The sequence below is a fragment of the Acomys minous genome, assembly GCF_964271855.1.
Source record: "Acomys minous genome assembly, chromosome: 3".
Classification (NCBI taxonomy): Eukaryota; Metazoa; Chordata; class Mammalia; order Rodentia; family Muridae; genus Acomys; species Acomys minous.
The window spans coordinates 140614178-140902535 of NC_140485.1; the positions used below are offsets into that span (position 1 = coordinate 140614178).

The 288358-nt window shown below is 43.7% G+C and overlaps 2 protein-coding genes, 2 long non-coding RNA genes and 1 pseudogene across 12 annotated transcripts in view; 2 read left to right on the plus strand and 3 right to left on the minus strand.

Annotated features, from left to right (window-relative positions):
* Positions 1-19746, plus strand: part of PACRG (parkin coregulated) — a 423907-nt gene extending 404161 nt beyond the window's left edge. The window contains exon 5 of the mRNA XM_084777803.1: positions 19398-19746. Within this exon, the coding sequence (XP_084633929.1) occupies positions 19398-19558 (161 nt within the window). The 3' untranslated portion in view covers positions 19559-19746. The remainder of the gene's footprint in view (positions 1-19397) is intronic.
* Positions 19747-58841: 39095 nt separating this feature from the next.
* Positions 58842-75744, minus strand: LOC311593732. Of its 3 annotated transcripts, none has more exons than XR_014777823.1 (4): positions 75516-75744; positions 74932-75028; positions 67297-67477; positions 58842-59348 (listed from the first exon to the last, which is right to left on the minus strand). It is a non-coding gene; the product is annotated as an uncharacterized lncRNA (long non-coding RNA). The 3 variants fall into 3 exon arrangements; XR_014777825.1 differs by lacking the exon at positions 58842-59348 and adding an exon at positions 63433-63462; XR_014777824.1 differs by lacking the exons at positions 67297-67477; positions 74932-75028; positions 75516-75744 and adding exons at positions 62779-62847; positions 63387-63528.
* Positions 75745-106110: 30366 nt separating this feature from the next.
* On the plus strand, positions 106111-221713 carry QKI (QKI, KH domain containing RNA binding). Of its 6 annotated transcripts, none has more exons than XM_084774920.1 (8): positions 106111-106399; positions 139807-139949; positions 151305-151421; positions 184298-184441; positions 210575-210662; positions 211981-212277; positions 214888-214962; positions 218644-221713. In XM_084774920.1, exons 1-8 carry the CDS (start codon positions 106258-106260, stop codon positions 218658-218660), a joined length of 1023 nt encoding a protein of 340 aa, XP_084631046.1. In that variant the 5' UTR covers positions 106111-106257; the 3' UTR covers positions 218661-221713. The 6 variants fall into 6 exon arrangements, 5 of the variants coding, with proteins under 5 accessions (XP_084631046.1, XP_084631047.1, XP_084631045.1 ...); XM_084774921.1 differs by having other exon boundaries at positions 212002-212277; XR_014777746.1 differs by having other exon boundaries at positions 106112-106399; positions 211978-212277; positions 214125-214962.
* LOC311593549 (large ribosomal subunit protein uL22-like) lies at positions 117910-123204 on the minus strand (annotated as a pseudogene). The gene has a single exon. The product of its transcript is annotated as a large ribosomal subunit protein uL22-like (transcript).
* LOC311593554 lies at positions 164337-176251 on the minus strand. Its single transcript, XR_014777752.1, has 2 exons — positions 173085-176251; positions 164337-166309 (listed from the first exon to the last, which is right to left on the minus strand). It is a non-coding gene; the product is annotated as an uncharacterized lncRNA (long non-coding RNA).
* Positions 221714-288358: the final 66645 nt, after the last annotated feature.

A 288358-nucleotide genomic window follows, 5' to 3' on the forward strand; every position in this document is an offset into this window, starting at 1 on the left:
CACCTTTACTACATGTGTGCACAAGGACACACACACACACACACACACACACTTAGAAAATAAATAAATAAAAATACCATTTAACAAAAGAAACCCATAACCATGCTTAGATATGTCTCATTTAAGAGACAGAGACTAAATAGGAAAATGCGTAGTGACAGATACTTGTAAGTCAAACGTGATTGAACAGGGGACTGAAGAGATGGCTCAGAAGTTAAGAGCACTGGCTATTCTTCCAAAGGTCCTGAGTTCAATTCCCAGCAGCCACATGGTGGCTCACAACCACCTATAATGAGATCTGGTGCCCTCTTCTGGTGTGCAGGTGTATGTGAAGGCAGAGCACTGTATACATAATAAATATTTAAAAAATGATTGAATATAGGCAAGTCATCAGATTTAATATAAAGCAATATGAGCATTTGTTATTACTGTAGGCTTTATGCATACTTTTAAAACAAAAAAAACTTACTAGCATTCCATTTTCAACTGTTTTGTTTTGGGTTTTAGTTTGGTTTGGTTTTCTCTGTTTCATTCCTTCTGAGAGATAGAAGGAAGAATGCCACGGACCCACATATGTTTAGCAGCTGGTAGTGCACAGTGATGGAGTGTCCACAGGAGAGGATGTCTGCCGTCCTAACGGTGGGCTCCCAGGGCATGGGGCCAAGGGAGATGCCACTGCTAAGCCTTTGGTTCTAAGCAACTGTCTCTGACAATTGCTCGTCCCATAGACTGGGTCCATTTAGAACAGTAATGAGCACACAGCGAGCTTCTTTAGACCAAGCTTCCGAGGGAGTTGAAGGAAGTTGTCCCCGTCAGCCATGAGACTTGCGCCTGGGTGTTAGCTCATCTTCTCAGCAGCACCTGTGAGGGAGGACCCCAGTGCTGACTCGCTGTAATCTTCCACCCTACATGGCAACAAGCCCTGATTCTGTGCATAGTCACCTTCTGTCTGCAGCCAGCGCTCTAATGTAGGTTCCCGCAAGAGTGATCTTTGCCAGTGTCTTCACCGTCACTGTCTCCATTGCCAGCTAATGAAGCCTCTAAGACTCATGTGAGACCCCTTCTCTTCCTAGAGGGTCACCCCTAGCTGTGTATCCTCAGTGCCTTAGTCTCCCTCTACTCCCTCCACAGAACAGTAGCCGCCAGGGCTCTGGAACCTTCCTTCCCAACCATGTAAGATCCCCGGAGAAGCCTGCTCTGGCGGCATTCCTCCTCCACCCCGCAGGAAATGCAATCTGATGTGCTATGGAATTTCTAATCTGTCGTCTCACAGCTGTCTGGTTCCCTAAGTGAACAGTAGAACTGATTAAAAAATGAGTCAATTGAGTTCTTTCTAGCAGAAAACAATTGTGAGAGGGCTTAAAGGTACTTAATGTTTTGAGTAGTTATATTCTACGTTGGCTTTTGTGCTGAGCTTGTTTGAGAGCCCCCGTTACTGTAGCCCGCCGTAGGATGAGTGGATGGTTTCTTGGCAGGCTCAGTTTTAGGGTAATGGCTGGGTCAGGTAGTAACACATGCAGCCTGCAGATTTATTTTCCCTGCTTTATTGTGCCACAATCTCTCAAATAGGCTAGTAATTAGACCTGCCAGTAGCTTCTCCATACAAGAAAGGCACTTCAGTGACTCACACCGATCTGTGAACGGCCTGCTTTATCTCAGTTTAGAACGCATTTTCTCACAGGTTCTAACTGCATAAAAGGAAATGAGGAGAACGGAAGGATGGGATGGTTCTGAGTCAAAGGTCACCTGTACAGAACGGTCTATCCAAATTATTATATTTATCTCAGCTCACTGGATGGTCTGCCCTAACAACTAGATTCACCTTAGTTCCGTGAATGGCTATAGCAGATATTGATCTGACTTTGATCCTCATCTCCCTGCTCAGTCAGAAATTCTGACTGCTTTTGTAATTTACCTTGAGCTTTGGAATCTCCTCCACATGTCTCTCCCCGCTCCAAAGCCTTGCTTCATAGGGGAGCATCTACTTCCCCTCCCCCACCCCCGTGAGCGCTAGGGAGGTGGGCCCGTTCCTCCAACCATCGTTGCACAGGCAGCTGTCTCTGTGGATGCTTCGAAAGGGCAGCAGCCGAAGCCTGTTCCCACCAGAGGTCACCAAGGCTAAGGTCGTTGGCCTGGATTGAAGGGGAGGCTTGTGTTACAGCTGTCTGCACTGTCCCTTGCCTGAAGATAAATAGCAGACTTCAGTCTCCCCCGCTACTGCTCAGCCTTAGCTCCGACCCCGGCCAAGTCCAGCTTCCAACACCTACTATCCCGTCTCTTCTCTCTGACTCCTGGGCGTCCACTTCCGCTTCCCGAGGCCTGGGGAGCTCGTCCTAGGCAACTTCTGTCTTTGAAGGCACCTGCGATTACAAAGCATAGACAGACCAACACAAGGCTGCGTTAACTGCCGTGTTCCCAGATTGTATATGTTTAACCAATTAACACTTTTCATATCAACCAAAGCAGCAGTGTTGTCTATGCTCTCCTTAATAGACAATCCACTGTAAAGATACCCCGCAAGGTCGTGAGTAAAGATTGCACCAGGCTGGTCCAGAGGTGAGAACTACGGACAGGCAAACTTCCTGGCCTCTGGGGTGACACCAGGTCCATGACACACTTTTTCTCCTCATAACACCAGGCAGGGCATGTGGCTTCATTCCCTGCTACCCCTGCCCATGTTGTACAAGGTTTCCTGTGGCAGACTGTTCCCACGGCCCCCACTCCGATCTGGGAGTCTCTGTGAAAGTGGAGGCACCATCATATAGCAAGCCCTTGAGTTAGCAGTAAGTCTCAGCTATAGGAGTGTGTGTGTGTGTGTGTGTGTGTGTGTGTGTGTGTGTGTGTGTGTGTGTGTGTACCACACACTTCCCCAGTGGACAATGCTTCTAAGGCTGGGGCTGAGCAGAGTAGCGCATGTAGATCTTGCACAGTTGAGCAGCAGTAGATCCCTGTTGAGAGACTCTGGGGAAAGGCCAAGAACCCCAGCGATCCCTCGCCCAGGTCTCCGCCTGCGTCCTGATGGGGGCTGCCACTGTCCTGATCTGCCTTGGCGGCTCATGAGAGCTAACAGCCGCCAGGCCACTGTGCTCCCCTGCCAGGACAGTCATATCCTCAGAGTCATGAGCCTGCTCTGCCAGTGACTCCAGGAGCAGAGGAAGAATTCCTTCCGACTCCCCAGTCAGAGCAGCAAGCCACACAGACAGGGACAGGCAGAGGTCTCAACTGAGCTGTGTGACAGGGGAGAGCAAATTCCTTAGATGACCTCACCACAGACACAGGACGGAGATTCAGGTTCACACCTTTCCCACCATGATGCCCCTCCCCCCCCCCAAAAAAAATTAGACTTACAATATGACTATTAACTACCACTTAGCTACCACTCCTCAAAACACTAAAAAAGGAAATTGTCTTGCCAGCATTAGGCCCCGCAGGAATGCACAAGATGATGTCCACATAGCTTGTGGTTCCCACGTCAGTGATCATGGCAGAACCAAACCCACACTTTCCCCCATTGATTCACGGGGACTTCCACCCTCACAGAGAACCAGCAATAGAGGAAAGAGCAATATGTTCCTGAGATCAGAAAAATCAAGAGTTCGTGGTGGCACAGGACAGAGCTAGCCACCTTCATTTAGGCAATCCTGCCACACGTGGGAAAATAAGAACACAGGCTTAAACACCAGAACTGTCATGGGGCTGGAGGAGTAAGATAAAATTACTAAGTGTAAGTTAAACTAGAAACGTTTGGTACATTGAAGTCCTACAGCCAGGGACTGTGATACCTGGCCTGCAGAAAACTTCAGCTTAGTGACAGTGCATGCTGTAGGTGATGATCACACGTGTCTGTCTGACCACACTGCTCTTGAATCCAGCATCACTAAAGGATTCCTCTGCCATGGTTTGTTTGTTTGGTTTTTTTTGTATTGTTTGTTTGTTTGATGTTTTTATGCTTTGTTTTGTTTTTCAAGACAGGGTTTCCCTGTGTAGCCCTGGCTGTCCTGGAACTCCCATTGTAGACCAGGCTGGCCTCAAACTCACAGCAATCCTCCTGCCTCTGCCTCCCGGGTGCTGGGATTGAAGGCATGCACCACCATGCCAATCCCACAGCCATGTTTTGACATCACTGCCACCATCTGAGGTTGCAGAGTGAGCCTTTTTAGTCAAACATTAGGGCGGAAAGCAGACTACATGGGGGTCCCTCCTGCCCATCCAAGAAGAAAGTTGCATTGTGGGTAATCTGCCATCATATAGGAACTGTGTGTCTGCAGTTGTAATGGTCAACGTGTTTCAGTGGCTTTTTGTAGCATTAAAGACACAACATTCAGACTCTTATTTATCATGGTTTCCATCCTTTGGGTAAGGTATCAAGGCTGCTCCAGTCAGGGAGAATTGGTAGCAGGTTATGCAGGGCTGGGAGGCAGGGCTGTGCAGGGTCAACAAGTCTGCCTGCATCTTCTTGACGCACCTCCCCCCCCCCCAAAAAAAAACATCATTTTATTTCCCTCAACTCTGGGCTGAGTCCTAATTCCAAAGAAAGCAACTGTGTACACTAAACTCAAATTTTTCAGTAGATTAAAAAAAAAATGTAACTCAGGCGAATAAACATTCTTTATTCAAAAGTCTCAAGCGTCAGCATGTTCCACTTATCGGTGCTTCCAACAAGCCCTAGTGTCAGGTCTTGTGCAAATCCAGTTTTGCTGTGGCAAATTAAATGGTCACATTTTAATTTTCCTCTATAGCCTCCCTCCTCCTTCCCTCCCTCCCTCCCTCTCTCTCTCTCTCTCTCTCTCTCTCTCTCTCTCTCTCTCTCTCTCTGTGTGTGTGTGTGTGTGTGTGTGTGAGAGAGAGAGAGAGAGAGAGAGAGAGAGAGAGAGAGAGAGAGGAGAGAGAGAGTCCTCAAAAAGTTTTTATTGGATTCAGCAGAGCTCTGGACATTTGTAAGAGCATTGCTAGGCAAGCCCCAGGGTTCTGCCATGAGACACTTGGTGAACGTCCCTTGTTACATTTAGCACACCAATGTGGAAGCTGATAAAGGCTGGTCGCCAAAACTTTGAAAGGCAGTTCAAGGTTATTTTTAACAGAGGCACTTAGGAACGGCTGGAGGGTGTCAACTCTGTCCCGCTTCCAGCAGTTAGCTCAGTTTAGCACAGTAGATTGCTTTGATTTGTTCATTAAATATATAATTTTTTGCATTAATTGGGCTCATTTGTTGAGAAATATTCCCACTCTATAAAATTTCTGGCTAATGGCCTGAAAATCTATTCAAATTCTGTACTCACAAATTCACTGCAGAACTTCCAGGCTCGCTCAAATGCAGTTCACTGCCCCAAGCAAAGCCTAACCCGGAGCAAGGCCTTGGTGGCCCCACATGGATTTTTCATGTCAGCACAAACACTGAGTGTATCTATTTAATTTTATAAAGTAGAACAAATCGTGCATCACACCTTACATGTCTGTAGCTTTGGGCTTTGGGCCCTGGGGGTGGGCTTGTCACTAGCACATTCACTCTCACTGCAGCATCATACAGGGCACAAGAGTGCATGGGGCTGAGTTCCTTATGCAAGTGAAAGTCACTTCAACGTGTATTTGTCTCTGTGTGCACATGCATGTGGGTCCACATGTGTCTACAATACAGGGACACCAAGGACGACCACCCAGCTTCCTTCCTAAGGTTCTGTCTACCGGTTTTGTTTTTCTCCTTTGGGACAGGGTCCCTCACTATCCAAGGGCTCACAAAGCAGGCTCAGCTGGCTGGCAGACGAGTGCCAGGGGTCCCCCCACCTCCGTCTCTCCACCACTGGAGCTGTAAGAGCCACCACACCTGCATCTCTTGCCTGGGTGGAGGGTAGGGGTGGCAAACCCTGGTCCTTGTACTAGAAGGATGCACTTTGCCAACTAAGCTGTTTGTCTGGCCCTAGATGAAAGTTCTAAGGACCACAACATGTGACATCAAATTATGGAGAGCTCAGACTACTGGATTTCAGAGTAATGTTTGTTAGAAACCCAACGTCTCACCAGGAGGCAGTGGTGCACGCCTTTAATACCAGCCCTCGGGAGGCAGAGGCTGGTGGATCGCTGTGAGTTCAAGGCCAGCCTGTTCTACAGAGTGAGTCCAGGACAGCCAAGGATACACAGAGAAACCCTGACTCAAAAACAACAACAACAAAAAGAAACCCAATGTCTCCTTTTCCACTTGTGTGCCTCAGTTACAGAGAAGAAAAAGCCACAAGACTAAGAAGCAGCTTATGTGTAGCATCATTCAGATTTTGTAGAAATGAAAGATGGTGCTAATATCTGGCTATCTAGGGCTCACCTAGACAGCTGCCAAGATCAGCCCACAAGTAGTTAAAATTGTCCCAACAAGGTAACGTCATTCCTGAGCGGCTAATCTGTAAGTTCTTCCAAACAAGAATCACTTGTTTTAGTCTTTATCTAGCTGACTAGACATGACCAAGTGCCTCCAAGAGAAATTTAATCAAGCAAAACTTAAATATTAATCACAAGCTCCATTCGGATCTAATGTTTTCTGCTTCCCGGAGCAAAGGCTGGCTAACAAAGTCGCTGGCATAATATGATTTTTCACTTCGGAAAAGGAGAGATTTTTTTTCCCAGTGGTTGAAGGCAGCATCCTCTTTCCACGTGAGGGTTACACATAGTGTGGAGATCCCGGTGCAACTCAGGAGGAAGAGCGTTCTACAGGAAGACCATAACCTACCCGTCTTCATGAAAACTGGAAACCCTGAACAGTGACTCAGAAACTTTGGCCAACACCAGTGGCTTGCGTTCGGCCTTTTGTGTTTGTTTTGGAAGCCATTGAAAGGTCGGTGACTCCTTAGACCTTTCCTACGTCTCGGCTCCCACCTGGTCCTCCAGGCACAGCTCCGCTGAGAAGCAATAGTCTCTCCCATGTACCCCGAAGGCCCCAGAAGCCCCTAATAAATGCTTATAGCGATGGCAATATTACATTTACCCTGTATTTACCATGTATCCACAGCACTGCAGAGAAATCCCATGAGCATAGCAGCCCCGATTTTGTCATCCCACTGGTAAAGTAAATCAAGCATTGCCACCCCTCTCACAGACATGAGGCCAAGATATGCCAGTGTCCTCCATGGGAGATGCTGTGGAAAATCCAGCCTCAGCAAGGCCAGTCCCTGCTGACATGCCCTCACCTGGGACCTGCCTGGGGTCTGCTCTGTGGGGCTGACACCCTGCTATACTGGGGAGGCACCTGGACCCCCCTGCAAACCTTCCTGTCATCTTTCTCACATGTTGGAGAGCACTGCTCTGTTCCTCCTCTCAGGACCTCATTGTACCTGTGGCTTATGTCACTCTTCTTGATCATGTGGCCTGGCCAGGCATCACTTCTCTTTTCCTGGGAGGGCAGTGATGGTAGCGTTTGCCTCACACAGCTGTTGTTTTAAAAGACCTAACCTGGCTAAGACACTGTTCTCACTGCTGCCACTCCACCCTGAGAGAGCAGGCGGGGAGTAGATGTAAGGTAGAAAATAATGTCCCTCTCCGAATCTTTCTTGAACCATCTGCTCACTGAATCATGTTGTCCTAATAAGAAAAAAAGATAAGTTCTCAGCTCAAAGCTTGAAATCTGCTCATCTCACTGACTATAGACTTTATAGATATGTTTATCCCAGACAGATACATTTGTAAATTCACCTATTCTTTTTATCAGTACAGCATCCGAATCAGAACAGTCATTCATCCATGAAGGCTCCAGTTACCTGTTGTTGTTGTTGTTGTTGTTGTTGTTGTCATCTTGACCACTGAACGTGTAAGAAAAGTTAGGCTATACCAAGAGCGAATCCACCTTACGACCATGGCAAACGTGGACTCGAATAACATTTGTAAACAAACAATTTGAACATAGACAGTGTTCTTTTGCTTAACTAGAATGACTTTTGTAAACATTTGTCCCCTTCAAGTTTTCTTAGAGCTTGAATTAAAAACTGAACTTGACATTGACAGGGTTTGTGAAGTGCTTTGAAGAATTGTATGCTGTTGTGATCACAGGAGCTGTCTCTGCAATAACCATCATTTCACAGCGCTTGTCCGAAGTTAGACTGAAATATTATAAAGAGCTGGATGACAGGACGATAGTTGCTCTCTTCTTTACACGGAGGCAGTGACTAAGACTGAAGAAAACAACCTTTTCTAGAGTGTATAGGTGCTAAGTTACCGAGAACTTTATTTTTAATTGAAAATTTTGTTTTCATACAGCATAGTCTGATCATGTTTTCCCCTCCATAAACTTCTCCCAGATTCTCTCTACATCCCCAGCTACTGAGGAATTTTGTCCTATAATATCTTCCTCCGGCCCAGCGCCCTCTTGCCTACACCAGAGCATAGAGAAGTAAGCCTACGGCAGGTGTGTAGGAGATCCATTGTCTACAGGGTGGAGATTAGCGATGGTGCTGGCTATTGGCCAAGCCCCGTGCATGGCATTTTCAGTTCCCCCAGTGACTGGTGACTGCTCAGCACACAGGGGGGCCTCTTGGAGCCCTCAAGAACTCAGCAGCGTCCTGCTTTGTCCCCAGCTTCAGTGTCAGGAGGAGGCAAAGAGTAGGACGTCCAGCTGGGCGCCCAGGGCTTGCTTCAAAGCTTTCTTCTTCAGAGGAAAGAGACCTTGTGAATTTCAGTGATGTCAACAAGATCTGAGGAGACGGAAGGATTTAAGCCCTTGGGCATCTCCAGCGTGCCAGCTGCTGTGGTTATTAAAAGTTTTTGGTTGCAAAACCGTCGCAGCTTTGATTCACACACCCACAAACCAAGACTTTGGAAGTGTCCACTGCAGAGTCATCCTTCGGGGTACAGTTGAGTCCGGGTGTGGCCTCTGGCACAGAAACACCAAGAATTCCCAGTGGGGTGACACATCACTGTGTTTAATGGGGTGGGGTGTAAAGACCAGTTCTTTCAAAGTTCCTGCAGTGTTAAAAAAAATTAAAAGTGAAAGGCAACATATAACTGCAACCATTGCCCCCAAAGACAGCTCCTCTTCCTCCGTGTGGGAAAGTGAGTTTTTCCCGAGTTCTCCGGGCACTTCCATGCTTCCCCACCCCTCACAGTTATCTCTTCCATTATCCAAACTCCGGAGAAGGGAATCCCTCATCCTAGAATAGAAAAAGCCATTCGTTCACAGAAGGGATCAACGCAGACACTGAAGAAAGAATGACTTCTGCCCAAAACAAATCTTGATACTTTAGTTATTGGAATTGTCCTAGCAGATAAAGTATCCTGTGTACACCTCTCTTCTCTTCTATTTGTTATTAGAATTAAAAGAGAAAAATGGCTCAGCCAGGCATGACCGTGTATGTCCACTGTGGTCCCAGCACTCAGGAGGCTGAGGGAAGAGGATCCCTAAGCCTCAAGCCCAAAACCAGCCTTGGATTTGGGGTGTGTGTGTGTGTGTGTGTGTATGTGTGTGTGTGTGTGTGTGTGTGTATCAGCCATTCTGACTGACATAATGTGAAATCTCAAAGTAGTTTTTATTTTCATTTCCCTGATGACAAAGATAGTGAACATTTTTATGAATACCTCTCAACCATTTGTTTTTCATCTTTTGAGAAGCTCCATATAAACTATTTTTTAATATGTATATGTATTTTAGGGAGCTACTCTACACTAGTACATCTTTTTTTTTATGAGGGTCTTTGGTGTTCATTGTTGCTCCTATATTCCATCCACTACCCTGCCCTCTCATCTCACTTAAATATGCCTTCCTCCCCTTTATACTAGTACAGTCTTTCTCCCCTCTCTTGAAGACTCCCTCCTCCATGTCCCCTTTTTAGTTTAGTTTAGTTTAGCTTTGTTCCATGTCCTATTTTTTAATTGAGTTGTTTGTTGTCTTGATATTTACTTTGTTTAGTCATTTTAACATTTTAGATACTGTTCACATATAGTTGTATCACGGGGAAAGATTTTTTTTCCCCATTCTGGAGTCTGTATTCGAATAATGGTGTCCTTAATCCTAACAAGCTTTCTACTTTCATGAGATCCCATTTGTCAGTTGTTGGTCTTAATGCCTAAGATACCAGGGTTCCTGTAAGTTGAAGCAGTCCTCGTGTTCTCTTGTGTCAGGTTCTAGGTATTAGGTCTTTTTTTTTTTTTTTTTTTTTTTTGACAAGGTTTCTCTGTGTAGCCTTGGCTGTCCTGGACTCACTTTGTAGACCAGGCTGGCCTCGAACTCATAGAGACCGGCCTGGTCTGCCTCCCGAATGCTGGGATTACATGCGTGCACCACCACACCCGGCAGGTGTCAGGTCTTATGTTGGGCTCCCTAATCCGTTTGTAGTTGAGTTTTGTGCAGGATGAGAGATAAGAATCTAGTTCCATTCTTCTACCTGTAGCCATCCAGCTTGCCCAGTCCCACTTGTTGAAGATGCTCTCTTTCCTCCAACACGTATTGGTGGCTTTCCTTTCGAAGATCTGGTGGATATAGAAATGTTGACTTAGATGTGGATCCTCAATGCTATTCCATTAGTCATTGTGTCCACTTTTATGCCAGTATCATGCTGTTTTTATTACTATAGCTCTGTGGTATAATTTGAAATCTGAGGTTATGATATCTCTAGCACTGTTTTTTGTTGTTCAAGATTGTTTAGGCTAGTCTGGGCCTTTTGTATTTCCACATGGAATTTAATATTATATCTTCAATTTCTATTTTAAAAAATCATGTTGTGTTTTGATGGGGATAGAGCTGAATGTGGGTTGCTTTTGGTAGAACAGTCATTTTACGAATAGTAACCCTACCCGTCCATGAGCACAGGGGAGCCTTACGTCTTCCGGAAGCTTTTTAACATCTTTTCAGGGCCTTAAAGTTTTCATTGTACTTTCTTGGTTCTGTTTGTTTGTTTGTTTTGTTATCATTTGTTTTGTTGTTATTGTTGTTGATATTGTGGATGACATTATTTGCCCAACTCCCAGTGCTGCCAAGGACATGGTAAAAGGACGACACTCTCACTGCTGGGAGGAGTACACACTGCACATCAGAGGAGCAGTTCCTCAAACCGCCAAAAGCACATCTGTCACGTGGTCCAGCTGAACTGCTCCCAAAACTCTCTAAATCCTATTAGAGGGGAGAGCACATTCATTGCTGCTTTATTCACAATAGCCAGGAAATGGAAACAGCCTAGATTTCCACCGACAGTTGAATGGATAATGAAAATGTAGTACATGAGCACAATGGAATATTATTAAGGAAAATGAAATTAAGAAAATTTCAGGTAAATAAATAGGGCTGGAAGCTGCTCCTCAGAGAGAAGTAACCCAGGCTCAGAAAAGCAAATGTCACACATTTTCTCTCATCCGTGGGTGTTAGCTTGCATGTTGCATATGCGTGTTTCATATCTAACACATAATCGTAATCCATATGGAACACTCGGAGAGGTCAGGAAGTTAGTCAGGTGACATGGGGGACGCAATCAAGAGAGGAGGGAGATTGCACTAGTATAAAGATGAGGAAGGGACAGTGGGTCAGGGAGGGTTAAGTGACATGAGAGGGAGGGTAGCAGATGGAATACAGCAGCAACAAATAGCACCAAAGGCCCTTTTTTAAAAAAGATGTGCTAGTGTAGAGAAGCTCTCTAAAATACATACATACATTTTTTAAAGACTTTAAATGGATCTACCCTTCAATGGGGTAGTAGTTCCCTGCTAGACAGCACTGGCTAACAGATAAAAAAGCCCACGGCCAGAACGGGTTAACTCTTCTGGAATGTTTGCTCTGTGAGGTCCCACAGGCCCTCAAACATTACTGCTTAACAGCAAGACCCTATTCCTGGGGATACCAAGCACTTAAGTTATAAAACATGGAAAAACAAGCTGATACTCACCAGGGTGCTGCTTAGTTTTTTTCATAGAGGTGAAAGGTACTGTGCATGCTGCTGGAGAAGAAAAACAGGATCAGTCTTGCCCAGCTGTGAATCCTGCAAACTACAATAATGACTGGTCTAGCAAGACATGTCATCTGGTGCAGCAGTGGCACAAATGGCATGGGATTCACTAACTACTTTCTGACTGAATTTAAGGCCTACTCCATAAGATGAATAAAGACAAACTCCCAATATGGAACTGGGAGGGAAACATGATGTCCTGTCCCTAACTGAGGACCTATTGAAAATTGCATGCGTGTGTGTGTGTGTGTGTGTGTGTGTGTGTGTGTGTGTGTGAGAGAGAGAGAGAGAGAGAGAGACAGAGAGAGACAGAGAGAGAGAGAGAGAGAGAGAGACAGAGACACAGAGACAGAGACACAGAGACAGAGACACAGAGACAGAGAGGCAGAGAGAGACAGAGGCAGAGAGACAGAGAGACAGAGAGAGAATATGTGTCAGTTTTCTTTAAGTCTTTAAGGTGTGGCCCTTGGTAGATGGCTCCACACCTAAGAATACAGGTGTGTGTGTGTGTATGTGTGTGTGTGTATGTGTGTGTGTATATGTGTGTATGTGTGTGTATGTGTGTATGTGTGTGTGTATGTGTGTGTGTGTGTCTGTGTGTGTGTGTGTGTGTGTGTGTGTGTGTGTGTATGTGTGAATCTTTAAGAGGATGCAAAGTAGGAAAGGAGATGGACCTTGGAGGATCTGGAAGAGGAGGGTTAAATATGATCAAAATCTATTGTATGAAATTCTCAAAGAATTTATCAAATATTTTAAATAAATGAATAATGTCTAGGCAACATAATGAGATTTTTTTTTATCTCAAAAGAAAGGAATACTGACTCAAAATCCATCTTTTCTAAACTCATAAACATTACTTTACCTTAGTGGCATTTTCATTTAAATAAATTTCTTTTTTAAAATTTGGGTTTTATTTCCCTAAACGTGATGCCTACTTAAGTAACAGTTACCACAAACAGGAAATTGACATTCTGGCTTTTTTCAGGCTTCCAGCTGCTAAATCTAGCAAGTCCTGAACAAAGTACCACTCAGAAGGTTAAAACAGAAAATCTACAATGGTTGGTGTCCAAAAAAAAAAAAAAAAATCTCTGATAGTAATGTTTGCAATAGAGTCTGCCCAGCTCACCTGCTATGGCCTACACTGGGGCCCTTGACTTGCTCATCTCCTGATAAGCCACAAGCCACTTAAGGAGGAAGACTGCTTTAGCTGTAATAGGTACCAAAAGAAATAAAAAGATAGATAGATAGATAGATGGATAGATAGACAGACAGACAGACAGACAGACCAACAGAAAGATGGTAGTGAAATCACAAGTATTCTCCTCGCTTTTATTTTCTTGGATTTCACTATACCTGGCCTGGCCTTGAACTCATGACCCTGCTGGAATCACAGCTATGTGCCACCACATCCAGATAGATCACAGGGACTTTTGAGTTCACTGGGAGCCAGACACATGGCTTTTCTGATCCAGAAACAATTGCATTTGTTCCATTGACATGTCATCTTCCACTTGATGTTACCACAGCAGGCTCACCCCGCCAACAGCAGACAAGAGCCCTTGCTGGCTGCTGAGAATGCCACCCAGGGCCTTGTCGTCCAAGGGGACTCTGGCCATTTGCTTCGTATTGCTGAACACTCCCTCACTGGGGAAAGCTTCCATCTGGATTTGACCTAGGGTCACGTTCAAGTACTCTGTGTGCAAAATGGCTAACTGCGACAGCATGCTTTCCACACACCAGAAAAGCAGCGGGGACATGGAGGGTGTCACCAAACCACGATGCTCAGTAGAGCCAGCTTGCCTCCATAGCTGGTGCTGCCCACTGCGAGGCCCAGCTCATTGCTGCCTGCTCATCACGGTCTCTGTCCCTGACCTTTCCTGATTTCTCCAGGTATTTCAAAGGCTACCAGGTACTTGGAAGGCAACACTAATCTCTTTCGTTATTAGGCTTGATGAGTTACATAAAACTAGAACGTCTAGAAGTCAACCAGGTAGGCAAGGAGACTGGGAACAAAAGTCTGGGCATCATCAGGGTTTTGTTCTTGCTTTCTTCTGGCATCTTTACTATGTTTATTTTTTTATTTTTCAATATTTTTAATGTGTGGAGGTAAATTTACGCCGTGACACATGTGGAGGTCAGAGGACAACTCATGGAAGTGAGCTCTCTCTTTCCATCCTGTAGATCTCAGGTCATCAGGGATCTTTACCAAGCGAGCCATCTCACCGTTCCCTTTCCCCTGGTCTTCTTCTGAACCTAGGAGAATGTCTGAAGCATTGCCCAAACCATCTGGCCATTGCAGGCCCAAGAGGTGGAGGGTGGGTCAGGCAATACTTTTGTCAACATCGCTGGTGACATTGGCCCCAGCTGTGTGACCTTGTCATCCCCCCCCCCCCTCCTTGCATCCCCTGCCAGGGCCACACTGCTGTAGCCTCAGGCCATGATGTGTCAGAGTTTACAGAGATGCTTCTTTCCTAAGATGGAGCTGTTTATTTCCTTAGTCAGTACCAGAAAGAGCCAACATAGCTCATCTCTTTGGTATGTCGGTGAAGGACCTGACGCAAGCATTTATTTGCTTTCTGTACATTTCACATGACTTAAATCAGGCTTTCATTTCCAAGTAACAGTGGATGTGGCTGTTAATGAGATCCTTTCCATTCACCATTAAGGAGTATTACCAAACAGCATTCAAAGCAGAAAATCCAAATCTGAATCGAACTTTCGCTGAGCCAGGTGGCCATCCACATGTTCTTTACTGCTTTTCCTGTCTCCCAGCTAAGATTCTCCTGGGCACCTCACTAAAGCAAGTAGGTCAGAGTTCTCTCCAGGCCGGTGTCCAGCGGGCAGTACAAAGGAGGCTGTGAGGCCCAGGTCCATGAGCTACATGTGTCCCCATGGGTGCTGGTGACATTTGTCCTAGATGAAAGTAGCCTATGAGAGTTCCTTATCCCCCTGGTGAGTGAGCCTGCTCAAAGGCCAGGCTGCGATGTCTTCTTGCCTCCCTTCATCCGCCGTGTGGGGCCCAGCAGAGCTCCCCCTGTGCACAAAGAACAGCCTGTAACAGTAGCTGCCATTGCTGTCGAGGCCAAGGGTGGGGTCAGCCCCAAGAAGCAAGGCTTTAAAGCCAATCCCATGCTTGCTCCAGAAAAACTGGGCTTTCTTCTGCTTTGAATATTCTGCCTGCAACTGTCTCCTGTGTGTGTGTGTGTGTGTGTGTGTGTGTGTGTGTGTGTGTGCCCATGTGCATGCGTGTGCTTGTGTGTGCACATATGTGTGTGCATGTGTATGTGTGTGCATGTGTGTATGTTTGTGTGTGTGCATGCGTGTGTGTGTGTGTGCATGCGTGTGTGTGTATGTGCGTGCACGTGTATGTATGTGTGTATGTATGTGCCTGTGTGTGTGTGTGAGTGTTTGTATAATAGTCACAACTAAATAAAGGGAAAGAATAAGGCATCCACAATCGAGAAATTAAAGCTACAGCAGGAGTATTTTACCAAAATTCTACATGATCTCTGTCCACTGCTGGCCAGTGTCCACCAAGTAGCAGATATGTGTGTGAAATGTAAATGTGTCTTATGTAACTGCCCTTTGCCTAGGCCGTCAGTGGCAGGGGTTAGCTACTCCTCAGGCATGAACTGAGCTCTGCACCAGGAAGATGCCAGGTAGAACCACTTCATAGGGATTAGGTAGAAGAGGAGTTTGAATATGCTTGATGCTGAAGCAGATCTCTCAGGTAATCACAGAGGATTCGACACCCAAAGTGCTAAGTGCAGTTTAAATAACTTGAGACTGGGAACTCCTCTCAGGGAGGCTGCCGCCTGCCTCCTGCACACGCACCAGCATCTTTAAGAACAGCCTCCATCCCTCGTTCAGTTGTTTGCATATGGGGCACAAAGTCTGGCTTGCATCCTCCATCAAAGTTTGGTTATAAATGAACCGTATCTTTTTCATCATCAGTGTCCCTTCCCAGCCCCCCGAAGGCAGACTTCCCACTTCCGGAACTGAAATGCCAGCTTCTTAATCAGAGCTGGCAATTGTAAATAACACCTGGTTGATGCTTCTGTTGTTTTAAGTGTCCTGTTCTCACAAACACATTTTCCAGTGGCATTGTCTGCATTTAAAGCAGAGAGCTCAAACAAGTCACCTCAACTCCTGCCTCTCAAGAAACGGAGAACAGCGCAGTTTCAGACGGAATTCACATCACTATCTGCCTGTCAACATAGCTTGACATAACCCTGGCCCGTCGTCATTACTGCATGCAAAACAAGGCACGAGCTCTTGCTTTTTGTTTTGCTCTTTGGTCTTTTTCTGCCCCCACGATACACATTCTGCAACCCCAAAACAGGGCAACTCCAGCGCCCTCCGAACAAGCGACTTCCATTCTCCTCTGTTCTTTTATCGTTGGGGTTGGTGCACAGTTAGAAACAAAAAAAGCCACAAAGCCGACTCCCACAGTTAAATATTTTTTAAAAAGTAAGAACATGGGATAAAGTATTGCTTGTCGCTGCTGCGTTCTGAAAGGGAGTGGAAAGCGGGGCGTGTTAAGCTCTCCATTGTACACGGACTTCCCAAACTCCCTCAGCTCCCTCGGGAAAATGTGCCTGTCCTGTGACCCATTCAGTCCTTGACCTTTTGGGTACAACAAAAGGCTCTATTTACCAGTGATTAATACATGGATCTCTGTCTAAAAGGAGCTGTATCAAAGCTGTCACACCCCACATCACCAACTTTATTTCCCAGGTGTCTGTGGGGCAGGGAATACTGCAGCTTCGACTGCCCGAGGCAAACAGATCCTGCCAGATTCTCCCTAACTCTATGAAAGGCCACGAGCTGGTACTTATGAGGAATGTCATTTGAGAGATGAAGGACACAGAGGTTAGCCAGGGACCTCCTGGGACACTTTTCCTTCCAATGGACTCCTGGGACATTGGCCTCATTCCTAAGGAGACACTGGCAATTAGCAGTCAACCTTGTCACCCAGCATCCCCACTCCCATAGCTCAGCCTGCCTGATTCTTTCATTACTTTATTTCCTTGTCCCCTTCTTACTCTGTTTCTGGCCATTTTCCCCCTCACACGTCCACTGAACAGCGGCCACACCACCCCTGCCAAACTCAAGCATCTCACAGTTCCAGTCAAAAACCCTCTCCTATTGGCCGACTCCTCGGCTTCTCCCTGCCCTGGCCATTCCTAACTGTGCCTTTTCTTCATAAGGTGCACCATGCCAGCCTTTAAAAACGACGATGATAGCAAAGCCTCTTTGCTTAAATGTGTACTTACCTCTGGGTTTTTTTTTTAATTGACATTTATGCTTTCTTCAAAAGTATGACAAGCGTCTTTACTATGGTACTCTCTGGGTGATAAATATTCTCTCTACACTATACTGTTTTGAGCAATGTTTGCAGATATGTTCCATGTGTTGAGATTTTAAATAACCAGCCACTTTGTGAGTCAAACTTTAAATGACTTAAATCCAGTTCACAGTGTGATGGGAAGGTGTCCACCACGGGAAGGGACAGGAAGTCACCTAATTACAAACAGTTTTGTAAACCTTCGTAAGTTCACTTTATAGAATAGATTGGTATGTGCCACCGCTGTAAGGCTCCGTTTTCGAAAATTTGTCCTGTCTCTACCTGCGTTAACCCCCACCAAACAAACTGGTCAGAATGACAATTTGTTTTTTTATTATTCTCTATTGTCTAAGACAGTCATATTTCGCTAAGAAGTATCTGAAAACCATCAAGTGAAAGAAGTGTCTGTCTGTCCATGCTGTGTACGGTTGTGTCTGTCTTTGCTGTGTGAGGTTGTGTCTGTCTGTCTGTGCTGTGTGCAATTCTGTCTGTCTGTCCATGCTATATGGGGTTGTGTCTGTCTGAGCTGTATGGGGTCATGTGTGACTGTGCTGTGTGGAGATATGTCTGTTTATGCTGTGTGTGGCCATGTCTGTCTGTGGTGTGTCTGTCTATCTGTGGTCTGTGTGTCTGTCTGCTGTGCTGTGTGGGGCTGTGTCTGTATGTGCTGTGTGGGGCTGTGTGTCTGTGCTATGTGGGGCCACGTCTGTTTGTGCTATGTGGGACTATAATTGTTTTTCTGGTCTGAACCATTGCCTGATCTTTCTGAAATGCCCCAGAATAACTGGGCATAGGAAGTCCAAAGCACCAATTTAACCTCCACTATTTTTACATCAAGCTGGGTAAACATCTGAAGGCTGCACCTGAGGTACAAGCAAAGTAAGCCCTTCCTCCACATGGTGCTGGGTGTTTTAAAGATGCGCTGTGCTCGCTGGTCCAGAGCATCCTCTGGCCTGAGCTCATGTCTTCACTGCTCCGTTTCCTAGAAGCCAACCTGTTGGCCTTTCCTCCGTCACCAGGCAATGTGAGCTAACTCCTCCAGACGCAGGCATGCCCCCTTCCTGGGGACCATGACACTAGCGCCCTTGGAAATCTGTGGGTGCAGCAAAACCATGTGATGACTGTGTAGACAGAAACCCCAGTGTTGGAGTTTGGAGGGTGCACAGGGGGTACACTCCTGTCACAACTGAGGTTCCTCCAGATATCCCCTCACAATCCAGCTGCTGTCACGCACCTTCCATCAAAGCAGCTACAGCCTAAGTTATTGGACTGGGAGACCTAGGGTGCAGGATGCAGGTGTCTAAAGTCTGCGGAGGCCACCTAGCACTCACTTTCTCTGTGGCACCAGCAAGGTAGCCACAGCTGGGCTGACATGGGCCCTCCCTAGATTTGTAAGCTCCAGACTGAATCCGTGACATGCACAACCCTCAGATGGGTTGTCAAATGTCCCATGTCATTCAGAAGCTGCCACACAGCAAAATACTGGGAATAACTATAAGACTCTGGGGTCCCCAACCCTCAAGAGAAAGACTCAGCATGAGTACAAAGCAGCAAAGACACAGGCCACAGCTCAGGGCTGAGCCCATCCTTCTCCGGCCTGCCCACTGTCAGCTGCGTGGGGCCAACTACCTGGTCTAAGCACAGACTCCCCCTGGTTGTGCTTGGCTGTGATTTTGACAAAGCCAAGAACCAAGGGAACGCTCTGTGATCGGTGGACAGAGACCTCCTGGCTGAAAAGGGGGCTCATCCCATGATTCTTTCACGTGTGTTTACTTTAGATAAGTTTTCACCAGCTCTGCCCTGGCATTTGGGTTTTGTTATTGTCATTTGCTTGATGGGTCGGTTCGTCGGTTGGCTCCCTAAAAGAAGGGGGTCTTACTAGGTAGCCCAGGCTAACCCCAAACTCACGATGACCCTCCTGCTTCAGCTCGGCGACACTAAGGTCCCAGGCACAGCACCACCATCAGATGCAGTGTAGTGTTTCCATGACGTTGTCCCCAGCCTCTAACTTCAGCAAGGTCACGTGAAGGTGCCACCTGTCAGTGTCTCCTAACAGGCGCTCGGGAAATACCTCCCCTGTGGGGTAGGACTCTTGGGACACTGCATAAGAAATAACTGCCTCTTTGTTTATCTGCCCAAACCAGTGAACTCCGGGGATGGCATCGACTATAGCCAACAGAAGAGAGAGAACATCGGTGACCTGATCCAGGAGACCTTGGAAGCCTTTGAGCGCTACGGAGGGGAGGACGCCTTCATCAACATCAAGTACATGGTACCCACCTACGAGTCGTGCTTGCTGAACTGACAGGGCAGCCTCCTCCCTCTGCGCCACAATCATGTCCCCCACTGCCCCAGCATCTCATTACTTGTGACTTCTACAGCTCTCTCTGTCTACAGCTGCAAATGTAGTGGCTCCTGGGCCACCAGACTGTTAGCCCTATTGAGAGCAAGGCTTTCCGAATACATAAATAGTGCCTGTTTCTTAGATTACAATAGTGTACTGTGCTTATTTTTTTTCCACAAGGAGAATCGCTTCTTTATCCAGCTCAGATGGAGGCAGGAGTCCGAGCTAAACCTTCAGTTGTATAGACAATAAAACTATAATTTTCATATGCGATTCAGCAGCTGCCGTGCCGTGTCTGCCTGCCCCGAGGCCGATGTCAGGGGCTGTAAGGAAGAGCTTGTGCTGACTGCTTAATAGGTGTTTGTCCTGACAGAGAAGCGTCACTTCAGCAGTGCCTCTCCAGAAGCTGTGTGGGATGAAACTGTTGACTCTATATCCCAATTACAGCAGGAAATTTTTGCAGCCCACCTATAACCTCAGCTATAAGCGTAATTAATGTTTCGGGCCAACTAGTGATCCAGGCTTCAGGGCCTTTGCAGTTCGTATCTGGGTGCAGGGGAGATGTGGAGAGGAGCTGGAGGCAGGGCTAGGTATGAAATGTTAGGTTCAGCACACAGTTCGACCCAGAGAGCTGGCTGGAACCCTTGCTCTGTCACTGTTAGGATGACACTGTACATGCAGGGCTGGGCGAGCTGTTGACAAAATGCTGCGCAGCAATTTATCCAGGGCTTCTCACTGTCCCCGAGCATGGCTGTGGGCCTCTCAGTCACCCTTGGAAAGGCTTGCCATCGCCCATCTCAACTCTTCCCTGAGCCTGCTTCCTCCCAACTGTGCTGTTCTCACAGTTCCCCTCAATGGGTCTGATGACAGGATTTTGGAATTTTATTGAGTCCAGGAAAGAGAAAGGACATGTACTTTCTCATTCAGCAGAGAAAGAAAAACTGCAAAGCAAAGACAAAACATGAGGCATTCAGCCTTGGACCATGACTGCTCAGACATACCAGGCAGGCAGCTTGGGGCATTTGAAACCCAGCCCAGAAAACTTCATAAAGCAGGAGCGAAGTCCACACACCTGAGAAATGGCTTCACCGCCCAGAAGCACCCAGCCTCAAGTATCTGATTCTGAAGCAACGTATGCTTTGTACACAGAGGTGGGGCACAGCCCTGGGTTCCTCCTCACACTGCCCTCTGGCCTCATCATCAGTACTGATTATTTACGGCTTCCTTTTCCCAAAAGCCAAGGCTGGGCTCTGCAAATGGATGCATTTTCTGGTCCTTCCAGCAGGCAGGGCACACGGAGCGTGGCACTGGGGCACCACTGCCTGCTTCCAGGAGCTCACTGAGGGTAGAGGGAGACCCATGTCCAGATGAGGACAAAGATGCTTGTAGGGTGGCATTCGGAAGGGACAGCTGCAGGTCTAGTAACACGCATAGCTGTGGCCCTGGTGTAGGTAATGTAATGGGAGGAGACCCCAAAGTCCGTGACACTGGTCTGGAATGGCTCCTACAGGCTCTGCCGTCCCACTCTGCCACACATGTGAAAATGCTCCAATTTCAAGCAGGAAGACTGGCCAAGGAGTAGAAACATCAGTCTTCACCACCCAGCTCTCCTACTCATTAGCTGTGCTGCCCTGGGCAAGTTCCTTAACCTCTCTGAGCCTCCTGTGGCCTCCACTAGGAAGTGCAGATCCGCCTGTCATCAGGACTGACCTCAACACATGTTTTGCTGAACCTCCATTTGCAAACACTCTATAAGGAAGGACTCTCACCTGCCCCAACGGGACAGTGCACACTGGAACATCCCTCGGACAATTCGGTGCTTCCTACCCAGAGAAGGAAATCACTTTACAGTGAGACAGTTGGAGAAACTAACTATGGGGCAGCCCATGGTCCTCTAGAGATTAAAAAGCAAAACCTAACTGACTCACATATTTGTGTTGCTTCACTGCTATAGAGTTAGGAATGGCCCACTTCTTCTGACCAAACCCCAAGGCCGGCTTCTACAGTCTCAGTAGTTTCTAAGGATATCAGAAGTGAAAGGGTAGCATGGGAGGCACTGGGCTTCATTCCCAGCAGAGACAGACAGACAGACAGACAGACAGACAGACAGACAGACAGACACACACACACACACACACACAGAGAGAGAGAGAGAGAGAGAGAGAGAGAGAGAGAGAGAGAGGAGAGAGAGAGAGACGGACAGACAGACAGACAAACAGACAGACAGAGATGGAGAGACAGAAAGACAGAGACAGAGAGACAGGCACATACAAAGAGAGAGACAGAGACAGAAAGTCAGAGAGACAGAGAAAGAGACACACACATACAGAGAGAGAGACAGAGACAGAGAGACAGAGAGACAGAGAGAGATCTGCCACTAGGCATTGTACCCCCTAAGGAGGACACTTGCTTCCTGTCAGAGTATATGGTCTTATCCCAACACTGTTCTGTTGAACAAGGCGTTTGCTGGTCTCTTTCCACCTTACTGCTGTGGTGTACGGATCGGAACACCCCATCCGTTTATCCTACTTAAGGGAAGCCACAAGAGACGTGGGGGGCTGAGGACTACGCCGGGCCTGTCTCGGGAGCGCTGCAGCTTGAAGCAAGTCATCGCTTCTGGCTGTGAAGTTTCTGTCCTCTCCACGATGCCTCATGGCTTTCAGCAAATCATGTAAATTCTCTAAAAATGATAGTCACTAGTCCACAATTGGGCTCAGTAACAATCACACACCAAACGCACTTGTTCAAGGGCTCAGCCACGCAGCTCCATTACAGTGCCCTGACCAGGTGTGTGCTCTGCTCCCCTCTTTCCGGCCTCATCTCAATGTCCCTTCCCTACCAGGGCCCCTCAGCTCTCACTCCGCCCACTCATTTGCCGAGCTTACAACACAGTGTGAAGTGCCTGACCATGGCAACATGTTTTCCTTCCCATTCCCCGTGTGCGTCTCAGTGACAGCACCAGCTCAGTGACAACAGGGGCTTTGCCTCCACATGTAGCATGCTCAGGGCACACTCACTCTGCACGTGACATTTGTTGACCAAATGCCTACAGGTGCTTCCCAAACAACAGAGACGGCCCACTGACAAGCCAGCACATCTCCTGCATGCTACGTAGGTCACCCCAGCCTGCGCATAGGACTCAGAGGACATTGGTCGCTCTGTGAAATCCCCCTCCCACAGATGGTGCTGTCCTGAAGGAGGGAGACTCACCGAGCTACTGTCAAACTCTCTGAAGAAGGGACTGGAAAGCAAGCCTGGCGCTGCTGCCGTGCAGAGGTGCACATTGCACTGTCAAAGGGAAGCACTACTAATAATCCCTGAAAGTACACACAGCCACACATATGCCCACAGGCCCGCCTGGCCTTCAGGGAAGGCAGCAATCTCCCCCGTGTAGGACATAAGCACCATGCAGATGGCTGTACCACATCCACATGTCTGGCTGGATGTCTGCTCACAACCTCACCCTGCCTCTGTGGAACTGTGTAGATTCCCCAGTAAGAAGTCTGCCGGAAACAGGACACAGTCACCTCTGCAGGCCACAGCCATGCACACAGTCCTCTGAGGGAAACCAACCTCAGATATTTCAATCCATGTCCCCAGACCAACCAGACACAAGGTGCTCCTGTGTCCTAACACTTTGGAGGACCAGAGTTGCCCCCAGCTGACTCTAGCCTGGTGGTTCCCAATCCACGTGCTCCCCCGCCCCAGCAAATCAGGAATTCCTGGAAACTTGAGTGGAACGGACATCCTTGGGGCTCTGGCTATAGGGGCTTGGCAATCGTTCACAGGACTGTAGCACACCCGAAGGCTTGTGGGACACGATTCCAAGCCCAGGCTTTCACCCAGATGTCAACTCCCAGCCTTTTGGAAGGTCCTGGCAAACTGAAAGGTGGTGATCTTCGAGCCAGGGTTTTCACCAATGCCACGAGCTAGCCTGGCCACCCCTGTGGTCTCTACTAGGCAACAGGCTCCTTGAGGAACAACTGTGATGTAAGCTTAGGAACAGCAGAGTGTCACCATCCATTTTTGAGGACGATAACTGCATTGCTCTCAGCCCTGAGGATGAAGAATAGCTGTATCTTAGAAAAATGTGCTTCAAACTAGTCAGTACCAAGGCCAATGGCGCAGACCAGTCATCTCTGCGGCAAGTGTTACCAACACAAAAGAAAGATCTGCAAATGTTCCCAAATATCCGCCGTCACCTTTACACCTGAAACCTTAAAAAAAGAGAGTCGGTTCTTTTAATTCAGAAAGGGAATTTTCTAGCAAATATTCAGAGTACAAAGGATTTCACATCAGCTAAAAGGAGGACTCTGCCCATCAGACACTCACTCTCCCTGAGGGAGCTGTCTCTTAGGTCCTCCACACTGCAGGCTCCAGTCTCTCCATAGGTTAGTGACTCAATCTACAGCTAAAACTGTATCTACACAGAGCAGAGCCCACGCGGCACTAGGTTCAGAGAGAGGCGTAATAGGCAAGGCCGTTCAGAGAGACCAGAGCTTTAAGTGGTCTTTCTGCCGCCTCACGCATGCAACTGGGGCAGGGGAGGTTGCATTAAAATGCAGCCAGGAAAAAAAAAGCCCCATAAAGAACTTTATTGACGAAGAGGTAAAATTGTAATAACCCTTCAGTAGGTGCCATGCGGGGAGGCTGACAAGTCACAGGAGCACGGTTTGCATCGCCCTCCTAGGAATTCCTTATATTAAAAGAATGCTTTCAGTTTAGAGGGAGCCCGACTGGAAAGCATTCTGGGGGATCACAATCTTTGTCCCACTCTTGTTGTTATGTGGTAAGCCTTTGTGTTTCTGCCCCCCTATGTGCGTGTGTGTGTGTGTGTGTGTGTGTGTGTGTGTGTGTGTGTGTGTGTGACTGACTACATCCCGCTAAAAGGATTTTCCCCCTCAATTCATAGCTTAACAACCAAACGAACTAAAATGCTTCATTGCAGAAGCACAGAATGAGGCTTTCAGACATGCTTAAATTGTGAATAGTGTCCCCCTGGTACTGTCAAGGCCACCTACCTAGCATATACCACAGAGTCTCGCAAATGAGGTTAAGGGGCTCCACTCGGGCAAAGCTTTTCTCTATAAAATATCAATGGGAATCTACAGAGAAAATCAAATGTATTGCCTGCCATAGTTTCCTCACCAGCCACCAAGGCTACCACATAGCTCATGGAGGCTGTGTGTGTCAGAGAGGTTCGCCTTCCTGCTCCTAAGACGGTGGTAGAGCCCCTGAGGGGGTCAAAGGGAGGATTCTGAACGCACTACAACAAATACTGTAGCATTGGTCCAAAAAGGAGTTAAAAACTGAATCCAAGAACCAATTCACAGCAGGGACATAAAACAAGTAGGCAAAGCTCTCCAGGGGGCTTGCTAGTCGCTGTGGGTTAGAGTTAAAGGGACCGGGACCGTGGTACAGCCAATATGCAGACACACCGAAGCAGCTTTGGAATTCAAGGTAAAACCCACGTGAAAGGATGAAGCTAAGTGTGGGAACCAGGTATGAGGCGATAAGCAAAACCGCTGGCAGAGGGTCCCGGTCAAAACCAAGCTTTAAACAGCAGCTCTGCTGTGTCCGCCCTGGGGAATGACAAGGTTCCAGTACAACCCCGCCCTCCCCGTCATCACCCACCCAGCGTCTGTTCCCCATGCAGGAAGTGTGCTCTGAGGCAGCTCTGAGAAGAGCGTGTTCTGAGCTTAAATCCCAGCTCACACTTCATATAGGCTCAGAACCTCTAACAGAACAGAAAATTATACATGTAAAAGGTAAAACCACCATACAAACACAAAGAAATAATATCAGAAACACAGATGCTCTGACATCCCAGCCTCATCTTAGAGTGCAAGGCCATCAAAATGGCCATGGGCGGGCGTGAGGGACTGGCTGGCTGCTGGGCGAGCAGATCTTTCCCACAGCCCTGATGCTGACCACCACGGAGGGCAGATGAAGGCACGAAAACTAAAATTGTCCCCGCATCACATGGCTGTGAGGTGCTTTGAGTGTTACTACAGACCACCAGGGAATGGGTATTTTTAGCCCTAGCGTGCACAGCCTCCATCACTGGGAGTTTGCCTCCTCAGCATTTTCTTGGTGAGACTGTCAGCTCAGCTCAGGTTGGTGGCCTCCACAGAGCCAGCTTCCTGTGGGTCACAGCAGGCCCAGCTCGCAGCCCTCACACCTCTGCGCTCACCCTGCCCTAACTCTGCACACGGGTGGATAAGCGGACACCTGCCAGCTTCCCAAGATACACAGGCACAAATGCTGATAAAGGGTCCCCAGCGTTTAGTCATAGCTGTGTGTCTTGCTGGAACGTGTGTGCATGTGTGTGTGCATGTGTGCATGTGTGCGTGCATGCGTGCGTGTGCATGTGTGTGTGTGTGGTGTATGTAAAGTGTGTGTGTGTGTGATGTATGTAAGTGTATGTGTGTGTGGTGTGAGTGGTATGTGTGAGTGTGTGTGATATGTGTGTGTGAGTGAGCGTGTGTATGGGTTAGTGTGTGTATGTGTGTGGTGTATGTGTGTATGTCTTTGGTATGTATGTGTATGTTGGTGTGTGTCTATGTGTGTGTGGTGTATGAGTGTGGTGTGTGTGGTATGTATTGTGTGCATGTGTGTGTAGTATATGTGTGTGTAGTGTGTGTGCTGTTTTTGAGTGTGTAATATGTGTGTGTGGTATGAGTGTGTGTGGAGTGTGTGCATGGCGTGTGTTAGTACATGTATGTGAGGGTGCATATATAAAGTGTATGTACATATGTGTCTTTGGTATGTATAAGTGTAAGTATGGTATGAGTGTGTGATGTGTGTGAGTGAGTGTATGGTGTGTGTTAGTATATGTATGTGTGTAGGGGCTATATATGTAAATTATATGTGTATGTATGTCTTCAGTATGTATGTAAATAGATGTGTGTGTACATGTGTGCTGTTTGTAAGTGTGGTGTGTGTGTATGATGTGAGTGTGAGAGTGAGAGTGTGTATGGTGTGTTAGTGTGTATATGTGAGGATGTATATGTAAAGTATATGTATGTATCTTTGGTATGTATAATTGTGTGAGTGTGTGTACATGTGTATGTGGTGTGAGTGTGTGTATGGTATGTATGTGTTTGCATGTGTGTGTGTGTGGTATTGTGTATGTGCTGTGCATGTGCTATGTGTGTGTGGTATGTCTGTGAGTGTGTGTAGTGTGTGTGTGCTGTGTGTGAGTATGTGTGAGTGTATGTAGTGTGTGTGGTGTGTGTGTATGTGTGGTGTGTGAGTGTGTGTGGTGTGTATGTATGTGTATGTGTCTGTGTGTGTGATATGTATGTGAGTGTGTCCACTGTGGTTTGTGAGTATGTACGTTTGATGTGTGTATGTGTGTGTGGTGTGTGGTGTGTATGTGTGGTGTGTGTGTGTGTGTGTGCTGTGTGTGTGTGTGTGTGTGTGTGTGGTGTGTATAAGAGAGCCAGAGACAGCAAGAGACGTTTGGAGGTCAGAGATCAGCTGCAGGCACCAGCCTCCACCTTCTACCTTGTTTGAGGCAGTCTCTTATTCTTTTCCAGTTCATGTATCGGGCCAGCTGATCCTCAAGCTTCCCGGGGGTAGGGAGGTGGCTGGGGGGTAGGGAGGCGGAGGGGGGGCGAGATGTGTGCCACCACATTCAACCTTTACATCTGAACTCAGGTTCTCACACTCACACAGCAAGCGCCACGCCCACTGAGCCAGCTGCCCAGCTCCACTTTTTATATCCTCCAGAGACCTTCTGCTAACTAACACGGCCTGCTGTGCTCAAGGCCCTGGAATGCGCCCTCCATCTGGGACAAGGAGGAATACTGTGAGAAGGCCACCACAGCCAAGCCTGGCATTGCTTTCTTCACCAGAAAGGCTTGCTCCAGGCATTGTAGCCACCAGGCAGGACAAAATGAGATAACTGGCTGGCCCGTGGTGTCCGGCAGACCCCTGCTTCTTACACTGTGCCCACTGTCACTGTTCCGCCCACCCGGCCACAGGCTCTGGTCTACACTCTTCTGTTTCCTCCTGCTCAGAAAGACCACGCTGGCTGCTTATATGGCCACCTAGAGGTACTGAAGTAAAAGGCTGGGTAGGAAACTGGGGGTCAACAAGAGGTCCAGGCATGGTGGGACAGTCATGCCTGCTGTTCACACCCCTGGGGTGGGGCCTTGGGTGTTTACAGAAATGAAACCGCTTGTTTAGGGTCATGTGCCTGGTGAACCACGAGACCAGTGACGTCTACCCAGGTCCATCCTACCACCAGGCGCACAACTTCAGCACATCCAGGGAAGCTGGTGGAGGCAGGATGCAGCTCTGCACACTCCCTGGAATGACATCCCACCCGGAAGCAAAGGTCCAGCAAGCATTCAAGACTCTGCGTGACCTTTATGTCCAGCCCCCAAGCTGACTGGAAGCCCAGGTGGCAGAAGCTTCTCTGTCTTCGGGAGCTTCTAGAAAAATCAACAGTCACAGTGCTCCAGGGAACACTGGACAGGAAGTTAGCCAACAGACCCTCAAGGTCCCTTAATCCCCTGACAAGCTGTGAATCTGTGCAGGACAGTCTACACTGCAAAAAGTGGATAGACCATGGACAGTTTACCAAAGGCCTAGGAAGTAACCAAGGATGCCATACACTCCCACACTGCTCGCAGCATCCTGCATCGTTTATCTTCACACATATGGACACAAATGACACATGGTAGTCATGTGACAGCTCGGGATGGGTTGCAATAAGCCCATTAGCATATCCATATCCACCATCTCAGTCATTTATCATTTTTTCATGTCTCACTACCCCCCCAAAACTGACCTTGGCAGCCCTTACCTTATGGGGTTCAGACCAAGAGAGCACTCTTTTTTTATATATAGTTATTTTATTTCATATTTATTTCATATTTTGCTTGCATCTATGTCGGTGCACATGTGTATGCCCGAAGGCTGTGGATGCCAGATTAAGACATTGGAGCCCCTGGAACGGGAGTTGGAGATGATTCTGAGCCACCACATAGGTGTTCGAACCTCAGTCCTCCGCGAGAACATGTGCTCTTAACTAAGAAGCCATCTCTCCGCCCCCCAAGAGAATGTGCTATTGGCTCACTTTCTCTGGATCCCATCTCTGGGTTCTTTTCCTCCCGTGTGTTTGGAGGACTCATCTTGAGCTGGAATTTAGACACCCTGCGCTGAGAATATCTGGGCCAGGTATCTTAAGTTCGTCAGACCTCTGTTTATCTTCTGTAAAATCAAATATTGGGGCTCCATCTTCTGAAAGTCCCCTCCAATTGACTGAGTTCTGTCACTGAATCCATGGTAGCAAGTGGCAAGCCCTGGGGCATACTGGTTGCTTCTTCCCTGCTGCCCTCCATCAGCCTCCATGGGAGGGAGCAAACATAGCCCTGAATGGCCTCAATCTGGGGCACTCCTGGGGGAGTTCACCCCTCAAAGATTCACAGTTCAGCCCTACTCCCTGAGCCAAAGCCTTTTTCAGAGAGGAAGTGGGACTCTTCCCAAGGTTGTTTGCTGGGGCCTGGGAACTCACAGTCCCCAAGTGTGGCCAGGGTGAGAAGCACCGTGTGCCAGCCTGCAGCCCCTCCTGGAGTTCCCGGGGCATCACTGCCAAGGGTTGCTTTCACCAGAACTGACGGGAAGGGGGGCGGCTGGGACGCCAGGGCTTTCCCACAGCCCTGCTCTGCTGGAGGGATGCTTGCTGTGGCAGTCACACAGGGGCTCGTCTTTGTCTTGCTGGCCTTTCTCATCCATGAGCTTTTTCTCCCTTTAATCCTTGCTGGCCTGGTCTCTGCATACCCTAGTGCCCAGGCTCTGTCCCTCAGGACCTCTCAAACAGAACTCACACTGGGCTATCTTATCCTCTCTCTCCCTCTCTCCCTCCCTCCCTCCCCCTCTCTCTCTCTCTCTCTCTCTCTCTCTCTCTCTCTCTCTCACACACACACACACACACACACACACACACCACACACACACAATCACACACTCACACACATACCACACACACCCACACCACACACACACCACACACACCCACACACCACACACACCACACACACACAATCACACACTCACACACATACCACACACGCACACACCACACACCACACCTACACACCACCCACACCCACACACACCACACCCACACACACCCCACACCCACACCACACATACCACATACGCACACCACACACACACACACACATCTACCACACACCACACACACACACACCACACATACCACATACACACACCACACACACACACACATACACCACACACACCACACACACACACACACACACACACCATACACACACACACACACACATACACCACACACACCACACACACACACACACACACCATACACACACACACACACACACCATACACACACACACACACACATACACACACACACACACACACCACACACACCACACACACACACACACACACACACACCATACACACACACACACACACACACATACACCACACACACCACACACACACACACACACACACACACACACACACACACACACACACACCACACAGGAGAAGACAGCTCTGTTCTACCTTGGGAGGCAGCGAGCACAGCTGACCCAGCGTCTGGGAGTCTGAGACACTAGAAGCAGAGCTTGGAGGCACAGTTGTGGTGGAGCCCGTGCGCCCGTCACACCACATCAGTGGACCAACAGTGCCGGGGACTAAGTGTCTTGAGGCCATGCGATCCCAGGCACGTCTCAGCTGACCCTACTCACTTCCTCTCCCTACACCAGCTGCCACCAGGAAGGGCAAGTTCCCCTCAGCTATCAGAAATTTTGACCGTGAAACACGTTAGTGTCGCAAGGGACAGTCTCCAACATCAGCTCCTACTTCCAGGCGAAGCAGGAACCTCAAGGCCTGAGCAGGATCTGACACTGGTAAAGCAAACGCCCTGGCTTCTAGCACAGGCCTCTGGGTGGGCAAGCAAGGATGGCTATCCAAAACAGGCTTACCTTGAAGCAATCGGGGGCTTATCTGCAAGCCTCAGTCTATAGGCAACGCAAGGGCCCAAGAACAGGCTAAACAACACCACAAGACAGAGTGACAGATTTCAACAGCAGAGCGTCATGCAGCATACCTAGCCTAGAATAGGCCTCCATGCTACAGAGATGGACCAGTTACAAGGAATGGTCTTGGATCCATTTTTCTTCGAACAAAGCCACTGTTAAGAACATACATGAGAGCCAGGTAGTGGTGGCACACGCCTTTAATCCCAGCACTGGGGAGGCAGAGGCAGGTAAATAGCTGTGAGTTCGAGGCCAGCCTGGTCTACAAAGTGAGTCCAGGACAGCCAAGACTACACAGAGAAACCTTGTCTCGAAAAGCAAAAAAAAAAAAAAAAAGAAAGAAAGAAAAAAAAGAACATAAATGAGGTCTTAGTAGGAAAACATCAATAAAATTGAAACACAAAGATCGATGAAGCAGGTAACAATGTATATATGTAATCTGTGCTGTTTTGAGGTACATTTTCAGAAGTATGTACCCTAAGTCATTCACCGTGGCAGTCTGCGTGGTAAAAATAAGAGGTTTGCTCTTTTTATTTTTGCTTGCTGCGGTTTCCAAAAACACTTGCATCTGTCGTGGGATGGACTGTCTCGCCCCAGGATCCACATGCAAACATCCTGGTCTCTGCCAGGCTTGAACCTTGGAATGTGGACTTTTCTGAGGCCGACCTGCTCAGAAAGGAATGTGTCTCTGTATTCAACTAAGTCGGGGTGAGTCCTACTGGAATGGCCATCATCTATTGTGACTGTCTGTGTTCCTTTGAAAGACAGAAGACGTGTGTAAAGATGAAGGCAGACACTAGGCTGTGTTTCTACATGCTGAAGAACAGCAGGGTGCCAGTCACCACCAGAAGCTGGCTGACAGCTGCAGATGCCCCCACCCAGACTGGGCAGGAAGCCACCCTGACAGCCATGACCTCAGACGTGCTGCTTCCAGAACACCCGTGGGAAGGCAATATATTTCTGCCGTTTGGGCCACCAGGCTATGGTCATTAATGCCCACCCAGTAAACAGGACCTCTCTAACATCAATAAAATTATTCAAATTTTAATGTTAAAAGCGAGGCTTGGGTGGGTACTTAAAAGATACAGAGAGCAGCTGCCCTCACTCAAGAACTGCAGCTTCTGCCCCCTCAGCTGTGTGAGGAGAGCATTCTTCATAGCACCAAGACTCTAGGGAGCTTTCCCTCCCTATCTCCCTCCCCGTGGGCCTCATGAGTCAGCCCTACTGAGTCACATCTGCTCCCTGGAGCTGTCGGTATTCTGGGTGATGGAGACCCTCCCACAAGCATGACATCTTGGCTCCACCCTGACCAATCCCCATCTGGCTGTGAATGGGATGAGGCACCTACGGGTGAAATGGTGGCACAGGTCTCGGAGCACCTCCCCTGGGTGAGCAGCAGTCTATTATTACAATGGACCTCCTGACACTCAGCTTTCCCCAGGGCTGGGGCTGGGCTCAGGAAACCTGAACCCTGATAGGGCCAGCAGATCAAAATAACTTCCAAGAATAACCATGCGCCCTGCTGTGGGCCTGCCCTCGGGCTCAAAGTGTGAGCCTGCACATTGAGGCGCTCCCTCCGGTTCTCGGCCTGGGCCTTCACTTCCGCCTGGGCCTTCACTTCCGCCTGGGCCTTCACTTCCGCCACAGGCTCCCCAGGAATGAGTTACCAAGTCACAAGCTCTGGACCTCAATCAGCTGAAACAATGAGAGGAAATGTGGCGCTTTCTCCACATGCCAGCCAAACGGGGAGCCCGCTTATCAAAGGGACAAACTTCCAAAGACTTCCTTTCCCCAAAGAAAGGTCCACAGGAAGGTCGTGTCCTTCAGCCACATCCAGTGAGTCAAAAGTGCTGTCTGCTCCACTTCAAGCTAGTCAGTCAGGTGACTTCCAGCCTGCCCCCAGCCACTGGATCTGAGCACACAGCTGCCCCAGGAGAGGTCTGCAGGCTCTACTATGGAGGGTCCAGAGACAAAAACACAGCTGGCTCTCAGACCATAAAATAGAGACCAGAATGCAAATTAGCACCACCTCAGGGAAAATGAGACTTTCAGTCAGTGAAAACAGGTAGGTCCTGGGTCCTCTCTCAAGATGTCTTCCTCACTCATCTGGGGATCTCTTTCCACACAGAACAGCCTGACTCCTCGGAGGCTGGACTCCAGTCTTACAGCTCCCTGGTTCTTCCCCTGGGGACCTTTTCCTATACTCTATGCTTGGACTCCAACCTCAAAGACAAGCTGAGCATCTGAGCTCTAAATGTGACCTTAATCAAGACCATCCAATTACACAGGACAGACGAGCAGACCAGCCATGCCCACTGTCCCCAACACACAGGGAGCACACAGCCAGTTCTAAAACAAACAAAAACAAAAAACCACCATAGCAGGGTCTGAGCGTGGACCACAGCACGCACCCCACATTCCTTCACACTGCATCTGATAGACATCTGTCTGTGCCATCTGAGGAAGAGCTTGTCTCAAGATCCCCAGGGCTCCCTGACGCTGGGTGACAGCCCATCAACACTACAGTCTCTTGCCAGTCCCCAGAGAACACACAGCCCGGACTCAGAGGGTGGCATTTGAATAGACTTGTATCAAGAAAAGCTGAGCCTCTGGGCAGTGGTGGCGCACACCTTTAATCCCAGCACTTGGAAGGCAGAAGCAGACATCTCTGTGAGTTCGAAGCCAGCCTAGTCTACAAAGTGAGTCCAGGACAGCCAAGGCTACACAGAGAAACCCTATCTTGAAAAGCCAAAGGGGGTTGCGGGGGCAGGGGGGAGAGCTGAGCCTTTCTGGAGGGGTGTGTGCCCATGGGAAAAGCTTCTGTGGGCAGGTGGGGGTGGGGGATGGGGTGATGAGCTTCCTGATTGGGACAAGGTAAGTAAATCACCTGCACCTTCCTACTCAAGGTTGCTTCACTGACAACTGGGTGATTTTTTACTGAGCATGGACGTAGTTTCTAAGTACTTCTCAGACTCACAGGTCACCCAGCATGGGTATATCTGTCAGCTAAGCCCTTGTGATTTTGTGAGGAGGTCGGGACCTGTGTCCCCCACCACTGAGTCCATGGACATCCTAGTCGGGGGCCAGCTGAGGTCTCAGTGCAACATCCTGAGACCCACATGCTCTGGCATCCACACATCTCTCCTATGCCTGGCAGGACTGAGCAGTGGCCTTAAGTGTGTGAAGAACAACACATACCCAGTGACACATCACCAGATGCCTGGCAAGTTCTTAACCTCTGCAGCCTCCTCTGCCCCGGCACATGACCTAGAGGTATGTCCGTGGATTCCTTTCATGCATGCCCATCCATCAATCAACACCTAACGGAACGCCCACAGACATCGGTAATCTTTGGGGGGAGTGGAGAATCATGTAGCGATAACTCTACATTGCCCCCCACCATGCATACTCAATCCTCTGCATAAAGTCAACAATGCTTAACAAGTCACAGGTCGAAGTGAATTCCCATGGGCTGATTAAAGTGGCAATCCACGTGGAGAAAGGCCTGGGCATCTTCCTGCTTCTTGTTCTTCCCTCTCTGTGGTCTGTGAGGGCTCCATCCACATTGGGCAGTGGTATAAGGATAGCTTCAGCCCTCTCGCAGGGCGCCTTCTGGAATGACACGTGTCCCTGAGAAGCTTCTTTTTGGCCCTAATCCGGCTACCTGGGGATAAAGGATCTCCATGTTGGTGCAGCCCCTTGGGGGACAGGTGTCGTCAGGACATAGGAAGCCGTAGAATAATAGCCCTGCTGGTGGGCAACAGGACACACAAACTGCCTACCATTTCAAGAGAATTTTTTCAGAGCCCCTAAAATTGTGGCCGTCAACCTTGCAAATGCTGCGACCCTTTTAGTACAGTCCTTCGTGTCGTGGTGACCACTAATCACAAAATTATTTCACCGCTACTTCATAATTGTAATTTTTTGCTGCTGTTATGAATCATAATGTAAATATTTGATATGCAGGATGTCTGATATGTAACTTCTGAGGGGATTGAGAACCACTGCCCTAAAGTCTTTCTATGGGACACCCCTAAGACCTCCTATGGGGCTACAGGCTAGATACCACAGCAACACCGTAAGTCATGGAGATTATGTAGGTCCATGGAGAGTGTATATTCCAACTGGGCCACATCATGCCATTGATTATTTGTTGACGCGGACTGAGGATTATCATGGCGTGTATGAGAGAAGGAAGCTAGCCCCCAGCAGCGGGAGCAGCAAGGGGGATAGGAAGCACAGGAGCTTAGGGCTGCTTAGAAGAACGGAGCCTGCTCCTGGAGAAATAGAGGCAACGGACCCTCCACACCCAGAAGGAGACCAGGGCTTCGCCCCACTGCTGGCCACTGCAGCCGCACGCAGTCACAGAGAGGCCCCAAGCCAGCCGCTGCTGTGTTTGTGCGGCGTCCTCTTGATGACAGTGTGAATTCTGAGAACAAAGCTTCCAGGCTCTGGATGCGTAACTAGATCCTAGGGACAGAAATAGCTGCTCTTCGCGTGTGTGCGACCAGGGACTGCTCCCGTTGCTTTGCAGAGAGTTTTGTCATTTATAAAAGAGGATTCCTCAAAGGCCCAAATCAGGTGAACGAGTGACCATTTCAAACGTGGCTGGATCCACCACGCAAAAGCCTGTGGGTGGTTCACTTCTTTCTAGAGTAACTTTTCCTTCGTGGGGGGGGGGGGAAGTCTACTGACTTTTGGCATTGCTGGGGGATGTGAGCACAATAGAGAATGATCTAGAAGATTAAAAAGATTACAGTTCTTACAGTAACAATGGGGAGATAGGGACTAGGGAGCAAGTGTGAACCTTAAGAGAGTGAAGGTTTCCTCCAAGAGACAAATGGGCTTGTCCAGTACTTTTAAATAAAAGTCAGAAAATGTCCTGACGATGACTTCAGGCCTCCTAGATGCCTCCTTAGGTGAGGGAGTTTGCTGAAGTTGAAGATCTGAGTTTGATTCCCCAGGATCCCCACAGTAGAAAGAGAGGACCAGCTCCCACAAGCTGTCCTCGGACCCCAACATGCACGTGCACGCGTTCTCCCCTCCCCTCCCCCAGGGAATAAATAAATGTAGTAAAAGAAAGTTCAAGACATCGGTAGCTTAGCATAATTCAAACCCACAGCTAGATTTTATACCTTCCAATAACTCAATAGGAAATAAGAATGATCCTTAGCAAGCGATATAAAGAAACTATTATCTGTTATATCTAAGTATATTTGTTGATAACATAAATAAGCAAATGTTTGTGTAAAATTCTTCTACCTATATAAAACACAAGATGTATTGCCTTACCCACACCTATGTGCTGTTTCAAAAATATGTTCAATCACTGTAGCATGTTACGTTATCTGCAACAGTACTGTGTATGTTCTACCATGTTTGGCCATCATGTACTGTTAAATGTTACGTTTTCAGGGCCCTGTGCATGTTTTGTGCAGCCACTCCATCTCTGAGCTTGAGCCCTAGCATGCTCCCTTACTTTTTCTTTGAAACAGAGTCTCACCAGGTTGCTAGGCTGGATGTAAACCTGCGGTTCTCCTGTAGGAAGAGGATCTTGATTTGTCATTGTTCCCCACTGTAAACACCCTGAGAAGTGCTGTTGGCGTGACATGTGACATCCGTATTTACTTTGTACCTCATTACAGATGTGTAAAGGGCTTTTTAAATCCCTGATGTTCATTTATCTTGTTTTCTCACTTCTACTCTCACTTCCATGGTCTGTAAGCGCTCTTTCTAATCTGTCCCTTAGGCTTTTTAAATTTCTTTTTTACTTGTGTAGATGTGTGTGAGTCTGTGTGCTCCACGTGTGTGCACATGCACGCAGAGGCCACAGAGCTTTAGATCCCCAGGAACTAGAGTTACAGGGGTCTGGGAGCCAGCGTGCGTGGGTGCGGGGCTGCAGCCGGCGTGCGTGGGTACTGGGGCTGCAGCCAGTGTGCATGGGTACCGGGCTGCAGCCGGCGTACGTGGGTACTGGGCTGCAGCGGGATCCTTTGCGAGAGCAGTGAGGGCTCTTAACTAGTGAGCCCACAAGGGTACCTATATACCTATATACATACCTATATAAGTCTTTTTGTTTTCAGAGATGTTTTGCTAATTTGGCAACAACTCTTTGTCATCTGTTACAATCACACCCCATTTGTTTGTTTGTTTGTTTGTTTGTTTGTTCTAATCATCGTTGCCCCAACACCAGCACTATTTGGGGTGACTTCAACACAACTTCTGCCTCTCTTCCCATTTTCCGCATGCTGTGGTTTTTGTGGCTATGAAATGTGTTTCTCATCGTGAGTGTTCGAGCTGCTTACACCCTTTGCTTCTCAGCAAACACCATTGCCACAAAGCGTATGTCAATTTCAGCTGACCCGGTGTTTTAAAAAGTCCACCCACTGGTTCCTATCTCATTTCTTAGAAAAATGTGACACTGATGACATCATGTGAGACCGATGGATACATGGATCTGTCTGTTCTGTAGCTTGCTTCACAGATTTCTGCCATTGCTTGACCTACTCCTCTTCACTTTAAAATTAGCATGAACACCCAGCACTGAGGGAGGCAGAGGCAGGTGGATTGCTCTGAGTTCGAGGCCAGCCTGGTCTACAAAGGGAATCAAGGACAACCATGCTAAACAGAGAAACCCTGTCTCGAGAAACAAAAAAGCATGAACAATATGCCTCACCCTCCTGGATTTTGTCCCCTGCTTTCTACTTGTCACTGAGACACAAACCCTGAGAAACTCTTGTCACATAAGCCAACCAGGCTCTCTTCCTTTGGTTCCATTCTGCGGCCTGAGAGTTCAACCAACCCAGGTTAAAGTAACACGGTTCACTGGCACCACATGTCCAAGGAGGCTAAAGCTGCTGTCACCTAGAATACAGATCACTGGGTCTCATCGACTCTAGCAACGGGTGTGTTTCTCAGGGTCAGTTCCCATGATTAGCATAACTGGAGACCAGCTCTCCGACAGCTCCTTCGTTCACCACTATGGAGGAGCTGAGCATCCTTGGCAGCCCAGCAGCCTTCCTGGTAGCATGAGATGCTGTCTCCGGGAACCGAGGACCACTTGGCCTCTCTTGGGGGCTGATGCACACAATAGTCAGGCTTTCATCTCGTGCTCTCACCACGCTGGCTTAAAGCTGTCTTTCATTTCAGAGTTTCTCCCTCCCCAGTGTCTAGTGTGTTTCTTTGTCCGCTTGTTTTAAGACAGGGTCTTACGTCGCTTTCTGAGCTGCAGGCCTGGCTCTCTGAGTCTTAGATCTGGTGACTCACAGGCTTCTCGCCCTCCTTTCTTTTCTTCGATGGCTGCTGACATTTCTCCAGCCATCTGGGGTGGTTAGTTTTTCGTCAATACGACATAAGCTAAAGTCATCTGGGAAGAAGAAACCTGAATTGGGAAATGCCTCTGTCAGACTGGCTTGTAGGCATTTTCATTATTGATGATTAATGTGGAAGGGCCCATTGTGGGTGGTGTCACTCTTGGGACAGGTGGTCCTGGGTGGTATAAGAAAGCAGGCTGAGCAAGCCACAGGGAGCAAGCCAGTGAGCACCACCCTTCACAGCCTCTTCTCCAGTTCCTGCCTCCAGGTTCCTGCCCTGACTTCCCCACGCTGATGGACCATACACTATAAACGGAAACAAACCCTTCCCTCCAGAGTTGCTTTTGGTCAGTGTTTTGTTACCAGATCAGAAACCAAACTAGGGCATCTGTGTTGGCCACTTCCACTGCCAGCCTCTCTCTTCTCAGTGCCAGCCCCCATTGGGAACCTCCCAATAAGAAAGGCTCTTGGGTTTGCCTATGGTTTATTACATGGCTGTTCAGAGTCTCAAAACAGCCAAGGTACAGTAGCCATACCCCTAGGATTTTGGGGCTTTTTGTTTGCTTTGTTTGGTTTTGTTTTGTTTTTAATCACAATGATGGCTTGGTGTTTAGGAATGAGCAATACCAGCTTCCCGGGGCCACCATCACAAAGTACCGGAAGCTGGGACTTAAAACCACAGAAATGGACCTTCCCGCCATTCTGGAAGCTAAAGGATGAGTTGTCAGCAGATGCTTGCTCACTCCATGGTGGAGGCCCAAGGTGTTGCTTAGCCAACATCAGCATCACTCCAGCTTTGCTTCTGTTGTCATAGGCATTCTCCTGGGTTTCCATGGCTTTTCTCTTGCCAAGAGCATCCTTAGGGACGTCCCTAATGAATTCAGCTTGGTTAACATCTTCAAAATCCCTCCTCCTGATACGGGTACCATCCCAAGCCTCCTTCCCAGCTTTCCCGGGGCCCACCCTTTTCTTGTCCCCATCCACTATTCCTCAACCCCATTGAGAATCCATACCTGCAGCCGGGTGTTGGTGGCGCACACCTTTAATCCCAGCACTTGGGAGGCAGAGGCAGGCAGGTCACTGTGAGTTCGAGGCCAGCCTGGTCTACAAAGTGAGTCCAGGACAGTCAAGGCTACACAGAGAAACCCTGTCTCAGAAAAAAAGAAAGAAAGAAAGAAAGAAAGAAAGAAAGAAAGAAAAAGAAAATCCACACCTGCATCTAGAGTGGGGCAGGGACAGACAAGAGCTTTGGGAGGCAGAGTCCAGTCCTAAACCCAGGGAAATAAGCACTGATGGTCAACCTTAAGGTATTGGTCAGGTGAATAAGAGAGAAGTGATGGCTTGTGCCAAGTCTGCTCAGTTATGCTGGGGGTGGGGGCTGGGGGTGGGGGCTGAGGGGTAAGTTGTTTGCTGTGCTGACATGAAATTAACACCTCTCTGCCAGGAAACCTCAGAGTTGCTAGGGACCTGAGCAGGCATCACACCCTTGCCCAGCTCAGCAGCTCCTTCGCACACTCAGTCCCTCCTTCAAGGCAGAAGTCGGCCAAGCATCCAGAAGAGTAGAACCAAAAAATGTCCCCTGGGCCTGAGCAACACAGGATGGGGTGAAGCTCTACAGTCACCTTGGATCTGGGCAGGGCCACCAAAGACCCAGCTTTGAATGGAAAAGCCACAACAGGGCTTAGTGTGCAGCCAAAAAAAAAAAAAAAATGTGAGTCCAGGTGAACAGAGTCTCAGGTGTTCTCCCAACACTTACTGCCATGTGACTGGTGAGCTGAAAATGGGAGAGATCTCTGAGATGTCCTAAAAGCACTTTCCCACACAGTGTTCCAGGCAGCTTCTGTGATCAGAGATGCTGACACCAAAATGGGCGCTCTCTGCTAGCCCTCATCCGGACCCAAGAGGACAAACATCCCACCTATTGAACCTGAGCTGTCTTGAACATTGCATATGATGAACAGCCCCCCCTCCCCCCATTAGTCCCAGAAAATAGGTAAGGGAAGAGAAGGCTAAAGTGTGGCCCCCACTTCCTGAGGACAGACACATCCCTGCCATCACTGCCTGGCCCTGATTAAGATAAAGTCCGAAGTTTCTGGTCTTGGATGAAAGGCAGACCACTGGAGGTGGGGGGAGTCCAGAGTACTCTCAAACACACCACTGCGGCTACTGCAGCCGAGACACTTTGTGGGGCGGTGGATGGGGGTGAGGGCTGGTGTGGGGGGAAGTGGGGCTGGGTCTCACTTCAGAGATACGCTGCGTGTGTTCCTGATCCTTCGCTGCTGTTCTTTCTCACATGAACCATCCCTCCTCCTTCCTGCCCTTGGCCATTCACAGGAGCCACACAGCCCAGCTGCTGCCCCTCCCTGGTGTCGCTGAGGAACGCTGCTGCAGCCAGTACCAAGGTCATACTCTGCTTCAAAGGTAGATTGCTGGAAAACTAGCCTCACCTCGCCGTAGCACTCTACTCCTGCAGTCAGCACCCAGGAAAGAAAGCAGAGAACACGGAATGGTGATTGATTCTAGGGCCTCCACGTGTGTGTGTGTGTGTGTGTGTGTGTGTGTGTGTGTGTGTCTGTGAGTGTCTGTGTTCATGTTCATCCATATGTGTGAAAGTATACATGTGTCCACATGCACGTCAAAGCCAGAGGTCAACTTCTGCTATGCACTTCGTGGGTTTTGAGACAGGGTCTATCTCTGGCCAGGAACTTTGCAGCTGGCTGGTAAGGCCCAGAGATCCCGTGGCCCTCTGCCTTCCCAGCACTAAGATTAAAACATGGCCCATGCTTGTTTGGGTTTTTAGTTAGTTAGTTTGTTTGTTTTTTAATGTGCATTCTGAGCACCAAACACAGGCCCTTGTGCTTTCCAAGGGAAGCACTTTACAAGCCGAGGCCTATTCCTGGCCCCTGAGGACTCTTGTTAATGTGTCAGTGTGGCCACCTTCACGGAACAGCAGTGGGTGGGAGAGAACATGACAGGCCCTAAACCTTGGCTGCCCAGAGGACCAGAGAGGCCTGCCCTAGGTAGACTGCCGGTCCTCACTTTAGTCCTCCCCACTCCAGCAGGCCCTCAGTGACAAGGAAAGACACTGTGGCTCAGTCAAAGGGCTCCTTGGCTGCACAGCTTGGTGCTTGGGTCTCAGCAATGCCATGTCAAAACAGCCCTAAAAATAAGGGCTGATGTCAGGAGGCTGAGGGCCGGAGATGTGGGGCAGAAAGAAAATCCGGATTCCACTAGTGGCGGTACGTGTTGTTTCCTTTCTTGGGGGACGGTGAAGAACAGCATGCCCACCAAGGGTCAGACCCCACAGTGCTCACTTCCCAGTGACAATTTTATCCCAAGAAACTGTGTAAGCTGTGACTTCTGAACTGAGCCCCCAGGCTGGCTCTTGGCTAGTGAGTCTGAGGGGTTGGCTGGACTGCAGCCAGGGCTCTGACCAGCTCCAGGCCTGTGAGTGTCTCTGCTGGCTTCCCAATGCTTTACACAAATAGTAGCTGCTGGGCCTGGACAGGGGCAGAAGAGGGAGACGGACATGTGGCCTCCCATGCATGGGAGCCTACAGGCCAGCCCACTCACTTTCTAAGTGGCCAGGAAGAAGCTTCAGGTCGGCCAGGCCCAGCTGCTGCTGACTGTCACTAGGAACATTTTTATTTTCTGATTGTTAGCATGGTAAGAGCTGTAGACGTTCATAAGACAGCCAAGTAGTTATGAGCTCAAAAGCTTTGTGAGAGATTTTCTCTGAGGACTCGTTAATGTGATGTTTTAATGGAATAGTCCCCAATCTGAATCTGCGCGGGAGCTTTTAATAGAGCTGATAAGCGCCTGGGTAGGGCATGTGGCAGAGCAGGCGGGCCTGACGCCCTCCTTACCAGGGAAGGGGATGACAGGACAGAGAAGGAGGAATGACAGAGCAGTACAAAGACGGCAGTTCACAGACTGGCATTAAAAACCCACAACAGGGTAGGAATGGCACCCCATGTGCAGGGGAACTTAATGAGGTAGTTAAAGGAACATTCTGGTGGCCAAGCTCCGTGGAGCCGCCTCTCTGAACTACCATTAACTTGGATAAAACCCATAAATTAACCCAACCAAAACGCGAGCATCACCAGCTCCACCCGCAGCTATCCCACCCTGGGGCCTAAAATACTTGGGCAATTCTTGCCAGGTGACTCATGAGACGTCCTGGGCCCACCCCTCTGGCCTGTAGCCCCGCCTCCCTGGCAGTATGACTCATGAGACTTCCTGGGCCCACCCCTCTGGCCTGTAGCCCCGCCTCCCTGGCAGTATGTACATGGCTGAGGGAATCTCTCTGGGTATTTTTGGGAGACAGCTGTTTGCTCTTCAGGTCAGGAGTCTGAGAGGCACAGAGTGGGCTGGGCACGGGAGCTGGAGCTAGTGAAAGTGGGCAGGAAAGATGCTGCCTGGATGACCACCGTCGCATCCCCAGGGCAAGGAACAAATGAGTAGAAAGTGAAGAGTCTCCGACCTGCCTGTGAGGGTAGAGGCAGCCATTTTCGTTCTCATCAGAAATTTCAGAAATGAAGTGAAGACTTTACCTCCCCTGGTGTTCAATTAGCCACGCACCAACGCGCAGCGGCCCAAATGGAATGTGCTAGACCCAAGAGCCAAAAGTCTCTCCAGAGCATAAAGGAACAGCTCTGGACTCTTCTGTCTTCCTGAGACTGGGATCCATTTTCTCTGGAAATATCAGAAGTAGAAAAAAAGATGGAGAAGAAGGGAGTTGGTGAAACATGAATGACAAATGACAAAATTTCTGGTTTGGATTCTGTAATATATGCAAACACATCCAAAAGGAGTCAGTGTGGACACACACACACACACACACACACACACACACACACACACACACACACATACACACGCCTACAACCCCAGCACTCAGGGGGGGAGGTAGGAGGATCAGGAGCCCAGGGCCAGCCTCGGCTACCAGAGAACCTATGACATAGTGTTCCCCTTGAGAAGAGGGAGAAGGGAAGCTTGTTAAGACTCAGGAAGTGACTCAGAGTGAAGGGATCAGGAAGGAAAGCCCAGGAAGCCCCCAAAGCTTAGAAAACTCACAAGGCTCAGCCAAAGTTACACAAACAATAACAATGTGCGGACTCTCCCATCAGGCCAGCTACCTGCAAAGCATGCAGGGAGCTCAGGGGCCCAGCTTCTGTGAATTGTCCCCCAGGCTGGAGGTGGGATTTTTCAGAGATAACAGCTGTCATCCCATCACCCATGCTCCTGTGAGTAACCCCAATAAATGCACTGGTTCACGAGGCTAGACTTCTGTAGAACTCTTTCTTTGGTCTGTTGCTGGTGCCCTGTCTAGGGTAAGCAGAGTTTTATTTTATTTTTTTTCAATCACATCTCCTCATGGAAAGTCACACAACAAAGCCTGCCTCAGAATAAGAGCAGAATATTTATATATTTTAAAAAAAAAGAATAAGAGCATAATTCTAAAAAAAAAATTGGCAATGAAGAAACCCATTTAACTTTATTTCAACATTTCCAAAATTTCTTTGTCTGAAGTAAACATTTCATGTGTGTGTGTGTGTGTGTGTGTGTGTGTGTGTGTGTGTGCGTGTGTGTGTGTGTGTGTGTGTGTGCTGTGTGTTCGAAATGTGATGGGCAGAATAATGCCCCCTCCCAGGATGTCACATCCTCAAACCCTAAGCCTGTGAGTTATGGTCTGGCTAAGAGCATCTTGGTGTGTGATTAAGGAAAGATAACCCAAGTGTGCTAGCTGGTTTTTGTTCTTTCTTTCTTTCTTCCTCTCTTCCTTTCTTTTGTCAACTTGACACATGCTAAAGTCATCTGGGAACCAGGAACCTCAATTGAGAAAATGCTTCTATCTGTAGCTTGTGAACAAGTCTGTGAGGCGTTTTCTTGACTGATGATGTGGGAGTGCCCGGCCCACTGTGGGCGGTGCCTTCCCCAGGCAGGTGAGCCTGGCTTATATTGAAAAGCAAGCTGAGTGGGCCACAGTGAGCAAGCTAGTGAGCGGCGTACCTCTGTCTGTCCAGTCTCTGCTCCTGCTTGAGATTCCTGGACTGACTTCACTCAATGATCAGCTGTTTGGCACATGTAAGACAAAAGGCAAAACAAAAATCAAACCCTGACATCCCATACTTTCTTTTGGAAGTGGTGTTTATCCTAGGAACAGAAAGCAAAGTAGGACACCTGGGTTCCCCAGCAAGGCCTAACCAATCGCCAGGACTCGATACGATCAATTGAGGAAGAGCACAGAGGAGATGGAGCAGGCCGAGCAGAGGAAGTGTGAGCCTTCAGTTCCGGGAAGAGGCCACAGTCCAGGAACCTCTGAACGCCTGGAAAGCTAAGGAAACAGGTTCTCCCCAGAGCCTCCTGCAGACGGGGCCTGCCTGTCGACACCGTGATTTTAGGACTCACTTTATAATCCTGACCTTCAGAACATGGGTGAACACATTAAGTCACCAGGTTCATGGCAATTTGGTACGCAGCTACGGGCGATTGATACCGCAGGATGTGTTGGTTGACAGAATTTGGAAGTAAGACTATCCTAGTTAATGGTCATGTACTGTGAAAGGACCAGAATTTGCCTTCCAAGAGACAACCTGTGCTCAGCTGACGAGTCACACATTCTCTTGTGAGATAGGTATGTAGTTGTTTCGCTCACTAGCATGGTGCTGGAGGTGGGAGGTTGACAAATATCTTGCCCAGGCACAGTGGTTCTCAAGAGTTAGTACCCGCCATCAGACTTTGGTTTTGTTGTTGCTGTTGTTTGGTTTTTGGTTTTATTTGTTTGTTTGTTTGTTTGTTGACAGATAGAGCAAAAGAGACACTGTTATTCCATCCAAGTTTTTCCACAGGAAACTATGGGAAGGGCTAGCAAATGCCATGGTTTGGATATGGATTGAGTACGTCCTCAGAGGCTCAAGCGTGGAAGTGTAATCCTTACTGGAGGCGTTAGCGTGGGTAGAAACTTCAAGCCTGGCATCCAGCGACATTAGCAGACAGTGGGGGCTAGATGGGAATTTTCGGGCACAGCCCCCATGACTGGTGTTTTAATTAGGTGTCTGTCAGTGTGATATACACTGTGACCAAAACCAGCGCGGCGAGGTAGGGGGTTTATTTCAGCTCACAACCGTCATGAAAAGAAGCCAAGGCAGGGCTGGAGTCAGGAACCTGGAAACAGGAACTGAAACAGAGGCCGTGGAGGAATGCTGCTTGCTAGTTTGCTGGCCATGGCTTTCGCAGCTTACTGTTTAATACAACCCGAGGTCACCTGCTCACAGATGGCACTGCCCATAAGGGGTGGGCCCCCTCCCACATCAATCATCAGTCACAAAAATGCGCCCACAGAGTTGCCTACAGGCCAATCGGCTGGAGGTATTTTGGCCCTAGTGCAAAAGTAAGTATTTGCCTGATGTCATCTTTGTCTTGAAGACTTACTGCCTCCATCAGCTAACCAAGGTCTAGTCCTGGAAGCTTCTAGCCTCCATACAATCTATTCTAGGCCTAGAATGTTTTCAGCCTCTGAGACTTACTGCTGAATACGCTCATCCTTTCTAGCTCTTTCTAAACTCTGGCTGGCTGGTTCGACTCAGCGGTTCTGGCTCAATCTCCTCTCCTAGCTGACTGATCCTGTCTGGCTTCTCTCTTGGCCTCTGACTGAATTGCTTTGCTTGGCCTCATATTAACTTTGGCAAACTGTTCTAACCTTCTGGCTCCTTCTCCTTCTCTGGCTCCTTCTGTCTTCACCTGTGTCTAACTTGCTCTCTCTGCGACCTGTCTCTTTTTAAATGTCCCTGAAAAACTGCCTCTGAATTCCACAAGCTCAACTCCACTGCTCTGCCTCTCAACTCACTGACTCAAGCGAACTACCTAAACAGCCTGACTACAACTCAGAGATCTGCACGCCTCTGTCTCCTGAGTTCTGGGATTAAGGCTGCATACCACCAGGCCTGGACCTAGGCTTTTCTTTACCTGAAACTTGTTCTATACTAAGAGATCTGCTTGCTTCTGTCTCCTGGGATTTAAGGTGTGTCAGTATTCCAGCTGGGTCACACAGACCTAGAAAGCCTTTGGATGTGATCTCTTGCCAGAGCAGCCATGTTCTGAAGGAAAATTTCTCTCCACCCTAGCTTGTATCAAGTTCAAAACAAAACACAGGTGGGTTCCTCCATATGAGTGGGTTCATAGGAAGAAGGCAAGAGAGCAGAGAGACACACAGGCACGCCTGTGTCCTCTTTCACTTGCTACCTAACGGCCCTGCATCACCCAAGGGCTCTGCCAGCAAGGCCATCACCAAGGCAGACCCTGAGCCTTGGACTTTCTAACCTTTGAGCCCAAATAAACCTCTTCTCTTCATAAAGTACATAGCCTCAGCCATTTCATTATAGTAACAAAAAGGGGCCAGGGCTGATGGAACAGAGAACCTTCCAACATTACTGTGGAAAATCAATGTCATGTCAGTGTTTGATGCCATAACTAATATGACTGTGATTTTTTAAGACTCTCCTGACTGTTTGGGTGCAAAAATTGTAGGTACCAGGAAAAAAGAAAGTGAGACACATATCTTAGGAAAGCAGCCATCCTGAAGTCACAAGAGAGAAGTTGGTGTACTAAAGGGAGAATGCTCCCAGTTCTTGTTAGCCTTTATGCATGAATTCCATAGCCTTCTGAGCCTAAGGCCCACGGCTCCCTTGCTTTGGATCAATGGCAGTGCTTTGTTCTCCAAAGGACCTTCAGCCCAGGGTGCCTGAATGAAACAGTTAGCAGTTTTAGACACAGGCCCATTGTGCCTCCAGCCCCCATACATTGTTCCTCGGAATGCTCCCCCACCTCACCTCACCCACGGGCTGCTGTCCCCACGCCTGTCCCGATGGCAGATCAGCTGCTCTATCCGGCCTTTCCCCACTGAGCAGTCAGAAGCAATCTTCACTCTCTAGAACAGCAAGCGGGTGGTCCACACACCCCTCTCAGCACAACCTGTGCTGTCTGCCATGTCCTAGCTGCAGGTTCGCCTGCATGCCCAAGTGCTGTCGGCCATGTCCCAGCTGCAGGTTCACATGCATGCCCACGTGCTGTCTGCCATGTCCCAGCTGCAGGTTCACATGCATGCCCACTGCTGTCTGCCATGTCCTAGCTGCAGGTTCACATGCATGCCCACGTGCTGTCTGCCATGTCCTAGCTGCAGGTTCGTCTGTCTACATGCCCACCCTTATCTCCTTCCTGAGGAATAGCTGTCATGTCTGGGTTCTCTGCGTCATAAGTGTCAGAAACACACAAGGACAAAAGCTACATGCAAGAGTGAAGGCAGGATCCAAGGCTGTGATCATTCCTTCAAGCCGCTACCCTCTCTCTGGACTGACTCCTTTTCACCTGAGAAAAACTGTTTCCACAAAAGCAGTCTCCTGCCCCAGTAGGTGCTAGCAAATGCAAACAGATGTTTTGGGGTGTCACAACAAGGCAGGCTCCTCCTGGTATCTAGAGGGTGTAGGGGATGGGTGATGCTGGGCATGCTACAGTGTACAATGTGGCCCCCTAAAACAAAATGACAACAGTGTCATAGTAGGACCGACCCTGTCTGAAGTCACTGTTGACATGGTTTTTGATACATGAAATTTGAATTGATGGACAGGCCAAGTGGAGCAGGATGCCTCAGGAAGTAAATTGCTCTGAATTGCGTCTCTCCGTGGTGCACACCACCCAGCCTCCCCTTCCTGTTTCTCTCTGTAAGCCTGGTATAGTCTCCCCTCTCTCCTGACGGGGCTCTCTGCTCCTCCATCTCTTGTGTCTACATGCCCTATGTCCATGCTGCCCGTAGGAAATAACTCATCTCCCCGGATCAAAAATCTTTCACTTCTGAAGCTCTGTAGTTAGCCACCCCATCTTGAAACAGATTCCAAGTCAACTTTGCAAGTCACCAGTGCAACACAGCTGCTGTGTCTCTGGGTTAGCTGGTTGGCACAGAGGCTGAGAGCGTGCATCCCTGTCTAGGAGGATGAGGTCAAGAATGTCCCGCCAAGGGGGTGGAGGGCACAGACTGTGCGTATTATTTTAAAGCGGGGTATTGTTTTAAGGTAAATATGTCAGAGAAGTTCCAGGTGGCTTGACATACTTCCGGTGTGTTGTGATTCTCTATCCTGCCTCCTCCATCAACTCCCTTGGGGGCCAGGACTCCTTCTTCCATATTTTCGCCCACATCTATTCCCTGGGTAGCCCCACATAGCTCTGTGTGTCCCCTTGTTGGGCCCCTGATAATGAGCCGGCTGCTGGGTTGAGGTCCTAAGACAAACAGAGCTGTTTCCTGTTGGGCATATTCCTTTCCCAGCCTCTAGGGCAGCGCTTCTTAATCTTTCTAATGCTGCGACCCTTTAATACAGTTCTTCATGTTGCAGTGACCCTCAGACATAAAATTACTTTGTTGCTACTTCATAACTGTAACTTTGCTCCTCTTACGAATCATATTATAAATGTCTGATGTGCAGGGTATCTGATATCTCACACACACACACACACACACACACACACACACACACACACACATACACGTGGGGGTCATGACCCATAGGTTGAGAACCTCTGCTCTAGAGCTTGGCTTCTGTTTCACCAGGTGCCTAGCAAGGACAGAATCTCAGGTCTGAGTGGTAAAGGAGGTCTCCCCCATCAGCAGGGCCAATGGAGAGGTTTATATTGAGGTGCCTTTCCCAGGGCCCACTGAACATCAGTAGCAATGCCTGTGTGTCCAGCACCCATCTAGACCAGATACCATGATGTGTAGTTCACAAACACCGCCATCACAAGCCACCATGCCAGCAAGGGCACTCTTCAATCTGGCCACGTAGCCCTTTCGAGCACCCCTGGAGGGCTCAGCAATTGTCTGTGGGCACCTGCTCCATAAGGGGGTCCGTCGGAAACCAAGCCTGTGGCTCTACAGAAATCTTACACTTAGCTTTCCTGAAAAAAATACCTCTGTGGGAAGAGTTTTGGCGTATCAAATCATAAGTGCAGTGGAATCAATTCTGTCAGCCCCGTCCTGGAAAACAAGAAATGTCCTGGACCAAACGACCAAACTTCGACACCTGTTGCCCTTTACTATTTTTGTTTGCTTTGTTTAGTTTTTTGAGCCAGGTCTTGTTATATAGGCTAGGAAGGCCTCAGACTCACTGCTGTAGCCCTCGCTGACCCAGAACCGACCACTACCCTTCTCAGAAATTGCCATGTTACAACACCAGGTGTGCCCCAGGTGTGCACCAGGTGTGCACCAGGTGTGCCCCAGGTGTGCCTGATTCCCCTTTGCTTTTCTTTGTCATCCTCTCAGTGCAGGCCAAATGCAGTTAGGAACTATTTTGCAGGAAGAAAAAAAAAACCCAATCTGATAAGCTACCTCGCATTCCTGGCACTCCCTGAACACTCTCCTCACTGAATTCCAGCCTCTGCTTTTCTCCCGGAAGCCCTCAGGCTCCGCAGATGGGGAGGAAGAGTTCAGAATGAGCTAAGGATGTAATCTCCATCCCACAGTGTGATAATCAGGGTACCCAGAAGAAGCGCTGACCCAGAAGCCTCCTCAGGGTACCCAGCAGCGGGAAGCTTGCTCACACCGCCCGTGTTCCAGACTGCACTGGGAACAGAGTGACGTGGTGAACACCTGTGAGTGCACAGCCCTCTGCAGCCTGAGGAATGCTCCACGTACTAACTCAGGGAACTACTCTTCTGAGTAAAAACGTGTTCCGTCTCTTACAGAAAGGCTGAAGGAAAACGTTTCCCTTCAGACCCTGGGGTACGAAAGCCACATGAGTGGAGCTTTCTTTTTTGATTACAGCATGATGCTGTAAATAGTATAGTAATTAATCACTAGAGGAAGTAGTAACTGTGTGTACATACAGGATGAACAGTATGAGGAAGAAATTCCAGATGCTACTACCTGGCATTCCTGCCTGTCCGCACGGACAGTATGGGGACACCGCTTTTAAGGAAGTGTCTAAAAGATGTTTTGCCCTCAGAAAGTGAAAAAGGAAATGCTGGGAGACGGCTCAGTGGGTAAGAGGTCACAGTCGGCAAGCAGGAGGATTGAGTTCAAATCCTCGTACCCTACAAGCACATGTACACACAAAAAAGGTTCTTTTTTTATTTGTATGTGTTCATGTGCGTGTATATGTGTGGGATGTGTACACATGTGTGCCCATCCATGCATGTATGGAAGTCTGAGGTTGACACACAGTGTCCGCAATCATTTTCCACCTTATTTTTTTGAAACAAGGTATCTCGTGAATCTAGAGCTCTGTGGTTTGGCTAGACTGGCTGGCCAATGATCTCCTGCCTCCATCTCCCCAGTGCTGAGATTACAGGGGACAGATGCAGTGCTGAGCTTTTATGTGGGTTCCAGGGACCCATATGCATAGCAAGCACTTTGCCAAAGAACTGTCTGCCCAGTCCAGCTGCGCTGTCTTCGTCTGGTGTTGCTCACGGCCAGGGACATGAGGAAGAACAGACCCTTGCTCTCAGTATCGCTTCTCGGTGGTGGTCTGTGACACAGCTGTGGCTTGTGGAAAACACTTGCCAGCCAGAGATGTATCTCCCTGTCAGCAACAACACAAAGAGGCCCCAAATAGGCCCCAGGAGAGTGGCACTGCCATACGTGATGGTGAAAAGGAAGGAACATTGCCAGCTAAGTTCATTTCCTTTTTTGATTTCTGGAAGGCCAAGTTTCGTTTCCCCAAAGAACATGTAGACTTGCATAGCTAAGCCCTGGTCGCAGTGGGGGACAGAACCCTGAGCTTTGGGGCAAAATGTGCACACTTGAAATACTGAAAACTCTGCAGACTTGATGAGCTTCTGCCTTGTGGCCACGCACCTCAGTGACATGAGTGTAAGGCAGGACAGCAGTGGGGAGCACGTGCACACGTTTGTGTGTATAAAAACTGCTTCACACAGCTCATATCCATGTCTCGGTAACAAGAGTGAAAGACCACAGAAAGCCTCTGATGCATCCTGATTAGATGTGCAGCCTTTTCTTGTCTGCTTGGCTATAAATGTCTGGAGGAAGCAAGTCCATGCCTGCCTGTGTCCTTGTTGCCGCTGTTTCTCCACAAGGCCACGGTTGCTCAGGAGGACACTTCCCCAGCAGGTCAGCAGAGCCAGCAGTAAGGGCTCAGTGCCCAGGCAAGAGGACAGCTGCGCCCACCACCCGACCCAGCCCACACCAACTCCTGTCCCCGAGGCAATCAGGGTCCCCATCCTCCAGATGGAGAGCTAAGTGTTTGGTGACTCCCAACATGAAGAGGCCATAGCTGCAAAATCAGCTAGCAGTCACTACACGCTGAGCGACCTGATCGTGCCGGTATGACTGTGCCCTAGAGATTAGTCACCCGCCTGAATCAGCATAGCATCTATTATGGATGACGTTTGCCCAGCCAGGGAGATAAATGGAGTGCTTTATCTTGAACCAGTGACAAAGACGTATGACTTTTGTTGCACCAGCAGATCAATTCAGAGCCAATAAGTCATGACATCTAAGGGTTCATCACAGCCAAATTAATGGGCCTGGAGGTGGCTTGCTGTGCAAACACGAAGACCTGAGTTCAAATCCCCACAGGTGGGCAAGGTAGTCCACACCTGTCATCCCAGAATGTCTTCGACCAGATAGGAAGTGGAGACGGAAGGCTTCCTGGAAGCTTTAGGCCCAGCAGCATGATGGGCATGGAGTGACAAGTGGAAGGCAAGGGACCAACAGCTTGAGGTTGTCCTGTGACCTCCATGCTGTGGCACACATGTGCCCTCACTCATATTCACACTCACATATGCACACCATACACACACACACACACACACACACACACACACACACACACACACACCTTACCAAAGCGAGCTAAGTTAAGCTTTCCAAGGTTTGGACACCCGAGACAGCCTGTGAATGCACAGAAAGTTAAAACCACATTCACCGCTGCTTCTCTGTCCCTCACAGGCCATTAAGATGGGGAGAGAGAGCAGGTCCCCACACCCGACACTGTGTGAGAAGGCTTCTCAAGCACCCGAGTCCGGATTGGGCCTTCATTCCTGCCAGCAGCAAAGCCACCGCATGCTCCACCTCACCTAACCCTGTACACGGTAGAAAGATGAGGTCCCCGGAGCGGATGACACCAGGAAATGGGAGAGAGAGTCATAAAGCACAGGAGTGTGGGTGGCTAAGTCCCAACACTGGCAGGCCACTGAGCCACATGTATCTGGAGGCAGAAGGATGCCCCAGGATCCTGCAGTGCCAGTCCGAAGGCCCATGGCCAGTTGTCTTTTTTGTTTTGTTTTTCAAGACGGTTTCTCTGTGTAGCCTAGGCTGTCCTGGATTTGCTTTGTAGACCAGGCTGGCCTCGAACTCCTAGTGATCTGCCTGCCTCTGCCTCCTGAGTTGGAATTAAAGGCGTGCGCCACCACGCCCAGCAGGCCAGTTGTGTTTCATCGTTTCTACTATACACATATGCACATGCCACACACACATAACTACACATTAACACACACATGTATACACATAACTATATTACATATATGTGTAACTACACAAACCTAGCTACACGCACATGCACATATCAAATGCACATAACCATGAATACCACACACACATACCTGTATACCATACATAGCTACGTTGATCACGCATACATACACATAACTATATATATACAATACACTTAAACATATCTACACAGACTACACACATACACACAACTACACAAGCCACACACACATGGCTATACATATCACAATATCTATAACTATACACACGAACACATAAATCACTAACCATAAATATGGTACATGCACACATGCCTTCACCATGCTTCACATGCAAGCATGGGCACATGCAAAGACATATGCATGCACATACATACGCATAAGAACACAACCCAACCCAGATCGCCTACACATATGTACTCATAAAGACACACCGTCATGCAGTTACACACTGTCACATGTACAGGCAGGCAGAACGTCTTTCCACTCCTCTTTCTGAAGCTATGGTGGCTGTTCTTTCTTGTCCCGTCCCACCCTTCTGTGTCAGGCTTAAATAACAGGGCAGAGGACAAGCATTTGAACGCTCAGAAGGAAACAGAAAATGTTAGGAGGGAATATGGGGGTTGTGCGCAGTGATGACACTGGAGTATGGGAAGGCAGTGCAGTCTGGAAAGGGCCTTTCCGTAAACTGAAGGCAGGTCAGTGGCACATGCCTGTAATCCCTGAACACATCATCCTCATGTAGGACAATCCAGACTCACAACTTGAGACTCTTTTTCCAAAGAGACTGTGTGTGTGTGTGTGTGTGTCTGTCTGTCTGTCTCGGGGGGAGGGGGGGAGGGGGGAAGGGTAGGTAGCAAGGATTGGTGGAGTTTGGTAAGAGCAGAGATGAACTGACCATCAAGAACAAAAGGGAGAGTGGTACAGGGGGCTCAGTGGGTAGAGGGCGTGCAAACTTGAGGTTCTGAATTCAGCACAGTCCCCTGGCATGCTTGCACCATGAGCACCATATGTATGCCTGGTCCACAGAGGTCAGAAACGGGCGTCGGAGGATAGCCAGCATTGCAGGGCAGAGGCGGGCAGATCCTACAGGTCTCAAGGTAGCCAGCAGAGCAGAAATGGCCACTTCAGACTTCAGGGGTGGTGAGAGACCCCGTCTTAAGGCAAGATGGCCTGAAGCGATAGCTGACGATATTCAGCCCTTTTCTCTGGCCCCTGCATGAATGCACACATGGGTGCACACGTACGGTCAGTCAGGGGTGAGCACCACGTGCGTACATCACACTCAGAAAGAGAGAGAGAGAGGGATACCTGCCCGCCGGTGGCCAGTGCTGTCGGCCTAAAGAGGAGAGCAGCGCTTTGAAGTGTGGATGGGGTTTGCAGAGCTCCTCTGGAAATGCCAAAGCTTTTCTGTCAGCATTATAGAACTCACAGATCAGAGAATGGTGAGCATATTCTGTTTTCTATTTTCCCAGCAACGCTGCACTGCAGGGGTGGGTAGGTCCTTCAGTTAGTGAAGACTGACTGGGTGAACACTCTCAGGCTGGGGGGTCTTGTACCTGCGAGTGAAGCTTTGAGCAGGAACCCCAGCATTCCTACCAAGCCGAAAGTGAGACAAAGGGAAGTCCAGGGGACAAAGGGAAGTCCAGGGACACCATGGGGAACCAGTAGTTTTTTGTTTTTGTTTTTGTTTTTGTTTGGGGGGGGTTGGGTTTTGGTTTGGTTTGGTTTGGTTTTTTTTGTTTTTTGGTCTTTTGTTGTTGTTGTTGTTTTTGTTTTTGTTTTTGTTTCCAGACAGGGTTTCCCTATGTAACAGCTCTGGCTATGCTGGTACTTGCTCTCTAGTCCAGGCTGGCCTTGAACTCAGGGAGATCCATCTGCCTCTGCCTCCCAAGTGCTGGGATTAAAGGCAGGCACCACGGAACCAGTATTTAAAATAGCTCATTATGAAGATATATCAAACCTGGGGCAGGAGGGATGGCTCTGAGGATAAGGGCCCTTGCTGCTCTTGCAGAGCACATGGGTTTAGTTCCCAGCACCCACCTGCACAGTGACTTAGGACCCTCTGTGTGTACCTCCAGCTCTAGGAGACCTGATGCTCTTTCTGGCTTCTGTGGGCACTAGGCATAAACATGATGCTCATACACACGTGCAGGCAAAATACTCATATACATAAAAATAAATAAGTGAATCTTAAAGAAAAAGCATTATGAATCTCTCACTAGGCATCATCAGCTTTCTTAGCATTGGTCCATCGTGATGGCCGCATTCAACAATTGAAAAGATGATGTTTCTCATTAAATATGCATTATCCCCAGATATCACTTTATCTAGCCAAGTGGAAATAATTTTTTAAAAAAAGACACAAACTTTGAACCCCAAAAGATTATAGTCTTTAAAAAAATAACTGAGGAAAACAAGAGTCCCCCAAAAATAGAAGAAACACATTCTGCAAAACTTCACAAACTCTAAGCAGATGTTAAAACAACAGGAGTTATACGGTGTCCTGAAGGGAAGCTGGTTCACAGGCGCCTTGATGGCACGTGGCATGTGGCAGAAAGGACATGAGTTAGTATCCAAGAGGAGGAGAAAGAGGCCAGGGCAGCCATTTTGTAAGAAGCAAGCTGGGGAGTGGAGGGGGTGGAAGTGGGGGTGGGGCTAAGCTCAGGTGACAGGCAGATCTGGGGCGGGGCTAAGCTAGCTAACAGTCCATCTGCATGTCTGGTAGACTGGAACTTCAGCAAGTTGGAGGCTTCAAGGAAAACGTTACAATGCTAAGGGAAATCCTGTGGACACAGGGTGGGGAGAGGGGCAGGGGGCGGGTCTGCAGACGCTCTGGGCATTGGAGTCACCCACTGTGTGCAGGGAAAATAGAAACTAACAACAGGAAGCAACTTCCCCAGCAGGTCAGAGGCCGGCTGGATATTGTAGAAGGAGAGGAAATTCAAAAATAACCTAGCAGTCTTTAGTCTCAGCTACAGAGACATAGGAGTTCACCTGGTAACTGGGATACAGGAAAAAGATAGCAGGACAAGGGAAACATTGTGTGGACCTTGGGTGTAGATATATTTAGCTATACATAGTTGTGGATTTCCTCCAAAAATAATAGGAAGCCAATGGCTAGACGTGATCTGGGTTAGCAGAAGAAAACACGAAACATTCCACAGTGGGGAGGACAAGTGTTCAGAGAGAGTCCCAGTCCAGGCTGGGCTGTCTGACCCTCAAGAATGGAAGTCTTCCAGTCAATCCTATGCAGCAGAAAGACAGCTGAGTGAGGGCCTGGGTCGTCGCTCAGGAGGTAGAATGATTGCCTGGTATGCACAAAGCCCTGGGTCAGCTGCTGGTCCCCAGCACTGCACAGATGGGGGTGGGGGGGATAGGGGGTAGGGGGGTGGGACACACCTGGTAGGCAGAACAGGAAGATCAGCAGTTCAAGGTCATCTTGGCCACTTAGCAAGGCTGAGGCTAGCCTAGGTTACCCGAGACCTACCTTCAAGAACCTTATTGGGTTAAAACGGACTGGCAAACTGTCACCAGAATGTCCCAAGAGTCTCCAGTCCTATTGAACATTTCGGTCATTCACACACCTTCCTTTCTTATGTCTTAATAATTTTCCAGGGTAGCCTTCAAGGGAATAATCTGAAATATACAGGACTGGTTGCAAAAATACTCCCATTTTTGTTATGTCCCATGAGCCTCCCTCTGCTCTGTGACAATTTCTCTGTGCATCCCTGTTTCTGATGACCTTGGCGACCAGAGGGTAGTGTTTGTAAATGTTCCCCTGCTGTGCTTTGTTCTGCTCCTCTTCTGTTTTCTCTAATGAATAGACTATAGCCAATGGCTCTGGGAATGGAGAACATGGAGCAAGCCTATCAGGCCTGTCACCTCACCACGAAGGGACAGGCTACCTGTGTGATCTATCACTGGTAGTGTTTGCCTTGATCAATGAGGCTGAGGGAGTGTGCATCAGTGGCCCTCAGATCCCTGTTCTTAGGCAGAGAGTGCCCTCAGGGTCAGGGGGAGGTGGCAAAGTCTTACTCTATGTCTTGGGTGGGGTCATCTACATAAATAATATAGTTAGTTATCCCACCCCCCCCCACATCCCCACCCCACCCTCCACCCCATTTAGGAAGCCTCGGCCCTTTCTCAATCGTTTATTTTGCCACTGTACACTCATGCATAATTGTCTTATACCTTGGGTTACAGAGCAATAGGATTTTACTTAGTTTTTTGCTCCCGGTTACACAGCTTTGGCCATTGGGTGGTTTTCTCAGTTGGCACCTGAGTCCCTTTGACAGCCCTTACTTCTTATGTAATCTGAGCTCTTCCTTGCTTCTTGCTAATATAAGACGCTGCAGGTTAAACTCTCATTTCCCTTGATTGAGTTCTAGAAAACCATTTTTGCTAAGGTGCCCTGGTTCCCATCCTGGAGAACTGGATGCAGAATCTAGCCTGTGGAGCCGGGATGGGTGTGGCACTTCTGGGTCTTCCCTGCTCTACTCTCAGTGTCCGGAGCTGTTTTGCAGGGCTGCGCGGATGAGCTCACACTGCTCTGGGTCCCTGAACCAGCTTTGTCCTTCTTTCTTACAGCTTCCCTTTCCCACCAAGAAAAAGCTGGCTCCCAACAGCTGTCATTGTTTTTTTGTTTTTGAGTAGTCCAGTCCTGACGCATGTATAAAGCTGCTTACAATTGGCAGCCTGAAACCCCGCTGAACATTTTTATGTATGCTTTTGACATAAATATTTATATATTAGCCTTGTGCACAATAAAAGCTTGAAGGGGAGAGTGCTGAGATTTAAGAAGATTCTAGTAACCAACTGGAAATACTGAAGCTCGGTAGGAATATGAGTTCAAAAATAAATAAATGACTTAAGTAGAAAAGAAGAGAGAGCAGCTTCCAGCACCTTGGGTGAGGCAGGGAAAGAGGGAGGGAGGGGATTTGATTGACCACCAGTCCAGGGCATGATGTGTTGCTAAACAAAACCAAAGCATGAAAGTAGAGTATTCCAGTAAAGATAGGAAAATGCCTCCTTGCATATGCACGAGCCAGACACATGACCGCACTTGCACACATTTATACCTAACCCTTTAAAAGAGATCATGAGGGGAGAGGGACGGGAGAGAGATGGGATCATGGTCTTAAAATACTAGCAGGGATTAGATGTACCCTGTGCTGCGACAGGGGACGGAATTTGTCCCAGGGAAGCTGCGGATCATTCCCAAACAGTGGGGCTGAACATGTCAGGGGGAAGTAGTCCCTCCCACACTCTCCCAATTTGGGGGGACAGCAGACTCCTGATCACAGGTGTGCCCATGAAACCAGAGGACAACCCTCAAGTCGCTTCCTAAGATCTGCAGGAAACAGCCGAAAGACAGCCCAACGGGATCATTGGTGACAACCTCCATGTAAATAGAAACCAATAATTAAAATGAGGAAGGTCAAGGGCCCAGAATAAAGGTGGAGGTGGAAGACACTGAGGCTAAAGTCCTGTCTTCAGGCCAAACCTATTTAAAGGCATGGAGCAAAATGGGTATGTGAGGGTGAAGGAAGGAAGGTAGGGCTGGCTTAGTTAGAAGGAAAACTGCCTAGCGAATAGAGCTGACCAAACGTCAAACAAGAGCGGTGTTGGGAGACAGGGTCCTACGAGTATGAGCACTGCCAATGACTGGGAAGGTTCACTTGGGGTCTGTGAAATTCAGAGGGCAACTGGGTAACTGCGAGCTGCCAGGTCCCAACAGGGAGATGCAAGAAGTGTCACCATGCCAGGGGCTGAAATGCCTTGTCCGGGTGCCAAACAACACTCCACATGCACTTGATTCAAGGTAGAAGAATAAGCTGTTGCTCTTTTATATGTGTGTTTTTAATTAAAATAAAAGATAAATTCCAAGAAAGAAAAAAAAAGACACTTTAGTCTACTAAACTGAAGGCAGGAGCACAGGATTTGAAGACTCCAGTAGGGTTGCGGTGCAGCTCACGGCCCCTGTGCACCTCGCTCGATCCCACAGTCTGTAAACAAGGTCTAGACCCTGGGCTTCTAAGACTGCACTCAGCTCTAACTATTTTAAAGAAGAAAAGCTACGAGGTCAGAGTAAGTGCTACATCCTAAAACACAGTCGAAGCCCCTTCCTGAGCTTGGCTCCGATTTTCTTTTCTTTTTGTGTTTGCTTTGGTTTTTCAAGACAGGGTTTCCCTGTGTAACATCCCTGGCTGTCCTGGACTCACTTTGTAGACCAGGCTGGCCTTGAACTCACAGAGATCCACCTGCCTCTGCTACCCTGAGTGCTGGGATTAAAGGCATGCACCACCACGCCCAGCTCCTTTTTTTTTTTTTTTAAACATCTTTGTTAGCAGAACGAAACTGAGTTCAGAGAGTGGAAACACAAAGGACTTTAGTTGGCATCTTACACCCACCAGGCATATAGTTCCAATAGAGATGAGGAGGGGAGAGTGGAGTCAAAGCTTACAGATAAACAAGTCAACCTGGCCCACAGCTGTCCCTCTCAACCGCTGCCTAGATGACGTGATGTCCGTGGATTGAGAAAGGAACTCAGCATGCAGAGGCCAGAGTTATTTTGGTGTTCACGTGGAAAGACGTCCTGGCTTGGGATATGATACTCTGAGTGGGTGCCTCAGAGCACAGAAACAAGTGGACTCTTGGGAGACAAGCAGGGAGGTAGAACGCGGGTGTGAGCCGTCTCCAGACCGTGGTCCTGGTTCACCATAGGAACTCAGGAAATGTTGGCTGAAAAAAATCTGGAGAAAATGTTTCTTCTGGGGAAATGTGAATAAACGTATGCCCATGGTGAGCTAGACACGGCTTCACATAACATGCCTTCCCTGGGGAGTTCACTCGCAACAGTACCTGGTGGATTCTGAGCCAAAGATTCTGGAGAAAAGAAAAATTTGGAGTTACTAAGGTTTTTTTTTTGTTGGTTTTTTTTTTTTCTTTTTCATTTTTTGAGACAGGGTTTCCCTGTGTAGCTGTGGCTATCCTGGACTTGCTTCGTAGACCAGGCTGGCCTCAAACTCACAGAGATCTGCCTGCCTCTGCCTCCCTGAGTGCTGGGGTTACAGGTGTGCACCAACGTGCCTGGCTACTGAGAATTTTGCTGTCTTTAAAAACCCTGTTATAAGACAGGAGGAGGTGGCTCACACCTTTAATCCCAGTACTTGGGAAGCAGAAGCAAGTGGATCTCTGTGAGTTTGAGGTCAATGTGGTTTACAAAGAGAGATCCAAGGAAGCCAGGGCTACATGGAGAAATCCTGTCTCGAACCACCCCCCCCCACACACACACACCAGTTATGTTATGTAAACATGTTTTTGTTCAATCCCAGGTGTGGGATATGGGGCTGCTTCAGACTGTCCATCATTTGCCTCTTGTGTGCTCTGGCCAAGGCGTGTTTCTGTAAAGCTGACGATGGTTTAATTCTGGGAACTCTAGAGAGGGTATAAAAAGCCCAGAGCCTGAAGACAGGAGGCACGGCTGTTCCTCCTGCCGGCTCCTGCTCCCGCTGCAGCTGTCGCCGGTTTGCCAAGTGGCCAAGAGAAAAGAAACAAGAAGTTGGAGATAGCCTGACAAGACGGAGACTGGACTTGCCCCCAAGGAGCTCACCACCTGGTCATCAGGAAGTAGCAAACGGATCTCAACGCCCCCACCCTCCACTAGCTGCCTTTCTCTCCTATCTACTGTTGGGGGGCTGGAAGGGGTTAGCGCGGAGAAGGGAGGCAGAGGTATAAGAACGCAAATAAAATAGATACAAAATATGTCAACATGGGACGGGCTGAGGCGATAGATGCCTTGGAGAGAAATGTTTTTGCCACTCATTACAAGGACCTGATTGTAACCCTGGCCTCTGTGTAAAAAGCTGAGCATGGTGGCTTGAGCTTGGGATCCTAGCTACTAGAAGGCAAAGACAGGAGGATCTCTGGGGCTCTGTGGCCATCCTGCCTAGTCAGTCAGTCAGTGGGAGACTTCAAAAAAATAAGGTGGAGAGTGATCGAGCAACACGCCCAACTTTAACCTCTGTCCTCTACATGCATGCTCTCACCTCCACACATAAGGACACACGGAGAATCTAAGCAATCAGGGAACATGCGACTATTGCCCTAACAGATCAGAACCACGGCATCCTGACATCCTGAGGTCCCAGCCAGGGGGGCCCTGTCAGACTATGGCCTTTGGGTGGCCCCCACCCACACTCTGGGCCCTCAAACCTTCCAGAGATTCTCGCTCACTTGTCACAGCCTGGCTTGGGCATTCAGGTCTCACTTACACCTTTGATTACCTGATATTATTTGGCATGAGAAAAGTCACCTGACCTCTCTGGGTCTCAGTTCCAGATCTACATTCTAGAAATTTCATGACTAAGGCTGCAATGCCGTAGTAGGGTTTTCAGTACCAAACATGGTCACAGGCAAGTCAATACCTCATTCCGTGTCTACAGGATGAGTGAACGAAGGAATGAATACCCGTCAAGCCTCCCAAAAAGATTTTTTTTTCCCCTTAAAAACCTTGAAGGAACAATCAAACGCGAAGTTCTGGCTTTGCCGACTTTGATTCTCTGTCACTGAACAAGTTGAAAAATCTTACTGAGAGACACTTGAACCTTTTAAGTACCATCTTGGAGTAGTGATGACCTCTCGTGTGTATTTATACACTAAGATTTATAATAACCACTTGAAAGACTAGGGTTTTCGCCCCTAAGGAGCAAAGCTATGTGAAATGTAAGAAAATATTCCAAGTTGAAAGGTCCAAATATGTAAGATCTGGAGTGTTGGAGTTCTTTCCACGAGTAGAAAACACCTTGGTGCTTGACAAACCCACTTTCTTGTGGAGCTGGGGGACAGGTGGGCACTCAGGTGACCCTTGAAGGCTGACGAAAGCTTGCCTCACCCTTACCGAGAATTCCTTCTGAGAAGTGTGGCCAGCCTGGCTAAGGGGTTTGTAGTATGCCTGGGTCAAGACAGGTAACATTTGAAGATGGAGAAACTGGTTCTGGGGCAGACCCTTAGCCAAGACTTCCAGTGGGGACCTGCACCTGGGTCACTTTGCAAAACCTTCTCAAAGTAAAATCGTGTGACCCCTCAACTCCTCCGTAAAGGAATATTTTTCTATATAAGGCAAAGCACTACTTTCATTGTATTATACCATTGCATTATACCATTCTGGACACATGAAGTGGAAATTTTTTAATATTTTATTTAATTTTAACTTATGTGCATTGGTGTGAGGGAGTCAGATTTTAGAGTTACAGACAGTTGTATGCTGCCATGTGGATGCTGGGAATTGAACCCAGGTCCTTTGGAAGAGCCGACAGTGCTCTTAACCACTGAGCCATCTCTCCAGCCCCATGAAGTGGAATTTAATACTTTCAGATGTGTTTTTTTGATAGGCATCTAAAAATGCATGCCTTAATCTCCTGGGGGTTTGTTGCTGTTGTGGTTTGTTTTGTTTTTTGGTTTTTGTTTTTGTTTTGGGTTTTTTGAGACAGGGTTTCTCTGTATAGCCTTGGCTGTTCCGAACTCACTTTGTAGACCAGGCTGGCCTGGAACTCACAACGATCCACCTGCCTCTGCCTCCCGAGTGCTAAGATTAAAGGCGTGTGCCACCACACCTAGCCCTGTTGTTTTGTTTTTTGTTTTGTTGTTTTTCTTTCTTTTTCTCCAGCTGAGGGTTAATTCCATTTCTTTGTACTACTAAAGATGACATAATACCATTTATTTCCCAAAGAGGAAGGGGGATAAGAATGGGACATTCAGATCACATTTTAAAATGAAGGTATTTAATAGTTGAGGAAGAAAATAAAAACAAAACCATGGGGCCAGCAGGAAGGGGAACCACGCACCGGGTTCGAGACCAGCAGCACTGCACCAGACAATGAGGAGATTCCTTTAGTTTTGGACCAGTTTTAGGTACTTTCTGAATTTTTTTTTCCTGTTTCATTTTCTCTTGATCAAAGTGAAAATATAATTAAAGATTCAGAAATTCCTCTTCTTGGAGACAGGCAGAGACGACATGCCTATCCTAGAGACGGCATGAGGCATGAAAGATTCCTCCCACATTGGCTACCACAGGACTTTTTGATCCACTGGGTGCTTCCTGCTTGGTGAAACCCCACCAGATACATCTACCCCAGCGCACTGTTAATTACTTTTCTATTTACTTAGCTGACGTGAGTGGAAATGCTTGACTCCTATGCTAAGAAGACTGCATTCCAATCCTGTGAGGTTGAAGGCAGCCTGGGCCCAACTTTTATCTCGTTGCAGTGTCAAATTAGCACCTAACAGACACCCAGTTGGACAGGAATGATATTACTTCTCTGCAGAAACCAGGAGTTCTCAGATGTCAATAAACTGCCGCGGGGCACTCTCTGCTTCTTTTATGCTGAAAATGACCGGAAGAGTTAACTGTGGGCAGTCTAAACCCCAAAGAGGGATGTTTCCTGTCAAATCTAGCTGTGAGACCATGGCATGAGGACAAATTCAATTTTAGACCCTAAGGACGGAAGCCAGGCCCAGTCGCGGCATACAATTATATTGTATTCTTCAGATAAGACACACCTAACCCTAAGACACACCCATTTTTTTAGAGCAGTAAAACAAGAAAAACAGTAAAAATGGAAATTGAGGATCTGTTTTTGTTCTGTGTATGACCCACAGCCATCCCAGGAGTTAGGCAGGCAGGAAGTCCTGGTGGACAGTGCCCTAACTGACGGCGTGAGGTGAGGAGCAAGGAAAGGTGTGTGGCTGGCGGGTCCTAGGCTCTCAGCTGCAGAAAGCCCTCCGTGGTGGTTCCAGCGGCCCGGAAGCAGCAATCAGAATGGTCCATCCCAGCGTCTGACTTACCTTCGTCATAGGCTCTCCTACAACATGGCCTCTAACAAAACGAGGCTGTCTCGAACCCCTGACAACACTATTGTTTACCTGTACACCAAGAAGGTTGGGAGAACACTTAAATCTGCTTGCGATATGTGCCCAGGCAGACTACGAGGGGTTCGTGCTGTGAGGCAAGATAAATATGCAGCTTTTTTAAGTAATAAAAGTCAAGGCTTGATCAAAAACAAAAAGCAAACCAAAAACATGAATCAACCATAAGGTGCACCCTAATTTCCCCCCAACATTTGTGGAGGGAAGTGCATCTTATGGTCTGAAAAATACGGTAATCCTACAGCTGTGGAGGCAGAGACAAGCGGGCCTTGCAGCTTGCTAACCAGGCAGCTTTGCCTACTGGTAAACTCCAAGGCCCAGTGGGACTCTGTCTCAAAAAAATAAAAAATAAAAAAATAAAAATAAGAAAGAAAGGTAGACAGCTCCTGAGGCTGACCTCTGGCCTACACACACACACACACACACACACACACACACACACACACACACCACAGAGACATGTAGGCATGTGCTTACCCAGAAACCCATCTGCACATACACACGTATGTACAAAAACATGCCGAGTCTCACAAAGATGAGCTGAGGAAAGAGTTGACATCCCAAATGCCTGCAAAGGTCACGTCTCCACCCCCAAGCCAGGTCTCCATGGGGAAACATTAAAACAGTCTTGACCTGTGTCCACACTGAGGCCACAGGGTGGTCAGTTTAAAGGAAAACAGAAGCAGAGATAAGGCTTAATCTCTCCCATCCTCTTCGAGCACAGGAGGAGCAGCGGGCTTGAGGCTGTCCCCACTGGGGGCGGTTATTTAAGGCAAAGAGGAAGGATCCCACATCTGATGACAGTGGAAGATCAGCTTCATTTCTGTTCCTCAAACCGGGGAGCAAAGTCCTGGAAGTGTTCTGAGCGCACTGTACGGGGGGAAATACAGCCCTCTCTGCTTTTCAACTTATGATTTTGCCTGGCCTTCGTCTGGTTTGGTGAGCTCTCCTGAAAGTCTGGTCTCTTTCTCAAACACCCAAACAAGCTCTGAGGAAAGGTGTAATGACAGACTGCAAGACAGACCCGCAGTTAGCTTTCTATTTCTGCTTCTGTCTTTCCATTACACCCTTAGCTCTCCCACAAATCTACCGAGGATGGCACTATGCAAATGACCCCCTAGATATGCAGGGACCATGTCAGATGCCCCTAGACCGTTAAGGGCATCCCTTCCCCTCTCACATGGGTCCCAGGTCTCCACCTTCCAAAGACACCCTATGCGGGTCTGCCACAGTCACCTAGCCCTGCCTCGGAGCCTCGGCATACTCCACCTTGTTTTCCTCTGCAACTGCTTACCCAAGGCCTTCGTCTCTGATAACCTTTAGGGTGACACCCAAAGGTTTGCTCTGCCACTCTTACCTGTTTGGATTCCTTTGGGAGTCTTGCAAAACCTGACCATGTGTCCTGTGACCTATGGCCTCAGTTAGAAAAGGCAGAGCCTAACGCTGAAACCCCCGGAGCCCCACTGGCCACGGCTTTCTGGCCCTCACCCTTCCCCGTTCACTCCTCTTCCGAGTCCCCTCCCCTCTCCTCCATGGATGTGGGTGACACTATTCTGCCTTGTCTCTTCCCAGATCACTTTGCTCCAGGCTGTAGAGCAGGTTCTCCCACCCCACAGGCTGCACGACTAAGGCTATTTTAGGATGTCTACTAAGCATGCATGCACTTGGAAATGTCCTTCAGCTTTCAAAGCCTTCTTCCACAGTGCTAGCAATTCTCCCTGACCCTTGACCTTTGACCCTGTTAGTGGGAACAGATACTATCTCCCTGTCAGAACACTGCTTCTGAGAGTGGGAAGATAAGTCTTTCCTTTCTCTTCTCTCTTCTTCCTCTTCTTCTCCTTCTTCTTCCTCTTCTTCCTCTTCTTCTTCTCTTCTCTTCTCTTCTCTCTCTCTCTCTCTCTCTCTCTCTCTCTCTCTCTCTCTCTCACCTCTCCCTCTCTGAGTCAATTATGCATCTGAGTCTATTAATCTTACAAACAGCTGCAGAGTTGAAGAGGCTGACTCGGACAGCTGAGGTCTTAAGAAGCTGGCAAACTGGACCATTATTATAATGAAGCCCCGTGATGTGTAAGCATGGCTCTGGGTGACCAAGCACAACTCTTTAAGTCTGGAAAATTGTAAAGGATGTGTAAGGGCTTAAAAAAAACAAAAACAAAACCAAAAACAAACAAACAAAAAAAACCCAAGGACACAGACTACCTCCTGTAGGCCATGTTCCCCAGGTCCCTCCCGGGGGCACCTGCTCCTGCTGACTCAGCAGTCTCCAGGCCCTCCTCTCTAAGCTGACAAACTGTGCAGAGCGGAGATGCTTTCAGCTCTTACTTGTCTTCTTCTCTCCCTGTCCTGGCCACAGGTCACAGAGACTGGGGTGAATGACAGCGTGGACACAGAGGGTACGCTGCGGTCCTCTTCTGTTAAGACCTGTTCATTCGTCTGCCTGCCTCTTAAATTTGGTTCACTGGCATTTTTAAAAAGAGAATTTATCTTCCCCTGCCCCCAGATGCAGCAAACAGATGCTGGGCCCAAAGACCTTGCACAGCCAATAAAATAGGTTGTAAAATCAGTAAAGTTGCTAAGAGAATTTCAGCAAATTCTAGGTTTTGTTTTTGTTTTTTGTGTTTTTAAAGGCTGCTCCTTTTGATGGTCTATGGGAGAGGGTGGGGTTCCTGTATAAAACTCCATCTGTTCATCTCAGTACGACTGAATGTGGTAAGAAGAGGGGCAGAAGGTGGAGTGATGTGTGAGCTGTGATCCTGACAAAGCAGAGATGGCGGATGGTGCCAGTGATAAAGACAGAGCTGTCATAATCAATTAGCTTTTAACTTTCCGTACAGATCTCGAATGCGCTGCGTTCTTTAGATTTTAATGTGTGTCTTCAAAGTAATTTTGTAAGCTGTTTAAACGCTGCTCCCTTTTACGACTCCACATAATTTGATTATAGAAGCCATCCTCCGGCCTTTGGGTATGCAAATTCAACATCAAGATGACTTCCCCCATATTTTGGTAGAATTTGATGTTACAGTGATAGGAAGTGACACAATGGGTACCAACTGCCTATTGTCTGTGCAAAGAGGCCATTCAGACTTCATGTGGCAACAGGGTAAGTGTAGTCCAGATTAAAAAATAATCTGCCAGCTGAGGGTAGTGGCACACGCCTTTAATCCTAGCACTCTGGGAGACAGAGGCAGGTGAATCTCTATGAGTTTGAGGCCACATAGTGAGTTCCAGGACAGCCAGAGCTACATAGTGAGACCCTGTCTTGGAAAAATAAAATCTGGAGCCCATAGGCAGGGCAGGGAGTGGGGTTTGTAGTCAAACTGCCTTGGACTGTTATCCCAAGACTACAGGGCACTGGGCTTGTGAGTAAACCCTTGGGGCCTCAGTGTCCCCACCTGTCGAATGGGTGTCTCCACTCCCTGAGGCAGACACTACTTGAACAGAGTGGTGTCCCAGCTGCTGAGATAAAACAATCCGGACAACTCCTCCTCTGAGAAGGAAAGGGTTTTATTTGGTTTGCAACCCCACATGTGGCCCCTCATTCTGAAGACGTCAAGGTAGGACCTTGGGCAGCTAGTTACAGCACGTCTATAGTCAAGACCGGAAAACACTGAACACATTCTCACTGCCTGCTTGCTTCTGCTAATGCTCCGTCAGCTTTCCTCATCAATGGAATTCAGGGCCCAGCCAATGACATGGTGCCAGACACATTCAGGGTAGGATCTTCCCCCTTAATCAGTGGTCAAGACCAAAGCAGTGCCCCACAGGCATGCACATAGCCCAACCTGATCTACGTAATTCCTCCTTAAGACTCTTCCCAGTCAACATGAGGCTGTGTCAAGTAGACTGACTGAACGCTAACCAACACAGTTCCCCCCAGCAGTTCCGTTGTGACCTTGATGCTACTAACCTGTGACTGGAAACAGAAGCCAGGCGGGACTTGTCCTTTGTCAAGGACAAGTAAGAATGCAGAGCTGAAACCTTGCCAATGGAGGGGATGAAGTTGCATGCATCTTTCAGGAGTGCAGAATGTAAGCTTCTGGCCCACGCATTCCTTGCTGTCATGGATCAGACATGCTGGGTGCTGAGAACTGGAGAATACAGGTTAGAAGCCATAATCATCGACCTCCAGGAATTCGCAGTGTGATGAGAGGAGGCCAGAAATTATACTAGCAGGGATGAGCACAGCCTCCAAGTTCTGCACCTGGAAGGCCAGTTCTGCCCTGGGGGTGGGGGGTGGGGGCAATTCTGGAAGGTTTCACGAAGGAATGCGCTCTTCAGCTGAGCCTAGGGAGAGGGGTAAGATCCCTAGACAGATGCAAGGAGCTCGTTCCCGTTAGGATAGTGGTTAACTGACGGCTAAGGATACAGGATGGCATCAGAGGTATGAGGGGAGGGGCAGGGCCATTCTTGGATAGTCATTCCTCAGGGCTTTTCAGTGACCTGGGGCTCACAGATGAGGCTATGCTTTCTGGCCACTAAACACAAAAGATCCTCCCAAGTGCTGGAAATACATACAATCATGTGTACATATGGGCTCTTTTAATGTGGATCTGGGGACTGAACCTAGGCATCACGCTTATATGCAGGTGCTTTGTCAACTGGCTGTTTCTCTAGGCCAGTATTGGAAACTGGACTTGGGAGCTTATATAAGTGTGTGTGTGTGTGTGTGTGTGTGTGTGTGTGTGTGTGTGTGTGTATACAGTGGTTCTCAGTCTTTCTAATGCTGTGATCCTTTAATACAGTTCCTCATGTTGTGTTGACCTCCAACCCCAAAATTATTTTTGTTACTACTTCATAGCTATAAGTTTCCTATTGTTACGAATCATAAACATCTGATACACAGATGGTCTGAGGCAACCCCTGAGAAAAGACTGTTCAGGTCCCCAAAGGGTGGCAACATGCAGGTTGAGAATCACTGCTCTACTGGATACAGGCCAGCAGGGCTGAAGCTCAGGTGTAGCATGGTCCCGTCCCTGACAAAGACCCACCCAGTCTCAAGTGTCAGTAGTGTTCATGCGGAGACCCCCAAGTTATCAGAAACTCTACATGCCAATGCGGTAGACACGAGAGTCACTAGCTGACGAGGAAATGGAAGGTTGTCCACGGTGACCTGGAACTTTTTTAGGAATCAATCCATGAAAGGCCTTTCTGATTGTCACCAGCTGAGAGTCTGTCCTAGGTGTGTGTTTCATGAACTCCCTCTGAAATAGCTTTAGTCTGAAGAGACTAAACTTGGTGCTCCTTTTGTTTGTTTGTTTGTTTGTTTGTTTGTGACAGAGTTTCTCTGTGTGTAGCCTTGGCTATCCTAAACTCACTAACTCAGTGACCTGAAAGAGCCAAGAGCCCTGTGTTTTTTTACAAGTCTAACAAACTTTGTTTCTTTTTGCAAGTTACACACACACACACACACACATAGAGAGAGAGAGAGAGAGAGAGAGAGAGAGAGAGAGAGAGAGAGAGAGGCAGGCTTCCCTCCTTATTCCATTTCATTTTCCGGTGACAGTCTGAAAAGATTAAATGGAGACTCAAATAAATGACTCATAAGTTTTAAAATACTTATTGACCTGGGTGGCATGTTGAAATACCCGACTCTATCCTGCCTTGGCCTAATCTTAGCTTCTTCCAGGGTGTCTGTGCTGTATACCCTATACCACCATCAGCCACTTAGTAGCCCGCTTGGCATCAGAGCTGCTGTTACAGTAAAGCATGGGTGCCAATAATTCTCATTTCACTTAGTAATGGCCCAAGGCACAAATGTGTCTTACTATATATTATTATGATGATTTTACTTTAGTATTAGTTTCGTTCTTAATCTTTTACGGTGACTAATTTATAAGTTAAACTTTGTCATAGGCACCTATGTAGGAAAACTGATAGACAGACAGATAGACAGACAGACAGACAGACAGACAGACAGACAGACAGATAGATCTTTTGACTGTTCTTGGTTGAGTTGCCTATGCAGTGGGTAGGGGTGAGCATGGATCATGTGTGCTCATGTAGGTAAGGAGAGACCAATGGCATTGTCTCTTTACAGTAGAAGTTGAGATAAAAATCAGTACTTCATGAAGACAAGTCCTTGCATATAATCTAGGATGAGGAGAGGAAGTACAGGAAGGGAAGACACCCTGGAGATCTGAAACCCAAGGAGGTGGTGGGGGCAGTGTGGCTATTTGTGTCCATTATCACTCAGGATTGCCTCCGAGGGGCCAGTGCAGCCATGCTGGCAAAGCCTGCGTTGTCAAAGAATTGAGCCCCCACCTGAGTTCAAGAGATGAGATATAGGTATGCTGCCCAGGCTAGCCTCAGAGTCCTCAGCTCGAGCAATCCTCCTGCCTCAGCCTTTTCAGTAGCTGGGACTATAGGCATTGCCACTGCTCTCACCTATGACTGAGTACATTTGAGATCCAAAGTGACAGCCCTGATTTTCGACTGATCTCCAACAGAATGGCAATCAGACAGGTGTGTAAAAGTAGCTCACTGCCTCCTTCTGCTAACCTAGGCCTAGGCCTCTGGACAATCTAACCTAGGCCTAGAATGTTTTCATCCTCTGAGACTTAATGCTGAATAAGCTCACTCTTTCTTGTTCTTTCTGAGCTCTTGCTGGCTGGTTCAACTCAGCTGTTCTGGCTCAAACTCCTCTCCAAGCTGACTGATTCAAACTGGCTTCTCTGGCTGAATTGCTCTGCCTGGCCTCAAAACTAACCCTAGCAATCTGTTCTAATCTTCTGGCTCCTTCTCCTTCTCTGGCCCGTTCTCTCTTCACCTGTGTCTGTAAAACTCTCCTGCCTCAGAATTCCATGAACTGCACCGCCATGAACTCAACTCCGCTGCACTGCCTCAACCCACTGACTCAACCGAACTGCCTGAACAGCACTGACCAGAACTCAGAGATCTGCAAGCCTCTGTCTCCTGAGTTCTCAAATTCAGGGCATGTACCACCAGGCCTGGATCTAAACTTCTCTTTGCCTGTAACTTCCTCTATACCTGGCTGGCCTTGAACTCAGAGATCTGCTTGCCTCTATCTCCTGGGATTAAAGGAGTATCTGTATTCAAGCCTGATCACATAGTCCCAGGAGGTCTTCTGGTGTGCTCTATGCAGGAGCAGCCATGTTCTGAGTTAAAACTCCCCTATAGGAATGAAATTCATCCACAGAGAGAGCACTGGCAGACCTAGGACAAACACAAAAGCCTCTCCAGGTTCTGATTCTACCTCTAATTCTCTGTGTGACCTGGAGAAAAGTCACATAACCTTGTCTGACCCAAGAACTCTTAGCCCTCGCAGCACGGTGAACCCTTCGTAGGAAGTGGTGACGTCATGATATGACAGAGATTTCAGCGGATTACTGCACACCCACAGAACACTACAGGGACCAAGAGGGAGGTCCCATGGAGCTCAGCAGCACAGGGGCAAATTATCACATTGGTAACTTCATCCCTTTGGGCCTGCCGAGCTACTTTGGTCTTTAAGGGTTGCTTCTTTAATGAATGTCCAGAAACCCTTATCAGCTAACATCTCGGGCTCCCGGTGATTGGCAGGCAGAGAGGAGAGCGGGAGCAAGAGAGGACAGCCAGCTTGCTCTGTAAGACACAGGCGATACCCTGAGGGGTTGTCTTTCTCTTTTATAAAACTATACTGGAGTATCTCTGAGCCAGCTGAAGGCCTCCTAGCCAGGGAGACGAGGCACGCCGCCGCCGAGAGCAGGGATCACGCACGCAGCTGCTTTTCTTCTTTAGCCTCAGGCCCACAGTCATGAGGCTCCAAACCACAGAAATAAAAGAAAGTCCTTCACCTTTGCAGGTCAGTTTTCTCAACTATTGACTAAAGAATGGAAAGAGATGGCCTCCACTGAAACTTCAGCTCTGAATCTGAAGTTTACAACCGTACGGACCCGCAGCTGCGAGTCATCTCTGCACTAAAACCCCGGGCTGGGCCTTCCGACCTGGGAACCGAGCTGTAGCCATCAGCTCCACTTTCTCCCTGATGGGTAAGGAGGCCTCTCCTTTAGGTATGGCTGCCCTTAGGGGGAAGCTGGTCCAGACATTCTGGGTTACAGAAAACTGGAGCAGGCACCTGAGGTGACGCGTGTGTACCTCACCCTGCAAGGCCTTCCTCCCCAGTTGGTTCTTGACCCTTAACTGAGCCAATACCAAGAAACCAACACAGGTGTCAGAGATACATTGGTGTCTTTTAAATTATTTTTAAGCATTAAGAACTTGGTCTGGGACAGGCGTGGTGGTGCATGGCTTTAATCCCAGCATTTGGGAGGTAGAGGCAGGAGAATCTCTGTGAGTTCGAGGCTAGCCTGGTCTACATAGTGAGTCAAGGGCAGCCTGGGTGATACAGAGAAACCATGTCTCAAAAAACAAAACAAAACAACAAAAACCCACAAACAAGAAAGAAAGAAAAGAAAAAAAAAACTTGGTCTGGAGAGTGAGTTCCAGGACGGATAGGGCTACACATAGAAACCCTGTCTCAAAAAGCCAAAATAAATAAATAGACATAATAAATAAATAAGAATTTAGATTTGTTATGTATAAAAGATCATATATTGGTTGAGTTCCACATTTTTATTGATTGGTATGTCTCAGCAATACCTATCGTGAATATCATTTTTAAAAAGATGTTTTGATAGACATCTTTGCTAAATACCAGACCGTACTTAACTTCCAGGGATTGTCGGCAGTTCCTCAGAGTACAGCTTTTGCGGTTGTTCCACTAGTGCAGCCAAGCCTCTGCCTTGCAGTAGCTGGAACTGAGCCTGAGCCCTGATAGAACCAGACTCCGTAAGAGGCCCTGGGTGTGGTTTGACGAGAGCTTGTCTGGCTTGTCTCTTTTCCTCTAGACAGCACTGTGAGGAGGGGACCAGTCTTGCTTCATTTTCAGGGAAGATGTGGAGGTGCTAAGTCACGTGCCGCATACCCTGGTGTAGGGCCCAGTTTCAAACCCAGGAAATTATGCCCTGGGAGCACTACATGACTGTGCCAACAGTTCCCTTGTGTGTGGCGGGGACTCCTGACTAAATCTACCCTAAGGGCCTCCAAGACCAAAATCACACATAGCATTGGGAAGAGGCCCTGAGTCTTTTTCTCCTCTCAAGAGTAGACAATGTTATTTTACCACGGGACGATAAGGAACTCAGTGTGGGTTGCAGGTTCGTGTGTAGAACACACATCCACTTAATTTCTAACAAAGTTGATATTGGAAGATATGGAGCACGTTTCTAGGGGTCTAGATAACTTTTCAAACCATAAAGAAGTAGGGCTGGCAAGACGGCTCAGGGAGTAAAGGGCTTGCCATGCAACCACGGGGACCCATATAAAGCCAGATGTGTTAGCTCACATCTGGAACCTTAGAGCTTCAGATGGAAGGTGGACACAGAGGAATCCCTGGAACTTCCTGGACCAGATAGCCTGGCATATGTGGCATTGAACAACAGACTGTCTCAAAGATGGTGGAAAGTAGGGATTGATTCCCAAAGTTGCCTTCTGATCTCCATATGTGTGCTGTGGATCTGTCTACCAGAACTCACACATGCAAACACATACAGAGATTTTAAAAATGAGACTACAAAGAGGTCCTTAGACAAAACAAGCAAGCAACATAAAACAAAAATCAAACAAAGCAAAGAATGTTGGGAATTTCTTCACTGATTATGCCGTCTCCAAATCTACTTCCGCCTACCCCACTCCCTTCTATTCACTGTCCAGCCTCGAAGCCCCAAACCCTTTGGCCATCTCTGCTCACAGACTTCCTGAGGACCACTGTCCTAGACCCTGGCTTGGTAACTCCAGTTTCCTGAGTGACTGACCATGCCTGTGTCCTGGATGGCCAGTACCTTCTCTTGGCCTGGGTCAACCAAATTCTCTCTTCCTGAAACACACACAAACAACAGACGGATGTCCCTGGAGCAGTGTGTCATACAGTAGAGTCTGGTGACAGATTCTATCCCAATAGTCTCTGAGGTAGCCATCTCAGCTTCTCAATAGTTCTCTGTGCTGTTTAAATGGTTGGTTGCATCCTAATATCACTTAAGGCTGCACAGTTTTGTTGTTGTTGCTGCTGCTGTTTTTAAAAAATAGCTTAGAGCCGGGCAGTGGTGGCACACGCCTTTAATCCCAGCACTCAGGAGGCAGAGGCAGGTGGATCGCTGTGAGTTCAAGGTCAGCCTGGTCTACAAAGCGAGTCCAGGAGAGCCAGGGATACACAGAGAAACCCTGTCTCAAAAACAAACAAACAAACAACAGCAACAACAACAACAACAAAAAATAGCTTACCATGTAGGAAAAAAAACCAAACAAACCTCCCCTGGATTCCCCAATTTACCTGCTTGTAATAATCTGCTGACTTCCTCTCCAGGTCAAGGTGTTTCCTGTGTCGTCATCACTGGTTATGACCAGATGGCCACACACTCCACACCGGCTACAATAGCCACATCTATGCCATGGTAGTAAGCAGTTTCTTCTTCATCTTCCTTGCCTACCACATACCTACTGAAAGGCAGCCTTCTGCCTCTGCTTTACTGGGTGAGAAAGGATCTAGGAGTGAGGGTGGGAGGCAGGTTCTGACTGATCTAGATATCCTTCTGTCTCAACATCTCACAGTAAGACACTGATAGCCCAAGGCATAGCCCCGGATTTTCTCCCTAGAAATGATCCATCACCTGGGCAGCTAAAGGAAATCTGATTGAAAAAATACTAACAGCTGGGTTGTAACAGCTCCGACCTATAATACTAGATCTGGGGAGGCAGAGGCAGGGAGACTGTTCTAAGTTTGAGGCCAGTCTGGGCTGCATAATGAGTCCCAAGACATCTTGGGCTACATAGTGAGATCCAATCTTAAATAGATAAATGACAGAATTGACACATACTCACTTGGCTATGACAGGAAAGATGTGCCACTTCTGTGTCCATCCCTGCATCCCATCCCTGCCACTTGCTCTAAGGGAAGAGCTGCATGGTGGCTTCCAGAGGAGTAAGTGTCCCAGGGCCCTATGAAAGTGGTGCTATCCTGGAGGTTTCTTTGCAGGTACAGTTATGTTGGGTATTGGCATGCAACAACCTGCTTACTCAGGTGGACCCAAATCCACTTATACACATATCCACACAGGAAATGAGGCATTGGCAAGGGAAGAAAGCTACACACAGTAACGGAGGCAGAGAGAGACTAGGTTGATGTGGCTACCAGAAGTTGGAGGAGACAGAGGAGAGTCTCAGTCCCCAGATGATGGGGTGCTGCCCAGCAGATGACTTGATCTTAGACCACAGCCCTTCAGGATGATAAGAGGCTCATTCTCTTGTAAAGTATGGAGCTTGTGACTATTTGTCACAGTAGGAAGTGAAGACACCCTCTCAGATGAGAGCCTGATGGCTTTAGAGACTGTCACCTGCTGACAACCCTCTGCTTCCAGGAGGTGACCCCAGGGTACCACAATGCTCCTCGGGATTTCACTTATTCCTGGAGCAACTCCTGTTCACCTGTGTTGGGCTCTGAGATGGAACGCTCAGTTTTTCTCCAGTTTAAGGTCCTAGTGTCCCTTACCTTCCTTGTAGCTTGAGACCAACTGTTCTCGGCCAGCACATCTGTGATGAGCTTGATTCCTCTGTCACCGCTGCCTCTTCTGATGTTCTGGAGCTGCCTGGGGAAGTTCATACTTTCTTGGTCGATGTAGCCATTGAAAGAAAGCTTGGTTGTGATTTTGGTATGACTTTTGTGGCCCACCAAAAGCAAAGGGGAGCTATTCTTCACACAGTCGGCGTCGTGTCCAGAGTGCCCTTGGCCACAGAGCACTCAGCACCAGGGTAGATGCAGACACATTTCAGAGCCCTGCAGTCACTCCAAGGCTCAACACATTTCCTTCTTTCTACTTGGAGCTCTGCTGTCCAGCCTCTCTCAAAGACCTGATGATGGCCACCCACATTCACCCTTGGCTTGTGTAACTCTTTCTCCAGTCCACCGTCCTTCCAGCATCCCCCACCCACCCCAACCCCCACACTGGGAATAGCATCTTTCACCAATGGGTTCCATTACCTCTGCTTGCTTGCTTACACGCTGCCCATTGCTCCCCCATTGGACATGGGTAGATACATAGAAAATGCCTAGAAGCCGAGTATGTACCTTCTCACCTGACGACACCACTCTTCTTTCTTGAGCTGAAGAACAAGCTCCAGGTTGAAGCATCAGGGTCGGGTACAGGGTTTTATACTTTCCCAGTGTTGAGAACAGACAGAGTTAGAGAACTAAGCTAGAAAACCGGGCACTGCGGATTGTTATGACAAGAGGCACATGGGAAAAGCGAACAGAGCTGATGAAGGCCTGCTTGTTGATATGCGCACTATACTCGTGCAACGGCCATCCTTCCACCAAATTATAATTCTTAAATTATTGCAATATTGAATTTAGTGCTGGGCGTGGTGGCACACGCCTTTAATCCCAGCCCTTGGGAGGCAGAGGCAGGAGGTCTACAGAGTGAGTTCCAGGACAGGCAGGGCTACACAGAGAAACCTCTCAAAAAACCAAAAGGAAAAGGAAAAGAAGATGAAGATGAAGAAGAAGAAGAAGAAGAAGAAGAAGAAGAAGAAGAAGAAGAAGAAGAAGAAGAAGTTGTTGTTGTTGTTTATCAGCCCTTGGTGGTGGTGGTGCACACCTTTAATCCCAGTCCTTGGGAGGCAGAGATAGGCTGATATCTGAGTTCAAGGTCAGCCTGGTCTACATAGTGAGTTCCAGGACAGCCAACGCTACATGGAGAAACAAAAAACAAGGCAGTCAAGGGTCTCATTTTAGGCTGATTTTAAGGTACACAAGCCAGGAGACAACCCCTCCCCATTCCCATCTCCTCCACATGAACAGGAAGGAAGCCAGGGTTCAGGTAGCCATTGCTGACTGAAGATTAACGCCGCAGACAACCTCTAGTTCCCCTGAACTCTGTAGAAAACAAGTGTTCTGGTTTTGCAAGTTGTCTTAATGCGTGTCATTAATTATTAAAATCAGAGTTTTCACTGAAAGAGCAGTAAAATCCTGAAGAGATGAGTGTGAGGTGATGGTGTGTAGAACTCAGGTGACTATGGAGTTCCACGGGAGCCGCCTCTGTGTCGTGGCACCATAGTTGGCTGCTGCTGTATTATGGGGTTGGAAGTGCTGTCCAAGTAAGGGTCAAAGTATCCTATTAGGTGTGGTAACAAATGAGAATGAACCAAGACCAGTCCTGGTTGGAGAAGGATAAATGACATTAAAATTCAGAAATTGGCTTTAAATGGATTGTTAATTGCTGTTGGGTTTTAAATATTTGAGTGTATTAATTTCTCCCTCACCCCCTGAATTATATTTCAGCAGCATCCCCCTGTTAGTAGGCTATTAAATCAGACATATCAAAAAGGAAGCATTTATTTATGTCTTCAGAGATATGAACGTCTAATTAAGACAGAGCTCCTGTGCATATTTTACTGTAGACTGCCTGTGACTTCCACTCAGTCATCTATGGAAGCTTCCATAAGCATTTGGAAGAATGGCTTGGTCCAGATGGGCAGACACCCTGCACCTGTGCACTGACTCCTAAAAACCTTCACCAGAAGCAGCCATTCCCATATGCCATAGGGAACCTTGAGAGTCAGAGAATCCAAAATGGCAACCCCAGGGGGACAAAGGATTTGGGAGTTGGCTGAATTGCCATAGTGTTTCTGTTTCATAGCCACCAGTTAGAGATCACCTCTTACTTCAGCTAGTAAAGCTACTAGTGAGTGTTGGTGGCCTAGGACCTCCCAGGCAGGAGGTACCGTCAGGCGCAGCCCTGCTTTGGAACAACTGCAGCCCTGCACCACTCCAGGCAAACCACTTCTGTACTGTGGAGCCCAACAGTGGCGCCCCATCCTTACATCGTGCTTTCATGACTAGGCGAGTGACATCATTGTTGGTCTGGACATTCTGTGTGGCTGAGGTATATTTCCTCCTAGGTCAGCAACTGTCAGCCGGGAATCCTCTCTTGTGAGGGATGACTAAACTTTCCATGGGAGGGGAGCCACTTGCAATGAGTGGCCAGCTGATGCTCCCATTGTTGGTGATCAGAGACATCTTTAGGCTGAGATTCTCCATCCTTTTTTTCTTTCATGTGATGGAGAAGTTAATGGAGGAAGTACGAGCTTGGGCCATGTTGAGAGACAGGGCTAAATCACAGTTCTGTCTCTTCTTGTTAATGCATCCTTAGACACGGCTCTCTCTGTGTGGCTCTGTCTCTATCTCTCTGTGTCTCCGTCTGCATCTCTGTCTGTCTCTGTCTCTGTCTCTGTCTCTGTCTCTGTCTCTGTCTCTGTCCCTGTCCCTGTCCCTCTCCCTCTCCCCTTCCCTCTCCCCCCCCCCCACCCCCCTCTCTCTCTGTAGAGTTTCTCTGTGTAACAGCCCTGGCTGTCCTAGAACTCCATTCGTAAACCAGTAGACCAGGCTGGCCTTGAACTCACAGAGATCCACCTGCCTCTGCTTCCTGAGTGCTGGGATTAAATCCACATGTCACCACGCCTGGCCAAGGCAATTAAGCTCAAAGAGTGTTTTGTTGTTGTTGTTGTTGTTGTTGTTGCTTTAATCGGGGAAACCAGATTCCTGATTCTCAAGTATGTCATGCACATTTAGGCCACACCGACTGAGGGGACACAGCCCCAAGTCAGCTGCTTTTGTTCATAAACGTTAAGTGAAATCTAAGCCTTAGTTCTTCAGCCACCCTTCCCACGCAGTGGAGAGATGGCTTGTTTCAAAGGACCCAAGTTCAATTCCCAGCACCTATATCAGGCAGTTTACATCTGCTGTAAGTCCAGCTCCAGGGTATCCTACGGCTCTGGCCTCACAAACATGGCATACAAACACATGCATACACATGATTTAAAGTAATTGATAAAAAGCATTTCTTATGCCTCAGAGAACCATGGGAGACACAGATCTAGGGAGAGAGGACCAGCAAGTAGGTACAGCTCATGAGCCAGATGTTTGGTGGGAACTGACTTTGTGTAAACCCTGTTCCAAGCAGAGAGGCTATTCAAAACAAGTTTCTGTAGGATGAACACAATGGCACACACCTATAGTCCTAGGTGGGGGCAGGAGGAATGTGAGTTCAAGGCCAGCCTGGCTACATAGCAGAACTGTGTGTATAGAGAAGCAGGGGGCAAAGATCTTACCTTTAAAGGCGAGTTGTCATTAAAAGGACCATGTTTTTTGTTCCTCTGTGTAGCCTCGGCTGTCCTGAACTCACTTTGTAGACCAGGATGGCCTCAAATGCAGATCTGCCTGCTTCTGCCATCCAGGTGCTGGGATCAAAGGCGTATATTACCATGCCTGGCAAGAACCATGTTTTTAAAGTTGCCAGTGAGTGTGGAAATGCAGAGTAGCAGCCAGGGATATTAGGACAGGGCAAGAGATATGGCTCTGAGCCTCAGCTGAGTGACCTGTGAAGATTAATCTCCTCTTTCTGAGGTTTCCTTTCCTATTCTATAAAATGGTGTCTGTGTATTTTCCATGACTACAGTGATGTACCCAATGACAATTTAAAAAAAAATAAAGAAAGAAAGAAAGAAAGGAAGGAAGGAAGGAAGGAAGGAAGGAAGGAAGGAACTGTTTATCTAGTTTACGATCTAGCCATTGGGCATTTGTACAGCATGGCACCTTCTCTGCCTGGACCTGGTGATGGGGCCATGGAAGATGGCATCAGAGCAAGGCCATTTGTAAGTGTAAGAGATCATGTTTTGTGATGGGTGCAGAGGCCAAACTTGCTTTTTTCACAATAATCCTCTCGCTCACTGACCCAGAGTTCCTGCACAACTCCATGAGTCCTTACAAGAGCACCACCTCCAAATGACTTGAGTGCTTTCACCTCTTTAAGTCTCCTCCATCACACTGGGGACCCCAACGTACAAAGCCTCAGGGGACATAAGCAAGCTATTGCAAAGAACATGCTAACAGCTCACAGGATTGCTGCAAAGATTAAGCAAGGAAATGTATAGCAAGGCATCAGTATTGCCTGGCGCTGTAGGCGTTCAATAAATAACTGCTCTCCTTGTTAAGATAAAAATCAGTTCTCCTAATTGCTACTCTGTTCATAGAGAGATTTCTCCCACTGTCCAGGGTTTATTGGTGTGACATGAAGACACTCAGGATGTTCCCAGAAGTGAGTAGATAAAATGATTCTGAAGTAACTGTTAGGGTGCCACAGAGCTGGCTCTGTAATTCCCATGTAGGATTTAGTTGCTCAAATAACAACCTTCACAATTCTTGATGGTATTGGTTGCTGTGACTATACAATCTTGGAGGCTGGAGACGTGTCAGAGAGAATATACAGTTCTGTGGAGAAAATTCTTAGGAAAACAAGGCAAAATGTACCTCAGAGGGAGGCAGTGAGTTCCCCAAAGTAGCTCAGGGAGTCAGTGGCAGAGCAAGAGACAGAGTGTGGGCCTCTGGTCAGCAGACACAGTGTTGTTACTGCTGCACTGTATCCAAATGACAGCTGTTCTACCTCCCAGAAGACAATTACACTGAGCTCTTGGCCACCATTGGTGTAGGAAGTCTTCCTCCTACTGCGGACACAAAAGTGAGCCCTCACTGGGAAGGACAGCACGCTGGACCTAGCCATGTGGATGCCCACAGGGACCACTGGAGCACTGGAGCACTGGAGCACTGGAGCACTTTCCCGACCTCCATTTAGTGCTGTTGTTTATGCCATCTTATCTTGTCTTGTCTCACAGTTTCCTCCTCAAGCCAAGGATAGGCAAAGGCAGAGGGAGCTCCGTGATTCTCAGGCCAGCCAGGGCTACAGAGTAAAATCCTGTCCAGAGTGAGACAGGCACCAGGGTGGGGTGGGGGGTTGGGGGTAGAGGGAGAAAGAGATAGAAAAGCAGAGGGGGGAAGGGAGAGAGGGAGGGAGGGAGGGAGGGAGGGGGAGAGAGAGAGAGAGAGAGAGAGAGAGAGAGAGAGAGAGAGAGAGAGAGAGAGAGAGAGAGCACTTTTGCATGCTTAAATCTTTGGGTACAAAGCAGGGAACACAATCCCTAACCACACTTGAATTTTCTTACCAGAAAATAAAAGGTTTTACAAAAGTGAGAAGTTTTACTCACTGGCCAATAAATTGAACAAAGAAAGCTTTTTATTAAAAAAAGTTTTTTTTTTCATTTTCTTGTTCCCTAAAGTCTTAAATATTTTAGATCTCCATTAGAAAACACAGAGAAGAAAACCACAATCAAGTCTGGATGAATGTCGGCCACCTGGAACTCTTTCATGTCCTGTCACCACAGTAAGTCCCTATCCAATTACAGGGCTCAGGCCAGTGAGGCACCTGGCCTCTCCTCACACCCCCCTTTCTCTCCTTCCCTTCTAGCATTGAGAGGGAGGGAGGAAAGGAGGGAGGGAGGGAAGGAGGGAGGGAGGGAAGGAGGGAGGGAGGGAAGGAGGGAGGGAGGAGAAGGACAGAACAGAGGCATTTCACTTAACTTGTTACATTTCACTCCAGATAGTGTAGAGAGAGTAAGTACCAATCGTCACTAATAGACTAAAGTTAGTAATGAGAGCAAACTGGAGGCAGCTGTATGTGATCAACTTTCTTTCTTTCTTTCTTTCTTTCTTTCCTTCTTTCCTTTTTTGTCAGAAAAATTTTCTAAGAGTTGAAGTTTGGTCTTTAGCAGTTCCCAGTGTGTCCTCTTTGCCTGTGTGTTAGTCAAGCTTATAATGACAGATCTGCAGCATTGTAGAAGTGGCCTTTGAATTGTCTTACCTTTCAGAGTGTTTGATGAGGTTGTTTTTTTACCTCTCTCTCTCTCTCTCTCTCTCTCTCTCTCTCTCTCTCTCTCTCTCTGTGTGTGTGTGTGTGTGCGCGCGCGCGCGCGCGCACGCATACACGTGTCACAGTGTCAATACAGAGGTCTTTTGTAGACATTATATAAGCATGTATATGGCGTTGGTTTCCCCCTTCCACCATGTGGAAACTGTATTAAAGGGCCGCCGCATTTGGAAGGTTGAGGGCATCTGACCAGCCCAGGGTGAGTTTTATACTCTGATTACAGCTCTAACAGAGAGCCCGGCCTTCCTGCCTGACTTTGATTTACATAATTGCCAAGAGCTCAGATTTCCTTTGGAGTCTTGTGGCTTTTGGCATGTAGAAAAATATCCCAAAGAGGAAGAGATGGGGAGAGAAGGAAGTGTGTGGATGGCTAGATAAAGGACGAGACTGTCCTGTCCCTTTTCCCTCCATGTCCTGTCCCTTTTCCCTCCATGTCCTGTCCCTTTTCCCTCCATGTCCTGTCCCTTTTCCCTCCATGTCCTGTCCCTTTTCCCTCCATGTCCTGTCCCTTTTCCCTCCATGTCCTGTCCCTTTTCCCCCATGCAGCCTCGTGTGTTTGTCTTCACCATGCACTGTGAGCGCTTTAAGCGCCTGGGATCTTCCTTGGCTTGCTGTACTCTAGGTATTTCGTAGGCATCACAGAAGTGGAAAGGTAGCTCTGTTGAGCCTGGGATTGGCTCTCCAGGTAGCAGCAGTTGTTCAGAGTTAGAATAACTGTGGCGATGAGCTTTAAATGGGGTACCAGAGTCACCCTGGGGGGGGGGAGCATCTGGAGCCTGCACAGTGCACAGTGTTCTAGCAGGTAAGTTTGCAAGCTCCCGGCTGCTGCCTGAAAGACCTGGTTCCCTCTGCCTTGGGCAGTGCAGCTCTACTGTGGCCTCGACCAGGGAAGACTCTGAGCTGCCCTTCAGCTAGGGCACCAATTCCGCCTCTTCACCCTTGGCCACCCCTGGGGCTCAGAGCCTCATTTTGGCTCCATACCTCAGCTCCTCATTTTCCAGGTTACTTTAATTTATGACTTGGTTTGGATTCACTCACTGGCCATGACCTTGGCCCTCACCCCAGGATATTATTTTCAGCGTTTATCCGGTAGCTCTCCCTGGGCAACCTTGGTCGAGAGGTGCTCTGTCCCATCACATCCACACACCCCAGGTCCACAGAGACAAAAGGCCGAGATATGTGTATTCCAGGTTCCCTGTCTCTCACTTCCCACCAGGCCTCAAACAAAGTGGGGCAGAGAACCACAGTGTCAGGGTCGCCATGACCCCCACTTTTACAATCAGAGGTCAAACACTGTCTTCTGGAAGCACTCAAGGTCACCATTCCTGCAAACAACTATGGCAGGTAGTCAGGTTTTAATCCTTTGGAGAGACAAAATGTTCACAGGAAACAAACTAGGAGAAGCAAGCAAGCTATTGTCCAGCATGCTAGTGGGCGAGCAGGTCAGAGAGCTGAGAACTCCACATCCACACACTGGAGAAGTCCTAAGAAACAGGCTCCTCGAAACATATACCTTCAGGCAATGGACCTCAGGCTGTGGGCCTCAGGCCATCTTTAAGGACTTGAGGTACCCAGAGAGGCTGAGAGAAACAGACACATGCTCTATCTGTAGAGCAACCGTCCACGGGAACCAATTAGAACAGCGTGAGGCACCATTGTGAGTTGAGGTCACTAAAGCCCGGGGTGTATGCCCCTATCTTTTTTTTTTTTTAATTTTTGGTTGGTTGTTTGAGACAGGATTTCTCTGTGTAGCTCTGGCTGTCCTGCAACTTACTTTGCAGACCAGGCTGGCCTTGAACCCACAGAGATCTACCTGCCTCTGCCTCGCAAGGGCTGGGATTAAAGGCGTGCGCCTAGTATATGTCCCTGTCTTAGGGCAACACACAATTCTGTGCAGTGAGAAGTGAAGGCTGGTACACTAATTGTCTTCCCTAGGGTTGTGTCGTGACGTTCTCAGCGGTCGCTGCCTGCAATCCCTTTTTCTTTTCCATGGTGTCCAACTCCTGGCTTCGGAGTCACCTGACTCTTCAGCAGTACTAACTGGAATAAAATAGTTCCCATTGTCTTGAAACTTGATAGAATATAAATAACTCATACTTTGTCTCTTATGGCTTTTAATTCCGAATGAAATGTGGAAAAAAGAAAAAAGAAAAAAAGAAAGAAAGGTGACACATAAGAGACAAGCAAAAGATAAGTAATTCAGAGACTCACTTCGGGAGGCTCCAAAATTAGATCCCGTAATTAGTTCACAGTTTAGAAGCTTTTGGCGGAATTACAGTTATGCAAACACATTCCATTCATAGTTTAGGAAGACTAATTTTGTAGGTGAATTCTGCTTAAAACTGAGGGTCATGAAACTGATTCCTTATTTTTCTCCTTTAACAATCCAGAAAAGCCATGGACTGATGCCTGGTTGTTTACAGGAAAACTTAGTGGTAGGAAAACAAAACAAAACCAACAAACCAAACAACAACAACAACAAAATTCAGCAGTGAGGAAGCTCCACACAGTTAAGTGATAGCAGCTGTCCAGGGGCAGGAACACTCCTTCAAGGCCAATGGCCAGGGGCAACAGGCTCCAAGTTTTATCTGCCCTCGTTCCCCTGTCTGTTGTGTAATGCCGCACAGGGGTGATCCGGGTAAAAGTCTAGATGGGATGGTTGGTTTTCAAGCTGCTTTTTTGTTTTCATTTTAGAAAGACCAACCTACAATGGAGTAGAAGCAGCATCTACCCAGGTTTTAGAGTTGAAGGAAGTGACTGCCCCATCCCACCACTCCCCAATCCCCTTAGCCACTAGCTAAGCTGAGAGTTACAGGGCTTCCCACAGGAGGCCACAGGGGTTCTCCCATGAAGCCTTTAGAATAGTGTTAGATGCCCTTAGCCACATGCATGAATATTGGTAAGAAAAAAAAAAAGGCCTTAAGCATTATGCAATGAAAATTCTTTATGTTGTAAAAATTCAACTGGATTCTGGGGGGCTGGAGAGATGGCTCAGAGGTTAAGGGTATTGATTGCTCCTCCAGAGGTCCTGAGTTCAATTCCCGGCACCCACATGGTGGCTCACAGCCATCTATAATGTGATTTGATGCCCTCTTCTGGAGTGCAGGTGTACCTGCAGGAAGAGCACTGTATACATAATAGTAAATTTAAAAAGAGATTGGATTCTGACCAGGTATGGTGATACACGCCTTTAATCCCAGCACTCAGGAAGGCAGAGGCAGGTGGATCGCTGTGAGCTCAAGGCCAGCCTGGTGTATAAAGTGAGTCCAGGACAGCCAAGGCTACGCAGAGAAACTCTGTTTAGAAAAAAAAAAAAAACAATAAATAAGATTCAGTTCTGCAGACAATTCAAAGATTAATTAAAAGATATGAATAAACCATGCAATTAGGCTGACTCATCAAAAATTGTCAAAAAGAAATAGTTGGGCATGGTGTTACAGGCCTGCGTAATGCTTGGGAGGGAAAGACACAGAAGAATCAAGGCTAACCTCAGCTAATAGAGAGATATGAGCCAGCCTGGGTCATTAGAGACCTTGCTTTAAAAAAATAAAAAACAAACAAACAAACAAACAAAAATGAAAAGAAATCAGTTTCTTGCTCCCACACACCAACTGTACTGGCTGTCTGAATGGCCAAAAAAGAAAAAAAAAGTGATTATATCATCCTGGGTGTAACTTCTGGGATAGTTTCTCCCCTACCTACAAAGCGACTCCTTTGAACAAGTTTGTACGTGTACGAAGCATCATCAGAGAACCAGGGAAGACAGGTCAGGGTGGTTTGGAACGTGGCAGTTAGCCAGTCAACTTTTAAAGTCAATGTAGATTTAGGCCCAGTTTCCGGTATTCAGCAGCAATTCCAGGCTGGAGAGATGGATGTCACAAGTGCCATTGGAAACGAGTGGGCGCTGGGTGGCTGCTCCCATTGGAGGAAGATGTGCAAACTGTATTTTCAGGCTTTGTAATGATATGGCTGAAATGTTTCTAAATGTTTAAGGAGTAAAAACCACACCATAAGAGACGCCTTGTTGAAAGGCCTCCATGTGCAAAGAGGGCAGGGGTGTACTCCTTAACACTGTGGTGCCAAGTTAAACGTCCATTCGCTCTTGTTCTCTAAACAGAAGTTTGCAGGAGCGCCCTGAGTTGAGGCAGGCTCAGGAAAGCTTTCCGGGTTTTGTGAAACTCCATGGTGATACAATTGCAGTAGAAAGCGTTCCAGGAATGTCCCCAGTTCAGAGACTGGCACTGTTAACTGAGACTGGACTTTCTGAATATTTGATTGCACCTTAAAAAGCAAATGGGAGGTTGTTGGAGTTACTGGTTTTAGAAATGTACGTTTGAATTTATCCATAACTTCAGAGCATGCCACTTCCCTGAACTTTGGCTGCACAGAGCTCAGGGATCGTGTGCTTGCTTAGAGTGTGCCAGCCTTAGAATCTATCCCCACCATCACAAGACAACTCCCAAATGGACCTCAAAGATGTGAACAGACTTTTTTTTTTTTTTTTTGGAACTGATTTTATTACTGATTTCTTTTAACAGAATTAATTCATGTTCGTTACAGAGATGACGATTAAGCAAAACTTGAGATAAATACTTACAAAATATACTTAGTAATACTTAAATAAAAGACTTAAAATAATAAAATACAAATTTTTCATTTTAACGTATTCCATTTGAAACAATAATATTGTTCTCTGTTCATTCGTGATAATTTATACACAATTCCTAGAAGTCAGATTATAGCCCAAAGGCATACAGAATCTTGTATGTTGGCATTTATCATCAAATTGCCTGCAGAAATCTGTCAGTTCAAACCGCCTCGTTTGAGGGATGGCAGTGCCCGCACTCCCTTCTTCTGAACATGAACAATACGATTAAAATATGCATTGTGAGTTTATAGGGAGCAACTGTTTCTGGGTTTGTTTCCTTTTACTGGACAAACTATACCCCATGTTACTATTTTACATTTTTCCTTAGTCCCTAAGGTTATATCTGGGCTTTCTAGGAACCTCATTCTAGCATATTCTAGTATGTTCTACTAGAGAATAGTAGATCAGGGGCCTGGCCGGTCCTCCTTTTGTGTATCTTATGTTTTAAAATACTGCCCCTCCCACCACCTCATTCCTGTATAGGTTATTTTAATGCACTATTTTCAAGGTGACATTAATTGGTATTCATTTCCTTCTTTCTTATTTATTTATTTATTTATTTATTTATTTATTTATTTATTTTGGAGCCAGGCTTTCTTTGTGTAGGCCTGGCCATACTGGACTCACTTTGTAGACCAGGCTGGCCTTGAACTCACTGCAATCTGCCTGGCTCTGCCTCCCCAGTGCTGGGGTTACAGGAGTGTCCCAACATGCCTGGCTCATAGATAGATTTCTTTTTTTCCAAGACAGGGTTTCTCTGTGTAATAGCTTTTCTGTCCCAGACTTACTCTGTAGACCAGGCTGGTCTTGAACTCACAGAGATCCACCTGCCTCTGCCACCCGAGTGCTGGGATTAAAGGGGTGCACCACCATGCTTGGCCTTTTTTTTGAAGGCTTATAACTTACAGGAAGCCAAGGCATGGTGGCTCGCCTGTAATTTTAGCACTGGAAGGACAGAGGCAGGAGGATGGTTACCAGTTCCAAGCCAGTCAAAGGTTACTTAGGGAGAAGCCATTGTGTCAGAACAAGCAACCAAAGAGACAAACCCATCAGAACCCAAACCACGGTAAAACAACTTGTGACGATTGTAAGGCTGTAAGGCGTTCTGTTCGCCACTCCTAAGAGCATGCTTTGGGCCTGTTGAGAGCTCTGCTCTGGTCCTTTGCAGATCCCAGCGTGGCATGGATCCCACACCTGCAGCCACTGGAAGCACCGGAACGGAAGGTAGGGCATAGACAACCACAAGTTCCTTGCACTTGTGTTTACAAATCCACCCTGCCTCCGCAGAGAACGGCAGCATTGGTCAGCGCTCTGCCGTGCTCACTCAGAACAACTGCTAAAATACTCCTCCCAACTCCCAGTTTTCTCCCGAGTGCCCTTGTGAGGAAGCATCTAAGAAATGCAGTATTTCTTCTATGGGGACCAATTGGGAATCAAGTAGCCATGTTTGAGTGACAGGGCAGGGTGGGAAACTGGAGAAGAGTTCTGAATTTTCCAACATGAAGTCTTAACTCCCTACAACTGATTTACAGCATGTCAGAGAGTTGTGCAGGGCACCTCGTGTGCTCAGAGGGAAGTTAGGGCTCATTTTCTGCTTTGCCTCCCTTTGGCAAGAGGCAAAATTTGAACCAAGGCCAGATCTGAGGTAGGATTTCCTAACTTTTTTTTTAATTTTTTAAATATCCAAGGAAGATAGATGAGGGAGCCACGGTTATATATTTCTTGCATCCAGAATGAATTTTTAAAGTAAACAACAACAAAATAAAAACAAAACCTTAATCTTTTTGTACTTTGAGATCGACAAAGGAAAATAAACACCCTTTATGGATGATGTCAGTGTACTTTCTAAGTGCAGATATGAGTGACATTGGGGGAGCCCTCAGCTTTGGTTGCCTGAAGAAAGGAGCTGACGGGCGGGAGGGGGGTAGGTAGATGATTAAAAGTGCGGAAGAAGATTCTTTCTGGTGATGTGCTATTATGGCCATTATATCGTCCCTGGTTCATTTCCGGTGTGTGAACACATCGTGCTTTCCATAAAAATACCACACAGACCACCTGTTACTACGGGTGAGTTACATCCAAAGCTACAGCTAGAGATACACTCATGCAAACCCACTTGGGGAGAATTCACTTTAAAAATGGGATTTCGATAGCCTTATGAAAGCAGCACATAGAAGACCCTAACACCTTTTGCAAGAGGTCCAGACTTCTCCGTGGAAAGTTGGGCTTAAAAGAGAATGTGGGTCGGTTCTTTGTCTCCTAGGAAACTCTTTGCCGACTTGGGAATCGGGCGGATCAGTCCACTGCCTCACTCACATTCCTACCAACTCCAGAGCGCTCCAGTGGGCAAAGATGGAACTCTGTTCTTTCCTTTGTGTGGCTGGACCGTTTGTTTCTCTCCTGGCAACAGCTTCCCCACCCTTCATCCTCCCTGCTTTCTTCCGGGCCTGGGAACTGCGCGGCCAGGCTCTGTGTGGCGGTGCCTTTGCCTGGTTTCGGGTCTCAGTGTGCAGGCACGCATTCATTAGCGCCATTTCCCAACACCCCACAAGATCACCAGAGGCCTGGACGCCTCATAAATATTTAGAAGCTCCCACCACTTTCCAGAGAGCAAGGGGTGGGAGGGTATTTAGTGTGGAGTTGGTGGTGGTGGGGGGGTAATATGCATGTGAATCAGAAGTGGGGGACAAAGGATGAAAGGTGCTGGAAACTCCAACAAACCCATGATCCCCGGGGGTCATTCTGCGTGTTCCTGCCCACACTATCCCGGGCCTGCCTTCTTCCTGCGCATGAGCGGACTGAGCCAGTTTCCAAAGACAGTTGGCAAAGGATGTGTGCTCTTTGTTCTGTCCCGCACTTTCCTAACAGACAGATTTGCCTCGCCTTCTCCACTGGGCTGGCGCGGCTGCCTTCTTTGCCACCCGCAGAAGTGGAGCCAAGAGACTAGGGTTCTACACTAATGCATAAGCCAAGAAAAAGGGAACAGAGTGTGTTTTTGTCTTAGGGGAGGTGGGGGCGGCGAGGAGGACGTACACAAAACCCCAGGTTGAAAAACCTTCGCAAATGTTCTATGGGCAGAATCCAGAATTCCAACCGAAAGTCTGCACACAAACATGAGAGAGAGAGAGAGAGGGAGGGAGGGAGGGAGGGAGGGAGGGAGAGAGAGAGAGAGAGAGAGAGAGAGAGAGAGAGAGAGAGAGAGAGAGAAAAGAAGAAGAAGAAGAAGAAGAAGAAGAAGAAGAAGAAGAAGAGAGGAGGGAGGGAGGGAGGGAGAGGAAGAAAAGGAGGAGAGAGAATTAGAATGAGGCTTTTGTTTGTTCATTTGCTTGTTTTTGTTTTGAGACAGGGTTTCTCTGTGTAGCCTTGGCTGCCCTGGACTAAGTTTGTAGACCAGGCTGGCCTCGAACTCACAGTAATCCACATGACTCTGCCTTCCTGACTGCTGGGATTACAGGCAGGTGCCAAGCCAGGCTGAGAATCAAGCTTTTAAAAAACATTAAAGACTGACTCCCCGTGGAGTTGGAACTCCTGGCTCTTATTTTGGGAAGCCTTGCATGCACAGGTCAAGGAAGAGAGAAAAGGTGCAGAGCTCAGGAGAGGAGGCCAGGAAAGCCTTCTTTTTCTTCCCAAAGAACTGCCTCCCTGGGGTGATGCCCATGGTCTGGGCGCCTGGACGTTGATCCTGGGGCAGAAACATGCATAGGTTAGCCAGGCTGGTTTTCACGGGAAGAGAATGGCAGCATGGAGTTGAGCAGCTTCAAAAGACACTGTGGAAAGGGGGGCTTCAAACAAGTGGGGATTTTAACAGTCCCCAAGAAAAAGCCTTGAATTGCCTTACAGCAGTTGAGATAAAACAAATGGGTTACAAGTCTTAAAAACCACTCTGGGTTATACACTATATAGTTAACTGTAGAAAATAACTTGCATAGTATTTCACATTTTGGGGTTATCTGGGATTTCAATTACATTGCTTTAAATGAAAACATACAAGTATTACTGGGTAAATTCTGAGGAAACATGCAAAAGTCCACAAAAAGTTTCCATCTCCCCCAGTTCACTACTTGCTTTAAGAAACCTTTAATAAGGCAGAAGTTCATCAAAAGTTAAAAGGAACGCGGATGGTTTTAAGAGGGCCTTGCCTCTCTAGCACAGTGGCGAGGCTCGCCTGGAGACTAGCACCAGCTGTGGCCACACAGACAGAAGGCCTGCTCCAGCCCTGATCATCTACAGAATTTCAACACTTGGTGTGCTATGAAGATAGGATTATCAAGACAGTTCTTAGGGAGTGTGTGTGTATGTGTGTGTGTGTGTGTGAGAGAGAGAGAGAGAGAGAGAGAGAGAGAGAGAGAGAGAGAGAGAGAGGGAGAGAGAGAGAGGGAGAGAGGGAGAGAGAGAACCTGTGCCCAAATCAGAGGCCCAACAGAGTCAGGGCTATCTGGGCCAAGCTGGTAAAATGGTAACTTGCCTCCCTAAGCTGGTGAGAACTAGCTCCAACCAGCTCGAGCCAGGAGAATCAAGGTAACTGGGAAATATAAATCAATGTCACTGATTGAAGAGCTCCAACAAGTCACAAGGGAAAGATCTCTTCAGCCCTGCCCTTTCTCTCTCTTGACTTCTTTGGCAAACACCTCTCATAGCCACCAAGGTCCCTGAAGCATCTTTATCTTGGGTGAGCCAGTTACCTCACCCAAGCCAGAGGCTCTGTTTTCTGCTGACAGCTTCAGCAACACTTGCCGCGCTTGCCTTGGGTCAGGTAATAGCTTTCCTTGAACCAGTCACTGTGATCTCCGTTCTGTATCCCTCGATCCACTGAGGACTGCCAGGTCAATATGGTGACCGTGGCAGCCGATCTCCCAGGGAGGGAGTGAGGAAGTTGCTCTTGTCTTAGGAAGGTGAAGGGTGAGGCAGCACCCTGGACAGACAACAACCTCTCACTCACATTCCACTTCGGCGTTGGCCCCCTCTCTCCAGCTCAGGGTCTACCCATGGCCAGCCTATTGCAAGTTGATGCAGATACAAAAAAGCCTTATTTGGGTCAGGGACTTATGGCAAGGGAGACTTCCGAATGATGACCTTTGTCCGCGTTGTCATCTTGGGACCTGTGTTCCACAAGGTTCCTTCCCAGCTGGCCTGAATGGGTCAGGCAATGGTGGAGCAGGAAAAGGACATTTGCAGGCCAGGGTTAGGAGGGACACAACCACCTGGGCTCATATCCCATTGACTGGAAATCATCACATGGGCACACCTGGTCTTTGGGTAAGTGTGAACTGGGAGGCTTTGTACCCAGGATGAAAGGGAAATAAAGTTGAATAAACCACCACCAATCTTTACCTTGCAACGGTTATGAAAGTGGGTTTGAAACTATGGGTGCTTGCTGCTGCCCGGTCCTGGCCGTGACTGCACCCCTGATGTGACCGTTCCTGTAGACCAAGGCCCAGCATGTACCACGCACATCAGTGTGTGAGGTACAAGCAGCAACACCACGGGAAGAGGGAGAAACAGTCACAGAGAGGTCACTTACTGCTCTGGATTGCAAAACTAGAAATGGGCAGAGCCAGGATCTCGCAGAAGAGCTATGTGGAGTTGCTGTCGGGGGCAGCAAGAGGAGTGGTGTTTGCGAGGGTGTAGACAGTACCCGGTTTTGGAAGAGCACTCGGCCAGTGGGCAGCACGTGGCCCATGCATCTTACCTCATGCTCAGTGTCCCAGAGGAAGGCTTACTTGGAGGTGCAGTTTTAAAGTTGAGACATGAGCACAGGGACAGGCTTCAGAGGGCCTTTTCCCATGGCATCTGACAGCTTATGGTGACAATATGCGTGGGCTACATTTAGTAGTTGGTGAGGCAGCCACGTATTACCACAAAGAATATGCCTTGTCTTCCTCGCAGGGCCTCCATTCCTCCGTTTGCAGGAGGCAACTCCCTCTGGTCTCCTATTTAACCCAGGTCAGCAACTTTAGAAGCTTTTCTCTGCTCTTGTTCACTGGTGGAGCAAGCTGCTGCCGCTCATTGCCCCCCAAAAGTCCCCAAGCACAGGCCAGACTTGGTGGTGCATGCCTTTAATCCCAATCATGAGAGGCAGAGACAGGCAAATTTCTGTGACTTTGAGGCCAATTTGGTCTACACAGTGAGTCCCAGGACAAGCCAGAGTTGTATAGAGAGACCCTATCTCACAAAAACAAAACAAACACAAACAAAAGATCCCAGGCGTATTCCACTGAGAGGTGCTTACCTCTTCCACACGCTGTGCATTTCCTGAAGGTACAGCGCTCATCTTTAAACGCCCATGCTTCCTAGTACACTTGGCAATAGAAGCCAGGCTAAGAGGAATAACTAGATGTTAGAAAGTATTATAGTAGAGGCTACTGTGTACTGAAGTCTATATACACACAGGCAGAGGGTTTTTTTAATTTTTATTTTAAGACAGGGTTGCCTGCATCCCAGGCTGGCCTTGAGCTCTGTGTAGCCAAGGATGCACCTGAACCTCGGATTCTGCTCCGCCTCCCCAGAGCTAGGGTTTTAGGCCTGTGCTACCACGCCTGGTTTGTGCGGTTCTGGGCGCCCACCACTTTCTCCAACACAGTGAACTGGATGTTTCTGTTCTTCCTGTTTTGCAGATGAGAGACATGAGGACCAGGTTGCAAAGGAGTTTTAGGTCATCGTGCCATTTTATCTCGTGGGGCCAACGTAAGTCCAGCGACTCTCTGGGTAAGACTAGAGAGACATGCAATAGAAAAACACTTGGAAGATTCTTAAGTGGAGATCCCCCCTAAAATAAGTACCCAAGGGGAGGGGCAGTGTCTTGGCTACCTTCTGTGCCTGTGACAAAACACCATGGCCAAAGCAACATGCAAAAGAGTTTATTTGGGCATATGGTTCTTAGGTCAGAGTCCACGATGGCAGAATAACAGCATAGTGGCAGGAGCAGGAAACTGAGACCTTGAACTCACAGCAATCCACCTGCCTCTGCCTACCAAGTGCTGGGACTAAAGGTGTGCGCTCCCATCTTGAACTGACAGCAGAGAGGTAGAAATGGGAAGACTGTTTAAACCGCAGAGCTCCAGTGACAGATGTCTTCCAACAAGGCCACACTGTAACAGTCACCTTTATTCCACCGATTTAACTCATCTCGGAGGCTTACTGCCTCTGCTAACCTAGGTCTAGTTCTCAGCTTCTCACTGAATTATTCTGCTTGGCCTCAAATTAACTCTAGCAAGCTGCTCTAATCTTCTGGCTCCTCCTCGTTCTCTGGCTCATTCTGTCTTCACCTGCGTCTACCTTGTTCTCTCCTATACTTAAAATGGATAAGCGCGTTTAAGAAAGATTGGAAGTGGTTGACCCAGGTCTCTGCTGAGGTGTAAATGGGTCAGCCTCTGCTCGTGGCTGCTGGTGAGTTCGGACCCTTGGACAACCTTGTGATTTTCCCAGGGTTGGTAATTTCTAAAGTCCTGACCTTTCTGTAACTGAAACTCCTTTGTCCTTTCGCTAATTTGTGTTTGCTTTGGAGGCAGCAGGGATGAGGAGAGGTTGTGGAAGCTGAGCCAGGCGCCACAGCCGTCAGGGGAGAATAGATCTGGTGCAGAACTGGGGGAGCAGTTAGAAAGCCAAGTGGGATGCAGGGATGTAGGGGTCTACTGGAGAGAGTGGGGCAGGTGGCAGCTGGCTGAGGGTTACCTGGACACCCCAGACGGATGGTTTTCTGGAGATCACTGAGGGTCTGTGCGTGTGGAGGTTACCACTGGCATTCCAACAGAGCCTGTGCTGACCTCAGCATAAGTGCAGGTTAAGCGAGAGAGGAAGGACAGCAAGATACATGAACGCCCTGCAAGAGTTTGCGGGTCACAGACATGGGGTGGAGGGTGGGGGGGGGGTGAAAGGTCACAATGAGCAGCATGGCCAAGGGTGAGCACCGGGGTCTTGGCTCTCGGATACTAAGTAGCAGGGGTCCAGGTGGAATAAGCTGTACATTTTAATTAGCAGGAAGATCCAGGGTCTCTACTTGTCCTTTGTTTTGTTTTGTGAGATGGGTTTTGAACTCTAGATAGTCCCACCTTTGCCTCCCAGGTGCTGAAATCACTGGAGTGTGCCACTATACCCAGCTTCATTTGACTCTTGAGGGCAAAGACTCGGTGACTTGTTCTTTTCTTCCCAGGAGCCCCTGCTCCCCCACCTTTATTATTTTTTTTCTTTAGCTTTTCTGAAGTTGATTAGTAATTTGCCTCAATTACAATTATGAATAAATGACAGATCCAAGGACCATTTCATAACATTATGCAGAAGACAGGATTTTTTCTTCCTCCTCCTCCTCCTCCTCTTCTTCTTCTTCTTCTCCTTCTATGAAGCAGATCTTGTAAATGCTTTCAAACAAGCACCAAGTCTGGCAGGCCTGCAGAGCTGCCTTGACCTGTAGGGCACAGGCAAGGTCCCAGCCATGGAAACATGGGGTTGAAGAGCTACTCACTGAGCTAGTGGCTGAGAAGTGGTCTCTTGGTGTTTAGACCTCTGGAAACAAAGAAATAAATGAAAGAACTGCTTGCAGTTTTACTTCCTAGCAAAGGAGGCGAGGGTGGAGGTGGGGTGGGGATGGGGGTACCTTGCCTATTTCAGCTCTTTCCTGGATGCTCTCTCTTCTTTGCCATAAAGACATCCTGCACGAATGTTGCAGAAACCAAGTTTAGACTTAAATAATACAATGTCAAATGGAGAGTAAATAATAATCAAATTCAAGCAAATTATTTCTAAAAAGTGCTAGCCAAGTTTATCTTCAGGAAATTCAATGGCAGACAGCAGAAACAAGGTTTTGGAGGTTTTGAGGGTACACCTTACAGCACTAATGTGCATGTATATGCAATGCTAATATGTATATAAGAGGTCCTATCATATTAAATCAAGTTTCGTGATTAGAATAACTGGCCACAATTCTGGAAGTCTGTACTGGGACCTTAGGCATGATGGGCACCAACAATGGGCGAGTGGAAGACACCCCCGGGAAGGCTGGAGGCTGATGCCAGGAAGACCTGTGAGGAAGGCTTGGGACTGAGTGCAGACATGCACCTCGCTAAGAAAACTCCTAATATCAGGATTTTGCTGTGAGGAAACCTGGTGTGAAACAAGCCATTTAAGCTTTGTGTTGTGGTCTACAGTGTCACCTTTTCTTATCATATAAGTGCTGTATAAGAGTTACAGTCAATTATTTCTGTAGAACTAGAGCTAGAGAGGAAAGTTCTCAGCAAGCCCCTTAAGACATCAAGGTTGAAGTTACAATAGACTGAACCATGTCCCAGGTGCTTGCTGATAGAGAGGCTCTCCAGGTGAGGAAAGCACTTGATTTAGATGCAAGTCTTTTTTTTTCTTTCTTTCTTGTTTTGTTTTTTATTTTTCCAGACAGGGCTTCTCTGTGTAGCCTTGGCTGTCCTAGACTCACTTTGTAGACCAGGCTGGCCTGGAACTCACAGTGATCCACTTGCCTCTGCCTCCCAGTGCTGGGATTAAAGGTGTGTGCCACCACTAAGATCTTGTTCAACATTAGTGCTCTGGTGGGCATGTGGTTCCTGGGAAGCCAGACTCTTAAGAGACCCAAGTTTTTTTTTTAAATTAATTAATTTAGTTTTGGTTTTTTGAGACAGGGTTTCTCTCTGTAGCCTTGGCTGTCTTGGAATGCCTCTGTAGACCAGGCTGGCTTGAATTCACTGAGACCCACCTGTCTATGCCTCCAAAGTACTGGGATTAGAGGAGTGTGCCACCACCTGCCTGGCCTCCAGGTCTTTATTTGAATGCCTTTCCCCCTTTTTTCTTTTAAGTACCTTGGCTTAATTGTGCAGGTCTTCATTTTGAAAGGATGCTTAAGCTTTGGCTCCATAAGTCAATTCTTTTTGCAGGCCAGGTGTTGCTGGAGCTGGGTGGTAGCCTGGTGGCATGTGGCTCAGCAATGGCAGCTGTGATGTCAGGTGCTCGGGGTGCACTTGCTGCTATGGCATGCTCTTGAGCGCACACGTGAAGAGCCTGTGGGGAGTCCTATTCCAGGTAAGGACATGAGCCTACACAAGCCACCTGGGAGTATGCACACCCCTCCTTTCCCACTCTTAGATGTTTAAGTTCCTCAAAGCAAGACCTATTTCCTCCCATGTTATCTGATTTAAAAAAAAAAAAAAAGAAGCTGTTGTGGTTCCTGCTGACCAAATGTCTGGTGAGAAGGAAATACACATAGTTTTGCTGAGTGGGGAGGTAGGACTGTGACACTTTCCTGCCTTAGGCCTGTGGAACGCAGGGACAGACCAGTGACTCCTTGGGTTGGCTTAAGGCAGCCCAGAGCTGGCTCCCATCTCCTCTACTGGGAACTGGACCTAGGTATGCACCTGCCAGGCAAGGACTTTGCCACCGAGCTGCAGTCTCAGACTTCGTTTTGACTTTTTAAGATTAAGCTGGGCTGGCGGTAAACTCACTGTTTAGTCCAGACAGGCCTTGAACACTTGGTCTTCCCTGCCTCAGCTTCTGAAGTAGCTGGGATCACAAGCCTGGGCCAGCAGGTGCAGTGGCCCCTGGGTCAGTGGTGGAGCACTACAGCAGCAGCCACACTGTGGCGTGCTGAGTCCCAGCACAGCCTGCAGGATGGCATTTGTCCATTTAAATAGACTTTCTTAGAGTATACGATCTTCTATGACCCTGTGGAAACGGGCAGTCAGGGGCTGGAGCCTCTTCCTGGCATGTCTCCAGCAGCTGAGTGTAGGGCACAGAGAGGGTTGAGAACTGTGGCCACCTTCCCAGGGGCTGCTGCTTCAGACAGAACAGCCAGCTGGGTCCAAGGTCCTTCCCGCCAGGCTGCGGTGCTTTCACCTCCTCCGGTCAGCCCTGAGAAGTGGTTTATATAATTGGAAGCCACAGAAAAATGATGACCACATATTTTGAGCTGTGTAAATAAACTTTCAGTGTACTTGAGATATTTACAAATATTCCAACACACACACACACACACACACACACACACACACACACACACACACACACGCTGAGCAATCTGAGCTTAGGCAGGTCCTTTGTGATTTATAAATGGCAACGGTTATTGAAGACGTAGTGTGTGGTAATTAGTCCCGTTACCTTGATGGAATTTAGACTTTCCTAGGAGACAGACACTTTTTTTTGTTTGTTTGTTTTTGAGACAAGGTCTCTCTGTGTTAGCCTTGGCTGTCCTGGAGTCACTTTGTAGACCAGGCTGGCCTTGAACTCACAGCGATCCGCCTGCCTCTGCCTCCCGAGTGCTGGGATTACAGGCGTGCGCCACCACATCCGGCTGAGACAGATACTTCTATGCATGTCAGTGAGACAGTTTCTGGATTGAGTTAAAGGAGGTGGGAAGACCCACCATATGTATGTGGTTCCATTTCACGGGCTGGAGCTTTCAGATTGAATAAAAAGGAGCAAGCCAGGTGGCCTTCACCTCTCTCTGCCTCCTGACTATGGATGCACTGTGACCAGCTGCCCCCATCTCCTGTGCTGTGACTGCCTGGCAGTAATGTGCACCCTCACACTGTGAGCCTAGAGAAATCCTTTTATCTTTAAAGTTGCTTTTGTCATGTCTTTCAGACAGCAATGGGAAAGGTAACTCACACACTGCACCTGGGTCTCTCTGGGCGCACACCCGTGCCACCCTGATGTACTTATGTTGTGGTGGTTCATAGGTGAGGAGAAAGAGGCACAGTTGGCACGCCTTGGTTTGGGATCTGAAGCTGGACCTTCTTCTGTTGTTTCTCAGGATCTTGGGAAGCACATTTCCGGCTTTGCCTTATGGCTCAGGGCTGAGAGGCGATGGTGAGACGCTTACTGGGGCAATCAGTGCTGAGGGCCTAGCTGGAGGAGCTGGTGTTATCACTGTCTCTCAGTGCAGAGGGAGGCCCTTTCTAGAGGAACTCATGAAGGGCCCCCTTACGGGTGTGAGCTCAGCACCGAGATGCCCTGACTTGGCAGCAGTCGCTGAATGTTTCAGACTTAGTGTTCACTCCCCACCCCCATCTGGAGGAGTGGCACAGCCTGGCTGGGGCCGACACTCTTCATGAAGCTAGGCATGGGCCCAGCTGTGGTGTTGAAACCTGGTCAGCTGAGGGAGAAGAGAAAGTCAAGTCTGGCTATTGGGCCACAGAGGTCAGGGACCTGGCACAGAGAAAGGTCTGCTGTCTCTGCCTCCCAGTGGCCTGGTCGTTTGAAGAGGAACTGGAGTCCGTGGCTGTTTGCTGGCGTGTCAGCTGATGACAGTTACAAGGCTGACTTCAAACTCCTTGATCCTTCTCCTGGCTGCACAATTGAGCAGTGTCTTTTCCTCGTCTTCCTACTCCTCGGATAGCTGTCTCTGGACACAGAATTCTACCACGCGGGTGTTGTCCCACCCTGCTGTCTGCCACAGTTTGAGCTTGCAGTTTCTCACTGCTACTTAGTTCCAGACACACATTATAAATATAGGGCACACATTGTGGAACTGTTAGACAAAAAGTGTTACTCATTTCCCCATGTCACATTTTATGTCCATGTAAAAACAATGCTACCATGGTGGTTCAGCAGTTAGTGCTAAATACTCAAGTCGGTGGCCCTCAAGACGTACTTACATAACTGTAACATAGTGGATGATTGGCCTGGTTGGAAGGATTAGGGAACTGTAGATGCTGGCACCGCCCTGAGGCTCAGCAGAGGGAAGAGGGAAGAGGGAAGAGGGTGGGTTGGTTGGGCTGCAGGCTGCTGAACACTCCCACTTTGGTGATTAGTCAGCATTTTAACTTGATCGACAGCCTGTTCCTGCAAGTACTAATTAACCTGGGAGAAGCGGAGGACGACGCTGAGAGTTCAAGGCTTTGGCATTCTATTGGAACAGGGCAAGGGCCCTTCGTTAGCCTTCTTTCTAAACTAGGGGTGTGTACCCCCCAAAACTGCTTGTACTTTAGACAAAATATTGCCTGCCTTCACTGGAATTTGCAAAACCTAGCGAATTCAGGTTTAATGGACACACAAAGTAGTTTTCCAGCTACGTAGAGGCTGGTACAAAGAGGTACCAGTAAGCACGTTTTTTAATAGAACTCTAGGATGAGTGTGCCCCAATCTGGAAGACAGGTTTTACTTAGGCTGCTGGGTTGTGGGGAGACCCTGGGGAACACAGGGCGATGAGCTGCCAGTATGCCTCAGCCTGTGGTATGCAAAGAATTCAAGATTCAGCAGGAGAGGTATTTCCAAGGTCTGCCTGGGCTAGGCAGCTTTGGCTGCAGACCGGCTCAAAACCCAAACCAAACAGCACCAGTTGAAAGCTGATAAAGCTGTACTGCTTGAGTATCAAGGCTCTGAATACTTGCTTTCAATCTTATATTTAAATACATAACAAAGCATGGCCAGGGAGATAGTTGAGACAACTTGCTACCTTTTTAGAGGACCCGGGTTTGGTTCCCAGCGCCCACATGGCATCTTCTCACAACCAACTGCAAAGTGAAGAGTATGGAAGTAACATCACTGTCCACCCGCTTCCCTTTTGTGTTGAAATTGGAGGTAATTTATCTCTGAGCTGTTACAGATTCAGGGGGACCACAGATGTTTCTTTTAATAAGAGAAATCTCTTATGTTCCAAAATACTTAAGAATCTTTGGATCGGGCCAGGTATGGGGAAACACAGTTCTCATTCCAGAAATTGGAAGGTGGGGGCAGGAGGATTGCTCTCCTGAGGCTGTCTGGATGGATAAGGCCAGCCTGAGCTAAGGAAACTGTTTCAAAAAGGGGATGGAGTTGGGGGGTTGTGTGGTAAAAGTGCATGCCCTGCAAACCCCATGACCTGAGTTGATCTCTAAAATCCATGTTTGTTTGTTTGTTTTTTCCAGATAGGAGGGAAAAACAACTGTCTGTGAGCCTGGGGGCTAGCCTGGAGTACCCAGAGCAGGGGAAGCAAGGCAGACCTTGCCTCATCCAGATAGATAATGAGAGTCCCAAAGCTATGCCACCTTTCCATCCCTCTAAGTAGAAAGGCCTGGGGGTGCAGCTCAGTGGTGGAGCAGTTGCCTAGCATGTACAGGCCCTAGCTGTGTTTGATTCCCAGCCCTGAAAAAACCACTGCAAATACTGCACATGAGGAGCCAACTCTCAGACCATCTATTTCCCAGGAGTGAAGGCAGAGAATCCTTTTAGCCTTACGTTAGTTGCTGCCACCATAGTCACAGCTGCTCCCTCCTTAGATTTCAGATTTGTCTATGGGTCTTACCCCTTGCCTTCTATTTGCTCAGATAGCTGTTGGAAGTAGGCTACCTAAGAAGAGAGGAGGAAACAAGGGAGTAAAGCTCCCCTCCCCCCTGCTTGTAGTTTCTCCAGAAAGGGTCTTAGTGTACTACTTGTTACTAAGTTATAGTGCTATAATGTTACAAAGTTACAATGTGTTGGGTAGAAGATTCAGTTTTTTAAAATATAAAAATATAAGGCTTCCAACCCAAAGCATTATACATCTGAGGGAAATGAAAGCAGTTAAATATTTTTAAAAAGATTTTGGAGTACAAAATTGGACATGTGCAGATTTTTGTTTCTGTGGTGCTGGGGATGGGGCCCGGACAGGCTGTTGCGCTTCTGAGTTCTGTCCTAAGCCTGACAGCTGAAGGCTTTAAATGCATCTCCATGTCATCCCAACGCAGGGCTGCCCCACACGGAACTAAACTACACAAATACTCTTCTCATTGAAGACTATTCAGAACCAGAAACTTTTGGAACTTCAGAATTCCCCCAGTCCAACCTTCAGATCTACAGTTAACTTGCTCAGGCTTTCAGCTTGTTAGGAGATAACCTGGAAGGACTTTATACACAGAGCCAGGCGGTTAACAAATAGTTATTCTTTGACAATTTCATATATGTATACTATGTATCTTGATTCTATTCACCCTCTCTCATGCTCTCTTAAAAAAAAAAGTTACTCAAATCCTGTTAACACTGACTGCGTTCTCTTGTGCTGGGGCTAGCAACCAAACTTGATTCTCCCTTGCCCACAATGCCACACTATTAGAGACTTGAAAGATTTCATGTCATCATTAGGATAAAATACTGAGGGGAAAAAGGCCACTTCTCCTGGGCACCTTGATTTGATTCAAGGGCCAGCCTCCCGTCTAGTCACTTTTGAAGGTCTGGTGTGCCTCCATCTCCAGCATTTACTCACCGAGGCTCATTGTCTTCAGCTGTAAAATGGAGGCAAATATCAGTTCAGGGCAGCAGTGTACTGATATAACCAAAGTGCCTGACTCCCCAGAGGACTCCTGCTGGTCTCTCACCGACCTTCTGGGAACTCAGTTTAGAAGTCACATAAGGCTGTATTATCTTGCATTCAGCATCTAGCTGTACTATGTATAATGGGCATTTGATTAAATGTCTGGGGATGACTTAAGTACTTATATCCGTTGCTTATAAAATGTTTACCCACATTAGCTGTTTAAAATTAACACACTGTGAACCAAATGGAGTCTATTGAACATGCTAAAATAACCTAATCACTGACTCATTCTGAGGCATGTAGATCCTGAAGAGGAAAAAAACATGAAATTAGCCCAATCCAGACAAGCTCTACTGAAATTAATGCCATGAGTCAGTACGAAAATTGATTAAAACAGAGTGCATTTGAAGCTCATTGTCAGAGTCCTATAATTAACAGTTATTTTTTTACTTGAAGATCTGTTTAAACGTGGAACGAAGGTCAGATTACACGGCACGCGGGCCGGCATCCTGTGCTGAGTGTTTTTACCTCTACAGTTTCATTTAGGGTCAAATGAGCAGAAACCTTACACTGCCAGTTAATATTTAACTGCTGGGCAGGGGCTGCAGCTGGATGCTGGTGCTCCATCTGGGAGGAACACATTAGTGGTCCAAAGACAGTGCAAAGCACACTACAGCAGCCACGGCGCAGAGCTTCCCAGCTTACTAGAGCTGTAAGCATGCCTTGGTGAGAGGAAGGCATGCCACCACCGCAGTGATTCCTCTCATGGAAACAAAAGACCCAGGGCACATGCACACCCTCTACATCCCCACCCCCACCCCCACCCACGCACACACAGACACACATACCTCAAAAAACAACAAAAACAACTCTTGAGGCCCTAATCTTCTGACATTGACATTTCAAGATGATCAGAGTCCCTCGATCATTTTCAGTGCTTTGAACAGTATCTGATAAACCACTTGGCAATTTATGAGGATATTCAGAACTTCTATGGCGTTAGTTATATAAGTATACCTAATTTCCCCATACCCTTTTATAGAAATTTAATAATTTAGATTATTTTTAAAAGAATATCAGAACCAAGAGCCATCAAACATTGACTCTGAAGTTCTTAGTTCTTGTAAAAACTATATGGTGGTAAGGCAGGAGTTCTTATAATACTCTAAGTTTTTATTCTAAATGTCAAGAAATGCAATAAGCTAGCAGAGCCAATGAAACTGAACAGAATGCATAGCTCCACACCTAGCTAATTAGTGTTAGAATGAAGAGGCAGTTTTAGTGTCTATAACAGAGTAGATATGACAAGGACTGTCACATAGCTGCGTATAGATATTGTCATATACAGTCATCCTGCCCATTTTGAAGACTGAGTTGAGATGCTTAGAACAGAACTAAAGGATCTATAATAATTGCTAAAATTATAAGCTTGAAGGTACACACCGCAGCCTTTGTAGTCTACATTGCATTCATCCTGTTGGGCAATCAATACTGCAATACGTCCGCAATGTGCAGGAGCAGGAGGGTGAGCCAGAAGCAGGAGGGATCCTATGGCTGGAACCTGGGAAAGGCCAGTGGTCCAAAGGCAGCAGCGGCATAAGCACTTCTGTACTGCCCGGCTCTGCCTCCAGGAGCCACTCAACTGCTCCTAGGCAAATATGGCTCCCCACATGTGAGGGGAGCTCTGGAATCAGCTAGGTAAGAATCTGGACCTTTGGCATGCACAAGCTCCTCACACTCTTTGAACATGTGCATCATGAGAGCCTCTGCATACCATGTCCCTCATGCAGGGTGCAGGGCGCAGGGTGCAGAGCGCAGGGCGCTGGGTGCAGGGTGCAGAGCGTAGGGCGCAGGGTGGGGATTCTAAAAGGAAGAAAGTAAAGTCTTCACTCTGATGGCAAACTGACCCACAGAGCTGATATGCATGAGGAAAATGCACAGTGGCACACGAGAGATGGAGTAGGCTTCGGGCAGCTAGGGAAGGTGTTCTAAGGAGACAGCAAACTCAGAGCTCTACAGATGCCAAGCGTGTGCAGAGGTCAAGGCAGATGCCAGGGAGACTGGAGTCCATGAAGAGGTTGGGCTAGCAACACGCAGAGGACAGATCACTTGGGGCCCGGCAGGTCTTGGTAAACCCTTTGGGCCTTTTTTTTTTTTTTTAACTTTGACTGAGAAATCAGGGATGACTAAGCAAGGGAGAGGTCCACATGTGCTTGAAAATGCACCACACGGCAACTATTTCCAAACGATGGACCCACGGGGATTAATACACTAGGGATGAATAATGCCTGGCAGTTATTTTTGTTTCCACTACACTATAAAAAGTGGTTGCACCTATGGGTCCAAAATGATGGAACACTGTCATGGGTTCAAAAGATTTAACTGGATAGGCTCAGTGAAATGGGGGAGGGGCACTGTGGAATAAAATATAATTGGACTTTGAACAGCAGACAGGACTCATTAGCTATAGTGCTGCGTAAATTATTTAGTTTGCCTCTTCCTCTTCAGGGTTTCCTCTTATGTAAAAATAGGGATGCCAGTATTACCTAAGGCACAAGACTGCTCTGATTGCTTGAACTATAGAGGCAGAGCAGTAGGCACAGGGCCTAAATAAGTGTACCACAGTACAAAGGGTACTTCATCTTGTCCAAGTAGAGACAATGAGTAATTCGGCTACAAGATTCCCCCCCCCCCAGGGTCTCTCTGTGTAGCCTTAGCTGTCCTGGACTCACTTTGTAGACCATGCTGGCCTTGAACTCACAGCGATCCGCCTGCCTCTGCCTCCCAAGTGCTGATATTTTTAATAATATACAAGAAACAAATTTCTCATTTTTTCTAGGTTCTGAAGAAACATATTTGGAAAATGTAGAAACATTTTTTTAAATCAAGTTACTATTCCATGCTTTTACATAATGTTTGAAGAGATAATTAAAGTGAACATTCTATAGTACTACGAACTACTATAGTTGTTGGAAATTCGAAGCATTCGACTTACAGCATTTTAACTGTCCATCAAGGTGATTTCACATGCTCTATCACAGTAGCTTAATAATTAAAAACAAAAAACAAAACCAGCCCAAACTGTAGTCCTTAAGTGAAAGAGTATTTGAAATTGCTTTAAATACCTTTGGTAACACACAAACTTAGAAATACTATTTAGAATTTGTGTAAAGCAAACTTAAAAAAAAAAAAAAAGAAGCAAAAAAGCAAAATCCCAACAACCCTGCCAGTTCTAGTGGCATGATTCAGATGCTATAGCCAGGGAGAACTCTCACAATGGTTAATCTGATAATCTTGTCTACATTTTAATCGAGCACATTATAAAGAACTTGCAACAAAACATGGATAGCGCAGATTTAATGACTGGCAGCTTCTATAAATCACAGGACTTCATTGCTGCAATTCAGAAAATTATTTTCCAAACAAATGTGAAGGGCGGAACTCCGCCACACCGCAGAGAAAGCCTCCTTTCTGGCCCACTGCCTTTTTTTTTTTTTTTTTTTTTGGTCAAGTAGGTAGAAATGTCAACTACTTGGCTTTTCTGAATGTGTGCTCCCTTCTTCTGCGGGCGGCCGCGCCACCGAAGAGCCTGCACCTCCGCCTCCACGGACCCGCTATCGGGTCCCCGCTCCGCTCCTAACCTGCGGCGAGGATAACGGGACCGCGCATCCCGCCTCGTGGAAGAATCCGCCCGCCCGCCCGTGGGTGCGCACGCGTGTCCCGTCTCCGCCCACGGCCAGGGGGCCGCCTCGCAGCACGCGGCGACGCCGGGGCCCGTTACGCGTGGGGCCTGGCTCCAGGGGGGAAACCTCACTGGAGTCCCGCGGCGGGCGGTACTGCGGCGCGGGCGCCCACGCCAACTCAGTCCGCTAGCGGTCCGACGGCCCGGTCCCCCGCCCCGCAGAGTGGGCGACGCGCCAGAACCGTTCCGCCGTGCTCCTCCGTCCCCGAGGCCACCGCCGACACCCCCGCCCCGGCCCCCGCACTCCCCACCAACCCCCACGCAGGCGCGCTCCAGGCCCGCCCCTCCCCCCCACCCCACGGCGCGCTCCCCGCCCGACAGGGCGGAGCGACCCTCGGAAGGGGCGTGGCCACAGCCCTCGACGCGCGCACGCGCTCTCAGCCTCACCGCTACGTGTCGCGACACGTGACGCCCACCCGAGAGTCCCCAGTGAAGCAACAGGACGTTAAAAAAAAAAAAATTCTTTTTTTTTTGGAGGGTATCGAGGAAGGTGGACGAAGAGGTTTAAAAAAAAAAAAAACCCAAACTATAGTAACGCGCCGAGAGGCGAGGCCCGGGCGGCGGCGGCGAGCGCAGCGCGGAGAGTCCCGCCGGAATTCCTCGCAGCCGCCGCGCCCGACCGCGCCCGCCGCCTCAGCAACAGCGCGCCGACGAGCCAGCGCCGCCGCCCGCGTCCCCCCCTCCGCCGCGACCCCGGCCCCGCGCAGGCCCCCGCCGCCGCCGCCGCCGCCACAGCCGGTGCGCGTCCCCCTCGGCCGGCCGTCCCGCCCGAGCGGCCAGGGGCGGCGGCGGCGGCGGGGGGCGGGAGCGCGCCCAGCCCCGTAACGGCCGCCCTGCGCGGCCCCGCCCGCCGCCCGCCCCCGGCCCTGCCCGCGCCCCTCCCCCCGCCGCCGCCGGCAGCGCCGCCTGAACTGAGGCGAACTCCGCCGCCAAGTGAGTGAGGAGGAGGAGAGCCGCGGAGGAAGAGGAGGAGCGCAGTCGGAGCGCGGCGGCGGCGGCGGCAGCGCGGAGCGCCGCGGCGGACAGCACCGCAGACTCGCGAGCCCCGGCGCAGGCGGCACCGGCGGCGGCGCGACCGGCCGGCCGGCTGAGCGACCGACCAGCGGGGCTCTCTCCCCCTCCTCCTCCTCCTCTTCCTCCCCTCCCCGGCTCCTCGCGGCGCAGCGGCCCCGCGCCGCGCTCGGCCCCGAGACCCGCCTCCGCCGCCGGCCTCGCGAGGGAGCCGCGCCGGGCGGCCGAGGAGCGGCGGCCGCGGCGCGTCGGGCCGGGCGAAAGTGCCTGCGGGGGGCGGGCGGGCGCGCGGAGCCGGCCGCCCCGGGGCTCGGCGCGGGAGCCGGAGCGGGAGCCGGCGCGGAGCGGGACGCCGCGTCCCGAGCGGCCGGCGGCCGGAGCTCGCCCCCGCCCCTCCCTCCTCTCCTCCGGCGGCGGCGGCGGCGGCGGGCGGAGTGAGCTGCGGAGCCTGGAATATGGTCGGGGAAATGGAAACGAAGGAGAAGCCGAAGCCCACCCCAGATTACTTGATGCAGCTGATGAACGACAAGAAGCTCATGAGCAGCCTGCCCAACTTCTGCGGGATCTTCAACCACCTCGAGCGGCTGCTGGACGAAGGTGAGGCGGCCGGGCCCCGGCGCGGCGGGGCGGCCCCCGGGATGGCGGGGCGGCGGGAAGGTCAGGCGGCCGGGCGGCCGGGCGCACAAAGGCGACGCGGGAGGCTCGCGGCGGGCCGGGGCCGGGAGCAGGCCCGAGGGCGGACCCGGGAGCTCGCGGGGCTGCGGGGCTGCGGCCGGCTCCCGACGGCGGCGGAGGCTGGGAGCCCCGCCATCCCCGGCCGGCCGGTTCCCGGCCACGCGAGTCCCCGAGCTCCACCTCGCCTCGCCCGGGGGGCTGAGTGGGCTCGCCTCGGTGGAGTTGTGTGGCCCCGCAGTCCACGAGCGGACTCTGCGATGAGCAGAGATTACGTAGGATACCGAAAAGTAGTGCTTATGTGGCCGAAGGGAGGACGAGATGACAGAGCAGAGAGCACTTTTTTTTTGTCCTTTTGTTTGGGGAAGCGAGAACTGTTTGGGAGTTTAACTTCACTTTTCCCCCCCTTTTGGTGGTGATGGGGTGGGGGGGGGGGTAGTGTAGTACGAAATACCGCGATGACAGACCTGAACGGAATCCGAGTTCGGAAGAACTGGGGCGGAGGGTTCGCTCCCGGCGTAGCCGCCTGCGTCTGTAGGGCGGGGAGCTGGAAGTTTGAAAGGACGAGAATAAAATAAAGCAAAAGTTTGCAGAAGCCAAGTCGGGAGCGCTGCGGGGAGCGAAGGAATGACTAGATTAGTGCTGGTCAGCTCTGGAATTCCTCTAAGAACTTCGCCCAACAGCGACCGAGTGCTAGTTTCCCGGAGCCCGTGGGTTTCTGTGGACGCCCGGGGCGGGGTTCGGGGAGGGAATAGGACCAACAAGTCTATTTTGAAAATCGAGTAGCGGGGAGTTTCTGTTTTCTAATCTTAAAGTCCCCGAGAAAACTATTTAAATGAAGCTGAAAGCAATGTTGCTGTACAAATGAACAATGGATTTTAGGATCTTGAGAAGAATTTCGAAAAATTTGAAAGATAGCTGGGGAAATCTTCTGTTTACAGAGCTGGCATGTCAGGAAGAACAAAAGAGTGAGAGTAAAAGATGGTTAACGAATCATGCTAAGAGCTTCTGTTGGATGGAAAGCCATGGTCTCGATTTAAAAAGAGAAAACATTCAGCTATTACGAATGAACATACAACAGTAACACATCGAAAGGGGCATTTTCGTTAGCGTATCTGTTAATCTCAGATTGCCCCGGAGAAAACTTGAGCTGCCCCTTTAAGGGGTTTTGCCTTTCCTATTCGTGTTGGCATTTGAAAAATTGTGGAGGCAGAAAACTTTCTGGAATGTCCAAAAAAAAAAAAAAAAAAAAAAAAAAAAAAAGCTGGAACTTTTAAATTGAGTATTTCCAAATGTGAGCGCTAAGGGGCGCCATTTATTTTTTCAACCTTAGAAATGTTTGGAACAGAATGTGTAGCATGGTTAATAGTCTGACCTGTATTAGGTGCAGTTGAAATTTAAATTTTAGATTATTTCAACTGTCATTATCAAAAATGTAAGTGATCACAGAGGAAACACTCATATTTTTTCCATCGTGTATTGGTTGTTTTCCTGGTATTAAGTTTATGAAAGTTTTAGTATTTTAAAGTACAGTTTCTAGAGACAATCTCTTACACAACAAACTAGATCCCATTTAAAGTGAACTAAAATGCATTCTTAAAATACTCAGTATAGTCAAGTGACATAAGGGAGCTTATAAGAAAGTTTGGCTATGCTATATAAAAAACTAGCAGTTTCTTCGAGTAGTTGTAAAGGCTCATGTGTTCTTCCAGATTGATCAGCAATAACTCCCTTAGTTTGAGGCTGGGGCGTCCCATTCAACTGGAGGAATTTAAACGACGTCATTTTCTGCACAGGCTTGCTTATGTCTCTGGTTAGAAACAGTAGCCCTGTGAGCTTGACACGTGGAGGACAGCTAGTTTCGGACTGTAGTGTTTGCGCAGTGTTTGGCTTCTCCTTTTCATGCCCTCTCCATCTCTTATCTTAGTCCAGCGGTACTTGGGATTCTCCGCCTCAGGCCAATGCAAAGATAATTTCGGCGTGGAGACAGTGTTTACAGCAGACAGCAGAATGGCTAGGAATTGTGATTGTTTTCATAAGACCAGAGCAGACACGCAAGGAAGGGCCTAGTCCTTAGTGCGTTACAAGCTTTTTACTTTTGTTAGTCTTATTATGCATTTAATTTGACTTGAAAATATTGGTTTCCTAACTGCATCATCATATTTTTCTTGCTAGATGACTTAATTGTGAAAATTGGCAACTTGTGCTTTACTGCTTGTGGCCTCTCACTGCCCAAAACAAATTGATCATGACTTCTGTTTGTGGTTAGGGATTACATTTTTCTTTGTCTGTAATGCTTGGCAGAAAAAAAATACCCTTAAATTCAGATAAAATTAAGTTTCACTTTAAGGATTAAACTGTTGAATGACATTAAGATATTCTACTCTCTAATAATTGGAAACTTTGAATGGGACTACTTAGCAATCTTAAATATTTTTCAAGCAGGGAGCTTTTAACATAGTTTCTGTTTGAGAATTTTCATTTGGCTAGCTAACAAATTTGGGAATGAAGTATGCTGGTTTTTCTGCTTGTTAAAGCTTAGATGATACAGAAAGAGTATGTTGGTTCTTGCCGGCGGCATAAAGCAACCTGTAGTCCTTTATTTAGTTAAGTCAGTCGTTAAGGTGTTGGCTGCTAGTGCCTTGGTGAGCTGTGTCAGTTGATCTTTCCTGGTGTCCTCGGCAGGGCGGAATTTTAAGGTCAGTTCTTAAATAAAAGCTATGACTTGAGTTAATACTTCTGAGATTTAAAGAGTGGTTTACTTAGAGGTGAGCAGCACAAGGTTACAAATAGAATATGGGTCTTAAACTGCTTTCTCTTGAAATTTTAACTGAACCTCTGTACCATCCCTGGGGTAAAACAGTCACACAGAAATTATTCTAAGGACTTCTCTTTGTCATAAAAAGCAGAACTGTTAAAGTAGTTGAATGAAAAGCATTTAAAAAAATTAACATTTTGCAACTTAGTACTAAGAAGATGAGCAGCAATAAATAACAGGAAAAAGTATCAAGTAGAGGAATACCAGCGTGTGGCGCCTGCACATCCATGTCTAGTTTTAATTCTTGAGGCAGGTGATTAGGGAGGACAGAGCAGGCTGCCTCTGTGAAAATGGCAGGTGTGGTTGGTGGGAAAGGGCAGTTGGAATCTCTTTATGAGGCTGTCAGAAACACTAGAGTATAATTTAGGAAAATGAACAAATATGTTAGATTTTGCACAAATGGTTTGAAAATGTAATTTTCAGATAACCCTTTTTGATAATAAAATTTTCTGCTCCCTTAAAAATGTCAGAATATTTTTAAATTAAAATTGGCTTTGCTAGTTATTTTCTATATTCATGTATATTTTTGAGGATGTGTTTATTGTTGCTTGTGCTATACCTCTGTTTTTCTTGAATTTTGATTTTTTTTCTTTTTGGGAAAAATTGTTTGTCCATAAACGCTATGGCTTAAAACTTGGCATGTCTATAGATACCGGGAGGACTTGGGTTATATAGTTTGTTAAATTTTGGGTTTTTCTTGTCGAGCTTGGTGACGCACTCATGCAATCCCAGCACTTGGGGAGACAGAGGCAAGCCGATTGCTGGGTGTTCAAGGCCAGCCTGGTCTACAAAGGGAGTCCAGGACAGCCAAGGCTACACAGAGAAACCCTGTCTCAAAAAACAAGAAGAAGAAAGAATGGAAAAAGCAAATCATAGTTAACAGTAGTTATTTGTGTCAAACATACTTTACTTAAGGTGGGCCAAGACACTGCTTTTATAATCCGCTGGGAGTTGTAATAAGCTGCTGTTTGTTACCAGTTTCCTCCAGTGTGCTCCTGAGGATATGTCACAGCTCTGTGTGGGTATAATGGGAGCAATTGTTTTTTTAAATGCTTTTTCTGGTTTACATGTTTTGTAGTTGAGGTTGTAGTACTGTTAAACATGCAGCACAGTTGAGTTTATAGTAGAAATGGGTCGTTGATAGTCACGTTTCCCAATGTATTGGCTTTCAGTGTCTTTTCTAGTAAGAGTATGAGAATGTCAAAATAAAAGTCTCGCGTGAGTGAGAGGGTGTGGTGTGTAGGTGATAGGGGCCTTCAGAGCCGTGTTTCAGATCAGCGTGTCATCAGTTTTTGGACATTATTATTATATATTATATGTGTAATATATTACATATGTACCTATATATGGGTGTGATATATAATCTGTTAATCATGGCCCTATCACTTTCTTGGAGTTGGAATTGCATTAGTTGCCCATCAGATCAAGTGGTTTCTAGTATCCAAAAGGGAAATAGACTCTTGTGACAATAGACGGCAAGTGTGATGACTGTTGCCGAGGTCCTTGATAAAACAGGGCTAAAAGACACTCTTTTTTTTTTTTCAGCTTCTATATTTAGATGTGTAAGTTTTTATTTTTCTTTTATATTTGGTACTAGGTGAATTAATTAAGCTATTTGATTATATGGGCAGCCTTTTATAAATGTAGTGGAACTGCACTGACTTATTCGAGAAATTTAGGTTGATGATGCAGTTATAAGCAAAAATTACCCTTCCTGTCTGAAATGGAATGTGCTATGAAGTCATTAGGTTTTGTTTGTTGATAAATTCAGAAGGTAGACCACTGAGCAACTTTGTGCTCTGTGTAAGTCAGTTGCTGCAGGAATGGCCAAGAGCCTGTTTAGGGCTGAGGGAGGGAGGGACTCTTCATGATTAGAGCTATGCGCTGGCTTCTTTATGTGGCTGGCTTGACTCTTTTCTATCCAGTTTTTTAGTTCATATTAAGACAGTACAGTAGGAAGTTTAAACACAGGCTTAAATTTTTGTTCTGTTTTTTGAGACAGGGTTTCTCTGTGTAGCCTTGACTGTCCTGGACTCACTTTGTTGACCAGGCTGGCCTTGAAATCCCAGCGATTTCCTGCCCCTGCCTCCCTCACTGCTGGGATTACAGGCGTGCACCGCCACCACCACCACCACTATCTGGCTTAAATGGAGGATTTTCTTTTCCCTTTGCAATGATCTTTTTTAGGAAATAGAATTTTAAAAATTTATATATTTTTTAAATTTTGGAGTACTTAGATTGCTTATTCAATGTCCAAGTAATGATTTCTTAAAGTATCATTTTCACTTAATATAAAAAAATAAACACAAGCACTAGTAAATCATTTTGTCATCTTAGTGTGGCTTTATTAGGAAAAGGGTTTATGAATACAGACTATTTTCTGTCTGGTGGTACTTTTTATGTAGTTGCCACCATTGGAACTTAGATCTGATATGTTTCTGAATGACTTGTTAGAAGTGAGTCACTGCATATGTATACCTCAGAACTTGGTAAAAGACACTCTCATGCTTGAATGTAAAAGCATGTCAACAGCTTACATTCTTTTTGATTTGTAGTTTTTCTTAAAATGCTTTTAATCAAAGTAGAGAGGAGGAATTAAACAGTAATACTTTAAACACATATGACAATTTTATAATAACTAGTGACAGCTTTGGACACTTAGAGAACAAAGGTAAACACATCTTTCCCCCCTAAAAATCCCCCCCCTTGTAATATCACTTTTTGTAGTACTTGTCCTATAGGTGTTTAGTGTTGATCTTACTTTATCACCATCGATAAGAGTAGGAATTAGAAGTATAAGACCCCTTTGCTTGTGTAGGGTAGTCTCTGGCTGTCCTTTATGCCGACGTGTCCATTCACAAGTAGAGAAACATCAGTGCTTATCTTAGTTTTTGAAAGTTTTGGCATTTCAGAATTACGTTGCCATTAGCTCTTGATCAGCCTATAGACCCTGTATCATTATTGTCATTTTTTTTAAAAGCAGAATTTGTCAAATCCAGGTTGTTTGAGATCTGTTCAAAGGAAGTAGAGTGCCAGGAAACATGAAAAGGCAGTTAACGCCATGAAGTGTCCACTGTTGTGGTCATGATACAAGGAAAAGGCCTGCTTGAGAGTGCTTGTGCAAGAAGTGTGTGTCTGTCTGTAAAGGAGGGCACTGACTGACTGAGTGAGTGCTGGCCTGCCTAGTGGAGCCCTGAACTTAAAAGGAAGACAGGAAGCAGGTTTGGAGGTAGTGACTAATCTGCTGGGCCCAGTATTGAAAAGGGAATAGGTTTTTAAGTCTTGTTCTGGCTTTAGTACAAAAGTCAGGGGCTTGATCAACATGGTCAGTATCAAGTTATTGGGGAACTAATTTTATGATTTGAAATACGTAGGACAAAGTCGAGCAAAAATACTTGTTACAGTCTTAAGAGTATAATGAAGAACTGTGGGGCCTAGCAAGATAACCAGTTGAGAGCTGGCTGTTCTTCCAGAGGACCGGGATTCAATTCCCAGCATCCACATGATAGCTCACAACCATCTACAACCCCAGTCCAGAGGCATCTGATGCCCTCTTCTCAAGCCTCTTTGGTCACTAGGCCGGAACACACACAGCACGGTCGTCTGTGCAGGCGAAACAGCCATACACACAAGTTTAAAAACAAAAACAAAAGCAAACCCACCCCAAACTATTGCATTTTAAGAATTTGAAATGTTCAATGAATTTCAGTGTCATACTATTTACCCAGTCTTAGGATTGTCTCATGGTGTGGAAGAGAATTTAGGAACCACTCAGAAAAGACATTTCGTAGATTTGTTTTAGTGGAGGGAAAGTTAGTGCTGTAGCAAGTGATCATATTACTTTCGAATTGCTGCGACAGAGATGAGAAGGATGGGGACGGAGTCTGCAGAGGGCGGGGACTTGTCCTTATCACAGGGCAGGTTCTAGCAGAGATGGAGCAAGTCTCTTCATTCTGCATGCTGATTCTTATTTTTTGTTTATTTTTTTATGGTATGCCATTCAAGTGTAAAGTGGATTTCTATACACTGAAAACTGTTAGTGCATCCAGTTATGGACAGAAAGAAAATGGAAGTAATTTTGTCATTTTTGGGCTGGTCAATTTGTTGGAGCTAGAATATATATTCTTCCTAAACTAGCTAGAAAATAAGACTTCTTTCTTTCTTTCTTTCTTTCTTTCTTTCTTTCTTTCTTTCTTTCTTTCTCAGTTGAGATACTAAAAGTGAGAGACCAAAGGTGTATTTGGAAGATTTAAAGTACTTGAACTTTTCTGTAACCAAAGGTTAGAGCCTTAGTTTTTAAAATATTGTTATACAAATGAATTCAGTGCTCATTTATCACTGTTGCTATTTTTATTAGTTGCTTTTAGTAATCACCAAGAAGCAGCAATATTTCTGGTGAGAAGATTTAATATAGAGGCTTAGTACTTTGAAGTGATTCAAATATAAGCTTGTTTCAGTTTTAGATCTGCATTGGGCCATAGCCCTGTTTTGTTTGTTTTGATTTTGTTTTGGATCAGGGAGGGAACTGGATGTTGACACTCTAAAGCAACTGTTGTCAACCTTCTTAATGCTGCAGCCCTTTAATGCAACCTCATGTTGTGGTGACCTTCACCATAAAACTACTTTACTGCTACTTTATAACTGTAATGTCTCTACTCTTGTGAACTGTGGTGTAAATATCTGATATGCAGAATGTCCGGTATGTGACCCCTGTGAAAAGGTCGTTGGAGCCCAAAGGAGTCGTTACTGCCTGCTGGAGAACCACTGCTCTAAAGGAAGATGGCTGTGAGCTGAGAAGGGGGTGTGCTGCTCTGGGTTATTACAGTCTATTCTCCAGACCAGTATATGGAGGATGAGTGATTGTTTAATTCTGTATAAAACACTGGAAGTAGAAGTCTCAGTTCTTGGGTAGCTTTGCTACAGTAACTTCATCACTTAGATACAGTTGTATGCTGAGAACTGAACCTAGAGCCTCATATGCTCTAGGCAAATGCTGTGTCATTAGTTTTATTTTTATAAATGCAATTAACTCCCTTTCCAAATTAAATCCAAATATTCCAAAGCAGAAGGATATAATACGCAAAAGACTGCATATACGGAAAGTCGTCTTTCTGTCAGCATTTTTAGGTTCCTTCTAGAAGGAATAAGTAGGGAAGAGAAACCTGAAAGGTGAAGGAAGGTGCTTTATTGAGCGTATGTCTGCTAGCTTTGTGTGCTGGAGAATCCTTAACTCTGCTGGTTGGGAAGTCACAGAGCTCAAGTGTCATGTAGACCTTTGTGAGTAATGGAACCTGGCTGTGGTGGTCCTGAACCGTGGGAAGGCAGAGGATGCCGCAGGAGAAAGACATGGCGGCAGTGTCAGAAAGGCCCTGAAATAAAAGTGCCACTGTCTTTGTACAATGGTACATGCCTGTTTTGTCTTGTTTGTTTTTGTTTTTCTTTTTTGAGACATGGTTTTTCTGTGTAGCCCTGGGTGTCCTGGAACTCAGAGATCCAACTGCTTCTGTCTCCCAAGTGCTGGGCTGAAGTAGTACATCATCACCACCTGTCAACAATTGAACTCTTTTTTTTTTTTTTTTTTTTTAAATGAAAGTTGAAAGGAATGAAGAAACTCTTGCTTTTGTTGACTCTTTGTAATTCAATAGTTTGGCTTGGTGAGAGGTTTGTAAAGGTGATGCCATATGTTATTAGTGACCCCACATTAACAAATTAGATTAATGTATAAACAGCCAGTATTCAGATTTTTGCACTTGGATCTGGAATGTTCTTTGTCCCTTCAGTGTCCAAACCAAATAGTTGAGTCTTGTTATCATTTTACATCTTTTAATATCTGGGAACATCTTTAAAAGAATGCCTTGACTTGCACTTCTTTGTTGGGAGATTGTTCCTTTATGCTTTGTATCCTTGGTATGTTGGAAATTACTTTTATATATTTATCCATATTTTGGTATTTGTGTTTAAGACAGGGTCCTTGCTTTGTATATCAGACTAACCTTGAACTTACTGTGTTGAGTGGCCTCAAATTTGTGATGATGCTCCTGCCTGAGGTTCTCAAATGCAGGGCTGGGTGAGTTGCCAGCGCAGCTGGTTTAGGAAGTAGATTTAAGAGAGAAAGCAGGTTGAAGGATATAGCATCTTTGGAACGAGCAAATCAGAGCCCTGCATGTTCTCTAAGTTGTGTCACCTCAGGAGAAGCAGTAGTCACTTTCACTGTTAGTGAAACTCCGATTATTTGGATTAGGGTGCAATCTGTAAGCTAAGTTTTTTTTTTTTATGTTTTCATCAGAATGTAGTAGCTCAGCTTTAGGTTAGTGTTACGAACCATTTATGCTTTGGTCTTAACAGTTGTCTGTCTGATTCATTTCATTAGAACTTCAACCATGGATGCTTTTCTCATTCTAAAATTTTTTTTCAGTCTGTATCTTGGTAGTCTTTGAAAGGTTAAACTTTGAACAAAGGAAGATATTACTATTTGAAATAAAATCCTATTAGGAAAGCTATGTAGATTTCTTACAATTTAGCCATAGATTTGTTAGCTGCTCAGATGGTGACTTTTTATACTCACAGGCACACAGGTTTCATAGATAAGTTGGCCTTTTGGAATGCTCTTGTCTTTTGGGAGAGTGTATTTCTCAGCTACCCTGTGTAGTTTCTGTTCATACATAAAACCAGCCATTTCACTAAGGTTCTTTTCCATTCTAAAGGATGTTGCAGACTGTAGTTAGGTGCAAACCTTAAAAAAAAGTAATTATTGTTGGTGTGAGATCATTCTTTGGCTATTTCCTGTGGGTGCAGTTAGGTACTGCTCGTTTTAAAGTCAATCAGTATGCTTGCATTTTTGATTCAGTTTTATCACAACAGTTTATCATGCTTTTGCTCACGCCAAAGTAATATTTTTAAAATTATATTTATGTGTTTGTGTGTCTTGCCTGCATGTGTGTCTGTTTCCTACATGTGTGCCTGACCCCATGGAGGCCAGAAGAGGTTGCTGGGCCCTGTAATAGAGTCCCGGTTTTGCGTCACCACATGGGTGATAGAGAGGAGTGAGACCTGTGTGCCGTGGAAGAGCTGTCACTCCAGCTACACGCAATATTCTTGATGACCATGGAATTGCTTACTTGATTCTTTCTGTAGTGTAAAGGAGATTTCTCGAAATCAAAATAATCACCAAACTACTATTTTATGAGCAACTAGTGATTCATATTTGTAGTTTATTTTGTCTTTTATGTGTAGTACTTTTTTCTTTTTGAAAACTAAATCTTGCTATTGACTTGTTTTGTTTGTTTTGTTCAAGACAAAGTTTTTCTGTGTAGCCTTGGCTGTCCTGGAGTTGTAGACCAGGCTGGCCTTGAACTCAAAGGGATCCATCTGCTTCTGTCTCCCTGAGTGCTGTGGTTAAAGGCATACAACACCATGCCCGGCTGCTATTGATTTTTGATGTCAATATTTACTGTGTAAGCTCTTTCATTGTACCATTTTTTAAAAGTAGCTTTTACCTCAAACTCAGCAGAGATTAGGAGGACAAATATATTTTAAAATGAGAAGTGTGTGTGTGTGTGTGTGTGTGTGTGTGTGTGTGTGTGTGTTACGATCACCATATTTTAAAAGGAGGGAGTTTTCTCTTTTGACCAGTGCTTTATATCTTATCATGAAGGATAGGAACAGAATAGAAAGTAATCAGGAAAAGAGTTTAGTGCCAGTGAAAAATTTAAAGTTTTATGAGGTAGGCAGAATTTATTGGCAGAAACGAACCTTTGAAGCTGCATTTCTCTGTACTTGGAAAATCTCCACTGCAACCCTTTTGTTGTCAAAAGTCTTTAACAGTAAGGAGCTTATGTTCCAGCAGATGGGGATGTCAGTACGCACAGGAGCGTTAGTGACTAAAATGTGTTAGGAAGTGACTTGTCAGAAAGAACATTTTAGTCTACATTGTGACGGAAGGGGATGCCCAGGAATAGGATGAATTGCACTTAATTGTGCTTATGATGTTAATGTGCCTAAGTTGTGTCTTTAGATTTACTTTTTGAGAGACTGCATAGTGTAACTAGCAGAAAGATTACAGTTTTTTTTTTAAAACATTTTCTGTTTTTAATATCATTATTGGAAGGTTATTTGGGGTAGGATAGTAAGCTACATTCTAAGCCCACCTTTGCCCATAATCCATACAGTTCTGGATCTTGGATCAGTGGTTGCTGTTTAGTAATAGAGTCATAGCTTACCATTATGTAACACGAGGAGAAAGTTCTTTTGAGCACCATAGTTAATTACAGCAGTAAAAAGTTATCAGCAGTCAGACTGTAATCTTATCTCACTTGATTGTTAGAGTTTATAGCATTACAGGATTTCTTGTCAGGCTTTTTTTTTTAAGTTAAGTAAATATTATATATTTTCTTTTGAAATGTGCCTTACAGTTGTTGAAAAAAATGCTGTTCATTACTGCTTGGGAAATAATGTGCCTTAATAGTCGATACATTTAAATTACATTTTTTTTAGTTTGTGTTAGGGTTCCCCCCCCCATTTGTAAAATACCACTATTTTTTCTCAGTCACTTGAAATTAAACTCCCAGTATAAGGAAATAAGGAACGGATGTGTCTTTTTTCTTTTTTTCTTCCCTTTTTTTTTTTTTAAATTTATGGAGACCAAGGGAGGAAGAAACTGATATAGGAACCTTGGTTCAACTATACCAGCTTGCATTTTATCTGTTGGTTTTCTGTAATGCTTATGGTATAGAGAATTGAATGCAGAGGTTTTCAGTTAAGAGCAGGGCTGTACTTCCCTTAAGAGAGCAAAGCATAGATGGTAATGATCAGTGTGTCATGCACTGTGGCTCATGCATTAGTCCCAGCGTTCATGAGGGAGGTGGAGCAGGAGCATCCCTGAATTCAAGGCCAGCCTGGCTTACATGGTGAGTCTAGGACCGCCAGGACTAAGTCGAGAAACCCTTTCTCAAAAAACAAAAAACAGAGACCAAGATGGGGAGTCTGATGTGTGTGTTTTAAATATTGTTTCCTGGTTTATAAACACTTGGGAAGCTTGAATTCTTTCCTCTTACTAATTAAAAGTTGTTGGAAATAACCAGACAGATTTGTTTGTTTGTTTGTTTGTTTATTTATTTATTTAGGTTTTTTGAGACAGGGTTTCTCTGTGTGGCCTTGGCTGTCCTAGACTCACTTTGTAGACCAGGCTGTCCTCCATCTCACAGAGATCTACCTGCCTCTCTGTCTCCCGAGTGCTGGGATTAAAGGCGTGCACCACCACTACCCAGCTCCAGATTTGTTTTATTAACAAAAACATTTTAAATGTATCAGTTAAAAAGTGAAAGCTACATATAATTAATAGGCACTGGGTTTTGGTGAATTTTCTTCTAGGCTTTATTAATGGATGTGACTGAATTGAGCTCCTGCTGAAATACTAGCCTTTGTGTGTTGTTACACACACACACACACACACACACACACACACACACACACACACCCCGTACTATCCACCCATTCCCATATTTTTTTCCTGTTTTCTGGCTTCCAGTTTTGTTGTTGGCATTTGATGTTTGCAAAGTGTATTTTTACTGAAGCCCGCCCCCCCCCCCTTTCTCTCTCTCTGTATGTAGTTTGATGTTTAGACATGACACTTTGCTTTTGGAATCCCTGTGTACTTAACTGTAAATGATTTCCAAAGTCCATTACTAACTTTCAGAAAGTCTTTAGTTACTAAATACATTGTGACTCGGCCAATGAATACCAAACCCCATAGTTGGCAATATATTTAACGTGAAGTCAGTGTTTTCGGTGTATTAAATGGAAAGTGATTATTGTGATATACTATTTTGAATTGCAAAATACCCTATTTTACATGCTAATTTCCAGTGGCTTAACATACTGAAACTTTATTAAAAGTGTGTGTAGGGTATTATAAAGGATATACTAGAACTTCAGAATTATTCCAGTTACTGAATAGTTAAAACAGCTAAACAAACACAGAAGTCTAAAGCTTGGTACTAGAAAGACTGCTTTAGACTGGGAGGTTCACCAGCAGCTCTGAACTCGAACTTGTTCTCAAATACCTTAAGTTTATACTATGACCAGGAGATGAGAGAGCTATTTAAAGCTTTTCCTTTTCATGGTTCTTTGTTGTTATCCCCTTTGATCTGCCTTCATATTTCTGCTTTTAGTCTAGGTTTTCTTTAGTTGTATGAGTGTTCGGTCATAATGCAATGCCTTAATGTGACATTAACTAAGTATCTCTGCGCTTGCCACAGCTGTTTCTTCTCCCTTTCAGGTTTCCCTTTTTCCTTTGACTTCTTCCCCTCCTCTTTGGAGTATCTCACTGTGGGAGAACGATGGAGACAGGTGGCGCAGCTCGAGGGAGGCAGAGGCAGGGGGATCGCTGTGAGTTCGAGGCCAGTCTGGTCTACAAAGTGAGTCCAGGACAGCCAAGGCTACACAGAGAAACCCTGCTTCAGAAAAACCAAAACAACAAATTCAGAAACAAACAAAAAACCCAAACAAACTAAGCAATAGTAACAACTTCACAAATGAGTAAGATTGTTTTTCTAAGTATATAACTAGTTTAGTTGTAACTATTTGAGAAGCATTTCTTTTCTGATACCTCTTCCCCCAAGGTGTAAGTATATCTTCTTTGAAAAAGAACTGCCAGGTAGAAATGTTATGTAAACATTTGTCTTTGACTATTGGCCATGTGCCCAGATAGTAAAACTTAAACTCTGAAACAAGCCATGAACTTGTAAACAATGGGATAAAAAGATAGGCACATACTTTTTTAGTGCCTTCAAGAATGGTGTCTTTTTTATTGGAGTTTGCAAATATTCTAGACACTAACTTCGTCTTGTAGTTATTTACAAATTTCAAGTTTGGGAGCTGGAATTGTGTAGCTCAGTGCTGGAACACCTGCCTGTTAGTACACTAATTGTGGTTTCGGTCTTTATCATGGCAAAGTAAGAAAAGTAAGTTTAAAAATTAAAATTGAAACATTGAAAACTGAATGTTTAGTTACATTTTATCAAAAAACCTTAAAGAGTGGTATTTTCATGGATTTCACAGTTGTTAGCTTTCTCTATGTGTAGCCTCCTGCAATGGGTTGAGGAAGTTAACGTCTCTGAGGATGTGGTAGTTGCTTTAGAACGATCTTGCTGTTAGCAGTGAAAAATGTTTTTCTTACAGTTCTTGTGCAGCAGGCCATGGAGTGAAGCACATTTTTATAATAAAGGTGATGAATTTAATCACAAACTGGCAGCCAAATGGAAACTACAGGCCTTGGTACTGGGAGAAAATTGCCTATAAAGCAACTCTTGAGAGAAGAGGCTTTAAATTTACCCACCCCTTTCGACATTGAGGAGAACATAGGAATCATAGAATATTTTGCTTGGCCTGCTTAGTGCAGATGAATGACATTTGAGTTTTCTTCGTAAAAACTAGAGACAGTTTAAGGTTCCTTCAGCTTCAATGTAAGACTTTGGCCATACACTTTTGCATTTTACTGAATATTTCAAACATTGTTGCCCCTCCCCCCTCTTTAAACCTTTATCTGCATTTATTTTATGCTGAATTTATTCCTGTGCCATCAGTTTTTGTTTCTTTAGTTTCCTCTAGGATATCTTTTTCTTCTGTGCCACCTCCTCCTCTGGCTTTAGAACAGACTGGTCCTTTTCAGTGAGGATCATCTGGATGTATCGGGGAGTTCATGTGCGGGTAAATCCGGCCATAGGTTCAGTAAGTTCCTCAGCGCATCTTAGGTGCCTGTTCACTTTGACATGGTCAATGACCAGGGAATCTACATCTAAACCCTTAACTTCAACATGTGCAGCAAAAACTCAGCACTCCTTTTTGGCCACTGACTCAGAGGCCAGCCCCACTGTTTGGCCTGGACGCACTTCCCAACTCTACCGTTACACCACTGGAACTGCACACATTGCTTCTTTAAAGTGACATTTCAGATACGTGGTGGTTTTCCCATATACGTACCCTTCATGGCCTGAGCGGTTTCCCAGTTGTTCTTAGAATGAACAAGAAGATTTGAACCTCTTGATTTGCATGATTTTGTAGGGTTTTCTGGGTCAAATAAGTATTGAACCATCTTCACAGGTCATTTCTGGCAGCTTACAGGAAGAGCATATTGTTACCTTTTTAGTACATAATAGTCCTAAGTAATTATGCTAATACCATGCCTCGTATTTCATGTTTCTTCCATGTGTGAGGAACTACACTTTGAAGAGGCAAAAATGTAAGGCTTATAAATAACAATAGAATGCCATCATTTGTTACTTTAAAGTGTGTGTGTGCTTCGAGATTTTTTTACATTGTATTTAGAATAGCCATTAGAAGATGGCCATTTCAGATTCAGAGATAGTAAATGTCCTAAATGTGAAAGTGCTAATGTAAAACCTAAAAAGCTACTATAATAAAACTTTTAATCCCAGCCCTCAGGAGATCTCAAGGTCAGCCTGATCTGCATGTGAGTTCCAGTACAACCAGAGCTACCTAGTGAGACCCCATCTGGATAAACACGCACCACGCACGCACGCGCGCGCACACACACACACACACACACACACACACGGCTTTTATTTTTAATTTTTGTTTTTGAGAGAGGGTTTCTCTGTAGCCTTAGCTGTCCTGAACTCACTTTGTAGATCAGGCTGGCTTTAAACTTGCAGAGACCTACCTGCCTCTGCTTCCCAAGTTCTGGGATTACAGGTGTGCCTCCACGCCCAGCTCATAGTAAGGGTTTTTAAAGGAAAGTAAATATTATTTTAAGAAAATGATTAGATTTATTTGAATATATGCCCTTGATCATATTTCTGGGCAGTACAGTATAATAAGTAGGAAGAGTGTAGTTGTGGTACATTTGTTTTCAAGTACAGAGTTAGAGTTCACTTTTTAAAGCAGACAGAGGGACATGGCATTTGGTGATTGAGGAACAAGGACTGAAGGAAGAAGAGGCCTACAGTGCTCTGTAGTCAGGTATGGCAAGTTAGTGGGGCTGTAGATTAACTATAAAGATACGGAAATCAAGAAGAAATACCAAAGAATGAACCAGTAATTGTATCTCTTTCACTGAAAGTAGTTTCATCTAGTTAAGTGCTAACTCTTTGGAAGAGTGATTGTATCACATCTCTATGAAAGGAGGCTTTAGCCTGTAATAGTGAACAGTACCCATCTTACCATCCCTGCATTCACACTGAGGGCACAGTGTGGAAAGTCAGTGCTGCCATTCCAGTATCCGTGACACAGTAATGCTTGGTCATCTGTTTACTTGATTTTAGTAAGCTGGGGCAACTTTAAAACTCCGAGTAGGATTAGTATTCCAGTTATGTGAAGTCAGCTATCCCCGATCAGATAATTGATGTCTATACGAGAAGCTTTATTTTTATCCTGTCACATTCAAAATTTCATGGTTTTACATCTAAGATGAAGGCAGAATGCGGTGTATACAGGCAAATAATTTGTATTTTCTTCTATATACTTTAAGAACGGAAATATTGTGATGTGTACTTAGTTGTAAATATCTGTTGTTTCGTTTAGTAGGCTATAAATGTAGTATATGAATTATCCAAGTATAACTGGCTCAGTATAATTAATCACTTGTAAGCTGGTACTACACTCAGCTCCTATAGATACTGGTTGATGGCTTGCTCATCTGTCTATCCATCCATCCATCTTGTTGGTTGAGAATTTCTCTGTGTGACCCTAGCTGTCCTAGAACTCGCTCTGTAGACATTTCTTTCTTTCTTTCTTTCTTTTTTTAATAAAAGGTTTTATTATGTTATGCCAAGTCGTGCTGGGAACACAGTTATTATTTAGTAATGCAGCTAAGCGTTAGTTTCAGATTCTTGACACCAGCACTAAGGCTTCTCAACTCTTGAAGATCTGGATTGCTCATGTGGAAGGACTTTGTAGTCATGTGGAAGGACTTTGTAGCCATATAGTTCAGGTTGCTTTACAGTCACAGCGTCCATGGCATGCTGTGAAGGGAAGACAGTGCTTGTAGTATTACTACAGTTTCATATTGACAGCATCACAAGGTTTTCTTTGTTTGCTGTTTTAGGTAACCATTATGAGGTCTTTATTTAGTATGTAAATATACATTACAATTTTATAAGCATATTTTATAACTAAGGGTATACATTACAAACTGAACTGTTACCCCCAGCTTTCGTCTCCTTCGTGTTATTCATTTGAAGCTAAAATAATCTTAGACTTAAGAAAACCAATTAAATTAAAAAATCAGACCCTGGAACTAAAAGCTCTGAGCCTTAAAAAAAAAAAAAAAAAAAGAGTTTATTTGAGAAAAGTGCTAGCTAAAGAGACCATTTACCCTGGATATTTTTGGGCCTTTTAAAATAGGCTGACTGTGGGTGGAGTGTGTATTTCAGTAGTTTGTAATAGAGGACAGTTGAGTATGTAGGTAAGTGTGTGACTGCCTTTGGTGTATTACACCTTCACTTTCCTGTTCATGACTCATTTGTAGAGAGCATATGCCTAGAGTATTCTTTATGCCTAGAGCTTTCACAGAATAATAATTGACTATAGCGGTGGATACAGGTTGGACAGCCTTTATCTGAATACTCAAAATTCTCCAAATTGGAGCACACTAAGTTACTGTATAAAATATGTGTACAGGTTGTACATGAAACATAAATGAATTTATTTAGACATTGGTCCATCCTCAAGGCAGTCTCATCATGGATGTGCAAACATTCCAACATCTGAATATACCTAAGATCTGAAACACTTCAGATAGCGATTCAGTGGATATTCAGCCAGTGCTGTAGACCTACCCATCAAAATATAACACGAGCTATAGCAGTGACTAATACTATTATTTTGGGAGTGTATACACACAGACATGTGTTTGCATTTGTCTTTTTATCATATACATAGACATATAGTCTCTTCACAGCATTTTTTTGAGTTGGGAATAGCTTTAATTTACAGGTGAAGAAATGATACACATTAAACAAATAGTGTGCTTTTGATAGTTTATTCTTTCCTCATCTTGATTGTATTTATAATCATTCTGTCATTTATTTTGTAAAAATTTTAAGCTATCATGGTAGTGTACACTTCATCCCTGCATCTAGGTGACAAGGCAGATGGATTTCTATGAGTTAAGAGTATAGTCTGGCTAACATAGTGAGTTCCAGGCCAGCCAATGCTACATTGTGAGACTTTTGTTGGTGTTGTTAAAGCAGTATTTTACTTAATTTGTGAACTAATAGTTTTAGTTCTGAACAGAGTTGGAGAGTCAGTTTTTTTCCTCTTTTCTTTCTTTGTCCTTCCTAATATGCATAAGACATTAATTTGTCTTTAGTCACTAATTATACCTCTAAGGATATCTTGACTGTAAGTAGCTTGATTTGACAATGCCAGTCTGTTAAAGAAGAACTTTTTTTTTTACACTTTTATTGAATGTCTGATTTACACGTCATGCACCAACATCTCTCTTCTCCCCTCAGTAAAATAAAACAAACAAAAAAATCTTGTCACAGAAGCTGTAGTGTATCACACAGCATAGCCTTTTGTCCACATATGTTTACTTTCAAATGTTCATTGCTACGAGTCATGGGTCTGGTTGGAGGCCTACACTATCATTACCACATCCTCACTGGGACTGCTGTCGGATATCCCACTGTTGCTGTGTGTCAAGGAGATTCCTAATCTTTGAATCTGCAGGTTCTGCCCCCTCGTGTGTTCCAGCAGGTCATACGGGTAGTTGTTGGAGTGAGGGCCACTCAGATTCCTGGATTAGGGCCTGCTCCCATGTCCTCAGGGCAGGGCCAGCTCACCGGCTCCCATGTCATCACAACAGGGCTGGCTCTCCAGCTCCTGTGTCCTCAAGGCAGGGCCAGCTCTCAGGCTCTCATGTCCGCAGGGCTGGCTCACCTGTTCCCGCATCCCCAGGGCCGGCTCTCTTGTTCTTCTGTCCTCAGGGTCAGCTCTCCTGCTTCCATGTCCTCGGGGCCAGCTCTCCTGCTCCCATTCAGTTCACCAGATTGTTGCTGGCCGTCAAGGCCTGCATGGCCTCCTACTCCTGTGGGTACTGGATCTTGTGGGCCATCAAGCAGGTGGGAAGTGGAGGCCCCTCAAAATCTTTGTTCAGTAGCTTGCAGAAACCATTGATGTTGGACCAGCTCAGCTTCTCGTCCTGGGGAACTTGTGGCTCTGTTGATTTTTCACCACCCGAGTGAGTCTCTGATTCCATGGTGTGCTTCATCTGCCATGGGTCCCCTTCTTGGTGCTTCCCCCAATATCCACCTCTGCACCATCCAGGCACTGGGCATGGCCCCACGGCCCGTGAGAGGAGGTCCATAACAACTGTGGTGTGGGCAGTGCAGCCCTCACTCAGGCTTGACTGGAACCACACCCTCTCCTCGAACGCCATCTTCTTGGCCTGCACTGCCCTAGGCCACAATCCGAAAAACAGCCCAGGGTCCCTGTGAGCTCACTGGAGCGTGATGTGGAGTGTCATGTGGATGCACATGACAGGATTTCCTTCTTCTGGGAAACACCAGCACTGTGTTTTGGAGCTCTCAGTATGGTCCTTTAGTGGCTGTGCAGTCACTGCTGTTTTGCAGATTAGACAGTGTGCTGGACGCCATCTTGGATGATCTCAGCTTGGGTATTGCTAGTACATTGTGCTAAGTGTCTCCTCCCAATCAAGCCACTCTCCGGGGGGTGGGAGGGTGGGGGGTGAACATTTCTGTGTAGCTCTGGAACACAATCCTCCTCAGAATGTGTTGAGGATCTCATCTTCCGGACCCGAGGACCGTGCGCCTGCCATGCGGCAAAAAGGACTTTTTTATTTGGCATGTGTTTTTTATTTGGCATGCGTTTAATCCCAGCACTCAGGGAGGGAGGCTGAGGCAGGAGGATTGCTGTGAGTTTGAGGCCAGCCTAGTCTACAAAGTGAGTCCAGGATAGCCAAGGCAACACAGAGAAACCGTGTCTTGAAAAATTAAAAAAATAAAAAACCCAAAACAAAAAATCTTGGCCAAGACAGAAGTTCATGGGATATCTACATTGAGATTTGGTCAGGCTTGTATCATTCCATTTTTTCTCAAGAGAAAAAAACAAAACCAACAGTACAACATACTTGCAAGATGCACATTAGGTCCTTTTCAACATTATTTACTCTAATAGTAATGATTTTCTTTTTAAAATTCATGTGTGTGTGTGTGTATGAGTGTTTTGCCTGTATGTGTGTCTGTGCACCATGTGCAATCACTGCCTATGGAAGTCAGGACTGGCATCTGATCTCCTGGAACTGAAGTTAAAGACAGTTGTGAGCCCACAAGGGTGCTGGGAATTGAACCTTGGTCCTTTGGGAGATCAACCAGTGATCCTTGCTGGGTGATCTCTAGCATTGATTTTTTAAAAATGAGTTTGTGTGTCGTCCGTGTCCCCCCCCCCCCCCCCCCGTCGTGTTTTGATATTTGGTGCACCTCTTACTGTGCTACTGGCATCCTTGAGTTGGCTTGGATTTTAGAGATGCGGCCACTTCCTATCACTTCTGTGCTCAGAAGTAAATATGCTGGGGGCTGCTGATGAACCTCCAGTCCTTCTAGTGCTGCTGAAGTTACTCAGCTAAAGATGGCAGAGGGGCTTGGATGCAAATTACTGTGTGGTTAAGATTAGTCTCCAGATCACACCCTATGTCGTCTCCAGTGACTGGACATAACCAGCTTTCTAACTGATGCGTGCCAGTACTTGTGAAGTACTGTGTGGAGTAATGAAACAGCTCTCTTCACGTCAACAGGTTAGCCCTCTAAGGTAGGCCTTCCGTGAAGACAGCTCTTTGTAGAAGTTGAGTTTGTTCTGAAAGTTTTCTCTCAGTTACAAGGGAAAAATGCCTAATTTGAATGGTAACCTACCTGTCAAAAATCTTAAGTGTGGCTCCTGTAAAATACGTAACTGTTCATTGACCTCTTTGATGGATCTCTGAATGAAACAGAAAGTGCCTTGAGCAAGAAAAATAGAACCATTTGGCCCAAAGAATGATAGCTAGTATTTAAAATGACAATTACTATAAAATGGGATATCAGAAAATTTAAAAACACACTGGAGGTATTCAGAATTGTGTCTTTCATTGTATGTCTTTTTCATCTACTATTGGATTAACTTAGTTTTATGCCATCAGAGTGATTAGAAATACAGTTCTTTCCACGTTTATTTTCATCTCTTTGTAACGAGTAAGATGAGAATTTAAATGTTTAGTATTTCCCCAGTGTAGCAGCCAAATGAAGCCACAGCGCGACAGCCTCCATGTCCTTTAGAGATGGCTTCCCTAGTGTCCTGGACTCAGGGTTTCTGTCCCGGAACATCACGCTTTGTGCGTTGACTTTATTACTCTTCAACCTATTCATGAGGGGAACTCTAGAGACAAGTGCATGGTTCCATAGAAAGTGTTCAGTCTATACTAGAATAAAGAGAATGAGCTACGATAAGAAGAGCCTTTATTTATGTTGAGGAAGAGAATAAGTAAATTTGTCAAATGTATATATATATCCATGTGCTGCTTAGATGAAGGTGTTAAGATAAGAGTGTAACTTGGTGGAGTAGAGAGATGGCTCAGGGGTTAAGAGCAGTAGCTGCTCTTTCAAAGGTCCTGAGTTGAGCTCCCAGCAACCCCATGGTGGCTCACAAACATCTATAATGAGCTGTTTGTGCAAGCATATATGCAGGCAGAATACTATATAAATAATAAATAAATAACCTGTTCTACAAAGTGAATCCAGGACAGCCGAGTCAGTCTTTACATGGATTTCCCCCCACCCCCCAAAAAAGTGTAGCTTGGTGGTTGTGTGTGTGTGTGTGTGTGTGTGTGTGTGTGTGTGTGTGTGTGTGTCTAAGTGTGTTACTGAGATAGTTGTGGTATAGTTTGAGGTGGTGAGCTACCAGTATATGTATTTTGAAAACCTAGTGCATAATATTTGGACACGAGGTGTGCTAAAGGATTTGCCTGTTTCGATACTAGGAGGAACAAACTATGAGCAAAGACTGAAATTTGATTTCAAATGTATGAAGTTGATGTGCTAAGATGTTGCGTATGAGCCTTGAGGGTAGTGGGTTGGACTAGAATATTCTTTACCAGGGTACTTGCTAGGTTTTTCCACAGAAGCATTTACTTTCCATTTTGATAATAAGTTCAATGTTAATGATCTCAAGATTGTATTCTGAATTTCAATTCATATTAAAATGTACCTTCAAGACTGCCATAGTAGAATGTATGCTTTAGGAGACAGTAATAAGTGTATAAATGTATTTCTTCCAATAATGGGACTTCATGTAGGTTTTCTGATTCTTTAAACCAAGGCTTAATTAGAGGGCTTTGACTGTTCTTCAGTGACACTTTCAGTTCCAAGTACTTGGATTTTTGAGGGCACTGTTGTCTGTCACAAAAAGAACTAAGATTTTTGCTGACATACCATATATATATATATATCTTAATGCAAGAAAAAGCTAAAAGCTTTTTCAGTTAGAAAGATAGTTCCTATATTTGGGCTGCTGTAACACTTGTGTAATTTCACATCTTAGTCTTAGACTTTTCCTTCCTTGAAACCGCATGGAGATTGGAGTACAAATAAGAAAAAAGGTAGATAAAACGACTATTCCTCACCCTTAACACACCTAACTTCTTCAGAGCTTTTGTTTTCATTTTAATCTGATTTTTATGACCTTGAATATTTTGTGATTTTTTTTTCTTGAAGGCAATACTAAGAATATAAATGTACAAGAGCCCAGTGAAGTGAAAATTTAATAGTGTTATTTAAACTGTAGGAAAGATTATTGTAAATGTCATTGATTTCCTTAGTTTAGCTGGCAAATAATTTTTTTTTAATTGACTAGGTTAGTTAAAAGCTTTTTTAGGTGGTAAATAGATGTTTTCATGAATGCTCCCCTTTCCTCACTGGAATAAATATATCTAAAATACAAAGCAAAGACTTTCTAAATTTAATCTATGACTTTGAAATAAATTTTAGATATGTAAAAAGATAGAAAAATAAAATGGAAGTCATATTAAGTCATATATAACCATAAATAGAGTTGTGGAAAACAGAAAATACATTATTAATGCACTCCTAATAACTGTTCTACAAATCTTGCCCAGATTTTAAAACTAAGCCTTTTTCCTTATTTCTTTTCTTCCATTATCTCCCTTGCCTTTTGACTACTGTGTAGGAGTTTAAGGTCATCCAGCCTCTGACTCCCGTGCCCTGAGGCTGTAGGAGGGCACCAGCACTAAGTCCAGCTCATGGCTCCCACTCACCCCCACCCACCTCCCCTTCTTGTCCAGTGTTTTGGGCACTTTTGAAAAGTTTCTAAGTACAGAGTTAGTCTGATTTTTTTTTTTTAAATGGTTAAATTGAGGTTATGTATTTTGGCAAGAAAATCACACAAGTGCTTTGTTGCATCAAAGGAGGAAGGGTGAGTGTGTGTGCTAACTTTAAATGCTTGGTTGTGGTGAGTTATATATGACATGTTCCTTAACAACAAAGTTCCCTTTCCCCTTTGAAATTAAATAGTATCCCATATCCCATGTTGTTAATCTTTGATTTTAGTATACACTGAATAAACTTCATGTATGCCATTATTACTATAATGATTTCCTGTTAGCAATTTTTAAAAGTTGCTATCTTTAATTTGACAGTTATTAATTGTGGAACCTGTAAATCTCTTTTCCTCTATCCTATTACTTGTGCTGGTATTCCTGTTAATAGTTAAAAAAAAAAATTAACTTGTTGAGATGGCTCAGCAGGAAGGCATGTACTTGCTAAGTAAGCCTCAAGCCCTTTAATCACTGAAACTTTTGGTGGAAGGAGAGAACAGGTTTCTTACAGTTGTGTTCTGACTTACACAAGCGTGCAGCATGAGTGTTCATGTATACAATAAATGCATAAAAAAGACACAAGAGGACCAGTTTTGAAAAAAATACAGAAGCCTCGAGTTGGTGACGCAGGACTGTAATCCCAGCACTTGAGAGGCAGACACAGAGTAGATCAGCCTGGTCTACAGAGCTAGTACCAGGACAGCCAAAGCTACCTAGATAAACCTGCTTTCCACCTCCCGACCCCCTACCCCCCAGCACACACACTGAGGTGGGCAGGGAGAGACAGAGAGACAGAGAGCGTGAACTTGATTAACAATTCAAAAGTTTATCATAGTACATTTTAAAGAGCTCTTACTTTCTATGTCTTGAGTGCCTGCCCGCCACCCCCGCACCCCCCACCCCCCACCCCCGCTTGTAAGTAGGAAAGGAAGGGTTAATAAAAACTGCAGTGCTCCTAAGTAGTACTTTTTGTTGTTTTTGTTTTTGAGACAAGGTTTCTCTGTGCTGCCTTGGCTGCTCTGGACTCCCTTCATAGACCAGGCTGGCTTTGAACTCTTGCCTCTGCTTTCCAAGTGCTGGGATTATAAGCATGTGCCACCTCGCCTGGCAAAATTTGTTTTTTTATAGCTAAATAAAACTCTGTTTTTGTTGTCATTGTTGTTTGTCTTTTGTTTTGGTGTATGTATAAGGTGTGTATATAATACATTTTCTTTATACATTCATCTGTTGATGAACACCTGCACTATTGTCATGTCTTGTGTCTTGCCATTAGTACTACAGTAAGAATAGGTGTGCAGATCTGTGTGATACTCTCACTTTGATTATTAAAAGAATTTATATATTTTTAATTTATGTGGAGGTGTGTGAATCTGTATGTAAGTTTGTGCATGTGAGTGCAGGTATCTATAGTGCAGAGACATCGGATCCCTTGGAGCTGGAGTTGAGATGATTTTGAGCTGCCTGGCCTGGGTCTGAGAGAGTTGAACTTCAGCCTTCTGGGAGTGTAGCAAGTGCTTGTAACTACTGAGCCATCGCCCTCCAGGTCCTGACGTTGGGGTTTTTTTGTTTGTTTGCTTTTGTTTTTGTTTTTGTTTTTTTTTTTGGTTATATGTCCAGGAGTGGAATAGCTGGACCATATGGCGTTTCTGTTTTCAGTTTGCTGAAGAGTGTCTGTAGTGATTTCTACAGTGGCTGCACCACACCCACTAGTGTTAGAGGTTTTGTCCTTCCCGTCAGTATCCTGGCAGCACGTGTTTTCCTGAGGGATGGAATCTCAATATAGTTGAGCTTCCTTCATGGTAAAGGATGTTGGACATTTTTTTTATTATTTATTGGCCATTTCTACTCATGGCGATTCCATTTGCTCATTCTGTGAATGACTTGTTCTTTTGAAGTTTAATTGTCTTATTTGTGGATTACAATTATTAATCCTCTGTCAGACATCTATAGTTGACAAAGCTTTTATTCTCATTCTGTAGGCTGTTGCTGATAATTTCTTCTTTGCTGTACAGATGCTCTTTTAACATGTTAATTTGTTAATTCTTGTTATTTCCTGGGCTATTGGAGTCCCTTTCAGAATGTTTTTGTCTATTCCTGTTCCTTGAAGTGTTTTCCTTGTGGCATTTGAGAGTTTCCTGTCTTATGTTAAGGTCTTTGATCCATTTTGAATTCAGTTCTACATACAGGATGAAAGATAGGCATCTGACTCCATTATTCTACACGTGGAAATCCAGTTTTCTCACACTTTTTGTTCAGAGTGTCCTTTTTATAATTTATTCCTTCGGTACCCTTATTTAAAATCATTAGCTCTAGCGGTGTTGGTTTATTTCTGGATCTTGCTGTCTGGTTTTGTGTCACTGCTATGTAGCTTCTGTTGCCATGAATCTAGTAAAAACTGGTGCTGATTGATACTTCTAGCATTGTTATATTTCCTTGGGGTTACTTATTTGACGTGTGTGTGTGTGTGTGTGTGTGTGTGTGTGTGTGTGTGTGTTTCACATGAATTTTAGGTTTGTTTTTTTTTTAATTTTACTGGAATTTTGAATAAAACTGACTTGGTTTTGTAAATTATTTTTAGTAATATAGCAGTTTTACAATACTCTTAATTTTAGTACTCATGAGCAGCACTATTTGTTCATTATATATTGTCAGTTTTCATGTTTTCCAGTCAACTACATTTTTAATGTAGTTTTTCTTTGGAAAGAAGTTTTAGTTTTAATTTTGAGATATGAAGTACAATTTAACTCCCCAAATAAGGCCCACTGGAATTATCAAAGGCTTGATTTTTTTTTTCTTGCTAATTTGAAAGTAAATGCCTTTAAATTAAACGAGATTTTATTTATTTAGTGCAAGAAAAACATCTCACTAAGTAGTAATCTATTCTGTAGTAGCTTGTTTTTAATTTATTTGAGCCAGCTGTGGATGTGGTTTCTTAAAATAAGGACAGTGAAGTAATATGTTCTATGGATTTTCTCTGCTCACAATAACTTTAAACTTTGTATATGGTAAATTATGAGTTGTCTTTTTATGGTTTTTTTTTTTCTGAAGATGGCATAGGAAAGAGCTGTTAAATCCTAAGTACATATGGCTACATCCCAGCTGCTTCTGTATGAAGGATAATTGTTCTTCTGATATAGATTTCTAATGTTGTTCTAAGATTTAGTGAACATCATGTTAAGAAAAACTCATTTGTTAAGATCTTAGATACTGAACCCTTACTTTGCTGTTTATTGGTGTGTTACTGTAATACTCATCAGAAGGTGAATTGCAAATAACAAATAATAGAATACATTTAAACTAGTGTCGAAAGGTGAAAACTTTTTTGTTAACATTCCTTATTAAGCCCATGTATAATTAAAACGTGTGTATAAATATTGGCTCTTAATTTACTCAAGTCAATGAAAAATGTCAGTTTAAAAACAAATGGTCATGATCAAGTAAAGTGTAACCTTCACGACTTTCTGTGTTTCTAGTTATATTATGTAAGGCATGCCTTGATGGATTTAGGTGTGATACACAGAGAAAAAGCAGATAAAATGTATAGATAAAAGCCTAGATAAAATGTTTATGATATTAGTATGGCCATTTGAGCAACTAGGATCAGTACAGTGTAAAAGATGTGCTCTCTTTGAAAAATATCCAGTATTTTACAGCTTTTAAAAAAATAGTATTATTTTAAGTCCTGAAACTTTAATGTATTTTGTTTCTCTGTATTGCTTGTTAACCATTAATTGCTTTGTTAGCTTGTTAACAGGTTGTATTTTCTCATAATTTATTAGATTTCAATTTGTTGAAAAGTCTATATCAGAAAGTTAAATAGAGCTGTTTTATTTCTATCGGGTTTTCTAGTATTAATATTATTGAAATTACACATTATGACAAAAGTCTTTAATTTAAAATTCTTCAGCTCTTTTTTGTATCCTCCGATGTTTTCCTATGTTGTCCTTGATACTGGCACTCTAATGCAATGCAAAGTAGTAACATTGTAGTTAGTACAGCCATGTACCAATACAGTAAAAGTGATAGGAAGGAAAATGCCAGAGGCAAATAGTCAACTGAACCGAAACATCAGGGGAATAATAAACCTAATTAGGTACACTAAGGGGAGGGGACAAAGATTAATCTAGATGATACAGAATAGCAAGTGGAAAACAAACAGACCTGCTTCCTTAGTAATTCCTGCTGTTCAACAGAGTTAACTAACAGTTGAGTTTAGTTAGAAAAAGAGAAAAAAGTCAGTGTAATTAAGCAGAGAAATGGGAGGTGATGAAGATGGTATAACTAGATCAAGTTTTTAGTCCTAAACACAAATAGTTCTGTTCATACAAAAATTTGAAGGATAAAAAGTATGGTCACTGACTGTCTACTTGAGGAAACATGTAAAATAGGACAAAACCCAAATGCTAAAAAGGCGAAGTTTTTATATCTGAACTTAATGACACAAACTGTAGGTTCCTTGTAATCTGATGGACCTGGAGGAGGGTGGCCTTAGGTGTGATAGAGTAGAGCTGTGCTCCAAGCACCTAGGCTGCAGCAGGAGCACTGTGAGTTGGATGTCAGCCTGGGCTGTGTTAGTGAATGAGACAGTGTACCACACTGACCCCACCCCTACCACACCAGAGAGTGTGCACCTAGTGTACAACACGGACCCCACCCCTACCAAACCAGAGAGTGTGCACCTAGTGTTGAGATTGATCAAGTATAAGGTCTGCTGTTGTTTTGATAACCAAGCAAGCAAAAAGCAACTTATGACATTGGCAGTCATCTTAACTCAGCAGATCAACATCATTCTGAATATTCAGAAGATAAGCAGGAAAACATGTAAACTGTTTGCTGCTGTCTAAATGCACAGGTGTGGAGAACGGGAGCGGCAGAGACTTGCCTCAGCTCCACCAACAGTGACCACGACATGCTACACTTGCTAAGGAGTTAGTGCTCTTTACCACAGGAAGTAGACTTTACTTTTCATCTTTGATACGGAATGTTGAGTGCTTTTATACTTTTAAAGAGACTTTAACTAATTGGATACCTCTAAATACATCGGAGGGCATAGAAATATTTTGGGTAGTTTACAGGGTACTTAGATATCAGAAAATGTTCTTGAGTATTTATTAGGCTTCTAAGTGGCACCTGGTGGCTGATGTTTGAGGAATAGAAGGGTTTTTTGTTTGTTTGGTTGGTTTTAGGTTTTTGGTTTTGTTTTGTTTTGTTTTGTTTGCTCAGAAAAACAAATTTAATGTTTAGAACTTCAGAGCTGTTTTTAAGAAGCTGTCTTTCTTAAGCATGGGAATATATAATTGGAAGATGAATGTCCACTTTAGGAGTTATTGTAGTGGAAGTTTTAAATACTAATGGTTTGGACTTTGATCCCAAACCACTGTTGTAGCTGGGTGGTTGGTGGTGCACACCTTTAATCCCAGCACTTAGGAGGCAGAGGCAGGTGGATTGCTGTGAGTTCGAGGCCAGCCTTGTCTACAAAGTGAGTTCAGGATAGTCAAGGCTACATAGAGAAACCCTGTCTTGAAAAACAAAAAACAACAACAAAAACAAACCACTGCTGTAACATGCTGATATATGTGGAACATTTCAGCATTATTATTTAATATTTGACAGGAGAATATAGTCAATTGTTATGACTCATATATGTACTTTATAAAGGAACACGTCTGTGAGTCCACCATGAGGACTAGAACACTCCCTAAGCCCATTGCAAGTTTCTGTGGTGATCTGGATGTGATCACACCAACTTGTTAGGATAGTGTTGGCAGAATCTCTGATTGTTAGGATTTAGGGAAGGAGCAGTTTTGAGCATGGGGCTTGACAGGGAAGAAAAAAGAAAGTGGAATTCTAAAGAATTGGATTCAGTTGAGCCTGTCAGTAAGTGAGTTATAATTATATGAGGCACCAGTACAGAGATATTAAATAATAGACTTATCCCAAATCACAGAGTTACTATTAGAACTGAATCGGAATTTATTCTGACTGGAACATTACAAATATTGTACAAATATTGTATCACAAATTGCTAATGCTTTTCTGGCTAGAAAGGTATTAGTATTCACTTGCTTAGGTTCTAACAATGAATTAGTTTGTAATCTGGAGGACTACAAGTCTGTTTTAGTTATTTTATATTCCTATTAGCACTATCTTGTACATTATTTGTATTCTATTAGAGTTTTAAGCCTTTAAGACTGAAAAGTCAGGTGCAACACGTACAATAGACTAAACTTTTTTTTTTTCTTCTTCAAGCTTAGAGTTTGACTGGTGCAGCCTCTATTTGGGACCTAACCTGTTCTCCCCTTTATTTTCCTATCCATGTACTCAGCCCACCAAGTCCTTATTAAAGGCCCACTGTGATCCAGGCAGTATTCTAGGAGCTAGAGATAAAGTGGGTGACAGCTCATAGAACTCTGTTATTGATCAAAGAATTGCTGAGATATATATATAGAAATACAAGTTAATGCCAGGCGGTGGTGGTGCACACCTTTAATCCCAGCACTTGGGAGGCAGAGGCAGACAGATCGCTGTGAGTTCGAGGCCAGCCTGGTCTACAAAGTGAGTCCAGGACAGGCAAGGCTACACAGAGAAACCCTGTCTCAGAAACCAAAAAACAACCCTCTCCCCCCCAAAAAAAGAGAGAAGGGAAGAAATACAAGTTAAGAGGTTGATGCATTATATCATCTAATTGATAGTTTGTATAAAGTTCTGTTTTACTTATATGAATATTTAATGCCATCTTAACTGAATTTTTCTAATCATTTACAGTTATCTATGTTTTCTATTTTTTTTTTTACCTGAAAAGGTCATAAGTTTTTTTTCTTTACTTTATCTATTACATTATGACAGTTTCTTACAATAGTAATTATCCTGAGTGAGATCAGTGCATCTTGTTATTTTGTTATTTTGTAGTATATGGCAGTTAACAGTACAGGGTCGGTCCCTCAACTGGTCACTGTACAGAGACTAAGGGACTTCGGAGTGCTCAGCCTGAAATGGGACATGCTTATCACCCTAAGGCTCAGGGATCATCCCTAAGGAGGCTATGGAAAGATTATAAATGGGAAACAGTTTTCCGACACAAAAGACCCTTGTATATAGGAATTTAGAGCAGTGGTCAACAGCTTAAGCCAGATAGAGTCCCAGAAGAGGGGGAACAGTGGTGACCAAATCGCACCACAAGCTGGAGACCTATTAGCATTTGATAGCCTCTGGAAGAGGGGGAGCCAGGTTTCTTTAATGGTAGGCCAGTCACTCCTCAGAGCTGGCCCCACTCCCCAGAAGTGGTTGGGTAACACATTGTACTTGATATGTACAAAACAAAACAAAACAAAACAAAACAAAAAACAAAGACTAGAAGTTGGGTGGATAGGGCTGTGAAGGTGGAGAGGTTGAATCTGGAACGCGCGTGCGCGCGTGTGTGTGTGCGCGCGCGCGTGTGTGTTCAAAATGAGTTACATCAAATTCTCAAAGGATTAATACCATGTTATTTTATAATCATAAGTTTTCACATACTGAACTATTCGTGCAGTTGCAAACTGCCCTCGTCCCGAGACTGAATCCAGGGCCTTGCCCATGTTGTCTAAGCACTCTGCCATTCCACCACAGCTCTCTAGCCCTCCATTTTGTTTTGGGTCTGGCTGTCCTCTTGGTTGTTTAGAACTGCTTTTGCATTTATAGCAGCAAACACCATTTCCTCACTCTCCTCCATCACTGGCCTCCATCCCCTAGCCTTATACTTTGTGAGTGTTTTTGTTGTTGTTGTTGTTCTTTTTAGCTTATGAATTCGACTTACAGCTTTCCCACCTAATTTAAGATTTATTTTTAATTATGTGAATGAGTCTGTTAATATGTGCGCTTGAGTGCAGATGTGCCTGGATGCCAGAGGTGTTTTTACTTCCTCTCGAGCTGGAGGTACATTAGGTTGTTAGATGCCTGAACAGCGTGCTGGGAACCCACCTCAGGTCCTGTGTAAGAAGAGCACACACATGCTCTCAGCCACGCAGAGCCCCCTCTCTGCTCACTCTCTCTTGCTCTCTAGCGTGTTTGGTCTGCATGCGTGTTCTTGGTGCCAGAGGAGCTCAGAAAAGGGGATCAAGTTTCCTAGAACTGGTTAGTTGTGAGCCCCTGTAGGGGTACTGGAAATTGAGCCTGAGTCCTTTTCAAGAGCTATAGGTACTCTTGACCACTAGACCATCTATAGCCCTGGTGGTCCTTTTCTACAGTTCCTCATGTGTGGTGATCCTCCCAACCATAAAATTATGTTGCTGTTACTTCATAACTGTAATTTTGCTACTGTAATAAATTATAATCTAAATATATTATATGCAGGATATCTGATACGTGACCCCCAAAGGGGTTGTGACACACAGGCTGAGAACTGCTGCATACAGGTTTTTTGGTTTGGTTTGGTTTTTTGACAGGGTTTCTCTGGGTAGCCCTGGGTGTCCTGGACTCTCTTTGTAGACCAGGCTCGATTCAAACTCTGCCTCTCAAGTGCTGGGATTAAAGGCGTGTGCCACCACGCCTGGCCTGTGTGTAGTTTTTAAGGTTTAAAGTTTTTAAAAACAGTGGACTTCTATTCTGGTGGTATGCTCATATGACAAGAATTGCCTAGTTTGTGAAGAAATTAAAATGATAAAAAAAATTAACCACTACTTTTATCAGAGACACAAAAACCAAAGGATATATATCTACTTTAAATTTAATTTAATTAATATTTAGAGGTAAAAAGCTAACTTGTAGAGGGGCTGGCAAGATGGCTCGATCTTCTGTTAGTTTAGTCCACTCTTGATGATTCTATCTGCTGATCATCAAAAGAGAAAAGTGTGCAGATCTTAGAGTGGTTAGGATTTTATAACTGATTAACAACACTTGGATTGTACCTTTTCTTGGAGATTTTACTGACAAAACCGAGTTAATTAAGTAGTTAGGAAAATTGTAGTGCATTTGTATTTGACAATTTCTTAATATAGATACTTTAAAATTGCACATTTGGGATATATAAGATATATTTACTTCAGTGAAAGTGTTCTTCTTTTTTAAATTGTATTTTATTTATTTATTTATTTACTTATTTATTTTGTCTTCCTCCTTTTTAAAAAGGAGTCATTACTGTATAGAACGGAGAAACAGTTATATGTATATGTCCAGTCAGCTTTAATAATGGAATACCTTATTATAATGATAGTATGTTCCAGTGTGCAGGCCTGTGTGCTGATACGTTGATGAAGCCCATTAAATATTTTGTGGAAGAATTCCTTTTCTTTATAGGATTTGATTCATTAAAATACAATTTTCATGCTTTTCAAAAATACATTTATACCTACGAATTATAATATAGATTGGGTGGGGTAAAAGTCATTGATTTTTGTTATCTTTGCTTTTTTAATTTAGGTTTTACTAACCCAGTGTGGTTTATTTTCTGTTAACTATCTTTCCCTTGAAACCTTCTTTTATCAATCTTAACTTGAGTGGTCTAGTCCAAGGCACCGTTGCCGTTTGTTTCCTGACTTTGCCTTGCTTGATACTTGTCTTCTCTGGTTCTTTGTTCCTACTGTTGTGTTGTTAGTTAGGGCCTGTTCCTCTTCCCTGGAATGGTGCTTTACATAGGGTTCAGTTAGTTTTGTCAGCCTACCCTTTTCTTTTCATAGCTTTAACTGCTGAATTTGTACACCACACTCAGACATTGTCCAAATTCTTTATGTATTGTCTGTGGAGCATCTTCAGTGGGTTAAAGATACTGAGATTTCCAATAAAGTGGTGGCCAAATCTTACTGGAGTAGATTATTTATGAAGAATAAAAGCTTTTGGTATTTTGTGTTCTTTGGTATGTGTTAGGACAATTATATAGCTAAAGCTATGATTTAAGATGACTGGCCTCATTTTTAAACATGGAAATTTTAGGTAAACTAAATATATGCGATTATAGCTGAGAGTCTCTGATCTAAAGTTCATTTTAATAAGATGTGTAATTTGGTTGGTATAAGTTTGATTTGTAGTAAAAATGAGGGCTATCATCTTGTTAACAGATTGAGTCCAGAGAATGACAGGATGGGTCGACAGCTGCTCACTGGAGTGTTAACATTTTATCAATGAAACACCTCGTCCCTTTCCTGAATTAGCAAGAATATTTTTTTGTCTAACACATTTAAATTTTTTTACTTTTAACAGAAATTAGCAGAGTACGGAAAGACATGTACAATGACACATTAAATGGCAGTACAGAGAAAAGGAGCGCAGAGTTGCCTGACGCCGTGGGACCTGTTGTTCAGTTACAAGAGAAACTTTATGTGCCTGTGAAAGAGTACCCAGATGTAAGTACATCTTGTTGTTGTGTTCATGGTTTTCTGCTTCGCTAATGTGTGAGGAGATAACTTTTGTAGTAAGTGTGTATTATCAGCTGCTTTAAAAGAATTGTGTATGAAATTGGAAATGGGAATAATTTTGTGTGGCTAATTATTTTTCTCTGTAAGGTATATTTCCATTTGATTTTTGCTATGTCACTTTGGGAAATACTTATGGTGAAGACTTTGGGATTTCAGAATGAGGCCAAGAATTGTGGGAAGACTTTAGTTCTGAATGTTAAAGACTAAGTACAGCTCTGGTGTCTTCACACAGAGAGGCTGCAGCTTGGACCACGCCATTCTTCCTGTAAAGTGAGTGCTGGGCTGTATGGCTGCCTCCAGTCTCCAGTCTGTGAGAGGGACTCCTAATCTGATCTTTCTTTCCCCCAAGTCCTAGTCAGTTGCTCAACCAGTCTCTAGTGTTTTGTTGGAAACAGTCTTTTCCTATACCAGCTGATTCCGAAGTACCTCCAGGCTCTGCCTTTTGTTACAAAACCCTATGTGAAAAAATTGATTGTATTTCTCTGCCCTCATCGTAAATGATTTTCTCACTTCTCTCCAGTGTACTCACATTGGCCTTCCTTTGGCTTTGAGAATAAGTCAAATCTACTTTCAGCTTCAAGACATTTCTGTCATCTGTACACTGTTCACTGTGACTGGCTGCTGCTTTTCCTTAAGTGTGGTTGAGTTAACTGTCACTTCACAGAGGCTTTCCTGGACCAGTTTTCACAAAAGCCACCTGGGTTTGTCCATACCCACCCCTACCTTCCACACTGCACTTCTGCAGGACTTTTACCTAGAGTTTTTATTTTTCTTTCATTCTAGTACAGTGGTTTTCAACTTGTGGGTCACAACCCCTTTGCAGGATAGGAGTCCCAAATGACTTTTTCAAAGAGGCCGCATATCACATCCTGCATATCAGATATTTAGATTATATTTTATAACAGTGTCAAATCCAGTTATGGAAACACTGTATGGCTGGGGGTCATGACAACATGAGCTGTATTAGAGGGTCTCAGCGTTAGAAGGTTGGTGAACCATTGCCCTAGCAGAATGTGTTATATATAAAACAAGAGCCTTTGTTAATTCCTGCCATCATTTTGTTATTCACCCTGTAATACTGGCACATAATAGCCATGTGCTTCTTACTGAATATATAAATACTTAGTACAAAATGGCAGAATTGTTTAGGGTCATTTCATAAAGGTTAGAATTTCTATTCCAATCTCAAGCAAGAATTTATTCATCAATTAAAAGCGGTCTTTAAATTTCATTTTTATGTGTAAGTGTGTTTTGCTTGCATGTATGTGTGTATACCACATGCATGAAATACTTCTGAAGGCCAGAAAAGGATATTGGATACCCTGAGGGTGTAGTTACAGCTGGTTGCATCTGTAAGGAACAAGTGTTTCCTTTTGTCCACATCTTTGCTAACATATAATCTATAGAAGTCATTCCAGCTGGTGTGAGATGGCATCTTGTGTGCTGACTAGTAATGTAAGCACCCCTTTCTTGTGCTTCTTGGATACATACTTAAGACCTTTGCATGTTTATTTTGAAATCAGTTTTTGTTATAGTTTGCTTTGTTTTATATTGTGTTCTGAATACACTGTTCTGGATTTTAATTTCTTATATATGGATGGCTTGCAGGCATTGCTTCTTAATCTGTGGTTTGCCTTTTCATTTTGCTTAATGATTCCCTTCCTGTGCATAAACTTTGTTTTCTTGTTAATAATCCTATCCCACTTGGTATTGCTTTTGGTTGCCTGCTCTTTTTCATATTGTATCTAAAAACCATGGCCAATACCAGAGCTTATTTATTTGTTTCTTATTTCCCTGTCATGTGTGGCATGTTTGCGTATGTGAGTCAGGGCAGGCGTATATTGTGTACACATGCATGTGGAGGACAGAGGTGAAGCCAGGTGTCTTCTAAATGGGCACTCATCGTATGTGATAACGTGTGGGTTTTTTTTAATGTTATTTTCAGTGGATTTTTTTTTCTCTTTTTGTGTGTATGTGTTTTTTGTTTTTTTAAAGATTTATTTATTATGTATACAGTGCTCTGCCTGCTTGCACACCTGCAGGCCAGAAGAGGGCATTAGATCACATTATAGATGGTTGTGAGCCTCATGTGGTTGTTGGGAATTGAACTCAGGACCTCTGGAAGAGCAGTCAATGCTCTTAACCTCTGAGCTGTCTCTCCAGCTCCTTTGTGTGTTTTAATTTGATGTTTATATATCTGTGCACCACATCCTGTCTGGTGCCAGAAGTGTCAGAAGAGAGTGTCAAATTCCCCTGGAATTGATGTTAAAAATGGTTGTGAGCTGCCATGTGTGTGCTGGAACTGAACCCTGGTCCTCTGGAAGAACAGCAAATGTTCTTAAGCACTGAGCCATCTCACCAGCCTTTAGTTTTCCTTTTGGCTATTTGATGTTAATACATAGGCACGGAAATATATCCTGCAACTTTACTGAATTTAAGTTTTTGGGTTTTTTTTTAATGAAATCTTTAATGCTTCCAAGAGATAGAAGATCATGTCCATTGCAAAGAGACGTGTTTAAATCCCTCTCCCACCACCATTAGATAACTTTAAATTTCATTTCTTGGCCTACTTAGTCTGGCTAGGACTAGCACTGGTTTGAATAGAAGCAGTGAGAATGTGAATATTTGAATTGCCCCTAATCTTAGAAAAACAAACTTTTTTTTTGAAAGTGTGCTTTTGTTCATTTTGTAGGAGAGTTTGGAACAGATTAGTTTAATTCTTTAAATGTTTGTATCTTTATGTGCTTGTTGGGCTTTCCTTTGTTGGGAAATTTTTAATTGCTTTGTAATCTTATGACTTGTCATATTTAGATGACTCTCTGAGTCCGTTTGGTAAGTCATATGCTACTTTGGAATTGGAATTTAGGCATTACTTTGTTCAGCTTGTTGGTAGGGTTATTCATAGTAGTCCTTTAATTTCTTCTAATTATTTCTTGCTTCAGTTGTCACCTTTGGAGGTTTGTTGTTGTTAGAGTTCTATTTTTGCTTTTATTACTGATGTCTCTGCACTTTGCTTCCCTGTGTTTGTACCTGTGGCCCCCGCTGTTTCCAAGTACTGGCTTACTCATTTTTTAAAAAATTAAAATCTCACTTTTCTTTTTAATGAGAGCTCAATCAGCTGTGTTTTTGGTTAGCAACATTTATCAATTTTCCCTTCCTCAGATTTCAGCTCCCTCTTTATTGTTTTAATGGTCTAAAATACCCTGCCTGCCTGCCTGCCTGCCTGTCTGTCTATAGCTTGCATTATATTATGTAAAGCACCATGGCTTTAACAAACTTACATGGTGACCTCTAACTTCCGGAATGACAAGCCACTTTGATAAAGGTGGTAAGAGGAGCATGCAAAATTGTTGAGAGGAGGAAAGCACCTGTCTTTAGGGTTCAGGAGCCTTCCAAGGAAGTCACAGAAAGAAGCTTGTGTTTATTTATTGTGGGATGAATGGAAAGAGGAGTCGAATGAAGGAGCAAGGAAAGAATGACAGGAAGAAAACCTGCAAGTACCTGACACCTAGAACAGAATAATAAGTTATTTAGAGGTTTGAGTAAAGGATCAACGGTGAAAGTAAAGGTTAAGGAGCTTACAAGGCTTTGTGTGTAAACTACAGTGTCACACACTCTGTCATCGATACTGTTTTCTATTTATGGCTTAAAACCTTTTACACTCAGTTTTATTTTTTAACCTACATATTTTGCTTCTAAAAGGACAATTATGTTTCTTTTCCAAGTCTGTTTTGATCAGCATCATTCTGCCTTACAACAATTTAAGATCTTGTTTAGTCGTGTGTGGTAGTGTACCCCCTTTATCCAAGTACTTGGGAGGCAGAGGCCGGTGGTGGATGTACTGAGTGAGTTCCAGGACAGCCAAGGCTATGAAAGAGAAACCCTGTCTCAAACAACAACAAACAAACAAACAAACAAACAAGCCATCGCCCCCTCCCCCCCCCCAAAAAAACTTGTTCTTTGACTGCTTAGCAATTTTCTTTGTAGTAGGAGTTGGTGTTAGTGTTTTACTGGAATAGTTTTGTAAGAAGTCTTTCATTACATAGCACTTATCCAGAAGACCGTGGTTACTTTATCCAGAATTAATATGAATGTATGAATGAGACAAGAACCCTCCCCCCCACACACACAAACACAAAGACATCTTGATATATTTATTTAGGTATTTTGGGCTAAAAAAGATTACCCCTGCTAAATATTTACCCAAAATATATTTTGTTGTTGCCTAGATTAGAGGCGACCATGTTTTGTTTTGTTTCATTGGGTATGCTTAGTTACTACCCTGTTGATTATGTGTATAATGCGAGGATTGGTATCTAATTACAATTATAGAAATGGTAGACATAATGGTTGGGAATATGGCCTAGTGCTAAAGTGCTTGCCTGGCATGTGTGAGGCTGTCAGTTTAATTCCCAGAACTACTAAAATAATACCAATGTTGCAAGGTTATTTTTTTTAAATAAACATTATTATATTAATATATTAATATTATATTATTAATTAACATTAATTAATTAACTTTGGTTTTTTGAGACAAGGTTTCTCTATGTAGCCTTGGCTGTGCTGGGTTCACTTTGTAGCCTAGGCTGGCTTTGAACTCACAGAGATCCTCCTGCCTCTGCCTCCCTGAGTGCTGAGATCACAGGCATGCACTACTGTGCCTGGCCATTAATTTTTTTTGTTTCAATAAAATAAACATCTTTTAAATATTTTTTTTTTCATTTTTAATTATGTGTCTGTGGGAGTTGGTGTGTGTGCAGGTGCTCTCAGAGTTCAGAAGAGTATATCTGGTTCCCTGTTGCTGAAATTCCAGATAGTTTTGAGCAGCCAGACCTTGGTGCCAGGAGCTAGACCAGGTCCTATAAAAGCTTTATTTGCTCTTAACCGCTGAGCCGTATCTCCAGGCCCCAGGATTATTTCTTGTACAAAAAAAGCAACCCAGATTTTGCATATTGTTTTTATAACTTTTTAATTCCAAAATTTTAAGCAGAGATTACTGTCTAGTAATACTTAAAAGTGATTCTGAGATGCTTTTGGAAATGCAGATTTTAATCAGCCATTTATTTTGATAATGGTTCACAAGGAGGTTTTGTTTTTAATTGTACTTGATTGTAACTTGTTTAAGGAGGTTCCTGGAGTTTTCGTAGTTTACATTTTGTCGCTAGGAACTATCATTTGTATTTCAAATGTAGTGAAGAGTATTGACTAGCATTAGATATATAATTGTTAAACCTTTAGAAATTAACATGCCTCTTGGTAGAAATATAATTGGCAAGTTGAAGCAAAGGTCTGTACTTACAGAGTAGGGTTAGTGAATATGTCTTTCTTTCTTTCTTTCTTTCTTTCTTTCTTTCTTTCTTTCTTTCTGTTTTTTGTTCCCTTCTGTTGGCTTTTCAAGTTGCACTTAGCTCAGGCTGTTTGAAATGATTTTCTTTGAAAGCGTCTTGACATTGTTTTAATTGAACGAAGCTGCAGAACTGGCATGATAAATCAATACAGAACGAGTTTTAATGCAAGGCATAGCACATTAACCTGGAAATTGGTTGCAATAGACAAAGCAGCTGCTATGATTAATTTTTTTTCATTCTCTGCTTACTACATTTTGAGAAGGATGACCTTGACAGTTTTAATGGTATTAGAATCCATATGGTATGCACTTTAGCATGCTTAAACTATTTGTTGGTTCATGGGTACAGTAGTAATTGGTTTTTAAGGTTAAGAAAATTTTGTCTCTTATGGATTCAATATTTGCTTTATCTGATTTAAAAACAATTTTAAAGTAATAGTTGTAATAATTAACTTTTTATAGTCTTATGTCTATAATTGTGGCAAAAGATATTTAATATATCAGAAGGGTAGGATGTGTCCTCAGTGGACAAGTGGTAGGGTTTAACAGTTGGTTTGATAAATGATGTGGGTCAAACTAACTTAAGTATTAGTCACCATGTTAAAATGTATGCATAGAAGCTGAGAAGATGGCTCGGTGCGTAAAATGTTTTGTTAATTTTTATAAAAATTAAGAAAATTTTATTTTAAACATTGCATATCCAGCTTACCCAGACTAAAGTGTGTATCTCAGTAAACTTGTGTACAGTTAGAATAGCTATTCGGAAGCCATGGAGCATGTTGGATTTAACACTTTTCACATGATGCATATTTAGTATGAGTTGATTGGGCCAAGGATCTAGTTAGAGTACAGCTGTCACTGAAGCATAGCTGGCAGGACTTGTTTTTGAGGAGGTGCATGTAGACACTTGAGCAAGCAAACTTTCATTTCTTCATTAAACCACTCAGCATCTGTTTCATTGCTTACTCTTGGTAATTGTTGAATACATGCTTTGTTGAGTTCAATTTGAAATTGAAAGGCCATTCCCTCTTGCACTGGAAAGAACATAACTGGACAGAGTGAGTGATGGGATAAGGAGGTAATGTCTGCCCAGGCTGTTTTAGAGGAACAGGTAGGGAGGGAAGTGTATACAGAAACTAGGAACTTCCACATGAGTAGGAGCAGCTCTCTGGAGATGAGCACAGGGCCAAGTACGATGCTTGATCTCTTGCGATGTTTCCTTCCTTCCTTTTCTCTGTCACATACTATGCGAAGTTAGGCTAATTATGAGTCTATTGAGAGGAAGAGGCAGCCTTTAAAAAGCTATACTGCCCAAGTGATGAGCCACAGGTATTTAATGCCTACTGAGAAAGGAGAATCAATCTTTCCCAGGGGTGATACCCTTAATTAGTTATCCAATATCAAGTGGTCAAGTGGTCAGCCCTGAAAAAGTATGCATGAGCAGAGAGGCAGAGAGAAAAAAATGAATATGGGAATATGTGTACACACGCATGCGCGCGCGCACACATACACAACTGGCATTGAAAGAAAAGCAATGAACTTGAGTTGGGGGCACACAGGAATTGGGGTGATGGTACACTCATGAATTTAAAAGATTTTAAACTTCTAGCAGTTTTTTTTAAAGCATGTAACTTCAAGCAACTGAGCAGGTATGCAACTTCCACGCTATAGGAAAAAGGAAATAAATATACACCCTGGTGTGCAAACTTCCCTCTGCCATGAAAAAAGGAGGCAGCTTAGAAAGGAAAAAGGAACACAGAAAGGTGAGATATGTAGGAAGTGCACATATTAGTAAGAAATCAGATAAAATCATGTTGTGCAAACAGGTTCAGTTAAAACATAAAAATTGATAAATTGAAAGACATTCAGTTAGATACTGTATAGGTATTTAATTAAAATATGAAGAACATTAGAAGTAATACAGTCAAGAAGTGCACAATATGAAGAGTCAAGCAAAAAATGTTATGTCCATATTAGTAGTAATATAGGATTAATAGTAGAAACCTATTAGTGAAAATAAAGCCTTCTTCATAAAGGTAGGTACACGTCAAATAATGTAACTTTTAAAGACAGAAAACGGAAATACAAGTAGAGGGACAAGTAAATTTAGGTACAACTCAGTGACAGGGTGCTTGTTAGTGTAGCTGAGGCCCCAGCCGGGTCTCCAGCACAAGAACAACTAACAGGCTAGGCACAGTGGTGCGCTCCTTTAATCCCAGCACTCAGGGAGGCAGAGGCAAGTAGAGCTCGGTGAGTTCAAAGCCACCCTGGTCTATAAAGGGAGTCCAGGACAGCCAAAGCTACCCAGAGAAATCCTGCCTTGAAAAAAAGCAAAACAAAACAATAAAAACCAACTAGAAGATCTAGTCATAGTAGAATTTACCTCCTTTTCAAGCGTTCATTTAATATTTATGAAAACTTGATCGTGGGGACAATGGCTCAGTGGGCAAAGAGCTTGCAAAAGCATAAGGACTTGAGTTTGACTCTCTAGCACCCACATAAAAGCTCTCTGTAGCATCAGTAGAATGGGCAGATGTTGGGTGGTTTGCTGATCCATCAGCCTAGGTGAACCTTATAGCTTTGGATTCAGTGTGACTGTGTCATGGGAAACAAGATAGAGAGCAATAGAAGATGCGTAGTCTTGTCTCGATGCACACACTCACACACAGTTTTTATTAATTGACTGTATCCTGTGTTGAAAAGCAGGTCTGAACAAATATTCAAAGTTGAGAATTTATGTAGTTTTGTTTGTTATGTCTAGAGCATAGGAAGTAGAAGTCAAACCAAAAATGATTGGGGAATTCTTATATCTTTGAAATGAAAAATCATTCATTATCTTGTAGCTGTCAATTTAGTGAGACTTAAATGGTAATGAAAATACTTCTCAAAGCCAGCTTAGCTTTATATGTATACATATACCACAGGGAGGAGGAAGAAGGGTGCAGTGAGGAAGTGTCCATTTCAGATTTGGAAAACAAACAGACTAGACTTTACAGGAAAAAAAGAAATAAAAACCTAAGATTAGATATCAACTAAAAGAAGAGTATATAAAATGAAATGAACCAAAATATCATTTAATAAGACAACCTAAATCATTGAATCATTTACTGAACTTTTACCTTTGTGACTGAGTTCATTAAAGCAACTATGGCTTGTGACTGCAATCAGCTCTTGGGCTCACCTGGTGCTTCTTAAGATAAGCACTTCAGTCTTTAATTAACGTAGCATTTCTTCTATTCCATTGTACTTGCTCACAATGCTACTCTAGTTTCTAGAGGTCAAAGGAAAACAAATTGCAAATAAAAATAATACAAAGAAATGGGAGAGTGGTTCTCCCCATTTTTTAAATGGTTCTACTCCAGTGGCAAAGTTCACAGTTGATGTCTTGCAAGACTGATAGCGTAGATAACTAACCAGGAAGGAAAAACTCCTCAATATAGGGCTAGAGAGACAGCTCAGTGGCTAAGAGCACTTCTTACTCTTCCAGAGAGTCTGAGTTTGAGAGCCAGCACCCACATAGTGGTTCACAACTATTCATAACTACAGTTCCAGGGGGCCCAACACCCCCTTTTGGCCTTTTCCAGGTACCAGACCTGAATATGGTACACAGATATACATGCAGGCCAACTCATGCACGTAAGAAGCAAAAAAAAATTTTTTTTTAAGCCTTAGCAATTGTAGATTGACCAATACTATAAAAGATAAACTTTATTATTTAGGAGACTATAGACATATTTCTAAAAAAGGCCACCACAAGATATCAAAATTGACAACACTACAGTATAAAAATATCAAAATTAATGAAACTGAGTCCATCACAGTGAGCTCTACCGAGCATTTAATAAGAAATAGCACTAGTTTCATGTAAGCTCATCCAGAGAGTTGGAAACGTTCCAACATGTTTGGGGGCCAGAATAACCTTAATGTCCAAACCTGAGACCCTCATTATGAAAGAAGAAAGTTCCTGGATATACTTTTTAATATTATAAAGTTCTATTCATTTCTATCTTTATGTGTATGAGGGTTTTTTTGTTTGTTTGTTTGTTTCCTTTTGCGTGCATGTGTATCTCCGTACCACATGCATGCCTGGTGCCCGAGGACACTAAAAGAGGCTTTGGATCCCTTGGGACTAGAATTATAGACGATTGTGAGCTGCCATGTGGGTGCAGGGAATTGAACCCAGGTCTTCTGGGGAAATAGCCAATGCTAACTGCTGAGCCAGCACTCCAGCTCAATGAGTGATTTTTTTTTTTTTTTTTTTTTTAATAAACCACCGAAATGTTGGGAAACTTATTTCAGGAATATTAGGTTGGTTTAATGTTTAAAAAATGGACCCTCTGTGATCTGTATATAAGATACTTTGATTACCTAAAACTTTATCAACCTTGTTCTTTAAGCTAGCAGCAAGTTGAGAATGCTGAACGTTGTGAACTCAAGGTGTGCTGTGTGAGTAGTAAAGAAAAAAACGTAGTTGGAAAAGAAAAAAAATATTTGCAAGTGACAATGACAATGTACATAAGCAACCCTAGAACAGTCCCCAGAATAGTGAAAACCAATAATCAAGAAACAGTGTTGCATGCCAGGCGTGGTAGCACACACCTTTAGTCCCAGCACTTGGGAGGTAGAAGCAAGTGGATCATTGTGAGTTCGAGGCCAGCCTGGTCTACAAAGTGAATCCAGGACAGCCAAGGCTACACAGAGGAACTCTGTCTCAAAAAACAGTGTTGCTGGGTAAAGATTGATAAAGAAAACTAATTATGCACTCACTTACTAGAAACAGAAAGTTAATGTCTAAATATGTGCAAGCTTATAGAATAACATAGGAGTAGCCTTCAAATAATAAAAGCACAGTGGAGAAAGTTTTCACATTCTTGCGAGAGATGAAAGAAGACTTGATTAAATGAAGAAATTAGGCCATAATTCATAGTTTTGAAGTTCCAGTAGTTGGTCCCAGTGCACACTCTACCGAGCATCTGAAAAGTTAGTGAAGTATATGCAGGGATGGAAGGTGGCCAGGGAATAAAGACTCTTGAATCCAGGTACGCCGATCTATGAATGCAGCAAGGGATGGGCCGTGTGTGTCCTCGTGGACAGCTCAGCAGTGGCCTGTGTGTGGACAACAGCAAGCACACTGCACACCTTGATGATACAGCTCGTGGTCAACTTGAGATGTGTGGGCTTGATGCAAGTATAATGTTGCATGGTGTTTGCAGCAAGCTAGTTGTTTTTATCCAGTAAGTAGAGGTGTGCTCTTCCTAGTAGTGACCTTTAACAGTTGTGTAAATATGAATACCAGAAGTTTCTGTTGAGGAGTGCTAGAGTTTTGTTTATACAGTTACTTTTGTCACTGCCGTTTTCATGGAAAGTTTATACTCTTTGCCTAGACTTGTAGAATTATATGTTAAAAGTAGGAATGGAAAAAAGAAAGGCAAATAAGGATGCATGATTTAAGAAATGTCATTTTAAAAAGTGTGCTTGCATACTTGGTGTAGACTGGAAACCTAGTTTGAGCGTTAATGTTGTAGCAGTGATGTGAAACTGTTACCCAGTTGTCTCTGGAGACACAATTTTTTTTTCTATGAAAATAAAGTAAGACTCTTTACCAAGTACTCTTGTTAAAGGACAGTCTTTATTTTGTAGAAAAGATTCATGGTTTGCGTAGTATCCAGTGTTGGGTTAATTCTTTTCTTAACGTTGTTGATGGACAACTCAATAAAATACCTTTATTTAGCTAGATTGTTTTTTATAGTTTGTGTTGGTATGTGTGAAAATTCCATGGAAAACAATGGTTTACATCCATTTGCCAATAAAGTTAACAATTCCTAGGTTTTACTTTTTGGTTCATGTTCAAAGGAGATGGAGTATGTATGTATGTTTTCAAATAACTTCGCTATAACTTTAAGTAAGTGAATACTTTATATTTTCTTTCCCCACAGTTTAATTTTGTTGGGAGAATCCTTGGACCTAGAGGACTTACAGCTAAACAACTTGAAGCAGAAACAGGATGTAAAATAATGGTCCGAGGCAAAGGCTCAATGAGGGACAAAAAGAAGGTAAGTCCTTGTGTGAGTGAGTCACTTGCAGTTTTGTAGTGGCTGTGAGGAAAATGCCACATTTGTTTGGGAGGAAAGGGTTATTTAGCTGGCACTTCAACATTGCAGGTTGTCACCAAAGGAAGCCAGGACAGGAGTTCAAAGCAGGCAGGAACCTGGAGGCAGGAGCTGAGGCAGAGGCCATAGAGGGGGCTGCTCACTGGCTTGCTCCGCTTGATTTCTTACAGAACCCAGGACCACCAGCCCGGGGATGGAACCACCCAGTTCCACATTGGTCACTAATTGAGAAAATGCCTTACAGCTGGATCTCAGGGAGGCATTTTGTTAACTGAGGCTCCTTCCTCTCTGATGACTCTTAAATCGTGTCAAATTGACACACAAAACCAGCTTGCACAGAAATCAAGTTCCACATCTCATAGATCTTAGGCATGATGCCCACAGTGAGAAACTTCAGAACCATTTTAAGATATCCTGATTTCCTTGTTTATCATTTTAATTCAAGAACTGAATTATTAGTCACTCCAGCATGATAACCCACTTTGACACTTAGAAACTACCAAATTTAGAAACTACCAAAAAGAATTTGACTACTATGTTTTATGTAAAAATGCTCAACTAAAACTTGGGGGGAAGACAGTGGCATTTTGTTTTTCATGACAGATTCCAGGGCCTCAAGTTATGCTGTTCAAGTACTCAACCACAGAGTTGTCATCACCAGGGCTTTAAGTTTCAGATGCAGTCTTACATCCCCAGCAACATCCCTCTCCACACACTTTTAAAAACATTTCTTTTTTTAGATCATACCTTGGTAAGTTGTCCTGTCAGGCTTCAACCTTTTTGTCATCTTACCTCACTTTTTGGGATAGCTGGAGTGGCAGGCATAACAACACTGTGCTCAGCTCCTAAAATATTTATTTTGATAGACCCTAAATGAGATTGGCCAGATGAATTGGGAAAGTCAGTTTTAGCAATATTGTCCTTATTAAAATCAGTTTTTTAGACATTTTACTTTAGTAATGAATCTGCTTTCTATTTTTAACCTGTACTTCTACCACTTGTGCTACTTTATTTGTATTATTATTGGGATTGTTTTGTCATTTAATTTAATTATTTGATGTTGAACTATCTGCTTTAAATATTGTTGTTAGGAAGATTTTATTTGCCTAGTTGTCTTTTATACAAAATATTATGAGGTAGATGTTTTAACATTTCTGTTGGGTTTTACTACTATTGATTAAAACTGTTATTCCTAAAGGTGTCTTTTAAAAAATACACTTTAAAAAGAGTTATGATAAATCTGGGGTCAGTTTATGTTTAGGACACCTGGTGGAGTTTAAAGCCACTCACCAAAGTATTGTGACTTAGTTCTGATGAGTAGTCTCTTGAGCCTCACAAGCCTACTACACTTAGCTCCTTTGTCCACCATGAAGGGGTGGGTAGCTAAGAGGTTTGAAGGAAAATCTTTGATCATATCTTTAATAGTGTCTTCATTATATAAAGATATTTTGTGGGAATTATGTGTTATTTTTTCTTAGAACATCTTTAGATGTTGTATTTAAAATTTTTAAATAAAAAATTTAAACAAACATTCAGAATTAGGTGTGTAATCTTCTGAAGTTTGGCTCCCATGAATGATTGGCCTTAGGGTGTCATTGGCTTTAAACAGTATTAACATAGCTGCCTAAGAACATTGAATGAAGTTTAACAACCTACGAACATACCAGTTTTCAATAAAAAAAAAACTGGTTTATGTATATCCACTAGTTAAGAAATACTGTTTCTTAAAGGCAATACTGTTCCCCCTTTTAAATTGCTATTAATTTGAGTTGGCCTTATTAAGTTAAATGCTGATCATACAGTACACAGCACATGAGAATTAGAAATTAGAATTGTGTTTTTAGATACAAGCAAAGGCTATTTTCTCCTGTCTTTGGCAGACTAGAATAATAAGAATGAGCATTATTGGGATCTTGATTCCGCCTCGTACCATTGTGGTGAGGGTTAAATGCGCTATGTATAAATGTAAAGCACGTAGAGCAAAGAGATGGAAATTAGCAAGTATTTAAACAAGGAGACATGACAATATATTTTGTTTTAAACTACAGACGAGAGGAGGTGCTTATTTAATACAAGAATACTATATTTTACTTTTGTAAACGTAGTATTACCTATTGTGGTCTCTTGAGTATCTCCTGTTATTGTAGGGTTTTCTCCACTGTTGGGAGTTTCTAATTCTTAACCTTACTGGTTGAAGCAGTTCCCATGTTTTATTTTCTCCTATTGTCTATTGAGATATGAGATTATATATGTGTACATGTTGTATATATCATATGTATATATACACACAAAAAAAGATGTCTGCTAGACATACAAAATGTACATATGTATATATTTGTACACATATACAAAACAATAACATAAATGAGAACACATGAAAATAAATTTAGCTGCAGAATACATTTTCAGTGTTGCTAAGATGTTATAGCTAAACGTGTTAACTCGAAAGACTTCTGTGTGACTAATTTCTTACGTGAATTTTGTGAGGAATGTTTACCATCAAAATTTTTTCATAATCTTAATTTTGTGGCGTATAACTTTAACTCTTGTCATCCTTGTTTATGCTGTGATAATTCTTATGTGTTCTTTGTGTGTGTGTTGTGCATATGTGTATGTATCCATGTTCTCATATATGTGGGTACATGTGAACATCTGCATGCATTTAGAGACCAGAGCTTGACATCTTGTGTCTTCCTTAGCTGCTCTCTACCTATGTGTCAAGGCACGCCTCTCACCAGAACGCTCCGTCTTATATATTGATTCATGGTCTCTCATTTGTTCTAGAAGCTAAATAGCCTCCAGGGATCTTCCCAATCTCCATTCCCTGTGTTCTGGGATTATGAGTGGCTCCTACACCCACATGACTTTTACATGGGCTCTGGAGATCCAAATTGTTCCTCTCCGTTGGATAGCAAGTTCCTTACCCATTGAGCCATGTTCCCCAACCCTGACGTGCTTTTAAAAGCGTTGATAATAAAGTGAGAAGGAAAAGTGTTTTCATTTGTTGCTTGTCTGTTTGGTAAAGAGCAGAATAAGCAGTTAAGTATGGGTATAGATAATAATACAAGGAACATGATAAGTATGTTTTAATAGTTACAAAGAAAGTTTTTAATCCTTTTTCTCTGTATACTAAAATACTAAGGAAGCTAGAAAAATAATTTCCCTACTGCTTGATTTACTTTGAATATGTTATGATAGAAGTGGTGTTTTTTGACCAAATCCTTGACTGAACACAGCACATACTTTCTTCTATGGAATTTCCTTGCTACTTGGTAAATACTTGTTATTGAGTAAGCATTTGAAAATATACCCACAAACAATAGGCCCTGCAGTTGAAGCGGTGAATGAGCAATATGGACGCACCTTTCAGCTTTGGCAAATGAGGAGTGTAAGCTCTATGTGCTTTTCACTCTTCCTGGAAGATAGGGGGAAGCATGTGAGTTAATATGGCAATTTTGTTTTCATTTTCTTGCTTTCTTATTGGTGGGCCTGCCAGCACTAGTTTGTTAGTTTTTTGTTTTGTTTTGTTTTTTGTTTTGTTTATTTTGTTGTTTTAAAATTTAAGTAGCCAGCAGGAAGTGGTAGGTAACATGGAGTCTGCGGGCAGGAACTAACAGAACCTAGAATGCTATTAGGAATTTCTTGTGTGTGTCAGGCAGCATACGGCAGTGTCTGTAGTTGAGTATGTTTGTGGGGACAGCATTGTTAGAAAATGTTGTAAGTGAAAATTGGCTACTTTTTGACTTTTTGATAATTTTGTTTGATTTATTCTGTGTACTTTGAGTTAGCTCTGTTCTCACTATTTGACACATTTGTTTCAACTACTCTGGGTTTTATTATTTGCATTGTGTAGGTGAGGTAGCTTCTGTCAGGGAGGTTGAGTGATTTGCCATAGCTGATATGCCAAGAAAGTAGTCTTCAGATCTTGAAACGAAGCCTGCATGATGTTGTCTGATGTGCCACCTTTTACTGTAAGCTGTTTCCGACAGTGGCAACCACAGAAATGCTGCCACATTTGAACTTAGGAAGCCAGTTTAACATATTTTATTAAATTCTCCCATGCTTTCTTTTTCCATAGGTGATAGTGTTTAAATTTTTTTTTCCCTTCGGCTTCTTAAGGATGAGAAGAAAACAAGTATTTTGTATACTGTCAAACCACTGAGTACTCTTGATATTAGATATCTAGGAACTTCTTACACTGGGCTAATCAATAGGCAGGGCTTGCGGGAGCACTTACTGGTATCATAATGTGCTTCAGTTGGAGCGCTATGTGGAGATTGTATGAGGTCACAGAAGTTACAGGTGTGAGCTTCCCTACAGAAGCCAAGAACAGCCTGCTTTTCTTGCAGCTGTAAGCCCTTTTTCTGTTTCCCCTCTCCCTCAAGTTAGGTTGATTTGCTAGAATAACATTGTATTTTGGCTTGCCAGTTCTCCACTGAAAGGTATCTAAGGACACACATGAACAGCCACATGGCTTGGATGCCCAGGGAAAGACGTGGGGGAAGGTAGAGTTTCCTTGCCCTCTTCTGGAAATGCCACCTTCCAGGTTCTTCTTTCGTTGTTGAGCTGCATAGTAGTAATTCTACTAATTTTATCTTTGTGCATTTTTATGAGGCTTTTCTGGGAAATGACTTTTGGTCACATCATTGATCATTGGTGATAAAAAGTCATCCTTCATTCCCTTCTCTCTTTCTGGAAACTAGAGCCAGCCAAGCCTTTTAATGAAAATAATGTTGGTTTCCCTGTCAAACCACTCATGTGCTAGGACTGTCCCGTAACCTTTACTCATCAACCCCCCATTAGTATACATACAGGGAGACTAAAGGAGACAGCTGTGCTGCCAAGAAATGAAGAGAAGCTGCACTTCCAGAGTGCAATACAGATTATTACTCATCTGAGATCTAATAATGGTGGATTTTAGAAAATGAAATATTCAAATATGTAGGGATAGTACCCAAATCTAAACATGAAATTGACCTATGTTTTGTATACCTTTCACATATACCTTCAAGGTAGTTATGCTTTGTGCTGCTCACTTGCATTTTGACTGCCACCTGTCACATGGGGCCAGCTAGAGAGAATCTTCTGTTCATGACATGTGAACACTCAGGAATTTTTTTTAGGTATTTTGGAGTACTTGATAATAATTTCTCAGTAGGGAGCCTCAACTTAGGCAGTAATTCCCTTGATATTCAGAATCCTGCCTCAACTTAAATCTTAAGCTTTCTAATAGAAAACCATGTTTTTGAACAGAATCCAGATACTTTAGGGGAGAGAACGCCATTGGACAGAAAAACTGTCTTTTGCATATAGCTAGGCACTTACTGATTTTTGTGGGATGACAAATACAGTGGCCAAGCAAGTCTATTTCCAAACAGGAAGCCTTTGTAGGAACAGTGTTTAGATTTTATTATTAACAGTCTACAGATCTGTGGGGTCTTCCCTGTCATGAACAGGCAGGAACAAAGCATCCAAGCCTGTGAATTCCTTCCTCACATCTCAATCTGCTTAGTCAAAGCCTCCCATGATTGAAGTGAGTAGAGTTGATGTAGCTTGGTCAGACAAGTCTTTGTTACAGGAGTTTACACACTCAGCAGTTTTAGTTAGACTCCTGCTCACTAGGAAGGAAGATACAAGGTAAGGGCCTGCCTGTCGTCCCAAGACTGCTAAGAGTAGTGGCCAGATAGCATCAGCCTTTATTTTATCACTGTCTGCAGGACCTGCCTGTCAGCCTCGGGAGCCTGTCTCACAGGCTACAAGATGTAATGATATGTTCATTCCCCTATTTCAAGCAAAACACTGCTCTAAATAGAAGCCCACCCATCTCCCGGGGCAAATTCAGCTGCATTACATGCCATCTTTTTTTTTTTTTTTTTTTTTTTTTTTTAAGAATGTGAGCTTTCAGCTGGAAAACCACACAAAACTGGTACAAGCTTTAATTTTTAAAGTTAACCTTGGTTTTTTGTTGTTGTTGTTTTTAAATGTGTATTTGACCATTTTTTAGAGCTGTGCTTAAAAAAAAAACAACTAAGGAAGCACAGTAGTATGATTTATAAAAAGCTACAGAGGTATACAATAGAAAACATAGGTGCAGTTTTTAAATTTCACCTTGAAATACTTAAGTAGAGCATTTTACACTTTTGCAATGTATGGATTAATTAATTTATTCTGGTTTTTACGTAGTTTATTTTGTTATTATATATAATACTATATGAGAGTTGCAAAGTGTCACGTGGACTTAAAGCATGGCTCAGGGAATAATAATATTGGTAACCAACAATGTGAAGCCTGGCAAGCTGAGCTTGGTCTCTGATACTCACGTGGTGAGTGGAGGTGACTGTTTCTTGCTGGGTACAGTCATGCTCACACATACATAAACAAATACTAAATATAATTTACAAGATTGAAAGACAAGCCCATTATTCTTGAAATTTTTTTGGACAGGTTGGGGTGTTTTCTAGGTTGTTCAAATAATGGTTCCTACGTACACATCTTTTATAGAAAAAGTGCATCAAGCTAGTTGTAATTTTACCTTTCTCCTTCAGTATCACAGTCTGTCCTCTGACATTCTGCCAGGTAGTTGTGCTTATATGCTGAAGGATAGGAACGTGCACTCATACACATTCTAATAACAGTAACAGTATGTACAGACTAAATTTTCTTCATTTTTAGGAGTACAGGATTGAGGTTCCTTTTGTCTGTCTGTCTGTCTGTCTGTCTGTCTGTCTGTCTATCTATCTATCTATCTATCTATCTATCTATGGCCTTAACAGACAGTGCCACAATTATCTTATACAAATACAGCTCCAAAGAACTTGCTTTATTGATTTTGCTGAATACTCTGTTCCCAGTAAATAATATCTTAAGGACAGGCATAATTTTTTAAACATTTTTTATTTTTTACATATACATTTATATATGAATTTTTCCTTTTAAAACATCTTTTCTCTGGGAAAAATTGAAACAACAGGTCAGCCAGCAGCCTAATGAACTGTTACTTGACCATCAGCCAGCACTCCCACCCTTTTCTTTTTTCAAGAGGGCTTTTCCTCATTTCCCTCCCTATTTCTCCCCACTGTGTTAGGTTATTTAAGGAGAAAATTCTAAGCATACAGTTTCAGCTTTAAATATTAGGTTGCCCTAAAATAGACTCAGAAATAATAATAGTAATATGTTAATTTTTTATATCACCAAATATGTAGTCAGTACTTATGTCCCATCAATTGTTGAAATTATATCTAGGGCTAGGTGCGCCCGCACTCGTCCTTAATACTACATTACATAGGCAGAGGCAGGCAGATCTCTGTCAGTTCAAGATCAGCCTGGTCTGTACAGTGAGATCCTATCTCAAACCAGTAAACTAAGTAAATAAACCAAACAAAAACCAAACCCCTACAGCCCATAAACTACATAATTACATAAATTAGGGATTGCTTATCTGCATTGTGACTGGTTCTCAATTTATGGGTTGTGACCCCTTTGGCGAACCTCTGTCTCAAAAAATATTTACATTATGATCTATAACAGTAGCAAAATTACAGTTACAAAGTAGCAACAAAAATAATAATATATTTGGGGGTCACCCCAAATGAGCAACATGGATTGTTTTAGTGGGTCTCAGGTTAGGAAGCTTAAGCCATCCCTCTGCTCAGCCTCGTTCTCCCTTCCTGCTCCATATGAAAGGACTGAAGGGACATAGTGCTCTGTAAAGCTTTCATCGAAGTGCTGGGGAGTGGGCCCAAGATGTCTTCTCTACCACTGAGCTATCCTTGACTGTGATTTCTTTTAAAACAAAGATGGAGTTTATTAAAAAGAGGTTTTAATATAGATGTAAGCACAGACTCTTGAGGAGAGGGGTGAGAGAGCCAGCTAAGAGGAGAGTGTATGTTTCCGTAGGGCAGGGAGGGAGGAGAAGGCAGAGAAGGCGGTGGGAGCTGGACCTTTGTGTGAGCGACTGGGATTTGTTCTGAGAATTCTATGGCTGGCTACTTTTTTGTGGTAAAATTTTTCATAGCTGTCACCTGTGTTTCTTGGATATTTCTAGTGAGAAGAGTTTAGTTATTGAGATCTTTACCTGGCGTCATTGCTGTTTTATATATCAAGTCTGATTTTAGCAATCAGTGATTATCTTCTTGAATTTTGTTTTACTTGTTGCAAAACAGGTCCTATTTCTTGCTTGCAAGATAGAGTTTTTATGTTAAAAGTATGAAGAAATGCTCAGTTCTATATGCACTAGCTCTTATATAGTGAATTGGTTTTCAGAAATGCTCTAAAGGTGAAAAACAAGGCGTGCTTTCCTTTTCATTATTATTGCGAATGCATTCTAACAGTTGTGATGGGGTTCAGTTTACTGCATCTTTTTTTTTTTAAGTTGGTCATTGATATAAAATGATGACTTATTTGTCCCATGCTAGGATGAAGCAATCTTGGAAAAATACTACTATGGTGATGCTGCCAATGAAAGCAGGTTACCCTGTTACTCTTTTTAGGATGTACCCCACTATATATGTGAATTACTCTCCCTTAAAATACTCAGAATAGTAGTACTTAGTAATATCATGTCAGTCCATGGAAAAATTCATTTGTTGTAGTTGGTTTGGTGTTTTAGTTGTTGTTTAAACTATTGTCTTGATTATACTTTAAGATATTTGTATGCTTTCAAAATAAAATCTGTCTGTGGGAAAACTTTCATATAATCTTGCTTTTATCTCACTTTACGTATTTTGTCTCTTACTATTGGGTAGAATTTCACACTTTAGTTTTTCCTTTAGTCTTATTTTGTAAAAACTTTTATTACATGTATTTAGGGCAGAGAGCAAGGCATTGGGCTGTGTGCCACGATGTTCATGTGGTAGTTTGAAAACACTTTCCTGGAGTTCTCTCTGTCCACCATGTGCGGCCTAGAGATTGAACCCAGGTTACCAGGCTTGGCATTAGTTACCTGTATCTGTTGAGCCACCTCACTAGCCCAGACCTTTCCTCCTCCTTCATCCTTCTTCTTTCTCATCATCATCACCTCCTCTTCCTTCTTATCCTCTGTAAAGTTAGGTAACAGTTGTGCAAATCCTCAGGTGTATTTGACACTTGGAGAATTTTTCACTAGTTCCAAAGATTGCAATGTACTCAATAATTTCTATACCTCTCTCTCTTTCTTTCTCTCTCCCTTCCTCCCTTCTTTTCTTTTACCTAACACCCTCGTTTGATATCACTTAATAGGAACACATCTACATAGATAGTTTCTTTTAATAACTATATCACATTCACTGTGGTATAAAACCACTCAATTACATCTACTCTTCTGCTGTTATACATATGAATAATGCTGATTGATACATCTTTTATGTTTGTCTTTACATGTAGTTACCAGTTTATATTTGAAAAATATAAAGGCAATATTTTTTATTAATTTCTCAATTGCATCACCAACAGAATTAAACTTCTGTATGTTATGTAGGAGACTGAGCATCTTTCATTGGCATTGGAAAGAAGGTAATTATATGTAATTATGCCTTAGACTGTTTAAGTTAGGGCTTTTTCAGAGACTCCTTAGTTTAAAAAGACTGTACTAGATCTCATTATAGATGGTTTTGAGTCACCATGTGATTGTTGGGAATTGAACTCAGGTCTCTGGAAGAGCAGACATACATGCACGCAGAGCACTATGTGTGTGTGTGTGTGTGTGTGTGTGTGTGTGTGTGTGTGTGTGTGTGTGTATATATATATATATATATATATATATATATATAATAAATCTTTAAATTAAAAAAAAGTTGGACGTGCTAGTGCACTCCTTTAATCTCAGCACTTGTGAGGCAGAGGCAGGCAGATCTCTGTGAGTTTGAGGTCAGCCTAGTCTGCAAATCGAGTCCAGGACTACCAAGGCTACACAGAGAAACCCTATGGATAGATAGATAGATAGATAGATAGATAGATAGATAGATAGATAGATAGATAGATAGATAATAGATAGATAGAGATAGGCAGACAAGCAACAGACAGACCGACAGACCCTGCCTCTAAATAAATAAATAGATGGATAGATTGATAGACAGACAGACAGACCCTGCCTCTAAATAAATAAATAGGTAGATTGATAGACAGATTACCTTGTAAGGAGTGCTTTTTCTCTCTGTGCTTTCTATTCTTACCTTGCCACCACACCACAACCCACTTCCTCCTTTATTGATTACTTTTTTAAAAATAATATTTTGGGTGAGTTTTCTCTTTTTTTTTGAACAATTTTATACATGTATACAACTTACCTTGGTCATATTGGCCCCAAGTTACCCCTTTCCACTCTGGTTCTCTCACCACATCTCTTATGTACCATAATGTCACTCTTATTAAAAAGTATTTATTTTTATACTATGTACATGAGTGTCTTGCTTGCATGTATGTCTGTGTACCACGTGTGAGCCTGGTACTTGTAGAGGGCAGAGGGAGTGTCAGAGTGTCTGGAACTGGAATTCTGAACCATTGACCATTGTGAGTCTCCAGGTGAGTGCTGGGCATTCAGCCCGGGTCCTCAGTAAAAACAGCAATTGCTCTTAACCACTGGACCATCTCTCCAGCGCACCCCCCCCCCCCCCCCCCGCTTTTCTTTAAAGACTCAATGAGTTATTAAATTAGTGTTGCCTACATGTGCATGGATTTGGTACCATCCACTGATGTGTGGTCAACCTAACCAGTGGCCATATTTACCATTCATTTACTTTTTCTTTTTGTCTTGAGGCAGAGCTCTCCGTGTCACTGGTTGTCCTTGGACTCACTGAAATCTACCTGCCTGTGCCTCCTGAGTGCTGGAAATAAAGGCATGTGTGCCACCACACTGATCCTATTGATAATTTTTAACAAGATGAATTAGTGAGTAGGAACTGTTAAAAGATTGTCTCATTTAAGTGTTACTTTTAAAGTTGTGAATGCATAAGTAGTAGTGTTCAGCTATGAAGGCAGGTTGGTTGCTGTAGAACTGTGACTGTGGAATTGATGCTGCCACCTTATGTGGCTTAGAGCATGGCTAGGCTAGCTAGTTAGTCTTGCTGTCTTTCTACGGTGATGGTTACTTAGTTTTTACTACTTCTGGTTGTAGTTAGTAACCATCTTCTAAGATTTTTGCCTTAAAATAGCTTCCCAGTGGGCTGGTTGCTTGTTGACAGTTAGCAAAGATAGCAATGTAGAGGAAGCATCACAGTGCTTGTACATTATGCTGATGGAATTCAATGAGCTCTTTCGTAGGCTGAAGGCTTTATGGATACTGGATGATGGATTTCCAGACATTAGAAACAAGATTTACTGTGGGTGGGCCAGAGTGCTTTGATTGCCTTAGTAAAAGGTTTAAGGTACAGTTGGAAAACCTGTGTTGACATTGAAGACACAGCTGAATGCTGTGTTAAAATAATTTATTTTTCGTTGGGAAGCAGCTGTTTTAACGTTATGTTAGTTATTTTAAAAAGATAACTTGATCCTTTGGAAGAGATAGGCTGAAAGGGCAAGCCACAAATGATCATGAAGCCTTAGGTAACCCACTTAGAAATTCTGTGCCTGTAATGAAGTTAGATGAGTGTCTTTGACTTGTCAGTTCTTTGATCTTTAATCTTTTTGTGGATAGAAGTTTTAATTTTAGTTAGCACATAATTGATACATTTATGGGGTACAGTATGGCATTTTAATGTGTGTATACAATTTGTAACCATCCGATTAACATCACGTCTCTTTGTGCTAAGCAAATACGCCACATTCAGGATCATCTATCTTAGCATTCCTCTGGCCTTAATAACACATTAAATTAATAACACATCTCTGAGTCTTTGCGGTAGTCTACAGTGCCAATGTCTTAAAGGTGTCTATGTAGCTGACAGCTAATAACTTGACTTACTTATGTGCTGGCTGGTTTTATGTCAGTTTGACACAAGCTAGAATTCTCTGAAAGGAGGGAACCTCAGCTGAGGAAATGCTTCCATAAAATCCAGCTATGGGACATTTTCTAAATTAGTAACTGATGGACTAGGACCCAGCCCATTGTGGGTGGTGCCATCCCTGGGCTGGTGGCCCTGGGTTCTGTAAGAAAGCAGGAGGCTGAGTAAGCCATGGTGATCTAGCCAGTGAGCAGCATCCTCCATAGCCTGTGCAGCAGCTCCTGCCTCCAGGTTCCTGCCCCTCATAAGTTCTATCCCCTCACTGCTTTTGAATGAAGTGTTGATTGCTCTTGTTACATGGAACTGTGAGTGAAATAAACCCTTTCCTCCCCAAGTTGCTTTTGGTCATGGTGGGTTTTTATTTTTGTTTTTGTTTTCCAGACAAAGTTTCTCTGTGTAGCCTTGGCTGTACTGGACTCACTTTGTAGACCAGGCTGGCCTCGAACTCACAGAGATCTGCCTGCCTGTGACACTGTGCCAGCTCTGATCATGATGTTTCGTCACACCAATAGTAACTTTAACTAAAGACACCTTAGTCTTATATTTTTGGTCAGATGGGGACATCAAATGGTTGACTTTTAAAACAGAAGTAAGCCTGCTGTGTTAGTTACATTTTAAAATCACTGTTGTCAGATAACAGGCAAATGAGACTTTAGAGAGGAAGCCTGTATTCTGGCCCATGGTTCAGAGAATAGAGTCTTACAGTATCATCCATCTTGGAAAGTACCTGGTGTGTCTTGCTTTTCCCATTTCTGCCAGTGAGGAAAGTGGAGGTCAGGTGAAAGTAGAACCACGTGTAACCCCTAAGCCCACCATCTCAGGAGTCTTCTCACGCTATACCTGCCTCCTAAAGGCGTCAGAGCCTCCCCAAGCAGTGTGACTGAGGTGGGGGCGGCAGTGGGGAATGTGTTGAGACACATGAACCCATGGGAGGTATTTCAGGTTGAGTCCCTCTTAATATTTGTTCTTCTGGAAAAAACTAAATTCATTTTCTTCAAACCACCTATGGCTAAAACAAAACAACAAAAACCAACCAACCAACCAAACAAAAAACTACTCTAAGAAAAATCAGATTCACTGGAGACAGATCTCTTTGTTAAATGTAAGAAAAGTAGCTTTCAGAGAAACTATGTCATCAGACAAAATTAGCCAGTCAGAATGCTTTTTAAAGTTTTTGAGGTATGTTTGACTTAACCTGTCTATAAGCTACAATGTAACTTGGGGCATAGTCTCCTAGTGTTTCAAGGCTGTCAGCTAGCTCTTATGAAGCTGTTTCCTGCTTTTGTTCTCAATAGTGTTTAAAAAATAGAAAGTAACTTTAGAATATTGACTGAGTTATTTAGCTACATTTCTGTTTACATGTTCACTGTGACTTGGAGGATTTCAAACAATTATTTTACTTTGATGTACAATCATTAAATTTGTGACAGTTTTTAAAGTCTAAAAAGAGCCAAATGAGAATTACTTTTGTTCATTAAAATGAAGTAATATTTTAAATAACCTGTAAAACTTATTTAATTACTCTGCCATAGATCTAATATCAGGATAAGTTATTTGCCCGTGTCTAATGAAATCAGACATGAGTTTTTTAGTAAAGTGAGGGTCCATCTTTTCACTAGATGGCTCTTAATGAGCCTTTAAAAATTAAGGCTTGATTGGATTACAGTCAGTTAAAGAATATTTGAGTAGCTTGTAGTTTGGTTGTTTTCTAGAAGGTTCTGTTCACTGGTGACAGAAGTGTTAGGAAGGTGCCACTTGTCTGTATCATTGTGCTGTATTGCTTCATTTTCCTTTTCATATCGTGTAATGAAGAATTTCAATTAGAAAATGTCTTTTGACCCTAGTGCAGTGATGTAGGCCTGTAATCCCAGCACTCTGGGAGGCAGAAGCAGGTGGATTTCTGAGTTGGAGGCCAGTCTACTCTACAAAGTGAGTCCAGGACAGCCAAGGCTACACAGAGAAAACCCTATGTTGAAACAAAACAAAACAACAACAAAAACCTTTAGCCATGTTAACAGCAAATTGGTAGGCAGTTTCATGAATCTAGTCAACCGCTTTAATCTATCCTAGTAGTTGTATTTTTCATTGAATCCTTTAGCTGTGAAACACTATTACAGTTTTTTGTTGCTCTTCTTTTTAAAATGTTTGATTTTTAAAGCATCCCTGGTTGCTATAAAATTAGCTATTAGAGAAATAGACTTTTTAAAAAAATTTATTAATTTATTCAGATTACAACTCAATTGTTACCCCATGATTTGTATCCTCCCATTCCTTCCTCCCTCCCTCCCGCTTTCACCCTATTCCCCTCCCCTAGGTCTATGGCCGAGGGGGTCCTCCTCCCCCACTATATGGCTGTAGGCTATCAAGTCTCACCTTGGTAGCCTGCTTATTCTTTCTTTTGAGTGCCACCAGGCCTCCCCACCAAGGGGAGGTCGTCAAATATGGAGCACCAGAGTTCATGTCAAAGTCAGTCCCTGCTCTCCATATAACTGTGGAAAATGTCCTGTCCATTGGGTAGATCAGAGTAGGGGAGAAGTAGACTTTTAAGAAGTAAAGAATTCTTTTTATTTTAAAGATAATTAATTAATTACTATGTATTTTTAGCGCTGGGTATTGAACCTGTGGTATCTTGCATATCAAACAGTGTAAGAGTTAGGATGATATCATTGCCTACTTTTTTCAACAGCTAAAATGGGAATTCTTGGATATTCTAATAATTTTTAATGATGACTGTTGTCTTTGAAACTAATAGAGTTAATTTCTGACTGGTGCTGTCTGCTCATCTAAGTTGTGAGGTCACTGAATACTAAGAAATGAATGACATAGAATGTGGGGCATCAGATTTAGCAACAACAACGAAAATGTCAGAAGCAGGAAAAGCAGTTAGTTCATCTTTTAAAATACACGTATATTTAACTTGTAATAGGCTTTTATGCTTAGTATTTAGTGGGGGGGATACTGATTGAAATTCATCTTTTAAAATCCTAATCATACCTCAATACAGTTCATTGTTGTTTATATGCTGATGTATATGTATTTTGTATACTTATATGATTGTTCTTTTCTGTTGCTTTTCATTATATGTATTATTAGTATGCCAGGCTAACAATCAGTCAAGACACAGACAGCTGTTATATTATAAAATAGCCTTAGTTAGCCTGGGTTCAGGCAGATATCAATCCTGTGAACTACTTCCCACAGTGAGGCAGGTTTCCCATACCTGTCCCAATCTCATGCCATCTGCTTCTAATATTTTCTATCAAGCTACCTCCCATCCATAATCCCAAATACTTGCTAATGTTCTTCATCTGGGCCAAATCTCCATCCACGCCGGCCAAGTGCTTCTCTTCTGTCTAACCCATGGCAGCCTTCTTCTCTCTTTGCCTTCAGGTCTTTCTCCTTCCCAGGATTCCTCTGTCTCTCCAAGCCTGGGAACTGTAGCCACACCCATTTCAGTTGCCCTGCCCAGGTGATTGGCCTTTTATTGATCAAAAGGTGGGTCACAGAGACAGCAAGCAGTAATTAGCATCGAGATACACTAGACCACCCTCCAACACTTATCTTTTGCTTGAGAATATTAAATCTAGATCTATTAAAACACTCTGGGTATGATGGCATACAACTTTAATCTCAACACTGGGAGGCAGAGGAAGGCAGATAGAGCTCTGAGTGGAAGACCAACCCAGCGCTCATAGCCAAGCAAGATTTCACATGATGAGCTTCCTTCTGCAACACATGACAATGCTCAGGTGAGGAATCATCTCAAAATTAAAGAATAGTAACTTAATTTTTTTTTGAATAGTAACTTAATTAAGGGGTCATTTTTTCTGCTCTGAAAATGTAACTTTATAATTTCTTTTAACTCTGACTTAAAATTAAACTCATAGATTAGGTGTAAGTGTGGTAGTTAGAATGGGAACTGGAGAGATGGCGTCATGCTGAGAGAGCGTACTCCACTTATAGGGACCGAAGTTTGCAGCACTCAGGTGGCTCACCGCTGCCTGCAGCTCCAGGTCCCGGGCATCTAAAGCTGCTTCCGGATTCTGCAAACATATGTTCTCACATGTGCATACACACACACACACACACACACACACATACACACTTAAAAATTTTAAAGACAAGCTGGACATGGTTGCACACACCCTTAATCCCAGCACTTGGGAGGCAGAGGCAGGCTGATCACTGTGAGTTCGAGGCCAGCCTGGTCTACAGAGTTCTAGGTCACCCAAGGGCTATTACACAGAGGAACCTTGTCTCAAAAAAACCGAACCAGCCAGCCAACCAACCAACCAACCAACCACCCAACAACAACAGCAAACCAAAATAAATTTTAAAAAATTAGAAAGACATATATATATTTGTACAGTGTATTTCTGTGCTCCTTAAAATGTGGGTTTGGCATAATTTTAAAAACACTTTGTAGGTTTTTTTGGGAGGGACAACATATCATCATTTGCAGTGATACTATTTGCAATTTCATCACTGTTCAAACATCTTTTTAAGTCAGAGATGAGTTGCATTTAGTCATGGAAACATACAGGATGACAGAAAGGAATCCTCTAAATGTTATTTTTCCTGCCTGGGACGGGACAGGGCGAGGCACTAGCCTTTATGCTGTAGTGATCACACAGCACACGTTGTTGTCTGCAGGGTCTTTATTTAGCCTCCTATGCTTCATGCTTTCCTGCTTCCCTGCTTCCCACTGGTGATTCTCTCTTCAGGAGTTCCACAGGCGTGGTACTGAGGAACTTGTCTAGTAGTGTTCTGAGAGTAACAGGCTGACACCTTAAGGAGAAAACATTTGCATCAGAAAAGCTTAGACAGTTTTTTCCTGCTTGTGTTGATGGAATCAATGGGGTGTGTGTGTGTGTGTGTGTGTGTGTGTGTGTGTGGTGTGTATAAATATATAAAAGTTTCTTTAAGTGGAAACATAATAAAATGTGGTTATTTATTGATTTGTTAATAAAAATGTCGTGACCAGTAATTCATGTATTCATTTGCCTAAGAATCTTTTTTCTGAGAGTAGGGATTTAGTATTCACAGTTGCTGGTGATTTTAGTACATATAGTGAGAACTGACTTTACAACCCTCCCTCAAGTGTATAAGCTACAGCTACAAATGTTTCTATGTAACTGACAGCTAATAACTTGATTTACTTATGTGCTGGGTAATTTTATGTAAGCTTGAAGCAAGCTAGAGTTGCCTGAAAGGGAGAGAACCTCAGTTTAGGAAATGCCTGTTCCTGTCCCTTGTGAGAGTTTCTGCCCTCTTCGCTTTTGATCATAATAGATCTTAGAGGACAGAAAGGTAATCTTACATCTCAGTTTGCCCAAAATAGCCTAAGCTATATCACTAACATGATGTAATTATCAATAGCTTCTCGTCATTCATTCCCGGAGCACTGGGATCTGATTAACCAATTACCCAGCACTCAGCCTGTGAGATGTGAAATGCTGTTTCCAGGGCACTTGCCATTTCATTAGTTAATGGGTTAAACTAATATCAAAGGATTTTCGTGTTAGGTTGTCTTTTAAATATGTGCTCTAATCTTTTCATTTATCTTAATGTTTCCATAGTAAATGTAGTTGTTCAGAAATACTTCACAATAGATTAGAATTTACCACACATTTTTAAAATACAAGATTTATTTTGTAGACTAATATCAGCAGAAAATAAGTCTGCAGTGAACAACTAACACCGTTTTTATACACATGCAGAAGAATTTTTAAGTAAATTATATATATACACACCATAGTGTTAGGAGTCACTTGGCGGCAAATAAACATCGGTAATTGTCCAATGAGGTTGCTGGAGGTGTTAGGAAAGGATGCGTTCTATTGTAGCCACAGGTTAGGTGCATGCAACCACGGAAGGATCTGTCACACTCTATTGTCCTTTCAGTTATACGACACCTTATGATAAATTGCTGCAAAAAAAAATATTCCAAGATTCTTGATGTTTGTCTTTAGTCTTTGAGATTTCCTCAAATTTTTGAGTGCTGACTTTGTACAGTTAAAAACTAGTTTACGTGGTTTACTCACACAGGTGTTGCTAGAGACTTATTACTTGCTGTTAAAATAGTCTTAAGTCTGTGCATATGCATTTTCTGTTTTGTAAAATTCTAGAACCGCATTGCTCAGTAAGGTCTGTTTGTGTGCAGCTGTAAGAGAGTATGTGGGAGTAGGTAACGTGTGATGAGTAAAGCCACTCTTGAGGCTGTTGGCTGAGGGCTGCATCCGTAGGAGTCTCCACTGCCCTTGTCTTCCACCAAAGAGAAATAGAGTTTGAACAGATGAAGGGAACAAATAGATTGATTCCCTTAGTTCCCTCCTTTTAAGGCCAGAATACCTCCTGAAAGGTCCAACTTGCCACTGTTGTGTTGAGGAGTCAGTTTCTCATTCATGGATTTGGGGCAACAAATCCAAACTGCTAGCTTGTATACGGCTGGAAAAATGGGGGCCAATGAAGAGAGGAGCAGCTAAACAGCTGCATAATTCACTTGAAGTCTTCCTTGGTGACAGACACAGGATTCCTTCTGTAGAGGAGAAATAGAATCTATTTCTACTGATGAGATCTTGTTGTGCATGGGTGGCACTTTTGAGAAATCTGTATAGCAGATCTGGAAAATAAAAGTTGAGCAGTCTAATGCCTTCTTAACTTGGTACTTCAAAATAATTTTAAAATTGAAAGAACTCTATGACCATCATTCACCTCATCACTAATGCTCTCACAAGTCTTTTAACTCTGGGCTGGTTTTTGATTTTTGGGGAAGCAGATACAAGACTAAGAAGTCTTTGTTGTCATGAGGTATAATTCGAGACAGAAAGTAAACAAGAACGTCTCAGTTAGTGTCCCTATTGGGTCATTGGTGTTTGGTCTGGGTAGAGTTCTTTTAAATAAGATCACCAAAGAAAGACTAGAAAAGGGACAATTTAAGTTGTGGATGCACACCAAGCATGGTGATGGGTCCATGGGGGACCTAAGGGCGAATGAATGTGCAGAAGCACTCAAGGGAGCATAAGGTGGAAGTGTCCTTGATAGAGCTGGATAAGTGTGGCTGGAGAGGAGGGGGTGCGTGTGTGTGTGTGTGTGTGTGTGTGTGTGTGTGTGTGTGTGTGTGTGTGTGTATGCGCGTGTGTTGGGGATGCTAATAAAGTCTCTTTATAGTATTGCCTGTAGATGACTCAAGGAATTTGAGTATTATTAACAGTGATGGTATCAGATACAAATTTTATAGAGTTCTTTGGAATAAGGAAAGGATCTCTTAGGCTGTTGTAGTCATCGAAGTGGGAGATGGAGTCTTGCTTCAGATTTATTTGAACATTTTTGAGACAATTTCAGCTTTCACTGGATTTCCAAATCCAGTATCAGTCTCTGAATAGACAGCATAGTGTTTTAGTTGATTGTGTTATTTACTTGTGTTTGCTTACAAAGACTATATTCTCCAAGGGTAATAATTTATTTTTTGATGTCAGTGAAATGTGGACATAATTGATATTTATTTTTTCCTAAGTTTTTTTGTTTGTTTTGTTTTTGGTGGGGGAGGCAAGAGGAAATGGATAGCTCAGTGATGGAGTCCTTCCTAGAATGCACCAGACCTTAGGTTTAATCTCTGTGTGTAAGACATATAAATTTAGTCAATTTCTTATTTTTTGAGGTATAGGAGTGTCCAATAAATACAGAAGGGAAACTTAAATTGCAGTTTCAGAGGCCTGAGCAAATAGCTCAGTCAGTAAAGTACTGGAGAACTTCAGGTCAGTCCCCAGGACACACCTTAAAAGGGGGGAAATAACCAGGATATAGTGGCATGCATTTATTAGTAATCCCAATCTTGGGAAGGTGGAGGCAGAAAGATACTTGGAACTCACTGGTTACTCACCCTGGAGTATTTGACAAGGTCCAGTTAGCAAGAGACCCTGTCTTTAAAAACCAAGGTATGACAGATGGATCAAGAATGACAAGCAAAGTTGTCGTCTGCCATACACATAAACAAATGTGCATGCACTTGCCTGGAAACACACATATATTTTCACTTTTGTGTAACAAATTACTATAGCTTAAGTTACAAAAAAGAAAATAAAGCCAATGCCACTTTGAATCATACTTAAGGTTAAGAAGCAGAATTGAAGTTTGAAATTTAGAAGAAATTAATTACCATGTGATAGGCCAAAAGGTTGCTGTATTTTACAGATAATATGGATGATCATAGTAATTTTCCAGGTCATACATAAGTTTACTTTTTAAAAAATCCTCTCTCTAAACTGCATGATTCTCCACATGATAATGCTATAGAGTTTATAATGGTTTTCAGTCAAATGGCTAGATTATTCAGTAATCATTTATCATTATTACTGGCTCTGTGTCTGTGTGAGTGCTAGTGGAGTTTGATATCTTGTTACATCTTTACTTGGCTTCTGGGGACCAAACTTGAGTTGGCAGGCTTATGTGACAAGCACCTTTACCTGCTGAACCATCTAGTGGACCCACGTTTTATTGTTTTGTTTGTTTAGCTTATTAATTAATAGAAATACATTTTATTTTTTATTGAAGGGGTTTAGACACGGTTTCTCTGTGTAGGCTTGGCTATCCTGGTCTCCCCTCTTAGACTAGGCTGGCTTTGAACTCACAGAGATCCAGGCGCCCCTGCTTCCTGAGCACTGGAGTTAGAGGTGTGTGTTTACCACCACCCAGCCTAGGAGTGTAATTTTAAAGACAAGTAGGTGTTCACTCTGTAGCTCAGGCTAGCCTGGAAATTACTAAATATAATTATAATTAGCTCATGATGGCCACAGACTAAAGACAGTTCTCCTGCTTCAACATAACCTGTTACGTTTAAATTACAAACATGAGCTAAAACAGTACACATTTGGCTTTAAAAATTGTATATTAAAAAGTAATTTTACTCAATTTTATGGCAAATCGTGCGTTATCCAACCTCAGCATCTTGGTGTTAAGGATAGATTATATATGTTCTTCTCTTTGAAAATTTTCCCTTCCCCTCCTCCCCCCTACACATTTAAGAAGTCACCAAAAAAGATGGCAGCTGCAGATGTATTCAGGATGTTTATGACATTACCAAAGCAAGTGGGGGAGCTGGAGGGAGCGATGCTTTGAGACAATAGTTGTTTAATGAGTTTGCTTGTATATACAAGAGAAGAGAATGGGCCTGATTGCTCACAATTTGAAGCTTGAAAATGTATTTTTCTGGATCTGTGTATTTGCATATCTAATTGCTATGTAATCAAAACTAAGTGAACTGTAGCTACTTCAAACTTTAAAATGAAAGGCAATCATCCTTACAGTGAGGGGGGACCCTAGCTTGCAAGCTAGCCTGAGTATTAGCATTACAGTCCTCTTGTGTTTAATTATAGGTGTCTGGCTGAGCAGTAAATGTATGCTTGTGTGATAGAGAAGTGAATGTGACACTGACACACCAGTGGAGCGTCATTGTAACAGAGCCTGTATCCATTGTGTGTTTTGGTGATAAGGAATGGTGCCAGAATGACTGTTAATTACCTTCTTTGTTTGATATGGAAAGCAGTGGCTTCATCAGTGACCTCACTACTAAAACTAAAACTTGTATTAAACAGCTAGAATATGCTGGGAATATCTGAGAAGAAACACCCCACCCCAGCTGGTTACCGACAGCTTTGTTTTTTCTAAGCCATTGAGGTTAAAGCCTATTTACCATAATATGAGTCTTTTGAGTTATTGTAGATATTCCTTTCACTGTATTATTAATTTGAGAGATTTTATATTCTTCAATGTTGAAAGTTTTACAGCCACTAATTTCCAAGATTTTCAGAGTATTTAGAGCCTTTTTTATATTTTCTTATTGAATTTAACCCTTGTAACACAGGCTTAAAGCCTGTCTTAGTTTTAGTTAGTGTCAAATCAATTCTTCTTAGTCAATCAGTCCCTGAGGAACTAGATACGTCTAGTGTGAAAGCAAAGTCCTTAAGAGTCTAGGATTTGGGTTGAGCCAGGGAACTACAGAAAGGCCTGCAATGCCCCCTTTTCCCTCAAAACAAAACAAAAACCCACCATCACTACAAATGTTCTTATTTCACTAATTTCTGTTTCATCTTTTTAAAAGTTTATTCTAAATCTAAGAATTTAGGATTATTATGCCATGTTTTAAAAAATACTACTTGTTTTCTTTTTCTTCATTTTTAGGAAAAAGGATTTATTTTTTATAAATTATTAGTTGAAGTGGAGTTAACAGATGTTTCAGGTACTCTTAAGAAGTTTTACCTATTAATCTGTTGATGCCAGGCATAGTGACTCACAGATTTAATTCTAGCAATCTGGAGACAGAGCCGTGTAGTTCAAGGCCAGGCTGGTCTGCGTAGAGAGTTCTAGGGCAGTCAAGGCTATATAGAGAAACCCTATCTCAAAATAAAATAAAGTAAAACACATCATGTTAAGATGTTGTGTGATTTTTTTGCACTTCTTTCGAGTCAACATTATTTTGTGAAAGCAGCTAACGCGTGATCAAAAATACTAAGTGTGCTATAGTTTTGTGGTACTTGGCTTGAGGGCATCTCCAGCTGCAGGAAGTCCATTGAATAAATGAAGACTGATCATACCCCTGATAGATTGTGTAGTTTGTGATTTTTGAACAGTTACCAAATACCTGATCTAGTTTCTGGTTTTAACTTGGACTTTTAAAATGTTTCAGTCTTAGGTAATACTCCATCAACAGATGTGATCTCATTTATTCCTTCTATAATAGCACCTGTATTTTCATGTAAACAGTATTCTGTAGTCAGTTACATATTTTTATCTCACAGTAATTTGTTTTCAGTAACCTGCTTGTTACATGGTAGACACTTGGAAATGTAACATTTTGTGACCTTTCATCTCTGGTGTTTGAGGTAGCCCCTGGGTTTAAAAATTGTAGACCAGGGCACTCTCAAATTAAAGCCTTCAGATCTCCACATGCTGATGCTGTAAGCATGAACTACCTACCTCACCCTACAGGTGTTTCCCAATAGCTGCCCTTAGGATTCCGGTGAGCTACTATGGGGAGCGATAGACAATACAAGCAGTACTTAGAATCAGATGGAAAATTAAAACTTCAAAATAGAATCTCTTGATGAGTAAAGTTGGTAACTAGATGACATTTACTGGATGGACTTACCTGTGTAATTGAAGATAGTGCAAAGGAAGTTTCCCATGGTAGGAAACTAAGAAATGGGAGACACTTGGAAAAATTGGAGTTTGCATATTATAGGTACAGATCAGAATTCCAGAGGCACCTGCTTATTTTCCAGCTTCTTGTGTCCCAGGATAAAGAATTGCATCAGGAACACATGACAGAGCAATGCAACAAAAGCAATTTATAAGAAAGACTCTCAGGAGTGGACATGGGCTAGAGTGCTGGAAAAACATGCTCATGACCATTAGTTTACATAGTGCTCATCTTCTCTCCAATTTGTATATCCAGGGTTTGTTTTGTTTTGTTTTTCCTACACGCTCTATTTTATTGCTTGTAGGCCAGGGTAAAGTGCTCCCACAGCCACTTTTGTCAACTGGCTTCTTTTATACTGATGCTGCTCTTCTTAGTCCCCACTCAGATGGTGTAGCAGACACACTTGACATCCAATAAAAGATGGGAAAGCTGATAAGCCTGAAAAAAACATGTTTGAAGAAGTAATGGTTAAAATCTCCAAAGTTTGTTGAAAGTTATAAATAGGCAGGTTCCATATAACAAACTAGGAGCCTGGTAGAGTGAACAACGAGCACAGTGTACACTGAGGTATTATGTCAGAATAGAGATGTGTAAACAACATACCTAAGGGCCAGTATCAGGCGAGTGTCATGGTTCCCAATATTGGGAACGCTGAAGCAGAAGGATGATAGAGCATACTACAGCAGAGAGCCTGGAGCGATGGCCCAGTGGTTAAAAGTGCTGTTGTTCTCGCAGAAGACTGAGGTTGCATTCCCAGCACTCACAACCACCTTTAGCTGTAGTTCTAGGGTATCTGTTGTCTTCTCAACTCTGGTAGTTCCCTCACACATAGCCAGTGGACAGACATACAACCAGGCACACATATGCATCCATTAAAAATACAAGACATGAATTAAAAACAGACAGATGGCTCTAGGGCATAGCGTGGAGAAGAGGGACAGGAGAGGAAGCTCAGGAACAGGGGAATAGTTGCACATGGGGACTGTGTTAAATGGAGCAGCTGTAGCTTCAGTCCTGCCAGAAATGGCCTAAGTAACAGTGGGAGAAACTGGAAGAGGTTGTTCAAAAGAAATACTGTGAGGTGCGGGATATAGCTGGGTTGAAAATAGACACATGGGAACAATGTCACAGAGTAAGGAAGTAGTGAGAACTGTATAATTTAAACTTTGACCATCAAGGAATTAAGTACCAAGTGTTTGGGGGGGGGGGAGGGGAAGCAACACAACTCTCTGTGATTCATTGGCCAAGACTTAGAGGAAACCAGAAAACATTTAGTTGAATGATTGTAAAATTACAAGACAAAATTTTGTGGGGTAAAAACTTGTTTAGAGTGGACTTTTACTTATAAGTGTTTTATCGTTTTAAAAATGTCAAAAATCAACAAACTAAGCCTAGTGTAACTAAAAAGAAACTAAGAAATATAAGATGGAAGTTACTGAAATTGAAAAACGACAATAGAGAAGTGTAATGAAACTGAGTATTTGTCTTTCGTGGTATTAGCACATAGATGAAGCTCTAGTTAGATAGAGAACTGATGACCAGTGTCTGCAAACTAGAGATCCTGTATTGATTTAACAAGTTCTTGAGGGGTACATATCATGTACAGCATTTTGAGACAGGGTGTCATGTAGCCCATGGCTTTGAACTTTTGATCCTTCTATCTCCACAGGTGTGTGCCAGTGTATCTTGTGTGAGGAAATTTAGGCCAAAAAGATCTCTGTGTTGTTTAAGATCTGAACTGTATCTAAAACTTCGCTATAAAGGAAAGGTTATATTTTTGTGTTCAACTGTCTGAATTCAATCCTTAGAACTGAAAAATGTAGGAAAAGATTTGAATCCCTCATGTACACAGATAACAAAATACTTAACAAATGTTAGTAAATTTAATTGAAATATATAAGTAGGTTACTGCGTCATTTACCAAGCAATGTATATCTTGCAAGAGTAGTTTAGCATCTCTTAATCAGTTAGCGCCACCCATCGTATCAGTGGTGTCAGTCTCAGAACTGTGATTGTGTCTATAGATGCATGGGATATCCTTGGCCATATGTTAATGACTAACCCCTCTTTTCCCACCAGAAAACTCAAAGTAAAAGGATAGTCTCAATCTGCTAAAGTTCATCTACAAACTAATCAAAGTAGCCTCAAGCAATTCAGTGTTTTTCCTCTTATGCTCACAAAGATACCAAGGATATTTGATGTTATCATTTCTATTCTTGCTGGCACAAAAAGATAGCCAGTGCAAGAGAAACGGGGACAGCTGGAGAGATGGCTCAGGAGTTAAGCTTGCTTGCTGTTCTTGCAGAGGAGCTGGGCTTGCTTGTTACCAACCACAATTAGTCAGCTCACAGCCACTTGTAGCTCCACTTTCCAGGGATCCGATGCCCTCTTCTTTAATTGGTGGGCACTTACATGTAGGCACATGCACTCTTAAATTAAATAATAATAATAATAATAATATAAACACAATATAAAACAGAAAATAACTTAAAACTCTTTTCAGACTTGATTCTTCATATAGAAAATCATAGAATATAATATATGATTATGGTCGCAAGCTGTATTTAACAAATACCGTGCCTTAAAACCATGTAAAGTAGAAAGTACCAGAAGTAAAAGTAAGGCGCACACGTTGATAGAGAAACAGACCTAATGAGAACACTGTACCGAATAGCGGATGAAGTGTGTGTGGGATGCTTGGCATGCTCGCTGTGTGTTCTATAGGAACAGTCTTGGCAGACTGAGGCATCTCGAAGATCCCATTTTGTTCTTTAATGACAGTGAGTTTGAGCTAGAAATCAGCATGAGATGGAAAATTAGGAGTGTCCCTCAGAGAGGCATGTTTCCACTTAATACAAAGGAACGCTAAAGTAGATGAAAAGCTAAGAAAAGGAAAGCAATAAAGAACAGGCTTTGATGGGTATGAAGTTTATTAAGCAAGAACCATGAAGATGCTCCTCTGAAGATTAGCAACATTTGCATTAAGCTGAAACAAGAAGCAGAGTGATTCATATTTAATAGTAGTGTCATTTTACAGCTTTTTTACTAGACAATGTTTTCATTGTATTCTGTGATGCTCAATAAAAGGAATATATCAACATTCACAGTTTTTTTTTTTAATGTCATAGTAGTCCCTACTCTCCTGAGCATTGGTAATATAGCAACTTTAAGAATGATCATATTTTCCTCCAAGCTATTGGAAGTTTCATAGTCAGGAACTATGAAAAGTCTGTTTTATTTTGTTTGTTTGTTTTGTTTTTTAATCTTACTGTCTTTTAAAAAAAATCTTTACATAAATTGACAAGTTTGCTTGTTGCCACATTTTCCCAATTGTTGGTAGAAGACCTGTGCTTCTAGAATTGGAAGCAGGATTTCTGATTGATGGAAAAGTAGGAGCAGTACCCTCGTATTTGCAGCTAGTCCCCAAGTCTGATGTGCATGCACCAGGGATGCAGAAGGCTATGACACCTGCTCCTGTGGCTATAAAGAGACCCCAGGACCTTCTGCTCAAACAGCAGACAAGATTGCACTGCCCCATTGTCTTTTCAGCCTCCCCGACATCCTCTGTGACTAGAAAGTGGTTGGGGTGCTGTCTGTGCCTTACTCTTTGGGCTACTTTGCGAAGATTTAAAGTACTGGTCACAGCACCAATGGTTAGGCAAGAACAACAGTTTAATAAGACATGTCAGGCTTCAAAAATGTTGCTGTATTACTTAAGAAGTGTCTTAGCATTTGCCCTTGATGACTGAGTGGATAAAAAGTGCTTGCTGAACCACTCTGACATGAGTTCAACCCCTGAAACCCACAGTGGAAGGAAGAATGGATTCTCCAAAGTTGTCCCCCAACCTGCCTCCCTTTGCAGGATCTGGCACCCCACTCCCATATGCATCATAGCACAATAAATAATAAGTGAAGTATTTAAAAGAAAAGAAAAGAAAAAAACAGAATTAGTGAAATGCTACAAATAAGTAGAACCAAGTGTAGATGTTGGAAATATTAGGAAAATTCAAAGATTTTAGGGTTAGGAACTTGAAAGCATAAACGATGGTTTTGTTTGTAAAATGCTATTTCTGTAATGATGATTTTAATAAAAATGTAATGAAATTTTATTTTGTTTTTTAATAGGAAATAATGAATTGTTAAGTGGAGCAATCCAAGAGTATCTTGAGATTTATTTATTTGTTTGTTTGTTTATTTATTTGTTGTTGTTCTTGTTCATAATTGTAGAACAGTGGGAATAAGCCAACCTGTTTGGGTATGATATATACGTACTATAGGAGGAAGGGAAAGCTAAACAGGAAGAACGGCAGTGAGCACAGAGACGCCTGAGTGGCCAGCAGATGGTATTAGGATGGTGGGGGATATATGTACACTTTCCCTCTGGTATTTTAAACACTTGAAGATGAAGAGTAGAAAATCAATCATTACATTAGTTTTAAAAAAAAAAAAAGCTATACCCTCCTAAGTTTAGAAGGGCTAGATTCAGCTTAGCTGAGGTACCTCATTTACAAAGCCATGACACCAGACATTAACTCCCTATGGTTTGGTTCATTTCATTGTTGACTAAGAAACAGAAGTTTCGGTGCTATCAAATAGCACACAGCTATTTCTGGAAGATTAAGATCAGTAAGGGGTCACTGTAGTCCAGCCTGCTGTTTGTTTTTGTTTTTTATTTTATTAAGCTCAAGCTTATGTGTTTAATATTCAGACTCCTTCTAATGTTTACTATGAAGGAAAGTAGTAATGTAGGTTTTTATCTAAGCAAAGTTACTATTTATAGAATCTAGACACACTTGTCTTAAATGGATTGGGGCTGTATTTGGCCAACGAAATAATTAATAGTGCCAAAGTGGTGGCTAACATTTAAATATTAGAGAAAGAAAGAGCTCCTTAATACAGTAGCCATTTGAACTATCCAGTATTACATACGTTTTAGCTCTACCACACAGTATTTCTTTCATTAGATATGAGGCCAAGTTATTTGAGATATATTTCTAGCCAGGTGTGGTGGTGTGCAACTTTAATGCCAGCACTCTAAGCAGAGGTGGGTAGATCTCTAGTCTACAGAGCAAGTTTTAGGACAGCCAGGGCTACACATAGAAACCCAGTCTTGAAAAACCGAGGGAAAAAAAAATAGAAGAAAGAAGAAGGAAAGAAAGACAACTATTTTTGTGTAATGCATGTAAAAAGAATATAAGCATGGTAAAATATTATTAGAAATTATCTTTATTTAGTTGAGAACAGTGGAAATGGTTTTAATATGCTGCTAAATTCTGATTGATTGTATAAAATAATGCTGTTTTCTTTAATCTTCTAGTCATTTCTTTTTACCTTAAATGAAAACTTTGAACATATTTGTAAACAATGTTAGTTACATTGTGTCTGGTGTCTCTTTGTTTTGTTATATTTAGAAATAATTGCTTAGTCTTGTGGTTTTGAAACATTTTATTGCCACTACTCCTTCAGTTAGATTTTGTTTTTTATGCTTTATGTGGTCTAGACCTTGTGACTCTTCTACCTCAGCTGCAGTTTGAAGCATTTTCTTTCCACATCTGGTTGGAGCAATAATTTTTATCAGCTCAGCATCAGTGAAAGGTTTCATTCTTTGCCTTTTTGGAAAGTTGTAAGTAAAAATGTTTATTTTTAAGAAAACATGAAGGGTAGGTGGAGCTTTTGTTCTTAACAAGGCTTTTAAATTGATGAATTTGTTAAGGAGACACATTTCCTGAAGTATTTTACAACTAGAAAATATATCCCTTCGTAAAGCATAATGGCAAATTATATTGCAACTTTGTCTGTGGCCTGCAGAGGAGATAGTGTGTCCTTAAGTCCTTTGTCTGTGGCCTACAGAAGATACAGTGTGTCTTTAAGTCCTTTGTCTGTGGCCTACAGAAGGTATAGTGTGTCCTTAAGTCCTTTGTCTTTTGTACTTTCTGTGAATAAAGATTTCTGTGGCAAGTCATGATTTCAGTTTTTTAAGGTTTTATGAAATATTTTGAATTAGAGCCTTTGCTTTTTCTTTCATTAGTATTTGAATATTTCACTAGCACAAGGTAGCTTTTCAAGTCTTTGTTGACTATAATATGTGTCTCATTTCTAGATTTGTTTCAATTGACTTTTTTCATCTCATTCTTGTCTAATTTGCAATCTTTAATGACCCCCACCACCACTGTGTGCGTGTGTGTGTGTGTGTGTGTGTGTGTGTGTGTGTGTGTGTGTGTGTGTGCACGCGCGTGTGTTTGCATGTGTTCACACATGCTTGTGCACATAGACAAGAACATGAGGCTGGGTGTCTTTTCTCTGTAGGTCTTTACCTTACTTATCCATTTGTGTATTTGTTGTTTGTTTTATTTCATGTATATGGATGTTTTGGCTGCATGTGCATTTATACAACATGTATGTGCAGTGTCCACAGTGGCCAACAAAGGGAGTCGGATCTCATGTGTCTGAAACTATCTGATAAGATAGCTGTGAGCCGCCATGTGCTGGGAATGGAAGCAGGTTCTCTGGAAGAGCAGTACATGTTCCTAACTGTCTCTTCCGTACCTGTTTATTTTTTGAGATAGGTCTTTGACTGAACCAGGAGTCCATTGAGATAGATTGGCTGGCCAGTGAGCCTTTTAGAGCTTCTGCCTATAACACATGCTAGCCCCTTACCCCCAAAATATGTCTTTTATAGAGCGGTAGTGATTTGAACTCTTGTTCCTTGTGTTCACAGAGCAAGCATTTTTATTTGATGAGATCACTCCCCATCTCTGACTGATAACTGCGAACTAACTGCCTGCTTGCTTGCTTGCTTGCTTGCTTGCTTGCTTTATTTATTTATTTATTTATTTATTTATTTATTTTTGTTCTTGTTTGATTTTGAGACAGGGTTTCTCTATGAAGCCCTGCTTCTCCTGAGCTAGACCAGACTGGTCTTGAACACACAGTGGCGATCCACCTGCCTCTGTCTCCCTGAGTGCTGGTGTTAAAAGAGTGCGCCTCCACGCCTGGCTATGATGACTGTTATTTTCTGAGGAGACAGGAGATAGAGACTTTCACATTGTTGGGGAGATATATTTTTATTCATATAAATACCCTTCCAGGTTTGTTCTGGGAAGTAGCTAACTTAGTTGGAAAAAGTTTAGTCCTTTTAAGTCTTGATTTTGTAATTTATTGGACAATACTTGAATAGTGGCTTATGAGGTTGAATTGTTCTCTGTGAGATACTGTTAATGAATCATGAAATATTTTAGTCTAGTTCCATGAAAGAGAGAACTGGGTACTTTGTGATGTGGAATCCTTTGGAGGCTGCTTCCTGGCCTTTAGAATCTGCTGCCAAGCATACATTAGGAATTGCTGAGTATAATACTTGAGGGGATCCTAGTAGCTCTCCAGAAATCTTTTTTTTTTCCTATTAGACATTTTATTTCTTTTTTTTTCCTTTTTAAAAAATATTTTATTAATTTATTCATATTACACCTCAATTGTTATCCCATCCCTTGTATCCTCCCTCCCATTTTCCTCTTACTCCCCTCCCCTATGGCTGTGACTGAGGGGCAATCTTGAACCCTTCCTGCATCACTTTCCTGAACTGTCAAGTTGAGCAGCTACAGCCTAGTCCCTGCCCTCACCACACATTGCCATTTCTCTTCTTCGGTGCCTAATTTCTAGTAGCTTGTAACTGTTGTCTAATACGCTTTGGTTGTTTAGGGAGAGTCTTGTTCCTCCATCTTTGTCTTGGCTCCTTATACCTAGATGAATGTAGGCACATAGGCACACTTGTAGTTCATCAGGTTCCAAGTCTACCAGAGGGATATATAAATTTTGCTGAGAAATATCAGTGTTCTTTAACATTAAAATGTAGATTTAAAATAGATTATTGTCATAGAAATATTTATATATATTTTGTATTCTTTGCCATGTAAGTGAACCCAGGGTTCCCAGTTTCTTGATTAATTGACTCTTTATCACTAAAGCTCTTCATGATACACCTTAGTTCATACCTCCATTTATTAAATACTGACAACTAGCTAAGTTGGTGTGAAAATATTTTAAATAGATACATTAATACTTATTTGTATTTGTCTTCTTGGGTGCTCTTCAGATTCTCTGATAATGTACTGCAGCTGTTTTATTCCACATTGATACTGCCATGGAATTTGCTTTTTTAATACAGTAACCTGCAAAATCCCAGGTCTGGTACAATGTGTTGTTAAAACGAATGTGATGTGATTTAATACTGAAACAGATAGGCTTTGGGCTACTAGTTTGCAGTGTTTATTACTGTTTTTCCTTGAGATCTAGTTAGCTGGCTGTAAGCCTGCTCTTAGAAGCATGTGCCTTGACTGCGTAGGTGTGTTTTCCTATTAACGTTATTAACTGAGAAAACAGAATCCTGTACTTGGCAGATCTTATTTCTGTCTTCATTGTTTATTCTTAGCGTGAAAAATAATAGAAGACCCTGTTTTATTATACCAGTTTACTTCCTTTGACTATAGTTGGCACAATAACAGACTAATGACTTTTACAAAAAAGGTCTAACAGTGGCTCCTTTGATTATTTACCTCTGAAAATTTGCTTTAAGTTTGTATAGCAGTTATATTTATACTTATATTCTTAAATTATTTTTCAAGTTTAATACTTTGGACATTCATAAATTGTCAAATGTGCATGTGGCCACAGGCCATCGTAAGTCCAATAAGGTTTTGAACATGTGTATGTATTCTCTGCTTGGTAACCAGAAGGTATCAAAGAAGTGAGACATGGATAATTCTTTATAAAACATGTATCTGGGACTTAATACAATGCAAGACTAGACTTTATAGTTCATTTTTATTTTATTATTTGAAAATTATACTTATAATCCAACTCCCTAGATTCCCTCCCCCCCCCCCATTCCCTCAGGGGATACCGCTACACACATTGACTTCAAACTTCATGTCCGTCTTTATAATTACAGCTTCCAAAACCTCACCACGTCCACTTCGTGCTACTCATAGGTGCATGGTATACAACCATCCACTGGAACAAGGGCGGCAGCAGCAGTGGCCACACTCCCAAAGAAGCATGCTGCTCCCTTGCCTAGCAGCGCCCAACTGTATAGTTCACTTTAAAAGTGAAGGCCAGTGGAAATACAGTTAAACCAATATCTAGTCAGTCATTTGCTCTGCTTTATTGTTTCCACATTCACTACTTGAAATAAAGCAATTAGTACTTCTTTTACATGATGAGATGTATACTCAAAATACTTTCCTAGTGTTGACTAGAAACCACTGTTATTTAAAGCTATTGAAATGAATATCACTACATTGGAGAATGAAACTTTGGTTCATCTCCTAATGTGGCAGCTTATTTGCTGTGGTATATTGGTAAATGACTTGTTTACCTTCTCAAAGTTACTTGTTACAGTTTGAAAATGGCACTGCATGTTCCCTAGAGTAGCAGTACTGTCTCTTGTGGTGGTCTTGGTCACTTCTACCTGTAGCCAGATGTAGTAGGTGCAGGATGAATATTTGTTGAGTTCTTATTTGACCAACTATTCCTATTGCCAGGATTTGATTTAGGTTTGGAAAATATTTTAAAAGCTTTATAATATCATCAAAACAAAATAATAGAAACACTGCTTTAAGTAACTGGCAGTAGGTTCATGTTACAAAAGGCATTTTTTGTCTTTGGGGGGAAAAGTATTGGTAACATTGTGCTTTGTAAACTTACTTTTTTAGGAAGAGCAAAATAGAGGCAAGCCCAACTGGGAGCATCTAAATGAAGATTTACATGTACTAATCACTGTGGAAGACGCTCAGAACAGAGCAGAAATCAAGCTGAAGAGAGCGGTTGAAGAAGTGAAGAAGTTACTGGTACCTGCAGTAAGTAATTTTCATCTTTTTAATTAAAAAAAAATTTTCTCCTTTTGGATTGATTTGAAGTTACACTAATAAAGAGTGAGTTGTTATTTGTTAGTGATTTTATTTAACCACAAATAGAAAAAAATAATATATAGCTCATTAAATATATAGTGTAAAAGACAGAATTGCTCAAATTCTTAACCAGGAATCCTTGCTTACTTTTGTGAAGGAAGTGGTGTGGTAGAGATGGAAATCTAAGTAACCTACTCCTTAAAGGTCACTGTAAACTTTTAAATTGCTTTGTTATAGCAGAAGAATATAGACTCAGCAGTCAGTAGAGTGCTTAAAGTGTCTTGGGGTTTTTTGTTGTTGTTATTTTTAATTTTATTTTTCTTAAAGTTAAGTGTGCTGGACATGGTGGCACATGGCTGTACTCCCTACCACTCAAGAAACAGAGTGAACTCTTGTGAGTTCCAGACTAGCCTAGTTACATAGTGAGTTGCAGGGCAGTCGGGGCTATGTAGAGAGGCCCTATTTCTAAAGACCAAACACGCAAAAACCAAAATCACAAAACGTTAAGTAATAGTAATTCACAAGTCTGTGAAACTATTACTATAGTAGCTTTTGCCTATATGCTAGGCTTTCTTCTGTAAAAACTCATAGCATAGTAAATACTGTTTTCTTACTGAAAGCTCAGTTTGCTGATTTTATAAGCACCATTTCACATGGTTTTCACATTTATAAGCTAACAAACACCATGAAAGGTCATATTTAGGAGTGTTAAATAAGACATTAAAAATAAAAATTGAGGCTGGCATCTTGTAAGAAATTACCCAGCTGTCTTTGTACTTGTATCACCGCTTTCCATTCTTTTTTCCCCCATTTTCTTCCTTTTTCACTTTTTTATGTTGCTACATAATACCAGAGTATTGTCTTTTCAAAGTGGGAAATAAAAAGAAAATGATTTTAAGTGGATTCCTAAGCTATCTTTCTTATTTTAATAACCTGGGAATATTTCAGGTGGCCGTTCTTAAAGAAGCTAGGAAAATCTATTGTTAGCGTGCTCTCAACAGTGCCATTTTGTTGCTTTCATAAATGAGTTTTAGATTTGTTATTATTTCTGTGCCGGTAATCTGTTCTTTATAATCCACTTCCTAAGTAAACTCATAAATCACAAATATTTTCTCATCCACTTGACAAAACTGATTCCTTGCATGGAAAGAATGTCATATGAATCCTGTTGGTGGATATATAAGGAACATGGACAGGCAGATTGTAAATACACATTGTTAAATCATATCCTCTTCCTTTTCCTTAGTAATTGTTTGGTCTTGGAAAGCAGTGAAAAGGAGACTTTCTGTGAATATTTTCTTATTTGTTTCACGGACAGGAAAATATTAGAATGCTATGTATCCAGCAATGCAGAAATCACATTACACTGAGCACAAGTATCTGCTAACGTAACAAAAGGAAAATTGTCCTATAGTTTACACTCCTAATTACCCATTAGATTTTTCTAGCCATTCTTTCTGTAATTTACTTTTATTCTAAGAGATAGTATCTAGACAAAGAACATTGATTTAGAAGCTAATTCTAGAGCATTTTGGCTTCTCTTCCTTTACTTTAGAGGGGGAAAACTAGTGGTGAAATAAGACTTGTATAGAATTCCATGTTGAGCGGTGAACCTGACTTGAGTTTGATCCCAGGGTTCAGCAGTGGTGGAAGAAAACCAGTTTCTGAAAGTAGTCCTCGGACTTTGACGTGCGATCACTAGATCAAAGACCACCAGGAGTCTGAAGCTGTATGCAATAGCAAGGAGCCTTTATTTAAGCGTAGTTTGAGGGCTGCCAGACCTCAGCAGCACAGCGGATCAGTAGTGAGAGCCCTGAACCTTCATTAGGCAGAGCTTTTTATTGTGGATACAGCAAAGAATGGGAGTTTCTAGTTTGGCAGTTACAGGTTTGGTTGACGTTTAGCGAAGTTGGGTTGGTGGTAGGTCGAGCCTGACTGCCAAATGCTTAAACAGCCTGTCTGTAACACTTGGGGGACATTTAGGAACTTGATTGGTTCTAGCCTAGGGTGATTCCTTCCTGGAACAGTTTGTGGTTTTCCAGCAACAGCGGCACATTTAGGGACAGGCACAAAATGGTGCCTGTTGACAAAATGAAGACACATTAGCTAGTGCTCTTAGCCACTCTTTCATTCCCCACACAAATAGAAATGGTTTGTCTCTAGAATATGAAAAGATGGTAACAAATTAATGGCAGAAGCTTTAAGAAAGTGCATACTGTGTATTATGGGAAATAGCCGGTTGTGATAGCTCTTTCTCCTAATGAAGGCTTTTAGGATTATTGTTGTTACTATTAATAGGTAACTGGTTTTAAATTGTGCTACTTGGAATTGCACTGATGAAACAAAGCCTTAGAATTACAGCTGTAGAGTAAAACCACATACTTTCAAAACATGGGTTCTGTGCATTGATTTAACACTGCATACTAATTGCATTTTCTGGCTTAATGTCTTTATTATAACATGGGCATTGTATTAGACAGAATTTATTTTAATTAAACTGAAATTTTTTTTTATATCTTGATGTCCATGGATTAGCAGGTTTTAAATAAGACAGCTTGACTGTATTTGAAATTTTCTCCATAATTGGCCAGTTCTGTAATGCTTAACTTTGTAAACTTAGCCAAGAGGAAAATGCTGTTCAAGCTGGACTTTTATTTCACTAGCATGAAATAAAATGAATCATTCATTTTTACTTAGAAAAAAAAAAAGAAAGTTATCAGGTATAAGGTTTGGCTGCTGTGTAATGAACCATGTCGTGCATTTTGCTGAATGTCATCTGCTGAGTGTCACTGCAACTGAGTATTGCCCATTACGGGGCCTTTCTTTACACTGGCTCTGGGTGTCTCTTGTAGGGAAATACCTAGTTACTAGTAACCTATCTTCACTTTTGATCAGATGGTTTTCACATTCTGGAATGGAGGAGACAGACACACAAAAACAAACCAGGGAGGAAAAGAGCCAAAGCACAAGAAATGGACACAGGTGCAGAGACATACAAGTACACACAGTGAAATCCCATAAAAAAAACAAAATCAGAAACTATATGTAAAGTTTAAAAAAAAAAAAAGCTCAGGCAAAACATGATACACAGAAAAATGAACAAAAACCCAAAACTTCAAAAGTATGATTAAGTTCAAGTTCATTTTGTGCATTTCCTGCTGGGCATGCAGCCTACCTTTATGTGTGGGGTTTGTGTACCCAGTGAGACACCATTGCAGAAAACTAGTATTGCCTTTGAAGTGATTATCAAGTGGAAATAGCTTCTGAGTTGGGAGTGGAGGCTCGAACTTTACACACTGTCCAATTAATTGTGTGTCTCACTATTTTTTTTCCTGTCTACTGCTTCTTTGAATGAGTTCTATAGGTATTGCCTGGAGCAGTAGGGCTTACTGTCCGTTTGTGAAGAGCAAGACAGTAAATAGCTTTGGCAGCACCCTGGTTGGTTGAGGGTTCCATGGCATCTCTTGGCCAAGAACTCACTTTAGGTGTAGTCCATTCCTGAGACTGGATACTTCATGGTACGAGATGTCTAGTTAGGCCTTTGTTTTCCCCTTTAATTTGTGACTCCATTTAGATTTCCTTTATATTTTTGTAAAGCTTCCAATGTAGTAGCTTTCCACACAGTCCCTCAGATGACCCCTAGTTTTAGTGATTTCTCCTCATCTTTCCTCCCCCTCCCGACCCCTGTACTCTTTTTGTATCACTTTAAATATTTTTCAGTTCTTTTAAGTTGGAAGTCTTCTAGCTGTTTAGAAATAATAAATTGTTATGGATTATGGTTACTCTGCTATGTTACAAAGCATTAGCATTTAGTTTTCTTATCTAACTGTAATTATAAACCTCTTAATATAATCTGTCTTTACCCCCTTACTCTTCGGTCTCTGTAGTCACTATCCTACTTTCTGGGTCTGTGATACCAACTGTTTTAAGCTTCTTCATGTGAGGTATAGGTAATAACAGCTTTTGTTTATATTAACTATGTTTGTTGAAAAGAAAATTCAGAAATTTAAAATTAGTCAGATGATTTCTTCCCACAGATACTGATATTAATATTACCTACTTATTTTCTTAGTACATATTATAGAAACTAGAATAATTTTTCTAGTGTGACCTTACATAACCAGCAGCTTTCCATGTCATTAGAGAGTCATTAATAGTATTATTCATAGTTTCCCCTGGTGACGTGCTTTAAATTCCATCATACCTATAACCATACTATACTAATCACTCTTTGTTAAGCATTTAAATTTTCCCCCTAATTTCTTGCTTATTAATAATATCACAGATAATATTTTGTAAGGCAATATTAGGCTGCCTGTCAAAATATTTTATAATGTTTTCAGAAATAAAATTACCATGATTAAATGTGTGCATTTTATGCATAGATTTATAAAAACACTACATTGCGTGTTTACTTTGCTTACTTTTGTGCATCTGTACGTTATAGCTTGATAATCTCACTTGACAAATTTTGCTCTGAGAAGCTGAGAATGTGACCTAGTGCTTGCAAAATATGTATAGGACCCTGGATATAGTCCTCTTTAGAAATTAAGACGTGTATCCATCAATTGAGACATTTCATACGAATTGGTATTTTATTTTAAATGGTATTTGCTGCATAAGTACTTAGGAAATGAGAGTGTCTACTTGTGCCCATCTGCATACCTCATGATAATGTGGCCTCTTTAGTATATTTGCGTGTGTGCGTGTACATACATTGTCTTGTTATCGTTTGAGTAAAAAACTATTTAATTAGGCTTATATATTTCAAATTTTAATCAAACTGGCATTTTAAATTTTCAGTTAGATTTACTATTTCTTTGGTTTGTTTTATGGTTTTTCCCATTATGGAGAAGTAAAAGAGGAAGAGAATAGGTCTAGGGTCTTGCTGTTTCCTCCTAAGGCATTTCCCTCCCCAATGATGTAAAGACTTTGAAGTAGGCCTTGTCTCTTTTTTCATTAATTCATTTACTTATTTTACATCCAGATCAGAACTTTCTCTCCTTCCTCTTCTCTCGGTCCCTTCCTCTTACCTCCCCTCTTTCTAAGCCCCCTCTTCTATTTCTGTACAAGAAGGGAGACCTCCCGTGGATATCCAGCCACCTTGGCATATCAAGTTGCAGTAGGCCTGGTTGCATCTTCTGTTGAGGCTAGACAAGGCCATCCAGTTAGGGGAAAGGGATCCAAAGGCAGGCGACCGAGCCAGAGGCAGCCCTACTCCTCTTAGAGATTTCATATGAAAACCAAGCTGTGCATCTGTTACACATGTGTAGGGGGCCTAAGTCCATCCCATGCGTGCTCTCTGGTTGGTGGGTCAGTCTCTGTGAGCACCTATTGGCCCTGGCTAGTTGATTGTGTACAAGTTTTTCTTGTTGTTTTGGTGTTTTGTTTTGTTTTGTTTTGTGATGTCCTTGACCTCTCTGGCTCTTTGAATCCTTCCTTCTCCTCTTCCATAAGATTTCCCAAGCTCCACCTAATGTGTGCCTGCAGGTCTCCGCATCTGTTTTCATCTGCTGCAGGGTGAAGCCACTCAGAGAACAGGTATGCTAGCTTCCTGTCAGCAGGTACAGCATATTATCATCAATAATGTCAGGGGTGGGCTCAGGTTGGGCCCCTCCCTTTCTGCTCTCTCTTTATCCCTGGACCTCTTACAGGCAGGAACAACGGTGGGTTGAAGGTTCTGTGTCTGAGTTGGTATCCATATCCTTCATTGGAAGTCTTGCTTGGTTATGGGAGGTGGCCACTTCATGTTCCATATCCCCTCTTGCTAGGAGTTTAGCTAGGGTCACCCTCGTGGATTCCTGGGTGTTTCTCTTGCCCTGGATATCTAGCTGTCTGAGAGACGCCCGCCCCTCACTAACTCCAGCTGTCTTTCCCACTATCCTTCCCACACTTGAGCCCCCGTCCCCATTCTCTCCGCCCACCCCAGATGTCTATTTTATTTCTCCTTCTCAGTGAGGTTCAAACATCCTCCCTCTATCCCTACTTGTTACTTATCTTCTTTTGGTCTGTGGACTGGAGCATGGTTATCCTTTACTTTATGTCTAAAATTGTATAAATGAGTAAATACCATGTGCCTTTCTGGGTCTGGGTTACCTCACTCAGGATGATCTTTTCTAGTTCCATCCATTTCCCTGCATATCGCATGATTTTCTTGTTTTTAACAGTTTAACAGGTTTATTTTTATTTTTTATTTAATTAATTTATTCATATTACATCTCAATTGTTTTCCCCTCACTTGTATCCACCCGTCCCTCCCTCCTGCTTTCACCCTATTCCCCTCCCCTAGGTCTGTGACCGAGGGGAACTTCCTCCCCCACTATACGGTCATAGGCTATCAAGTCTCATCTTGGTAGCCTGTTACCCTTTCTGTGAGTGCGACCAGGCCTCCCCAAGAGACCTACAGAACACCAAATAGAATAGACCAGACAAGTTTTAACAGTTTTTAACGTTGTGTAAATTATCACATTTTCTTTATCTTGTTCTTTGGTTTAGAGACATCTAGGTTGTTTCCAGTTTCTGGCTATTTTGTGAATAAAGCTGCTATGAACATACTTGAGCAAGTGTCCTTGTGGTATATAGTATTAATCTTTGGGTATATGCCCAGGAGTGGTATGTTGGGTCTTGAGGTAGATCTATTTCCATTTTTTTTTAAAGCCTCCAGATTGATTTCCCAAGTGATTATACAAGTTTTCACTCCTACCAGCAGTGGAGGAGTGTTTCCCTTGCTCCATATCCTCACCAGGATGTACTACTGTCCTTGACTTTTTGATCTTAGCCGTTCTGACAGGTGAAAGATGGAATCACAGAATAATTTTGGTTTGCATTTCCCTGATGACTAAGGACATTGAATGTTTCTTTAAGAGCTTCTCGGCCATTAGAGATCCCTCTGTTGATAATTCTCTGTTTAGCTTTGTACCCCATTTTTTGATTGCGTTATTTGATTTGTTGGTGTTTAATTTCTTGGGTTCTTTATTTATTTTAGATATTAGCCCTCTGTCAGATGTAGGGTTGGTAAAAATATTTTCTCATTCAGTCGTCTTGTCATTTTTTCCTTATAAGGACTTTTCAGTTTCATGAGATCCTATTTATTGTTGATCTTAGAGCCTGAGCTGTTGATGTGTTCAGGAAGTTGTTTCCTGTGCCAATGTGTTCAAGGCTCTTCCCCACTTTCTCTTCTATTAGATTTAGTGTGACTGGTTTTATTTAGAGGTCTTTGATCCACTTGGGTTTTAGTTTTGTGCAGGATGATATAGATATATATGGTTCTATTTGCAGTTCTTGTGCATGTGGGCATCCAGGTAGACCAGCACCATTTGCTGATGATGCTTTCTTTGTTTCATTGTGTAATGTTGGCCTCTGTCAAACATCAGATGTCCATAGGCGTGTGGACTTACTTCTGGGTTTCAACCAGTCTGTTTCTATGCCAGTGTCATGCAGTTTTTGTTACTATTTGTTGTTGTGTAGCACAGCTTGAAAATCAGGGCAGCGATGCCTCCAGAAGTTCCTTCATTGTACAGAAGTGTTCTAGCTGTCCGGGGTTTTACGTTTTTACATATGAAGTTGAGAATCGTTCTTCCAAGGTCTGTAAAGAAGTGTTTTAGCATTTTGATGGGAATTGCATTTAATGTGTAGATTGCTTTTGGTAATGTGGCCATTTTTGCTATGTTAATCCTACTAACCCAAGAGCATTGGAGACTTTTCTGCCTTCCGAGGTCTTCAAGTTTTTTCTTCAGACACATGATGTTTTTCTCATTCATGTCTTTCACTTGCTTGGCTAGAGTTATAGCAGGATGTTTTATATTATTTGTGGCTATTGTGAAGTTGTTTCCCTAATTTCTTCTTCAGTCTGTTTATCGTTTGTCTAAGGGTTTTTGTTTTGTTTTGTTTGTCTTTATATCTGGTAGGTCCCACCTCTTAAAGGCTCCATACCTTGTAGTAATGCCAGGCAGTACCACACTGGCGCACACTAAGGTCCGCGCCGTGGAAGTCAGCAATAAGTGTTCACTGCGTGTCTACTTTAAAGTGGTAGCTGGATTTTCATGAAGTCATCAGTTGATTCTAGTTTAACCCCATGCACCTTTGTGTGATACAGAGTCCATATTGTTTGAAGAATCAACTTCTGAACTTGAAATCTCACTGTTGTGGCCCTTTACCGCCTGTTTCCTTACTGATAACAGAACACTAATGCTCTCATAATTAAGTGAGCTGGTGCATACAGGAAGTAATACCTAGCACATCTTGCTCTGTAAATGTGTATTGTGTCTTCATGTCACTGGCTGTTATTTTCTGTGTGTTCTTAGTGTGCGTGCCTTCTGTCACACATTCCCTTGACCTCCACTCAGAGTTGTCTTAGAACCCCATAGCTAAGTCATGTATCCACTTCTAGCCTTAAGGCCCCTCAAATCTTTTTTACATTGCACTCCTCACCTCCACCCCACCACCGAGGAAAGAGCACAGGATTCCATAGTGAGCTTTTCAGCCTTTATTATCCCTAAAGTTCACATTTACCACACAGTATATGACACAGAGTGAGCCATTGTTTTATTTAAATGTATTGGATTTTTCAGTCCTTTTTCTTCTGCATCTTTTGATTTATGTAGTAGTTTACTGATGTTATTGGAGGCCAGATGAAGACACAGGAAAGATACAGGTAAACACAAGGTGCCTGGCACCATATACCTTTCCTTTGGAACTTAATTGCTGACAATAAAACAAGTATCAGCCATGTTGAATGGTAATAAAGTGGTGCAAAGAAAAACTAAGGCAGGATAAAGGGGATAGAGAGCCATGGGTGAGAGAAATGGCAGTTTTATTTAGTGATTACAAAATACTTCTCGAAAGATGCTCTTGAGAAATTCCTCATTGGAATGTGTGGCACAACTATTTGTGTATCTTAGTGTTTTCTCAGTTACTGAGAACAGGAAATGTAGTGCTCCTTGGACATGTTTGGAAAATATCATGGTGCCCAGAATAATTGAGTGAGTGAGTCAGTTGGGATATGTGAGAAGTAATTAGGATCGTGGGTTAAGGCATTGTCTTTATTCTGAGATAAGTTGTTGGGAAAAATTGAGGACAGGGATGGCATGATTTGATACCCATTTCAAAGGATTCTTCTGTGTGCTAGGCTGGCAGGCTTTGAGGGCAGTGGCAAAAGCTCAGATGTCAGCTAGAAAGCATTCAGATTCAAGGGTTTATTCAGAGTAGGTCATGGCTAGATACGCAAAAGTTGTGTGGACTGGAGTCATAGATGACGGTCTTATTTTGAAGGTGGCGTTGACAGGAATTTTGATTAGACTTAATGTGATATGATATGTGGTGGCGTAAAGCAGTTGATGTTGTCTTTTATTTACACTGTTAGAAGAACAAATTTAGAAAAGAAACTGGGTTTGGGAATGTGAAAATTAAGAAACTAGATGTTGCACTACACATGGCCACACCAAACGGGAACTTGATAGCACAGTGAACCACTGTGTCCCCAGGTCTCAGAGCCAGAGGACTGCAGATGCCTATCGTCAGAACATTCAAGTAAACTCTCCCCAAGTTACCTTGTAGGAAATTTATACTAGTGTGGCAGTGCTATATGAAAACATCCCATGTCTAGCCATCTCAAACTTGGGTGGCCAAATTCTGTAGGAAAATATGAGCAATTTTGCTTTGTTTTGGTTTTTTAGCCCTGCATGGCCTGGAGCTTCCACTCTCAAGTGCTGAGAACTACAGGCTAAAGGCAACAGCTTTACTATTTGTACTTTTTTAGCTTTTGAAGTGAAACACTATAGTCTGGTCTCATCTTGTTGCAGGGATTATTTTGCGTATGACATCATTTAAAGATAAAATTTACAGCTAACACCCAAAATTGTCTTTTGTTCTTACATTTGGCGACAGCCTTTTCTAGGAAAATTTTGTACCCGTTTTGTGGAGAGAGAGCTAAAATCTAGGGATTGTGGGATGGGGCGTGGGGCACTGTCAACATTGCTTGATCTGAGCTTTATAATTATGTGGAATTAAGTATCTTGTTTGTGTTTTTATGTCTCCTGCTTTCTAAGGCTCATGAATCTGACAAATGTTGTATCCTCACTTCTTGTGATGCAGTTACAACCTGTCTAATTTTGAAATTTTTAATGTTATATTTAGTACATCAGTTCAGACCCTTTTAGTTTAAGTGTGTGTGTGTGTGTGTCTATTTTAAACTAAAAAAATGTTGTATGTATGCATGCAGGGCATTTGGGGTGCATTTATGGAGGTCCGTTTAGGTGTTGGTCTGCACCTTTAACCTTATTTGAGCTAGAGTCTGTTATTTCTGCCTCCTGTCTCATAGAAGTGCTGGGGATACAAATATGCACTATTGTGCCCAGTTTTACATGGGTTTGGGGGGTAGAAACTTGAGTCCTCACACGTGCTTAGCAAATACTTGCCGGCTTTCTGGAGCAATATTCAAAACCCACTTTTGGGTTTTGTTGTTTTTGGTTTGAACTTCAGTTTGCTTTGAGACAGGGTTTCACTCCCTAGCTCTGGCAGTGAAGACCTAGAGATTCTCTTACCTCGACCCCAGAGTGCTGAGATTGAAGCTGTGCATGACCACACTGGGCTTAAATCAACAACCCTATCAAGAAGATTTCATCCCTTTTGCCAGTAACCATACAATTCTCCCCTTCCCCAAATAGTTCGATATTGGAATCTAACTGCATAATTCCTAAAGGTTTGTGATGGCCACACACTTCATTCATTAGAATCAGATATTTAGGAGACTTGTAGAGGAACCATGTTTTCTAGCCGATGTTTCTTTTCATTACCTAGTTACTTTAACCCTTTTGTTTTTTAATTTCCTAATACAGTCTGCAGTAAGTAGGCATAAGTAGCTTTTCTCATAAATACTATGTTTATGGTACAAGTCCGTATTTATTGTCTTCACGTATCTACTACAAATACACTCAAAAATCTTTAAAGACTTAGGCTCCCTGGAAATTGTTGATAATTCTGCCTCCCTTCTTTCAGTGTAGGCAGAAGTGGGCCTGGGGAGACAAGGTCCCTCTACACAAGCCAGGCTGAGCTCAGGGTCCTTCTGCTTCCACCTACCACCCTGAGTTCTGATATTAAGGCCTGAAACCATCATACTAGGCTTCCAATATATTTCTGTAATACATCATTGAAACCATAACCTCTTTTTTTGTCTTTACTCTTTTCAAGTTACTCTCCCAAATAAGTTTGTAAAATTTATATATTTTAAATATACATCAAAGAGTATCATTTATTTTTATCATTTTACTCAAGTAAAACTCAAATTGCACCACAGTAGCTCCTCTGAAAGTGGAAGAGAAAGTGAGTTATTTGGTTTTAAACTCTTTGCTGTAAGTTTCTTTTGATACTAAAAAAAAAAAAAAAAGGATTTTGATATAGGTTCATGTTAATGGGGGGAAGATTTTTGTTCTCTCAAAGCCTAGCCCTGTGTTGATAGAAAAGTAGGTATATTGAGCTCTCTCCATAGCTCTGATAAACAGTTTCAAAGCAGTAGGTTCCCACAGAAGATATTAATGTATGAAGATGCACTAGGCAGAGCGTACATAGGAAGGAACAATGTTTTGTGCTAGAATTTGATCCAGTGGTGGTAGACCTACTTTAAGTACATTATGTTAGAACATTAGTATCATTTGGAATTATTGGGATTTGTGGTACCTGAATTTGAAGTATGTATGTATATAAACATCTGTCTTGAGCTGTGTTCTTATATCTAGGAAACTTAGCCCCTTTTACAAATGTTGGCTTGTTACCAAATGTATTTGGGGCAAAGGTTCTTAAAGCCTTAACACAACTGTCATCTGTTTATCCATTTAACTACAGACTTCTAAGATGGGAACAATTCATTTCCGTGTATGACCTTTCAAATAATTTTTCATACTAATCTTACAGAAGTCTTATGGACTGGCTTCTCTTGTGAACTGGTTAGTTCTTGTCAACCTGACAAGAAGGAGGATTCACCTCCATCAGATTAGCCTGTGGTCTAGTCTGGGAGGCGCTTTCTTAGAGCTTCTGTAGGGAACTGGTAGTACTTGCCATGCACCAGAGCAAGGCGGCAAGCAGCATTCCTTGGAGTTGCCAAGTAACTCCTCTCCTCAAAACAGAACCAAATTTAGGACATCTCCCAGTGCTGTATCTTTCACTTTAATTATATTAATATTGTAATAGATTGCAATGTTCTAGTTTGTTTGTTTTTATTTGTTTGTTTTCTTTTGCTTTTTTTGTTTTGTTTTGTTTTACTTCTGTGGCATGGTATCATGACCTGTTTTCAGTTCTTGATACTTTATGTACCTACTAAAATAGTTGGTTTTGGTTATGGCTTCAAGTCAACGCACCTTCTTGTCTTTTAGTGGGTCTTTCAAAGTTTATCATATTTTGGATTGGAGTCATGTCAGACAAACCCTGTTTTTGTATTTGTGATGTACCACCACCCCCCTTTTTGTTTTAGCATTAAGGCTTTTAAATATGAATAGTCACTATAGTGATACTCAGAATTTCTCTTTTTCTAATATCCTAGTGGTCAGAATTTTTATCATGAAGTTCACTTTTTTACCTTTGTAAGTCTGTGGGATGTGTAATAGTGATCTTTTTCACCGTGGCGCCAATAATTTGTGATTCCATTTTTCTTTGTCAAATTCATTAATCTAAGTTCCAAATTTTGATTTTTCTTAATTTTTCTGTTTCATTGACCTTTGCCTTTCTTCTTCTTTATCGGAACTTAACTTTGGGCATTTTAAAGGTAAAAGATTAGTGATTTGAGACCTTTGTTTTATGGGTGTAAATTTTAGCTATTATTTATTTGCTTCAAAGTATTTTCTAATTTATTTTGTGGTATTTAGAGCTTTTCTTTGTATTTCATTGCTTGTTTTTAATTTAGTATTATTCTTTTTTTTAGTGTTATTCTTGATGAATATATTCTATGTCTTTTTGTCTTTTAAAATATGATTGTTATGCTTATTCCTTATATTTCTCACCTACTTAATTTGTTTGATGGACCTAGGACTTGGACTCACTGCCACACAAGTGTGTCAGTCAGGGACTCTACCACCAAATTGCACCCGTGCTTGGTTAAAGCATTTTTATAGTCCAGTAATATTGTCTGTTTTGGTGACCATCTCATATTTACTTATACATACTTGTATGTTCTACAGTAGTTGGGTCTCTGGTTTGCAAATCTCATTTAAATGAAAGTGACTGAGAATGTTTCTGTCTTTTCATTGGTTATAAGGATTATCCTTTGTGACACTTAAAGGGCAGATGAACTTGGTGCACACATGCATGTGTCTCTTACTCAGAAAACCTGTGTGAACAGGGCTTGGTATTAGTTTGTATTGTTTTGCATGGTAGCAACTTTACTCTTGTTGGAATCTTGACCTTTATTCCCTTTCACCCCTATACACCAGTTATTTCATCATCAAGTTTCTATAGACCGCACCAAGTAGTGTGACCTTTGACGGGCGATGTAAAAGTAATTGTTTTAGCTGTGTGGATGTATGAGACACATGTCGCTCTTTACTCCTTGTTAAAAGTTGGTTACCTCAGCTGCAGCGTTGGAGAAGCCAGTTGTAGGTTCAGTTCCTGATAGTGGGAGGCACTGCATATAAAAGGAATATATAGCAATTCTCTTCCTGATCCACTCAATTTGAAAACATCCTAATGAAACCTATATGCAGCATGCTAACTCTAAATCTTAATTTTAAAAAAAGAAGGAGGACAGCAGTAAACATATTCACACACATCTGTCAGAACCCATTCAAAAAATGCAAGATGAGGAAAACGGGATATTGTTGCTGATGTGAAGACTAAGAAGAAAGTAGGGGTGAGGGGTGTGTGCTTTCACCTCCTGAGTGCACTGTACTTTTCATTTCTAAAGGAAGCCAGTGTCCATCTGTGATGCCAGGACTATGCTAGAAAGCTGAACTGAATAGTACTGACTTCTGGCAGAAGAAATTAATGACTTCAGGCAATAGAACTTTGCACTTACAGTTTTAATAGACTCTGACATACATAGATAGTGTTGCTCTCAGTTCATTAAAGTGTTTATCTTTGGGCTGTATGTTGCATCCTCTTGTTTTCTTTTCATGGTTACTCAGAGGTATTTTGAACTTAAGTATGAATGAGGTTGTTAATATACAGTTGATTTTTCTTAGAATCATTAGCATACATGGGGATATAAATTAATATGAATTAAATAATTGGTTTTAATACATTATAGCAAATTCCCAGCTGAGGGTGTGACATTTAAAGTTGTGCTGGTTATCCAAGGGATACTGTGAAACTTGACAACAGCTAAGTTTGCTTTCCATGTTCCCAGGAGTTCGCCTCATAGTAAACTTGTAAAAATAAGTTGAAAGAGATGATGAATGAAGTAAGAGGCATCTTGACACTGAAGTAGTTTCTTCTTAAAAATTTTCAGCCGAATTGTGAATGAACTGCTGCTCTTAAATTTAACTTCTTGGCAAAGTACTAGTAACCGAAATGTATGGTATTTTGGCTTTGTTTATTTTATCGAGAAAAAGAGAAAATAAAAGACGTTTAAACATTTAAACAAAATGTATGTGGTCTAGATGGAGCCCAGAGAGAGCTTGTGAAGAAGGTGTTCCTCACTGTGTTCTCACTGCCTTTTCCATCTGAATGGAACTCAGAGTGTGGTAATTAGCAGTCTCTTCAGAGTGTCAGAGCAGCATTACCATTGTGATGGCTTAGCTGCAGCATAAAAGGATTGGATTTGGGGCTGCCTGTCTGCCAAACTAAATGAGTTGCCATGGGAATTTTCAAATGTGAGAGGCATTTACTTAAAACAATTTGGTGGCTTTGAATAAACTCATAAAGTACAGGTTTGTGGAAAAAAGCCAACCCTTCTATGGACGAGGTTTCTGTCGAGGCCTATGGCCTCATAGATTCTTAATGAGAAGGAATTGGTCCCTGCTCCCCTGAGGGCCACAATTTATTAGGCCTGTGTCCCCACCATCACCACCAAACAAATGGATGGTAAGTAAACTTAAGGAAAGACAGTTGGTTTTACATCTCTGGATAAGAGTTTGACAGCTCTGCTCATGTTTTTGTCCTGTATCTAGCACTGCAGAGCACAGTGGGAAGAATACTTTGGTTTTTATAAGCAATAATGTAATATTTTAATTTGATACAGTATATATATAGTAAGTAATGTATTTTTATACCTACCCGAAGGTTGGAGGGGGGCGATTAAAACAGCTTTGCAGTCAAATGTGGTTCTCGAGCTGCAATAAATGGTGTTACTCAGGTTTCGTGGACATGCTTTCAGAACGAACTTCAGCTTTCCCATCTGTCCCCAGAGAAGTGTATTTTAGTGTAACTTTTAAGAAGAAAATGCTCCCCTCTAAGTGCCCAAAGTAGAGAACATCACTTAGTGTATAAGATATCACTTGTCAGTCATAATAATCAGTTTCTATGTTGGTATTTTTATCTATCTTTCAGAAGAACAGTCAAAGCTGAAGTATTTAAAAATTTGAAGTTATGTGATTGATTCATAAAATAGATAAGGTATTTTGGGAAGACTATTATAAGTTACCATGTTGCTGTTTCATAGCTATTTCATAGCTATTTGGCTATTATTAATTCTGGATGCCTGAAAATATTGTTGAATCTTTCAAAATACATTACCGAGGAAGCACAGTTATGCTAGGAAAGAATAGTTATTGAGTTGATAAACAGCAAAGTAAAATATTTTTAAAGTAAAATAAATGTTTGTTTGTTTGTTAGTTCTTCTAGCATGGTGTTCAGTTACACATTGCATCATCAGAGTAGCATCTTGTAGAGTTCCTTAGAATCCACTTGACACAAGGCTGCATGTGTTATGTGTAAGGCCCTCTGCTGTGTGCCTCTTAAGGAAACACAAGATGGAAAAGAACCTATAGAAATTGAAGTGAGGTGGCTGGGGTTTTTGTTTGTTTCCATTTAAAATAAAATTTAATTCACTTTTGTATCAATTATTTTCTTGTGCCACTTCTGTTTTAGTTGTACTCTACATTAGGGCAAGAGCATTTGTTCCCGCTAGAATCAGAGTTACATGTAATTCTCTTAAGCCACCAACTGCTAGCGATCTGGTTAGTGCCCTGGCTGTAATGCCGTCACGCTCAGGCTTCTTAAAACCACCGAGCATCTTCCCTTAGACTTGGAGTTTTGTAGCCTGATAAGCTCTGTGCTGTTGATAATGTCTGTACTACTGAGAGCCTTGCACAACCTGCCTCTATAAATGGCATTTTTGCCATTTCTGTGAGGATTCACTGAAGGACATCTCATCTCAGCACATGTTGACGTTGACAAACAGTTTAGATAACTTACAGCTCAACATTGGCGCTGTTAACAAATAGGAAATAAGGACATGGTCTATGGAAGAATAGGGCATCGTGTACTGTTGAAGAAGATTTTGTGAGGCCGAATGTGGTGGCGCACGCCTTTAATCCCAGGACTTGGGAGGCAGAGGCAGGGCGGATTGATGTGAGTTTGTGGCCAGCCTCATCTACAAAGTGAGTCCAGGACAGCCAAGGCAACACCTGTCTCGCGAAAGAAAGAAAGGAAGGAAGGAAGGAAGGAAGGAAAGAGAAAATTTTGTGGTTTATTCAGTACCCTGTTTTAACATTGTACATTGTATTCTGTGTGTCACTCAATTTGCATGTTAAAACTTAACTTTATAGAATGTCATGCTTGGTTGTTACTTAAAGAATATTTTTAAATAAACACATCATAGTGTATTTAATTGAAAAATCATAGATGAGTAATTTCTCAGTATCTCCTTTAGTTCAATTGTTTTCATGCTTCCCTTTAATTTGTTTGCATGCTCTTCTGATGGTTGGTAAGTAACCTCGTGTTCCTTGTATATAGGCAGATTATCTGTGTGTGGACCATACAGTGTTGAGATCCTTGATACTGAATTGACGAAGCGATGGGAAAATCAAATATCTGTCAAAATTATGTATTTTAAACCCTTATTTAACATTTTGTATCTCAAATTTTTAGTATGTGATAGTTTTATTGAAATCATTCATAGTAAATGTAGCATTTTAATTTTTTAATGTTCAGGTAAGCATTGTAATTTGGATTGCTCAGATCAGCTCATTTGGTAGCTCATATTATAGCATTATTCTATTTAGTTTTGATACTTAATCTTAAATTTAATTCAGAAGTGACGTTCAGATTATCCCATTCATTAGTAGCAAGGCTCCCTTATGGAAATTAATTTTGAAACCATACTAATGAATTGTGGAGATGATTGTTTTATTTTATTGTGCATTTGTGAGGACAGAAAACATTACTCTTTATAAATCAAATATGTCAATTTGTTTTTAGTTACGCCTTCACACTATCATTAGCTTCATTCTGATAACAGTATATAATACCTGAGCAAGTTAGTAAATTTTCATTTAGCTTACTTTTTGATATTAGTACTTTATAAATTCTGTGAGATGGGTGACAATATTTCCTACTTTAAAATAATGCTTTGATTGTTAACTACACTGGCATTTGTGGAATTCCATCGTATGTATGTGGATAAGATTAAAAGCAGTATTAAAAATGACTGCCAAACTAGATTTCCTTATAAACATGTATTTAAGAAAATACTGCTTACCAGGCCACTCTAATGCTGCAGTTTATAGCAAAGACTGTTACATATGAACACAAATGAGGAAAGGGGGTGGTACTGCAGTTTATAACAAAATCTGTTACATAGTAACACAAATGAGGAAAAGGCAGGGTGGCGGGGATTGAATTTCTTAAATCCTTGTTTGCTCAGGTGGTGTCTACTCTAGAGAAATGTTACACTTTGAGTCAGATGCTTTCCAGGATGATCTCTTTCCACTCTGTTCCTCCCAGGTAATGGCATCTATGACAATCTGCAGTTACCACTGTGGCTAATCTGAATTCCAGAACAAACTGTCTCTTTCTTTTTTCCCCATCTCTACCTGGCCACCGTAAAGACATCTTAAACCTAATATTCCTAAAATTCTTCCCTGACTTTTATGTACAGCGATTTCTCCCCTGTTCCACACAATTGACAGTTTTACCTGCAGTCGTCCATATTCATTCATATCTGGTTCTTTCTCGTTTCCTTTCCTTCCCATCTACTATGTCATCAAGTTCTGATTGTCCCTTCGTAGCACATGACTGTATATTTCCTGTTGTCACAGTGCACCTGTGTCTTTTTCTTACGGTCTTGTAGCTAGAGCCACCACACTCACACAGTCACATGTCAGTGAGTCAGTTTTACTCACTTCCAGTCCAGAGTTGCCATGATAGCATTGTATTCTAGAAAGTCCTTGTCAGTAATTTTTTTCTTAGTTACTAATTTTCTTACTTATCATTTCCTTCATCTTTTCCCCCATGAGTTTCCAAGGAAGCAGATTTGATCTGTTAAAGTATATCCTTGAAAATACTATTCTTACTCGGTTTTAAAGTTTCAAAAACTTTAGTATGAAAAACTGTCTGATAATGTATTTCACACAGATACAAAGGTATGTATGATGGGGCACACCTTTAATCTCAGCATTCAGTGAAACTGGTGGGTGATCTTTCTGAGCTCAAGGCTGGCCTTGCTTACAAAATTAAAAATTAACGGGATCAAAATCTAAAATTAAAGTTGTAATTGAAAACACCCATTTATAATAAATCCTGGCTTGGAATAAAAATATTCAATTATCTTAGGGTAAATTATCAATAAAATTTTAAACATAATATAAATTCTCCTATCTTTGACATGAAAACATCTTAGTCTGTTTGTGGATTAGAGATGTTTTTGAAGGCCTTGGCTATGTTCTGCTAAACAGAATGATGATCATTGTAGCTGATATGGTGGTGTGCACTTGTAACAGCAGCACTAAGGAGGCAGAGGAAGAAGGCTGACCCAAGCTACATGCTGATCATTTCTTCAGAATAGGTCATTTGTGTATGTGTAAAACTTTGAGACTGACAACCTCCCTTTCTTGGTTATTTCAAGTCCCACAGAGAGTTCCTTGTATCTTCAGCATGCCTGATGTCTTCCTAGTATTTATGTGGACACTTAGGTGACTTAAATATTGTCCCAGACCTTGAGGCCATGCCACTGTTGTCTGTGGCTTACAAGTCTCATTGGCCCCTTTGTTATAATAGTACTTGAGTCCTTTTCTTTTTACATTTGTTTGTTTTGCAAGTCATTTTGTCAACAAGTCAGAGGTCAACTTTGTTGTTTGTCTCTTGACTGCATGGTTCCTAGGGATAGAGTTTAGGTCATTGTGCTTGGCTGTAAGCATCATTACTTACTGGATTCTGTTACCAGCCCTCTTTGGGTTCTTGATACTGTTTTTGGTACTTACCGTTTTCTTATCCCATTCTATCTGTTTTGTACTGATAATTGTATGATACTAAGTTCACAGGTTCATTTGACATCACATTAATTGATGTACTATAATACCTAATGTTATAAGGTCTCAGAATACAGACGAGACATAGCACAGAGGGTACAGCTGTGGGCCAGACACAGGTGACCTCACATAACTTTCCCTTTTAAAATGCAGTCACCCTAGTGTTACAGGTGTCTTGTTCACACTGGCAGTGCTCAAGCCCCGAGTTTGAGCTCCAGTCTTGACCCATGCTGTAGCAGCTAACTTAAATGGTTCAACAGTTTGTTTAATATTTGTACCAAGATGGATTATTTACAGAAGTATGTAGTTTCCCACTTAAGAACTTGGGGAATAGCCAAGCATGGTAGGGCACACATATAATCTCTTTACTTGGGAGGCAGTGTTAGGGAAATTTCTATGAGTTGGAGGCCAATCTAGAGTGTGTCAACAAAACCCGAAAGAGCCTAACCTACTCCTAATAATAATGGGGACACTGTTGGGTTTCATAAATGAAATGGTTTTCTTTCCTAGAGTAATGTTGTTTGTTCTAAATTTGTTTCATTCTTTGAATGTGACTCAACTGTTGTTTTTGTTGACTACCTAAACAACATAAATGCTTCATTAAGATAGTGATACATTTTTTTCTTCTAATTTTACTATAAAATAATGTGGTCAGTGGCAGAACTAATACTGATGCTGTATGCTTCACAAATTACTAAAATTAAATGAAGTAAGAAATGTTCAGTTCTCCATAAGACATAAACAGCTAAGGCCCTTTGCATGAGAAATGTTTAATTGGATGATTTTTCCTGACCAAGGAAAGTTTCAACAGCCTGGAACAAGAATTAAAATACTTTGGTAGAGTCTTGTCTGACTCCACCGTGCCATCCCTCTAAAGTCTTGTGATATTTTAAGCGGCTTTGCTGTTTATGTTGAGCAGCATCCACAGCTGTCATCAGTGGCCTGCAGGTTGGACACACTAAGACACATAGCATTATGTGCACGTGGGTTAGATAAATGTACTTACTACTTTTACTAAAACTTGCTTATTAGATGTTACCACTAAACAACCTTTATATTTAAGTAGAATATGTTAGTCAGTTTAAAGGGGGCTAGAAAAAGATAGGTGAAGCTTTTTCTTAACATATCTCTGACACTTTGACTCATGGTTTGTTAGTAAAGCAGCAGTGTGACCTTTATTTGAACTTGAGGACTCTGTGCAAAGACAAACAAGGTTTGAAGTAGTGACACTGTATCATGCAGGGGACTTCGGGCACCATTGATTCAGCTCTTCACTGCTGGGTTTCAATCAGGGTGTTGAGAATGTCTCTGATGCTCCATCTGTGATCTCCTTCTTTGGTGTTAGATTTAGCACAGAAGTTGCATCATATTAAGTTCTTATTGGTCATTTCTAGCATCTAAGCCGGAAGACTTGGGAAGGAGCCATGTGGAAGGAAGAAGTAAAGTGGGAGCAAAAGTATTAATTTATTATTTATTCAGTATTCAGCTTGCATGCCAAAAGAGGGCACCAGATCTCATCAGAGATGGTTGTGAGCCGCCATGTGGTTGCTAGGAATTGAACTCAGGACCTTTGGAAGAGCAGCCAGTGCTCTTGATCTCTGAGCCATCTCTCCAGACCCCAGGGTTTTATTGTTGTTTGTTTTTATTTTTGTTTTTGATAGACTGTCTGCAAAAGTTTGGCAGAACAGATGATGGTTTTAACTGTTAAAATTCTTTATTGAAGAATAAAAAGGAAGTTGAAATCAAGGAAGCTTTAAATGGTCTAGAAGGAATAATGGAGCATGACTGACAGAGTTCACGTAAACTTTTGTCACAGATGATCCGGTCGGTGATGTGAGAAGAGAGGGTGTTAACACTCTGTGGAGTGGTGGTGCTTCTTTGTCAGTCAAGAAAACATGAACCACAATAGGTACTATTTCAACAGAGAACTTACAAAGGAGTACGAGCTCTTGAGAACTGGAGGAGAAAGGAAATAGGCATACCTTAATACAAATTTAGAAGCAGTTGTAGCCCAGGGCTAGAAGATGAAACATAAGAGGTTGTACTATTATTAGATTGTAGACTCTGAGAAAGCCCTATGCAGAGTCAGGATTGAAGCCTCTGATGTGTTACTGTTCAGCCTCTGGAGCTTAAAGCAGTAGACATAGCAGAGCAAAGGAAAGTATTGTTATTAAAATTCCTTATAGCTTAAGAAGAGACAATGAGTTTGAGACTGAGATGAGGTAGGCATTATATATTTGATTTAAAAATGAAAAATGAAAAAATAAAATCTCTTATAAAACTTCTCTTTTTCTCTACCTATTTGTGCATCTTTTATTCCCCCAGGTCAATTGTCAGTCAGTGTCTTCTACACACACACACACACACACAGTGGGGGGAGTATGGGGCAAGAGATGTTTAGGAAATATTTGCCCATTATAGAAAAGTGAAAATGGAAAAGGCATGACAACATGTGTAAATAACCCTCCTTTAACTAAATAGCATAGATTTCTGAAAGTAACAGGATTGTCTGAGTCATCAGATGAGGCTACATTGTGTAAAAGTAGTACAATTTGAAGACTGTTGAAAGATGATAGCTATGAGGTGCTTCTAAGCAAGAGCCTATTCAATTCTGAGGCTGAAAAAACACGATAGTCTATTCTAAGAGGTTTTGAACTTGATTTTTGTTTAAAGAAAGCATTGGAAACGAGGCTACAAGAGCCAATTCTTCTACCATGTGGATCCTAGAATTGATCCTAGGGTGCCAGGCTTGGCAGCAAATAGCCTCAGCCCCTGAGCCATCTTACTGTCCTTCAGCCTATTAAAATATTAATGAGCAAACATGATTTTTCCTTATTCTTTAATGTGAAGTTTTTGGATTCAGAAGGTATTTTCACAGACAGGTTCTGTGGTAGTGCTGACTGTGGTAATACCAGTGTACTGGTGTAATGGTTAACACCTGAGGACTTTAACTCACGTGCTCTGCTTAGGAGCTTGTTCTGCACTGTGACCCTACAGAGAAGTCTTGGTGATAATGTGTGCCAGCACCAGGGCTTCACTATGAAGCATGGAGCTCAGATGATGGACATTTCACATCTCATTCTAAAGTAAAACAGCATTTAAGTTTTTGTACTTTAAAATGTTAAAACCCCTTTAGTCTCACAGTGTTTGACTTGTTACTGTCCTAGATCATTGAACAAAGCTGATGACATGCTTACATCTCCTTGTAGCATATGCATACATTTAAATATATGTTTATATACATCCATTAATCTGTCACCCACAATTCCAAAATGTTCAGAAAATTATGTTTGCAACTGTTTATTCTCTGCGTGCTCACTCTCGTGCTCTCGCTCTCTCTCTCTCTCTCTCTCTCTCTCTCTCTCTCTCTCTCTCTCTCGCTCTCTCTCTCTCTCTCTCTCTCTCTCTGTGTGTGTGTGTGTGCATGTTATAGTTATAGTTATACTATAACTATATGTATAGTTATACATATAGTTATAGATAGGATTGTTGTAAGATTCCTCCAGACACCAGTAGAGATACTATATTATCATGATATACTATTTTTTTGCAAATCTAAAAATCTGTGACATCTGAAGCTGTGAGTCTAAGCAAGTGTTATATTTTTGAATTTCTGTACTTCAAAGGTAATTATGCTCTTTATAGTGTTCTGGTAATCTTTATAGTTTCCCATGGAATTCATCTGTCATATGACTCAACAATACCACTTTTAGATACTTATCCAAAATATGTCAAAATATAAGATTCACAGCAAAGGCCTGTGATAAAATTCTCAGAGTGGCTATGTTCACAGTGTATAATCAAACTGGAAGCAAGCAAAACTCTATAGAGTAAAACAACAACACACTACTTGGCCATTAAAGCAGTCAGCCACTACAAAAAGCATGGATGAGTATCATAAACACTATACTGAGAAAGCCTGAACATTGAGATTGCATGTCTCTTAAATTCTAGAACTGAAAAACTAAACTGTGGCATGAGAGAAGTCACATTAATGTTGGTGCTTAACTACAAGGAAATTTTGCTGGTGGAAATTTCAGACATTTGTATGCATTCATCAAAATTGGCCCAAGTATCAACTTTAAATCTTGGGATGTCATAGCCTATAAATTAGACCTAGTTTTTAAAAGTGATATTGAAAATAGGATAAATTAAAAGTGAAACATCAAAGAGATTAAAGACATAGCATAAAATGTAATATAAAATTTAATGACCTAACACACGTACATAAGAGCAGTTTTGTTATCGACCCACCCACCCCGCCTGACCCTGCCATTTCAGTAATTATTGCACCTGGCATAGCTACACTGGCTTTGTTGTAAAATACTGGAAAGTCTATAACTTGAGGATCTGACCAGTTACAAGAAATCTTACAAAAGAACCAGATGAGAGCCTTTACATCATAGGATAAAACGTACTAGCAAGTTTTCTTACCTGAATTTACATTTGGAAAAGAGGCTTAGACAAGTAAAAATTGCTAAATTTCTGTCAAAAATGAGCACTAAAGTTGAAACCATTATTACATGGAGATAATTCTGTAATATCATTTATTGTCTTAGGAGGCAATAAAACCCAGTATCTAGCTGTCTTTGAATAGAGAGTGTGACGGATGGGAAGGACATGAAGTCAAAGCTCATTCTGGAATGTGACAACTTGGTTTGAGATTCTAATTCTGCCATATAATTCCTTTGATGTGTGTGGGGGTGGGGTGGGAGGAGGTCATGACATATTAGCTTGGCCTTCCACAATGGTCTTATCATAAGTTACTATAAACTAGCACTGCTATTTTAGGGTTTCCTACTTACCCACTGCAGTGATCTCTGCCCAGTTTTTAGTGTTCTAGGTCCTACAAATGACATGGCCAAATGTGCATACACTGGAACACATCATTTCTTCTACTGTCTGCCTTATCTATTATTTATTTATTTCATTATTCCACAGATTAAATTTGAACCAACTCTTGATATTTTAACTTGTATTTATATTTTAGTAAACAGATTTTTAGGAACTTTGGTAATAACATATTTCTACTTCTTCCCTTCTTATAATAGCTTGTTTATTTTATATTTAACCAAATAAGTCATATTTACTTTATTCATTTTTATACAAATTGATGAGGGTCAAGAAATAATAATCCAACAAATATGCAAGTACCTTCTTTGCTGCAAAGGAGACTTTAAAAATTGTTGTCAGTGATGCATCAAATGTTCATAATGGTTTCACTTATAGTTTTTTAATTTTTCGTGATTTATTAAGTACTCAGTAATTCTGTTGGCTTCAAATTACAGTATACCAGTCTTTAAAGATTTTAAGTCGTTACAGTTGCAATAGAAATAGAAGACTGAAATGGTCAAGAAGACTTAAGTATTGCATTCAAGTGGGGGCACTTCATCTCATAATCTTTAAAGGACAAGATCCCTAGTCCTGTTGCTACCACTTGGAGTTTGCTCTTGTTAGTAAAAATTTGTGCTTTGGAACTAAAGTTACATTTCACATACATACCAATCATTGAAAAAATAAGCTCTAGCCAGGTGTGGTAGTGTGTGCCTTTAATTCCAGTACTTGGGAGGCAGGAGAAGGCCTGCTCAAGGCCAACCAGGGCTATACAGTGAGACCTTACCTAATTAATAAACAAACCAACAGTAATTCTGTGATTAGGTGGTAATAACTAGCAAAGTTCAGACTATTCTAATGGAGCTTTCTTTGGGAGTAATGATGTTCAAGAAGATGTAATTCATGGCAGGAATCATAGGATAGAGGAGTGACTCTTGGAGAAGGGAGCATTTTTATTGAAGTTGCTGTAAGTAGGGCTTGAAACCTGAAGTATCCAGGAATATGTAAAGAGGAGTTGCAGTGGGCAAATGAGAGTACATACTAAGACATTAACAGAGCTGGTCTGGTCTGTTCCTCTACAAGATGTGTGAACGAGCAAGTTAATTGGCTTACCTTGAGGTGGTGGCTTGAAGAGAGTTTTAATTTTTGTTCAGATAGTAAGAAATCATAGGTTTAAGACAGGAGAGTGTTGCAAACTATTAAGGTGAAAGCTATGTTTGGGAAAGTTTATCTGGCCGTTGGTTCTCAGTTGGGGAGTTAGATTGTCTACGCTGAATGACAGGCACCACTCTCAGCTAAATTCATTAGTTTGGGTAGGATAGTAAAAATGAATTATTAGAGTAGTATTATCCAGGCATGGTGGCACACGCCTTTAATCCCAGCACTTGGGAGAGGCAGGCGGATCACGGTGAGTTCGAGGCCAGCCTGGTCTACAAAGTGAGTCCAGGGCAGTCAAGGCTACACAGAGAAACCCTGTCTTGAAAAACTTTAAAAAAAAAAAAGTAGTATTAGTTAATGGAAGAGGGGTGAAACCATGGTAAATGGTTAGCCATCCTGGTTTATGTCTGTATATTCTAGTTAATTTTAATGCCCACTTCACTTGTAAATGTTTCCTGTGTAGGTAGGAAATTATTCAGTGACCCTAAAGATAGAGGGCTGAAGATATACTTGATAGCACTTGCTAGCTGGATTAAGGGAAACCAAGAACAGTAATAAGGAAGCAGAAATAAAGGTTAGAAATTCAGTGAGGATTCCTAGTTCACATTAGTAGTTCAGAGTCACATGGTGTGTGGTTTTTTTTAGTTGTGATGTATGTGTACAGTTTCCAATACTTAATGCTCTTGTTTCCCATGTGCAGGCTGAAGGAGAAGACAGCCTGAAGAAGATGCAGCTGATGGAGCTTGCAATTCTGAATGGCACCTACAGAGACGCCAACATTAAATCACGTAAGAATGAGCCTGGGGCAGGATTTCAGCTTCTTTATCCTTTTGGTACCACAGCATAAAACCAGTTAGAGTTGAAGTAGTGGTAATATTACAATGTGATAAGATCCCCATTTTATTTAATGTTTCTGTAAACTGTGGCCTGCTCAATTTTATGCCAGCACATCAAATATGGGATTGTAAATTTACTCTTCCGGTGAAGAGGTTCAAGAAATGTCCTGTTGCATTAACTGTCTGGTTAAGACCTCAATTTTTTTTGTGTGGCATTACGCAAAAGACAAGAAATTTGAAAGCTTTTTAAAAGAGCTTATTAAACGTGTCTAAGTGAAATGGCCCCTGCTGTTGAAATCTTTCTTTCCCCCTTGCTTGCATGCTTGCACTCATGGTTTTTCGCTTTTTAAGTTCCTATGTGAGTTCACAGAGGTCAGTGGGTGAGAACTGTTTTCAGCCTGTATTGTCTTTTCATGGATTGTGGCATAATTTTATAAGCTGAGTAAGAAAATAGTTTTAAAAAATATATAGATAGATAGATATAGTCTGAGATGACCTAAGGTTTACATGTCATTTATATGAGCATACCATATTTAGAGCACTGATTTTTTTTTCTTTTTTTAAGAAATTGAATTTTAAAGTCATAGTCAAAAATTCCCAAAGGTAGGCAACCTAGTGAGTTTAGCAATATTTGCTTTATAAATGGTTGGCTGTAATTTACTCTTAATAGTCATCAGTTTAGCAGTAGGTCTGCTTCTGTACTCTTTGCCTTCTGCAGTAATTCCTAGCATGCTGGAAACATACACATTTAGTGTTTGCTCACCTGACTTAATCCAGGGAGTCGTCCCTAGTCCGAAGGTGTGCTTTGGAAATACACCAGAACTGTTTCTCTGAACTCTACTTAATAATTATTTTTGCTGCATCTTTTAATTGGAATGTTGCCCTAAGGTTTTGCATGCACCTTTAGTCTCACAAAATGTTTTAAAGTGGATATATCATCAGAGTTACGAACCAAATAACACTTTAATGGTCTTGTTTGGTTTTTTTGTTTTGTTTTGTTTTTTGTGTTTTTTTTTTTAACTTTTTTTTTTACAGTGGGTTTTTACTTTTTGCATCATATTTAAATATGTTGGGGAAGGGGAAGCTGATTGCATTTGGTTGGTGTGCTTTGCCATTTTTGTGTGATCAATGCATGTACTAATGATTTCCCTTTATTTTTCTTCTTTCCTGCTTTTTCCTTTCTTTTTCCTACTTCCCTCTCATTTCCTCATGTTTTATTACTGCTGCTACCCCTGTACTTCTTTCTACATTTCTTTGCTTACTGTAGCAGCCCTTGCCTTTTCTCTTGCAGCAACTGCCCAGGCTGCTCCAAGGATCATCACTGGGCCTGCGCCTGTCCTCCCTCCAGCTGCTCTGCGTACACCTACGCCAGCTGGCCCTACCATAATGCCTTTGATCAGACAAATACAGACCGCTGTCATGCCAAACGGAACTCCTCACCCAACTGCTGCCATAGTCCCTCCAGGGCCTGAAGCTGGGTTAATCTACACACCCTATGAATACCCCTACACGTTGGCACCAGCTACATCAATCCTTGAGTACCCTATTGAACCCAGTGGTGTGTTAGGTAAGTATGATGACAGCGCTAGGCGGTTCGTGCTTTCCTGATTGTGGTACCCAGACTTTGAAATGATGTTTATCAGTTTCAGAGAGGCAGTATAAGTTCGATTAGGAAAAGTTGGAAATGCAATGTGCTTTTATTTCAGTTCCTCACAAGAGTTCTCCCGTTACATAGCTATACCTTAATTTGTTTGAACTTACTTTAGTAGCTCAGAATCTCTCTGGGTGAATTGGCCATGTATATTCTCGATCAGATAACTCAGGTGGCTGAAGTTGTTCTTGAGTTTTATTTAAGTCATTCTTGCTGCTTTGTCTTAATGGCCTCATCAGCTCCACCTCCCAAAATTAGGTTTACTTGCCCACTGAATTTTAAAGTTCTATCAACATATTGAGATTTTTATTAAATTTCTGTTATTTGTGTGTTTAAATATTGATGATACTTAAAGGATGCAATTAATAGTTGCAGTCTTAGGGGTTTTCAAGTCCTGGTGAACATGACCAATATTGTGTAATTTTCATCCTACTGTGGCCTAGATGACCACACCAACTTCCTAAGTTCAGTCATGTTGGAGGCAACAAAGTCATATAAACGCAGGGGTTTACATGATCAAAGCGATATTCTTGAAAGAGACATTACTGATGCCTTTTCTTTATAGAGTGGATTGAAATGCCAGTCATGCCTGATATTTCAGCCCATTGACTTGCTGGATGAAGGACTAGAGTACAGCAGCTGTAGAACACGACCAGTCAGTGTGGACAAACCCACTGCTTACCACACAGAGTTCTGAAACTTATTGTGTATGACCTTGGTGCTGTGTGCCTGCTGTTGACTTTTAGGACTTTGATCTTTCAAAGGTTCCCTGTCCCTGCCACCCCAGCTTAATATTAATCTGGAAATCTTTAATGAACTTGGACATTAAGATTTAAACTTGAAAATTGATTGTTCATTTAAAGAAAGCCACAATGCTCTGTATGTTATCTGTGTGTGTGCATGCACTTAGGTGCCTTTTTGTTTATAAACATACATTTTATTGTACATGTTTTCTGTCTTAAGTCATTGTATAAAAATATAAGTCAGAATTATACCACAGAAATGTTAGTGAGAGGCTGTATTCTGTTGCACATTACTTGAAGCATTTAAAAAAAAATAACATGTAACCTATAACCTTATTTAAGTTTTCCTTTCTATTAATACTCCTTCCTGTGGCCCTGTGCATGCTCCTTCCCAGAGCTCCTCTCCGCTGCGCTCACAGCATCTGCTCCTGAGGAGTTAGGGCTCGTGGCTTCCAGCTGCTGCTCCTGCCTGTCAGTACAACAGCTCCTAGTTTTGCCAGATAGAATTCTATTTCTACGCAATCTGCTTATCTAAAATGAAAAATAGATTCTCACTCAGTTTACTGCTTAGAGACAGCAAGAGGCACTGCTGTAAAATATCTCATGGTAAAGGAACATGTGGTTTGGTTTGGCTAGGACATTTATAATTATGAAGGCTTGATTTAAACCAACAAAATTAAGAGCAAAATACGCAGGTACCCAATTACCATTTTATTTTCAAGGTTCTCGATGACAAGTACTGAGAAAATACAAATATTGTTACTTGTTTTGCCACCTAAGCAGTAAAACTGTGATATTGGCCCTTTGAAGAACTGAGGAAAATATTTTAAATTCCCAAGTTACACTAAATTTGCACACAGATAACATGCATGCTTATGTATCAAGTCTCACATTACCTTAAAATAAGCAGTGCCCTTCAAAACAGATGCAGACATGTGTGTTGGTGGTAGTGAGGAGATTGGTATTAGCATCAAATCTTCATTGATGACTAATGTTTAATTCCCTTCCTTTTATCTTTAGGTATGGCTTTCCCAACGAAAGGCTAAGAATTCAAGAACGGTCTTAACTGAACCCTCATCAGATCTGAATTTAACAAATGCTTAGTCTCAGCAGCCTCCGGGAAAAACCTTAGCCTAGCAGTCAGTGACTTACTTGCACTTTTTGCACATAGATATAAAGTAAAATGATGCTATTAATTTGGATTAGTCTGTAATACTGCAAAGCAATGGTAATTTATAAAGGAGTGTATAGTAGTATACTGACTGCTAAGTGTACTGTACTGTTTGCTTTACTAATCACCTAATTCATTGCAGTTCATACTTATTGACTCAAAAGTTTAAAACCACAATCTGTAGGCTTTAAGAGTTGCTTTTTAAACCTTTTTTAAGTGATAAACTCTGAAAGTTAAGGTTAGCAAATAATTGTCAGTATTAAATGTGGCATTATTTAAATAGTCCTGCTGCAAGAAAGGCACTTCAGTGAATACGTGACTAGTAAAGCTCAGATGTGTCTGGTTCTATAGCGCTCGTGAGATACTGTGACGTGGGGACTGTAAATGAAGGGATGAAGTAGGTGGAAGGCCAACCTGTTTGAAATGAATGCAATATTGATAGAAGCATATATACATGACATACTACAGTTAATTTTTAAACTACTGTGCCTTAACGTGTTTCTTAAGCTTTTGTAGTAAGTGAACATTTGAGATCCATTTTGATAAACCTGCTGTCGATGTTTCCCTTATGTATGTTTTCTAACTTTGTCTTGGTAATTGCAATTTAACTAGGTGCGGTGGCTACTAAAGTTCGAAGGCACGATATGCGTGTCCATCCTTACCAAAGGATTGTGACCGCAGACCGAGGTTAGTTTAGTTCTGCAGTTCTTGTTTATAAGCAATGTGCTGGATGTCCACAAAGTTTGTAACACCACACCTGATAGAAAAATGTAACTGTTTACCTGCACACCATCTCTCTTCCTTTCCTAAATTAATTTAATAATTGATTGATTTAAGGTTAGTTTTGTGGTTTTGTGGGGGGGTTTTTTTGTTTGTTTGTTTGTTTTTTGGCTTGGGTTTTTAGCCCTCCCCTTTATATTTTAATTTATTAAATCTTCTATTACTATGTCCTAAGATTTATTCCAGTTAAAACATAAATTAGTCAGTTTGGGGAGCTATTAAATTTTTACATTACCTTAGTAATAATTGATGCTAAAACTTACACTTTAATTATTTTGAATATTTCAGTTGGTACTGCAAAATGAATTGAACAGATGATGTTTTCATGAGAGAAGTAAAGAAATTTTGCTTCTGTGTAATTTTGGAGAAAACTTAAGATTTAGTTTCCATTTTTCAATATAATAAGACATTGAGCCAATTATAAATATGAGGGTATACATGTCAATTACTTAGCTAAAATCAACAGTCAGGACTGTGAAAATAATTTTCATGTAGGTGGATACTTTCTCAGTTAGAAAACGAGTTCCCTCTTACTCTATTCTCTTGCCAAAACGGATCCTTTGAGTTTTCTCATTTGCTGCTAAAATTTAGTACCTGAAGGTGAACTGCCCTGACGCTCTGTGGTGTGTGAGACCCAGCTGTGGGGGTGTCCTCTCTGACTAACCTGTGACTGGAAAACAAGTCTTCATTTTTCTCATTTCCATATTTGTAATCTGTGCCCTATATATGCCCTTGGACCCATTCTTAAATTATTTATGCTTATTTGAGGAATGGTAGTTTCGGTTTTTTGACATTGAAATGTTTTTTACTTTTTGTGTGGTTGTTTTGGTTTTTGTTTTTAATTGCAAGATTGGAATTCCAACAATAGTAGAAAAGAACCTAGCTCACTTTACGTGGCCACCCTTAAATTCCCATGATAAATACTGGACACAATTTTTTGTGTATTAGAAATACACAAATGCCTTTCCAAAGACATTAATATTTATTTAATATCATATATTCTGAAAGAGTCCTCAAAACTTTAGCTAACACACACTTTTTTTGTAGTGGTTATTCATTAAATAATATAAATCCTCACCTGGGGGAATGTCCAAAGCAATAACATCCCATGCAGCTGTGCCAAGTGTGAGCATATCAACCATTGGATCAGAGTCACCTAGGGACTTCTAAAGGTCACTTTAGAAGTGAGCAATCTCATGAGTAATCTGAGGCTGAGTCATACTGCTAAGGTCTGAAATAATTATCTTACAGACTTTTGATTTTGAAGTAATTTTTTCTCTTAGATTTTCTTTTCCTGTGATTCTATTAGGAGATTTTCTATAATTTTGTTAACAAAGTAATCCTTTCTCACATTTGCACTCCAGAGCCTTCAGATAGTTGAAAATATTAGACCTTATTATATCTGGAAGATGACACACATTCCGCGCATGGCTCATCTGTAGCTGTGTTTATTTTGATGAGTTCTGTTTCTACTCAGAATGCAATGTCAACAAACCGAAATGCCTTCATCCTCCCTCCCTTTCTTCTTCCTTTCTTCTTCTAGAACCAGGTCACTTACGCATACTGTCACCGCATATACTCATCGGGTCTAAGAGAAAGCCCAAACTCCTTGACTTACATTGTTTTATGATACTACTGTTTTCTCTATATTTTTAAACCCTTTAAAGGGAAGATTATTATTAGCATTCATTCGATGCAAGGAAGCAACCTGAGGACATATAACCATGTAACTATATGTGAGCATGTAGAGTAGTCACATGGTGGACAGGTATCTAGTTGCTGATGAAAACAAACCCACCTCCATACTTATTTCAAAATCGTTTTGAGACATAAAGACCAATTGACTTTAGTTGTAATGAACTATAGGTGATTTTGCACAGTTGACATGCCTATGTGTACTGTAGGAGGCCAGGACATGGCAGAGGGTGTGTTCTAGATAGATGTACTGGGTATGATGGTTTGCTTTGTCAAACATTCTACACTCAAACATAATCAGAGATTATCCAAGTAATGATTGGACAAAAGCCATTACCCAAATTTAAGACTTTGGAACAGCCCTTTTTTTTTTTTAATTTTTTAAAAAATAAATTGTGCTTCCTCTTAAGAAATTCAGGGAAGATTTGATTATATTGAAGATACAGTATTTTTGTAGTATTTATAAACTGTCCTAATTGATAGACTATAGAAACCATTTTTGTCATACAAAGGTAAATAAGTCTATTATATAGAACATTTAAACCCTGTGAACATTACACCTGCTCGGGTTGAGCTGTTGAGTGGCATAGAATCTAACTGCACTGAGCATCTTTCCTTCACATCTCTCCTGCCTTCGTCTCAATGGCAACATTACAGAAAATTCTGTCAAACCTCAGAATATAGTAGAAATAATTAAGCTGTTGAATGAGTCTTAAGAATCATACTACTGTTAAGTGGACCAAGTTTGGTGACGTAGCGTGCGGTAGGCTGGTTAGAGAAGGAGCTACTTGAGGACATTTGGAGTGATAACTTTCCACTTGAGAACTACTTTATGTTTTACTGTAATTTTTTAAAAATTTTTTGTTCTTTTTTGTTACTTTGCAAAGGAAAATAGTATTTACAGGTGGCTTCTTTTAAAATATAAAATTATAAAGCAGGAATGTATATGAAATGTCAGATTTTATTGTATTTGCAGAGTATTAGCTTTGAAATTGAATAAAGAAAGCTGTTTGTAGTTTTAAAATGCCTTATTGGTATCAGTTAGAAATTTCTTCTATTTTTTATGTACTTAGAGTTCTTTGAGGTATAGAATTTTAAATGGCAGGATTTTACAGTGTTTACATGCAAGTGCATTTTATAAGTGTTCTATATGTGTAAATTAGTATTTTCAACTGGAAAATGTTGGCTGGTGCGAAAAGCCTGGCCTTTTTCTGGTTCCCATGGTGTTGCCTACACTGCTAGACTACAGTATTGCTTTGTATCGTGAGGCCAAGAAATTCCATGTTGTTTGTAAATAGAATAATTGAAAAAGCAATAAACATTTATTGAACAAAAGAAACCTTGTTTGGCCCAGAGTTTATGTTGAACCAAATTGTTCATAGCTATTTAAATTTCTTTAGATTCATTTCTGTTAATCATCAGTTATTAATAATCACATCCATCATTAATAGTTGCTTTATTGCTTGCATCTGAGAGAATACTAATGCTTAATAGCAGTCAGATGCTCATAACTGCACTGACTGTTGAAAATTTCTTTATACCAAACCTATTCATCATTGTTTTCCAATTTCCTTCATTGACTGCTACTAACTATTAGTTGTTAGCTGTATTTTATTTCTATTTTTTTTTTTCCTGTTAACAAGTTGGGTTTTTTCAAATTATTTTTGTGGGAGTGGGCTCTTCTTCATTTGTTCAAATCATGATATAAAATTGTCATGATTTTTATTGTATTCTGTAGATGATGTCAATCAGTTTGTCGGAATTCAACATGCTTTTTTTTATTAGTTGTGATTAGTTTTTCATGTTGTCATTAAGCCGTCACTAGCTGAAACTAATCTCTTCTCTATCTTTTCTTTTCTTTTTTTGTTTTGTTTTTTGTTTCTAACCACCCAGCCGCCACCGGCAACTAACCTATGACCTTCTGACCTCTGAACTCTTCACCCAATGATGACCTGACCATGCCTGCCTGCTGATCAGTTAACTGGTAATCGCCTTTGCTTGCCTGTCGTCAGTGCAGCGAGCTGAGGCACTTGTCCGTTCGTCTTACCATCTAACCAAACAAAAGACAAAGAAATTGTCCTCCAACTCAGCTTTTCCTCCCTGTTTGGGTGAAAGTGGTTCTAGAACCTGCACTGAATAGTAGTAAAGCAATAAGGCCCGATTCATCCCACAGCACTGATCATCTTTCAATGCCCCGCCCCAAGCGAACGGTAAGAAGGCCTCTCTTAAGAAGGGGAGACAGATGGCCCTAGCTACTCAGTGACAGAGGCAGTTACTGTGAGAGACTTGTAGGAAGTCAAAGCTCTCTCTGAATGTACTGTGTGACAATGCATCATGCATGAACCTTCGGTCAGGGATGTCATTGGTGAAGTGACTTCAAAAGTATTCAAAATTTGACATGCTGTTTGTTTAGTCACTACAGTGCCCTCAAAGGGCAGAAAATGCAGCCTTTTTATATTGCCTGCCAAAATTTGAAGTATTAGAACAAAGTGTGCCATGAGAGAAAACCTAACAAGGAGTTTTGAAAAGTAATGCAGAGAGCAAAACTGCAACACTATTTTTAAAAAGTTGAGTATCTGAGTTAAAATTTCCAAATCTTTATTTTACACCACCTTAAAAATTATATGAGAACAAGGTACATGCATTATGTGTCACATTACTGGGCAAACTGTTCAAATATTTTTTTTAAACCTCCCTGTATAGAGAATATCATTAAGGATGTAAAAGCCATGCTTGCCTATTTGCTGTATACATGTAATGAAATTGTAGATAAAGTGTAGTGCATTGAAACAAATGAACAAAAAGTAGATACTTTTACTATACAAGGGTGCTGGTGCAGAAAAAAAATATATTTTTGGAAATGTAGCATTTTATACTTTCAAGTGTTATAAAAAAAAAAAAGAAAAAGAACAAAGAAACCCTTTATTTCATTAAATGATTTTTTCTGGTGGTTGTCAAGAAACAAAAGACCAAAAGAGCCTTTTTGTCTTTCTTTTTTATTTTTTAAGTATTGGAATAAGTCTAAAGAAAAAGAAAGTGCCTTATTTTCCTTCATGCTCATTTAGTCAAGTGTCCTGTAAGATCAGCTCCTCCCTCAGAATAAAAGTTAATGCATGTTCCTCAGTCGCCCAGTATGTGAAAGGAGATATGAGGGGAGACAAATGAGTTGATGGTCTAAATTATATGATTTGTGTCACGTTATCTTGATGCCAGTTTGCCAAATCTGATACTGTGAAAAAAATGTGATAGCTTTTCTAATGTCTGACTAGTAAATTTTAAAATGTCATTCTTTTACAAATCATCATTGAGTACGTTTGGTTATTACTGTCTTCAGGGTTATCACAGAGGATTCTGAGGTTATAAAAATTATGTGAGATCTGAGCATCAGTTTACAGACAAAATTAAATTAGAGCTCTATTCTATTTGGAGAAGAGGGACATAATGGGTTTTTTTTTCTTATTAATTGGAAATAATAGTAATGCCTAACAAACTTTTTCACAAAAATGAATCTTTAAAATTTTTTATTGTGGAAAAAGTGTTAAGTAGCCAAAATTTAATCAGCTATCTGATGTAGTCCACCTCTGCTGGCTTTAGTAACTGCTCCCAAATACACCTTTTTGCCCCTTTTAACTTTAAAGTAATGTGGACAGCTAACCTCACAGTGCAGATAAACGCTCAGCTACATTCCTTTTCATCTTCAATTTCTCTCATGAAGTTCAAACAGTTTGTAGTTGAAGCAGTTTGTGTGCAAAGCCTGTATCTAAACACTTGAGTTATTAACATCTAAACACTTGTCATTATCCGCTCAGTACCAGATGTGGCAAATCTCAAGTGATAGTGGACTCGTGGCTCATCAACTCATGCCCTCTTCCGCACCCTCATAGCTTCACAGTCAAGGTCAGCAGGAAGTCACTGGCCACCTTCATGGTGACCGCTCCATTATTCTGTCTCACTTGGAACCATTTTCAGTTTATTTACTATGCAATAGACAGTCCTTGTTTTGTACTCAGCTGGCTTTGGTTTAATGTACCACTGCTTTGTCGGTCTGTTACACTTGTGGTGGTTTTGATTTATTTACAATATATGCTGTGCCATTTTGATTTTTATTTTGTTTGATTGGTTGAATAAATTTGCGACACTCAGAACACTTGAGGTGATAGTTAAAACAAACAAACAGTACCAGTATTTGATCCAGTCTCATCTCAGCTGTGTTATACCTGGACATTTTAGATGTTTATCAAAGGTCTTTTATGGGGAAGAAAGTAAATGTGTAAAACAATAGACGTGTGACGTTTATGAGTAATGCTGGCTCTGAACAAACTTTCGAAAACTTAGTTGACAGTGTTTTGAGTCAACTGAAAAAAAGCATGACTTTTGGAATCTCTGAATGCCTTGGTTCTCAGTATTATCACTCTATTGAATTTTTTTCTTATTAAAGTACGTAGTTTTTAAGACTTTTTTCCTGACAGTATTATGTAATTTTTTAGCGTGGGTAGATGGGAGTGTCGCTTGTATGTTACCATACAGCTGACATGTATTTTTTGTCTATTCTTTACTATCTTAGTAGTTTCATGCTATGTATGTACCATAACCAACCTATTGCCTATGAGAAACATGTAAGATAATGTATTTACAGCCATTGTTACAAGTTTATAATGTATTTTTCTATCTTGTTTTATATGTATGTTATATAACATTCAAAAGAATTTTTTTCTTGATTGAGAAAAGGATACAAAATGCAAAATCCACAATTTTGATAACTGAAAATTGCCAATTGTTTTGCAGTACTTTATTATATTGGGTGTCTTGTCTCTCTTGGGCTTTTAGTTAGCTGATGAATGATACATTAGACACTTCTGGGTTTTAGTTGGGATTTTACATAGCTTGCATTTTAGTTCTTTGGTTCTTTGCTGTTTCTATTAACCCATAGCATTATTTTAATAAATGTTATAATACCAACCTACTAACTCTGGACTATGTCTGTTTATTAACCTTTTCGTGTTTAATGACAATAAACAGAAATAAATAAAGTCTTGAGTTCCTGGACTAACCCCGAAGGGCGTGACCACAGATAACATAGTGTGACTTGTTTTCTATGTTGTTTGTCAGCTGACAGTTGTGCACACTGCTGCTAAAATGGCTTTGGGTATTCTGGCCTTTCTCCTTGGAGGGTAGGTGCCAGTGGAGATGGAACACAGCAGCATCTCTGAGTCACTCTCCTAGTCGTGCCATTGGCCTGTTAGCATCTGCGTTACTAATTCCACACTTTATATTTCCTGCTCCAGAATAATCCCTCTCTGCTCACAGCATAATGAGTCGAGAGATGTACTGTCATGATACACCTTGAGAAACCAGTTTGATTCGCTGTTGAACCATTTGTCTTAATTTCTACCAACAGGTCTTTTTTGGCCACATAAAGTTAAAACTCAATTGGTATTTTCCCCATGTTTAACCGGATGTTCCTATTAGAGTTGAGTCTGCTTCTCTAGGCTGTGCAGCCCAGTCTGTCTGTGTGTCCCCCACCCCCGCCCAGCCCTTCAGTGAACTGTAGGTCTTAGGTGGCTTTCCCCTTACCCACTTCCAGAGCAGCCAAGAAAATTACACAAGAGGCGTGGCAGAGAGGAACACTGGAATCTGACGTGTGTGGTTAATTTCTAGCATAGAAACACATCAAGAACTGTCACTATTCCGTGCCTCCTTTGGCCACACTGTGTAGAGGAGCCTCTTCTCTAGCACTTGGGTCCATTGTGGTGTTGCAGGTTCTTAACTATCTTGTCTTGGGGGGTGGTGGGGGGGGGGAACTTTTACACGGTACAAAACAAAGAACAAAAACCCTCTTAGGGTGAATTTTTGCTTTTGTAAGCAATGGTTTATATTTTGAAATTGTGTGAAAGCATACAGTTATAGTGTGTGTGTGAATGAAACTCAGTAGTGAGGCTAGTTTTAATTATCTCTGATCATCTTTGGTCCTGAACACATGGAATACTCTCTGATAAGAGGAGGAGACAGCATAGTGCCTTTGGTAGACAAGTCTCATTGCCAAGACTACCATGTTTAGTGCTCTGTGAGCATTTTAAGATGCTGTCAGTCTGCTGCTGAACAAAGCCTCCCATGGTAATTTGTCCTTAGTTGATGAAGAGCTTCTGTGTAGTTCAATATTGTCTGAGGCCTGAGCATGCAGTCCCATCCCATTTCTGTGAGGGAACTTCATGTGTGATTGTGTCTTATGGTCACTGTTCTATTGAAAACATTGTTCAGTGGTAGTTTTACCTGGTGCAGGATACCACTGCAAGCCACATTTTCATCTAAGTACAATAGTGTTAGCCAAATTGCTGGGACGGGGAAGTTTTACTGTCACTCTTAGTTGATGCTATTTAATGAATGGTTATGTGTTTTCATCCAAAAGGCTGGGGTCATTAATATTAATGTACACAGTAAAACGTTTTTCTTTTTCTTTAGGGAAAACATGATGATATGACAATCGTATTCACATCATTGTAGTGCAGCATCTTCATATATGGCATGGCCTGTGTGAGGGAGTTGTTGAAATGCCGTGTCCATTAAAAAAAAATGTTTGTGTGCAGACGAGGGGTATTTGGTTTAAGTTTTCTACTTACTAGATGCGTGTAAAGTGTATGGTAGTGGTGTGTGTGTGTGTGTGTGTGTGTGTACGTGTACGTGTACGTGTACGCCTGCATGTGGTAAAAACAGGTGATAGTAGTAAATAAAATTGCTGGTTGTGGTTGCGTTGCCTGACCAAGAACATTTCATCAGTGAAGTCTGTGCCTTGTCATTATTTTATGTGACAGTTTGGGTTGTGTGTGTTGTTTTGGGGATATTCTTTGCTTATGTGCCTGGACTGGGACACCTGACTGAGTATTCGTTGATGACAGTTAACTTACAGCATTCTCAGCCTGTGATTTTTCTTGGCAGAATGAAACATGTTGCCAGGTTATCCACTAAACAATTACTCTCTGAAAACTTTTTGGTCTCCCACATTTTTAAAGTATATAGGATAATGTACTTAATTGTCACATCATTTAATATCTTTAAGATGGGAATAATAGCTTAACCCATTTTATGGACATATCACTTAAGAAATATCCATGATACATGTGATGCCTGGTTTCCTCTATATAGCTACCTAAATTGAGTTGTCTTCAGAAGAATGTATAGTTGGTGCTCAATGCTGAATCAAACTGGTTAAGCTGAAGCACAGTATACTCCTTTCTTTGTTTCTGCTGCGCTAATTGTCAGGGGCTGGGGAGGAGGAGCAGCAACTAATCCGTGGCAGGTAGATGTGGATGATGAGTGCCGTGAATTTTGACTGGACAAAGTGTAGTTCACATTACTTGAAGTTTGCTGTTCCCTGAAGAGATACCAGCCAGCACTGGGACAGTCTCAGCACCAGGGTAAAAGTTAATTTACCTCTCTTTAAAGGTTCTGTTATTTCAAAGTTTTGAGCCAAATATATCTCTTGTGGGTTATATTATATTGGTGTGTATAAATATCTTGAACTTGTAGAAAGTGTATATATGTATATGTGAATAGATATACATATATGTGTATATATACATGTATGTGTATATATATGAATAGATGTTATCAAAGCACACATAATGGGAAATGTAAACAATTGTACACAAAGTACGATTAAAAAAATGGGACACTGTGCATGTGCTGCATCTTCTCAAGCCAAAAATGAGCTGAAAATGTAGCTGACCCCCCCAACACAGAGAAATGCCAAAGTGAAGACTACATTTTCTTCATCTGTGTAGGAAATTAGAGAATCTCACATTCTATGAGTTCTAGTATTTAGTAGAACACTGTTTAAAAGAAGGATATTAGTAAACTTCTGTGTTCTCAGCTAGTCTGTGCGTCCAAAACACCATGCTAATTTTTAAGAAGCATTGGTACAGTTTTAAGCAGTCTCCTAAATGTAAGAATTCTTGGGAGAGGGCTGAGGATGTAACTCAGTTGGTGGCATTACTGTCTTAGCATGGAATGCCTTGCACCATAAACAGAAAACATTGCTTGCTGAATCTTGGTCTCTTCTATTTTGTGAAAAGAACTAACGTCATAGATGTCTTGTACAAAGTGGAAAAATTGCTAAGATTTCTGCCAGTAGCTTGACACCATCGAAGTTTCCTTTGACATTTAAATTTTACAACTCTTAGTACTTTGAGCTGACCAGTTTTTCTTGTTATACATGCAAGCTCCTTTGTCTTCTGTCTGCTTGCTGGGAGGCTATCCTCCTCATACATGCAAAGGCGGCCAGCTGGCAGCTGCCATATCAGCTATGCAGACTGGCAGCTCTGCTCTTTTGGTAACTTAACAGACATTCAAAAGTCTAATTAGATGTTTCACCAAATATTCTCTTCAAAGATCAATTCCTGCAGTAGTTGTAAGCTGTAAATAGACTCTTTAACTTTCCTTTGTCCCAAGAGACAACTCTGTTAACCTCACCACTACCTAGAGTCTGCCCAGGTCCAGGAGTATGATTTGTATCTTCAAACACTACCCTGCCTTCTCCAAAAAGGGGGTCATGCTATACAGATCGTAATGTCTTCCTCCTGGGGGAGGGGGCCGGAAGATGAATGTGGCCTGTGCACTGTTTATAATATTACCACTGGGAGGTTACTCTGCAGGTAAACTTCTTCCCCTGCAGCCCTGACACCCTGGATCTGATCTCTGCAACCCTTAGTAGAAAGAGAACCAGAAGCTGTCGTCTGACTCAGCTTGTGTGCCATGGCACGCGAAGCGCACAGCACCAACACAATAAAATGTTTTTAAAAGCACCGACATTCTTAGTTTGTATTTCTTACAGTTAAGAACATAATGGGAGCTGGGTAGCACTTGGGATTGCTCAGCAGCTGTTTTTTCATACCTCAACTAGTCTGGTTAGAAAAATCGGATGGATGGATGGATGGGCTGTATGATTTCATGTAAGTGTATCTATCTCTTGGTGGAAATGTTATTACTCTTTGTTAATTTCTACCCTGCTTACATATTGGTTACATTGTTTCACGCTGATTGAAACATTGCAGGGGAGTGGGCTGAATGGGAGCAAAATGAGGAAAACGTTGACAACTGAGTTTCCTTGCAGGACTGAGTTAGTCCTAAAACTTTTGGGACCGCTCATTTAACTTTGAACTTGTATGAATATTGATAATGAATGCAGCACCTTAAAAAGCTTCTTCTGTGCTGTAAATTCTAAGTAATGCAGCTTATAAAATTGAAACAGGTCAGTGGTAAGAATATAAAATTGGTTTGACCACATTTCAAGCAGATGCCCAAAAATTAACTTTTAAGATTTCAGGTTGGAAATGTAAAACTTGAAATTAATGGATGAATTGTATTATGAAAGATCTGAAGCTGAGATTTAAATTGGCCTCTCCGACTGGCAGGTAGCTCAGCAGGTGAAGGCACTTACCACTAATTCTGAAACCCAGAGGGAAGGATAAATGGCCTCCCCAAAGCTCTTGGTCTCCACATACACGCAGTGAGTGTCTTAAAAAATAGATGGGCAGATCAGACATGCTGGTCTTCATGTTGAATTACAGTCAACTTTGAGGTTTTGGTTACTAGTAGGACAGTCAATTTTGAAAGGAGAAAAAAAAAAACTAAGGAAATGTAATATATCTAGAAGTGATCTGCCATCAGTAAAATGTGGTGGTTTAAAGTAAGATACTACCTTACTTCCCACGTTGCTCTGTGTGTTTATAATACGAACAACACTCTGGGGGGGGGGGGGGGAAGGAAAGCTTTTTTCCTTTAGTGCTTGCTTTCTCTTCTCCAAAGGGGCGTGCCTTCTGTGACTTCTCAGTAACTGGTAGACATAACTCCACTGATTAATTAGCATTTTGTACACTGTCAGCTGACTCCAGAAGAGCCATTGGTATATGCTGAAGCTTCCATCTGGAAGTCACAGCCAGACCTGTGCACTCAGCTTTCTGTCAGGTAGTCCACAGTTTCCACACAGCTCAGGTTACAGCTGAAACAGGACACCCCATTCATATGGAGCCCCAGACTAAAACTTTGGTTTAGGAAACCCAAAAGTCATTTATAGAAACGAGGGCTTGGGCACACTAATGCTTCATCTCTTAAGCAGAATTATGAAAATCACAATGGATTTGGAGTGATGAACCTAATACTCAGAAGCTCCCTAGTGAACCTGTGACTGACCATGTGTGACTCAGGTGTCTTTGGGCGCCAAGTGAGAGTCCTGCAACTGGTTTTATAACAATCCAAACCATTTGATTCTGACTGACTTTCTGTGAGAAGCCAGTAGGAAGTAGGCAGGCCTCCATGGACTGCGTGGGCTGGAGTACACCCTCAGCATGAGGCCCCAGACCGCAGCTACAAAGCCATCTAGGTGCCATTGCTGCCCTCGTGACGGTTCCCCTTTTCCACTAGGAAACAGGGAAAGTGGGGCCTTCCAGAGAGGCTTCTTCACATACGTCATGGCTGTGTATGATGTGTGTAGCCCTGTCATCTTCCCTGTGTGAGGCATGGTTCTCTCCTTCGGACCTAGGGAAAAGGAGTGCCACCTTCAGTGCTTGTGTCTGTGTGTGTTTCTGTCCTACATGGCACTGCTTGATGCTGTGGGTATTTTAAAGGTTGGCTCAGCACCCACTCACCCTATGCTTTTAATGGTTGGTATGATAGCTGTCAAAATTTTAGGTTCACCAAGAGCTGACAACGGCCAACAAAACTCTGGCAGTATAGCTTAAGGAAGGAGAGATGCCGTGTGGCTCCGGGTATTGGGGTCCACTCTAGCATGGCCGTGAAGCAGCTGGGCACTGTCCGCATTCAGACCTCAGTTGGGAAATGAAAGCTGGGGCTCAGCCCTTTTAAGCCAGTCCAGGACCCTAGCTCTTGGAGGGGTGCTGCCCACGCTTGGGTAGGCCTTCTCAGCCTATTGTAGGAAGTCCCCCACACATGGTCAGAGCTTTCTCTCCAGCTGATCTAGGTCCTATCCAGGTAACGGGTCAACTGCCACACCCACTCATTACCCTGTTCTGTGCTTCACAACATTCTGTCTAGAGCTGAGCACTGATGCTGATGGTGTTTTAGGCACAGAGCTATAGAAAGAAGAGGTGGTTCTTGTCCAATAGCAGCTGCTCTCCCTGCCAACTGCAGGGCCAACCAAGTTCATGAGTCTGCTGAGCAAAGGTACAGAGGGATTTTGAAGCTCCTTATTATTTGCAGTGTTGGGCATAGAATCTGGGGCCTTGCGTATACTAGTTGAACCCTCTCCTTCTGAGGTACATCCTCAGCCCCACACAAACTGCTTTTGAAGGGGTGAGAAATGCTTGCCAATAAGAATTTGCTGTTAAAAACCTATATTTTTTCAGTGTTGTGTAAGTTACCTGAGTCCTTTTAAGAGCTCTAATCTGTTGATAAGTAGGAAGTATTAGTCTGAGCTGGTGATCCTGTACATGTAATTGCAACTTCAAGCAGTACAGGGGCTGGGGAGATGGCTTAGAGAGCACACTCATTGACAGTCAAATGGTAGAGACCAGAATATGAATCCTTAGCACCCAAGTATGTAACTCTTGGGTGGATGTGGTGGCCTACCTGCAGTCCCAGCGTCTGGGGGAAGGCGGACATGGGATCCCTGGAGGAAGCTGACTATCTAGACTAGCCAAATCAGCTCTGGGGTCAAATGAGAAACCAAGAAAGACAATTCACGTGAGCCCCAAGTGACCACATGCATGTGCACCAATATGTATATATGCACGTACATACACATTCAGGCATGCATACATGGGAATGGACCCCGCGCACATGGTGGGGGGCAGACTTCTCATCTGTAAGATGGGCACAATGCCTACTTTATTGGGCTCCTAAGAGTAGATTACATGAGGTCACTGATAGGACCCTCATTGCCTGTAGCCTAGCACCAAGGTCTGAGTGTGAGCATCTGCCCTTAAGGTTTCATTCTGCTGTTTCCTGGGGCTGACTTGAACGCATGCATCTAAAGCAGAGTCACTGTAGGAGGAAGGAGGTCATCTACATTCATTTCTATCATGAAAGGATTAAATGCATGCTTAAATGCCCCTTTAAATAGGGGGCTCCGAGGCACATCCCATGGGTTAGGTAACATGTTTGATGTGTTGTGCATAGTTCATTTATGCATTCTGCAACTTGCTGAAGCTTTCAAGTAAAATCTAGCAAGACTCCTCCCACATATAAAATGTGATTGTCTTAGAAGTCACTAGCATGTGGTTACTAAAAGCGTATTCACATGTTTTAAGTGATGTACATGAAATGACAGTTTAAAAAAGAACATGTAAGGTCTAGGCATCACTCCATGACTAGATGCAGATGAGTTACCAGGCTCTTCTGCTAGGTGACTCTTCTGGTGATACCCAAGTATGTATGCTAAGTCTTTGCCCAGTCACCAGAGGGACACAGCCTGGTGCCCTCAGCCTCCCACCATCAGCCAAGAACATTGGCAGACATGCATTTCAAACGTGTAGAGCCATGCCCGTAGCTTGCAGGCCGAGGTGCTGTAGCATGGCCTGAGTACCAGCACACTGTTCCTCACACCCAACTGAAAGTTGTTTGTAAATGCTAACTTTAATGGAATCCAAGTAAAAAAACAATAAGCCCCTCTGAGCAACTCCATAGGAAAACAAGACACTCCTTGGGATATTGCTTTAGAAGTATTCAGAATCACAGAGAAGGGAGACTAGAAGATTCCAACTGTGGCTGGAGCTCAGGGGAGGCAGGGACAACGAATGGATTGAGTGAATCCTAGCTGGGCAGCTGGAGGAGAGTGATAAAGAAGTAAGGTAGCTGGGAGTTGAAAGATTTTACTCACCAACTCTCACATATCTGGATAGTGTGCTTGCATGGTTAGATGTTGGAAGTGTGCATGTCTCTAAGTAGGTTAGGAAGTTCATCAGAAACTAAGCATTGTAGAAGGCTTCTGGCCTCTGAGCCTAAACAATCAGAGGGACTGGAAAGATGTCTCATTGGTTAAGAATGCTCACTGCTCTTGAGGAGGTCGCAAGTTCGGTGCCCGAACCCGTGGCTCAATAAGCAACTGCCTGTAACTCCAGCTCTGACACCTTCTTCTGAATGCCATGGACACCTGTACTCATATACACATAAAAATAAAAGTAGATAACTCGCGAGGTTCAGAGTCTTCACTGCTTTTACAGAGGACTTGGATTCAGCTCTCAGCACCTATAGCTGGACAGCCCATGACTGCCTCTAACTCCAGTTCCAGGGCATCTGACACTCTGGTGAGCGCAGGCATCCACACAAGTGTGCACATAAACTCAAACACACAAATAAAAATTGTAAACAAATATTTCAAAAATGTTGTTGAATGACACGACCTCCTTCAGTCTTGGTCATGATATAAACTTGAGGAGCCGATGGGCCCAGCCTGACCCTGAACCCACCCAGGAATCTCGAACCGGCCAAGACTCCACACTGAGCGGACATCCTGTGGCTGGGTCTGAAAGTGAAAAAGACATTGAGAGGGCAGGTTAAAGAAATTGCTTCCAGCCAACAGAAGGAAGTGTTTTAATGGCCAGACCAGCAGAAGTTCTTTAGCCTGGCTTCTAGTAAGAGCCAGCTCACTAAAGCCTGACTCACCCCACATGAGTTTTATCACCAACCTTGCATCCAGAGAAATACAAGAAAAAGAAGTGAAATGTCACATGACAAGAAAGGGAAAAAAGAACAAAAAACCAATGAATTTACGAAGCAGACACGTGATAAAATCCAAGTGAAATTACAAAAGAGAATAACAAATTGTCACCGTGAAAGAACACCACAGAAAGGGCTTTGAAATATATACAAAAGAACAAATTTCTAGTTGGAGGTGAAATGCATAAATCGTGCTAAACTACCAATTGTAGCTCAATAAAAAGCAAAGCTTTGAAGAAAAAAATGTAAGGGAAACATTCAAGTATTCCATATTGCAAAGTGCACAAAAAGGGAACAGGGAGGTAAGAATAATATGAGAAGATACGAAATTAGGGAAAGCAGGCTTGAAACAATAAAAGGATGGTGCAAACACCAGAAAAGAGGGCAGAGAAAGGACAGATGAACTCAGCAAAGCATTTGAACAAACCTTGCAACAGTTCAGTGCTGAGGGAATGAAACAATGAATTGGACAAACCTTTTAAAGCTCTAGTGCAAGAAACCTCCTGAGGTGTGACATGAGTCTGATACTCATATAAAAGGAAGGTCCCTGTGACCGCTCAGGAGGAAGAAGAGCTGCCTAAACAGTCCTGTGTTTGGGTTGTTTGTTTGTTTGTCAATTTGACACGAGCCCGTGTCACCTGGGAGGAGAACACTCAACTAAGAAAATGACTAAATCAGATTGTCCTGAAGGCGAGCCTGTGGGGCATTTTCTTGATTAATGATTGCTGTGGGCGGGCCCAGCCCACTGCACTGTGGGAGGTGCCATGCCTGGGCAGGTGGTCCTGGGTTGTATAAGAAAGCAGGCTGAGCAAGTCGTGAGGAGCAAGCAAGCGGAGCGTCTTTATGGCCTCGGCTTCAGTTAGTCTTCAGGTCCTGCTTGAGTTTCTGCTGTGAGGTCACTCAGGTCCCTCAGTGACAGACATGGAAACGCAAGATAAGGTAAAACCTTTCTTCCCTGAGTTGCTGTTGGACAGTGTTTCACCACAGCAGTAAAAAGCAAACTGGGACAATGACTCTCCCAGTCACACATTACCAGGACCAGAGGATGGGCATCTGGACCCGAGAAAGAAGACTATGTCAACCCATGAGGGCCAGACGCCAAGCTGGATCCAGTGCGTCAGCAAGACTCTGGGCTGTGTCCTGCAGGAAGTTTCCTCATGTGACAGTCAGGTGGTAGCACTTCACAACCTCTCTCTTACACCAAAGTGCATCTCTGTGAGCAGGCTCTCCTCAGTAGACCGTGCCTTCTGTTCTCGTCCTTTTCCTGCTATAATGGAGATGCTGAGAACTTAGAAAACACACATCACTGAGCCTAGGTCCCTGGACCCTTGCATATCCATCAGGAGGACAGCTTCCTGACTGCCTGGACCACTTACACTGAGATGTTTATGCTGGTATGTTTTCAGTGTGTGTGTGTGTGTGTGTGTGTGTAGTATATGTACATGTTCATGTGGGCTTGTGCACATGTGTACCTGTGTGTACAAACATGATATTAGGTCTTTTCTCATTGTTTTCCACCTTATTTTATGAGCTGGGCTCTCTTACCTATCTCTGCCTTCCCAGCATTCAGATTATAGATTCGAGTAGTCACACCTGGCTTTTTATTTGATGCTAGGAATCCAAACACAGGTGCTCATACTTGCTGACAAGATTGGCCTACCTAGACTCTGACCTACTGTGTCTCTGGTATAATGGCAAGTAATATGCTAGAAACTTGCGTAGTGTTCTTCATTTGATTGGTGACTTTGACAAATACTGTGACTAAATGCAACTTCAGGGAGAAAATGATTCTGTATTTCAGATTACTGGCTGTGGTCTAGTATTGAAGGAAGTCAGGATAGGAAGCAGAAACGATTGGATGGATGCTGCTTACTGGCTCCTGCACAGTCTTATGCTTAGTTAACTTCCTTATACAGTCCAGGACCACCTGCCCAAGGAATGGTGCTGCCCACAGTGGGCTGGTCCCTCCTAAGTCAATTACCAACCAAGACAACCCAAACAGGCATTTTGTCTGAGTTAAGACCCTTCTCAGATGACTCAAAGTGACAGTTAAAGCTAACTAGGTCACATGGTTTACTAAGAAGTGAGGTCACATGGTTTACTGAGAAGTGGGCAGATGCTGATGTCACAACAGCCATGAGTCTAGTGGCTTAAAGAATCATTGGCTCTTTTTCTTCAGCTTTAGTGATCACAAGCCAATACATTTGCATGGCTGGGCTCCTTCAGAGACAGTGAGGAGGACATGAGGTTTGGCATTGTCTGGTTTTGTTCTCTCTGACTCTGACCCTCCTGCCTCCCTCTTGTTAAGGCCCTGGTAATGACATTGAGTCCGTTGGATGCTGTCCAATAATCTCCCAATGCAAAATGCCGAAAGGAGTCCCATCTGCAAAGTCCATTTGGTCTGTAAGGTGGCATTCAGGAGTTTGGGGTGAGGGTGTGGGCATGTCTGAATGGTGACATTAGTCTGTCTCCCACGGTGAGACAAAGAAAGGAAGGAAATGGCAGAAGAATGTTGTGTTTTTTTTTTTTTTTAAGACTTGCATTCAAAAATTTTAAAGAGAAACTTTAAAATGATAAGAGGCAGAGGGAAAAGTGCAAACATGTACACTTGAGGCACATAATAAGGTTGTTAACCTTTCAACACACAGGAAGCAGTGGCAAGAAGGGTGCATCCTGCTGCTGTATTTGTTTTCTTAGAGTTCGAATCTCAGTCTCCTTGATATGAACAGAGTGGTGGTCAGTGCATGGATGGGGTTCATGTCTCTGTGAGTTCTCGAGGGCGCTGCCTCCGCTGAGCAGTGCTTGGGACTCACTCTTGCCCTGCTGGAGGCTTAGAATCGCTCTTCCGTGTTGAACCGATGTACGGGGTCTGTCTGACCTCGCAGCCTGACTTCTGTCTGTCGACAGGTGAAGGGAAGAACCTTGTCCAAACCAGATGCCCTTCAGATGTGAAACTGGAAAAGCCCCGCATGCCAAATGACCCCAAGAGAGTCCCCAGAGCAGAAGGCACTGCGATTAGACCCAGGATTTATTTTTATGCTCTTTTCTTGAGATTCAAAATTTCTGGAATCAAAAGCAAGATTAGAATATGAGACTTTTTTTTTTTTTTAACTCATAAGCAGTTTTAAGAATGGCACTTTTTTTTTCTTCTCACATTTGAGGAAAAGGTGTTTTTGTGAAGACCTTTGATGAGTGGAGTCTGGCACGGGAGTGTAGGGTACCCTTGAGTTCCAGCTTCCTTGGTCCATCCAGGTTGCTCCTCCTAAGGGATTAATGCTCCTAAAATGTTTGGTGCTCCCACAGAGCTTAGTGCTCCTACAGTGCTCAACACTCCCCTAGTGTGCTGCTCCTACCATGCTTTGTGCTCCCACAATGCTTAGTGCTCCCATGGTGTTCAAGCCATCAATAGCACAAATGTTCAGTTGTCTTCTGGGAAGCTGCTTTGTTGATTGTTGAGGGTTAAGGCTGCAGGTATTGCTCAGAGGTGAGCAGCCTGATGCTGTTGTAGGTATGTTGCTTGTGCAAGTGCACACACAAGAAAATGCCCAGTCCAGTTGAGTTCACAGACTGTAATGGCCAGTCTGATGGGTTCACCAGGTGCCATCACTTCTTTAAACTTCTTTTATTTCGTCTATTTAGCTTATTTTGATGGACTCAACAAACGTTTAGGGCAGAATTCCCGAGGAGCCCCAGGAGCAGTCTGGTCTGCTGAGTATGTGCAGAAGAGTCAGAGCAGGTGCAGATGCTGCTGCTGTGAGGACCAGGGCACTGTGCTAGGCCAGCTGTCACCCATTGTGCTATTACAGAGCTGCAAGCTAAACATGGCACAGCCCACATCGGTGCTCTTTCTTCTTAGGGTTGGCCAGGGACACAAGACTAGTATCTTCGTCCACATATCCACTTTTTTAAACTTTTAATTATAGATCATATTTTCTTTATGGTTTGCTAACTGTCTCTTGATTTCCCACCACAGGCCTTGGGTTTTTGATGAACTCGTGTCTCTAAGTCTGCCTCTAGCTTATTTCACCCTTCAGAGCACAAAATAGTCCCTGTGTGTGTGTCAATGCATGAGGAATCCACTTTGCCATTTTTGTTCCATTACAAATGCTATAGCAGTCATATCTAGCTGATGAAAATATCCCCAACTTTCAAGCAATTTTTGTTACAAGAATATCACAACACCAAAGTAAACATGGAGATGACACAACTGGTTAGACTTCGGACTACCGGGATGCTCTATAGTTGAAAAACAAGGAGAAAGGAGATAGACCAAAATTAAGGGATGCTTTTAGAAATACAAAGTTTCCGGTTATAGAAAAATAAGAAATTGTGGTGAGCTATGGGGCTGTGAATGAATCAAGGGCTGCACAGAGACGAGGCAATACAGTAACCGTGGACAGAAACTTTTACCCCATGGCAAATGGTCTGTTTGACAACACGCCTGCCCTAGGCTTACTTAAGATTGGCTTTGAAGACCATATAGAATGTACCCCACACACAAATCTTTCTTTTCTTTGCATAGTCCTAATAAGACTACATACGCCAGGCCTCATAGCACAGGCCTAGAATCCCAACTACTTGGAGGCTGAGCCAAGAAGATTGCAAATTCAATGCCAGCCTGGCCACCAGTGCTGTGGGTTCAAGTGCAACCTGGAAAACAGACCTATTTCAAAGTTAGAAGTTAAAGGGGCAAGGGAATAGTGGCCATGGCTAGGGATGGAGGCCAATGGTAGGGAAGGGACTTGCCCGGCATGCCCAGGGAATTAGGATCAAGCCCCAGTACCAGACACATACAACATATGCTTGGGAGAAGCCACAATGCTACTAACAGGACTGAATGTAAGCTTGAAGTTCAAATTTACTTCCAAGTGCTCTTTTAAATCTTTCTTTTTAATATTAAAAAATTTACAATATTTTATTTTTAAAATGATATGTACTATGTGTGAATGTGTGTCAGTTTCAGGTGCCCCAGGAGTCCAAAGGAGGCCATTAAATCCCCTGGAACTGGAGTTGTAAATGTTTCTGAACTGTCTGATGTGGGTGCTGGGAACTGAACTCAGGTCATCTCCAAGAATGGTGCAGCTGCCCCGTCCCCTCCTGTGTACACACACACACACACACACACACACACACACACACACACACACACACACACATACAGCTCTCCTGCTTGATTAGGCTTATTAAAAATTGGGGAGATGTGAGAAAGAAAGCACTACTTTATTTTTTTGTAATGAATAAATCAGAAAAAACAGAATGTGTAAAAGGCTAAGAAGAGCCTTAAAAAAAAAAATCACTAAACCAAATATAAGCAGGAGATTTAAGCTGTGTTGGAACATATGCATCCTCAGATTGTAAATGTAAGAAATTGTTATAGAACAATTTTTTTAATTAAAAGATTCACATGTTGAAGAGGTAAACTTTCAGCAACAAAGAGCAAGAAAGGAATTTTGCTTCTCCTGAAAAATATTTCATGTTATACATAGCATATGTGCAGAGAGAAAAAAAACTTTAAGAAATTATTAGCCAGATTTCCCGTGTTCTTGCCAAACATACAGTTTGCCCCGCATTGTAAGGGAGGACTGCTTTTCTGCTTTAGTTGCCAACTGGGGGATCAGAGGGTACCTTCTGTCTGTCAGGCACTGGAAGGACAGAGGGACACATGTGAACTCCATGCAGTAGAAGAGACAAGTGACACTCTAATGAGCTGGAAGCTAAGAGCTGGGAAGTGAGGGAGGGGCCCCGAGTTCTCAGAGAGACTGGGAGGCATGGTGCCTGAGAATTTCTGGGTTCCTACTTCTGCCAATAGGCTGCTCTGGCTTTCCTAACTTTAGCTTTCCATGATGTTTTGAAAACCCTTCTGTCTCATAACATAGACATTCCATAACATAAAGGAGAAGTTAAGACTTAAAAGACTCAGCTTCACAGTAAAGAGCGAGCCTCTAAAATGGGGTGTGTGGCGAGCAAATGAGTGTAGCATGATTTATTTTGTGCGCCTGGCCCTTTAAAGGATTCCCAGTTGACCCTATAACCTTCAGTGTTGCCTCTTGGACTTGGAGAAATAGGAGAGGATATAAAAAGCCAGTAGAGGCTAAGGAAGAGGAGGAGGAGGCAGAAGAGTGGGACCAGAGAAGACAGTGGGTACAGGAAGACAGGAGACTGAGTTGGGACAGAGAGAAGATGACACTGAACAGAGTGAGTTGAGCTAGCAGAGAGAGAACACAGTTGGTGACCGCTGAGCCAGGAAAGCTGAGCTGAGGACAGGCTAGGACAGTCGGTGTGGGTTGGAGCAGCTAGTGGCGGGGAGACGGGAGAAGGGGCTGTTTAAGCAGACTGTGGGGAACCAAGGGAGGAGCGGGCAGGAGGGATGCTTGAAGGGGCTGCACTGGAAACTGGGAAGAGGGCGGGCTAGGAGGTAAGAGGACTGGCTACAGTTTGTAAGAAAAGGAGGCCACATTAAAAGAAGCATTTATAAGAAGAAAAACCACACATTTTACAGACGAAGTCCTGAGTGAGTGCGTATTATTATCATGAACAAGTGGAGCACCACAAGGCCCTCTCCATGTCAGGCTCAAGGGAACGGCCTTGAGTACAGATGTTGACTGCATGCAGGAAGTGTGGACCACAGCTTTCTCCTCTAGAATGACTGTAGCCTGAGACTGCTTCCCTACAGAGACCCCTACGAGGATTAGCAAAGCTGCCTTCTCATTCACCTGTGTATACGAAATTGGCTTAGTTTCCAGGCCATTGGTGCTTCTCCATCAGAAAGCGTGGCCCATCCAGTCCCAGCTTTTCTGTATACGGGTTTGTCATTTCTTCATTCCCCGTAACCCCTGTCAGAGCAATCCCAAAGGCATGCTGGTCTCAATTACACTTTATGAAATATCACTATAATGTCTTTGTCTTAATTTTCCTGGGAATTGGAAGGAAAAAAAAAAACCCACATTCCTGTGCTGGTAACCTCTTCAGGGTAAGGATGACTTGAAAAGGGAGCAGTTGCCTTCTAGCTGGATAGTGACTTAAAATGTTGGCATCCTACAGTAAGATCGTGAATGCTTTAACAGGTCATGACACTCTCCGTCCCAACATTTGACTACTTGTATCTGCCCTTGGGAACGGGTACCCTTAGTACAAGAGGCTGCTAGGCACAGTCTCATTGCTGCCTCCTGCCAAGCACTCTGGAATGGGCTTGTGTGATGTGGAAGATGCCTGTTTGCAAGGCTCCCCATCTTCCCCCACCTTCATTCAGATAAACACCCATTCTATCCAAGGAAAGACAACATCTCTGATTCAGGTGGGCGTCTTGTTGTATCCAGTACCTACCAACTGAACTGGCTTATGTTGTTTTAGTCTACTTAAAATGAGCAGAAATGTATTTTATTAGTAGCTTTTCAAGTCCTTGTAACCAAACGCCTGAGAAGCAATGCTGGGGAGGAGGAGCTATTCGGGAGATGCGACTGTCCACAGTGGGGAAGGCTTCTTCATGGTTCTACAGCCGCCCAACAAGCTCTGAGATTAGGCTCAAATGAGGGGCCAAGGGCTGACCTCTGACCTCCAGTGACTCATTTCTTCCAGTTAGACACTACCTCCCAAAGGTTCCACAAACTCTGAAAGCCAAGCCACCAACTGGGGACCAAGCGTTTCCACAGTTGGCTTGTGGAGACTCTTTCCTATTCAGGGCACAACACATACTTAGTTTCTAATTTGGGCCTCAAAATAACACTATTAATCATGGCACATTGGTGTACATCTCCTGGTGCTGTCATGGTGCTGTCCATGGCTACATGGCAAGGGGACTTGTGCTGTGGCAAGTTTGGCTGCCGCTGGTGAGTGTTTATAAAATGGTTGTGGTCAGTGCCCTCTTTCTCTCAACCTGAGGAAGAAATTGAACAGCACTGTTCTGTGGCATTAAATAGAGGTCTCTAGGCATGGTCCAGATGGCAGGCAGATTCGTGTCTGCGTACGTAACAGCTCTGTGCTGTGCTCCTGGAAGCCAGGCTATCGCTTACAATAGGCTTTCTTGGTGCCACCATTGTTCCTTCAGTACCAGAAGTTTTGGTCCCTGCCATGGGTGAGCACCAACAGAGACCACGGAGATTCAGAAATCGATGACATTCTGGATCCCTTTATAGTTCTCCAACCATCACGCCACTGTTTTTCCCATTTGACCTCTGTTCTAGTTTCCCTCTGTTGCTGTGATGGGACACCGGTCAAAAACAACTTGAGGGTTATCTTAGTTACTTTCCTATTGCTGTGATAAGGCACCATGCCTTATCAAAGCAACTTACGAAAGGAGCCTTTTATTTTGCCTTATGGTTTCTTGGGATTAGAGTCCGTGACGGCAAAGTGAAGGAACAGCTGAGATCTCACATCTTGATCCATACCCACAGGGAAGAGGCAGCTAACTGGGAATCACACAAGTCTTTTGGAACCTCAAAGCCTAACCCCACAGTGACACGCCTCCTCCCTCAGGGCCACACCTCCCAATACTTCGCAAACACTAAGGACCAAGTGCACAAACGTGTACTTGTATGGAGGTGGGGTGGGGCTGTTGTCATTCAAGTAGCAACTAGGAAGAAAAAGGATGTGTTCGCCTTACGTTTCAAGGTCACAGATGTCAGGGCAGGAAGTGAAGCGGAAGCCGTGGAGGAATGCTGCTTCCCGGCTTGTTCGTTGCACGTGCTCAGCTTGCATCCCTCCATACCCCAGACTCAGCTGCCTAGACATGGTACCGCCCATGGTGGCCTGAGCTCTCTCACATCAACCCTCAACTAGGACAGTCTCTCACAGACATGGCCACAGGCTAATCTGATCCTAACAATTCCTCACCTGAAGACTCTCTCAGATGACTCTGGGCTGTGTCAGTTTGAAAGCTCAAGCTAATTAGGACAACCTCACAGATAACCAAAAATGATGGAAAGCTTTTTTTTTTTTTTTAATTTCTCAACTCTCATAGGCAAAAAAAGTAAAATTCAGAGGTTAGTAGCCTGGAATCCTTGTGTTAGGTAGTGAGTTTCAGCCCAAGACTCTGACACCCACTGTAGGAGAAGCAAGGTGAAAAGAGACAGAACTCTAAAGTTGTTTTCAGAAATGGTTGCAGCCATCTGAGGGATGGATATTACAGAGACAAGAATGAAGCATGGTGGGAAATTACTGCCTGATGGAGACTGATAGCTACTAGGCTTTTATTAAGTTAGATCCTCCCTGGTTGGTGTTCCTGTAATACTATATGTGCCTCTTGTGGCCAGGCCCAGGAAGGCCCTCGTGTTCGCTAGAGTTAGAGAGGGAATGACGAAGCTGTGCGTGAGCTGAGGGTGCTGGAATCTTATAAAAATCTCCCCGTGGCTGCAGCCTCCTGAACCCTGGTGGAGTGGATGTCAGGATCTGAGGAAAGCGGCATCGCTTCTTGCTGATGCCCAGTGTGGATGGAGTGCAGTTTCTCACCACACCGGCTTCCTGCAGGGCCCAGCCTCTGCTCTCCCTGGGGGATGGGTGGCGGGTGGGGGGGAGGGGGCAGGGTGAGCGAGAGGGAGTGGGCAGGGCGAGCGAGGGGGAGGGCAGGGGCCTATCTCACTAGAAAGTTTGGTTACATCTTGGCACATTCTTTACCCTACAGCCTCCTCACCTTTAACCTCAGTAACCTCATTTTCTGTCTGGTTCTGCAGACCTGGCTCTGAGCACCTGGTTAGCACAGAGGGTCCCTGTTCAAGTAGCACATTGGGTTCTCAGGCGACAAAGGAGTAGAGGGTGAGGTACTCGGCGGTGGAATCAAGGGCTCAGCGTTGGTTCAGTCACCATGCACTGCAGAGAAAGGGATCCAGGGACGGTAAACAAAGCTTTCCAATCAATGAGGAGAGGACACGGGTGTGACCGGCGACACCAAGCACATAGCTGGTAGGGTATGACTAGCAAGTTCAATGACAATATTAACCTTAGAGCCATAGGCCTTCTAAGAGCTGTTAGTCAAGTCTACAAGGAGTCCTGTAGACTCTTCTTAGAGTCCAATAACACGTGCACTTCCGGGCATGATGTGCCTCTGAGCAAAGGACGCTGAGTGTCTCTTAGTCTTCTCCGTTCGCCCAACTGATAGTTTCCTCCCAGCACTCTGTTGGCTCCCTTCAAACTCATGAAGGGTTTCACTAACGGAACATTCTAGCTGTCAAGAGAGCATCCTCTGGGGGCCGTAAGATGTATACTTGGTGATGAGACCACTGTAACACTGTCTCGGGAAGTAGAGAGAGAGACAGAGACAGAGAGATCCAACGTTCATGTGCGTCCCTCGGTGTGCTACCATTATCCGCGAGCCTCTGGAAAGCGCGGCTTGCTCAAGAGGGCATTAGAGCTGAATTATCATTTATGTTTGTCACGGGGCTTGAACGTGTGTAATGAGATTCCAGAGTTAATGTTTTGTACGAAGCACTTAGGAAAGCCAGGATGAAATTGGCTCCGAATTCTGATGGGGCGTTTTAATTAAAGATAGTTTCTAATCAAGGGTGGAGCAGACGCTGCTTAGAAGATGTCAGGTCATTGTCCAAGCCACTGGTGCAGAGATGGCTCAGTCAGCCTCTGCAGATTTCCTGCTGCCAAGGGGGAGGATGACAGGGAAGAAATGTGTCCTGGCAACGAGAGTGGAGCTGAGGAGCTGTGGGCCATCATGGACCACATGTGTGTGGCTGTGCTTGTAGTCTGTGTGGCTGTGCCCATGGCTCTATGTGTGTCATACTGATGTCACTGGTTCTGTCCACAAATCCTCATGAATGCTAGCTACCTGGACCTGGATAGAGCCTGTGTACATCCCCCTAGCTAGTACGTGCAGCCCTGTGTCCCCACAGTCAACTGGAAAGGCACTCTCTTACATGTAACATCACTTTGGCCAAAGGACAAGCACAGGACTTTGAATGAAGCCTCTTTTCGCCTCTCTGATGGTCAGTCCTTCAGAGAATGCGACTTAGAGCTCTCCTGTCTCCTGCACTTTTTAACCTGTGAAGTGCCAGAGTAGATGAGACCCTTCTGAGACTCGAGGAAGCCTACCTCAGCCCGTTGTCACTGGTCTCAGTTCTCTTCCTCCCTGCATTCGGGCCCAGCTCAGCACGCATCCCAGATGAAGATGCTTGTGTTTTAGGCTGGGAGGAGTCTGGACAGGTGGGCACACAGGATGGGTCTGTGGTGACCTTCCCCTTTGAGGCTTTGGGGTCATATTCTGGCATCTCTGTGGCTGTGCTAGCATTTCAGCAGGAGGCAGAACATTGCTCCTGCACTCTTCTCTGGGCCTCGCTGGCAGTTTGTTGTTCTTACAGGGGCTTGGCCCATGCCGAAGGTGACTGGGCCTCCCAGCACTCCCTAAGAGCTACTTGGAGAAAACACATTAATGAGAACTCCACTTTAGTGTTTGAAAAGTGAGAGAACCTGCCTCTGAGAAGAGCTGATGCATAAACGCCAAGCTAGGCAGGCAGTAAGCAACTGACACCCAGGCACCTGCTCTCATTTCATTAGTGCTGCGTGGCTGTGAGACCAGGGTAAAAAGCTTAGGGAACTAATTGAGTAAAACAGAGAATGAGGCTTCATCTCAGAGTTTGCAGCTATAACTTCTTAGCTAGGTCATAAGACGAAAACAGATGATAAGGATTCTCATGATTGTTTAGAAGAAATGGCATCCTGTTGGGATAATCTCTTGTGCACTCTGTAAAGCTTATCTTTGTATTTGTATTTTTCTTTTCTTTTTTGCTTGCTTGTTTGTTTTGTGAGACAGGGTTTCTTTGTGTAAGAGCCCTGGCTGTCCTAGACATGCTTTGTAGACCAAGTTGACCTGGAACTCATAGAGATCCGCCTGCCTCTGCCTCCCAAGTGCTGTCTTTGTATTTTTCAAATGCTGATTTCTGTACTGTCAGAGAGCTTCCCCTTTGTTGGGATCAGGGTCATTTTTACATAGGAGCAAGTTAACCCCAGTGTAGGTAACCTCTTTGTGGGGTGATCTTGTAGGCAGAAATGCTGGCTCATTCCTAGGTCCCAGGGGCAGTGGCCCAAGGCCTGCTGCTGTAGGAGGCAGAGAAACAACTCCTCTCTACCCACTGCCTTTTCCACTTTGTCAGCTCCAAGTGCCTTTCTGAATTCTGACATTTGCTTCTCTTTGTTCTACTTTTTTTGTTTTGTTTTGTTTTGTTTTTTCCTTAAAATGCAAATTCCCTTGGGCCTCGTTTCGTTTTAGCCCTTAAGCACTGAATTCACCCTGTGGGTTAGGGAGTGTTCTCTGGCTCCCTGCAGGGGAAGGAGGAGCAGAGGGGGAGAAATAATGCCGGAATGGGGGATGCCTAGGCCTCCTGCCTTGCCCCTGGCTCCTACAGCCTTTTCTACACATGCTTGTTTTCACCCTCAGACTGTAGGCTTTTCCTCTCTGAAGCTTCAATCTTACATTTTAGTGCTTTTTTTTTTAATCCTCACTTGTATTGTTTTAATATAAAAAGCCAAATAATTTTTCTATTTTCACTCATGATAGTCGTTAAGATTATTTAGATGCATTAGTTAATAACAGTCTGTCATCCAGAAAGCCAGTTTGCATTTCATTTGGGGGCGAAACATTAATAATTAAACATAATCAATAATGGCATTACCACTCCAGCAACTATCTCAGCCTGAGAAAGACGTTGTCAATTTACACTTGGTGCTAATGTCATTTACTCCATTAACAGCCCTGATTTTAACAAGCTTAATCATCTTTATAGGTTTCTCCTCCGTACCATCTCTTTCCCTGTTTTATTGCTTTGCTCATATAAGTGCCTCCACAGTTGAGTGCCGATGAGGCAGGGGGCTGAGTGAAGGCTCCTAACTCGGCCACAGCCTTGGATAAGCCCCCTGGGAGGGTGGTCTCCTATTCATTTGTACTTGGGGCCAACCGCACACTCTGTAGAAAGCACATTTGCTTAAAAGCACATAGATCACACTGTCTTTGTGTCCAACTTCAGTAGAACTGTGTCTCATTTGCAGCCGACTTGGCGCCGTTCCCTTCTACGTGTTTGCCTCTTTCTTAAGTCCAGAAAGGGTGAGCATTAAATGGAAGGTGCTCAAGGGACTTTCTTGGGTAAGCTCCCCACTGTGACATGACCCTGTGAAACACCACAGCACCACGAGGGTGGTGTATACTTCACACTGTTGCCTACTGTTTCCTAGAGGGTGTATTCGAACTGTCCTGAAGGCCCAGACTTCTCCCATGGGCTCCTCTCCACCCTCTGAACATGCAGCCATCACCAGCACTGATGAGGTTACAGATGCCAAAGAGAAGCTGGACTCCAAAGCAATCAGTTCCCAGGATGCATTGCTATGGGCCTCCTCTGGGATGCAGATGAAAGGGAGGTCCAACTCTCCGGGTCATTCTCTCCAATCTTAGCCTATTTCAGGTTGGCAGACTATTCAGGCTGTCTACGTTGAGCAAAGATGGAATTCCCAACAGCTCAATCAGTTTTGGGGATCATGTGACCCTTAGCTTCTGACATCTGGGAGGAGATACCAGCCATGATGCGCTTGTACCATTGGCATGGTAGGCCCTGGTTGCAGGTGGACTCCATGTCAGAATGGCATAGCTCCAGCCTCTGTCTACAGGGTGCTGCCTTGGAGGAGGCTGTCCAGGTGGGACTGCAGTTTCCTGCTGTGTGTCACATACTATGCACAAGTGGGCTTTAATAACCCAAACGCAATACAAGAATAAGAACACAAAACCAAACCTCCTGCCATGCCTGGGTTTAATCTCTCAGGCTGCTGCTGCTGCCTCTGCCACCCTGTTCTGCTCAGTGCAAGTAATTACCAGCTTCCTCCGGGCAACACATGGCCTGGATCCATTCATAGTCCCTTCCTCTGCCTTGGGTGTCATCCCAGGCACTGTTCTATTGTAGTGAAGAGACACTATGACCAAGGTGATGCCTATAAAGGAAAGCATTTAATTGGAGGGCCTGATTACAGTTCCAAAAGTTTATTCTATTTTCATTATGGCAGGGAACATCGCTGCGTGCATGGTACTTGAGCTACGGCCTGATCCACAGGGTAGGAGAAGAGAGGCTTGGCCTGGTATGGGCTTTTGAAAATTCAAAGCCCCTCCCCCCGACCAACGGCTCACTTTCTTTGGCCACACCTCCTAATCCTTCTAATCCTTTCAAACCTTGCCTTTCCCTGGTGACTAAGCATTCAAATATACACACGAACGGAGACCATTCTTATCCAAACTTCCGCACATAGCCAGCCAGCCTCCAGGCTTTTCTAGGGAGCTGAAGGGCTGGAGTAATGGGAGGGCAAAGGATGTCAACACATCAAAAGGAAACAGAATGCATGCTAATAAGGGATACAGGATTATGACCTGCCCAGCCCCCTTTCTGATGTTTGGATGTGCTCAGGAGACTAGTGCTCTCTAGTGTAAGAGCCTTATTCGTCCTGGAAATAGAAATGTTACAGATTTTAGTTCCAGACGGTGGTCTCCTTCTGAAGGCAGAGAGGCGAGCAGCATGTCTCGTGCATTCATATGAACAAAGCAGATGGTGCTTTCCACGTCCATGAAGGGCCCATGTGTCTGGTGTATGTAATGTGATGGACGTGAGTGGATGGGGTCTGGGCTTTGCTTGCCACAGTCCAGGATACCGATGTGAGAACAACAGGAGTCATATCTGTATAAACAACAAATGGAGTAGCGTCTAATAATAACAGATGGATAAGAAACATCAGACACTGTCCAAACCTGGGTATCCATGCGTGTCAACCCATTGCTTCACTGACATGTCACACAAGTCATCTGGAGAGAGACCTCCACCTTATCTCCCAGGCGTCAGCCTGGGGTGTAAGCTTTGCAATTCAACCAGTTTCCAGGCCACGCAGTAGTGTTGACTTGGTGACCACACAGGAAACCACTCATCTATGTCAGTCACGTCCTCGTGACAGTTTGTTTGGCTGGCAGCCCTTACCTCTGTGCCACAGTTTAGGAAGTTCCTTGTGGAGCACTAAGTGCCTTGCCATTTCTCGGGCAGCGTAGGCCCACTTCTCAGCAGCCTCTGTGATGGGAACAGTTGAGCTCTTTCCTCTGAGTTGGATATGGCCTCATGGACCACACACTTGATGGTAGAGGAACTGAGGAGATGCAGGAAGCCCATTCACAGGGTGGTTATCAGATCCTCACAAAGCCCTTCCCTTCCCCTGGGGCTAGGCGAGGTGTGAACAGCTGACTGGGGATAGGACTTCTTAGTGTAGCTGCCTGACTCACCCAGGAGAGCTCTTGTTGGTTGTAGCTGCCTGTGGATCTCCTGTGTTCCTCCAACCCTCCAAAAATGAATTCATTCACCAAGCTGGCCTTGAACTGAGTCCCTTCTTCCATTTGACACTGTTCTCCCTTTCTGGGGTCAATAGATGTTTCTTGACCATTCCTCATGGAAAAGTCAAGCAACACCAAATGCTACACTGACACAAACAACCCATGAGCTCAGCAGGGGCAGATCTATACAGAGTGTCTTTTAGTGGGAGGCTGTGGACTGGAGGGTTTACAGAGGCTACTACAGGCCAGCTGTAAAAACCCCTCTGAATCCCGTAGGCCTTTGTAGAACTTCAGATGCAAACTGGTGTAGACTCTAAGATGTATATAAATTGCCATCCGTTTTCTGCTGCTGTCACTAAACATATCACCTTGGACACGTTAAAGTTGATCTGGTTCATGGTTATGGATGCTAGAGTCAAAGCCTGGGTGTCCATTTCTGGTAAGCACTGCATGTTGTGTCATAAAAGGGCAAGATTCAGAAGAGTGAGATTCAGAAGAGGGACGGAATATGAGAAGCCAGACATCGGGGCCTGTCTGGACTTGTGGCTACCTGCTCTCAGCAGGGCAAACCCAGATACTGAAAACCTCATCAGCTCCAAAGACCCCTTTCCCCAAATCACCACAGTGGCCATCATGTCTCCACAAGGTTGTGAGAAGGCACAGAGCACAGGAAACTAAGGGACCACTTAGATCACCCAACTTGAATTAATATTTGTCACCCTTGTTTGGGGTCACCTGGCATTTGTGAGGTCACCCTTATCTACAGACATCTCTCATTGTCCTAATTTCACTTCCCATCTTGAATAATAAATGAACTGACCATAAGTTTACATCCATCTTCCGCTACCCTATAAAGATCACCGTGCTGCTTTTTGGAAGCACAAACTGTCTGTTACGTTGGCCAAATACCGCCCTCCACCGTCACTAGCATTTCCTCATTCCATTGGTAACACCTGTGAGCTGGAGCAGACTCCAACAGGCTCTTCACATCCCTTTTGGGCTGCTTCATGTTTGCATGGGTAGACATATTTCACCTGTCCTGGAGAGTTGTGATGTGGCTTCTCTCCCAGCATCATCAACACAGGAAGGTTGCTCCTCAGTGGCTCCTGGCTCCCTAAGAGCCACGTGGCTTTGACCGCAGTGTGTGTGCTGAGATCATGGAAGAGTCCTTTAGTTCCGAGTGCAGCTGTCTATTTAAGTGCACATACAGAGCGTGTGACCTCTTCTTTCAGGGTGTGTGTCTAGGGAGGCATGGAGTGAGGGCATGTGGGTGCTCCCACTGTGATCTTGATTGATCATACGACCTCAGTCAGTTACCATGGTGGGTCAGACTCTGTCCGTGACCTGTGGACTTGCAGGTTTTTAAATGCTACAGTGAAGGAGACCTATGAAGGAAGAGGGTTGCTTGGAGCCCCAGGGGAGACCAATGCTGCATGCCTGCTCCCTGCCATGGAGCTTCTGTGGCATAGAATACCAGTTTTCATTAGCCTACCTTGGGCACCTCTGGCTATATATTGCTGTGGTAGATCCATAAAATTATCACCTTTCATTTGGGCTACTTAGAAGAAAATGATAAGACGGGTTTAAAGAGTTCCTACCTCTCTTACCCAGATCAACCGATTGTTAACATAAAAAATGCTTCCTTTGAACTTTATATACAATATGCCTTAGTCTCTAAGCCAAAAAAAAATGGGCACAGATTATGATTCTTTATTCTTCGTTACTTAGAAACTAGAAATTGATTTTTTTTAAAGACAGGGTTTCTCTGGGTAGCATTGCCTGTCTTTGTAGACCAGGCTGGCCTTGAACTCCCAGCGATCCACCTACCTCTGCCACCCCACGTGCTGGGATTATAGGTGTGTGCTACTGCACCCAGCTAAAATCCAGGCATTTAACAATTATAGGCACCACCATCTAAGCCACGGTACGTTTTCACAGTCAAATGATTCTGCCATTGACTTTTAACTATTCCTTTCTTTCTAGACAAAACCCGAAGCTCCAGGAATACTTGTAGCAGGAGGCTCCACGCCATTCTGATTGTTGTGACTTATTGGCAGGTTCTTACTTGAATGCTTGACTTCTAATTTTTCTCCTCTGTAAGCGACACCACTGTGACTTCTCCTTCTCTTCAACGTCTACTCCAAACCCCTTGGGTCATTTTCTTTGGAAAAATTGATGGGTTTGAGCGTGTCCATCTCACACCAGGAGTCTCCAGCCAATGCCCATCCTCTGGAAACCACCATGGCTCTTCAGCCCCAGAGTCTCTCTGTGCACTGCCTGCCTCTCTGTGCACTCCTTCTGTTTGTAATGGTTTGCAGATCTTTTCTCTCTTCATAAAACTTATAGTTTGGAGGAAGCTGAGAGCGGGCACACCTCTAGACCAAGGGTACAGGTCAAAGTTATGTTGCACTGAAAACGGGACTTCCCTGGAAACTATTTCCATCCAGCCTAAAACAGTTCAATAAGCTCTTTACTTGGGAAAGGCTTGACCTTGCTCACTCCTTCTGGTCATGAGCAAGAATGCTCATTGTCCCAAGGGCCACTGTAGCTGTGCTGCCTTGGGAGGAGGCTGACAGGAGAGCAGAGAGGAGGTAAGCAGAAGGCTGGTGCTGATCCCACCTTCTCTCCTGAGCTCCTGCTGTGAGGCCGTTAGTTCCTTTGTCTTTAAGTCTAGCTCAAACTGAATTCTGTTACAAGGAGCTCACATTGTCCATCAGAAACCTCTGTCTCTCCCTCGCGACCTTCATGTGTCTATACCCTAATCCTCAGATTCTATGAGTCCAATGGTAAGTGTCCTCAAGAAAAACAAGATGATAAGAGCATACAAAAGGCCACATGACACAAGCATACCGAAGGTCACATGGCACAAGCATAAGGAAGGTCACAGGGCACAAGCATAAGGAAGGTCACATGACAAGCATACAGAAGGTCACATGATGATAGAGGCAGAGGCTGAGTGGCACAGCCCTAGCCAGTGTTCACCTAAAGCTACCAGGTCCTAGTGAATGCAAAGAAGGGTTGGTTCTCCCCTCGAGGGGTGTGCAGCCTGCAGAGGGAGTACAGCCTGCTGCCATTTCAACCTTAGATGTTTGCATCCAGGCCAGAGCTGCTGTTTGTATTCACTGACCACTAGAACATCCAAAGGATGCGATACAAACCACAAGAACATGTAAGCCAGCAGGGCTATGACACGTGACAACCCCACCCCCACCCCAACGGTCCTCGACTCCACTCTGGCACTCATATAGACTGCATGCGGCTTGCATGTTATATCGCCTGCCTGGGATACTTTTCTTCAAAAGTCTCCATGGATTCTCAAGGTCTAAGGCCTGTTGTGCTGAGGCGGCATCACTGGCAATGCTTCTCCAGGAAGAAGGGATGAGACAAACGGGGCTAAAAACTGCAATTCCCTGGCATCATCTCTGAGAGGGGATTCTTAAGGACCGCTAAGCTGAAAAATGCTTTCAATAAATTAGTTTTAGAGACTTTTAAGGGATAGCTTTTAGATTAATGGAAATATGACGGATTTAAATTCAGCCCATTAAGTCATCAATTATGTTGTTGCCATGGCATCCTGTGTAATGGAACCAATACCCACAAATAAGAGGAGCGACATGAGGGAGCTGTTTGCTTTACTGTTTTGAGTGACCTGAGTCAAATGCTTAACTAGTTTTAGTCCGAGCAGGGATGGCAGAGCTAGGGCTCCTGGAAATTAAAGGAGACGGCTGGCTGGGTTTGTGATTGTGCACAGGAGCAGAGCAACCCTCGGTGTGATGTGACATGGTAGTCACTCCGAGGGAGAATGTGCTCCTTTCCTGGGCTTCCTCTTGATTTTCCTTATTCTCTTTTGTTTCAACATTTTAATCAGCCCTTGCGTCCCCTTGCTATCTTCTCCTCACTCCCCACTCCACTCCACCTGTGCTAGCTCACTCTTGACTTCCTCTCTGATCTTAACACTCTTGTCTTCCTGGAGGCATGCTGGCTCTCACTGTGGCCTGAACCGCATCCTAGAACCTTTGGATAATTCAAAATCGCCCCCTTTGTGAATACCAGGATAGGGAAGTGGTCCTTCCTCAGTACAGGGCACAGGCCCATATTGTTTTGGACTAAATACTTTTGTTGAAATTGCAGTGCCCTAGTGTGGTGTTATAAGGACATGGGGCCATCATTCGCCAATGACAGTTATTTTTTTCTATCAACTTCACTGACTGGAGCCATGACCAACGTTAATTAAAGTCCTTTAGTGGGTGATGAGGTCGGGAGGTTCGAGACTGGCATATGAAGCAGGAGTTGGATGTAGCATTCTTGAGATGCTGTAGCAGGAGGAGCACGGGCATCTGCGGAGTGGATGGATGGACCCCTTCCTTCCAGCCAGACCACCGACGATCTCCATCACTTCCTCCTGCTACTGGTGCGTCCGCAGCCACACGTCCATCTACAGAGATGCTAGAACTCTGGGTGCCATAGGGGCACGGCTCCTCTTTACCTCGGAATGGGCTTTTCACAGTGGACGGCATCTCTACCTGCTTCTTGACACCCCTCCACCACCCCACCTCCCTGTTCCAGGAGCAGGTGTTCGTCCTGGGATGTCTTACCTCCTGACTCACTAAAGCCTAAGCCTGAGGCTGAATACTTTCAAGGTTGACAGCTTCATCCTGGAGCACACAATGGCTCCAGGGCTCAGAGAAGTCATGTCCTCCTCTTTCCTTCCAGGAAGTTCCTCCATCCACAGCGCGAGGCATGGCTCTGGCCATTCTCTCAGCAAACGCTTTGCCTGTCTCTCTGCTGTGCCTTTCAGGCAGTCTCTCCCTGACCCTTCTTCTCCTTGGCCCCATCCCATCTCCTCCCCTTGCCTCCCCAGCGGTTTCCATGAGATGCTGCTTCCTTTAGCACGTCACCTTCAGCCTCACGTGCTGGTGACTTAGTCTCGCTGGAGGGCTTTCTTGGTTATTGATACAGAGTGGATTCCAAATACCGCAGTAGCCTGTTGCGCACTCAGTTTGGTTTCCCTATCACTCCTTCGTAATCTGTGGGGGTAGCCAGACGAACATGCTCTATGCTCTTTAACCATACTTCCGGATGGATTCTTCTTGTGTGTGTGTCTATCATGTGACGTTCCTTTCCCTCTCTATCCTCGCAGTAGAATTCAGGGCTGAAAAGCGCTTCTGCCTCTGGGTGTTCACGTGGTCTATTGTCTTTTCCTTCTAGTGACTCAGGTTATATGATTCATCTCTCTCGCCTTCTGGAACTAAATTGTCAGGAGGAAACAACTCCAGTTGGATCACTGTGTGTACGCGCACATGTGTGTGTGTGTGTGTGTGTGTGTGTGTGTGTGTGTGTGTGTGTCCCATCTGTGAGTGTGATGTACCGGATGAGAATCTTGAAGGATCCAGCCTTACCACTGCCTGTCTAATTCCTTTAAGACAGGGTCTCTAGCTGAAATTTAAGGTATTCTCATGGCGAGCAAGCTCTGGAAATCCTCCTGTCTCTATCCCCAAGCGCTGGAGTTAGAGATAAAAGTGTGGCCAGGCTTGTCTTTGTAAATGAGTGCTGGGGATTTGAGCTCAGGTCCTCATGCTTGCTCAGGGCATATTCTCCTTATTTGTATATTTTTGTGTCCTTTGTGCATGAAAATTTGAAAAAAGTTAACTTTGAATTATTTATTGTTCACATAGTGACTCTTTTTTCCATTTATTAATTTAATCTCTTTACAGCCTGATCCCATCCCCCTTCCTCCTCACTTCCTAGTCCCACCTTTGTGCCCCTTCCCCGACTCCTCCTCTCCTTTTTCTCAGAGAAGGAGAGGGCCCCAAGGGGTATTAACTCACCCAGGTACCTCAAATCAAAGCAGGAATAAGCACATCCTCTCCCACTGGGGACTGACAAGGCAGCCCAGCTAGGGGGAAGGAATCCAGTGACAGGCAACACAGTCAGAGACAGCCTCTACTCCCATTATTAGGGGAGCCACGTGATGACCATGCTGCACATCTGCTACATATGTGTAGGGGGTCTAGGTCCAGCACATGCATGCTCTTTGGTTGGTAGTTCAGCCTCTGTGAGCCCCCGTGGGCTCAGGTTAGTTGACTCTGTAGGTCTCCTTCTGGTGTCCTTGACCCCTCTGGCTCCCTCAATTCTTCCTGCTCTTCCACAGAACTCTCTGAGCTCAGCCTATTGTTTGGCTGTGGGTCCCTGCATCCGTTTCCACCCACTTCAGGATGAAGCCTCTCAGCAGAGAGTTATGCTAAGGCTCCTGTTTGCAATCATAGCTGAGTATCTTTACTAGTGACAGGGGTTGGCTCCATCCCATTGGGTGGGTCTCAGGGTGGCCAGTCATTGATTTGCCATTCCTTTAATCTCTGTTCTATCTTTACCCCTACACATCTTTTAGGCAAGACAAATTTTGGGGTCTAAGGTCTTATGGGTAGTGTCCTCCTCTTCCTCCACTGCTAACAGGATGTGGCCACTTCACATTCCTTAACCTCTGCCTCTAGAAGTCTCAGCTAGGCTCAGCCAATAGACTTCCAGGAGTCTCCCCTGTGCTGAAGACGCACCCCCACCAATTTCCGTTCACTCTCCTGGCCCTCCTTCCTACCTCTGCTCTCCTCACACCTAGTTCCATCTTTTCTAGTTCCATCTATTTGCTTGAAAATTGCATGATTTCTTTGCTTTTAAAAGCTGAATAGTATTCTGTTGTGTAAATGTACCACAAGTTCTTTATCCATTCCTCATTGAGGGACATCTAGGTTGTTTCCCGTTTCTGGCTATTACAAATAGAATTCCTATGAGCGTAACTGAGCAAGTGTCTTTGTGGTATGGTGGAGCATGTTTTGGGGACATGCCCAGGAGTGGTATAGCTGGGTCTTAAGGTAGCACTAGTCCCAATTTTCTGAGAAAGTGCCAAATTGATTTCCAAAGTGGTTGCACAAATTTGCACTCCCACTAGCAGTGGAAGAGTGTTCTCCTTTCTCTACATCCTCCCCAACATGTGCTGGCAACATGTGCCATTCTGATGGGTATAAGATGGAATCTTAGAGTTGTTTTGATTTGCATTTTCCTGATGAATGTTGGACATTTCTTTAAGTGTTTCTCAGCCATTTGATATTCCACTGTTAAGAATTCTCTGTTTAACTCTATACCTCATTTTTACAAATTGGATTATTTGGTGTCTAATTATTTGATGTCTAATTTATAGAGTTGTGTATATATTTTGGATATTAGCCTTTTGTCAGATGTAGGGTTGGTGAAGATCTTTTCCCATTCCCGAGGCTCCCATTTTGTTCTATTGACAATGTCCTTTGCCTTACAGAAGCTTTTCAGTTTCCTGAGGTCCCATTTATTAATTGCTGGTCTTAGAGCCTGAGCTGTTGGTGTTCTGTTCAGGAAGTTGTCTTCTGTGCCAATGAGCCCAAGGCTTTTTCCCACTTTCTCTCCTAATATATTTAGTGTATCTGACTTTATGTTGAGGTCTTTGATCCACTTGGACTTGAGTTTTGCGCTTGGTGATAAATGTGGATCTACTTGCAGTTTTCTACATGTAGATATCCAGTTAGACCAGCACCATTTGTTAAAGATGTTTTCTTTGTTTTATTATATAGTTTGGGCTTCTTTGTCAAAAATCAAGTGTCCATAGGTGTGTGGGTTTACATCTGGGTTTTTGATTTGATCCAGTAATCAACCTGTCTGTTTTTTTTAATTTATTAATTTATTCATAGTACATGTAAATTGTTAGTCCATCCCTTGTATCTTCACATCCCTCCCTCTCTCCCTCCCGCTTTCCCCCTACTCCCCTCCCCTATGTCTGTGACTGAGGGGGACCTCTACCCCCTGTATATGCTCATAGGGTATCAAGTCTCTTCTTGGTAGGCTGCTATCCTTTCTCTGAGTGCAACCAGGCCTTCCCATCAAGGGGACATGGTCAAAAATCAACCTGTCTGTTTTTAATGCCAATAACATGTGGGGTGTTTTTTTTTTTGTTTTTTGTTTTGTTTTGTTTTGTTTTACTATTGCTCTTGCAGTACACCTTTAAATCAGGCATGGAGATAACTCCAGAAGTTCTTTTATTGCACAGAATTGTTTTAGCTATCCTGGGTTTTTATTTTCCATATGAAGTTGAGGATTGCTCTTTCAAGGTATGTAAATAATTGTGTTGGAATTTTTATGAGGATTGCATTGAATTTGTAGATTGCTTTTGGTGAGATGACCATTTTTTTTCCTGTTAGTCCTACTGATCCATGAGAATGGGAGTTCTTTCCATCTCCTGGTATCTTCTTCAGTGTTTTTCTTCAGAGACTTGAAGTTCTTGTCACACAAGTTTTTCACTTATTTGGTTAGAGTTACATGAAGATATTTTATATTATTTGTAGCTTGTTTCCCGTATTTCTTCTTCAGCCTATTTATCATTTGTATACAGGAGTGCTACTGGGTTTGTTTGTTTGTTTGTTTGTTTTGTTTTGTTTTTGAGTTAATTTTGGTTCCGGCCACTTTACTGAAGGTATTTATCAGCTGTAGGAGTTCTCTGGTAGATTTTTTTGGGGTCACTTGATGTACACTATCATATCATCTGTGAGTAGGGATACTTTTATTTCTTCCTTTCTAATTTTAATCCCCTTGATCTTCTTTCATTGTTTTATTGCTCTGGCTAGAACTTCAAGTACTATATTGAATAGCTATAGAGAGAGTGGGCAGCCTTGTCTTGTCCCTGTTTTCAGTGGATTTGATTTAAGTTTCTCTCCATTTTTTGATGTTGGCTATTGGCTTGCTGTATATTGCCTTTACTATGTTTGGGTATGGGCCTTGTATCCCTAACCTCTCCAAGAATTTTAACATGATTGTGTGTTGGATTTTGTCAAAGGCTTTTTCAACATCTAATGAGATGATCATGTTGGTTCTTTTTCTTTCAGTTTGTTTACATGGTGGATTCCATTGATGGATTTTCATATGTTAAACCATCCCTGAATCCCTGGGCTGAAGCCTACAAGAATAATGTTCTTGATGTATTCTTAGATTCATTTTGTAAGCATTTTATTGAGTATTTTTGCATCAATGTTCATAAGGGAAATTAGTCTGAAATTGTCTTTCTTTGTTAGGTGTTTGTGTGGTTTAAATATCAAGATGACTGGCCTCATAGAATGAGTTTGATAATGCTTCTTCTGTTTCTATTTTGTGGAATAATTTAAGGAGTATTGGTATTATATTTTCTTTGAAGGCCTGGTAGAATTCTACACTCAAAACATCTGTCCCTGTACTTTTTGTGGATAGAAGACTTTTAATGACTACTTCTATTTCCTTTGGGGATATAAGACTATTCAGATTGTTTACCTGATCTTTATGTAAGGTTTGTAAGTGGTATTTACCAACCTTTGATTTTGTTAAATTGGATACTGTCTTTCGGCCTTTTGGTTAGTTAGCTAAAGGTTTATGTATCTTGCTGATTTTTCCAAAGAACCAGTTCTTGGATTTGTTGATTCTTTTATTGTTCTCTTTGTTTCTAATTTTTTATTTCAGCCTTGAGTTTGATTATTTCCTGCAGTCTACTCCTCTTGGGTGTGTTTGCTTATTTTTCTTCTGGAGCTTTCAGGTGTGCTCTTAAATTTCTGGTATGAAATCTCTCCAAGTTCTTTATGAAGGCACTTAGTGCTATGAGCTTTCCTCTTACCACCGCTTTCATTGTGTCCCATAAGACTCGGTATTTTGTGCCTTCATTTTAATTGAATTCTAGGAAGTCTTTAATTTCTTTCTTTATTTCCTCCCTGATCCAGTGGTCATTGAGTACAGAGTTGTTCGGTTTCCATGAGTTTATAGACTTTCCTTTGTTTTTGTTGTTGTTGAAGTCCAGTTTTAATCCATGGTGGTCTGATTAAATACGAGGTGTTTTTTCAGTTTTCTTGTATTTGTTGAGGTTTGTCTTGTGACCAACTATGTGGTCAAGTTTTGAGGTTTCATGAGGTGCTGAGAAGAAGGCATATTCTTTTGTGTTTGGGTGAGATGTAGATATCTGTTAGGTCTATTTGATTTATCACATTGGTTAGTTGGTGACAGTTCTTTTACAAAACATTTTGGACAGAGTACAGTAAAGGCCAAGTGTGCTATGTAGGTGCTGCTGGCAGAGGGGAGACAGCAGCTCTCCAGGGCCTCCAGTAACAGGCAGTGCACCCTGCCTGATGTAGGTCCTGGGAACCTACATGGCCCTCTGCAAGAGCTGTATGTGCTGTTGCCCAGTGAGCCATCTCTCCAGCCCTGCATTTTTAGTTTTAAAAATAATTAGAAGTAAATAGATGTAATTTATACATATGTATTTCGTAATTTTTGTTAACATTGAAGACCTTCATCTTAGTATAATTGTTTTATCCCCAATACATGCATATACTGTCACCCTCTTTCTTTCTCTTTGTCCCCCCCTCTTGCGCGCGCGCACACACACACACACACACACACACACACACACACATCTCAAGGTAACAATATCAACGATGTAACTCAGGAAAGGTAGACAGAAGTTTAGGGTTCCTTTGAGGCATTTTGAGCCTTAGGACATATCCCATTAAGGAGACACCAACAAGATGCTGGACTTTGAGATTACTGTGAGATTTCTGCTTTATGTAGCTATATCAACAAACAGATATTATTTTGATTTATTTTCAATCTTTTTCTAGATCTTACTGTTAGAAATTTAATTTAGCTTTGAAGGTTTGCAAAACAGCATATAGATTCAAAGTCAAGATTACTTGGTGAAGTGCATTCATTCAGCAAGGTTCAGCTTGTGTTCTTGTCCATACCTTCATGTCCCTTCTGGTCCTGCTGTCCCAGTCAGCCATCCTGGTCTGCACCTGATGGTTTTCCATTTCATTTATGCTGCGAATCGATCACTCCACAGTATAGTTGGGAGAGGGAGAGGGGAAAAGGCAGGAGAGAGATGGAAAGAGACACGCAGACCCTAACTCCTTCCACAGCCTCACAGTATCCTGATGAGAACAGGCCGTCTCATGCTTTTGTTGGTGAGCCTTGGTTCCCTGGTCTGAGGTCAGAGTCTGGCTGTCAGAGGAGTGAGGCCCGTGCAGTTCCAGGTTCTCTCTCGGGCCTGCGCTGTCCTTGCTCCTGCCCCCTCGTGGACCTACTGCTGGCCTCTCTTGTCAGCAAAATGCTTTTAGGTTTTGGATCTTCTTTTAAGTGCCGCTGGCCTGCCCCTTAGCAAGGTTGCATATGTTTTCTTATGTGTATTGTTTAAGTTCCTTTCAAGGAGCTCTCTTTTCACGTCTGGTTCATTTTCATGTAATGAGGAACACTGTTATTTATTTATTTTTCTTTTTTCTATTTATTTATCTGCAGGTAAGAGTAGAATACATGCGTGTACATGTGTGTGTGTTTATGTATGCATCTGGTATCCTCTTTTTCTTTACCATGACATCTGCTGTACATATATGTGTGTGTGTATGTGTGTGTGTGTGTGTATATATATATATATTTTTTTTTTTTTTTAATTTTTTTTTTAGACAGGGTTTCTCTGTGTAATAGCCCTGGCTGTCCTGGAACTCTCTTTGGATCATTAACTTATTCTTTGAGATAGGATCTCACTACAGTTGGATTTAGACTATCAGCCAGTAACCCCAGTAAATGCCCCCCCTCTCCTCCCCCACCACAGCACTGGGGTTGCAGAGCTTCTGAATCCCTAGTCTGTGATTTTTTTTTAAAGAGGAAAATTATCTTCATTTTATTTTTTCCCTTCTACCACCCCAGAGAATAACATAGTCTATGAAAGCAGAATAACTAATTTACATAGCTACCAATTTTATTTAAGGGATGTCTGCCAAGCTCTGATCTCCACAGTTGTCAATTAGATCAAATGACTGATAGTTCTGGCATTGGAGACCACCTTCTGCCTTCCTCCTCCCCTCCAGCCAAAGACTGCCAGGAGCAGACAGCTGTGAGGACACACTTTGGCCTATGACTCACTGCCTTGAGGGAGGACACTGATGGTGGCCTCGGGTGTCACTGGGAGTATCTTAGGGAGGACACAGGGAATGTGGGCTCCGGTTAGGTGATTGGGGTGAGCAGGGGGTGAGGTGGGGTGAGGGGTTGGGAAAGCAGAGACTGACTCAAAACTAGATGTTGTCTAGAAGTGGAGTTGACGTAAGGACTAAACATTGTAGTCAGCCTCACGGGGAGGATGGGCGACCAGGGCTAAAGCCTCAAGTGGCAAAGAATCGGCAGTCTCGCCTGTCGGCTGGGTTTTTTGTGGCCTGTGTGATATCCATGATTTGCACATGTTTAAAATTTGCCTCATTCATATCTAGATTCATGAGATAACAAAATGGCCTTCTCTGATGGAATGATTTTTTTTTTTTTTTTTTTTTTTTTGGTCATAAACAATAGGAACAGTTTTCAGTAAGAGATCACCAAGTCTATCAGGCCAGCTCGCAGGAGCACCAAGCCCAGAGTCTGAGCTTGGCCGGCTCTCTGCTCTCAGGACATGCCTGTGGCAGAGACGTAGAACCCATTAGGAGAGCATCAGAGACAACCTCTACAGTTCGGCAGTTGCGATGCTGGGGAAAATGGCTGCGTTTGTTATATTAGCATTTTTTCCCCACATTGTTCCATTCAGTGTTCAATTTGAGAGAAGGTATCTTAAAGGGCCAGTCAATATCCACAAAATCTGCAAGATCATTCATGGTCGCCAAGGTAAGGAATCAGCCTACATGTATAAACACAGATGAACATACATAGAGAGTGTGGTATGTGCACACAAAGATGCATCATTCAGTAATAAAGAAGGGAAAAAAGTGGGGCATGTGGTGGCTCCTGCCCTTAGTCCCAGCACGTGGAAGGCAGAGGAGGGTGGGTCTATGTGAGTTCCGGGCTAGCCTGGTCTATATAATGAGTTCCAGGACAGCCAGAGCTACATAGTCAGACCCTGTCTCAAAAAAAAAAAAATTAAATCAAAACTAAGGAGGAGGAGACAGGGGAGGAGGAGGAGGGAGAGAAGGAGGGGGTGAGGAAGATAAACATGACTATAGATAGAAGAGGAGGGGGGAGGAAGAGTGTGAGTATAGGAGGGGCTGGCTAGGAAGGAGAGGGTCAGAGGGTCAGAGGGATGGGAAAGCAGGTGAATGTACCTGCAGTGCATAGCTTTCAGCAATGTCAAAAGTAAAGATAAAGCACTGGAGCAAGGTAGCATGTAAACAAAAATAATCCACAGAGAGGAGGCTGCACTGAGCTCACCTTGGGAAGTCAGGACTGAGTCACCAGGACCTCTCAGGTCTAACAGGGAGATGGAAGGCAGCTCGGATTCTCCCTGGAGGGCATCCTGGCGTAGTGTGTAAGACTCTGGACCATCTCAATGCGCAAATGATTTGCATCCTAACAGGTAACTAGGAACAGTGCTGCACACCTGAGTGCTGAGCACAGGTATCACACCCACCTGCTCCCTGGCTGTTGGGATAGTGATCTGATGCAGTAACGTGTTCTCACGGCATGAGGTACACTTCCGGCATAGGAAATACACAGTAAACAAAATCAGCCTTAATAATGAGTCTGGATTTTCTCTCCTACTAAATAGTTCAGGCATTTTAAACTACTTATTCATTTGGACGTATTTTGTTATTACTTAACTTTTTTCATTTTAATGATCTCTGCTAGTAGCAAATACTAAAACTGTCTTTCACATCATTGCTGTGCACAGTATTATGACCCAGTTGAAAATTCTGGATGACCAGTGTTTTTATGTTCTTAGCCTTAGTGCTGTCATTTATAAATAGGGGTGATTTGTGAAAACTTGCATTTGTTTGCACAGATGTCAAATCGTACGTCTGAGTTAATGTACAAATAGTAGTTTACAGTCTTCCCCGGCACAGTTGTGGCTAGCATTTCTGACTCAGGAGCAGCCATCTTGGCTCTTTTACTGTATTTGAAAATGCATTTTCATGAAACAAAACATTTAAAATGAAAATTGTATTTGACAAATGCAACCACATTCACAGCACACACATCTGAAACAAAGCTGCGTCAATAACCCAAGCACTGACTCCCTGGGGGGGTCAAGTAAGCAGAGATGGATTATAAGGCAAGCGGGAAGAGGAGGCTTTCTGTAGCCACCCTTCACAGAGAGCGATGAAAACAAACGACCGCAGAACTAATATTTTACTTTATATGGGTATGTATTCAAAGGTTGGAGTTTGTCTGCTCCAAAGAAAATAATTATGTACATAAAGAGAAAACTATAGCTTAAGTCTGTGAAGGCTGAAAAAAATAGTCTCAATGTGTAAACCCACCTAAACATTTTCAAGTTTTGGACTCTTAAATACATTTATAGTTTTAAAAGTAATATGAAAAATTTATAACACATTTCAGGATGATTGTTTCCCATCCCACCAATACTTCCTATTTGGCAAAGTCATGGGAAAACGGACCGTTTCTAGGTCGCCATACAGTGATGAATCATCATAAACTTGTGACTTCTCTGGGGTCAAATGGGTAGTAACCACTTCTGTGAAAATGGTAAGGAGACCCCGTCAGCAACCATTCATCTGAAGCAGTGACAGATGCCAACACAAAATGGCCTTTACATGAAGCTGCTCCAGATTTTTACATGTGCTTGGAGGATGGGGTTTTGGAATGGGACCTAAGACATGCTATATTTGACCATATTTGAATTACATTATAAGGATCAAAAGTGGACCTGACCAAAGAGGGCCAGAAGTTAAAAATCAGGGTGCTAATGTCCTTGGGTCTCCAGGGAGGGTGCAGGCACTCTCCATGAGTGGCTGCGACATGCCCCACAGAATGCCATGCAGCGTTTGAGAAACCAAATCCTCTCTGTGGGAACCGCACCGGAGTGTGGTTGCAGCCTGGCTTCCGGGTCACTGAGAAAGGCCTCATGTATATGTCTGTTCTCATGACTTAGCGGAGATCCTTTGCCCTACAGATGCCCAGGACATACTGTGCTGGGTAGGCCAGAGCCGATAGTCCCAGAAACTCACTCCTGAAATAGACAGCACTCTATCCGTGTGGTACCAAGTGAAGTCGTCCTAGAGAGGAGTGAGGGAACCCCCTCAGCCCCACTGGTCCCCTAGGGCCAAGGGCAAACTGGCATCTGGCGGGGAATAAGCCACTTTGGAAGGGAATGAGGTTGTGACATTTGATAACTGATCGGATTCAGCCTCTCCTGTCATAGGGACAGGGGCCTGCTCCTCTACCCAGCCTTCTCCCTCAGACACTGTGCTGTCCAGTGAACTCGACTCCCTGGATGTGTGGTGCACACTCAGTGGAACCAATATTAAAAAAAAAAATTCCTGGCTTCTGTTAAGTTACCTGTAACTAGTCAATAATGTTTTCTGCAACTTAGAAAACACTGCCCAGGCAGGTGCTCTGTTCTGAGCACTGTTCAGTGCACAACTTAGACAATACTGCCAGGCACATGAGCCACTGACCACGTTCTGACCACTGTCCAGTGCGCAAGTTGTTGTCTTTTGGCTCTGATTAGGAATGGAATTCTCGTCGCTTTTCTCCTTTTGAAATTGGAATGCTTTGGGGATCAGAACTGGAACTCAGAGACTCCATGCTAGGCTGAATTATTGCTGAGTGCCCCCCAGAGAGTCGGGTGCTGGAAGCTTGGTCCTTTGAGTAGTGTTGTTAAGGTGGTGAAGCCTAAAGAATTAGAGACCAAAGCTTTATGAAAAGGCAAACATGGCTCTGAGCCCTCTGGCTTCCACCTCGCCATCCCTTATTTATTTACTCACCCTTCTGATGCCACCCCAAGAGGCACCCCCAAATGCTGAGCAGGTAGGGCTACCCGGTCTTCAGCTACACACTGAATAACTTAACTATAACGCACCCTACCTCATGTGGTTTTTTTTTTTTTTTTTTTTTTTTTTTTTTGCCATGACAACAGAAACCAGACTCTGACAGGCTGTGGTGGGACTTTCCTTCTATGATCAGCAAATCGGCCCTCACGAAGCACCAGTTGAACACCCATGCATGAAAAACAAGCCAAAGGGAAAGCCGGGTTGCAGGTTCGGGAAAGACTGACAGTGAGTTGAGCTGAAAATAAGATTATCCTAGGATGTCTGGCTGGGCCCAATAGGATCACAAGGCCTCATGAGGAAAGCAGGCGAGGCATGTGAGGTGGAAAAACCTGGCTGGCAGCCCTTGGGCTCAAAAGACAGCGCCACTCGAAAGAGCCACCAGCCCTGCCAGCCTTGACTTTGGCCCCCCTCGTGCTTGGGACTTCTGACCTCAATTATTGTCAGCCGCTCAACCTGTGCTTTTGGTGGGGTACTGTGATTTGCTGCAGTAACATCAGTAACACCAGGCGCTAACTTAAGGACCTCCCACATCCCAGGTTCTGCGTTAAGCCCCGCCCCGGTGGGGCGGGGAGCAGAGGTATGGCTGAGATAGAGCTGCATGTTAGACTGGTGATCTCCCGGGCAAGGAAGCAAGGATGATTGTGAACAAGCTATGGAGCTCCTGAAGCTTAGACCTGCTGTATACACCACGCTGGCAGCGTGCTGAGAGGTTAGGTAAAATCCAAAAGACCTCATTATCTGGGCTGTGGACCTGAGGGGCGCTGAGTGTCCCTCCCAGTGATATAGGTCCACCCTATATTTCTTCATGACATCAGTGGGGCAGGACAAAAGGGCAGCTAGGGACTTGACAAAGTCAGAAGAGGACAGGCTGACCTTTGGGAAAGTGGGCTTGCAAGGACTCAGAGAAAGACCCTGTCTCAGAGAGACCCGCATCACAGAGAGCCCTGAGAGATCACTGATTGACCACGCCAGGCAGAGCTATATCCATGGAGGGCCGTGGTGCTGCCTCCTGCCTTGCAAACAGGCACGAACCAGAGCAGAAAGGAAAGGGTGGCGTTTTACTTGATTAGACTGCAGCCACTTTTCAGGCTAGTCTCAAGGTCAAACTATCCTTCTGTCCCCATCTCCTAAAGTCAGGTGGCCTCAGGACCGCATTGTGCCGTGAATCCATCACACATGTTAGCAAGCCCAAGGTCTGCAAATGTTTAGCTGAGCAGAGGTAAAGGGAAAACCAGGTAGCGAGGACGCCCTTCGTTCACCATACTCCAGTGTGCGAAGCCTGACAGAACCAGGAGTCCAGTGTGCGAAGCCTGACAGAACCAGAACCCCCCCCCCGCCCCCGCAGCCGTTCTCAGTCTGTGGGTCCCGACCCTTTTGGCAAGCCCCTATCTCTAAAAGTATTTACATCATGATTTGTAACAGTAGCAAAATTAGAGCTATGAAGTAGCGATGAAAATAATCTTCAGTTGGGAGTCAGCACAGCACAAGGGGCGGTATTACAGGGTTGCAGTGTTAGGAAAGCTGAGAACCGGGGCGGCTCTATAACATGAGTTTGCTCTATGTCCCAGCTCCTGAGGAGAGTGTCTTGCCCTCTCGTATTGCAGTTACTTGGGCAGTTGGTGCCTAATGTGTGTGTATCTCCCTTTTTTAGACGCCTGTCCTTTTGTCTCTCCGTGGTGTGAGGAAATGCATCCATTCATTTATCCAATCATTACTGATTCCTGACAGCTTTCTGCTTGGCGTGTCCATGAGAGGCAAATAGCCTTTTTCAGTCAGTGTTCTCTCGAATGGACCCCATAGAATGAATGTACGTGACAGGAGTCTGGTGGTGCAATTGCTTAGTACTCAGGACTTATTATGAGTGTATATTACAAAGGGTATTTATTAGGGCAGCTTAGAGAACAGAGGCTGCGTAGTCCAACAGTGACTTCTTAGCCCACAAGGATGCCTCAGAGATGTCCATTGGGTTCCGAAGGCCTGGAGGATTCCGGCGGAGTCACTCACTAGTCATCAGTTCACACTGGGAGGCCAAAGAAGTGAGGCCCTCATGTCTGTCTGAGAGACAGACTACAGGCTGCATGGCCCTTTCCTCAGACCTCCTTACAGCTGGGCCTCAGCTGGAAGGCGTGGCCCACTCTGCAGGGGTGGGGCTTTCCCCTCAGCTACCCCTACCTGTAAATGCGTCATCGACCCGCCCAGAGGCGTGTCTTGAAGTTGATCCAATCAGGCTGACTGCTAAGATTTATCATCACAGCCGTACACCTCAGTAAGAGATACTGAGCTATGAGCCAGCAAAGACGTGATTTCAGGGTGCTCCAAAGAAAAAGTCGGACAGCAGAGTAGAGGAGACCCAGTCATGTAAAGAGACTGGGGAGGAGAGCTGAGTGTGCACAGCCCTGTTGGACCTAGAGTCAAGGTCCTTTACAACAGAGCCGGTAAGGTTCTACGATCCAGATGACCTCCTTCTACAGTGAAGGGGGTCTCACGCAGCCTGCAGAGGGCTTACGGCTACAGGATTCATCAGACCCAGGATCCCCTTTATTATATTTCTGTATAATCAAGATATTTCCAGCAAGAGTAGATTTAGGGGGGCATAAGCCAACTAGATGCCGGCTTCTGTCTTCTCTGCTTTTCTGCACATAGGGACTGAGTGTGATTCAGACTCTTCTTGCACCCACAGGACTTAGAGCTTGTCTTGCAGAAGGCAACCGCAGTAGGTGGCCAACATTCAAGACGATTAAGGCTGCATTTTGACTCAGTCAGAACCAGTTGAGACGTCTGGTAATGAGCAATGTAGCCTCTGCAGTGGGGCGGGAGCGAGAAAAATGTCGCAATCCCATATCATAGCCACAGCAACTGAAGCATTCATTGGCCCAATAATGGGTTCTTTATATTTTGCACAAAGATTTTTTCTGTCAGAACAGCTAGTGCATAAGATAGGACAAGGGACGGCCTTCCAGGTTATGCAGGGAAGGATGTAATTTTGCCACCTTTGATAGAGTGGGAAGCCAGAATTTGAGACAGAGGGAGAGTGCTGCTCTCCCCTGAGAGACAGAACAGTGTGTGTGCGGAGAGCGCATCTCTCACTCTTCTTCTTTGCCCTTTTATTTTAGTGATTTAAAACATGTAAAAAGTTAGATTGCAAGGAGATCTAAACAGGGTAGAAAAGGAACGAGAGGGCTCTTTATCTTCTTTTATGTAAAAATGAGCAGCTCATAAAATGCGTTCTTGGGTAAATGAGTCAAGAAAAGGCAATTGGTTCTCCTATGCAGGGAAAGTCAAATTTCTGTTTTGAAAGAAAATAACTTGTAGCCACCTATCGTATGGGACATGTCCCCACCCCTAAAATGTTTAAATAACAACTTAATTTGGGACCTCAGAGCATTATGGCCTCTGTGTTCTTCTCACTAAAATATTTTTCACATATATATTTTGGCCATGTTTTTCTCCTTACCCAAGTCCTCCCAGATTTTTTTTCTTCTATGTCCCTACGCATCCAACTCAATGTTCTCTCTCTCTCTCTCTCTCTCTCTCTCTCTCTCTCTCTCTCTGCAAACAAAAATAACTAAAAAGACAAAACAAAACAAAAAACAAAAACAAAACAAAACACAAAACCAAACAAACCCAAAATGAATCAAAAGGCCCACACATTAAAACAAAACCAAACCCAAACCAATCAACCAAAGAATCAAACAAAACCATGCTGTTCATTTCATGTTGTTTGTTGCGTTTCCTTTTCCTTCTGGGTCGGTATCCAGAGTGAGCGTCATGCATTCCAAACAAACCATTTTGCTACCGAGCCACATGCCAGCCAACCTTAGAGGTGTTGTGGGTGGGGATCTGCTGTGGCCTGCCTGTCCCCCCCCCCCCAACTTTGACTCACTCCAACATCTAAGTGAGATAAGCCCTGGGGCTGTGGTTTCTTCTGAAGGCTGGCTGGCTGGAACAGCATCTCCTGGTCACTCATGTGTAGGACCAATGTGGTTCTGCTGGCTGCTGACCAGTGGCTGCCCTCAGTCCTTCATCCTGTGGACCTCTCATAGAGCAGCAGAGAACAGGGCACCTGACGACCCCAGCCTGAGGAAGGAGAGAGGAAGAGAAGTGCACAGAGAGTGGCAGCCATGATCTTTTGGGAAGTTGGTGTCTCAGCTGACACTCTGAAGGCTTTGGTGTATTCCAATCATTAGATTCCAGCCACTAGGGTGGAGGCCATACTTACGGGGAGAGGGTGGTATCATCAAGAGTCCCATTGGCTGCCAAACATAGGCAGTGTCTAGCGTCTGCTGGGTCTGTCTATCTTTGGGACTGGAAGCCACTATTCTCTGTCTATTCATGCTGCTCAGAGAAGACAAATTTTGAAGGGATGCCGTATCGTTTCAGAGAATGACGAATAGGATATTTTGAGCACAAACATGCCTTTGATGTGAGAGAAAGGAAAGGTGAGGTTGTTTGATCCAATAATACTTTGGATGGATTCCCAACGGCAGTCACCTAGAACAGGGCGCTCTGTCCCTGGCTGGCTTTGGTCCAGGGCACTGTGTCTTCCCTTGGCCCAGGCTCTGTAGGAAATGCTGGTTTCCTGCTTCCCTGAGAGGCACCTATGCTGTACGCTCTGCTCGCTGCCTTCCTTGCTGCTTTCAGAGACAGGAGTAACCGAGGAGTGTGTGTAGACTAGGGCCTCAGAATGTCGATAGCAGTGGCTCTGAACCTGAGGGTCGCAACCCCTTTGGGGGGGGGTCAAATGACTCTTTCACGGTGTCTCCCAAGCCCACCAGAAAACACAGTAGCAAAGTGACTGTTGTGAAGTGGCAACGAAAATACTTTTATGGTTGGGGGGGGGGGTCACCACAGCTTGAAGAACTGTATTAAAGGGCTGCAGCATTAAGAAGGTAGACAACCACTGCTTTATAGTTTTCTAAACCTCAGTGGCTGCATTCAGTGCATGTTAGACTGCACCTGAGTTTTAGGGAGCTATGTGTGGGCTCTTCCAGTGACAAAGGGTCAGCTGGTGGCCTGGCCTTTGAGGTCTAAGGGACAGTCTCCAGCTCTTGCTGTGTGGGGAATGGGCTCCCATTAAAGGATCCTCCTGAGATTAGAGGCCATGTGTGATGCAAGCATCCTGTTTGCTCTGAAGTTTGTAGACTCTTTGAAGCTTGAGGCTGCCCAGGGATACTCATCCTGACATCCTGTGTGGCTATCTGTCCTCTGCAGACACCATCCTCACAGGGACTCTGTGGTAGAGCCTGCAGGTCTTCCCTGGAGTGTCCTCTCTGGATAGCTCAGCCTGAGTCTCTGTCTTCTGTCTCTCATCCTGCCCTGTGTGTGTCTCTGCCTCATCTCAAGCTTCCTTGTATGAGTCATTTTCTAAATGACGTGGAAAACACTGTTGTGAGGCCCCACAGAGATCCTCCGGCTTCTGTGACTGGCTTACACATTTTCAGTGTCCCTCCAGCGAGCCACGTGTGATGCACGCATCCTGACAAAGGGCAAAGGAACCTCTAGTTCTCTGTCTACTCAGGTGGCAGGCCTCTCTGGGGGTTGAGGTGGGCCTTGGTGGTAGAGCATAGAAGTGGCTGTGTGTGTGTGTGTGTGTGTGTATGTGTGTGTATGAGTGTGTGTCTGTGTGTATGAGTGTGTATGTGATTATGGGGTGCTTTAAAAAAGATTTATTTATTTTATGTGTATTGGTGTGTTATTTCCTTTCCTTCCATACATTGGCTGCGTGTATGTCTGTGAAGGTGGCAGCTCCCCTGGAAACAGTTGTGAGCTGCCATGTGGTTGCTGGGAATTGATTCCTGGTCCTCTGGAAGAACAGCCAGTGCTTTTAACCACTGAGCCATCTCTCCAGCCCCTTATGGAGTGCTTGGGTGTGTATAAGTGTGTAAGGCAGGAGTGTTGAACAAGGACTGTGTGACAAGAACTGTGAACGACACATAAGACAATGTTCTTGTAGCGTCAGATGGACATTCCTTGCTACACAAAGAACTCATGGGTTTTCAGATTTCAGCAAAGTTGGATGGGAAGCCCTGAGGTGGCCAGATCTGTGTTTTCACAGTCCTCAACTCTGTGTAGCCAGCAGGAGGAAGACGACCATCAAAGGACAAAAGGGGAGAAAGGCAGGGGGTGCGTAGACTCCTACTGTCCCCAGGCCTCTGTGCCACTGAATGACACTCACAGTCCCTGTCCTGTGCTCTGCTCACTGCCCTTCTGTTGCCTGAGAAGTGGTGTTTGAAGCCCTGGAGTTTGTGAGGACATTGAGAGAGCCGACCCCTTCACAGCTGACTATTAAAAATTTACAAGTAAAAAGCTGTAATCAAATCTCTGTCTTAGTTACTGTCTGTCTGTCTCTCCTTTTCAGCACTAGGTGTGGAACTGAGGCACTGCAAATGTTTTGCTGCTGAGCTACAACATTGTAGTCCTTTATATAACTGACGTCTACTTAAAATCGGAATCCATGCTTGGATTCGGATAGGAGCGTTAGTGCTTACGCTTCTCCTAGAAAGGGCTTGTAGACTATGTGTAAGCTATGATCGCTGCTTCCTGCTTTATGTTTCTGTTTAAGGTCATTTCTTTGATTTCCATGAGCCAGGACCGTTGAGTGCAAGACTGAGTGTGATCTCTGTCATCTGCAGCCCCATGTGGCTACACCGTTTGCATTTGAGGAGAGTGGAGTCTGGGGAGGCTTCTGAAGGTGAGAAGGGTGGAGAGCTGGGGGTTCCAGGATTATGCAAACTTCTTGCAGGGTGGCCAGGCTGCAAGCTCTTCTGCTAGGAGAGCCTCTTTTGGGTAGGGACTGTAGTCAGTCAGCAGTGTTTGGGGCTGGGAGCGTGGTTTTAACTGTGGTGTTCGGTTAAACCCTGATATTGGAAGGAAGTAATAAATGGCCTTGTTGCCAAGAATATTCATGACCCACCAAAGACAACAATGGACTTCTGACAGAGAGTTATTTGCTCAGACAACTGTGGTCTGGTGTTATGAATTATTTAATTTCTCCTTCCACATGGAAAGCAATTCGGATATGATCACATCTTTTAAAAATGTCAAGCATGATATTTAACCATTTTTGTGTCCTCTCTGCTGGCAGGAGCCAAAGGAGACGAACCAACACCTTGCAGTCAGTGTGCAGCTCTCCAGTGGGCCTGCAGGGGCAGCTTCAGCCACTCTGCTGCGGGGAATGGCTGAGAAACGAATGGCAGCCACAGTAAGACCAAGGCCAGGCTGGACTATACAGTGAGGACAGGGCCAGCCTGGGCTCCACAAGACTCTGTCTCAACTTAAAAAAAAAAAAAAGATAGAGGGAGAAAAGAATGGTTATATAAACTTTCTGCTTAGCTAGAAGGCCAAGTAGCTCAGGGCCAAACCTTGTGCTTAGTCTGGGGTGGGGAAGATGCCCCAGCTGGTCACAGACTGTCCCTGCGTAGTTTCAGATCACTTCACATATGTCTTATGCATTTGAAAATGGAGAGTTATGGTGAGCCTTTACAAGTATTTTCTTGGAGATATGCAGATGAGGGTTTTGAAACAGAAGCCTAGTGCACAAAAATTCCTTTCATCACACAGACCTCCCCCACATAACATTTTGTCATAAGTGCCAATGCACAACAGCAATTCTGTGTCCACAGGTCCCACATGAAACAGTCCCGTCACCCTTTACAGAAAACACTTGCTGACCACTAAAGGAAAACATAAAAACTTGTCAGTGTTCCAGAGGCTTATGTGTAAAGGGAATCCCAGCTGAGCTGGCCAGAGAATAGGGACACACGGACAACAAGGCAGAGACACTCGGGGCTGTTGCGCAGTTCAGCAAGATGCCATCTCAGTCTCCACAGCGATGGTGGAGTGAGATTCGCAAGAGAACATCCGTGTCCTTCACCGGATCCAAGACTGTGGGAAAATTCACCTCTGTGGCGTTCTGAGTCGCCTTCCCTGCCGGTTGGCCTAGCTGGGAAGGTAAAGGACAAGAAAGGGACAGAAGGAATTTCTCCGCAAAGTACACTTTTGTGGGAGGTGAGAGGTCAGCGCTCTGCTTAGGGCAGGTGTCTGACTGTAGTTGTCCAGGGAGCCATTTAAGGTGGCAGCTGTCCTCGCTTAGCCCACGTAGGCTCTTGGGTGCTTTGTTTAAGCAACATATTTATTGCAACTTGCAAGGTTACAAGCACCAGTGAGAGTGATAATCCATTGATTCCTAAACTTGAGGGATGGGACTTGACAACACAGGGACGGAAGCCATAAAGGAGAAGCAACAGGGAGTCGATGCTGCCCTGTGTGTAAACAGGACAATTGGAATAACTTTCTCCGTTTCCTCTTTGCCTAAATTTGGCCATGTAGCCCCAGCATTGGCCAAATGAACTCATAAAACATTCCAAAGTTGAGAAATATCTGTATGAAGATGAAATTTAAATGAATTTTCAGTATAGATTATGTATAAGACCCATAAAGATTTATTGCCCTTATTTCAAACATCATTGAATTAGACTTAATTATCTGTGCAGTTTGCTGGAAATAGCATTTTTGATGAAGTATATGCCATTAATTTTAAAATAGAAATGTACCAAGCTGGTTTTCTTAAAAAAAAAAAAATCCTTCAAAACATAATTCCTAAGTTGTGTCTCTGAGAAAGCCCCTCTTTTTCCTTTTGTCATCCTGTGAGTCTTGCCCACCCCTGACTCTTAATTTGGCAGATAAGCCTCTGCGTTTATTTGCTTGTTTTCTGTTAGAGCATGGCAGTTTGAGTGGCCACATGGGTTCAAGAGGACGCCCAGAACGCTCCCACAAGAGGTGGAAACGCCTTGCCTCCTCAGTGATTTTAGACTTTGAAAGAACATAGGTTAATGGCTTTTTATTAGTGGACTTTTCTCTAGGGAGAAGTAATCCTGTATTTTCTCAGAATATGCCTATGTCTATGCCGCACAGAGGAAAGCTGAAATTTATCAAGTTAATTAACTTGGCTATTTCTACCGAGTAATCAGATTCTGCCTTACCCTTTTATGAGGCCTCATCTCCTCTCAAGGAGACGGTGTGAAGGGTATGAAGCCAGCGCTCCTCAGGCTGGGGTCTGCCTTCCCTCCTTGTGGCAATGGACTTCGAAGCAGGGAAAGTCACCTGCAATACAGTCCCCCTACCTTCTGTCTAGAGCCATTTCCCCGGCTCTCCAGGAACGCTTACTTTGAGGTTTGGGCCTCTGATCAGCCTGCTGTCCTGCAGCCTTGCTGGCTGTTTCTGGGCTCCTGTCTTGTCACGTGTGTTTGTTGCCTGCCCGATCAACTCCATCCCTTGTCACCTGTCCTGTTTGCTCTGTGGTTCTGAAGCCAGGCCAGTCTTTCCTCTCTCTTTCTCACCTCTGCTGACCTGTGACTTCTCTTTGTAGTAAAGGGTTATAGGCACGCGCCTGGACGGGGCTGGAGAGAGAAAGCTCAGTGGCTCAGAGCACAGACTGCTTTTGTAGAGGACACAGGTTTGGTTTGCAGCACCCATGTCATGTGACTCTTAACCTGCAACTCTAGCTGCAGGGGATTCCGTTCCCTTTGCTGGCTTCCGTGGGCAACTGCACTCGCATGCGCAGCCCCTCTCTCCCTACCCCATTCCCCCCCCCCCACCTCCCTACCCTCCCCCCACCCCCGCCCCATCCCAGACACACGTGGAGCTGCCTGGTTTGGAAGGGCAGCGCAGGGTCAGGGTGGAAAGGGGCTGCAGGGGTGAGAAAAGCAGGCCTGCTCCTTGGATTCAGACATGGCTGGTCACACTGCAGGGACTGAGCACGCCCTTGAGCAGAGCTCATCGGGAAGCATGAGCCATGGAGGCAAGCTTGACCAAAGTCAAAAGGGAACAACGAGTTCAGTTCTTTTTTTTTTTTTCAAGACAGGGTTTCTCTGTGTAGCCTTGCTGTCCTGGACTTGCTTGTAGACCAGGCTGCCCTTGAACTTACAGCGATCCGCCTGCCTCTGCCTCCCGAGTGCTGGGATTAAAAGCGTGCGCCACCACTGCCAGGCTATGAGTTCATTTCTTAAGTTTGCCTCCCAACCTAAGATTCTGAGGGCGCCATGTGTGTGTGTGTGTGTTTGTGTATATGTGTGTGCATATGTATGTGTCTGTGTGTACGCATGTGTGTGTGGGTGTTTGTGTATATGCATGTGTGTATGTGTGCGCATGCATGTTTGCGTGTGTGTATGAATGTTTGTGTGTGTATGTATGTGTCTGTGTGTATGCATGGTTGTGTATATATGTTTATGTGTGTGTATGAATGTTTGTGTGTGTGTATATGTCTGTGTATGCATATGTGTATTTGTGTGTATGTGTCTGTGTGTATATCTGTGTGTATGTGTGTGTATGTGTGTGTATGTGTGTGTATGTGTGTGTGTCTGTAAGAAGGAAAAGAAGTAAAGAAGTAGGAGGGACAGAAACATGTTCACATGCACTTGACTGAGAGAAAAAACCCTCAGCAGAGCCAGTCAGTGGATGGCAAGCATGCTCTCCTGTTGCCCCCAACTGGGTGTGGCTGTCTTTGCTGTGAGGCTGGTCTTCTCACCTTTACCTTCTCAGCCTCTGGACTGCTCACATGGTGATGTGCTCTGAGCAACAGAGTGTGGAGAAGTATCACTTTATGACTTTGAAAGCAGAACTTTAAAGGTGTGTGACTTCTGTTTCCATCCCTTGGAGTGCTGACCTTAGAAGACCATAGAAGGCCCAGGTGAACCTGGGGGAGAGTAAGAGGGTCTGTGTGAGACAACTGAGGTGCCCAGTGCTTTCCACCAGACACACTGGAAAGCCTCCAGGCCCACAGTCAGCTTTGTGCAGTTTTGGAGAAAGCCCAGCAACAGCCATAGGAGAAGCTACCAGTCTCCCCACAGAAGTTCAAAACACAGTTCACCTCTGCTGCTAAGTTACCGAGTTATGGGGCTGTTTGTTATGCAGCACACACTAGCTGTATCGAAGGTGCTCTACTAAAATTGCTGTATGGTGTTTGGAGATCTAACATGTATAATACAAGGGAAGCCTGTGCATCCGCAACATGTTCTGAGGATGTAGCAGCCATTCAGCAACAGAACCCGCCTGAAGGAGACAACATTAGTGTGGCTGTTCTGTCGGGATGGGATGCGTGATGTTTTAAAAGTTCCATTGTGGCAGAAAGACCAAAGTGCCGCAAGGTGACCACAGTTCTATCCATGAAAAATCAGCAGGGACTTGGTGAAGGGGGAGGTCAGAGCAGAGCACCTCTGCAGGGATGTGTGTGTGCTGTCCTGTGACAACAAGCTGGTTGATGCCCTGTCAACGCTCCAGTTACACATGAGCAGCTCGGGGGTGACTGGGGTGGTCACAGTTTCAATGTGTTGAGCTTGCAGAGGTGCCATACTCTGCTGAATTGATGATGTCATTGTAGAGAAAGGTCATTCTCTTGGCACTCAAAGCCAAGAGGCAACCGGAGGCCCCGTTAACAGGTGGTCAAAAAGCCCTACACCCCAGACCATTGCACTTGTTTGTCAATACTTGTGTGACACCTCTGGAGGTCAGCAGGGCTGATTGTGGGGATAATATGAGAGGCCAAAGCCATTACTGGAAGAAGATGACATACGAAGATAGGCCTGCTAATATGACCTTGATTCTAGACATGGTATTGATGAGGAACAAGGAGACAAAGGCATGCTGGGAAAGCCAGAAACACATGTCACTCACTGAGTGAAAAGTAAACAGGAAATAATGTTACTTTGTCAACCCTAGAATTTATAATAGTTTTCCTAACCGATTCAGCTCATGAGAGGATCCATTAGGTAAATAGCCCTGAGTCAGCGTTCCTTTGAGGAGACCAGCACACGAGAATCGTGTGGCACTCTTTGTGATTCCGCAGAGACCAGGACTCCCTCGGCCCCTGCTCAGAGTCCTGGTAGGCTGAAATGAAAGCGCCGCTGGGGCTGGGGTCTTATTTGATGTTCAGGGTTCTAGACCTCTAGGCTTGCTTTAGGCTGGTTGACTTTATTTCCTTGTGGCTGTTGGCTCATGCTGCTGTCTTGACTCCCGAGGTCATGTGCAGGAGGCCTTTGGGATGCTCACAACGTGGACATCCACCATCTCCAAGGTCTTCCTGGGTTCAGTCAGGCCTTTTAATATCCAGTGGTGATGGGTTAGGGATCTGCTCACAGAGGTCTCAATTGCTCAGAAGTCTTAGACGCCATCTTGATTTGAGCCTTTGGTGGCATCAGTGTATAGCTGTTCTCAGTTCTTGGGAAGACATTGCATCTGTTTATTTCTACTTCTATAATAAAATACTTGAGGCTGAGTAACTTTCTGTGAGCAGAAATTTATTTCCCCCAGTGCTGAAGGCTGGACTCTACAATCAAGAAGCCTACATTTGGTATGTGGTGCTGAAGTTGTTGTTTTGACTTTGTAGAAAGGACATGCAGACAGCTCCCTGAAGCCCTTCATGGGCACTGATCCAGTGGTTCTCACCCTGCATGTCAGATATCCTGCATATCAGATATCCTGCATGTCAGATATCCTGCATGTCAGATATCCTGCATGTCAGATATCCTGCATGTCAGATATTTACATTACAACTTATAACAGTAGCAAAAAGTTATGAAGCAGCCACAAAATAATTTTATGTTGGGGGGGGTTTACCACAACATGAAGAACTGCATTAAAGGGTCACAGCAGCATTAGGAAGGTTGAGAACCACTGCATCAATCCATGCATGAAGCCAAAGCCCCGAGGACATAATAATATACTGAATAGCCCTCTCCTAATGCCATCACTTTGATAACCAGGTGTCAGCATATGACTATGGAAGAGGAGGACACCTTCCTACCACACAGGTGTCATTCTAGGCTGCCTTCTAGCATCAGCTTCTCATGAGAGACTGCCATAGGGCAAATGTCGCTGAAAGACCGAATGGCTGGCACTGTCGTCCTTTCTTGGAGTGTTTTGAAGGCTCAAGGTCAGCCTGCTCCTCTGACTTCACCAAACATCTCTCTCTCTCTCTCTCTCTCTCTCTCTCTCTCTCTCTCTCTCTCTCTCTCCTCTCTCTCCCTCTCTCCCCCTCTCTCCCCCTCTCTCTCACGTGATTGTATGGAGTTGGCTCTTAATTCCATGAGGTTGAGAGCAAAGAACTGGAGGAGATATGTGATGCCTGGAAAATAACCTGTCACTGCTCAGTATTCAGAATCCATCCTTTAAGGGACAGGAAAGGGCCATCCGTCATGGAGAGTGGTCACAGAGACTGTGCTCTTCGACAAACGCCCATTGTTCATGCCAGCCCAGCCTCAGGGAGACATCCGTCTGGTACCCTGCTGCCTGGCAATCCTAGGCAACAGGGCTCAAAAGCGTGAGTGTTTGTGGGTTTACATCTTGTCAGGTGCTCCTAGGCCTCCAGGTGACAGTTTTATCCTGTTTCTCTTTGTTCTTATGTGTGCAGATGCTCATCTGGTGCACAGCAGATTCAGAAGCAGTCTCTGACATATTTCTGCCACTAATGCTCAGAGCATTGAGGTGATTCCATGAGGTCGTTAATGTCAAACCTAAAACAATCAGCATGTATAGGCAATCCTGACCAGAGAGCAGCAGGCAAGGCTGATGTGCTTGGCATGTTTGCCTTTACAACAGCCCCTTGGATCCCAGGTTATGAATAATGAGAGTTTTATTCATGCCCTGAAAACATGACATTTGCAAATCACGCCGTCCTTTCAGTCCAACGAAAATATCACATTATTCTAGCCTGACATATTTTGTTTTCAGGTGGGAAAGCGGGTTATCTGTTGGCTCACCTCAGAGAATCTACAACGGTCGGAACATTATCATATTACATAAATAATTTAGGCGCGAGTGTCATTATGGGTGTAGATCAAAAGGACAATGTATGCTTCCGACTTTGCAAGTGTTTGGAAATTTATATTATGTTTCCTAAGGAAGTCTGTGACCTGTGGAACTATTCAGATGATTTGAATCCCTCTAGCTGTTGGGAGGCATCAGCCCTGAGATGCTCTACCTTCATGGGTGGGCTTTAGGAAGACGTCCTGCTTACTGGGCAGAGAGGGAGGATCTATTTTAAATGCTGGCAATGCTCCAACCCATGACTTTCAGGCTCCATGTGGCAACATGCTATTGAGGATAGCTACAACATAGAATTATAATTTTACTTAAAACACTGAGAAGTGTGTGTGTATGTGTGTGTGTGTTTGTACACATGTTATATATGTGTGTTGTTGTGCATGTACACATATGTGCTTTCACATGAAAGCTAGAGGTCAATGTCTTGTGTTATTTTCAACTGTTCTTCACATAATTCTTTTGGGGGGGACAGCATCTCTTACTGACCCAGGAGTTCACTGATTCAGCTAGGCTGGCCAGCCTGTGAACCCTAGGGAGATGCTTGTCTCTGCTTCACCCCAGCCCCCAGCTCCAGGCTTCTTCTCTTGGCCTTTTCACGGATTCTGGGGGGTCTGGGGCCTCATACCTGTACAGGGAGCATTTTGCCAAATGAGCCATTTCCCAGCCCAGCATTATTGATAGTATACTTGATTTATTTTATTTTATTTTATTTTTATTTTTTATTTTTTTTTGTGGAGCGTGAGCTTTATAGATGAGGTCAACACTGCTAGGCATGATGTCTAATTTTTTTAATTTTACTTTTATTAGTGTGTGCACTCAGGTGTGTAGGTACCCATAGAGGCAAGGAGAGGTATAAAATCCCCTGGAGTTGGAGCCGCCAGTGAGTGTGAGCCTCCTGGTGTGGGTGCTGGGAACCAAACACTGACCTCTGTGGGAGCATCAAGTGTTTTGAAGCTCTGAGCCATCTATAGGGACATTTTCCCACCATTCAGCTTTTAGGACCTACCCAGTCCTCCTGGCTGGAATTGGGGAGGCCGCTCAGCACGCTGCTGTGCACAAGACAACCTGAGAATGCTGTACAACGTGGTCCCAAAGCTCAGGGCCCCGGGAGCTCCTGAGGTGTGACTCTGAGCTTTCAGTGCCAGCATCAGCTGGCGCCCGTGAGTTGGTTAGTGTGTAAGCAGATTTCCCGGTTACGTGTTTCAGGGCCCATTGAGGCTGCACATCCATTGCAGGTCATTCCAGTGCACACACCATGGACAGTGCCTGTGAGGTGGGAGGACGGCCCTCCCTGGGTGGTCCATACAACAAGAGAGTGGCCCTGGGCATCTTAGATTGTGGACTTGCCGCTTTAAGCCTGGAGCTCATAGCCTAAAGAATCAGGCCAACCTCTCGTCTAGATATGACGGCCCCAACTTGGAAGAGTAAACTGATTGGCAGGTCTCTGGGGGTGCTGGTGGGGGTAGACAAAGGAGACACAGCCACAGTTTCCCCTAAAGCCCAGGCTCCCTAGCAGACAGCAAGAATGACAAGTGTTCTCCCCGTCCCCCTGGGACTCTCCTAATTCCCTGAAGCCACCCTGTATGCTATTTTTGTTCCCTCCCAGGAGTGGAGGGGTACTATAAATGTTAGACCTCACTGTTCCCCGAGACTCTGTTGTGTGCACACCTTCTAGCTTTTCCAAAAGAGCGATCCCTATAATACACCCCCGACCCCAAACCCAAAACCAAAAACATGGCTCTAGGATGCCCAGAGTTTGAGGAAGGCAGATGCTGTTCACACCCATGCTCTTTGAAGGGTAAAGGTCACAGCTTCCTCTACTTCCTGCTTAGGCTGGGAAAGATCTTATTTTCAATTTTGAAGGTACCCTTGATATTCGATTTAGCCTGATTTTTGTGGATGTATAGTGGTGTCTGTACATCTCTCAGGGACACACATTGGCCTTTTCTTTTTTTTTTTTTTTTTTTTTTCCTGTCAGAACCCACGGTACTCTTAAAGCCCTCACCCAGTGTCTGTTGAACTTTCATCTAGTTTAAGCTGGCTTACTCCTTGGTCTTCTTAGAAGTTCCTTTTCATACTGTTAGATGAACTGGGGGGCTCTGAGGAGAAAAGCATTGATAATGCTGGAAAAAGAACAATTATTTCCTAACTTTTTCGTTCTCATGGAGAGAGGGGAAATGTTTCTACAGTGAGGAACAGCCTAAGGTTTCCAGGCTACTAGGATGCCACAGGTACATTTTGGGCCATCAGCCACACAAAGGCCATTGGGTCAGTACCTCCTAGAAGACCAAGTACCCCATGCCCTGCCATGATCTTGGGGGCAGCCATTAAATCCTATGCTATAGCTCCTATACTGTGGGAGGTATGATGTGTGGTCTTGTATAATGATATTAAGGACCCATTTACAAGCCGGGATGTTTGAAGATTCCCTAGCACCAAAAGTGGCTTCCCGTTGCTCCAGCCTCGGTCCCTGGTTGTTGACTATCTCCTATCTCCTATAATGCGATGTCTTGATGAGTCTGTGTAGTATGTCCTGGGAGTGTGATCCCCATTCTGGTGCTGATGGCCAAGGTACTGATGATGGTGAAGGAGCGTCCCAGGGCTACTCACAGTACAGCAAGATGCCGAGCATACATCTGCCTGTCTTCTCCGTGAACTCCACCACAGCTCCAAGAGGGAACACAAACAAGGCTGCTGCCAGCTGGAGGGATGGACGGCGGAGCCTCTTGTCCCCGTTAGAGCATGCCATTCCTCCAGGGTAACGCCCTTAGACAAGCCATTGCTGCCTGTTTACCTGTGTGCACAGGACTGTATGAGGAATGAGCTTTGAGCTATCGGTTTGGTATTTTATCAGGTAGATTTGTCTGTCTCTATCTTCTTGCGGTTTCAGTCTTAACCATGTTTCAAACTTTTGATGACTCGCCACAAAAGGAGAGACATTTCTAGCCCGAACAAGGGCAACATTAGAAAATAGGAATTGGTCGAGAAAGTTTTTGTGAATAGTTTGAAGCCCCTGGTCTCTGTGCCTCTAAGGGCACAGCTCAACTGTGCTACTAGAACTAGGTGCTTAAGGTTGGCCCGTTCTGACCAGGAGGGTATGACGGGTGTGCTGTAGGTGACTTCTGAGATGACTCCATAAGAAGCCTCCACACGTCATCTTTAAAAAAATACTTACTTCTAATTTATGCACTTTACAATCTGCTTGTAGCCCCCTGCCTCGTCTCCTCCCGGTCCCAGCCTCCCTCTCTCTTCCCCCACTCCCCCTTCTTCTAGTCCTCAGAAAGGAGGAGCCCTCCTTCCCTACCAACTGACCCCAGCCTTTCAAGTCTCATCCCGACTGCCTGCATCCTATTTCTCTGTGGGTGGCCTGGCAGGAAGTGATCTATGAGTGGGCAACAGAGTCCATGTCAGAGGCAGCACTAATCCCCATATTATGGGACTCACATGGAGAGACGCCTTACTCATCCTCCTCCCTCTGTTAATTGGGGGACTTCGGGAGCTTGTGTTGAAGATGGTGGAGCCAGTGGGTGGGGGAGGGGACACAGTAAGCTAAAGTTTAGGGAAGGCAAACCATGGCCCACAGAAGCAGTCCTCCAGGGTCTGAACCGGACTTGTCTGTTAGCCCTGAGGGTTTTGGTAAGTCACTGCCCATCTGGCCTCTGTTTCCTCTCATGGACAAGGGACAGCTGATGTCCAGCTTGCCCAGTGGCAGCACTGGTAAGATGTTAAGAGGCGCAGAATGGAGGCTTAAGGGATAGGGTGGCCATTAGACTTCTGTTGCTTTGCTATTCAAGCTTTTAACATTCTCAGGTCACTTGCCAACATTTTAAAACCAGGGGTTGTCAAATGAAAAATTGGACCCCCTCAATGAGGTGAGGGGATCTGTCTGGCAATATGTCATTGGTAGGCATGGCTGCTGAGGCTGAGTTTGGAGGCCCCCTCCAGGTGTGTCCCACTGTGGCGGTATACACATGGGGTGGTTTGAACAGGAGTGGTCCCCATAGACTCCTGTGTTTGAATGCTCAGTCACCAGGGAGTATCACTATTAGGAGGTGTGGCCTTAATGGAGTGGGTGTGGCTTTGTTGGAGGAAGTGTGTCACTGGGGGTGGGCTTTGAGATCTAGGAAGCTGAAGCCAGGCCTAGCAGCTCACTGTCCGGTCCTGCTGCCTACCAATCCAGATCCGCAGCTCTCAGCTCCTTCTCCAGCACCGTGCCTGCCTGCGTGCACCATGCTTCCTGCCATGACGCTAATGGACTAAACCTCTGAAACTGAAAGCGAGACTCAACTACATCTTTTCCTTTATAAGAGTTGCTGTGGCCATGTCGTCTCCTCACAGCAATAAAACCCTAACTAAGACAACACACAACATTGCCGTCTACAGAGTTTGCACAGGAGCACCATGTAATAAAGCTGAAAATAAAAATCATGAAAGGACCTCATATTCTTTGAGTATGTGCGTGACTTTGTGTTGTACTGCGATCACAGTGATTCTCTGCTGCGTGTGGCCTGTGGGCTGAGTGGATGTGACTGGACTGAAACCATCCCATCAGTCAGCACTGTGTCACAGTGGGCCCACTTTAGTTAGCTTACTCCTTGGCCCAGCCCTCGGGAGGTTTTCAAGTCTTGTGCGACACACGTGGAACATGCTTGTATTACGCTAGCACAGCTTAAGCTGGTATAGAATAGCATCTAGTCTGAAAGAAGTGACTACAAGCCACCTACCCAGCGCCTGTCAGCTGAGAGCCCAAAGCTCTGCACCAGCTTACACCAGGAACCTGTGCTTGTATGTCTCCAGGAGCAGCCAAGCTGTGGAAGACTGCGATGGACAAGGGGCACCAAGAGGGAAATCCTACTTGTTTGGCATCTCTAGCTTTTGGCTCACGTCAGGATACCCTGTTGACCTAGGCCGTCCATTCAGAGCTTTACATCTGTTGGATGGAATCACACCTCACCCTCCTGGGGAACATGTTTACGTGACCCATTCCCACAGCTTCCCTGTGGAGAGCTGCCAGTCATAATTAACACACAGAATATGTGCGAGCTCCAGAAGAACAGAAGCTGGCGCGTGCGCGCGCGCGCGCGCGCGCACACACACACACACACACACACACACACACACACACACACACACACGCACCAGTTCTGGTAAGATGTGCTCCTGGGGGATGCCTACTATTCCAACGGGCGCCATAGTGCTGAGCAGCAAAGTGCCTGTGGTGAAGGTGGGTCAGGTGGAAGGGGCTGCCTCAAAGTGCTAATGCAGGCACTGATGCTGGCTGCCCGATGGGAGAAAACAGCCTGCAGAGCAGCAGCTAGAAGCCTGAGGTCTAGGAGAAGAACAAAGGTTGAGAGATGGATCGCTGAGAATAGATTATGCTTAATTCAAATAAGAACTGACTCTCCACAGCTGAAGCCAGAGGGTAGCCTGGTTAGGGTTGGGGACTATGAAGACAAAGGCTCTCTCTAAGTGTGTCAAGAAAAAGGGAAACAGCCGTGGATGAAAGCCAACAGTGGCACTTCAGACAAGCCATTTCAATTGTGTTTGCTTAAAGCAGGTATTTACTGTCCTAACCCATTTTGAAATGCTGTATATTTCACATTTCTCATTGTGGTTATGAATAAAGGAAGTCTCTCCACTGGAAAGTCTGTGCTAATTCTTCCCCTTGTAGGAAAACTTTGAGGCATTTGTTTGCACTCACCCTTGGGTCTCTATTGCAAGATAAAGATTATGGGCGCTCCCTGTGGATCATCTGCACGGGGCGAAGCTCAGCCTGCAAAGTGCTGAGGGCTGTTCAGAGTGGCTGACGCAGCACACTGCAGAGTAATCCTTCTTTTATGCTGTGTGCTGGGCAGTCTGCTAAAAGCATGCTTTGCAGAGACAAGCCTTTCATGAAAGAGTTCATTGTAGAGGTCAGAAGAAGGTCACAGAGGTGTCCAAATGTGGAAAACGAGAGCCACAAGGAAGGCTTAGCCAGTTCTTCCCACAGTGGACCTGGGCTGCAAACACCTCTGGGACCTTGTCACAAATGCTGATTCTGGGCCCTTCCCAAGAACTGAGTCAGGACTCCTGAGAGTGGGCCTCCACAACCTCTGAGGCATTCCATGCAGGGGTTAACTTGGTTATTTTAAGTGTCCCTCTCAATTTTGGGGGGAAAAAAAGAACAAAAGTGTTCACTAAATTATTCACGTCTTTTACTTTCTTACTACCCAAAGACCATGGATCATGTAGGGAATTTCCCTTTTAGAGGTCAAATGAGACATGCACCAGTTCTCAGGATGGAAGGCTCTGCTCTCCCAGCTCTCCTTCAATAAGAACTAGCTTAGCCATAGCGCTGCCATTTTGTAAGGGCCATTGATTATTTCCCAGAAATGTGTCTATAGCTGACTTGGCTGCCTGCCACTGTCAGGGTCTCAGGCAGATCCACTGCATGAATGTACACCATGGTTTCTCCATTTTCTGAAACCCCACAGAGTACAGCAATGTAATGTCAGCCCTGCTTCACAGCAAAGGTGTGGGACAGTGGGCTCGCCATCCAAGTCACCAGACTGCACTGGCCTATTCAGAAGTGGCCGTCTAGAAGGAACAGGAGCTCTAGGCACAGATGCAGTGTCAGCTTGGGGTGGACCCCACCAAATGCACCCACATCAAAGCTACTTGCCCAGCATTGCATCTCCAGTGGCAAAACAGGAAGCTGGAAAGCAAGGGGACAAGAGAAGCAGCCACACTTGTCACTGAAAAAGCAGTTCTCCAGAAATCCTTAGCAGACCATGGAGATGTTCCAGTGACAGGTGAAGACCTTGAAACCCCACAGAGTCCCCCCGGCCCCAATCAGGCCCACCCGCTCCCAGAGGCACTCCACTGAGAGCTCAGCATAGGCCTCAGATTGGGAAGTCAGCCACAGCAGTGACCTGGTCAGTCACAGGGATGACAGGCCCTTGGATAGGATGCATAGTCTCCGTCGCTGCCACTGTGACCATGTCATGCCATTGGAAGGGCCAAGGACAGAGGTTGGCACAAACTGGTCTGTATTTTTGCCTACCTATTTGTATAGTGGCCTCTAAATATGGACATCTTCTAGAGGATGTTAGGACATTACTCTCTCCTCTATGTCCGTCTCCTATGGACAGGTGTGCCTTCTCCAGTGTTCTCGGTCCCTCACCTTCTAACCTTATCTTCTCACTTATCTTCTCAACTAACTATACTACCTACATCTGTCCCTGAGTTTATTTGTGTTCTAATCCAGAGCATTTCTCTGTCACTCAAAATGAATGACCATGTGTGGTCCAAAGTTCTTCCCTCAGGGAGGGCTGTGCTGCAACACCACCTTTCAAAGACACCCTGGCTGTGGCCAGGCAGTAGCATGCCCACAGCGCTCATCTGTAACTCAAACTCAACCTTTTCTCCTTCCCTTGGGAGCAGGCTCAACTCTACCTGTGCAAGAGAGGGGACAGATGCTGGGTCCCCTGAGGTTCGGCTTGCTGCTTTGTGGTCTCACTCTGGCCAGCGCCTGAATCAATGAACTGAGTGAAATGAACTACTGGCATTTAACAGTGGGCGTTGTCAGCCTGTCTCGGTTATGCCTTGGTGGGCATAAAAGGCCTAAGCTTATCACAGGCATCTCTGGTCACACGGTCACTTGTGTCCAGGGCCAGGAGTTCTGTTTCATCCAGCAACACCAGGTGATGATGCTTTCAGTTCTGTGCCCAGGGTGGTGCGCCCTTGCTGCAGACTCCCAGGAGGGGCACTGCGATTCTCCCACTGGTCCTCGCCCCAACCTCTGGATGCCCTGTGTTTCATACACTGAAGGACAGCTCCAACACAGTACATTGTGCCAGATCGTACAACCCACAGGGCAGGACTGCCCGCGTTACAGCTGTGCCTAGAGACCTTTCTTGCCCTAGTCCCACATGAAGCTGCCAGATCTCCCCGTGAGCACCATCTAACAGGCAGGAGCAATACCCCACTTTTCATCACGTAAAAATTAGAAAAGAAAGTGCTCAGTGTGGTGGTTAAGATGATGTGTCAACTTGACTAGATCATGATTCCTAGTTGTTTTAGAAGACACCAGTCTTCAGGTGTAGACTTTGAGGGTGACGGATAGCCGTCCTTAACGTGGGGGCTTCACCCAGCTCACTGAAGGTCTTAATACTAGCTTATGAATTTTGTCCATCCTATCCATTCTTTAGCCTACTGCCCCGCCTGTCTGTGGATTTTAGACATGCTTACCCCAATCTGTGTGTGTGGATCACATCTCGTGGGTATTCTCCCTCCATGTGCAGCCTTATCTCTCTCTGTCTGTTTTTCTTTGTGGATATATATTCAATGTGTGCATTCTCTGCAATGTGAATTGTAATGTTACATATTATGTGAAATATATACTATATTATATGGTATATTATATATAGTGTCGGGTCCCAGCCCGCGGGAAAAATCGAATCAGGGTTCACCTGAAAGAGGGAGTGGGGATTGAAAGTAGGATACAGAGACGCGAGAAATAATGAATCAAGTCAGGACATTTCTGATCAAGATTCACTTTAATACCGACTAGCAGGAACATATATAGGGCAAGGTCAATAGGATCTATTCTAATCTCACTCACCCTAGCCCCCGGGCAAGAATACAATAGCCTAAATCTCTCCCTGTAGAACTTCCTAGTTCTCTGAGTAGTTCCCTGTAAGAACTTCCTAGATCCTCTGGGTGGTTCCAAGTTGAGACTTCCCTACTTCTTTCAAAGGTAAATAGTCCAAGGATAGCCTAGAACACGAGACCTCATGGTGAGGTAAAGGTCAGCAACTCGAAGGTCACAGCATACAGCCTAAGCACAGGATTTCTGACATGGCAGAATTTGGCACGGGTCCCCACAATATAGTCTACAATATCACTTTGTGTTTCTTTGGAGAAGCCCAAATGATTTAAATGACATATACACATTTATAGTAAGGAATCAGGGAAATTATCTGGGTGTAAGATAACTTCCTAGAAAAAAAATACAAAAACTCAAATTAATAAAATAATGATGTAATAATATTGAAAAAGATAAAAAATCAAAGAATAAAAGAAAAGACAACTGAAATAACATAGCAAATTCTTATCTTCTTGAGTGCGTGTGTGATTTATGGACTGATTCTACTCTATGTCTGAATGGGTAATTCCTATCCTACTGATGTGCTTCGGAGCACACCGTGGGATGAAAAGTTCCGCTTTTATTATATAAAAGGAAGTGTTACCTAGATGTGCCTCAAATGGAGCATCGTCAGTTATTATGATGACAACAGCCACAAAAACATGCACAGGTGAACCTTGCTTATGAATAGGAATGTCACTCACTGGGTCATTTCCTCAGAGTCTCTTTGCAGGGTAATCATTATGAAAGAATGTTTGTTCTAAGAATACAGAATGATTTAACCTCAGAGGACCTATTAATATAATTTATTTTGCTAGCAAGCCAAAAGGAACAACCATTTAATTATATTCTATTAGGATACTGTATATCATTGAAAGGCTTCTCTTGATTTTTTTAAACTACTCCTAGTACATTAGGGATTAAAATTCAATTGAATTACAAAACCTAAGTTCAAGGTCTGCTTGAGACTTCAACATGGTATTGCAGTTGTCACGTTAGAACTGACCAGCCTGAGAGAGAGGCCATAAGAATCTACCTTCTCTTTCTTTCAATACATGTTGCTAGATCAATGATTTTTTTGTTTTGTTTGTTTTGTTTTTGTTTTTGGCACAAGAGACTATGTGAATGACAGCCCAGGAAACCCAATAGATGGCATTTGTCCTATTTTGTGCTGCCTGTCTTTGTTGCATGTGGCAATGCTCAATCCTCAAAGTTTGCTTCCCATGCAGTTAGCTACTGCTCCTTGTTACAGGTCAGCCTGGCTCTGGAGACTCAGGTGTGCTACAAAGGACACACACGGCTGCCATTGGAACCGATGTGTAATGGTCTTTTAAAATTATCCTTGGATTTCTTGTCTGAGGATAAGTGTCAACCCAGCATTCACATTTACACAAAATGTTAAGTAAGAAGGAACTGCTATAAGAAAGATGCTACTCTAAAGAATGGGGTTTCTAGAAAATTCTTTGAATGTAAATGAGGAGTCTTTTCAGTTAAAATAGTGATATTTTAGACACTAATGTGCTTTCAGTTCACAGTGATGTACGTTGGGGTGAATCCTTTTCCACTGCGGTGTTGGTCTTTCTGTAATGCTCTTCCAAGTTGTATCTTTCACTCTTGAGAAAAACTTTCTCAACTGATTTTATTGGTGCTTTCTTCTCCACTTTCTCTCCTTTGTCCTTGTAGACTCTTGTTATGTGGATATTGGATCATGTAGCCTGTCTTCTCATTAACTTTTGTGCTTTCTTACACATGCTCTCTCCTATTTGCTTCCACCCCTCCCTCTCTCCTGTCTTCATTCTCGCTCTTCCTGAGCCCTTCTCTCGTTTCCTCTCTCCTACTTACTGGAGAGTCACTCAACTTTTATCTTCAGTATTCTACTAGCGAGAGAAGGCGTGACCCTCACTAACTCCTCCTCCTCTACAGAGTTGCTGAGGCCCTAGAACCCCAAGTGTTCACATGGCTTTGAAATATCAGGGAGCCAGCTTTACCCGGCAGCTCCGCCACCTCTCTGGTGAAGGAGGCCCATTCCCATGGCCCGTTCGCAGCTCTTGTGCAATGACAGGATACAACTCAAGTGTACACACCTCTTCTGTTTACACGCATGATGCATTCTCAGTCTTGTGGCCTGAGTCTGGCGTGTGTAGGGGGAGGGGGCTTCAAAGTGAGCTCTCTATTCTTGGCCTTATGTTCCCATTTTTAAAACTGGCTCTGTTACTGCAGAAATGCAGAGATATCAGGAGACACTTTGAGTTTTGACCACACCCACCCATAGAAAGCCACAGATCCCTGTGTTCTTCCCCCTTAAATACTTCTGAAGGAAGAAGTTTAACCCATTTACTGCCTCCAGGTTAAAGTCCCTTGTACTGTCACTCCTGTGTCCAACAACCTCAGGGAAGCCCTTTCTGGAAAAAGGGATAGTGGAAAAACCACAGGATGTACAGACCCATCGCAGTGGAGTTTGTCCTGTCCTGTCCTGTGCTGCCATGACAGGCCAAGCTTGGTCCCCACGCCTCCATCTTTCTGGAAGTAAATAGCTCCCCAGTCTATGGGGTTCTGTGGGATTTCCAGCAGTTCTCAACCTTCTTAACGCTGTGACCCTTTACTACAGTTCCTCATGTTGTGGTGACCTCTCCCCCTCCCCCAAACCATAAAATCATTTCGTTGCTACTTCATAACTGTAATTTTGCTTCAATTATGAATTGCAATGTAAATACTTTTTTAAGATCCAGGCTTGCCAAAGGGGCTGCAACCCACAGGTTGAGAAGCACTGTATTAAAATACTTGACCCCTCCCCATTTAGCATTGTTCCTGGAGACCAGGCCCTTCCTTGACTGACAGCCTTTGTGCTGCCTCCTGCAGGCCTGAGGAATCAAGAGATTGTCGCTGCTCCTGCTACTTTACAGTCCCTTTGCAGCCCAGCCTGTGTCTCTTTTTTTTTTTTCTGGCCAGTTCCACGCTGTAAGATGCCAGCCAGTGGCCTCCCCTGGAGAGTTGCATGCTGAGGTCTGTCTGTGCTCAACCCCCACCTCACCAACCAAGCTTTTGTGACCTGCCCACTGCTTTTGGTGGGCCAGTGGCAGCTTGAGGGCATCTTTAAAAAAAAAAAAGGCATGGGTGGGAGGTGGTGGTGCCTTTATTCTGATTTTTGCCTGCTGGGCTGACTCCTCTGTTCTTCCCAAGACCTCTTCAGAGAGGTGATTGAAGATGGATTGAGGTCAGCCGTTCCTCCTGCTGAGGCGCTGTCTCTTTATAGTCGCTCCTAATCAGGGCTTCATCGTGGGCCACAGGAGTGCTTGGCACTCTCACCTCTGTGTGGCTGTCCATGCTGGGGCTCTGGCTGGCTGAGCTGCAGGCTGCAGGCACAGACAGCTCTTCAGCAGAGTTGCCGTCCCTTCGTTTTGTCTTCTCTCCACGGCCACCTGAGTGGAAATGCATTGCCCGCCCACAGTTCCCACAGCTGTGACTAGCTGCGGCTTGTCCTGTGTCCCACCCAGTGTCCTCGTGTTTGCCTGAAGGGTCAATATTGGCTTCACAGGGAGAGGGAGACCTTGTTGCTCATTATGGGGGGTTAAGCCCTCCCCCTCCCCCAACTCTTGCCAGTTGTTTTTTCTCAGGTGGTAACAAAGATCTGGGAAGTGTTCCTTCAGAGGACGTTGTCACAAACTGATGATGAGGGCTGGACTTCTGTTTTGTCTCTAGCTGGACACACAGCAGGAGGGACTAAAGTTTTGTCCTTTGTGAGTGTGTGGTATGTGTAAGTATTTGTGTGTGTGTGTGTGTGTGTGTGTGTGTGTGTGTGTGTGTGAGCATTTGTGTAGAGTGCCAGGTATCTTTTCTTTTTCTTCCTCCTCCTCTTCTTCCTCTTCCCCTCCTCCTCCTTCTTATTAATTTTTTAAAAAGCTTTTTGGTTTTTGAGACAGGGTTCCTCTATGTAGCCCTGGCTGTCCTGGAACTCACTCAGTAGACCAGGATGGCTTCAAGCTCTGAGATCCATCTGCTGGCATTAAAGGCCTGAGCCACCACTGCCCAGCTGTCAGGTGTCTTTTTAAATTGCTGTCCATTTTATTTTTTGAGGCAGGTTCTCTCACTGAATCCAGAGCTCATCGATTCCTTAGGCCAGTGAGCTCTCAGGATCTTACTACCTCGGCCTGCCCAGTGCTCTGCTGTGCTTGGCTTTTATACAGGGTGCTGGGGATGCTTGCCAGGCAAAATGCTTTATGGAACCATCTACTCAGCCCCTCTTTCTGTCTTAGAGAGTGAAGGAACCTTGGGAGGCACACAGCCTCCCTCCTGAATCTGCAAGTGTGGAGTGAGCCAGTGTGGGTCATGGTGCTTCGCATGTGGAGGGGAATGTACTAGAACAGACAGCACCCAGCTGGCAGGGAGTCAAGTCTCATAAACTTCCCTCAGACCTCT

Coding starts and splice junctions, on each gene's coding strand:
- QKI (XM_084774919.1), top strand. CDS start 106,258: ATGGTCGGGGAAATGGAAACGAAGGAGAAGCCGAAGCCCACCCCAGAT. Junction 184,442..210,574: donor AGAAGTTACTGGTACCTGCA/GTAAGTAATTTT, acceptor TCCCATGTGCAG/GCTGAAGGAGAAGACAGCCT. Junction 212,278..214,887: donor TGAACCCAGTGGTGTGTTAG/GTAAGTATGATG, acceptor CAATTTAACTAG/GTGCGGTGGCTACTAAAGTT.